This window comes from Psittacula echo (assembly GCF_963264785.1).
Source record: "Psittacula echo genome assembly, chromosome: 16".
NCBI classification, from domain to species: Eukaryota; Metazoa; Chordata; class Aves; order Psittaciformes; family Psittacidae; genus Psittacula; species Psittacula echo.
In genome coordinates this window covers 8,344,670-8,633,027 of record NC_137752.1, presented here as the reverse complement: position 1 = coordinate 8,633,027, position 288,358 = coordinate 8,344,670, and the positions used below count along the sequence as shown (strand labels likewise).

General features: G+C 45.7%; 1 protein-coding gene across 1 annotated transcript; it reads left to right on the top strand.

Moving 5' to 3' along the window:
• Positions 1-107,398: 107,398 nt before the first annotated feature.
• Positions 107,399-286,743, top strand: PAPPA (pappalysin 1; the record flags this gene model as incomplete). Its single annotated transcript, XM_080630817.1, has 22 exons — positions 107,399-108,436; positions 133,670-134,738; positions 162,378-162,523; positions 166,930-167,223; positions 171,202-171,394; positions 178,105-178,226; positions 183,512-184,019; positions 200,332-200,460; positions 202,053-202,144; positions 214,424-214,620; positions 233,709-233,822; positions 234,235-234,370; positions 237,945-238,158; positions 247,636-247,804; positions 254,437-254,620; positions 257,204-257,414; positions 258,206-258,377; positions 261,675-261,822; positions 264,434-264,543; positions 271,145-271,216; positions 275,033-275,131; positions 286,636-286,743. Exons 1-22 carry the CDS (start codon positions 108,040-108,042, stop codon positions 286,741-286,743), a joined length of 4,884 nt encoding a protein of 1,627 aa, XP_080486943.1. The 5' UTR covers positions 107,399-108,039.
• Positions 286,744-288,358: the final 1,615 nt, after the last annotated feature.

Below are 288,358 nucleotides of genomic sequence, written 5' to 3'. Positions count from 1 at the left end.
TAGAAAGCTATAATTAGGGCCAGGCTGGACAAAAGTAGGGCTATTAGTGTCTGTTCTTTTGAGTTAGATGTGTCACCAATGGGGACTGGGTCTGGTGTGAACATACGATTTAGGAATCCCTATTTGCAATGTGAGTTCCACATCTTGCAGTAAGGCTCCTGCAGTACCAGGCTTGAAGGTATTTGTGAGAAAGTTAAACTTCCAAACTGCTGCAGTTCTCTGAGTGATTTCTGCACTAAGGTTACATCAGGACATTCTCTTTCTGCCCTAAACCAGCTCTCAAGAAATTCTTTGTGGACAAGATGCGGTGCGTGAGATAAGTGGTAGCTGTTTAATGACTGAGCTGGTTCTCGCCTTGAAATCTGTGAAAAAATCCACAAGAAATGCCAAAAACTGGGAGTCAAACATGTCAAGTGCTGTTTATGTTTATGAATCTGCTGAAAGCACAATTTGAACTGGCTTTGCAGACACTGAACATTCTCTCTGCAGAAATAGAAGCCTAAACTCTTCTTTACTTGGCACATCAGTGTTTCTACTTCTCCTAGTCGTTGTTATTACAAATGATTTTGCTTGCCCTTGCTATTCTGGTTTAATGTTGTATCAGAAAGAGGGACAATAGCTGGACAGATAAATGTGGCAAGGAGATGGAAGTGACACGTGAAGTTAGAGAGAATTAACCCATGGAAACAAAGCTGTGTTTTAAGTGACTGGTGGAGGACACTGCAGGGGGGGCCGGGAGCCCCGCAGCGCTTCTCAATACAGTGCTGAATTGCAGGCAGCAAAAGCCCTTTCCTAGTAATTGCACTTATCAAGGATAATGGTGAGATGAAATTACCTAATATCCTTTTTTCCCCTGAATTCCTGTACCACTCACTGGCACATTGTAGGGCGCTTTCAGTCATGTTTCCTAACGAGCTGTGCGAAGGCAAAGGGTGCAAGTGATTCTGAGCTGACCCCGTTGGCCTGCGTTCACGTTAGCTGGAGATGCTGGAGCAGCCCAGTCCTCTGTTTCATTTCAGGAAGTGCTCAAGAACAGTTTTAGTAATTCACTGCTGTGAAAAGATGATTTAGTGTTTCAAATGTAAACACGTTGTCCTTAAAATGCATTGGATGCCTCTCTTTTTGGACAGTATGTGATTCCAGGGCTCAAGGGCCTGCTTTAGGAAGCAAGGGATTTTTACACGAGGGATTACATACCTAAAAGATCTTATGTCTTGAAAGTCTCAGCTCAGACATCTGCTGGCATTCATATATAGCCAGGAGAAAATGTGTTTTGTTCTGCCTAGCCTAGCTTACACGTGAGCCTGAAGCACAGCCAGTGGAGAACTTGGACAGGAGATGTTTGCAGGATAAACTAGGGGTGGGATGATGGGAGCAGGAGTTAATGAACAGCAGGACAGTCTTCCTTCATGGCTTGCTGCTGCTTGATTCCCCATTCCTGACAGCTTTCAAGGCCACGTTGGACAGGGCTTGGAGCAATCTGGTCTAGTGGAAGGTGTCCCTGCCCATGGCAGGGGGTTGGAACTGGATGAGCCTTAAGGTCCCTTCCAACCTAAACCATTCTATGGACAGCACATGATGCTCAGGAAGAGATCTCATGGTAGGAGTTACACTGGAAATCTGTAGATAAAAGTTCTACCTCCGGGTTGCAAAAAAGTCTTTACAAATATCAAAGACCTAGTCCCAGTGTCCTGGCTAAATTCCAGAATGCATAAACTCTATTTGTACCATTCTTCCTTTGTGCGAGTTCCAATGGATGCAATAAACTTGATCTATTTTGCTGTACCTGAGGAGCTGCTGTGCTTGACCTTTGTGGTGACTACATTTTGATGGCAGGTAAAGTGCTGAGTATGTTCCATTGGGGACCTTCCAGATAAGAATGCCATGCAAATTTATTCTTTACATTAGATTTATTTATATCCCAGCTGACATAATAGCAGAGGAGAAGTGGGTCCTCAGGAGATGCAAATTAGCGAATGCACCTTTCTTTTTGCCAAGAACCTGTCCAGGATGTCCTCAATCACACTGTTCAAGCTGTAATCAGATGGGGCATATCTCCATCTTCCAAGGTCTCTTCATCAAGCACTTGGTTCTTCATTTAAGCCATCTGAGTCTGGAAAGGGTTTTCTTTGCTGGCCTGAGAGCTAGTTACCTTTAGAGCTCCTCATTCTTCTCCACCTGCCCTTGAGTGCTGTTCTTATCCCCCCTGCTACTGCTGTGTGCTATTCCACCAGGCACAGAGTGTGTGCGATGTGGGGAAGCTGAGACACCCTTGTGTTAGGAGACAGCCTGACAGCATCCCACAGCAAAGCTGGTTGTCATCCTCGTGAGACAGCAATAGAAGAATCAGCACTGGCTGGTTGGAGCTTCCCCAGCGTCAATGCTCATCTCCAGCCCTGCAGGTGAGCCTGCAAACAGGCCCTCCCCAACAATCTTTTGGGAATGTTTTATCAATAGGCTACTGGTTTACGCTGTTTGAATAACTTAATGCAAATACAAATCTGTAAGAGCTGAAAGGTCAGGTAGGCTGCAAAACTGAAAGTAGGCTCTGAAACTGAGGGAGAGCTTTCCCTCTGCATAAAGAGGCAGAGCTGGCTTGGAAAATATTCAGTAAAAATATTAATATCTTCATGGACAGGAATCATCTGGATTTTTCCAAATTTCTCATGAGAAAGGCTCTGTTTTCTCAATAGATATTCTTTTATCCACCGAGAAAGAATTCTAAATTGTATAATAGCTGAAATTAAGCTAAATTTAGAGAAAAAAAAACATCAAGTGAAGGCAATCTAAAGCAAACCAGGGTATCTTCAAAGCTTCAAAGGAGAGCATTCCACTTCACCCAAGCCATTTTTAATCCTTGTCCTCATTGGCTCCAGACACAGTTTCTGTGACTTTTTTGTCTGGTTTGGCCATAAAGGGAGGGAGAATCTTCAAAATCCTGGAAACCTTCTTTGCTTGGAGTTTAGCAGCTTAATAACCTTTTAGGGTTACCAAGAGGCAGCAAATCCAGCATGCCCACTGCCGCAAGCACTCCACAAGGTCCAGTCTGCTTTGCATCAGTACAAAGGGAACAGCTTCCCTCTTACCCCTAATGCTGGTTCCTGGTGTGTATTTCTCACACCTGCTATTTAATTTGCATTTTAGGGAACCCTTTACAATGAGGTTCTATGGCAATTCCTTCATTCTGGGGCCTGGAAGCTTCGCTGTGCTGCAAAGTATGAGGGAAGAGGAGGCAGCAGAGCAGGGAGCTTGTTAGCAAAGCTACTCTGTGCTTGGGATTGATTCTGGTGTCTCTAATGGCTTGGTCCTAACAGTTGCACTCTAATTTTTGTACGGGGTTGTGCACATTTCAGGCAATGTAAATATATACATTGGCATGCTTATTAGCTCTGCTCTTGAAGTTAGGGATATTTGATAGTGTATAATAAAACCAAGTGGACCTGTATACCATTTGTCATGCTGAGCTTGGACTCATCCCTTTGTACTCCCACTCCACCCTTTCCAACTTCATTATATTCCTCCTTGCTTGGAGCAAAATCAATCCTCGTTTTGCACTGGGTGGAAGAGGGGGAATGTGTGCAGGGACCTCTCTCAATGCACAGAGCAGTGTGCAGACTTAATGCTTGCTTAAACGATAAGCATGGGGCTTCCCTGGGGGTGGAACATTGTAAGACAGCTGAGGTCATGGTCACAGCCTCAGCCCCCATGCATTAAACTGCAGAAACAAGTGGAAATATGAGAGGGCCCTTTCCGCTTATCAGGAAGGAATACTACTGTGAACGCTGCTTCCCTGAGCCCCCATACGCTGCAGGCAAAAGAGTAAGCTCCTGCAGCTCTGAGAAGTGATTTCTGTTTAATCATCCCTTCTTTTTGGAGCGCTCTTTTCCCTCTATCAGCCCAGTCTGTATTTCCTTTGCCAAGGGGCTCATGTCAATAACTCAGTGCATCAGGCCTGCGTGGAAGTGGTGGTAGAGGACTCAAGGCACTAGGTGAGGCTGAGGGGATGGTATTTACACCTACAGGACCTCAGACAGTTTAAAAAATATGGGTTTCTAGTTCCCGTTGGGTCAGGTGCTGATTTACCTGTGTAGCTTCCTGTGGTGAGATGTCAGTGGTGAAGCAGAGATAAGAAAGACCCACAGGCTGAGAGCTGGACTTGTTCAGCCTGGAGAACAGAAGGGTCCAGGGACACCTTAGAGCAGCTCCCAGTGTCTAAAGGGGCTGCAGGAAACCTGGAGAGGGGCTTTGGACAAGGGCCTGTAGGGACAGGGCAAGGGAATGGCTTGAACCTGCCAGAGGGGAGATTGAGATGAGCTCTTAGGCAGAAGCTCTTCCCTGTGAGGGTGCTGAGGCGCTGGCACAGGGTGCCCAGAGAAGCTGTGGCTGCCCCATCCCTGGCAGTGTTCAAGGCCAGGTTGGACACAGGGGCTTGGAGCAAGCTGCTCCAGTGGAAGGTGTCCCTGCCCGTGGCAGGGGTTGTAGCTGGATGAGTTTTAGGGTCCTTTCCAACTCAAACCATTCTATGATGCTATGATAGGGTACGCTATGATAGGATACACTATGAATGTCGGCTGGTCCCTAGACTGTGTCCTGTCTTGCAGGAGTCCATGCTCCACAGCTTATATCAACCAGGAGGAAGAGAAGCCCTGGAGACCTTCTCCCTGCCATGGCACTCCCATTGTGGGTAGGTGACTGGTGTGTACATTGTTTTCAGGGGTGTCCTTGGCCCTCTCCCCCTTCTCTTCCCACAGAGACCAATGGCTGAGGCAAACCCTCAGAGTTTTATGCTGAAGCTCTTGAAATTATCCAGCATTGCCAAAAGGCAGGATTTGCTGACAGTCAGAATCCTATTGGCAAACCTGTGTGGATTTATGGTCTTGGGTGGAAACCAATTTGAACTCTAATTTTACATGAATCTGATCCCTCTCCTGAGCCAGGCAAAACTTCATGATCCTGGCTGATTTTCACACTTGGGTTTTGAGCACTTCTGCTCACATCTGAGCTGAAGATAGAACCCTGGGCCCGTGATTGTGTGCAAACCAACCCTCCAAGCAAACAGCTACAGCTCTGTTCCCTGCTTCTTGATGTCTTTAACTGTAGGTTGAATTTCTTGATGTCTCCTGCTCGGTTGCTTTTCCCCAGAGGAGTACGTCAGGAGGTACACATGTGTTCCCGAATATAAACTGAGGAACATGTTGAACGCATGTGCCACCATCTCATGTTACTACAACAATTGTTATAATCATTACAAGCACTGCAGTGTTACCTCACCATCCTCTAGCTCCTTCCACTATTTACTCCTCACACAAACTCAGTGTTATCTGGAGAACAGCAATTTGGGGTATTTGGGGTTTAGTTTCTGTTTCTGCTCCAGACGCTTGGTGTGAATGCGGAGAGTTACTTCAGGGTTGCCTCCATGCAGGCATAAGAGTTAAGTGGGTGCAGTTGAGTCCCCTGCAGATCTTCATGCTGCAGCCACTGTTTGTAAACAGGAATACAGAGAATAGGTTGAGAAATCAGCTCCAAAACAAGAGGCATTGTTTGTGTGCTGAGTAACTTGAGTGATCAGTTAGGATCTGGAAGAAAGACACGTTGTGTCCAGATGAATGTAAAACCGGAATGTCCCCTGCCAAAACCATCAACCAGTACCTTGGGAAGGTCTGGGAAGCTTAGTTAAATAATGGAAGAGCAAGGGAGCCCTGGTGAGGTGCACCTCATCCTGCACCTCATCTCTCCTGGTAGGGATGCACCAGGGTTGTGTTCACACTGCTCAGAGTGAAGCCCTGTGACCTGAGCCGGTGGCATTTACATTGAGCAAAGATGTGCTATGAAGGTGGTGTCATGATCCACCTGAATAAGTGGTTTTCTACCATCCTGTCAAGGTCTGTACTGTGTGTGCTGTGAAGGTGTGTGTGAGGTGGAGTAGTGTTAGAGGATGAAAAGAGGACAATTTACAGCATGTCCCCTTATTAGCAGGTGATACTTGTGTTCTGACTTTGAGACCCAAAAATAAGCAGTGAGGACTGTGGGTATAGAGAAGCTCTCTAGTGCCTCGTAGCTCTTTGGGCACTCATGGAAATGAGGCTTCAGTGAACCTGGCTGAGTGCAGAAGATCAGCCGTGCTGAAAATGCAGGTTCATAGAAAACAGTAGATTTTCATCTCTTTATTCCCTGTAATAAAAGGGAACATAAGAGAACATGAGTGAGGAGAAGAGAAGGCTCCAGGGAGACCTTAGGGCAGTTTCTGATGCCTTAAGGGACTGATAAGAAACCTGGAGAGGGGCTTTGGACAAGGGCCTGTAGGGGCAGGCCAAGGGGAATGGCTTGAACCTGCCAGAGGGGAGACTGAGATGAGCTCTTAGGCAGAAGCTCTTCCCTGTGAGGGTGCTGAGGCGCTGGCACAGGGTGCCCAGAGAAGCTGTGGCTGCCCCATCCCTGGCAGTGTTCAAGGCCAGGTTGGACACAGGGGCTTGGAGCAAGCTGCTCCAGTGGAAGGTGTCCTTGCCCATGGCAGGGGTTGGAGCTGGATGAGCTTTAAGGTCCCTTCCAAATCAAACCAGGCTGGGATTCTGTGATCTCTAATTTCTTCCCTATCCATAACACCTATGAGCATTAGGGCTCTGTCCATAACTTGCTCCCACATTGCTGAACGCAGCAGTTGCCTTCTGAGTTATACCTGTGCCAGCTCTTTCCTAAGCTGCACTGGTGACTTCAGAGCCATTGAAGGTCAGTGACCATGCAAGGACAGCAGCAGCATTGCTTGTGATCCGAGGAAAGCGCTTCAGTTGCTAAATGGATTTGAGTTGAGTTTGATTTCTCTCATCCTGCAATAACCACTGCTCCAACAATTGTAATGCTTCTGGTGTCTTTCTGGAAAGCATTTGACTTGTTTGGCAGTGCAGCGTTGTGTAAACAAATATGTACCGAGCATCAAAGTCAAGGAGGGGAGGGTGAGTTCTCAAATCATTATGTAAATAACTTCACAGAGTGTTCTCTAATACTGGCTACTATGTGCGTTTATATTAATCAGCACGGACATTACTGACAAGTGAATCTCTTCTGCTTCCTCCTCCCCAAGGATTTGAAATGAATGCTGCTTTTTGCTCCTTGTGTAGCTGTAAAGGATGCAGGGAACGCCAGGGCTGTCTCAGCATCCCCTTCAGGTGTCTCTGGGAGGCTGAGACCAATCAGACTGTGCATAAATAAGAGTATTCCCCATCAGAGTTTGCAACCTTGACCCAGCACTTAAAAAAAACACATTGGGAAGAAATAAATGCACTCAGTTGCTGGAATGGCATTGATTTGTTGATCTTGACCTCTTCAGGGAGGCTAGAGGACATTCAGTGACTGTGAAGTGCAAAGACTTTCATATCTATCCCCAGATGAACTTTTTTGATGCTCCACTGACAACATCTGTAATGGAGCCAAGTTGAGTGGCTCTCTATTTTCTTTTATCCAAAGAACTTGTCTGTTTGTCCAGGATTTGGCACCCATGTATAATCATGGAGTAAATGAGAAAAAGTAGTTGCTTTTACCACTTTGGTGACATTTTCTCCCTCAATTATTAAGCCATTGAAGTATATTGTAAGAAGATGGGAAATCTTCTGGCTTGGTGGTAACACGGGCTACCTAAAGCGTAGAGCTGGGTCCTAGGATTGGTAATCGATTAGCCCTGTCCCTAAGGAAAAAGAGGGCATGAATGATGTGGCAGGAGGGGAAGATCATCAGGACTAAGGTAGAAAGCAGGGAAATAATGAAAATAGTAGTTGGAAGTGATGCTTGCTGTTTGAGGTTTGAGTTAGGTGGCAATAAGCCTTCTTGTTGTAGTGGTAAGGGGAGGAGTGAGGAAGAGGAGGTGAAGGAAGACAGGGTTGTTCCCATCTTTTAATTCAGCATCCTAGAAAATAGGAACCTAACCCATGACTAGGGCACAAAATCATGGCAAATGAGGAAAAAGCTTTTCAATTCTTCGAGGTGGTGTGCTGCTTTCTTGGAGCACCAGCTTTCTTGGCTTCAGCACCAGAAGGGGTGAATGCCTGGGTGATGGCAGAGAGAGGAAATCCATGGGCAGGGAAGGCACACTTGGGACCACAGAAGTCTCTAACCTGTTTGCTAGAATTTACCAGGCTTTTCCTTTTTCCTTTGCAGCTTTAAGGTAGGATCCAGGTAATGTGATTGCTGCTTACATGATGGCTATCAGCTTATTTGCATTAGGGTAGTGTAAGTGTAACGAGCCTTCACACCAGAACAGTACTGTGGCTGCTTGGGTTTCAGTTCCCAATTAACGCAGAGTAGTTTGAGAGAGCCTATATATTATTTTCAGTTCTTGGTGTGAAAGTATCATACAGACCTCACTGTATTGATGCTCTTGGCTTCTTTCATTGCTGTGGATGGGGAGCTGTGTTTCCATTGTACCCTGAAGGGGAGCAAAGATGCGCTGCATGTACTGTTCAAACTCCCTGCAGCTCCAGTTGTGAAGATGCTCAGTGAGAGGAGCATTGGGAAATTGATTAATTAAATCAATTACTTAAGGTTTTCTTTCCCTCTTCTGTGCTTGCACAGTTTGCTCCAAGTAGCAGTGTTCAAAATAGCTCAGCCTCAGTTAAAGGTGTGAGTGATTACTTCTGCAGCTCTGTATCTCCTCTGGCCAAAACAGAGTTTGCTGTCAATGGGAAGCTGTTCAGTGTGTACTGCCTAATGAATGGCTTTGGCAAATATTGGCTTTGTACAGTACAATATATCGGGTTAACTAAAGTCCTTGGGTGTTCACAGGATCTGCTCTTCCTCCAGCTCACTCCTATTTTTCTGCTCCTACTTGCTGCATTTTATTAAGCCTGTGTTATGTGTCAATAGCTTGTTTATTAATGGGTTCATTGCCTGCCTCTTACTAAGCCTGTTAAGGCAAAATGGGTGTATTTTATACAATGAAAAACCACAGCAAAACTGCAAATAGCTTTCAGGAAAGCAAGGTAACTGGAATAGACGTCAGGAACTGGGAGACAAGCTCTCCTGAGAGGCTGAGCTAAAGGAAAAGTGACTGAAGGAAAGCTGGCAAACCAGGGAGGTTGTGAATGCTCCATCCTTGGCGGTGTTCAAGGCCAGGTTGGATGAGGCCTTGGGTGCCATGGTTTAGTGTGGGGTGTCCCTGCCCATGGCAGGGGGGTTGGAACTGGATGATCTTAAGGTCCTTTCCAACCCTAACTATTCTGTGATTCTATGATTCTAAGTTCAAGCTATCCCATTCAGCAAGTATAGCAGGGGACTAAATTGGTTTAATCATGAGCTCATCGTTGACCTCAAATGCGAGAGAGAAATATGCAATAAGAGGAAAGTAGGTCAGGCTCCTGGAATGAGAACAGGAGTGGAGCGGGAGCAGAGACAAAATCAGAAAGGCCGAAGAACTAAATAAAGATGTAACGTTGAAGAGCCATTGGCAGTAACTAGATACCATTCTGTACGGCTGTTACAAGAGGCCCCCCTACACAATAGGGAAAGAAAGCTATCAACATACCAGCACTGAAGGTAATTGTCTAATGTCTTGTCTTTATATGATGTTCAACACTAATTAGGACTAGTTAGAAAGCAGTGAGGTCCCAACTTAGATATGTGAAAATGGGTTGGGGCCAACCTGGATAATTCAAGTGTTTTCAAATTGGTTGGAATTACAACTTTAACTTCAGAATACTAAATATATACATGTTTAAGTTGTGCAACTGGGATTAACTTGCAAAGGAGAGAATCAGAAGCCTGCAAACAGAGTAGCACAGGGCATATTCTTAAAGAAGAAGAAAGAGGAGGAGTTGGGGAGCTAGAGATCCACCGACTTAACACTGACGTTTGGATAAGTACATGAACAAGTGATCCAACAGCTGTTTTTAAACACCTACAAGATAACAGGAATAACATGCCAAAAGTGTCATCAAAGCCACCCAACTTCCTTGTGCAGCGTGGCAGTAGGTGTTGCGGATGGAGAAGCAGCAACCGGTTTGTGTATTCAGATTTCAGTTGGGTCTCTGGCCCTGTCTCAGTGACATAGTAAGTCATTGTCTTAGTCCATCTAAGATCTTCGTTACTGTCAGGAGGGCAGTTGTCTCGTGTAGAAGACCTACCCTAGGCTTTACCTCCTGCACTACCTACTTAAAAGCTTCAGATGTGCATAAAGTAAGGTGGGATAAATCTAGGCCAGTGTTCAGTGCTGTCACCTAAATGTACTTTGGCTCCATGGACTTTCCAGCAGAACCATGAATGGAGATTTTTCCATGCTCAATTCCATAGGTAATGTGCTGAACACTCCCTAAGGTGACAGGACACCCTTCTCCAGGAGATCAATGCTTTGCTGAGAGGGATGAAGAAAGGCATCATGCAGAGTAGACATCAGTTTATTACTATAAGCAGTCTGTACCACCTTGTGCCCAAGTACAAACAGCTCCACAGGGTGCAAGGAGTAGGGAATGAACCCACTGTTGGATTCGGGATTGGGGCTGACATCAAGGTGGGAACTCCTCCATCTAGCTTCAGCAAACACCCTGACTTGCACTGTTGCTGGATTTAGCCTTGTGCTACCTCTCATGTCCCAGCAACCCAGAGCAATAGCCTGGTTATTCAGTCTTAAATGCAGGCCTAATTGCAAACCAGGCCCAGTGGCCAAAGGACAAGAGGATTCTAAATGCCAGATACTTGTGAGCAGCCAACACGACCCAGGGAGGCACAGCTGCTCCTAATTTGCCTGAGAAGCCTATTTTAAAGCTTAAAAATACAATGATTTTTGTGCATAGCAGGGCAGCTACTCCCTACCCAGAAGGGTTTAGTATTTGTGTGCCTTGGCCTGCCAGCTGCGAGATGGGAAGAATACTTGTCTGCTCAAGGGGCGACTTGGAGACGTGCTAAATGATTTCAAAATACATCTTTTGAGATGTTCAGAAGGAAACTGCTGAATTGTAGGAAGCTTTTAGATACTGGACCTGCGCCAGGTTAAGTGTTCAACTTGAATTAAATGTGGGCTTCCAGTCCAGAGGGACCTTGGTGCATCTCCCAAAACACAAGAAGGTAAAGGGCCATGAGGATGATCAGGGGCTGGAGCATGTCCCATATGGAGGCAGGCTGACAACATTGGGGTGGTTCAGCCTGGAGAAGAGAAGCTGCGTGGAGACTTCAGAGCAGCTTCCAGTGTCTGAAGGGGGCTACAAGGATGCTGGAGAGGGACTCTTCATCAGGGACTGTAGTGATAGGACAAGGGGTAACGGGTTCAAAGGGAGACAGGGGAAGTTCAGGTCGGATACAAGGAAGAAGTTCTTTACTGTGAGGGTGCTGAGGCACTGGCACAGGGTGCCAAAAGAAGTTGTAAATGCTCCATCCCTGGCAGTGTTCAAGGCCAGGTTGAACAGAGCCTTGGGTGACTTGGTCTAGTGTGAGGCGTCCCTGTGCATGCAGGGGGTTGGAACTGGATGATCTTGAGGTCCTTTCCAGTCCAAACCATTCTATGATTCTGTGACTGTGGATGTTTTGCTCAGTCTTGGATTGATGGAGCTATTGCAGGCATATGTTTGTAAAGAACGAGCTTGTCTTGAAGAAGGAAGGGAGGAAGGATGGGTGTAATGGGCTGTTAGCATAGCCTACATGCAGGAAGGACCAGAGCTGGGACTTTTTGCAGCTCACAGCTAAAAGCTATGGCTGCAGCTGCTTCTCTTACAAATGGGGTATCCTCTCTCAGCATCAATCCTTGTTCTACCTGGGACAAAGCCCATTTTGCCTGGGGAAGTCATTGTCACTGCTGTTCTTGAGGGGTTGTAGATCCTTGGTAGGAAGGACCCTCACTGTTGCAAGGAGTGACTAATGGGCAAGTTGGAAAGCAGTAGCTGCACAGGCCCATGGTATCAGGCAATGCCAGTGCTATGGACTGGGAAGGTTATTTATGCCTTAGCTGCTCAGTCTAGCTGTGTGCTTCAGCTGCTGCTGCTTCACTGAAGGCGTTAGAATCATAGAATGAACTAGGTTGGAAAAGACCTTTAAGATCATCAAGTCCAACCTTTAACCCAGCACTGCTAAACCCCCCACTAAACCATGTCATTATGCGACATGCCTTGTGTGAAAGGGTGAAAGCAGATCAGAGACAAGGGATCTGAAGAGAATCTGCATCCCTCTCTCAAGGAGACCCTTGATCCACCTGCCTCCTGACAGTGCATAGGGAAGGGATACAGTGAAATTAGCCGCCACCGGAGCTATATAAGCTTCTTGTCCATGTTCTGCTGTGAATTTGGATCACTGAAGCCCACACAGCCCAAACACCAGCTTCAAGAAAATGGAAACATCTCCACACAGCTTTTGTCCTCTGGCATCAGCTTCCTCATACAGATGTGGTCCTTCCATCTCTGGCCAGTGACCTAGTATTTTGTTTTAAGTGTTGGCATCTTTGAAATGTTCTCATTGTTCATAGCCACAAGGTGGCATTGCAGATTAAAGGGAAAACAGCTCTTGTTCACTGAGAGATGAGAGAGGTTAGACTGGAAAACAATTGTCCAGCCACCCTGAAATTCCTTCTAAGTCTTGGAGATGCGAGGAAGCTTTTCCTGTCAGCTCATAGGGCCTCAGTTTAGCAAGAAGTGAGCATGATGCTAGCTGGTTTATCATCATGAAGAGTTTCAACTGATGCAGCATCTGCAATTATGTTTGAGCTATTCAGAGCTGCTGCTTTGCTCTCCTCCTGCCTTTGGGATGGGATGTAGTTTTAGAGCTGGGAGAAGGGTGATAGTGTCACCTCACAGGTTCTTCTGTTTCAGTTTGTGTGTTCAGATCCTGAGGAAAACTTATTTCTTTCTCCCCACTCCTACTTGTACCTTCCCCTCACATTTCCCTTGGTTTCTATGCAGGCTCAAGCCCGGGCTCTCTGAAAGGATGGTGAGCTTCAAGAGAAGCTAAACCCTCAAACAGAGGCTTGAGATGAAAGTCTTATTTGTTTACTTATAAAGAGGAAGGTGAATTGAACATGATGTAGCTGGACCTTCTCTGTACATGCCAGGTTTTACTGTGATCCAAGGCTCAGCCTTTTATGTTAAAGGTACGAAGCCTCACAGCAGGATGCTCAAAGGTGTTTGTTTCTCTGTTGTCTGGATGAAATAACAAGGCATTGGGGAGATCTGAGTGAACCCTTCAGACACCCAAAAAATGGTACCAAGTTTCTTACTCTGGAAATACTGACCAGTACCAGAATGTACTTCACTCTTATTTCCTTGTCTGTCTCATTACAAGTCCCTGTCCCAAGGAGTGTGTCATTCTCGTGTATGAATCCAGCTGTAATACAGTGAAGGGGCCTGATTTTTGCTTAGTCCCCACTATGTTGCTGTAATAAAACTGATGTATTGCTTCTAGTCCTGACTGTTCTTATCAGTGCTTATTGCTTTTGTCTGGATATACTTTCCATGTAAACCAGGAAAAGCAGCTCCATTGAAAGATGGATCTTCCCAGCAGTGGAAAGAAGTGCTAAATGGAGTGGGGCAGCACCAGGCCAGGAAAGGAAAATCTTACCTGTTTTGGAAAGAAAGTGAAAATAGCTTTATTTTTACCTCTGCTTGGGAGAAGGACTGAAAAGCAGATGAAATGAAGTGAGCTTTTGCTCAAAACCCACTGAAAGGGTCTGTGAGGGATTTTTGCAGATAAATGGAAGATAACTGGCAGTGCATTTCACCAGGCGAGAGAAATACCCTTGATCTGACTCTCTTCTGAGAAGGAGGAAAGCAGTGAAAATTCTTCATCAACATTAACAGGAACATGACAGCAGAGAAAAACATCATGTAGTTTTGCTTGGACAATTTTCACCTGGGTAAGAAAGCCAGGGCATATAAATCCTTACAGACCCACACTTAGAGATGTATTTATATACATGCACATATGGATAGGAGTTCCTTGATATATTGGACGTGTCTGATTCCTTTTGTGACCAGGCTTTTTTCAGGACCATTGCTGAAAAATATTCCATGTTTGCTTTGCCAATTGTCCATAAACTTAACCTGGTTTTCCCTGTCTGCCTTGAGGCTGCTGCTCTGACTGAGGAGACTCTTGCACAGATCAGTTGTCCCCAGCTGTGAAACTGGTTTCCTCTATGGTCCATAAGGCCATGGTGAGCCAGGCCTGCAAGCATGCAGCAATATCATTCTAGGTACTGTGGGAAACACTGATTTTGCTCCAATTCCTTGTCCTTGTTGAGGGTGCTGAGGCGCTGGCACAGGGTGCCCAGAGGAGCTGTGGCTGCCCCATCCCTGGCAGTGTTCAAGGCCAGGTTGGACACAGGGGCTTGGAGCAAGCTGCTCCAGTGGAAGGTGTCCCTGCCCATGGCAGGGGTTGGAACTGGATGAGCTTTAAGGTCCCTTCAAACCAAACCAGGCTGGGATTCTGTGGGTCTGTCACAGACCTCACAACTAACTTTGCCCAGCACACTCATCTGCCTCTGTTCAGCAGGGGTGATGCTGCTCAGCAGCTCAGGCTGAACAGTTTATATTCCTGCGTGAGCACACACTGCCTCTTGCTATGTACAAACCATGGTCAGACTCGGATTGGGAGGCCTGATGGAATATAAACATCAAGTATTTCTTAAATATTGTGACTATTCTGCTCCTGACATGTAAATAAGCAGTTGGCATTACAATTTATGGGATGCTTGACCGTGGGCGAAATACGTAAAGCTGATGATAACATCCAGTTATGTTAGGATCATTTAAAAAGGTGTATACGCATCCTTCTGGGTGCTATGTACTTTTGGGTGTAAGCCAAGCTACTGACTGATAGGGGTTAAGATGAGGCTAGCAAGAAACCTCCTCTTACCAAGGTTATTTCATAAGTGCCTACTGCAGAGTTTCATATGTACCACTGGAGCAGCTGGTGCTGGCTCAACTCCTCTGTCAGGCAGGGTGCTGAAAGAGATGTATTGCTGGGCTGACCCGAATAGGGAATCTGATGTTCTTGGCTTTTTTTTTTCAGTCTCTGACCCGAAGGGAGAAGTGAACCTTTTGAAAGAGAAAAGTTAGACAGAAAGAATCCTGCCTGGTGCACATTTCCAGGTGAATGTTCAGGTCAGCATTACCTAATGCTGGAATCAAAGCTTTGGGGATTCATGGGCATTTCCAAGGCTGCTGTGATATCGCAACCCCTGTGTACGACCTGTGCTTAACACAGGGCTTTTATTCACCTTGAAAGTCTCTTCTGCTCTTCAATCAGCTCTGATCTGGCAGGGAGAGTGGGAGAAGTAATATGATTTAGCAGGATCTCTGGAGATGAGCAGATGCAAGTCTAGCTTCCTTGGAATAAAGAACTTTATTACAGTGATGGCTGTTGGTTGTGTTCCAGAGGAGTTTGTCAAAGAAAGTTTGGGACAGTATGAAGGTTTTCTGGGTAAAAGATGCAATTTAAACTCCCACCTGTGTGTAACTGTTGAATAGTATGCATCACAGTAGGAAAAAAACCCAGTTTGCTGCATCTGGTAAAGCACTGTGTGCACATAGAATCATGGAATGGTTTCGGTTGGAAGGGACCTTAAAGCTCATCCAATTCCAACCCCCTGCATGGGCAGGGACACCTTCTACTAGAGCAGCTTGCTCCAAGCCCCTTCCAACCTCATCTTGAACACTGCTGGGGATGTGGTCTAGTAAAGGTGGGATCTCTCTTGTGCCTGTTGCTGCTGACCAATGAGCACCTTGGGGTGGTCTCAGCCTTGCTGAGTTCTCACCGAGTGCCCTGTTAATGGGAAAGTTGTGTTTCTGCCCAAGGGGCTTGATGAACCACACATGGTGTAGCTTGGGGACACAGCTTCAGACCTGTGTTCTGCTACAGAATGAAGTCACAAACTAGATTTCTTCTTTGAGGAACCCCAACCCAATGAACTGTATGGTGGGTTTGGGGGCATTGCATCATGTGGTGAGTACCCGACTTCAGGTGCTTTCTGTAAAGCAGACAGGACTTCAACCTGCACAGATTTTAGTATTGCATTACTTGGCTCTTGCTGCTTAGCTTGAACTAAGGGCAGGCAGTAACATCTCTCTGCTTTCACTGAAACAAATGTATGTCTGCAGTATACCTTTGTTTTTGACAAATCAGCATTTAAAGCATTTCTAGTGTGTGTTGCTGTGCTCAAATGCTGAGGCCTTCATCGGGAATGGCACTGAATTTGTAATACTTAATTTGGTCTTCAAATCTATAACCTGACGTGCTCCAAAAGTCTGAGATGGCTGCCAGCACCTAAGCACATTTTCAAAGCACAAGCAGTGGCTTTGGTAGTAGTTAATTTGCATGAATCAGACCATTCTGCCTTGGACAGTCCTTCTGAAGGGGACATCTGTTTAAATTTCTCTATTGTGCATCTGCACTTCATGCTTTCATATGGGAACAATTTTTTTGTGTGCTTCAGGGAGGGATGAGTAAGGAAACAGGGAAACACTGACCTCAGAAGCCCTCAGGGAACTTTCTAGAGCCTTGTGCTGCCTGTCTGGAGGTGTGGATGTGCTTACTCCAGCCTGTTCTTGTTCCTCTGGTTATCCTGCATACACCTCCCACTGATGCACATCCCTGCCAGAGGGTGTGAAGACACCAAGAAGCAGCAAAAAGCCCACAGGTATATTGAAGGTGGGTGCTGAGAAGTGAGTTGGTGAGAAGTTGTTCATACTATTGCTATTTTTCGCTACCCACTGTGTAGATGCAGAGGAATCTACTCTCATCAACTGTCAAGTTAGCAACTTGTGTTCGCAGTGGATTCATTTCAAGGTAAAAGGCAGAGCAACTACTGCCCTTGACTTTCATAGCATGAAGCCAGAAGTCTCAAAGGCCTTGCTGATGCCCATTTGAGAAGGAAGTTCTATTTCTGTGGTTTGAAATGACACCAAGGCAAGTGGGCATCAGTGAGCAAGCGATGTTGGCATTTCAGAGGGGTCTCTGATCAGGCACTTGTTCTTAATGCAGATATATCATTCTTTCTCTGCGAGATTCAGGTGGCTAAGAAAGCTTTATTCCCATTTGTTCTTGTGGAAATTAGGGCAGAACCAGACCAGAGTAGATCCACGTGTGCACATATCTGGCTGTGAGAACATCTGGGAATGGGGCTGAGGGGAGCGTGTGTAAGCAGCTCTCTTTGAGTAGTAGCAGGTTCGGTTCAGGAACCTGAGATTAAGGGGTATGGCTAAGAGTTAACTCAGAGGTTAATATTTATGTTTTATGGAAAAACCTTAGTGGAGGGGAAAATGTTTTTGGCTGTTTGGGACCAAAAAATGGAACGTTCCATGGAAAAGAATTATTCCCTTTCTAAACTTCCCCCCACCCCTCTTAGTGCATGTAAATACTGGAATGAAACGGAAACATGTTTGAAGGCTCCTAACTGGTCCTTGAGAAGCTAACCAAGAGCTGACAGCACAGGAATCGTGGGGTGATAACGGAGTGGAAGACTAAAAGCAGTTACTCCTGAGCTCAGCAATGTGGTCTGTGCTAAGCAGGGCCCAGCTGTGGAGGAGCATGAAATCTCTTCTTTGATGTTTACCTTGGTTTTCGACCATATCATTTAAAAGTTACTATTAGGAAACACAATAACAGTTCTCGTGTACTTAACTGAGTTATTGCATTAGTTTAATATCGCTCATTTGCTTTGTATTTTATACTCCACTCCTTTGGAGTGCCTTTCTGTGGAGACCTTTAAGCTCACTTCCTCTTTCCTTCCCTCTCCTCCCTGCTGTATTGTTGATGGCTCATCTGGACAGACAGAACAGTGTTGTTCTTTGTAGCCTCATAGCCCAGAAGCAGAATTTTTGGCGAGACAGTCACTCAAACCTTGAAGCCTCCAAATAACCCTGTTTGCAATCCAGGTCTGTTGTGCTCTCATAACTTCCTAGGCCACAAGACACCCAAATTCATCCCTAAGCTGATGACTGCGTGGTGGGTGGCTGTTGGTAGATAACTAAGTTCACCCTCCCAGCTCTGCCTGTAAGAATATCGAGTTGTTCATACGTATGACTAGCTCCTGTGGTTGAGCAGGGCTCTGTCTGGGGTGGCCGACGCAGTAGAAGATGGTTTTCTCTCCTCTATCTTCCCCCCTACTGACCTTCCCCGATATGTCCTTGACTAAATATGTAGTTCTGCACACGAAAGGAAGGAATTTAGAAGTGTGTGAAGTACTTGCAATTAAATGTCATGCAAGCCACATGTGGTTTTGTTGCTCCAAATTCAGCTCAAGTAAGTGGAAAGGATTACAAAATGAGGGAACAACTTGGGTCAACCTGGACTCTTAAACAAAATATGTTTTCCTTCGTAGCACCTAGGAGTATGTGATGCATTTTACCAAATGAAGACAGCAATGTGGAATCCAAGTCAGGGGCTCAGGCGAGGTATAATTGTCACGAAGAACGTTGAACAGTGTTGCTTCATGAGCCTTCCTAGTGCTGGTGCTCGAAATAGTTGCTGCTTGCTTTGCTTGGCTTGTGCCACTGCAGAGAAGGGAATGTTTTCCATGCCCACTGTGACAGAACAAGCAGGAATGAAGGTAGGAGTCGGATGTGAGGTCATGGCTTTCGCTAATGGGAAATTAGGCAAAGGAGAGATGGGAGCTGTTCGTGTTGAGTGAGCCAAAGCTTAGGGGGCTCTCAGGTCCTTATGATTAACGTTGTTTTCCCTTGCTGGACCGTGCGATGAATGAGAGCTCCCCATATGCGAGATGTTATCACCCACCATTCGTGTACAGTTTCTCACTGAACCCACTCAAATCTCTGCTCTTCCTGTGATCAGGAGACCAGTTTAACATTGTGATTAGGAAATTTCCCCCTGGTTTTAACCGAGATTTGCTCTGTCCTGTTAGAACAGCTCCACTCTTTTTGGGAGCCAAAAGCCTACAGGCAACCTGGCGCAGCCCTGCTGTCTCCTGCACCCCAGGCTCTGCAAGGTTTGGTAGCATTAGCTGATGGAGAAAGGACATGTGCCTCTTCCTGAAAAACTAAGGAGGATGATTTGCTGTGTGTATCAGCAATGCCATTGTCTTCCCAGTCAACAGCTCCTGCCGGGGCAGTCACGTTTCCTCCTGCCAGCCTTTCATTGTGCTTTTGCAGTAGGAAGAGGGGGATAGAAGAAGGGGAGATCTTAATTGAAAAAGTAGGCCTAGGGCTTGAGGGACATAACAAAGTCAGTGGGAGTGTGTGAACAGCAATTTATTTTGTCAGTTCAAGTTACAGTCACCCTGACATGTGAAAATTGCAGATGCCAGTTTCTCAACGTGTCACTGTGACACACAGCATCCCGAATAATGAAACTCCGGACTTGCTTTGCTGAGCTTTGGAAAGCCCAAAGAAATGGGATCTAAAAATTGCCAGATAAACTGAGTTTTCTTTGACATAAAGGGAATGATCTTAGCCTTTCACAAGATGATCTTCGTACCTTTCGTTGCTTCAATAGAGCGTTCCTGTCGTTGTAGTGCTCACACTGTTTATGGCCTTCACAGCCTCTTTGGGCTTTGGAAATGGAGCTATTTTGATGAGGAATGAAGCAGACCTTTTCCCTTGAAAGTGTAAAGGATTGGAAGGAATGTGGCTGAAGTGTTGATACGAGACTGAGTAAAGCTCCAAAGCCACTTGTTAAGGTTGGGACCCAGTTAGGAAATCACCTGTTCCCCTGACTACTTTTTGAATGTTCCATTTCTATACCCTGTTCTTCACATGTAAAATGGGAGTAATGCTGATATTTACCTCTCCTGTCTTTTCTGACTTAGTTTAGTAAACAGCAATACTTTCCATGTATTTCTATAGCACTTAATACAGTTTGGCTCAGCCTTTATTATGGTATCTAGCGACAGTATCTCTTGTTTTGTGCAGATCAGTTCCAATAGTACTCTTGCCAATGACCGTTTGTTCATTGGCCTCACAGAAGTGGACAAATAGCCACTAATGATCATTAATGACCTTCATTAGAAAAAGGAAGAGTTAATTGGAAGTTCCATCAGAAAGAAGCTGTTCTGCAGTGACCCTTGGCGGGAGTTTGAGTAGCAACAAAGATGTTCATTGTCTTTAAAAGAGAAGTCCTTAATAACATGGCAAAGATATGAAAGATTCTCTCTGATTTCTTCATTTAATCTGGGTTAGGAGTCAACAGGGTGGTCAGAATGTGTGACTTCTGAGGACATCCTGAATAACTAGAGTCATTTTGTATTGGAAGAAAAGAGTGAGAGAGGATATGATAAGTCTTCAAATGCATAGAAGGCCTGTGCATGCAAAAAGCAGCATGTTATCTTTGGAGAAGAATAGGATGAGAAGCTGTGAATTAAATTGTAAGGTCTGTGTCCAGAAGCTGAAGCAAGTATCAACAAGGCCAGTGAGGTCAAGAGCTTTGTGCTGTCTCCTGCAGCACACAGTCCTAGCAAGCTGGGCATGGAAAGGCATGAAAGATACTGTTGAACCAACCCTTGCTCTAAACCAACATCTAGAAGATTTGGGAAGCTGAAAGTCAGTGAGGACAGGAAAGTTGATGTGGTTTTGTGACTTTGGAAGGGCTGCTAAGCTGACAGGAGGGTTGTGCCCAGGAGGGTTTCAGTAGTGTAAGAGGAACCTGTGTTTGCAGGGCAGTACATCACCTTTGGCTGTACTGCTCTCTCTTTTCATGTAAACTTAAAAATAGAGGATGGATTCTCAGAGACTCGAAGCCAAACCATCCTTGTGCAGCCAGGGCCAAAAGTAATCTTGGTCACATGAGGCTGAAGACATGGATGTGCAGTGAGCCAGAGTGGGATCAGCTCCTGCTGACAGACAAGCGAGCTCCGTCTGTGTGCTTTCCAGGGCATAGTTACAGCTGAAGTTGTTCTTTTCCATGGAAAAGCATCTATTGCCTTTGCATCAGTGCTGCCCCTCTCACACTTCTGAGAGGACTATATCTCCTTCTTGGGAACTACGGAATGAAGCTGTATGAATTAGGCTGCAAATCTATGTTGGGACTTTTACTTCTTCATTCACAGCTGCCCTGGGGACACTCTTGTAAGTACATCCCTAGATGGACAGACCGAGAGAGCTGATGCAGTTACCCGACAGACACTTCCCATGATATTACCTCTGTGCTTGTCTGTGCTCTTAAAACATGCGTCATTGTACGCTGCAATTATAAGGAGAGCAAACTGGCAAGGAAGGATGATTGCATCAGTAAGCCACTGGAACAGGAATAACTAATTCTGCTCTTAACTCCTCATTTAACCCTGGCTCTGACACTGAAGATAACTGTTCTCATCTGAAAGGAAAAAATATTCCCTACCTGATTTTTCTTATTTCCTTCTATAATATCATCATGTCTACGTCATATTTTGAAGGGACAGAGACATGAAGTTGTGTTTATGTGATGAGGATCAAATTATAGGTGCCCTACAATAAGCATATTAATGTTAATAGTAGTAACTATGATAAAAACATTTGCAAAGAGTTAGGAAACACAATCACGACAGCAACAGCTAAAAGGGAAGTCTGTAGTATATAATAGAACCTGGTGAATTCTTTGTGTCAATTTGCAGCCCTGACTTCCCTCACCAAATATTCTGGCAAGCTCATAGCGCTTTCAAGCAAAGCTTTAACAGCCAAGTTCCAGCACTGACATCTCATGTTGCTTTTAGTTTATTATTATTGTAAAATGCACTACTGAACACTTCCGAGTGCATCGTGCAATAAAATGCTGTGGAATTACAAATGAATTTTGCTTGCAAGGTGAATGAGCCTGTGATTTGGAGTCTTTGGTGTCAATATCATTGATGGTTTCATGGTGAAGATGAACGCAGTCACAAGGGTTTGGGTTTTAATTTGGGAGGGTTGGCATAGCTCGGAAAAGGTTAATTTTGGTGGGATTCTTTGTAAGCTTTCATCCAAATTGTTCAGCCACCTATGAAACAACAGTGGTTTTGGGGTTGGTTTTGTTTTTTCCTCCTTGTTTGCTGCTTTTTCCTCTTCTAGATCCAACATCTGTTATGAAGTCAACCTTTTCCTACCTCTGCTCCTACCTCCCAGCCCCTACAAGACCCCGTTGTCCCATGGGGCGATGTTTACAGGTTGATGCTGTTTGCAAGAGGCTCCTCTGCTGTCCTCGTGCCTCCTTTTTTGCGTGTGTCCCATTAAAACCCATGCAAAATTCTCCCAGCTGAGGAGCCAAGTCATCACTTTGAAATGCACAGTGCCAAGTAATACTTTCTTTCCCCCTTAAATATTTTAGACAATGCTTTTAGCAAAATGGGTCATTCCTCTGTCTAGTCAGCGTGCAGCTCCTGGCAGTGACCAGTTCTAGGTACAAGAGCTGCTGCAGTGGGCAGTAATGGATTAAATATGTCCACTGTGAAAGATTTTTCCTTAATTGCATTAGGTTGAGGTTTATTTTATACCCTCATCCGTGGCGTCGAGCCAAAGAGACCACAATACACCTTCCTTTCCAAGGTCCGAGTGCCGAAAAGTATCCCTTTACAAGAAGGGTGCTTAAGTGCTTTTCTGAATCAAAGCCTGAGTCAGTGCTTTAATGTACCCTGTTCATGCTTGGAAATGGCTTATACTCCTCTGAGCAAATTTCCTTTAAAGAAGCTAAGCCTACTACAGTGTCTGAAGAATTCAATGTCACACTGAAAACTTATCCCCCAGATCTGTGTCCAAAGAGGTCCTGCTTAATGGATGCTACCTATTACTTACTGCCATGCAGCATTCCTCTTTCAAGCACTGAAACAGTCTGTTCTCCCTCCAGGCAATGTGTCAAATTTTTGTCTGGTCGCCCATGGTGTTTTCCATTTATATTCAAGGTTCTGGGGAAGGTCACTTCAGTGCAGCATCAACAGCACCTCTGTACCCATGATCTCATAGAGATATTTGAGGCTGGCTCAAAGGCAAGCGTATGGTAGGACTCAACTGCCCACTGGGAAGTTTAGGCAGCCATCTCGTGGAGGCATCAGGGTATCTCAAGTGGGAAGAGACCCATAAGGATCATCGAGTCCAACTCGTGTTCCCTCGCAGGACTGCATAACACTAAGCTATACAACTAAAAGCATCCTCCAAATGCTCCTTGACTTGTGACAGGTTTGGTGCTGTGGGGAGCCTGTCCTGGTGATAGACCACCTTTTGGGGGAAGAATCTTTCCTTGTATCCAATCTGAATGGATCTGAATCTCCTCCAAATGCAGCTTCACTCCATTTCCTCATGTCCTGCCATTGGTCACCAGTAAGATCAGCACCAGCTCCTCTGTGTTGTAGCCATAGGCTTCCATGGGGCACCCCTCAGCTCACCACAGCTTCTTCCAGCACAGTGGACCACGTTGTCTTCTCAGGAGGTCTGAAGCAGGAGCCTCTTCTGCCTGGACATGCTTTATTGTGGCTCGTTTCAAGCTTTACTGCTGACTGCTGGTCCCTTGTCTGAGTGTTGCAGTGCTTGGGGAGGATTCATCCCGTAGGCTTGCTGGGCTATTTTAAGGCAGTGCTGCTGAGTATCTGTGTGAGCCCATGTGCTTCAATTAGCCTTTGTCTGGCCTGAGCTGGTTTTGTTATCACCCTCTTTTTGCTGATAAAGCAGGAACATTTTTAGAGGCGATTCCCCCCCCCTCCCCAGGATGGATGGGAATGAACTTTGTCAGGTGCTTAGAGTAAAAGGAATTGTCAGGATACCTGGCTCCCCGGCACTCCTGACAGATCACACCAGGGGCCTCATGGCTCGGGTTGCTGGATCTGCAAAGCAAGGCTAATATTTACTTCCATTATATATATTAATAGCGCTTAGTAACTTTGAACAAGGTCAGGACTTCACTGCATTACCCACTGTGCTAAGACACGCATACATTAGTTCCTGCCTCATGCCTCCTGTAAAGAAGTGACGTAAGGATGCAGTGCTGGCGAGATGCAAGGGATGATCCATAATGCATGATGTATTCTGAGGTTCCGTCCTGTCAGTCTGGCTCATCTGATGGAGTGCATTATGGGCGGGAGATGACTTGAGCTGGCCTTTCCTAACTTGATTATCTTCTTTCAGCATTAATACCCCTAATAAGGATCCATGACTAAAGGGAGGCAATATCTGAAAAGCCTTTGCAGAGTTCTGGTGCTGCTGCTGACATAGACCAGTGGGAATAAAGCAGCAGTGCCAAAGCATATGTGTCTCCACCAAAGCTGACACATGCTTTGTTTAAAGCTAAGCCTCTCGTTTCCATCATTGCCTTAGGTACTGGAGTCACTCTCTGGATGATTCCATGGTCCTTCCAATTCAGACCAATGACTCTCTGAATTAGTAGATCAGTGGACAACAGCTCTGTCAACCCACATTAGGAATTAATAAATAGGCTGTTTCCAGCCCAGATTTAGGGCTGCCTGACAGGCAATGTTCTGCCATGGCCACTGTGCCTTTGTTCTATACTGCAAACTTAGAAGCCACGGTCACAATAAAGAATAGCTTGGAACCTCTGAATGTTAAGTTGCTGCAAGCTGCCATGGTGGCTGCTAAAGTCTAAACCTGCTTTATGGGACTAAGTTATTCTGGTGGGACCCACACTATGTTAGTGCCTTTGCAGAGAGGATGAGGGACCTGTATGTGTACAAGTGACGTGCTGGGGTAGTGTTGCTGAGGTTATGGAGATGTGAATGTGGATCTGTGATGGGATGTGACTTTTTTGGGTCCTTCTATAAATAGATGATATTAATAGTGGTTCTTTCTCCTAGTACCATCATGCTCATTTGTTCTGGTTTCACATTTAGAGGCAATAGTTAATGGTCAGGCTGGGAACAAAGGTGACTGGATCTGCCATTGATCATGTAACTTTGTTGGTGACAAAGAGATTGCACTTGGTCCAGGGTTGGACAAGAATAGAGTCGGTGCTCGTCTTTGAAATAATCCCAGCCTGGTTTGGGTTGAAGGGACCTTAAAGCTCGTTTAGTTGAACCCCCTGCCACGGGCAGGGACCCCTTCCACTGGAGCAGCTTGCTCCAAGCCCCTGTGTCCAACCTGGCCTTGAACACTGCCAGGGATGGGGCAGCCACAGCTTCTCTGGGCACCCTGGGCCAGCGCCTCAGCACCCTCACAGGGAAAAGCTTCTGCCTAAGAGCTCATCTCAGTCTCCCCTCTGTTTTCTTAAAGCAGGAGCTGTGCTAGCACTTGGAGGAGTGAAGTTCATTTAAGCAAGTAGTAAATTGACATCCTCTGTAAGGTATGGAGCTGGATCTGCAAAACCACTTCAGCAGCAGAGCTAAAGCTTTGTATCAGTAGAACTGCAGTGAGGTGATGTACTGATATAGATGTCAGCATTATATCCTGAACTGAAATAGTTGTAATGGAGCAAAATCAGCTCTGAAAGTGGGATGAATCTGAGATTAGAAATGCTGTCCGGATAGCTGCAGATTAATCTTGTATGAAAAGATACATAAAATAACTTACGAAATGAAAGCCTAGTTGTGAGGTGGTAATCAGTTGCTCTATAGCTGCTCTAGTGAACAACATTCTGAAGGTTTGTGTAATGCAGAATAGGTTCATAAATCATTAAAATCAACAGTGATTAAAATGTTCTTTTAGTTATCCATTTATATATATTTATAATAATCCCACTTTACAGAGTATAAAAGTGAGATACAGTTTATCAAAAGCACTGAATACAGTTTGTGGGATGCTGGCTTTTCCTGCCTCGTAGTCATGCAGGGCAGTGCTCGGAGGAAAAAAGGAGAAGGATCCAGAGCTGTCATTCCAAGAAAGAGTCTAGACATTAAGCCACTGCATAAAAAGCTATTGGAAAGTCAAGGATTTCCTTACAAGTACTTGCATCTTTCTTTCCTGGCTTCTTCTGGAAGCTGCAAAGAGGTCCGTTGACTTCACTGAGATTCACAGTGCCACATAAATTAGGCAGAAAGACTCCATGGGAAGGGGGCCAAAGGAAAAGACAGTTCTTAAGTATATTATCTATTTCATTCTTCTCATTTATACACTTCTCTCCAATGGCAGCTCTTCCTCTGTACTTAGTGAAATATGCTTTGAGGTAAGTTGAATTGCCAAAAAAGCAAGATAATCTGCCAAAAATAGTGAAGTTATATCTTCATGCTCCATTCTGTATGAAATAACACAGCAGAACTAGTAAATACGAGGGTCATGTTACGTCCTGTGTTGATGCAGTGGCTTCAAACGTCACCTCAAATTGTTCTGCTGTAAGTGATGAGGTGACGACGATACCAAACAAAGCAGAAGGTCCTACAGAGCGGTTTGAACACTGAGTCTTTTTTAGGTGGTTGGTTGGAAAAAGGAACTCCTGACAATAAGCCACAGCCTTATAGCTGGTACCCGCCACCAGGCCTTTGGAGCTTGGCTAGGTGTCCATTCCTGGTAGAAGTGTCACTGGATAGGTAATATCTTCTATCTCCTGTTTTAGGGTACAGGGGTATGGAGTGTGGTTGTCTTCCAATCGCTTCTGTTCCCAGTTCTCAGCTGCTTTTTGAACATACTTATTTTTGTGACTGCTGTATTTATCAGGGTGGATTACCCAACTCTGCTGACTTCAGTGCTTTGGCAGAGGCTATCAGGAATTATTTCAGCAGTGCTCTGCCCTGGACAAAGTGCATCTAGTTTTCAACCTCTGCTCTCACTTCCAAGCAATAAGCTACTGAGGGTTTCATTTACAGTCAGACATTCAGTGGAGTTCCTATCTGCAGCTCTTTGCTGTACATTGGATTTTCCTTTGTTAAAGGACCATCTCCACCTAATGGTTTCTGGCTACCCGTAAATGGTGGCTATTCCACAAGGAGGTATAAAGCACAGTAGGATGTTTTCAGAGAAGGTAATAAATCTGCTGGGATTGTCACGAGGAGTGCCAACATCATTTGAGAGAGAGGAACTTGTGGCATTTCCTTTGCTTCATCTCAGGCGTCATCTCCACGAAGGCTGGAATACATAGGCCAAATTCTCTGCTCAGCGGATCTATCATTTCCCAGCACCGAAAAGGCTGGGCCCATCCCCTGCAAATTGTTTAGGGTAATACCAGGCTTTATTTTCACTATCAGTGTTTTAGGGGAACTAAAAACCCAGCCCTCTTCTTGGGTGAGCTGATTGCCCTTTGATAGTACCTTCAGGGCTGTGAAGAAGTTTGTAATGGGACATATTCACTGTAATGGTGTCCAAGGTAAGGAAGAATTTAATCTGAAGTAAAGGCTGATCGTTTGAGACCTAGAAATTGAATATCCTCTCCATGCCATTATCTCCAGCAAAAAGTTCACTGATTTCCTCTCACATGACTCACAGTAACCTTTACATTCCTACGTACCTTTAAAGTAAATGTGACTACTCGCTCCAGAAGGGTTCCTCACTCTGGTGAATTAGTTCCTTCTCATCATCATTCCACTTGCCTCCCCTGCGGATGAATGTCACCACAACCTCTGTGCTTCCACGCTAAAACCTGATCTCGTCACTCACTTCAAAGATGCAATTCACTGCCAAATACCTCACCTTCATCCATCTCAATCTAAACTCAGCAAAATGACCTCTCAAAAAGTACTCTACAGAGGCACTCTTTAATCAACATCTGTTTAGAGCTTTCCCCCGTTAACTTCACGTAGGCAGATTGTTTTCCATAATTAGACACAGATAGGCTTTGATATAACCAGCTGACATATAGAATACATATTCATTTCTCCCTCTGACTGCTTGAAGGATCTGAGTAATGCAGAAGAAACACCTAGTGCATTTAATACTAGTCTCAAGAGCTTCAGACTTGTCTAAGAGAGTCAGTGAGGCACTTCAGGTAAAACTCAGCTCTCGTTAAAATGAGAGGCTTAGGACAGTGTGATGCTCTTGAGGAACTAAGAGGCTGATTTAGATAAGAAATAGAGAGGAACTTGGAGTCCGTGTCTCTTACTTTCCTTTGCTAGATGGGCTATAAGGGGCGGACATGCTCCCAAGGAGCAAGAAAATGATGACATTACTAAAACTATCACTGCAAAGTTTATGCTTTTGTAATTATAGCCCTGAACAGCTACTTGAGGCTCACTGATGCTCACGGCCGTGGACTTTGCTAGATCTGGATTGTCTGAGGCCATTTGTAGAGACTTCAGTGCAGACAAACACTTCAACATATGCTTAAAGTTATTCATATGTAAAATACCCCTTAAGCGCTCTCTACTAAACATGACCTTGATCTCTTGGTGCTGCAGTTCCCCAGTGAAAAACAGAAATACGATAACAGCTTAATCAGGCTGAAAACTCCCAGCAGTCCCATGCTACTATTTCTCATGTAACATAACAAAACATATCTATAAACGTGATAGTATTTACTGGCTTGATTCTGCCCTTTCCCTGCAGTGAAATTAAATAACAGCTGACTCCAGAGGCAGGCTGATTGATTTCAGTGAAACTAATGCTACTGCTCAACAGGAGTAAAGGCACAAGTAGCGGAGTCAGGCACCGAGCAGGGTCTGTTACTCCCCTGTTAGTGCCACAGAGCTCTGGTTATTTTGAGAAAGCCTGTTCCTATTTTCTCTTTCTGTCTCCCCCTGATCTTTTCTTTTTGCCTTTTCTCAGCTTCGTAGAAGAGTTTCAGACATTATCAGTCGTCTGTCAGCTTGAAAATCTCCTATTTCTGGAACTTTCAGGTTCCTCAAGTGAGCGTTTAGAGCCACCGTATCTCCGAACCATCTGCTATTATTGGAAAAAACCCCAAAACCACTTTAAAAGCTGACAGCTGACTTTGAGAAGTCTTTAGTAATTGCAGCTCCAGTTGAAATTATTGAGAACTAATAGGCTGAGATGTTCTGGAAAGCCAGGGCACGGGAGGGTTTGCTTTCTGCTGCCTCCAGCCCCATCGTTTTCTGCTGTGTTTCAATGTGTGATCGTTGAAGGTAGTATCCAAGTTTGGAGGTGATTAAAACTCATAAAGTTCATTCAGTTTTTAGCATATTGATTTTAAACATTACCAACAGAAGTATATGCTTAAATCCCACTAAATTAGAGTCTAAATGCCTTAGGTTTCCTTATAAATTCTTCTGGTAGGCATCGGATATCAAACAGACAAGCCAAAAAAATTAAGCTGAAGCCAGGGTATTTTTCTTTCCCTGTGGGGAAAAGGGCACCCATTATGCAATGAATCTTCTTTTGTGATGGTTTGGTGGCTTTGTCTAAATCCATTTTATTTCATTGTCCTTTTACTTTACATAATGTCCATAAAATGGCAAAACACAGGAGGTTACTGCTGATCAGAACAACTAATAGAAAGCTCTTTGGTAGAATAATGTTGCAGAAAAAGCCACTTTTGAGGCCAGAGCGACTTTCTTAGGAGCTGTATGTTTGCGTGAAGCTTTGTCTTGCAGTCCCCCAGAGCAGTTTGCATCTCTTGTCTTCATATCAGGGCAACAAAAACAAGTAATGAAGGAGCTGGGTTAGTTCCCCTCACATTGTAATACCCAGCACGTTGTATGATACCAGAATAAATGTTACAAGACAGGTAAAGCTTAATTCTACCAAGATCCCAGGGGATGCTGAAAACTAGGAAAATGGATTCTATGAAAATGAAACAAATAAGCTTTTTTAACATCAGGCTGGGGAAGACCTGAAATGGGATCTGTTTGGGAGCCACTGCTCTCATATGGACACCTCTGGATTTCAGAGAGGAGTTCTAGCTGGGTGTAGGGATGATTTTAACTGGGAGCCCATCTCCTGTTTCTCTGTGTTCAAGTTCTTTACTGTAAGGGTGGTGAGGCACTGGAATGGGTTGCCCAGCGAAGTTCTGAGTGCTCCATCCCTGGCAGTGTTCAAGGCCAGGTCGGACAGAGCTTTGGGCGACATGGTCTAGTGTGAGGCATCCCTGCCCATGGCAGGGGACTGGAAGTGGATGATCTTGAGGTCCTTTCCAACCAAAACCAGTCTGTTTTTCTGTGATTATTGGCTCCAGGTTTCCACGACCCTGCTTCCATATGCATTTCCATATGCATCCCGCTGTGTTCACCTGCAGGCTGTCCTCTTCTGCAATGAACCCTCATAGCAGACTTTGAGGAGCTGTGCCCAAAGCCCAGGGACAGTGGTGATGGGAGAGAGAAGAACCTTTGTCTGGCTTAATGTGGGAAACTCCAGGAGCACAGGAGGAGAGACAAGAACTGGAATTGGAATGCAGTTCTGTAGATGGTTATTTCAGTGGAGAGCAGTCCTTAATATGGAGTCTCCAGAGCACACTTCCTCAGCTCTTTCTTCCTATTCCTCACCTCACGTATACGTCTATGTGCATTAATCACATCACTCTTGTGTTCTGTCTGTAAGCTGAACGCAGGGACTTGAGTTTCTTGCCAGCTTTTGCCTAAGTGAAAGCTGAGGTGTTTGATCTGTCAAAGCCGACTGAGCTGCTGTGTGCAGCCAACAGGTCTCGCTCTCCATCCCTGATCCTTCATTTCCTCTGATGTCATCACCCCAATTTAAACAGAGGGGCCAGGCTAAAAAGGCAGAAATCTCTCTCTGGCTTGAACCTCCAGCAAGTTCGGGCCTGTTCAGACATGTCCCTGGACTTGTTTCCAGAAGTGGGTGTGTTCCTGCCCTCTCCCTGGTACAAAGCTGTTGGCCATAAGCTCATTCTTCTGAAACCTCAGTGTTTACATGGGCCCTGTGACTGTGATTCAGTTGGGCTCCAGCTGCTGATCCTGACCTTCCCTTATCTGGAGTAAAGAGTAGAAATCCAAAGCTACAGGAAAGTGCTTCTGCTTGTCATGTAGTTCACAGAATCACAGCGGTTTGGGTTGAAAGGGACCTTAAAGCTCATCCAGTTCCAACCCCAGCCCCGGGCAGGGACCCCTTCCACTGGAGCAGCTTGCTCCAAGCCCCTGTGTCCAACCTGGCCTTGAACACTGCCAGGGATGGGGCAGCCACAGCTTCTCTGGGCACCCTGGGCCAGCGCCTCAGCACCCTCACAGGGAAGAGCTTCTGCCTAAGAGCTCATCTCAGTCTCCCCTCTGGCAGGTTCAAGCCATTCCCCTTGGCCTGTCCCTACAGGCCCTTGTCCAAAGCCCCTCTCCAGGCTTCCTGTAGCCCCTTTAGGCACTGGGAGGTGCTCTAAAGTTTCCCCTTAAGGAGCCTTCTCTTCTCCAGTTCATTCAGCTCCACATTAACCTGTTTGTAGCCAGTGGGGTCTCCCAAGCCCCCATCCAGCAGCTTGGCATGGGATAACATCCCAAAGAGGAAAACAAAGGTGTTTGGGAAGGTGTGCCACCATCCGTGCTCAAACAGACCTCCTCTTCTCTGGAGAGCCTTTGCACACAGGCACTTGGACACTGAGCTTCTCTTCTGGGTTGTACTTTCTGTTCAGAGAAAGCTACTGCAGTTGGCACACGTGTCCCAGTGCTTTATAGAAGCAGTGGAGAGGTTCATAAGGTACAGGAGGACCTGAACAGCACCAAGAGCAGCTCTTCAGTGAGAAATGAGCAAATACACATCATTAACGTTTCCAGTAGAAACAACACTGATCTAGACCTGTTACATTTATGAGGTCTTCTACCAACTTAAATGGAGTCTTCAACCTTAAATTCTTAAGGTTTTTTGTGTTTTAGTTTGGGATGCAGAACAAGAATCATCCTTATCAGAGGCAGAGTTTTTAGAAGCTGGAATTTCTTGGAAATGTAGAGTTCTAACCAAAAATCCTGAGGGATTTTCTCCAGAGCAGGAAAACTTAAATAATAATGTTAATATTCCAGATAAAAAATATATCCTATTTTTGAGGAATACACTGAAAAAAACCCTCAATATTTTAATACATTTCAATCACACTGAAATGCAGAAGATTTCACTAGTTTGGATGTCTGGCATAGCTGCTGATCTGCTCATGTTCAGTGGTCTGGTTCACCAGAAATCACAGTGTATCCCGTGTGTGTTGTTCCAGACCGACTACATCCGAAAACACTTTGTGGAGTTAATGAAATGCAGCCTGAAATTCGAAGGAAAGAGAACAGTGAGGATGTATATGCAAGAGAGAAATGTATTGCTTTCAGGGACAGCTTGGAAATAGATGAAAAGCCTCAGGTGTGTCAGCGAACTTTCTCAGAGCACGTTCGATACCTCCTGTAAGCGCACGAGGATTGCAGCGATTCGAGGTGCTCCACAGCTTGGTTTCTATATCGGGGGTCTGAAAGTTAATAAAGAGGAGACAGAAGGTGTTCCATCACCTTGCTATGGGCAAGCAAAGCTCAGTAGTCAAATTTCTTTGGTGCTTATTGGATGATTCTTTAGTACTTATAGGAAAAAATTCTTCCCTGTGAGGGTGCTGAGGCGCTGGCACAGGGTGCCCAGAGAAGCTGTGGCTGCCCCATCCCTGGCAGTGTTCAAGGCCAGGTTGGACACAGGGGCTTGGAGCAAGCTGCTCCAGTGGAAGGGGTCCCTGCCCGTGGCAGGGGTTGGAACTGGATGAGCTTTGAGGTCCCTTCCAACCCAAACCAGTTTGGGATTCTGTGATGCAGCTTGTCTGATGGAGTGAGCAATACTGCCTTGGAAATCAGCAGTGTCTCCATTGCATTTGCTCCAGCAGCGTTCATTACAGCAGTTAAGTTTAGGCTGAGACCTCCAAAGAGGTTGCTTTGGAAATCTGGGAATTTTCTCCAGATGCTTTTCAGGACTTTTGTGATTGCTGAAATCTTTCCATTTCTCAAATTCCACTTTTATTTTCTCTGGCCTCTTCTGACCCAGCCTTATCCTTTTTTCCTCTCTTGATGCCTCTAAACAGCTCCTGAACCATTTACCTGTTTCTCTGGTCAAGGTATAATTTGGCCTGAGTTTGGAATGAAATTCTTCTTATTCTATATCAGCAACGCTTGGCCCTGTGCTACTGGGCCACTTGGGTATTATCATTCTTAGCCACGTCTATTTGAATTTGCACAGAAGTCTGAGTTAAGTAGGAAATGTGGCAGAAGGAAGCCTCTGTTTCCATCCAGACACAGCATTCCCAAGTCCTGAGTTCAAATTTCAGCCATTTCTAATCGATAGCTCAAGAAACCTCATAAACCCCACATTAGATTTCACATTAGATTTCTTCTAATGGCTACACTTGAGGAATAAAAGTACTTATTTTGCTTTCCAAGTGCTCTATGTTCTTTTGTCATCATCGTTGCATTCGTTCTGTGACATCCGTGGACAAACTGGATTTGGAGATGATTTGGTCAGTTAGATGAGAAATCATGTATTGAGCATAAGTAAGTTTGCTTTTCAGAATGCTTTTGCTTATCAGCTCATACACAGAGGCACAAGCGTGCACACGTGGTCCCATGTATATCGGTTATCTGATAAACCTTCCTAAAGGGAAGCAGAAGCGTTTGCATATGTATTGATATAATTTAGGCTTCTGTTCCTTTCTGAGGGAATGTTGTCCTTTTATTTAGATGGCTCAGAGTTATTTTTGAAGCAAACAATTGCGCATAAACTTATCTGCTCACTCTGAGTGTCTTGATAATACAGATCCTGCTCTTGCATGTACTTTACCCCCATAAATTAGTTCCCAAGTCAAACCACCTCAAAAACATAAATGCAAACGTAAACCCAATAAGTGCTAGGATAGTTAATCCATTACTTAAAAAGGAAGGAGAGGAAATAACAAGTTATACAGAGAATGAAGTATTCAATGCCTTTTTCATTTGCGTCTCCCAAAAAAGGTTGGTTGTGGTTGTATACTAATGCAGTAAGTTTTAACAAGGGGATCATCTGAAATAGCAAAAGACTGCGCTGGCTATCATTAAGGTAATTCAGATGTTCTGCAATTCAGCAGGACCTGATGAAATCCACGCTGGAGTACTTAGGGATTGAGCTGAAACAATCCCAGAGGGATTAGAGATTATCTTTCAGAGTTCACAGATGACCAAGGTAGAGTCAGAGGCCCGGGGAAGGGTAGATGTAAGGTCTATTTTTAAATAGGGGGAAAATGAGAACCAGGGGGCTTATGGAACAGTAAAACTGACTTCAATACCCCAAAAGTTTCTAGAATTAGCTGTTACAAGCACTCAGAGAATAAGAAGTTAATAAGAAACAGCAAATATGGATTTACCAAGAGCAAATCATGTCAAACCAGTGCAATTTCTTCGCAGGGTAGACGAACTAGTAAATAAAACCCAAAAAGGGAATATGGCATTTGTTGATTTTTAGTAATGAACGCTGCCATTCTTGGCATTCTCATAGCCAAAGCGGAGAGATGTGCTCCATTTTCAGATAGCCACATTGTGGGGGCACAGGTAATTGTGAATTAAGGCTTAAAGAGCAGATGTCCATAGTTTGCTGTCTGGGTGGGAAGGCATGTCGAATGGGTGCCTAAGGATTTGCCTGGCATCGGGAATTGCTCGGTGCTTGAGTGCCTGACAGTATAAAGTACATACTAATAAAACATCCTGAGGTCACGTTGGGTGGGATTGCAGCATTTTGGGAAGGAGAAGTAGAACTCTGAATGGTTTTTATACCTGGTAATGCAAAATTAGCAACTTGAAATGTGATAAAACCACACTGGAATGGTTAATGAGAAAAATGCATGTACAAAATGCAGAGCAGAGAATACTTTGCAAGAGGAGCAGTATTTAAAAGTTAAGACAATTAAGGATGCAGAGGGCTGGGAAATCCTACACTGAACGTGATATAACATCAGTGATATATAACTGAATGTGATATAAAAGTGCCTCAGAAAAGACAGCTCAGGCAATGGAAGGTTTTAGCGGGACTTGTGGGTGAAAGACAGGGGGTAAATGTTGCTTTTCAGGCAACCTTCGTACAGCCTTGGCTGCGTTCCACTTCGGTTGAGCAGTTCAAGCAAAGTCTTGACAAATTGGAGAGGGACTAAAGGAGAGCTCTAGGAATGATAAGAGGTTTGGAAAACGCAACCTATGAGGAAAGATTGAAAGAATTGGATTTGTTTAGTCTAGAGAAGGGAAGAGTGACAGGATGTGATAACATTCCTCCAATATGTAAAGCATTGCTAGAAAGAGAATGGTGATGAATCGTTCTTGAAGCAGCAGTGAGGAGGAGAAAAATAATTGGGGTAATTTTTAGCACAGAAGGTTCAGTTTAGATATTGGAAAAAGCTTTCTAGCTTCAAGGCTCTTTCAGTATTAAAATAAGCTGTGTGAGAAGGTTACTGATCTGTTTCCTTGGAGCTCTTTAAAAACAAGTTAGTCGTTTGGCAGGGATGGTCTCAGAGTCCTTCGTATTGTCTTGTGTTAGGAGGGAACAGGCTAGCCTGCAGCCTTTGGTATCTTCTGGTTCTTGTATCTTAGTTGTAATTGTAAATGCATTTAAAGATTAGGCTGAAATTGGCAACTGTTGGGTAGAGGAGTTTTGATTATTGGTCCACTGTGGTTTTGGGATGATGCTGTAGATACATCTAAGGTCTTATAATCATGAAAGATTTTACTCATCCAACACATGTGTGAAGTAAGTGACCATTACACGTCTTGCAATAGGTGATGAGCAAGGCAGAGTAAGTAGCTTCATCAAGATCATTCTGTATGCTATAAGCTGACCAGTTTAGATAACTGAGCTGGGTGCCTTTTCAGCTGAAACGTCCTTTAGGTTTTGAGGGAAGCATTGTGTCTGTCTCATCTCCAGTTATTTGGACAGTAGACAACTGGGAAGAGTTGTTCCATAGGATCATAGCCTTCCTCGGCAGTTGTGTTGCGGTTCCACACATTTCTCTACCTTTGTTGTACTTCTTAATTGCGCTGTGATTAGTAATTAATGTGCTTAGGTTTTTAAATGGCTTCATTTGTTACCTACACTTGACCGTGGGGTAAGCGCGACCAAGTGGAAGCAGTACAAGGGTACGTAGACAACATTCCATTCCCACTAGCAGGTGAACACTGCTTCCTGGAAACGGGGTCCTCTCCTTTTAAATCACAGATGACAGTTTGATACAAAGGTCCATGGAGACTGGGATCTTCAAAGGGCCAAAGAGGTCCAGACACCTACAGCGCTTTGAGAATGATGAACATCTCATTGCTGGAACAAGGATACTTGAGGGATGTAATCCCGTCTTCCCTCTTTCTTTCTAGAATTGTGACTAGAAGACTAGAAATGGTGTTGTATGCTATTTGTTTTTCATGTGTGGACCCAGAAAAAGAGGCATAAAGGTAGTGTAAGCACAGTTGTTGTACGTGGGCTTTGAGTAAATGGAAGTGGCCTCTGGAAAGGCCAAATGTCTAAAACCATCAGCATTTGAAATTTCATGATGCTCTTCATTGAAAAAAACCCCCCAAGAACAGAAAAACCCTTTCAATCTGAAACAAGCAACCTGGTCTAGTGGAAGGTGTCCCTGCCCATGGCAGGGGTTGGAACTGGATGAGCTTTAAGGTCCCTTCCAACCCAAACCACTCTGATTCTATGATAAATGCCTTTATAGTGTTCTCTCAGCATGTCTCTGTGCTGACTTCATGGGGAGGCTCTGCCAGGTGAGGTCCACTGAGCAGGGGCTGGTGGTCCAGCACTGTGTTATCCCACTCCAAATTGCCTTTCCCAAGGGATTTCATGGCCTCTGTGAAGTTGTGCAGTTACAGGAAACAGACACAGCAAGGCTGCCATCCCCACTGAATGCCCATGGCCGTTTTGGCACAGCAGTGTGAGTTATACCTGCATGTTGGAGGTTGAGTGATTTAGTTAAGAGATCATCCTGATGATGACAAGTTGAGGGAAGAAGCAGAGCTTGGCTGCTTTTCTGCCTACACAGCACCCTGTCTTCCCTTACACCACATTGCTTTGTGTGTCTGAACAGCAGGAAGTAATTGTCCAAGTAACAAGAGCCGAGTCCTCACCACTGGTGTGTGTGTTTAGCATTGGGATTGCTGTTTTCCATGCCTTGGAAGTTGCAATGCAGAATTAGGTAGCCTGATGGTAGGTTGGAGGGAGGTTGTGCAGTGGAGCTGGCTGCCCCAGCCCATGACCCTCGCTAGGGCTGGACTGATCCAGATGGGACGTTTTCCAGCTACACTGACCGCTTCCCAAATTCCAGTTTTAAACCTGGGACTAAATAAAGCGATATCCAGAAGGTTTCTTGTTTGGGGGCGGGGGGTGTATGTGTTGATGTGTGTTGTTTTGCTACACAGCTGCATCATCCCTGAATAAACTACCCCAACTAGGGACCGGCTGGACCAAGGAGACCTCTGCATCTTCAGTTGGTGCTTACAAGCAGCAACCCTCTGCAAAATCCCACCTTCACACTTGGCCTGGGGACAGAAAAGGTTAAAAGCCAAAGCTGGGTCTTACTTTCCTGCAGTGAATTTGCTTCTTTTCTGATAAAGATAGCAGGTGAGATGTTCCCCCTTCGTACACACCTTTTGCTTTTGACTCCTTGCTGCTCCCTTTTCACCCCACCGCTGCACACACCATTCCTCTGCGCTACATATTAGAACTGGGGGAGATTTCTTGAACCAGGGGCCTCCTGCTTAATGCACTAAGGATTCAGTCAGGCCAAAAATGCCTGTAGCATATGGGGAGGGAAAGGGCCAGCAGTGAGCAAGCTTGGACAGATGTGCTATAGAGGGAGCATGGTGTTGGTGGGGGTGGAGAAAGCTCCCCCCGTCATCCCAACCCATTCGGAGGGTGGCCAATCCAGAGGAACGGACCCTTTTTAGGACCCCAACAGTTAGGGAGAGCCCCCGAGGCAGTTTTGGCCGGGAGGTTGTGCACACACACACACACACACACGCACGGAACAGTTCAGCAGCAGTCCAATCCCCAGTGACATGGAGCTTGTTCTTAATTCAGAGCATATTTCAGGCTTCAGTTTAAGGAAGGGGGTGGGGGGGGGGAACCCCCAACACCGAAACCCAACCCATAAACCATAAAGAATCTATTGAAACAATTGTAAAGGGGGAAAAAATAGAATGTGGCTGCAGCTGAAGTTTTTCGGGAGGAGATGCAGGGGAGAGATGAAAAATAAAAGGAACAATTCCCGTTTTCCTCACTTTTCAGCCTGGCAAAGCATAGATCTATGCAGGCACCTTCCCCAAACCCAAAGAGGTGTCTCCTCCCAAAACACTGCCCTCAGTTGAGCTTCTGGTGGATCTGAGCTTTGTGATAGGTGCACTCTGTTCATTCACACTTGTTTGCATGGCAGCATCTCTTGTGTTTCTTGGGTTGTTTCCAAACAGGAGCTGGGTGATCAGTAGTTTGTCTTCTGGGTTATTTGGTCTGATCGTGCACCTTCACCTGGGAATCTCACAGCACACGGGAAGCAAGAGTCTCACACCTTCCTGGTGAGACGAGGTTATCTGATGAGACTCCACTTCTAAGGTGCAGAAACAGCCTCTTCAAAGTGTTCCAGTGATGTTTAAAGGTGCCTGGCAGGCCTGGGAATGGCACCTTCATAACCGCAACCCTCCTGCATGGGATCTCTTTCCAGGGTGATCTTCCCTGACAACATCGCATCTGGAATATTGTGTCCAGTTCTGGGCCCCTCAGTTCAAGAAGGACAGGGACCTGCTGGAGAGAGTCCAGCGCAGGGCAACAAAGATGATGAAGGGAGTGGAGCATCTCCCTTATGAGGAAAGGCTGAGGGAGCTGGGTCTGTATAGTTTGGAGAAGAGGAGACTGCGGGGGGACCTTATTAGTGTATAGAAATATATAAAGGGGGAGTGTCATGAGGATGGAGCCAGGCTCTTCTCAGTGGCAAACAATGATAGGACAAGGGGTAATGGGTACAAACTGGAACACAAGAGGTTCCACTTAAACTTGAGAAGAAACTTCTTCTCAGTGAGGGTGACAGAACACTGGAACAGGCTGCCCAGGGGGGGTTGTGGAGTCTCCTTCTCTGGAGACATTCAAAACCCGCCTGGACACATTCCTGTGTAATCTTATCTAGGTGTTCCTGCTCTGGCAGGGGGATTGGACTAGATGATCTTTTGAGGTCCCTTCCAATCTCTAACATACTGTGATACTGTGATACTGTGAACAGTTTTCCTATTTTGTTTGCAATTAGGAATTACATGCCAAGGTCTGGGTACGTAATTCCTAATAGCAATTGAGCTGCTCCCTGCCCCAAATACCTTCCAGCCTTTGCTCTCAAGGACAATTTTCCTCTAAAGGCAATTTAGATGCACAAGGCTCTTGGCGCAGTTTGTTCACTGCTGCCAAGGACCTGCAGTGCAGGACGCGTCTCCTCACTTAACATCTGTGGTTTTGACCAAATTGCCTCAGTTTCTGCCTAGGCCCACAGCTGATATAAAATGCTGAGAAATTACGGCTATTTCTGTTCTTTGGGTGTTTTGGTTTATTTATTTGTTTCAAATCTGCAGTTCATTTTGGCACACTGAGCTGGATTGACTGACCCAGGCCATTCTGATGTTAAAGACAATCACTACCAACTTGTCCCAGTGGTGGGAAACCAGGGGAGGTTCGTGCGTGTCTCATAAAGGGGATCTTTGGCATCAGATCAACAGAAGGAATTGGCATTTGGAGGGAAAAGATGCAACTGCATGTTAAGAGGCTTGAATCTGCTGCTCCAAAAGACAAATGCTGCTTTGGCAGGGTCATTCTGTGTGTGGTACCAGCCTCTGTGTGCAGAGGGGCTGGGGCTGAGCAAGGTGTCTGGGGAGGAGGTTTAGCCACGCTGGCCCAGGTTTTTAGTTGGTTTTCTCTGTCAAATAAGTCAAGAAGAAAAGCAGGCAAACAAAGCCCAATTTCAGAAGGGAACTGGGCACCTGAGCTATTTGTCACCCTGTTTCAAAATGTTCCTTATGCACTTAAAAGCTTAAGGGACTGTGTCAGTGATGTTTGACTGCTGCCTGGGATCTAATTCCAATTCAAATCGGTAAGGAGTCAGTAGGAGTTGGATGCCTGGCAATTGCTTTCCTGTTGAGGACTGGAAATGGGTGGAGTAATGCTCCTGTGTCTGACAATGAAGCAGCACTTTGTCACCCAACAGTAGTTGTTCCATCAGCCCTCTCTGTTCCAAGGGGTTCCTGTTAAGGTTATTTCTGACCGTGGTTTACTGCTTTGCTCTTCCAGGTCTATATCTATGCTCACCAGGGTTGTCCAAGGAAGATAGGAAGACTTTGAACTAAAAGCAGTAGCAGTAACTTCCTTGGCTTTAGTGGCAGCCTTTGGGGAATCCAACACTGGTTGTGTCATCTGCAGTTAAACTTTGGATCTGATGGCCTTGATTTAGTAATCTAGATTCAGCTTTGCATCGCCTAAGGCAATAAACTGCCTGGCAGCCTTGAGGACTAATTATTGAGATTAAAAGGAGACAATGTGGCTTGCTGCCTTTTCCAGGGGAACTAAGATGTGCAACCTCAAACCCAAATGGCCTTTACTGTCAGGCTCTCCAGAGAGTTTGGAAAGCTTGAATACAGGACAGAAAGAAACCAAAGTGCAAGAGCAGGGAATCTCTTTCCCTTGTCCCTTACTTGATATTAGAGAATGAGTTGTTAATTTTTATACTGTGCATTTCCTCACACCTTTGGGCATATTAAGCTTCTTTGTGTAACTCCCTTTGGCCCAACTCTGGGTTACCTGCCAGACCTCCTCAGTTTGGATTTAACTCTGTGTTGTGTATGTATTATGTTGAACTCTTGTTTTGCTTCAGCCCTGCCTTCCACTTGTGCACAGAAATCCAGACCATGAGGTGAGCAGAGCTGCAAGCTGAATCCATCTGGGTGATGCTGCTGGATGCGGAAAGGTTGAAGATGTGCCGTAGGGAGAAGGAAGGCAGCGTCGTGTGGAGACAACAACTCGGAGGATGGCCAGCATCTTGTAATGCTGAAGGGATGTTGTTGTGCAGTGAGGCCATCCTCACCCGAGCAGCTCAGTGTGACCTAGCTGTAGTAGAGACCAGTCTGTAGGGAAGTGGTGCTCCTCCTCTCCATCACCTTGTGCTCCAGCCCCACATCTCCTTTGGCAGGGATAGAAGCCGAGCACATCGCTGGTGCCGGCCCGGCGCCTCAGCTCTCGGAGGCTGTGGTCACAGTGCTCTCTACAAGAGTATCTCCGTTTTCTTGGCCAAATATCGATGTGGGTAACTCCATACTTCCTTGCGAAATTCCTCTTGGAGTTTGATTTGATTTGTGTCTGTTCCTTGGGCAATATAAGGTTTTACTTTGTTTTGCCTAGCACTTGCTGTAAATGCAGTTTTGTTCCCCAGTAGTGGTAAAAGCCTGAGTTTGGAAAGTGAGAGCTTTTGGGAAGGTGTTGCAGAATGTTACCTTTTCCCCAGTGCTCTTAATTTTCATCCACTGTCAGGGAAGGGGATGGTGAATAGACTAAAGAGGCCCAAAGGAGTTTAACGAATGTAAAAGGAGTTAAAAAGCCAACGCTTTTGCAGGTTAAGGGCTGAATTTGGGATCCTCTGGGTATCCAGATATCTGGATATGCTGGCGAAATCAAAGGACTGTAAGTTCAAGTGAGTGTTTACAGGCTCCCAAATTCAGTTAATTTATGACATGTTTAATATGTTTTTACGAATGTTTGCTGTACTCAAGTAGTGACGATGCTTTATTTGGTCAGTAAAATTCCATCCTGCTTCCAGTATGCGAAGACCTGAATGTCACAAGGATATTCTGTGTCTAAGGAGAAATATTCAGCCTTATTTTAAACAAATAGCCCAAATTCTTCTTCTTTTTCTTTAATAGAAACTTAAACCTGTCACTGAAACCACCAACAGGACTTTCCAATTCTCACTGACATTAAGGGATATTTCTGGGTTTTCTGGTTTCCATTCTTCCTCTTTTCCTTTTTTTCACTCCTTTTTATTCCCTTCACTCTCTTTCCTCAGCATAACAAGATTGGAAATGAGTGCTGGCTTGAGGCCATGCTGCATCTACAAGGCCATTTAAAGTTATTGCTCTCTATTCCCTGTGGGCCAGTAGGAAGTTCAGCTGTGATCACAGAGAGAAAAACCACCCCAAAATGCTAGAAGTAATTAATAAAAATAATCAGCAGAATATGGAGTTGCTTTTATGCACTCGGATCTTTGGGTGAAAGGAACTGGGAAAGCAGCTGAGAACACTGAAAAGCCGCTTTTTGTGCTGAGGGGCTGGGATTGCTCGGGTGAGATTTGTGGTCATGACCAGAGGGGAGAGTCTGTTCTCCTTAGGGCTGGGTTTGGGGTTTTGGCCTTTGGCTTTTGCAAAGGTATAATCAGGAATAGTCCTACTGAAGCTGGTGGGGTTCAGTTGCTGTGAATTTGGAGTGAGGAAAAGCTCTGAGCATCCATGCTCAGGTGGGAAAGGAATTTGCAGCCTTATTCATGAGAGAGCTGGGCTGGTTCAGCCTGGAGAAGAGAAGTCTTTGGGGAGACCTTGGAGGAGCTCTCAGTGCCTAAAAGTGCTACAAGAAACCTGGAGAGGGGCTTTGGACAAGGGATGTAGGGACAGGCCAAGGGGAATGGCTTTAACCTGCCAGAGGGGAGACTGAGATGAGCTCTTAGGCAGAAGCTCTCCCCTGTGAGGGTGCTGAGGCGCTGGCACAGGGTGCCCAGAGAAGCTGTGGCTGCCCCATCCCTGGCAGTGTTCAAGGCCAGGTTGGACACAGGGGCTTGGAGCAACCTGCTCCAGTGGAAGGGGTCCCTGCCTGTGGCAGGGGTTGGAACTGGAGGAGCTTTAAGGTCTCTTCAATACAAGCCATTCTATGATTCTGTGATATTACTGATTTACATGGGCTAGTATTTTAGTGGAAGAACCTACCTGCTTAGAAAATATCCTCTCTTGTAAATAGAATATGCTTTGGCTACAAACAAGGAGCTAAAGGTGAGGAGCTGGCCTGTACCTGTTCACACAGATAACCTTTCTGCAGGGAGAAGTCAGTGGCTCTTCAAACAGTGTGCACACATCTGAAAGCATCTGGCTTGGTCTTGTTGGTAAGAAAAGAGCATCCTGGCCTACATGAGTGAATGGATACCCCTGAGCCCTCACCCTCTTTTTGCCTGAAACTGAACGACCTGGCCTGGAACCATGGGATGGTTTCACATATGAGGTCGATGTTCCTCCTCTTGCCCAAATGTAGTCAATATAGGTGAGGCAAAGAGAGTCTTACGTAGCATCCTTACTTAACAGCAAGTCCAGACCGTTCTACTTGAAGACCATTTATCCTCCAGCTCAATTCAGTGCCATTTCCATTTCTCAGACTGCTTTAAATGAATGCAGCCCCTCTTTTCACTGAACTCAGATTCTGCCATAAATTTTAAACTTTAGGAGAATTCCTTATATTTCTCCCCTTGGGTTTCCCATTTCTCCCATGGTCATCAGTTGGCAGATCCTGTGTAAGAAACTCCTTGATTTCTGTTTGTCAGGAAGGGTTAAAAACTAAATAGCGGCATATGTTCTGGGGTGCCAAACTTCTTCTTCTGCTCCGTCTCCTTTTGATTTAAAAGCTTTGTTTATCTCTCTGTAAAGTCACTGGCAGGCCATAAAGAGATATACTGCCTTGGTGCAGACAGCACAGACTCGGCTCCTGGGAAAGCAATGGACTGTGAAGTTGAGTGTGTGCGTGTGTGGGCCCGCTCATAATTCAGGAAGGGTTCTCTTTTGGGAAGCACCCAATGGACGCTGCCTGCAGCCGCTTGCGGCTTCCCATAGGAGAAGCATGCATGTATCCAGGAGGGTTGGTTGGCCTTATTGCATTTGATGTTCTCATAAAGCCATCACTCCAAAGCTTGGAATCACAAGGGTATTGAACTCAGCCATAATAGAGTGGATAAAGTACTCCAAATGGCTTTGGTTTAGTTGATTTTTTGATAGAGAAATAATGCCATGTCAGAGCCTGCCTTGCTCGGGGCACTCCCTGTTTGGCCAGCATTGAGTAGCGATGTTCATCATCACTACCACTGCTTTGCTTCATAGGCACTGCCGTCAGCTCGACCCAGGAGCTGTGCTGTGTTGGGTGTTTGCAGACTGCACATCCCCACTGCTCCCATGGGTGATCCTGCAGGCTCAGGGAGCTGTGCTCTTGGCTGGGATGAAAGGGGGGGTGGTTTAATAGAAGAGATGGAGTAGGTGAGTTATTTCTATCTGGAGAAACTGCTTATTTAGCTGAGTAGAGGACACGTGGATTCAATCTTCAGTGGAATTGACTTGTAATGTTCCCTTTGCTTATCACCAGAAGAGGAATCTATGGAAAAAGAGGGCACAGCATCAAATGCAGCTGAACCACTGCCAGCAGAGAGGTTATTGATTCCCTGCAAGGGGAAATAAGAAGCTGCCTCTATCCTCTTCTAACAGCAAGTTGTGTTTGTGGGAATCCCCTACGTGGAATCACGGCTTTCCAAAGATCTGAAAGAGCTTTGTTTTGGGTCTTCAGAAAGTCTTGAGGGAGGGAGCTGGGAAGAAGCAGCCCCTGCTCTTGGAGAATTTCCTCCTCGCAGAGGCTTAGCATGAGAACAGCAGATCATTTCAGTCCCACTGCCTTTCTCAATACATTAAGTGACACATAGCCTAGAGGAGGCCCCTGAAGATTAATGCTTTCCACAGATTCAGTTTATCTTTGGAAACTCTACCAACATATGTAGCACATGGGCCCTCAGCCTGCCACCTCCTCATCTCCATCAGGCAATACCCACCCTTGTTTTACCTTGTGGCTGACGCAAAGGGGGTTCCAGATTCACCCTTCAGTCTTGTGGCTCTTAATCACAGCCTCTGTATAAGCTTGTCTGCCTGGGGAGAAATCATCAGTACCTTTTTTATAGGATAAATCTGAGAATGGCCTGAAAAACTGCAGGAAATTACTTTTCAAGTGACCGATGATGTGACCTCTGATTTCCTAATGATCTAGGAAGAGTTCAAGCCCAAGTGCTTGTATATGCAGAATGCCAAATTTCTATATACAAAGCATCATAATTACTCTCATGGAGATTTACAGCGCTTTACAAATCATTAATAATCATAATAATAATATTTACCATAACTCTTTCTGGCAGATGAATTGCAATCTTCTTTGACCATCCTCGAACTACTTTTCTTACAACATCTTTCCCATTGGCATGAAAATGAAGTACACAAAACATAATTTATTGACATAAAGAGTGGCTTTATTTGCATGTGTTTGTTTGAGAGAAACCCAGATATTTGCTAGTGAAGTGAAAGCAGAAGCATCAGTGAAGCAGCAGATCTTGTAAGATGCTGCTGCCTTTCAGTCTGTGCTGCATTTCAGCCTGGCATTACCAAGTGATGTGCTCTTATGTGTTTGTGGCAGGCAGGTGTGATTCTTACTGCCCACTTAAGGTTGCATTTGTGCAATAAGTGTATAAAGACACATGTAGTCATTTGCACGAGGATCTTTTAGGTATTTCATGCTTGTTTTGGAGGGGATTATTCACAGATGATAAATGTCAAGTTTAGGCTACGCTGACTGGTGTAGAGTTGATGGACTGGGCTGATAGAAATATCTCATCCTTCTAAATACCATCAAAAGCATGAGATTTGGAGAAAGGAAAGCAAGAAAAGGTTTTCCCATTTCCTTTGCTTTCCTATTCCACAGTATTCAAACCTTGCAGATGGTTTCAGACGGAATAGAAAAACATTGGCATGAGGTGGCATCTTTTAGCTTGAAATTTTGTATGTTAGTGTATCTCCTTACATTGTTAGAACAGTCTTTATAAGCTATTTTATTGTAGCAATTTTATGACTTTTCCTGCCATTTTTTGACAGCACATATTATTCCTGCCAGTGCCACTGGTATTGTTTCTCTTGTATGAATTATTCTATTTATGACTAGAAATCTGGTGTTAATAGATCTTTATCCTATGGCAGATTGATTACGTTGAAAGGACAGTTAAATTATTGCTCATGCTTTGTGACAGCGCTCTGTTATGTATTAAAAAAGTCAGGCAGTATTAACATTTTATATCTTATTTTCATGCTTCTCTTTGTTTATTCATTCAAAGCACATTTTGGGTGTAAAACAATCATTCCACTTGCAGTGGCAGGCCAGCAGTGGGGTAGAAGAAACCATCTGCCTAGTTGTTAATGGGAATAGTACCCACTGGTCGGTGATGAAAGAAAGTCTGGCTCCAAGATGTACCAACAGCTCACATAGTGGGTTGCACTCCTGGAGACCTGCGAGCAGCACGTATGAGTCCCAGTTGCAGAACCATTTAACCTCATATTGAAATGCTGCTTCAAATATATAATATGGTAATTTAATCATTTGTCAGCCCAACAAAACCTTGAACTGTGTTCGGTGTTGCAGACTCCCTGTTGAGGTATAATAACGTGGAGATGAGGGAAACTTCCCCAGGATGACAGACAGAAATCTCAGCCACCCCTGACCTCCGCTCTGCCTCATCAAACTTTCATCTCTGTGAGACAATTACAAAAGCTCATGTGTTAGAATGCAAACTGGTGAACTATTAGTGCCTGCTGACATGGAGAAAGATGGTAATGGCATTTCTTCCCCACCTGCCTGTCCTTCAGTTGAATTTTATAGCGGTTGTCTCATCGTTTTTTCAAGGTTCCAAAAGAAGACTTAAAGAATCTTTTTGAGAAGCAAGTGCCAAGCAAGCTGGATTGCAGGAGCTGCTGCCAGCTCTGCCTTTAATACTTTCAAAACAAATACAAATTTACAGGCACACTCATACCGGAGCCATGTGCCAAAACCCATCAGAACTAATGACATTTAGAATATATAACATAAAGTGGGTCTGGTGATTCACCTCATTTGATGCCTGGAGTCAGAATGCATTTACACGATGTTCTTCAATCTATTTCTAATTTATATGATGTTCCTTGTCTAATCTGTTGGTTCCCCGTTCCGTGTGTCCAGCAATAGATGGTGTTTGTGCTCACCGAGCAAGGACCGTTCTATGTTTATTCATGCATCCTCCGTTCAGTGTAATTCCAGAGACATAATTACCCATGAATGCGTCCTGCTTTCTCCACTAAATTAAAGACTTTCCCATACCACAAGGAGTTTTCTGAGAATCTGCAGCAGTTCAGGTACAAGGAGACTCCCAGCTTAGCTGTAACCTTTGAGGCCCTTCCTATTTTCATCCTGACACCTACGTCATCAATCCCATTACAGAGAAATTCCCTTAATCCGAAAATCCTGCCGGTGGAAAACCTGCCTTCATCCTATGAAAAGTCCAAGGTACGGTGGGGATGTTGTTGTTGTCAGTGAATCAGATCTGGTGGGAGTTGTTTCTTCTCTTCGGGCCACACCTCCAGCCCCCTCCGAGCCATCTAGCCAATTGCTCTGGCTCAAGCAGCCCATGGAAGTTACAGCGTACAGTAATTGCTTCATTGTGTTGCTTTAAGAGGAAAGGAAAACAGCTATTAGTGGGAGCAAGTGCTGCTGGTGTTTTTCCCCTAGTGCTGCTGCTTTGGTTACAAAGTGAATCCTATTCTGAAACTGGTGGTTTTGAGACTTTCTCTTGCTCTGGTGGAAGGCTGAGAATGGGCATCATGTGGTCAAGGAGAAAACATGGGTTTAGAGCAGTACTCTTCAGTTATAAAAAGGGAGTGAAAGTATTGCTGGTTGATTTTCCTCCGGATCTCTTTATGGAAGGTAACAGGCAGTAGAGTGTTATTCCTGGAAAGCACACCCAGGTTAGGCTTGATGCCTGTGGACTTTCCTCTCATTTCCAGTTACATGAAAGTTAATGGAGATTTGACTTTTACAGTTACTCTCTTTACTTGTTTACCCATTTGGCTATAGATGTAAATATGGAATTTAATGGTCAGCTGGTGGCTGAGATAAAGCTTTTTAAATTCAAGGTGCTGCCTGGAAAGAACCTGTTCTTCCCTAAGGTTGTTCTGAGAAAAACCAACATAAAAAAGCCCAGCTTCAGTAAACCCCAGATCAAACCTGTTATTAGAGATAGCTAGAGATTTAGGAGTGGAAAAGGTATTAGGTTGTGACCTGATGGTCTCCTGCTGCTGAGCCTCCAATGGTGGTTGGGAAGAAGTGATTTCATCACTATATGAAGGCTGCTGCCCTCATCTCTGGGTTTTTTCCTCATTGAGAAGCTGAACGTGGTATTCAGGGCCAAGAGGAAAAAATACCTCCCCACACATACACACGAAACATTATCACTGCCAGCTCCTCTCTTCAAAGACCTCTGACTACGGCTCTGTGTGACTCAGTCCACTTAATTCCCCACCTAAGAGAAAAAAGTAGAGTTCAGAAGTTCGGGGAACTCTTTTGCTAACCACACGCTTGTGGTTGTCTGGGCTGCAGGGTAAGGAGTTCGGCTGAATCACTCAGTGTTCCGGGCATTCCGGACCTGCCCGTGGCCATGGAACATGGTCTTTCGAGGCAATGAATGACCTGAAAGGTAGAAGGTTTCACATTCTGCTGGTGGGACTGAGCACTCTTGGAGATGTTGCCTTAGATGTCACCTTGGGAGCTGTTCAATATGAAGTATCTGGAAGTCTCGTTCCAAGTTCTGGGAATGTTTAGCATATGATTGTGTATTCATAGCCTTGACAGGCTCATATATAACCCTGTACAGCATCCCCCTTTCCTCCCGACTCAAGTAACTGTTAACAGTAGTAGTCTCGTATAAAGCTTAAAGTGCAGAGACCATTTAAAGCTTGTAACATTTATAGATTGCTACAGTAGCAGGAGAATCAAGCTAATGAAAGGATTGGGTGGATGCCCTGAATTAATACAACCATAATCTAATTCATTTTAACTTCTTTTCTGCTGCATATAAACCCTGCCTCTCTCCCCCGGCAGCACACTTGAAGCCCAGTTCACAGCCTCATGGCAGATAATGGGAAGGTTCCTCTTTGGGTTTTGAAGAAGAGGCGCTTGGCCACGGCAGAGCAGTGATGGTGAAGGTGGCAGAGGTCTTCATGGAGGGCAGCAGGGCACCTAGGCAAGGAGGATTGGAAGTTAGAGCCTATTTGCACCCAGAGATTATTTTACAGGCTGCTCCTTTCCATTTATGACCATTTAACACTTTACCTTCCCTTCTCTGCCCTTGTCATTCCCTGGATAACTTGTGTTTGGAGAAAACTTCTTGTCATTACAACTCCTGAGTGAAGTGCAATGAATTTGATTGTGCTGCCTACTTGTATTCTTTATTTCATCTCCATCTCCCATCTGTTTTGTTTGTTTCCGCCAAAAAGGAAGGATTACTCAGTGCTGTATAGACCATCCCTTGGAAGGTTGGAGAGTGAGGAAGGAGCTCAGGACCTGCAAGCAGTCAGGTTGAGGAGCTGGAGGGGAAAGCAGTGAGTTTGAGAGTGAACAAGGCATTCTGGATTGCTCTGACAACAACCAGGACTGTGTTGCTGGATCACTGAGTCCAAGAAACTATTACAGCACGTGTCCATGTAACAGCCAGTTCATGCTTCTGACCTTTTCACATTCTTCTCAGAAGCTATGTATTGTGCTGCTTTCTGTGTGCGTGCTTTGACAGCCTTTCCTTTCTACTGGAAAGTTGTAGAAAGCAATATAAGAAGAATATAACAGCACAATAAAGGAATATCAAATTCTTTTTCTTAAACCTGAATCCATACATACTGTGCTAGGGCTTCAGCAGCTTCTAAGTGCTCATAAGCTAAGGATGGGCCTGTTCTAGGATGTGGAAAATTCAGTGAAACCCAAGGCATTAAAGAAAGTAATAGCTGGAAGTGATTGAATGAGGAGCACTGTTCTTTGTGGACCTATCCTGAACTTGTGCCCCAGCACAATTTGAGGACTGGTGTTGTGCTTGGAGTAGACCAAAAACCAAAGCTGAAGCCACTTGTGCTCATTAAAGCACCCGTGGCAGCTTTCGCTGTGCTGGATGAGCAACACCTTGCCGTGGTGAGACACGTATTCCAGTGAGTCTCTTCTGTGTGTTGATTGTGGCTATTTACAACACCTTATTTAGGAGGCTCTCTCCATCACTTTGTTTCTCCATTGAGTCAATGAAGGAGAGTACATCTGATTTGAGTTTCTTCTCTTACTTGCCTCTGGAAGTGTGCTTTCTTTCCCTCACGAAGTATATAAAAAGTCTAGAGAGATTGATCTCATAATGTAGGCTAAGATGGGTATCTAAAAGTAAGTGGTGTTTATTCCTCCATTCTCTAAGTGTGTCCTGCATCCTCATTCAGATAAGATACACCTTGCTTCTTCCTCTTAAATTGCTGTCATGTTTAAGTGTTTCCTGGGCAGCTGCACATCCATCCTGATCTCATGCGCTTCTGTGAACACCCAGATGTGTAGAGGGGTGATAAAATCTATTTTATCTGAAGGGACTTGCAAGCGGCAACATACTGCTTTAAGCAGAGAAATGTTTGCCAGGATTTGCATGTACTAAGGGAGGAGAAATACATGTAGTTGAGGAGAATCATGGTTCCCCCCCCGGTAGTACAATTAACAACCACTACCTGTAGATTTAAGGCTGGATTAAAGTTTAAGTGGATGAATGCAGAGTTGCACTACCTAGAGCTGTGGATAATGGGTTCTGCAGGGAGCTGTGGATGATGGGTTCTGCAGGGCCAGAGGTGTTTCCCTGCAAGCAGGGGCCTACAGACATGCAGTTCTCAGCAGCTTCTCCAGTGCCAGGCTCCATCTTCTCCATCCTGAATCCTGCTGTGATGCTCTTGTGACAGCATCCATACCCTGCCAATGGCAGGGGGATTGAAATTGGATGATCTTAAGGTCCTTTCCAGCCCTAACTATTCTATGATTCTGTGATTCTGTATCTCTTGGAGGCCTCTCAGTGCTGTCTCGAGTGCTGGTGGTTCTGCTGTCAGCCAGCCTGCAGAGCTGTGGTGCTCACGTGCACATCTGGTTGAAAGGGATGTGGTCCAGTCCTTCAGGTCTAGGATGCAAGTAGCATTTGCTTTGTTAATTCCTTGTGTAATCCTACAGATAATGCAGAAACCTGACTTGCTGTCTACAAGGGAAGAGGAAGTCACAGCTCTCAAAAGGGTGGTGTCAGGATTCATGGCATAGTTGCCATAAAGACGCAACATGGCATGGTGCAATATGCTCGTGCTAGGCTGAAACCTGCTCAGGTTCCTTGGGGATGAGCCAAGTGAATCTTCTCTTAAATGAAATATCTACAGGCAAAGCCAATGAGATCCTACCTTTGAGGAGCACCTGCAGGGCCAGGCCTGTGTGTACTCCAAGCCGTTTGAAAACGCATGGCAAAGCTGGCCAGCTTGGAGATGCAATTGTTAGTTTATATGCACAGAAACTCCGTCCTGTTCCTTGCAGAGCCCTGAAGCCAGTGCTTCAATGCGGAGTGTGTACAGGTTTGGGGAGGCAGCATAGCCCAGAGGCACCTGACCTGGGTGAAAGGCTCTGCCTCGTCAGCTGGAAGCAGAGTGAGCTGCATGTATTTAAAGCAAAGCTCGACTTTAAAAATTAATGATCTGCAAGGGAGAGAGGAGAAACTGCTTCTCTGTAATGCAGAAAAAGGCCCTGACGACCAGAGCCTGGGTCCCTTTCCAGATGATGTCATCATCAGTCTAAATAATAAATTTTTAATGATGTGGAAAAAAGAGGAGGAGGAAATAAAAGAAAAGAGGGGACTGTGTTCCAATGAGGAGCAAAAGGAGCTGGTGGCAACAGGGTCTCAGGAAAATATATGCTTGGGTGAGGTTTCTGCCCTGTGTAATTAGATTATGCCAAGTGTAGGAGTGTGCTGCAAAAGGCACATTGAAATGCCGGTGATGGACTGCTCTGTGTCTTCCTCTGCCACACAGCCATGTAGGATGGAAAGTTGGGGTGCTGGGATATAGGAGGCAGAGGGGGCATTCTCTAAAGGAGGTGGCTAATAATAGGCAGTTAGGATTAGAAGGGAAAGGGTGGGCTCTCTGCAGCCCAGAGACTGGGGGATATTTTCCCCTCATAAATAACAGGCCACAAGAAATGTATTCAGATTTGTGTTTGGTTGAGACATGCGTGTGGTGTGTTACCCATGGAGCGCTCACGCTGGCTCTGTAATGCAGCTGAAATGATGAGCGATAGATCCATGTTTAAATGCACTCGGTTTTGTTTCATAGGACCCCCCCGGAAACGTGTTCCCTGTGTGTTGTGAGGGTGGGGAGGGCCCAGGTAGAGCACGGGCTGAATGATTTTGTTTCTTCATTCTGACTTTGGGCATTCTCTGTGAGATTCCAGCATGAATTTCCACCAAACCCCCCCCAACAACCCAAACCTTAGCTAACACTGGAATTGTGTGGGATATCAGAATGTACCTGATGTCCTTCTAAGCTGTATGTTAAGTGATCTGGCTTCCAGATCCAATGCAGGGCTTGAGCTCCAGTGCGCTGTGCATTCCTGTAGGGATGACCCTCTCCATGAAGAACTTTATGAGCTAAGGAGACAAGACAGCAGCAATCCCAATCTGGCAGCCTAGAGGGTTTGGGTGGCCAAAAGCAACAAAATATTCATGTCAAAGCTATGGACCAAAACTGCATTTCTTGAGTCTCAGTCTTGTATTTTCTTGACTCAATGTATTAACCCAAATCAACGTTTTCATGGGCCTCAGCTATCTGAACATCAGGCCCTGAAAGGAACAGATGTGTTTCCTGAGGTTTGGGGGTTCGTAAAGGGAGATTTCAATGGTTTTAATACCCAAATCTACACCTTCTCAACCTGTGAGGGACAGATTTATGTCATGTTTTGTGGTGGGCTGATTCTAATACCCTTGTCGTGAGACAGATTTACTGGAGGTGTCAAGACTGATTTGCTGTAGAAGTCAATACCTCAGCCCGCCCGTGCCTTAAGGAAGAAAGGCCTCGGTGGTTAGTGCTGTAAATGTTTTATTCTTGCTCTGCTATACAAACCTTGTGTGGCCTTTCAAAAACAACCTCTATTATGCCCCAGTTTCTCATGAGTTAAATAGGGGTAACCGTGCTTCTGAGAGTGGAGTGAATAAAGCTGGTGAAATAAGGAGGCTTCTGACCAGGAAAAGATATGTCTTTGCTAGGCCTTATTATTTTGCTTAGAAGAATTCTTTCCTTCTTGCTGTTTTCATTGCTTCCTAAATAGTCATTTTAATTTCCTGTCAGTTTTCATGGTATCATAGAAGGCCAGGTTGGAAGGGACCTCAGGGATCATCTGGTCCAACCTTGGACTAGATGTCCCAGCACCCTGTCCTGCTGCATCTTACAAGTGGCCAGCATTTGGGAATCCACCATTTCCGTGGGGAGGTCATTCCAATGGCTGACTGATCTCATTGGGAAAAATATTTCCCTATGTGTCCAATGAGAATCTCCCCACAAGTAACTTGTGTCTACCGTCCTTCATTCTTCCCATATGACTCCATGTAAAAAGGTGGTCTCCATCTGTCTTTGTCTCCATCATACTTTAAACACTGGTAGACTTTTGTTCTGGTACACAAAGTCACACCCTTCAGCTTAATGAGTCATTTGGTGTCGTTCCGTTTTACTGCTCCCATTCCTTTAGCAGGGAAAAAGGCACCTTGGAAAGTATTGGTTGGGTTTGAGGGTGACGTTCACGGACCCAAAAAAGATGCTGAAGTCAGCAAATTCGACGTGTCTTTCTACGGTTACCTGGTGGTAATGCAGAGGAACGCAACAAATGTTGAGTCTTGACTGTCAAGTACTTTTGCCTGCTCTGGGTCCCCTGTGAGAATTGCTGATGCTGCTGCACTCACGGATGGGTTTCTCTTTTCTGCTGGCCAGGCAGGAGAGGACCAAACAGGACTCAAATCCTCAGCTCACTGATACCATCCTTTGTATTCCCATCTATCTTCCAGCACTGTAAATGATACATTGAGCTTTGTGCTGGGCTAAAGTCACTGTCATCCATCTGAGACTGCTACGGTCTAAACTACAACTTACATTTCACCGGTCTAATGCAGACCCTTACGGACTTCTGTGTGCTGTGTTGTTATATTGCCTGTTTTGATTGTTCTTCATGAGTGAGGAGCATAGAGGGTAAACATGTGTCTGTCTCTGCAGGGTGACAGAGTCACTTGATGAACAAGATGAGCAGTTTGGACAGAGAAAGGACACCGAGTCGGCAGTGAAAACTCACAGTACAACCTGTGTGGTGGAAGCCCATAATGCTGGTGGGAGGACTGGAGTCTCCTCACTGTTCCTTGCGTGTGTTGCACAGACTGCAGTGGAGTTTTCTTGCCAGCATACTGGATGCAGAGTGGGAGCAAAAGCGGTGGAGTTGCCAGGGGCTGTCTGGATGGGATGCATGTGCAGAGGAAGCAGAGCCATCACGCCAGCTACTTGGCAGTGGAGGAACCCGTCTGCAGAAACCAGGCCTCCTCTGAAATGTGAGTTATGCCATTTCTCAATACTGAAATGACTGGGAGGCCAATGATTCATTTTGGGTTAATGTAAAGGTACCAGAGGGGCTAATATAAAGGAAGAAAACTGATACTGGCTTTGCAGTGTTTGTGGTGCAGAAATGTGTACAAATGTTTCCCAGGGAAAGAGTAGAACAATCTGATGCAATATTAAAAACCAGAAAATACCCACCCAACAACAAACAAGCAGCCATGGGGATGTAGGGGCTGGAAACAGCATTTGGATATCTGTAAACCAGCCCAGAATGCACAGGTATTTGCTTACTGCTAAAACATTTCACTGCATGGAAAGGAAAGGGCCCTTGTGAGGTGGTGGAAATTGTATGTGAAACGTTTGCTTGGATTGTAGTGCTGTGATTATTGTGTTGAAAACACTTTGGTGTGTATCCATGGGAGTTACATGAGGGGCAGACTTTGACCCTTTGGGATAAATACTCTGGGGAAATTAAAACTAGCTATAAAAGCTATATATAGTTGAAAAGGCTATGGTAATGTTTTACATGGTATGAGCCATGTTCTATTCTTTACAGAAACCCCTATCTGTAAAAAAGCAATTAGAAGTGCTTCCCTGAAAAAAAGGCAATTGAAGGCAGTGAATGAACTGCAGGAATTGTACAGCTTCCAGAAAATGGTGGTAGTGAAGCATTTGTGGGATCCATAAAGTCACCAGAAATTCCTAACTGAATATGGATTCACTCTCCAACTCTAAAACCACAAGATTTATTTCCTGCTGGCAGGGGAGGTGATGCTGGCGGAGCTGGATGTGCCTGGAGCGTGCCAGCAGGTGGTGAAAGCACCAGTACCTTCCCCAGTGTGTCATGTTCCCACCAGCACCTTCATCAGCCATGTTCTCTCGAGATGAAAGGACAGGAGTGGGGTTGGTTTTTTTGTTGAAGGCCTGTCTGTGCTTTCAGCACATGTAATTGTATCTGGGTAGAAAGTTTACCAGTGCGCAACATGTCCTGTTGGAAAAGAAGGATAAGGTAGTGGGTACACTACTGGTTTCACTCAGGAAGATCTAGTTTTGGCTCAAGCACTGACTTTGAAGTCGCACGAGCTCTGTGTGTGTGGTGGGGATGCTGCTTGCAGATACATGTGTTTTGTGGTGCAGACCTAAACAATGTGGTCAAAGCTCTTTTGTTTCCTTTCCGTGACATTTGTTCCCCGGACTGCAGATGTTTCATGGACATGAGCTTGTAGGAGGTGTTGCTGGGGATGGTAGAGGGGTTTGTTGGGTATCATTCCCTCTGTGCGTATTCCCATTATTCTGGTCCTCTGGGTCCTGGTTCCAGTGCAGTTCACCTTCAATCCATGCAGTTCACCTTCAATCCCCCTCTTTTATCCATGTTGTGTTTCTGCTGCTGAACATGAGGTGGACACCACCTCCAGCAGCCAAAACCGGTAGTCACTGACTGTCTGCAAGAGTGATGGAAATACGCGTATTAACGTGGATTTGGGGTGGGAAAGCAAGAGGATAAGTCACAACTTCGGGTGGGATGGAGTAAGACGGGGAGATCTGGACCAACAGTTGCTATACAAGGAGGCAGAAATGTGTGACTGCAGAAATGCGTGGTTATTTGACTATGTCTCCTTCTGAAGTCATCTGCATGGCTTGGTAAATGTGATTGCATTCATTTAGTGTATCTTCATGAGTGTTTTTACAACCACAGGAGCTAGGACTGCCTTTGGTTGTTGTTGCTGTTTGAAATGGAAGCTCATGTTCTGGAGCACAAGTCAGCAGGAAGCGGGGGGCGGTTTATTGGCTGTTTTGGTGGGGCCTGGAGAATAATTCTGCCTTTCTCTTGCCTTTTGTCTATTCAGACTGTAAATTCGTTGAAGCAATGACTGCTTTCTACTGTGTGTCTTTATAGCACTTGCTGCAATGGATCTGAGCTCTCAGCGACGTCCCTTAAGGCTTAACAAATAGAAATTAGGGTAATGGTATAATGTTAAATGGTGGTGGGGGGTGGTTTATTTACATGAATTATCACCCTAAAAAAAAAACCAGCAAACCAACAGAAAAAGTCCTGAAATGCCGTGGGAGTTTCAGCTTTGTGGCAGAAACTGCCTTATAGAACGGTGTTGAGAAGACAGGGCAGTCATACAGTGATTGTGCCCTGTTTTGCTGGAGAGGATATGACATGGTTTCTTATACAGCCTCCTTGTACCTAAAGGGACTACAAGAAACCTGGAGAGGGGCTTTGGACAAGGGCCTGTAGGGACAGGCCAAGGGGAATGGCTTGAACCTGCCCGAGGGGAGACTGAGATGAGCTCTTAGGCAGAAGCTCTTCCCTGTGAGGGTGCTGAGGCGCTGGCACAGGGTGCCCAGAGAAGCTGTGGCTGCCCCATCCCTGGCAGTGCTCAAGGCCAGGTTGGACACAGGGGCTTGGAGCAAGCTGCTCCAGTGGAAGGGGTCCCTGCCCGTGGCAGGGGTTGGAGCTGGAGGAGCTTTAATCCCTTTCAACCCAGACCAGTCTGGAATTCTATGATGGCTTCAGACTTCCTGTACCCAAAACCTCTCTAAGCTGAGTTTGCTGCTAGCAGTGGGAAATTACTCCCGGTAATTCCTTTCCACAGATGTCAGTGATGGCTTTGTGTTGCACAATGTCTTGGGCAGAGCTTCAACATCCAGGGATATATCCTGGAAAGATAAAATGATTTCTCCCTCCTTCGGCTCCTGTGCAGAGGGATCTTCAACACGTTCCCTGTCTGTTTTGTTCAGAGAAAATGTCATTTACCTTTACAGATATAACAGAGTGTAACAGAGCTGCAGCAAGACAGATGTGGGGCCATGCTGGTGTAGGATTTGTCTTTCCTTCATATGTGCGCAAGTAAGACCACAAATGGGAAGACCTTGGGATCCAAGCTGTTGGCATGTGTAGGAGCTCAGGAAGGAGGTGTAGAATGGTGAGATGCCTCAGAAATCCCAAGATTTGCTCATGTATATTAGTGAAAAATGGTAATCTTAATCCCACTCAGGTTCTGCTGAATCCACACCCTCACCGGTAGCTCATTCTGCTGCTGGCAAACCCACAGCCCATCATCTAGGTGCTTACCTGTGGGTCCATCCATAGTTCAAGCTGGTGGAAAAGTGGTCTGTAGCTCTTGTTTTTAGTGTAGCAGCAGCAAAACTCTCTATTGCTCAGATATTGGAAGTCTTCATCAAAGTCAGTGGCCAGGCTGTCTGTCAGCCAGTGCTGCTCTGCCCGCTCCGGGGCGACCTGCCAGCCATGTTGTCAGGTCCGCTGGAGACATCGTGTTTCAGGCTTTGCAGTCTGAAGCAGCCCTGAGGCTGGCAAATTTTACTACCACCTATTTACCTACTTACTACAAACCTGTTTGCAGGTTCCTCAGTGCAGGGATGTGGCGCACATTCCATATCCCTGCGTACTCCTTGATAGTTCTTGGAAGCCAGAATACCCCAGCTGTATTCTAGCACTATCTGAGTCAAACATTTGAATACCTGTCTCTCTGAAGCACCCGCTTCTGTGATAGATCACCCTTGTTTTTCCACGTTCAGAGCAGACAGCACTGCTCAGACACACCAGAGAGCCTCACTCCAAACTTAGAGCAGTGTAAGAGAGCCAAGCTGAGGCCAGTGGTCTGTCAGCAGCTAGTCCAGCTCAGGAGGAGGCAGGAACAGGATTTGCTGTCAGCTTCGTGCCAGTGACAGCACCACAATGTTTCTTGCTCTAGATTAATGTGGGAGAAGGTCCTTGCCGACAACCCCTGCAAAACAGTTCAGCTTCAAGTGGAATTACAGTGGTCCTTTTAGATAAGTATATTTTTGCCAGCTGATCCCCAACAGCACTCCCAGTGGTGGGGAAAGCTGAAACTATTACTGTAAATACAAAAGGGAAGACATACTTGGCATCCCTTTACATTTGAGCTGGCTCAGAAGAACGTCTGCGTAGCTGTTCCACTGCCAAGATGGATTGTAGTCAGATAGTACACATTGCAAAGGAACCAGAGCACACACTGAGATCTGTTGGGGTTTTTTTAACAATAGTTTATTTGTGTTTCAAAGGGATAGTTACAGGAATCCAGATCAATATGCTTGTCCAGAACTGTGCCTTCCTATTTTAGGGCCTGGATGAATAGGAGGTTACTTGAGTTCACATGCATATTGAGAGATCGGGGCCGGCAGTATTGCAGCCTCTCAGGCTTGTTACTTTTCCTTTTGAAAATGAACGTGAAAGAGCTGCAGGACTGAAGTTGTCATTGTTCTGGTTCGGGGAGTTTTGTTTTTCCCCAGCAAAGTCCATGTGGTGTTGCCCATTGTGAGGCTCTTTATGGATGGTGAGGTCGTGTCTCAAAAGGCGAAGGGAGCGCTCCCTATCCAAGGTGTTTAAATAGACGTTGGTTGAACCGTTTTAGATGCGTGTCCTGAGAACGTTAAGGTTTGGACTGAATCAAACCCTTCTGAAAGGGAAGGAAGATTGTGTCTTTCAGTCAAATGTTCTGATTTTCTAAACGGAAGATTCTAAAACTGCAACTTTGCTTTGATAAAAATATGGTCAGCGTTTCCCAATCCTCAGTTTGGAAACCATCTGTATATTTGCATGGGCTCAGCACTCTATCCCACCTGTTGGGACCAGAAAAAGTTGGATTTGGTTGCATGGGACCAAAAAAAATGACGTCTGGTTGGTTCTGTTTGTGACATCTTTTGAAATGCTGTTTCAGACAGTAAGTGCTCAAGAATTAGACTTGTAATTGCTTAGAAAATCTTGGTTGATGATCTGTTTTTTCTCTGCTGATCTTTATATTTTTAAGGCACACAGGCAAAACAAGAGTTGGAATAGACATGGATACTTAGATGTTCAGGGTAAGAGTGAGATCTTTTCCTCTATAGAATTTTAAGCCCTGATTTATAGCAAGTGATAGACTTCTGAAAGCTTTAAGCAAACGTGTACCACTGCAGCACTTGGGCTTTGAGGGCAAAATTGCCCATTACTTGAGCATTTACGGTATCCAGCTGATGATGGATTGTGCTGCTCATGCTTCGAATGGTGCCACTGCATTTTTTGTGGAGTGTAGACTCAACAAAGTATATCAGCAGGCGAATCCAGTTTCTTCTGAGTTTCAACCTATGACAACTCTCTCAACACACACTAGTCTCCGTTGATCCAAGGGGCTATCTTGACGGGCGCGTTCCAGCGCAGCAGTGCTTCAGAGTTCAGATTCCGGTGTCATCTGGCACATTTCTGATGTCTCTGGCTTTAGTGATGACATCCTGTTACATGAAGAATTTTGGCTGGTGCATGGTGTTCTCCTTTGAGCTGTTTTGCATAGCTGAGGAAGACACCATCCTGGCTGCGTCAGTGTAATTTGCAGCAGTGTGTCTGGTCTTTGCTGAGAGAAGGGCTTCTTTCATCTTGGCTTATTTTTATCCATCTTTTTATTCCTTCCACCGTGTGTTTGTGCAGTCGCCCAGTACGGAAGGTGGGGCAGTCACTGGTGGTGGCACTGTTGGAGGAGCAATAAGCACAGTGGCTGTCCCAGTGGAGGGCAAGAGAAAGAGTTGTGGTTCAGTGGGGATTTCACAGCCCTTGCTCTTAGCCGCATTAGAAGGTGAATGATTTGGAAGGTTCTGTAAAGGATGTGGAACATCATCTTCTGTTTGCCACTGATTTTGTTGGTTTGTTTTTACCTGAGCTGATGGGATGGGGGAAGACTCTTCCTGGACACCCCATCACTACGAGGGGAAGAAATGGGTTTTACAGCCTTTAAGGCAAGATTTCCACAAATGCATGAATTAGGAACCAGGCGTAATTGCGGGGGATGTTTTGAGAGCAGAGCTCTTCCGAGACCCAGGCCCCTTTAAAAAGCAATGTTCAGCATGTTTCTGGCCCCACAGAATGAAGGGACTGGTCCACCACTGCTGTGATGAGAGGGACTATGAGAATACGGTCCAGGAGACGCTTGCACAATCCTTCCTGGCCCTGGCTAGGACTTGAAATCCCTTGTTGTCCTGAGCACAGTAGAAAACTCTGCACACTGACATTGCCTTGCAGATAACTGGCTGGGAATGGATTTCTTCAGGGCTTACACTCCACCTCCACCCACACTCGCAGTCCCAGAGTCACCAAAGAAAGTTTAAAAATATACTGCCAAATGTTTGCTCAGTGAATTTTTGAAGCCTTTTTTCTGTTTAACCCCTGTTTTCATCCTTGATTTTGTTTTGTCTGTTGTTCCTTCAAAAAGATTTCCCATCTGGGAGATGATCCATAGGAGCTGGATGTGTAGGAGACTCATACAGAAACTGCCTTAGCAGTAGTCACCTTGCAAGTACTCCCATGCAGCATTTTTCTCTGCACACACTGGTGATCTGGGAGTTTTATTTAGCACTTTTTGATGGGAATCAAATCAGGGTTGGATTTTAACATCTCTTGTAGAGAGGGAATGCACGGCACAGACTGCATTGCAGGGGAAAACACCCAGCACGTCATGTGCCTGCTCACTCCAGCTTCTTCACTTGGTTCTTACGTTGCTGTAGTCAAGGGACCAACCTCTGTTTGCCTCTGTTGAGGAGTGAAGTCACTCAGCCAGAGGGCTGACTAAGAGTCAGAGGGGTTCTTGTTTTGGCATAGCAAGAGTTATGCTTTGCACAGCTTTTGGAAGAAACAGTGGGCTTCCATGTTTATCATCTCTGAAGCATGGTGCCATGAAATCCATGTGCCAAGTCTGCCTACACTTCCAGTTGAAGAGTAGAAGATGGGGAGGGTACAGCTTCCAGTGCAGCCTAAGTCACTTAATCAACCCCCCGCCTTCAGGGGCTGAGAAACTTGGGACATGCTTCAAGGTTTGGCTGGATGGCCCCTGGAGCAACCTGGTCTTGTAGAAGGTGCCCCTGCCCACGGCAGGGGGTTGGAACTGGATGAGCTTTAAGGTTCCTTTAAGATCCCTTTCAACCCTACGTATTCTATGGTTTCAGCTCCCGTTGGCTCTTGGATGTAGAGGATCACAGTCTGTCCCAGCAGTGGTCCCCCCCACCACCGAGTGATGGAAATACAATAACTTTGATATACAGTCAGCATTTCTCTTAGGAAGTTTACAACCTGTTCATTTATCAACAATTTCAGTGTGTGCACGGCTGGAGAGGAATCAAAGCAACAGATTTATTCCTTTAGGAGGCGGGTTAATCCTGTTTCAGCAGTTCCTGGGCAGGAGTGGGTACAGGAGAGCTGTTTCTGTACATCCAAAGCAGCAGCACGCTGTGAGGTGCATTCAGAGGAGTTTCACCTCAGCACGCGTGGCTTCCTTAGCAGCTCTGTTCTTCAGCATCCCAGGAGAACCCCCAAACAAATTACCAATTACACTTTGTGCTTTAATTAAACAGAAAGGTGGGCATATGCTCCAGCGGCGCTGTGAGCCACAGCGTTAAATAATGTTTTCAATGAGTCAGCAAATTGAGGCACCGCTTGCTGCCTTTCTTCACGTGTTGGTGATTCCCCTGGGAACAGCAGGCTTGGTGTCCTCCTAACCTGCCCCAAGAGAGGTTTTGAGTCTTGGGGATGGTGTGAAGAGCCTTGGGTATCTGTTGAAGTCAGAGAGAGCCCCATGCTGTTAAGGGTTTGCTAGGAGATGCTCAGAATCCTACAGCATCTGGGTCCTGTGTGTAAGACCTGATGTTAAAGCAAGGAGCATATCCAAGATTCATGCCACAGAGGGAAGCGTTGGCAACATGACAGGAGCCCAAAGGTTGTGTTTCATTTGCATAAGTATTTGCATAATTGCAAATGCATGAGATGCACATTAATGATCACTCTTGCATCTTTATCATTCTCAATGAGTACAGAGACAATCTCTTGCTCTCTGAGTTCATCAGCAATAAAAACCTGCAGTGTCCTCATTCCGTAATCGCAGGGAATTAGGGACACCTTGGGAGAGACGTGGGTTTTCATTCTCTTGGATGTGCCTACCATTAAATCTGTATATAAAATATACTATAAAATGTAACTCTGGACTAGTTCTGGGCAAGAGAAATTACCTGAAGTGAAAAGTTCTTTGACACTTTTATGCTAGTGGGGATAGTTTGAGGACCTAGAAAAGCTGGCATTAGGATCCCATTGAATTTCACTGGACATTCCACTGCCTCTTGCTCTGTCCAAAGCCTCAGCAAAACCCTATGGGGCATGACCAAGGATGAGTGTAATTCTGTTTGTGTGTTCTGTGTAAGGTCTTAGTGGGACTGACTTAGTGTGGTGTGTGGGATGAAGCTGGTTGCTCTAGATGTACAGTCAGATACTGTCCCTGCCACAAAGACAAGACTTCTCAAGTAGGCAGAACATAAAAGGACTGGAAGAGGGAGCGCAGAATCAGAGAGGTTTGCATATCAGAAAAAGACCAGCTTGTCTTTTTGTACCCTTATCAACTAAAATTCTCTCATTCTCAAGTTTGTATTTGCTTTCCAGAGTCATTCCTTCTGACACCACTGTGATGGCATTATTTAATCGCTGAAAATTGCAGTGGTTTTAGGATGGAGAGTGATGAGATTTCTGCAAGTGGTTAAGGGATGCAGTTGTTTGTTGCAGGAGGGACCTGACTGTGATGGCCTTTATTTGATGGACCAGTGCTGTGTTCCAGCCTGGAAAGTCTGGGCTTTGCTCATGTTCTTCTTCGATGTTTTTGTTACAGTTGGCCTGAAAATGAGAACTGAATTCAACAGAAAACATTTTTTGACTTTCTAATGTTTGTTTTCATTTTTTCTCAGATTTAAAACTTCTAACATTTTTCAGGATGGGGGAGATGGAGGGATATGGTTACATCCATCCGAAACCATCACTGTCCAGTGGCTTGGATTGAGATGACTCAAATTCAGAGTCTTCTTTATTCAGGCTTTGAGTCAAATCTAGGTGGGTACCTCAGTCATGTTAGAGGATGTTCTGGAATAGATCATGAATCCCATCTCGATCTTCTTTTTAAACAATAGTGTAACTGAAACTCCACAGTGCTTGGGTCAACAAATCAGCATTTTCTCTAAAACCAAATAAATATCAATAGGGATCATATAGCTGTTGTTCCTTTGTCTTCTCTGCTGTATGTGAAGTAATTATGCAATACAACCAGAATTGGTAAAGACAGGATAAGGTTATGTATTTTTGCTGCAGCATCTTAGTCTAGTGGTCTGTCTTGGGACATTGATTCTAGAGTTTTCTAAGTGGAAAAGGAAATCTTCATTAATTTGTCTAAGGAGAAAGGAGACAAGCTATTCACAAGCCTTGCTCTGTGTGCTGGGAGCCATATGGCTTTGCAACAAGCAATGCCATGTCCCAGGCACCTTTGCCTCATCAGCAGGATGGATTTGTTGCCGGTGATTCTGTTCCACTGTCCAGTTTCTCAGGGATCTGGGAAACTGCTGTGTTTTTCCGTAATTCCCTTTACACTTCTCTTTCAGCTGTCTTCAAATGTTTCCAAACTTAACACACAGGAGGCTGAGCAGGCATCGATTGCTTTCTCTACAGCAGAGGTCTCACGTTTTTCTTCCATAGGATTTCACTTTACCCTTCAAATAACGTCCGTGCCCTCAGAGTCATTGTGGCTTCTGCACTCACTTTGAAACTGTATTGATCATGTAATTAAAGTGTCTTCTGACCGCCTCAGGAATCTATCAAGATTGAGACCTAGGCTTTCTCAGCTGCTTTCTGAAACCTCAGTCTGTCCTTCATTTTAATCTGAACTCCCAATGTGGTTCTTGCAGTTACTGACAGATCTTGCAGCCTGTCTTCAACTGTGCGGGATTTAGTCAGCTAAAAGACTCCTAAGTCCTGCACTGTGTTAATTCCAGTCTTGTGTTGCAACTGTCTCATTTTTAGTGGTAGTAAGCACCAAGGACACAGGGAATTGCTGTGCAAACACATGGAAATACGTTCCCTTGGCCTTTGATTTCCAGCAAAGCAACAGGAATGATTCTAGTACTTTTTATTTAAACTGATGCATCTGATGGAAAGATGAATGCAATAATCACTGTTCACTCCTCAAAACCATCACTTCTTCACTGTATGCTGGCTGTGAATAATGCCAAAGGTGCTTGCACAGAAAAAAACACTTTGGAAAGATAAATGCTGTGGATCATTTAGTTGATTGACTAAATTAAGTGGTACTACAGAGGGAGCCAATAAAAAGAAGCAAGACTGACAAACCATTCAGTCCCTTTAAATCTCTGCGGTATCTTTCTCAGCTGCTGCTTCAGAGCCCTGCACAGCATTATCAATACTTCTGAAATATTGGGATAACCAGTACAGTTCCAGCTAAATTATTTTGGGAAAGAAAGGGTTTTAAAAAGTTGCTTTAAGGAATCAAATACACACTAGTAACAAAAGGAGGCAAGTCAAGAGTGAATGCGAGTACATTCTGGCAGAGAGCTTCCCAGCTGAGGAATATAATGCAAAAAGCCTATTGGCCAAAAAGTTTTTGTCCAAGACTTCCAAAGTCCAGCGTTACCTATAATCATGTCCAATCTCTTGTTGATCCAAAAGCCAATTTTTCAACTCAATTCCGGCTGAAATTAGAAACCCATGTAGAGATCTCAGATCGGTGCAAAAAGCCTGTTACCGTGCATGCCAGAGATCATTCCTGCTGCAGCATTCTGGACCAAGTGCAATTTCTTCTAATAAAAACATTTCTGGCAAAGCTGTACATTAAGAGTTAGTGTAATCGAATCTGGATGTGAGGAAAGCATGCAAACTTGCTTCCAAGTCAGCAAGAGTTAGGCAGGATTTAATCCTCCATGTATTTTTATTATGATATAAAAAGCTGTTATATTGGTATTTTTAATACATTTATCAAAAGGAAACTGCCAATCCAAAGTCACTTCCAAATTTCCCACTGATATAGGAATGAGTAGCTGAGACAATTCTGAAGTGAACTGAGGCAATCGGATTTTGTAATAGGGGTTTAGCTGCCAGGAGACCAGACTCTGAGCTGACTTTTAACCACTTCACACTAGACATCCACAAACATTGTCCCTGGACATTTGCTGTAGCATGAAGCTGATTTTTGTTCTCTTCTCTCTGTGCACATTTTTCTGTTGGCTTCTCATGAACATTTGAGCAACCCAGAGGATCTCCTGGGATGACAAAGCCAGTCACCAGCCGTGCACCAGCAGCTCCCACCACAGCCAGCACCACTTACTTAGGGGCCTAAGAATAGGAGGCGGCAGACACTTCTATTAAACCCTGGGTTTTAAAGAGAGCTTGGCTCCCATTTACTCGCCTAAATAAGGTCCAGATTTTCAGAGGAGCTCCATAGATTGCGTGCCGAACACTTGTGAAAATAGAGTCTACATTTCACATCTACTCTGGGGCTCAAGGCTTTCAGAAAGCTGGCCTCAAATTTCTTGTTCTTGGACAAACAAGGAATGTTTGGGGATACCTGGGGCTTGATTCTGCCTTCCTTGCCTTGGCGCTTCCAGTGGTGTGACGCCATCCAGTGCAAGTGCCTAAGCAGGCATTGACGTCCTGTGGGATGCTGTGGGAGGAAGTGGTGAAAGGCCTATATGGGAGACGGGCATTTCATTGGCTCCACCATGGATGGCGTTCAGGGTCTTTGACTGAGATTTTCCGACTCTTTAATGGATATTTGAGGGTCAAAAGGAAGCGATTCAGCTCTTGAGTCCTAAAACTGAGATACTTTGAAAGCACCTGATCTTGAGGTCTACCTCTGCTCATCAATACACGTCTCAAACTAGGCGGTGAGAGGGGAGGCACGTGCAGTCATCGCTCATTTTCCTTCTCACTTGGTTTTCTCTGACTTCTTGGTTTGTTTGTTTGCTTTATAAAACTCTTGCCTCCTAGGGATTTGTGAGGACAAATGTATTAATGCTATAAAAAGCATTCGGGAGCTAAGCTAATAGAGGCAGTGTAAATCCCATGTACTGCTTCTGAAGCCCAAGTGAGAGCAGCCTAGAGGCACCTCACCATCTTTTTTTCCTTCTCAGTTGGATGGTAAACAACCTGTCCTGAAGCTTGGCTGTACCACAGAATCTCTCATCCTGAAAAACCCTAAAACTACACAGCAAATATATTGCATAAACTGTACAGGGATCATTTTACCCAACTTTAGTAAGCAGCCTTTGTGGGTTTGGAAAGTGTGAGAACAGCAGTGTTATGCAGGAAGCATCATTTTTAATCAAGATGCTTTCATCTGCGCAGTGAAAGTCCCTTGCCAAAAGCTCTCTCATCTTTGACCCCTTATGCAGTGATATAATGTGGTTCCTCCTGAGGCATGAGAGATGCTGAGGTCAGCTTTGCCGTGTGGCCTGAATTGCTGATATTAAAGAGGATTAATTGGCATTTCTACTACCTGGTACAGTTAATAAGACAGCATCCAGATCAACTGTCTAGAGCCTTGTAAAATAATCATAAGGAGAATACAGTTCTTTAATAGCAATAAAAAATATAATAAGGTCCTTTAAGTAGAGTAACAAAAGTTGAACACTAAATGCTATATAGTATTAGAGGGTTTTTTTTAAGCCCATAACAAGGAGATCCGTTGGCACACAAGTACAAAATCAAATTTAACAAGTGGGTTAAGTAAGCAATTAGAAATGGGGATTTTAAACTTCTTTCCAGTCTCAACTGCTCTGATTTAGCACGAGTGGAGATCTGCCTTGAGTATAGCAAACCCTCCCTGGTGACAACCATACCTGCTCACTGGTGTTACTGGAGAGACTGGCAGTTTTAGAAGAAGATTGAAGATCTGATTCTCATGGTGGGTCACATTCCCCAGAGTGACCTTTTCTTCTGTGATGTTCTTGTGTTTGAATGCTCATCCAGGATGCTGGAGACCTGGATTCAGTTTTCTGCCTGGGAGAATTCAGACTGCAATCTCCTCCTATCCATAGAGATCTCTGTCCAGGGAGCTGGCTGCTCTGCGCTGGGTGCAGTTTCCAGTACTGCAGTTAGTTTTACTGGTCACTTAATAAGAATGCTGGAGTAACTGGATGAGGAGAAGGGAAAAAACAATCCGAGTCCTTGTAAGAGTACCTGTGTCAGTGATAGGAGACCTGAGTTCCAGCTATAACTCCAAGCTTGTTTAAGGGTTTTTCATGGAGCAAAAGAGCAAAACCAGAGAAGGTTGGGAAGCTCAAAGGAGCTGAGTGAGGTGCCTTTAGGGTTGATGGAAGTTTTCAGGTTGCCATTTTGAGCATAGGAATCTAAATTGAGAATCTAAATCTGAAGATCCAAGTTCTATTTTGGCCTCATCTTGATGCACACTCACAAAAAATTGTCTTTATCTTAAAGTATGTGTATACACCAAGCAACAGGCATATTTTCTGTTGGATGAACTCTCCCAGGAAACCATAGTATCTTTCTAGCTCAGCCACTGGGGTTTTACTGGCAAACTGCATGTCAACGTGTGAGGTCCTTAGATGCTGTACGTTGGAGGAGCTCCATGACTGATACTGCTGGTATTCACATTTGCATCAGTGCCATTGGAAGAATCCAGTCCCTTATAGCCATAAAGAAGACAAGCTGTCCTATCTGCTTGTCTAACTGATGAATCTGTTGCAGACGTCCTTGAAATAAGGTGGGATTTTTTAAGCCATTCTCTTCAAGTGTTGTTACAAGAGGGATTTTAGAGGGATTTTGCAAAGCTGGGCTGGTGTGTTGCCATCCCTGGCAATTCTTTGTTGATAATGGACTCCATCACCTTTCAAGTCTCTGTTTCTGTCATTATTGGAAATGTCACGGATGGTAACTGACCGACAAAGTAAAGACAACCAACTGCTTGGAAGAGTGCAGTGTTTCAGCCACATTTTGCTTTGCCATTTCCAGATAGCATCAGTCTTGCTCAGGAGCGTGTCCTGGTTTAACTCTCCGCTCAACAGCAGCGGAGCAGCAGCACTGGCCCTGCAGCCAGCACTAGACATGTCCCTTTTCATTCCCCTTTGTATGACCGAATATTTCCCTTCAGCTATTTTATTTCTTACAAAGAAACTTTTATCTGTAGCCACATGTGCAAAACTCTCAAATGGGCTGTTTCAAATCTAGTCAAGGTCATTGAAAAAAGATATTTTTAAAGTGGCTAGGGCTCTTAAAAGTCCTTTTGGATTCCCCAGAAGCAAGAAAGCAGCATTTACCCTGTAAGCCTTATAGATCAAGGACTTTGAGTATCTTTCAACATCCTAAAGCCCGTGCAGGCTTTAAACTGGTATTCCCAGCTCATTTGCCAAAAGAAGAGGAGGAAAATGAAATGAACTAAAAGCTTTTGCCTTGAGTTCTGGTGCAACGGGCCTTGTGAAGGCTGGAGTCGGAATTGTTTCAATCTATGTAAATATCGGGAAATTAAATTCCGTATGTCCCATGCCAGATGCTCCCAGCTGCTGCTGCTGTGTGGGGAACAGCAAGGAGAGAGTTTAGCCCTGTCAGGCTGGGGAGGGGGGGAGAGAAAATAAAAATAGAAGGGGTGGGAGGGGGTTGGATTGTCATTTTAGGGTCAGGAGGGTAATGTGCACAAGTGCCTATGCCAGTGAGCTGACAAGCCAAATCACCGGACAGTTGTAAGTGGGAGACCCCAATGAGAGCATCACGGGACTTGCGTGAGAGCTTGACCCTAATGCATGTTGTTTATTCCAAAGCATATAGAAATGGTGTGCATATGGGAAGCAGTCAGGTTTGGACCGTGAGTGGCTCAAGTGGGTAAATCTGTCTTTGCTGTAGCCTGGGAAAAACAGCCCAGAGCAGAGAATGGCCATTGCTGAACCAGCCATTGCCAGTGACTGCCCGGTGACTCTGCTGCTCTACCGCTGTGCTGGGCTATAGCCCACCATTGCCCTTGGTCATCACCCTGGCTCCAGCCTTGTGGTGGGGCCTCACTGACGTCTTAGGGCAGGCTCAGAGCTCTATTTAATAGGTTTGTTATTTATATCGCCAGCCGTGCGCTGTGGAAGGGAAAGCAGCGGAGAGATGCAACCACAATTTGAAATGACCTGTTCCTTAAAAAAGCACACACGCCCTAATGAAACCAGAGAGTTAGGAATCCTCGTGGAAACTCCAGCTGCCTAAAAATAGGCAGCGTCCCTCTTGCGTCCGCACGGATCCGTGTCCATGCTCCCGGCCTGGCTGGAGGTGGGTGGAAGTGCTGCCGGCCTGGCTTGGAGCAGCCCTTTGCCTGCCCCAACCCACGCTCCTGCTTCTCTCCTCCTTCTTATATCCCTGGTTTTTTCTATCCTGGTGACAAGTGGAACGGGCTCCTTGTGGCTTGCCCTGACCTCGCTGCAGACGTTCAGTAAACACGAGGGAAGCCGGAGCCCCGTGGCCGGGCTGAGGAGGGCCCCGGTGGTTACTCAGCATTTACTGTCTGAGGAGGTGAGAGTTACCGTGGAAAAACCCTGCAGCTTTATTGTTCTAACCTTTATTTAAACATAGAATCTATAACCTGTTTTTCCAGCGGATTTAAAATAGCGTTTTGTGCTTGCAAAACCAACCCCATCCAGCTTCTGAGGGATCGCATCCTTATGTATTATTTTATGGAGCCGACAGAAGGGGGTGGAAACAGCTGCGATAGCCAACGGCAGCGTGTGGAATAAACCTAAGGATGGAATAAACCCACATGTGGAATAAACCCACGTGCGTGCACATGTCTGGGGAGGGAGGTCGGCTGCCGTCAGCCTGGCAAAGCCTGTGCTTGCTTTGATGCTAGCCCAGCATCCTCCTGCCATAGCTCCCCGGCATGAAGGGCTCGGAGTGCCAAGTAAAGCCACTGTGTCCCCACACAGCGCCCATGAGAAGGGCTCGGGTGGGTGCCCTCACCCCCTTGTCAGCCTGGCAGAATTGTTGGTAAACTTCACCAGTGGAGGGATATCATTAGAAGAGCTGTTTTCTAGTGGCATGCCTGGAAAAAGAAGGGGATGTGTGTGGGGAGAGGGTATCAAATGAGTGTAGGTTTCCTTGGTGCTGCTGGAGCTGCTTAGTCTGGCACGGTTGCTGCTCTGCAGTGGGGTTTGCCTGGTTTTGGGACACAGGGACCCCCCTACTGCTGCCCCATCCAAGATGGGCACCAGTGTTTTGGTTTCTTGTGTGTCACAGGAAACATAGAATCCCAGACTGCTTTGTGTTGGAAGGGACCTTAAAGCTCACCCAGCTCCAACCCCTGCCACGGGCAGGGACCCCTTCCACTGGAGCAGCTTGCTCCAAGCCCCTGTGTCCAACCTGGACTTGAACACTGCCAGGGATGGGGCAGCCACAGCTTCTCTGAGCTGAAGTGTCTTGGATTCCCTATGGATGTCTTGGACCTTGGGTAGGTTGTGTTGTGCTTTGCTGACATCTGGGTCTGTGTGGGCAAGACAGAGAAACTGCAGTGCCCAGGGGCTGCGTGTTCACTGTTTCTTGTGTGGTTGTTTCTGCCCCGTTCTCACACTGAGTGCTTGGTTCTGCAGAAGGCATGGCATTTTTCCTCTTGAAAGTGTATGTTTTAGGGTCTTAAAGTGTATTAAAGCAGTAAAGTTGTGCATGTGGATATGCCAGCAGGGTCTCAATGGATGCACTTATCACCATGTATCTGTTTCCCTGGTGCTTCTCTCCCTTCTCTCTGTCAGGTGCTTCCCTGGTGTTACAGGATTTAATACTCAATTCCCTGCATTTTTGAATGAGCTCAAAGTGTTTGACAAGCATGGCTGAAAGATCCAGGGCCAGGATGTATGAAGTTAATGTAACTATCAGAAGTTGTTTGCCAAATCGAAATGGATTGAAGATGGTGAACGGGTGTGCATTCATCTCATGAGAGTGGGATTTGGGAAGTTAAGATGTGTTTATGGGGAAGCTTTGCACTGTTTTAGTTTAAAAAGGAATTATTTTACATTGAGTTGGTTATGTCAAGGTGACACTGTAGTGACATCTGTAGTGACACTGTCCATTGGTTCTTCACAGTGATTCAGGTGGATATGAAAGCCATAATCCTTCGTGTCCACCCAGTGTTTTATATGGTAATAGTTGTCTTGGTGTAAAATTGCAAAGGAATTTTTTGTATTGCTTCTTTTTTTTCCCCCACCCAGGGAAAAAAGGGCCCAGTGCTCTTTTGCCAGCCCATTTGATGGGCCAAGTTGAGGCAGAGCGTTGTTCGTGTTTACTATTCATTAAACAACTTGGCTTGCGTATTAAGGCACTTAAATCTCTTCAGTGCTCCCAGAATAAACTCCCAAACCATTTCAAATGAGGACCACAGCAGCAGGTCTTAATCAGTGACTCAACCAATATCTTCTGGTACAAGTTCTTAGATCAGTTATGATTTATTATGTAGATGTGGCACTTGGGGACATGATTTAGTGGTGGACTTGGCAGTGCTGGGTTAACGGTTGGACTTGATGAACATAAAGGTCTTTTCCAACCTAAATGATTCTATGGTTCTGTTATGGAAATACACAATAGTGCTAAGAGAGTATCATGTGCATTATCATGGACAACATGCAAACAGTAAATCAAAGGAGGCTGCCAAGGATCTGAACTGAGCAGAAAGTGCAGAGGTAGGAACGGGCCTGAAAGGTTTTGAAAGAGCTCTCTCTGTGTTTCCTCTCCTGTTGTCCAATGTGGCATAACAGGAAAAAGTGACTGGTTTGGGGAGTCCTTGTGTGAGCACAAGTTGCTTGTAATGTGAGCATGTCTCGGACCAGTGTCTCTAAACAAGTGACATGCTAATGGATCTTTTGCACCTTCTGTACTCACATAGTATTTAGGCTTCCTTTGAAGTCCTCAGCGAAAGTTCAGGTTGGTTTGTATTTACCATAACTTATTTACCTACTTTTAACAGTGAAAAAAGGGCATTTCTACCATGATGTCAGGGGCCAGCCTTCCTCTCTGCTCCCCTCCCACAATGTGACCATTATATCAACATATGGCAAACATTTCTCCTATTCTGTGTTTACTCCCAGCAGTAAAACTTCAGTAAAAAGCCAAGGGCCTTCAATAGAGAGAGGAAAACTCAGCTACAACCTTCAGGACAGGAAAAGCAAATACACTTTTAACAAGAAAGTTATTGGGACATTGCTAAATATTTCCAAGAAATAAAATAACAAAGGAGCTTGTATCCAAGAGGAGTCACATATCTTCAGAAAGTATAAGCATCATGGAAAAAGAATCCTGAAGGATTATTATTGAAAGTGTAACTGAAATTAAAAGCACGTTTATGCAGCCAAAGGAGGGTTTTGGGCTTTAATTCATTAGCTCAGGTTTCATCTACCAGGATTCCGCCCCCGGCACGTGTAATAAGATTAGTTCATTAATCGTCAAGTCCTTGGGAATTAACGTAGTGGAGGTGCCTTTCTCCCCCTCTCAACAGTCCCCCTGGATATATAAACACAGCAGTGATTTTGTTGAACGTGGGATCAGAGTCAGTCCTGCCAGGTTTGGCTTGATGAGAACGACTGAATCCTATAAACAAGTGAACAGTGGGGAGAAATGTATTAAGAAATAAACCCTTGTTTTGTCTTTTGGAGTTGTACTGCAATGTTTGGCTGACTGCGGACGGAAATCCAGCGTATTAACTCTTTTAAAGAAGGAAATACAGAGTGGTTTGTTTTACAGAGTAATGACCCTGGGAACTCTGCTCCCTACCTGCCATGCCATTAGGAAACGGAGGATGGAAAGTCAGAAGGGGACCCAAGCAGCAGCTGGGCAAGTGTGTGGTGTGAATGTATGCACATCCCTGGGGGCCAACCATGGGCAGAGAGATGCAGACGCATTTTTGCCTCCCAAAGACACGTGTTGTACATCCACGAAAGGGACCGCAGCACTGGGCGGTCTGGTTGCTGCTACAGCAGATGTCTTGGAGGGAGCACATGGTCAGCAACATGGGAAAAGGGGTTTGGGATTCTTGCCTTTCTTTCCCTCATTCAGAGCCTACCCAAGGTCAAGGCAAGATGTGGCCCAATCCTTTTCACTGACCGAGTGGGAAAGAACCACCTTTGTAATAAGGTCTTTTAAGAATCCCTTGGGCCCTGCACCCGTTTGCCTTGTGCCATGTTGTCATGCAATTTAAGCAGATTAAAAACACATTTAACAAAGTGCAAGGAAGGAAATGCCCTGCTCTCGAGTGGCAAGGGTCAGAAGTGACATGACTGATTAGGTGTGTTATTGGGTATTTTGATACGCCGTTGCTGAGTTCTGAGGTTCTTTAAGGATTTTGAAGCAGGGAACGTTAAGGCATGAGGCTATGGACTCATGGGGATTTTACCTGCCAGGGGATAGTCGACTTTCCTTGTCTTGTAATTTCTGATTCCATTTTTTCTTCTCTCTGCAATCAGATACAAGCTATTTTGTAACAGAGGCATATTTCCTGTTTGGAGCTATAGGAAAACAGTCCTGACATTGGCAAAGCAGAGCAGGGCGGGATGATTTACGAGTGAAAGATTAAAAAGAGCTAAATACGGCTGCTTAGTTTAAAATGACTAAGTGGGTATATGATAACTATCTTCAAACACATAAATACTAGAGAGGAACAGCGATGTCTAGTTTGAGCCAAGAGGGGCAAACCGGGAGGTGGTGTAAGGAAAGTAAGTAGAAGTCAGGCTGAATATCAAGAGAAAGTTCCTGGTGGTGAGACCTCTCTAAAACTCTCAAGGTACAACATTGCTCCGGTTGTAATAATGTCGTAAAAGTGTCCCAGTGCTGCAAATCCTAAAGACTGCTGGGGATTTCCCATTTATCGTGCCTGGTGGGATTAAATAACCCAGGCAAAGGAAGGCTTCATTCAGTCCTTACCCCTGCAAGGACCTGGAAGGAGCGCAGGAGCAATCCCGGTAAACCTCTCAGTGCCAATAAGAGGAGGGAGATGATGACCAAGGGGAAGGTGAATGTGAAATTATCCTATTTGGGCTCCAAGTGCGATGTGAATGGTGAATGCTCTTAATGAAAGCATGGCTCCTTTAGTAACCCAATACCTCCATTACTATTTTAGGCTGTAATTGTAGCTAGTAGAAGGAAATGGATTTATATTTTGCTAGAAATGCATTATTTATCAGTTAGAGTTTTAGGATTCATACAGTGTTGTGGTGAGAGCTGCTTGATAAAGAGAACCTAAATAGACTGAGGCAGCTACACTATGCACACTGTTTCTTTGTGTTTAAACCCTAAGTCTGCAACAAAACAAAGAAAAGGTCTATATTGACATGGCCAAATGAGACTTTGTGTAAAGGCAGCAACAAATATAAGGTGAGGGTGTAATGTTACTGTGGGATATAGAGCCTGTAAATAAGGGAGAGAGGGAGCAGGGCGAGGGCAGAATCTCCCAAATTCAAGGGGGAAATGTGTAGAGAAGGACTGCAAAAAAACCAACAAATGCATGGACCCCAGGGACCCTTCCCAGCTCTGCTGAGCTGATGACCAAGCCCTCCTATGATCCTAAAGATCCAAGGGACATCCACTTTCCTGGAGCCAAATCCTGTACTTACTTCTTCAAAAGGGAAACTTGGTGACCCCAGGATAAGCCGCTGCAATCCCAACAAGGTAAATCCTGCTGTGTGTTAATTCTATGCCATCTCCTTGTCACAGAGAGAGGAGTGAGGGGCTATAAAGAGTGGAATCACATAGGAAAGAAGCGCAATAAATGTGGTTATCAGGAAACTTCCCCAAGCGAAAGGCTATGAAACAGTCTCTGCAGCACACTGGTGGAATCCCATTCTTTAGGGCTTTTTTCAAGGAGTCTGGATGAGCTCCTAGAAAACGTCTTTGAAGACAAACCTGCTCTGGCAGGGGAACGAGCTGGATGATCTAAATGGCCGTCTCTACTTCCAGCTCTGGTGATCCAAGCACAGTGTCCCAGCATGAAAGCTGAGCCCTGCTGCCTGAATCACTCCAGCCCTGGTCAGACCCACTGCCCCTCATACCGGGCGTCTCCCAGCTCTACCCACACCGGTGGGAATGCTGTGCCGGTAATTCTTCCCTGTGTAAGGAGTTGTTGCACAAGCTGGCCCTTCCATTAGGAAGTGAGCCATCCTAATGAACAATTGCCCATGCACAGCCTAGACGTGATTTCTACACAATCACTGCTGGTTTATGACCCCTACTTACGTCTTTGTGGCTGCTGCTGCTTTCAAAAACCAAAGGAAACAAAGTGAGCTATTCTATATTTTGTTTTTCTTAGTAATTTATGATTAATGGGGTAAATCTTGGAATCCCTACTCAGAGATTTTCACTTAGTGTTACCCAGACCTTCTGTTTATTCATGTTTTGTAACAGAAATAAGAAGTACTTCCTTTTAGCCCAAGGCACCTAATCAGGATTAGGCCTGGAGCAGAATATTTTGCATTCTTGCGTTCCAGGAGTACCTTGATGTGGAGTTATCTTCTGTCAACTGTAGATTGAATATTCAATTACACCACTCTCTATTTAAAAAGGTATTTTAGGGCCTATCTGATCAACTGATACTGAATACAGTTCTTCTCTGCACCACATTTCGTGGATGTAGGTCTTCTTACAAGTTCATTAGCTGAAAGTTGATAGTTGAAGAAGAATCTAGTTTGTGGAGCTGCCTCTCTGTGGGATGGAGGGACTGGGTGCCACTCATTGCTGTCTAAGGTGTGCACACCAGTTATGGTCTAAGTCCTATGCTGAGCCTAGCCTAGCAACTCGTGCTTTAGTCCCTGGTTTATTTACATGTGGCACAGGAGTCACCCTATCTCCTACCTGTTGGCAATGCCTCCTCTGCAGACCAATGAGCACTATAATGTTTACAACAAGTGTGATTTATGTACAAAGTCAAAGTGCTTTTGAAACAGCATCTAATTTGCAGTTGCTTGAAATAACAGCCTTGTCCTCATATCTCCAGTGGGTGACGATGAGTGACTGGGAGGGAGACAGATGTCAAATCAAGGCAGAGTCATGCTGGATGCTGCTCAGTCAATGCCTCATTATCAAAGCCAAACTGAATTGCAGAGCTTTGCTGCAATTACAGTAATAAGCAGCTTTATTTAAATGTAATTGCCTTAACTGAAAATATCCTAATGCGGCTTTTTTTGTTCTGTCTGGTGTTTGGAAAAGTCTCCATAGCTTTGAGTCACCTATTTTGAGTTTTTAAAAGGGCTATGTCTAGTTACGGTACAGACATATTATTACACATCGAAGTCTTAGTCATTTGGTTCTGCTCTTGCCTCCTGGTGTGCTTATTCACTTCGGTTTAGCTGAATAGGGAGGGAGGGAACCTGGAGGGAGTGGGAAGGGTGCAGAGATCGGAGGAAAGGCCCCAATCACATTTAGAAACAGTTGGACTTTATTTTGGTTTAGATTATTTTTATTTCATTGACTTTAAATAGTGACACAACTGTGAAAGAGTGAGAAGTCCAGAAGAACACTGGTTTTGTTCAGCTTTCTATGTTCTATGCTGTATTGGAGAATCCCTTTGAATTGAAACGTCAGATGTCACCTCTCCAAATAGCTTTCATATTTATGGTGCATTAATTTCTTTTATTTTTCTACAAAGTTCTACTTGTTCTTTTTTAGTATCATCATTTTTCCTTTTGCGTTACTGTGCCTGCAATGTACTCAGAAGGATGGGTTGTTACAGCAGTGCTTGGCAGACCTCACCAGGAACTGAGAAAACTTCCAATTCCTAGACCTTTGCTATCCCCGAATTAAGATCTGCAGCACAAGTGTGTACATCAGGCTTTGTGCATTAGGTTTATTGCCTGAATACCCCAGCTGGTGCTGCAGGGTTTGGGCTGCAGGGAACCTTGTTCTTCCCTGTTCCATTGCTTCTGCTCCCCACCCTTCCTGTTGGAGCTGTGGTCTGTTCAGCCACGCAAGAGAGCTTGAATCAGGGCTCCTGAACCTCCTCCCGACCCCGTGCAGGACTCTCTGTACAATGTGAGTCACTGAAGTTTGGCCTCATAGTGTCTGAATATTGGGCAAATGACATCACTGGGCTCTTGCTGTGGTCTCTGGGTCTTCTGGGTGGGAGAAGCAGGGAGATGACATGGAGGTGACGCTGCTCAGCAGGAGCTGCCCCAACAGCGGTGTCCCTGAGACAAAACCAGTAAGTGCAAAAAAGAGGATTATTAAACAAAACTAACGTGGCAAAGCTACTTCAGTGCACTACACAGAGGAAAAGCATCAGCCAGGTACAAGGATAGGGCACAGCAAATGGGGAAGGACACATCTGTAAAAGAATATGAAGAAAGGAAGCACGTTTCCTTCCAGCCTGTCCTGAGCACAGCTCTCTGTTTGCTTGTTGTTGCTTTTACCAACAGGGAAGTCAGCCTTTGAAACCCCTCTCTGGCTGTGCAGGTGGCAGTGTAAGTAGCATAAACCAGAACTTGTCAAATCCAGGAATCTGGCTTGGGGAGAGCAAATCCCAGAAAGAGGAGGGGGAAAAAACACACCCTCAACCCCAAACCAAAACAAAAACACGATACCTAAACCAGACTTCCACTTCTGGGATCAGATCAAAACAGCAAAAAAGCCCTGAAAGATTAAACTAAGCTCAGCTCCAATTAGTTTATTGTGTTGCATGTTTCTCGAGGCGAAAGAGTTTACTTTGGAATTCAAGCGCACACACACACAGAGCATAGCCCTCGACTGGACATTCAGTGCACTAATAGCTTGCAGAGGAGTTCAGGGAAGTTGACTCTAAAAACCAGATGGGTGTCGAGAGGCACTGTTGAGGTCTCCGCATTCCTCGCCGTGTATCGACACGGGGTTGTTGTGCTGGGATGGTCAGAAACTCTGCAGCTGTTTGATTCCTCTGCTTAAGCAGCTCTGCACGTGTACGGCACAACACCCCGTAGGGCCCATATCCCCTACAACACAGCCGCTGCAAGGGACTGGTCCTGCTTGAGCACAGGAGAGGGGAGGGCACTGCAGGCTGGAGACCTGCTTAGGGGCAGCATTGAGGAAGTGCTCTGGGGTGGCCCTTTTGGCGTGTATCTGCCTCCAACGTTTCTTGTGGCTTTGGGGCTGTTGTGTGGGAATTGTCCGAGAAAGATTTCATAAATTCATGGAATAGTTGGAAGGGGCCTTAAAGCTCCTCCAGCTCCAACCCCTGCCACGGGCAGGGACCCCTTCCACTGGAGCAGCTTGCTCCAAGCCCCTGTGTCCAACCTGGCCTTGGACACTGCCAGGAATAGGACTGCTATAGCTTCACTGGGCATTTATCTTATAGAATCATAGAATCACAGAATAGTTAGGGTTGGAAAGGACCTTGAGATCATCCAGTTCCAACCTCCCTGCCATGAGCAGGGACACCTCACACTAAATCATGCCACTCAAGGACTCAAAGCAATCTTACAGGACTGGTTGGTAGCATTTTGTAACATTTTGGCAGGCAGGATCCTAGTTGCAAATTGTGCAGAGGTGGCATGAAATTGGACAATGAATAATGAAAACATTTGCTTTTTACCTTTCAGTAAGAGCTTTGGTGTCGTGTCTGGGAATAGCTCCTGGATTATTCCACCTGGGTTGAAGTTTTTGTGCTTTTCTGGTTCATTTATCACTTGACGTGAGGCAAGGGCATCTCTTTATGCTGGGGGTGTCCTCACATGTCCTTAGTGCATGGGGAAAACAGAATCACAGAATAGTTTGGGTTGGAAGAGACCTTCAAAGCTCATCCAGTCCAACCTCCTGCAATGAGCAGGGACACCTTCAACTAGATCAGGTTGCCTGGAACCACATCCAGCCTGGCCTTGAATGTCTCCGGGGGTGGCGCATCCACAGCCTCTCTGGGCAACCTGTGCCAGGATTTTACCGTGGTATTAAAGGGTCCCATTGAACCCCCTGTCCACTGGTTCTTGAGGAAGCTGCCGTGTTCTTAGTGGATCCAGCAGAGTGGGGGCTTACCAGCCTGTGACAAGTTCCCATGAAATGGTGCTTCCAGGTGGAAGTGAGGCCAATGGGAAATCACGTGGAAAGTACTGCCCCAGTGACCCTCTTCTGCAGAGGGTGCAGCCCTCCCTGTTGTGCTGAGGGTTGGCAAAGGCATGGAGATGGTGCCAGTCTAAGGTGTCTGTTTTATTCACTCATTTTTAAGGCTGCAGTGTTGGCAATAGGAAAATGCCAATGGCTATTTGTGCAAGAGCTGCTAAGCTCCTTCCATAGCATCCCTGAGCTGCCTGCCCTGGGAAGGGCATTTCTCTCAAGGTCATCTCCTGAGGACCAAGGATTGCTGTGCTCGGAGGAGGGACAGGGTTTCTCCTCTGCTGGCCTCCAAGGTTGCTCGGCTGGAAGCAGTGCACTGAGAGCTTCTTAGTCTGACTGGGATATGACAGACGTGAATGCAAGGACACTATGGAGAGCAGGAACAGTGGCTGAGATGGAGAACCAGCTGCTTTTCTACTCTACTTATACTGGCCTAACTGCAAGCTCCTCCTTTACTCTGTAAGATCACCTAAGATACAACTCTGGTCCATTTGGAGAAGGCACAGGTAGGACTACAGGGCTCTTAGGGAGCAATTAAGGCCATGAGGCTTCTGGCAACACCTCCCAGTCACCCACAGCAGCAAATGTCCTTGCTGTTCCATCCTCTCCAGGTCAGGAGAGTGCCTGGGCAGGTCCCCGTTAGAAGGAAGGTAAGAAGCAGGGGTGAAGTTGCTTAAAGATGAGTGTCTGAGCAACAGAGCACTTTAGAGTCCAAGGATGAGGTGTCAGAGCAGTTCAGTGCTTGAGGAAAGGACAACCTGGTTTTCCTTGGTTTATTTTCACATTTGACATTTTGGTTTAAGAGTCCACTCAGTCCAGTTCCTTCCAGCATAAAGAAAAGACACTGAACTTGATTGGTGGCTGGCAGTGGAAGGTGTATTTTTGGACCAGGGATGTATACTTGAGGGAACCTATTTATTAGCTTTCCTAATATTCTGAATATCAGTTGCTGCTACTGCTTTGTGCTCTTGGCTTCGTGTGAGCAGTGTTTATGCTAGCACACTGCTTTGATGGCATTGGCTGGCTTCCCCAGCAGCACCTCCTAAGGTACGGTAAAACAAGGTGGAACTAGCACACGATAAATAGAACCACCTGACTTAGCTATGGCCTCATATGCCCTTGACTCTGTCTGCAGCCTGCTGATGTGGGGTTTCCCTAGCACTAAATCTTTGTGATTTTACAGTGAGTTTGAGCCAAGAGGGGGGAAACTGCTTGGTTGGTTTTGTTTGTGGGTTTATTTTCTAAAGGTCTGACTCTTGAAATAGCACCTAAGAGTCAATAGGGTTCTTGGGAGCTACAGAGGGGATTATTAATCCCACCTTTGCAGCTGGGTGATGACTGTTAAGGATGGATGCATGGTTAGATGCTCTGTAAACCGCAGCTGGGATAATATGAAAATTTCAATCCTAACTGGTGGTTTCCAGGTTTGCTGTTTGCTCCATGGCTGTGCTCCCTGTGCTACAGACTTGGCCACAGAATGGGCTGTATTTATTGACTCTTACATCCAGCCCCACTGAAAACAGGAAATCCTCAGGAATCAAAAGAATTCCATCCAAATCTCAGCCTTTAAATGAGAATCAAGATAGCGAATCACAGAATCATGGAGTGGTTTGTGTTGGAGGGGACCTTAAAGCTCACCCAGCTCCAACCCCTGCCACGGGCAGGGACACCTTCCACTGGAGCAGCTTGCTCCAAGCCCCTGTGTCCAACCTGGCCTTGAACACTGCCAGGGATGGGGCAGCCACAGCTTCTCTGGGCACCCTGTGCCAGCACCTCAGCACCCTCACAGGGAAGAGCTTCTGCCTAATGAGGAACCAAACTGCTGAGTCTTCCTAATATAACATTACTGCTGAGAGCTGGTCCCTGAAATCAGCAAGAAGTTGGTAGAAACTGGTGGCCTTGAAGGTGGAAACTGGCTTTAGGGAGTAAGGATGAAATGTTTCTTTCTCCTTTACGAATCTGTTTGCTGCACATTCAAACTGTCTCCATGTGCCATATTGTGGCATTGGGTTTTTAAATCCCTCATTGATGTGAGAGAGGATTTCTGTTTAAAAAGCAATGGCTCAGGGTGGCTTGTGAGGAACAGGAGAGGAAAGCCCAGTTTGTGTTTGTGTAACATTTGCTAGAATTGGTTAAACAGACACACATCAAAATAAATGCTGTAACCTTTCAATAATGTTTAGTCTCCCTGAGAATGAACATACTGTAAGTGTGTGTGTTAAGCATACACCATTAATAGTCTCAGTGACATTTGGGCTGGCTCCACAGGGGAGATGAAGGGCATGCACTGAAAATGGTATCAAAAGGGAAAAATAATCACCTCAAGTCACAGAAATAAAATTTACCAGAAGCTGCAGGAATAGAAATAGGTTATTTGGGTTCCCTTGATTGAATTTGATCTCTGTGATGTCGCCACCAGAGGACACGACTTGGGTCCTTTCATAGCCCAGGTTTCTCCTTTGAAGTTGTGACAGGAATGGGGCCAGAATTCCTGGAGACGTGTCACAGGTGATGGATAATTTTGGTGTAAGTTACTTAAAGCAGTGATTTTGTCTTAAATTCTGCCTCTGTTGATCTTTTCTGTCTGTTTGGAATGATATAACCGGAACCATGAATACCTAAGGACAAATTCCCACTCTGATGGACTTTGTCCCCAGCTGGTTCACCGTGTAAGAGCCACCTGATGGTCTGCCAGTGGAAGCAGTCTTCTGCTTCTGGGAGCATTCTGCCCTGAAATGAATGACAGCAGAGAGGTGAGGCTGGTCTGGGTGTCCATTAGGTAATTCTATGAAGGAAGAGCAATTTTAATGGAGAAGACAATAAAGTCAGTGAAGAGTTCTGTTAACATCAGTGGCCTTAATACAGCCTTGGGGGAGCACAAATGGGATTTCTTGTTGTGGCTGGTTTTCCTTCTTTAAGAATCATGCTTTACCAGCTCACTGTTACGTGCCAAACAGCCTCTACCTCATGCATGGTTGGCGCTAGTGATGTGGGTTTATTTCCACTAAGACTGAAGCTGAAGAAGACCATGACTCTGAGCTGAATCAAGTCTTGCTTAGGCTCCAGAAAGCTTGGTTATTCTCTTTTTGTTAACTTTTCTTGTCTCCCTTTATCTGTTGATGATAAGAATGGTTATTATTCCTGGAGCACTGAGCTAAGACTATTTAAATTGTTTATTGGTGTAAGAAGGCTGATGTGATTTTTGTGGTGGATCGTATCATCCTACAATAAACACTTAGATAAAGGGAGGTGGAGTGCCTCAACCTGGTGGATTAATGGTGAGTTTTAACAGAACAAGAGTTCCATGTGATGTTCTGAAGGCCCCTGAGTTCAGCCAGACCTGGCCACTGCTGCCTTTTAAGGCTTAGGATGGTTTCTAGAGATAAGGCACCACGGATGGCTGTGGAGCATGGAACTTGATCTTAACAGAGGACATGTGTTCATTCTTGTGCAAACCTTTTCCTCCTGTGGTGCGTGGCCCAGCTCTGGGGTGTAGTTTAAGTGAGTGTCGTTGCTTTGAGTACATATAACCACCAGATCAACTGTGCACATCTTGCATTAGCTAAGAGGTTTGATCTGATGTTTTTCTGGGGCTCTTAACATAAACCAACCTGACAGAGAGGTGCTGCAGGTGAAATCTTGGGGCCTTTGTGGAATACCCCTACTCCTAGGAGCACTGGGGAGTCAAATGCAGGTCTATTCATTTTGTATCACCTATGCATCAGCCATGGCCTTGGGGAATGTTCCAAGGTGGACTGGAATAGGCTGAGATGGGGGCAAATCAGGGCATGGCTCAGACAGATGGATTAAACTGGTTTTCCAAAAGATGTTATCATCTATGTGACTCAGCATATAGCATCAGCCAAATTGGTGATCAGAAAGAGAACTTGGGGCGCATCACTCCAAGTTTGATGGCCTATAATAAGTCAGAGTGGCATCCAGATGACTCATGTTCTTGCAAGTCTCCAAGCCAATGTTTTTTAAACACAAAAGGGGCTTGGATATGCTTCTGAACTGGACCCAACCTTCCAATGGTTTGAGGTTCACCTCTTACTATTTTCTGTCTAACTTAGGCAACGACTTATATTTAGAAAATGAACTGAGTGTGTAAACACGAAGCACTTTGTTTAAATATTAAGCAGGTCAGGTTTTTTCACTTGAGCATGGAAATATGTAACCTAATTTGCAGAGGTGTGGAAGCCAAATCAATTTGGGGACTGGAGTGAGCTCTGCTCACTGCTCTATGATGTGTGGATTGCTTAGAGCTATAACCAAGATGTTTGCAATTTCACTCTCTGCTCTGGAATAGTCACTATTTGGGATAAAAGAGAAATTATTTCCAATTGTAATATTCCAGTGGTAGGAAATGAAATTGATAATGTCTGATTGCATTTGAATAAGCATCTAAGAGGACAAACTCTCAATTCTGTATAGGCTTTTATGTATAAACAAAACTTTGCATCCTGGGAGTAGCTGCACGGAACAGCAATCATAAGGTATATATTAATCATGTACATATGTCCTTAGAGGATTGGGGATGTAGATGTTCTCCCTCTGAGAGCCAAACCAGACTGAAATAGAAGTATCGAATTTGCCACTGTGATGTTTGTTTGGGGAAATTTGGGAAAACAAGGAACTATTGTGTAAAACCATTCTCCTTGTTGAGGCTTGTGGTTTGTCCTCCTCCCTCGTCCAACAATTACAGTTTGTCAAGAGCAACCTAAGCGTTGTTGAGTAAAGGTCATTTGTCTAGCATGATTTTCCCTTGGATTGCTTTTCACTCTGGCTGTCACAAAGATTTGATGCTGGAAGCTGCCCCAGTTCGTTAGAAAAGGAAGCTTGCTAATACAGAATGTGCCTGTTTGGAGGCAGTTGGCTGGAGAAAGGAAAGGTCTTGTCCACTATGAAGAAGTAATAGCCTGTTCTAGTTTGTTACCTCCTTGCTTGCCATATTGGTATCCAGAGAGCAATAACGTCCCTCCAAATGAAAACAGGAATAACATCCAAATGTAAAAATCCTCCTCATTTATTGAAAATAGCATCCAGATCTACCCACTTTGGTTAGATTTGCTGCTTGTTTTTTCACCTGTTTGCTCCATGCACTGCATGGATTTGGTATGATTTTCTAAAGCAGACCTTCAAGTGCTGTCAGCAGAAGAAAATCTGACAGTGCAATATGTAAAGTACTTGAGAGGACTTGTCTAGCTCAATGCGCTTTCCAGAGGTGCCTTTCCTACTTTACATCCTCAACAACGCCCATGCCCACAAGCTGGTGTGTCTCCTGCAGTATGGTATTCTTCCTCCAAATGCCTATATCTTTCAGTAGGTGGGAATGCCCAGCAATGAGAGCTGAATGGAGAGTGAAGTGAGTCAAGGACTTGGACAGCTTTAGTACCATGTATCATTAGGTTTCCTGAAGCTAGGTTGTCATTCCAATGCATCTTGGGCTGTTAGTGTCTGAACGTTGTTGCCAGCTGATGGTTGTCCAGGCATCCAGGTGGTTTAGCTCTGTATGTGTCGGAAGCAAGCAAACAAATCCTCTGCTGTTTGGCTGGCTCTGGCTGCTGCACTTTTAGGCAGATTCAGCCTATTTTCCATGTCTTTGCCAGTTCTCGGCTGCAGGCATTTCTCAAAGCCTTGGACTTCAAGTCTGGTTTGAGGCTGAGGGTGTTTGTTGCATGCAGTGAAAGGCACCCACACAAAAGCTGTCGCTTCCCAGGAGATCAATGAGCCACGCAGGCACCCCATTAACTGCCCTGGTCCCAGGGCTCCCTTCGTAGTCAAAAGGAATTAGATAAACATAGAATGGTTTGTGCTGGAAGGGACCCTAAAGCTCCTCCAGCTCCAACCCCTGCCACGGGCAGGGACCCCTTCCACTGGAGCAGCTTACTCCAAGCCCCTGTGTCCAACCTGGCCTTGAACACTGCCAGGGATGGGGCAGCCTCAGCTTCTCTGGGCACCCTGCGCCAGCGCCTCAGCACCCTCACAGGGAAGAGCTTCTGCCTAAGAGCTCATCTCAGTCTCCCCTCTGGCAGGTTAAAGCCATTCCCCTTGGCCTGTCCCTACAGGCCCTTGTCCCAAGCCCCTCTCCAGGTTTCCTGCAGCCCCTTTAGGCACTGGAGCTGCTCTCAGGTCTCCCCTTCAGGAGCCTTCTCTTCTCCAGGCTGCCCCAGCCCAGCTCTCTCAGCCTGGCTCCAGAGCAGAGCTGCTCCAGCCCTCGCAGAATCTCCATGGCCTTTTCTGGACTCTCTTCAACAGCTCCACGTCCCTCTTGTGTTGTTGCCCCAGAGCTGGATCAGGGCTGCAGGGGGGTCTCCCCAGAGTGCAGCAGAGGGGGAGAATCCCCTCCCTGGACCTGCTGGCCATGCTGCTTTTGATAAGGCAAAGGTAGGCTCCTGCTGTTTTTTCTGGAGTATGTTTCACTATGGGCTCCTGTCCCCTACAAGGGGAGCCTGAGGAGGTTAATCCTGTGTGGATGCCCACCACCATCACACATGCAGTAGAACCTTGCAGCCCGACTCCACAATGTTCAGGGTGACAGTGCAAAGTGCAGGACCCAGCCTTGTGCCACAGCCGCAAGCACCCCAGCTGTTGGGAATGGACCTATTCTGTGGCTAAGCAGTCAGCTTCTGTCTCCAGGGCTGTCAATCTGGAACCTTTCACCAGCACTAAATTCACTTTAGGAAAATACAGTAGAGAGACAGGGAGATTAGTCAGACCTCTAAAATGCTTCAAGAAACTTTTATGTTATTATCTAAGCAGAAAGTTATCCAGCAATTCCTCAGCTATTTAATCTAATAGGCAGTTGCTGACAAACGACGTTATCGAGCATCCACTCGTGAGCGAGGGGGAACGATACGATCTTGCTTAAATTGTATTTTAACAAACATGCCTATCTAACAATTAAGCTGGAGTAATTTTACTCTAATAGATGCTTTTGCTGCTTAATATAGATATTTACATGTTCATTTGTAGCCCCCAGAGATTCCACAGCTGCCAGAATCCCAGCTGCCACCACCCCGGTCCTCCCCCTCCGACTCTCTCTCAGCTTTGGCTACGAACACTTGATCTAAGGAAGCAAAATACAAATCCCACTATTTTCTTGGCCGTGGAGCTGGGCTGCATTGGAAATAGGCTGCCTGCCAGCCAGACACCCTTACTCACCTAAGCTAATTTTACTCCATCTGATGGCAAAATTAGTTGTTCCCCCTCCCTCCTTATCAGAATCCGGTTGCACTCTACGCAATGCTACAAAAGCCTGGCAAGGGCAATCCCCCTCTGTGCGCGTGGCCGTGCAGCCTGGCCCTCATCCTGTGTTGTGGGACAGGGGCTGTGCTGCTGGGGACCAACGGCTTCGGGCAGGATGGGCACCAGAAGAGGCAGCATCCGTTGAAACTCTGCCATCCGATTCACGAGGCATTTCCCAGATAAGGAGCTTATAGTGGGAGGTGGCAACAGGCAACTTGGGCGCTGGCAGCATTTTTCCATTCCCCAGTTACTCTGTAGTTCAGCTTGGGACAGGCGCGAGCCTGATGTAATACGCTGTGTGCTATTTCAAGGCAATGAAGCCCATGTCCTTCAGGCCAGCCCTCGGAAAGTTGAGGAGATAAGAAATCCCACTCTGAATGTTTCTTACAGTCTCAGATAAGCGAAATAGGAAATGCTTTCTTTTAACTCTGCCAGTGGAATATAGTTGTTTCATCTGAAATCCCAGGAGCAGGGTGCCTGTAGCTCACCGTTTCATGTGCACACATGCTTTTAGCATCGATCTAGCAAGAGGTGGCAGGTAGAAATGAATGCATGGCTAGCAAATGGAGAGTTGTTAGGGAAATGTGACATTAGTTACCTGTGGACTAAGTAGCAAAAGCCACACAGTGATGGACTTACTCCTTTTTCCTCTGGGATAAGAAGCAGAGGGCTTTGGTTTACCTTCAGCTCTTAACTGTTGTTATGTCACACGGATGAAGGAACTTCTGATCCCGGTGCTTCCTTTTTCCCCCTGGGCACAGTTGGAGGCAGAATATTGAGCTAGATGGAACCTGGGTCTGATCATAAGGTTGCTCTTCTGCAGGAACTAGCAAAACTGTTTCCCTAAGTAACTTGTCCATCAACAGGAACAAAGCCCAAACTCCTGTATGCACTGATTTGGCATGAATAATTCTGTAAGCTATAGACAAAGAGGCACGTTCTCCAGTAAAAATCGATTTCTGTTTTCTAGGGATTTGGCCTAGAGCTTTTTTCTCTGATGTGCATACCAGTGTGACAGCTTTGTAAAACACTGTCAAAGCCAATTCATTGTGGATTATCGTGAATTACGATCAGCTGTCCATATCAGAACAAGGGGCGTCCAAAAGAGTTATTTCCTCCCCTTCCCCCTTGCTGAGTGATAAACGCCATACCAAAGGTGCCTGCGAGGGTTGGAAGGCCAGAGAATCTGTTCCATTTGTTTTCCCATTTCAAACAAAACTTAACCATAATCAAGGAGGGAGGCAACATCTCTCCTCTTGGCAAACAACCTCAGAATGAGTGAACTTGCTGGAAAAAGTTATAGTTTGTTCCTGAAGAATAGCCTGAGGGTACCGATAGCACAGCACAATCTGACTTGTGCTTCCTGCGTGGCAGAGAGAGTGAGCATCCTCCCTAAATCTCAAGCTGACCCCTCTTTGCAAGGTGACTGATGCCTTCATTTATGAATAGGCTCAATTAGAATCAGGCTGATAGAGCTATCCAATGAATTTGGGAAATTCCTCCTCTTCCGGAGGGCGGGAATGCATCTTCTGCAGTATCTTGAGGATAAGTGGTTGCCCATGGAAATAGTGATCCTTTGGCTGCTCCAAGGACAGGCAAAGCACTACACTGAGAGATTTTCCCCAGTCTTCTGTAAGCTTTCCAGAGATCAACCAAAATGCCTTTGCAGCGAAGTGTCCCAACTAATGGGGCACTGCAAGTGGAGATCACCATTGACAGTTTCCTACCAGAAGGTACCTTGAACCAATAAGTTAGCCAAATGTAGAGGTGTTAATGCAGAGGATGTTTCTGGAGAGCATCTCCCAAAGCAGACCCAGAGAGGGAAAGCAAAGTCTTAGTAACCAAAGTCATGGAAACATTTTCCTTTGCCCATCCTGTATTCAGAAACTCCTGGAAGGAGACTCCTTCACTTCTTGCATAGAAAAGCTTTTAGCCTGCAGTAAACCCCTGCTGAGATTTGTCCCATGGCCTCTTGTCACTGCCACCTCCTGAAGTGCCTTCTGCTTAAGACATGGAGGGTGTCAGATTAGACACTAATTTTGGTGGAGCTCAAAATAAAGCCTCGGATGTTGGCATTTAGTGCTTTAAAGTGAAACGGAGGTGGATTTGGTCTCAGAACTTCACGTGGAGTGAAAAGTTGACTCCCATTGTTTTGAAAAGTTGGAACTGAAGCACTTGGACTTTTCCAGAAGCTTTTGTTTTGTTTGTTTTCCTTTCTTTCAGCCAAAACTATTAGCTTAATTTTATATAGCTTCAAGAGCAATTGTGAATGGGCCAGAATTTCACTTACAGCTTCAAAAACCCCAAACCCAAACCCCAAACCTACCTTAAAACAAATGCCCTCAGGTGCAGCTGCTTCGAGAAGAGGCCATGTGAGACGATAACAGCCAGGCTTGTGATTTTGTAGTGCTTTCAAAAGTATGACTTTGTTTCAGTTCATCGTGCAGGCTGAAGTTTTTCCTGCTGGTTCGTCTCTTCAGGCGCTTGAGCCAAAGTTGTCTTCTCTTTCCAGGAACAAATTGGGAGGAAATTGTTTTGTATTGCCCATTAAAAACCCTGAACAAGCTCACAGCTGTTTCAATGCGAACCTCTCCAAACATCCACACAGAAAGACTTGACTTTTGTTAATAGGGTGAGGGGGCTCACTCTGCTGATGCGCATCTTTCTGGTCCTAAATCTGCAGCTAATTCTGTCTCCAGGTGTGCGTGTTGTATGGTTCTGGAGCCCCTGCTCCTCAGCTCTATCAGTGCATAGGAGTTGAAGAGACTGCTGTCCATGCTCACGTAGCTTCATTTGCACTCCATCCCAGCTCATACTTGAAGGAAGGATCAGTGCCCTGAGTGAGGCAGCCCTGAGGAGCGTGTGATGATTGTACTGGGGACATTGCACATGGGGAACACAGTTTGATTGCACAGGCAAGCATAACTCAGGGGTTTCCTAATCACTGAATCTTGACTCTGCAACCTGATGAATTTTCCTCCATCTGTGGTGCTGTAATTCACTGCTATAATTGCAACAGATGGCTGGGTGGTTTTCATAAACCATGATACAGCAGAAAGCTGAAACAGGAAGAAATGGAGAGTCTTGGGGTGTCTGACATTATACACTGTGTGAAGTGCCAGGTTCTGATGCAAATATACATTAGGCATACCTGGCTATAAAATGGAGTTTTCCTAATCAACATTATAAAAGTCCCTGCTTCTATTTTTTGATAGCTCACAATACACCACTTTCTCCTGGGTAGCGGTGTGGCAGCAGCTGCTTGTCACTGTAATAACTTACATGGCAGCTTCATGGGACTGTTCAGCCTGGAGAAGAGAAGCTGTCTCATAGTAGCCTTCCAGTATCTAAAGGGGGCCTAAAGGGGCACTGGAGAGACTCTTTGTCAGGGACTGTAGTGATAGGACAAGGGGTGATGGGTTTGAATTGAAACAGAGGAAGTTTGGGTTAGATATAAGAAAGAAGTTCATCTCTGTGAAGGTGCTGAGGCACTGGCACAGGGTGCCCAGAGAAGCTGTGGCTGCCCCATCCCTGCCATTGTTCAAGGCCAGGGTGGACAAGGCTTGGGTGCCATGGTCTAGTGTGAGGCAGCCCTGCCCATGGCAGGGGGTTGGAACTGGATGATCTCAAAGTCCTTTCCAGCCGAAACCATTCTATGATTCATGTGGATGCATCATCATCCTCAGCCTGACCTGAGATGGAGCACAGATGTAGGAAGGTCTGTCTGTCTTGCAGGCTGCAAGCTAAGGATGGGTGATACGAGTTTGGAGAAGGGAAATGCAACTTTTTCCCCAAATCTTTGGCTTAACTCATGCACATGAGCCCAGAGTTTTAGACGAGATTCAAGTTATAGAATCATAGAACAGTTTGGGTTGGAAAGGACCTTAAGATCATCCAGTTCCAACCCCCCTGCCATGGGCAGGGACACCCCACACTAAACCATGGCACCCAAGGCCTCATCCAGAAAGCTTCCGTTTCTGTAGACCTCTGCATTTCCTGCTTTCACAGCACCAGGTATGTCAAAACATGATGTCAGAGGCTGTTTTGGTGGCATCATAGTTCAACCAGACGCAAGATGAAAATCCAAGGCAAGGTTTCCTGCCCTCCTTTGAATTTTGATGAATTTTGGAGAGCTTAGAGCAGAAGCAGCCAAACATCTGAATTTTTTGGGAGTCTTTCAAACAAATCTCTGAACTTTTTTTGGGCTTTCAGTGATCTAAGAAAATGTCAGAGTTTTCCTAATTTTCTATGGGATAAGCAAACTGGAGTAAAGTAGATAATATAGGGAACAATCCCTCACTTCCCAGTGCTGGGGAGAAATGCTCCTGTTCCAAATGTTTTCTGCCCATCATAATTATCTTTAAAATGCAGTTTGCAAGTTATGCAAAGAGGTGCTGCATTTTAGCTTTGCAGAGCAGTTACTTGGAAGTGCTGTATTGATTAAAGATTAGACTTACTTTTATTATTAATCAATTGTTGTCTTTATGCCTACTGTCATTGCAAAGTCCTCCAGGTAGACACTACATGGGATGGCAGAGCACGTGGAGAAATGAGTGTCTGTAGGCATTTAAATGCTCAAGAACATTGCCAATGCTAAAAGCAGAACCAGAGCTGTTCACAGACTGCTGGTAGGGCCGGTGGCATTAGTGGGACATGTTGACGCCTTCTTAGGATCTGTGGGAATGCAGGTGAGAAGCTTTGCCTGGTCCAAGATCAGGGTACTGACAGCTTGAGAGGCTGTGCAGGTAGTGAAAGAGGCCTTAGTGAGAGGCAAAAAGGGCAGTTCTGGGTACCCACATACCTGCCCTTCTCCACTGTGGTGCTGTCGCATGGAGCCTTGGGCTCTGTGCATTGCTGGTAGTTATGTGGGGAGCTGGTGGTTTAGTGGCAGATTTTTTGACTGTTTTGTCAAGCCATGGGTCAGCTTGAGAAAAGTTGCAAGTCTGCTACTGCAGAAACTTAGAATCCCAGCCTGGTTTGCGTTGGAAGGGACCTTAAAGCTCATCCAGCTCCAATCCCTGCCACGGGCAGGGACACCTTCCACTGGAGCAGCTTGCTCCAAGCCCCTGTGTCCAACCTGGCCTTGAGCACTGCCAGGGATGGGGCAGCCACAGCTTCTCTGGGCACCCTGGGCCAGCGCCTCAGCACCCTCACAGGGAAGAGCTTCTGCCTAAGAGCTCATCTCAGTCTCCCCTCTGGCAGGTTAAAGCCATTCCCCTTGGCCTGTCCCCACAGGCCCTTGTCCAAAACCCTTGTCTAAAGGTTTCCTGCAGCCCCTTTAGGCACTGGAGCTGCTCTCAGGTCTCCCCTTCAGGAGCCTTCTCTTCTCCAGGCTGAACCAGCCCAGCTCTCACAAAATTCTCTGTAGATTTTGCTGGTCACTTACCACTTCTCTTGCCTGAAAGTTTCTGAGAATCATCACATAGAGGTAAGAGAAACTTTGGGCCAACATTACTCACCTTCTGCTACAGGGCATACAGCAGATTCTCCCTGCTGCTCAAAGAGCATGCTACTACTGCAGAGAAAAGTGTCATAAGGTAACATCATTATTTTCAGGAGATCTTTTCACTTAATACAATCACTTGAATTTCTAATTGAAGCTGCCTGTGACATCTTTTTAATCTAGTAATGGTATAACTCCATAACAGTCTATTTGAAATGTCAGCATTAGGGAGGGAGGATGAGCTGGGTAGCCGGGAAATGTGCTCATCCCTAATGCAATTATTAATACTCTTAAATAACTTGCTCAGAAAGAGGGAGAGTGAGCTGCTGACTGCACGTTCAAAGTTCTTTCCTCACCTTGGGATCCATTTTCATCCCTGGTGGAGGTGTGGAAGAAGGGAAGCCAAAGCAATGACATAGCTTCTGCCTTTAGCCCCTGCTAGGAAAACATCCTGTTACACCTAATATCCTCCGCAGTGATCTCTTGGCTGGCCACAGCCCAGAAGCCTTCCTGCTAGCGCCAGAGCCTCCTGCAGCACAGCAGCAGACACTGGTGACAGCCACTCGTGAGGTGTGGCTCTGCCTCACGCTTCATCCTGCCCATCCACCCCAAAACATGTCCATGGAGCGGGGCTCATGGTGCCTTCATCCACATGGTCCTGCAGCCAAGCCCAGCGCCCATTCCAGTGCTGCTTCCAAGGCTGCTGCTTGTGCTTTTTCCCTTTCTGGTTTCTTCCGTCCCTTCTGGAGGCCTCGATAGCTGATAGATGGGTAGGAGAGGTGTGACTTGGTGCCTCCATGTTCCATGGTTGGGAGTGTTGCATCTGCTCTCTGTTCTGTGAGTAACACGGATGCAGCAGGAGCTGCCCTGCGTGTTCTCCTTTCCCCTTGCCTCCTTTGGGCATTGCTCTGAAAACCTGGGGACAGAGTGCTTCTAATATGTTGATTCTTTTAATCGGTGAAGAAGTGCAGGAGGGAATCAGTCGTGGTGGACTGTTGGGCTTATTTTTGAACCAGGTTTTATTCCCTTAGTCAACTATAATGGGACCGCAGGAGGCTTTATGATGAGCTGTAAAAACTTACCGCAGAGTGTGGTGGTTTAATGGTCGCAGGGACTTTCAAACAAGAATATAGTTTATTTTTATGTCATATCCTTTTGAAAAGAAAGGAGGGGGGGGAAGTCAGGATTTACTTTGCAGGGAGGAGGAAAAGTAGGCAATGAATGCTCCCAGGAGCTGGATGCTGCTTTGGAGGGAGAAAGGGCAAAGTGGTATATAAAGGACAGGTACCATTTACAAGTGGGAAGGACGAGGAGAGAGAATGGAAAATGAGAGTAATGGGAGCAAGAAAATGAATGTGGAGGAGTTGGACAGTACAAGAGGGGAAGGAGGCAATTATGGAAAGGGAAAGGAGAGGGGAGGTGAAGGTTACATTGAGAGGAAAAGGTTTTGGCAGGAGGGAAGAGTGATGGACTGAACGGGAGGTGGCTGCTGAGAGAGGAGGGAGGGATGAAACCTTGGCCTGACCGGACCGCTGGGTTTCTGTGCTGCTCCTGGAGTGCTGGTTGGACCCTGATATGTGATTTCTGGGAATTCAAGGAAACACAATTCCAATGTTATGTTCACTGCTCATGCTACTTCCTAGTTTCTGCACAGGAGCACTCTTTCCAGAGATGGTCTGTGTTTGGGATTTGCATGGAAAGCAAGATTGCTAAGCAGAAACACACTTAAGTAGACCAAGTGTCCAAAGTCCTCTCTCAGTGATGAGTCCGCAGTTAGCACTGTCAAAGATAGGCCTTTGCGGGTTTAATCCTAAGTGATTATATGGCTTCTGCTATATGTTCTTCCCTGGCAAACCTCAAAGAAAGGCAAGAGCCCATTGGAGCTAACAGATTCTCTTGTATTCAGGGTAAACTGAGAAAGTAGCTCTCATAATCCCATTGAACACTCAGGCCATGAATACCCAGACACAAAGGTTTCGCATGTAGCAGGATTACAAGGGCATAAAGAGGTGTCACCTCCTGCTTTTCCTATTAAGGAAGGAATCTCACAACATCATTTTAAAGTCAGCCTCCACCAACCAGCCCGAAATCCAGCACCAGAGTATTTCAGTTGCAACCTGTGCCCACTCCCTGTTAGAACCTCATTGTTAAGCCTTGATAATGTTATCCCTGTCTCAAAGACCTCCCAGGCCCTTAAGGAGATGTAGAGATAAGGAGGTCTGGAGCCACTGGCAAATTGAGACAAGAAAGAATTTCCCTTCCCCTGAAGAATGCCAGTGAATTAATTTTATGCAGATGAAATACTTGGCTTCAAACCCCAACATACACCCCCCCCCCCGAACAAACAAATCCCCAAACAGCAAACAGGATGTCTCATGACTGGAGAAGGAAATAGTGAAAGTATCGAAGAGCCTTAAGGCCAAAAAGCATTTATTTCTCATTCTGAAGAAGAGCAGCATAGATTTAATGGTCTCTGGAGGAGGGATAAGGAAGCTACAAGCACCAGAAGTAATTATAGTAAACTGTTGTTGTGGTTTAACCCCAGCTGGCAACTGAGCCCCACAGAGCTGCTCACTGCACCTCCAGTGGGGTGGTGAGGGAGTCAGAAGGGTAAGAGTGAGAAAGCTTGTGCATTGGGGTAAAGGCAGTTTAATAGGCAAAGGAAAATCCACACGTGCAAGCAAAGCAAACCAAGGAATCAGTTCACCACTTCCCATGGGCAGGCAGGTGCTCCGCCATCCCCAGGCCACCAGGGCTCCATCGCACATAATGGTAACTTGGGAAGACAAACACCATCACTGCCAACATCCCCCTTCCTCCTCCTTCCTCAGCTCTACATGCTTAGCACAATGTTACACTGTCTGGAATATCCTTTGGGTCAGTTGGGATCAGCTGTCCCGGCTGTGTCCCCTCTCAATCCCTTATACACCCCGAGCCTACCCACTCGTGGGGGGTAAGGAGCAAAAAAGGTCTTGATTTAGTGTAAGTGCTGCTCCGCAGTAACTGAAACTAACCAGTGGCTATGAAGAAAGTTAACTGTACCCCAACCCAACCGTGCAGGAAATCAGCCTTTCTGAATGGGGTTATGTCTTGACCATTTGTCAGTCGATGATCATAGCTTTTCCTTTGGATCCTCCCCACCAGACTTTCCTACAAAGTGAAACCCTGGAAGGCCTGAAGCTTCCATTAAGGTGCTGCAGGTTCCCTGGCTCAGTGCCTGCAGGGAGCCTCATGTGGGGACACCCGGCAGCAGCAGATGGATAAGCGGACGTGTAAGATACTTCGTGCGAGCCTTAGATGTCGAGCTGTGGTACAGCAGTAGAGATGCCACTGTGGATTTCCATTCAGTGCCTTATTGCCTGAGATGAACCACTAAAACCAGAAGAGATATCCAGGAGAGAAGTGCTCTACTCCTCTGACCTGCTTCCCACCCGGGTATGTGCGTGCTGCCTGCTGTAGACGTTAAGGCTGTAAAAGCTCATTGTCAAATCAATTCTGCTCTTACTGAGACTGGAGAGACCAGGAGTGAGCCTTGAAAGACTTTAAATCTTGCCCCTCCCTGATGATTTGCAAAGTTTAATTTCTGTAATGGGCTCCGGTGACACAGGCATTCACTGTTTTTCCAACAGGAATTGCTGCATGGATGAATGAGTCATTCTGTAGGCGGGAGATATAATGGCAGCTTTCGATATTCCTGATCTAAGGGTGGGGAGGTTGTGTGGGAGGGGAGGAATGGGGTACACATGAAGTGAAATTATCTACCTTGCTTCCCCTTCATCAGGCAGCCCCTCCTTCCCTGCAAGTCCCTTCCCGGCCCTGGTATCAGGATAATGCTGGAAGAGGGAAAGGGAAGGCTGAGGGACCTCCTGTGGGAGATGAAGTTTATAATATATGCATTTGCCTGGAAATGCCATAAGAAATTAATATTACAGAAACAGTGGGTCTGCATTAATATTTTAATCTGAAATGAATATTTAATTTGAAAGCTTTGATTTGAAAGTGAATGAGACAGCCGTGACACGAACGCTTGTGCTCTTCCTGTTAAGAAATGTTAATGATTTATTGACAATGTCGGTAGCAATAACTTTACACTGCTTCAGTTACATAATGCCTTTGAAATATTGGGAAAGTGATTACAGGGAACAAAAAGCAGGTCTGGCTTCAGCAGCCTGAAGGGGAAGGAGTTTTCATAGAGAAAAGGGGGATTTCCTTCAGGAAGAGGATCCCACCCGCATGGCTGAGCATTGCATGGGATGGCCACCTTCTCCCCAGCATCAGCATCCTACCCCGGTATCAGCTATCTCTCTTGCCTGAGGAGCCCCAAGGCCAACACCTTGCTCTTCAGTAGCTCCTGAAGAGTAAGGCTGAACCTGGAGGGGCTGAGAGCTTCCCAGAGCCAGGCTTCTCAGCTTGCTTCCCATAGCGACTCCTGCCATGGACCTCAGCACCACAAATGGCTTGCTCCAGGGTTTCTTATGGCTTATCTGGCTGAAGGTGACTCAGGGGCATCTGTTGCTTCTCATGCATTTGGTAATCTTAAACATCAAAACCGTCTTAATCACTCGAGCAGGTTTGTTTTGTGCATTTTTAAGAGTTGTTGAAGCTGTACCTGTAGTTTCTGGAAGCTCTCGTAGGGTTTTACTCTGGAGTGTGAAGGCAGTGAGGGAACGGAGGAAAGCAAACGGCTCTGTTGCCTCATGAGCATCCTGAGTTTAGTCTTACATTACAGCTGAAACTGGAAGTCCTTGGCTAAGCGTGGCTCCAGTGAACCTGACCTGGATGCCCACAGACTGCAGGTGTCGGGTCTGAGGACCCTCTGCCTCTAGTTTTTAAGCCCCTTAAAAACTCATAGGAAAAAAGCTCTTCTCTGCTGAATAAATCCGGATGTGGAATATTTTTGTGACATGGTCTGTTCCCCATTAGCTCAGAACAAGGAAAATTCATCTAAAAAATAATTAAAGAGACACTTTGGCACGGTGTCTTGACAGCGGTACCATGCTGTAGGTTCCCAATTCCAGAAATGTGTTTCTTCTTAAGGCCAATCTTTGCACAAAATTAAGAGAAAAATGAAACCTAAATTCACAATGTGACCCAATCTAAACAAACAGAGAGTGTTTTTCTTCCTTTTTTTTATCCCTCTCCTTCTCCCCCCTCCCCCCTTTTTAATTTCATGCCGTTGTTACAATCAGCCTTAGTAAAAGTAAGTTAGTGGAATGAGGTAACACAAACCCAATATAGGATGCGGTTTAAAATACTGGTTCTTGAGCCTGTCAATCTTTCTCATTTTTCAATTGCATTTTTCTGATGGCAGTCTTGGTGAATTTAGTGTCGGCAAAAGATGATAGACATAGGAAAGATGGAGGCTTGAACCTGGGCAGTGAATGTCAGCACGTGTTTTTCTCTGCTGCACCTCTGCCCTGGTCCCTCTGGTACCTTTGGGTGGGTTCTAGGTGAGGTTTTCAGGAATGAAGGCTCATAGAATCCCAGCCTGGTTTGTGTTGGAAGGGACCTTAAAGCTCCTCCAGCTCCAACCCCTGCCACAGGCAGGGACACCTTCCACTGGAGCAGCTTGCTCCAAGCCCCTGTGTCCAACCTGGCCTTGAACACTGCCAGGGATGGGGCAGCCACAGCTTCTCTGGGCACCCTGTGCCAGCGCCTCAGCACCCTCACAGGGAAGAGCTTCTGCCTAAGATCTGACCTGAACTTCCCCTGTATGAGTTTAACTCAAATACCATAGAATCATCTAATAGTTGGGGTTGGAAAGGACCTTAAGATCATCAATTTACAACCCCCTGCAATGGGCAGGGACACCTCACACTAAACCATGTCACCCAAGGCTCTGGCCAACCTGGCCTTGAACACCGCCAGGGATGGAGCATTCACAGCTTCCCTGGGCAACCCATTCCAGTGCCTCACCACTCTTACAGTGAACTTATCCCCTGTGCTTAACCTAAATCTCCCTTATTTAAGTCATGATGTCCTCCACCATATCACATCAGAGAAGGCAATCAGAAGGGATCAGATCAACTTGATAACCTCGTCTATACCTGACAAGGTTGGAAAAACAACAGCTATCACTGCAACCTGGTAGAAACTTAGCAGTGGAATACGTAAACATCAACTCCTATTTAAATCCTTCACTTCCACTGATGCAATTAGAAAGGTGGGCTCCAACATACCTATATAGCTCTTGATTTTGGATTATTTGCCTCAGTCTATGCCATGGGGCTCATCACTCCACTCACCTTTAGCAAGAGCTGTCTGTGTTCCCTGTGAAGTCATTGCTGCAAATTCCATGCACAGCTTTTCCTACTAAAAGCTGGCAATCCGTTATTTGCCACAAAGCATGCACTGTTTTGGAGCACATGGCATTTGAAGGGCTGAAATATTGTGAATGCTCCTAAGAAAGGTGATTTCAGTTGTTGTGAACAAAAAGCCTCCCTATTTCTCATTGTTTAGCAAACTATTCTGACAACAACTCAAATCTGATCACATTAAAATCACTCCAGTGTTATTTTAGTGATGAACTGAACTGAAAAGAGTTTGGTATCCTAGAAAGAGTTGCTAACCTTTCTGGGCAGGTCCTATCGCTTTTAATAGCAAAGGGAACCTTCCTGTATAAATATTGTGAACTCTAGAATTTAAGGAGATTTGTATTGCGCTATAGAAATGTCCTTTAGAGAATTAATTTTGAAGCCCGTAGGTTTAAATGTTTTCCAAAAATAGCATTGAACATACACAGGGCTTTGTGCTTCTGTGCCTATTTAGTTTTGGAGAATGTTTTCATGTATTATTTGGTGCACTTTTCTTTCTCCTCGTCCTTTTCTAAAGCAACGGTGGCAAAGGAATGAAAGGAGGCTATTTTTTGCTACAGGATAAATTTTGATACTTCAATTCCGGGTTTTTTTGCCTCCTGAGGAATTTTCTATTTTCCTGAGATTCTTAACCAGGTCATTCCCGTATTCACTGGTTTAATTACCTGCCTTAGCAGTGAATTCAAGCTGCCATTTCAGCAGTCCAGTTCAGTTAGTGTGTCCAATTCTGTGCACAGATGTACTCCTGCAATAGCAAGCAGTTTTCAAGCGAGCATGCATGAAATATCCTCCAATACAAACAAGGTTATAGTTTTCTCAGATCCAATTCTCTGCAGCTTTTCTAGCTGTCCATATGATGTTTTCTGTTTCTCGATGCTCGTGGGCAAACAGGGTCTGACACTCGATAGCGAGCTGTACTGCATCACAGGGATCTGCTACCTATCAATGGAGAACAGGGTATCACCTCAAAGAGCAAAGGGAAGTTTTGAAAACCCTGTTAAATGCATTAACAACGAGCTGGGGATAAAGTCAAAACCCTGCTTAGACGTTTCAATTGAGAGTTGCCATACAACTATAGCCAGTGGTGGGTCTTGGCTGAAAATGTATTTACACATTAAGACAGATAGAGATGGATTTCGCCAGTTTAAATGCAGCTTTAGTGCAGACGAAAGCAATAGGGGGTGGCGGGGGAAGCACAGGCTGCCACTACCCTCACATATGGCAGTTGTTTCCTCTAATGCTTGCTATATTATATTTATTTCATGCAGTGACATATCACAGAAAGCCAAAAGAAACCCCAACCTGCAGCTTTAGTGAGGGCTGTCCTCCAATTTCATTGTGTTTTGCGTCGGTTTTCTTTTTCCTTCTGCTTTTTATCTGTCTGGTTTCTATTTTCCACTCTTTCTGTTCTTTCCTTCTCTGTTTTGTTTTGTCTTGTTGTGTTTCTTTTTTGCCATTTGTGAGGAATCTCAGTTGCACTGAGAAGCCTGGGAGGTATGAGTGGAATGTTTTGATTTAATACATCCTTGCCTTAACTTTCCTTTGACAAATCAATTAATATCTGTGGATTCTGGGGGCAGAGGACTGGGGAGCACAGGGAGATGAGGCTGCTGTGAGGATGGGGAAGCTTAGCAGCACAGCTGGGATCAGGAAGGGAGGGCTCTGGAGTGCTTGCTTCAGGTGCAAGGGGATGACAGGTAAAGTGATGAGATTCTTTCAGATTCTGAGCTAAGCACCTGACTGGAAAGCCTGGATGCATCCTCCAGGTAGGCAGGAGCTCACCTTACTCTGCGATGACAAGGCTGAACTCCAGGTTTAAGCTACAATCTGCAGTTTGGCAGAGGTTTGTTCTGATGCTGGTCTCGTGTTTTGACTGATGTTGTCTGGGGCAGGACTTAGCCTTTGACTGCTGATGTATGGGTGATTCCAAAGACCCAAGAACAAATGAGGATCGGGTACCTGCTGAGGCTTGGGAGCATTTGAGTCAAGGACCCTGCATGCTGTTAAGACAGGACAAACTGCTAAACTCAGAGCTGCTGCTGAAGGCTGTGGTGGCTCCTGCATGGAGCCCCACTTGGCTCCATACCTTGTGAGCATGGGGCTCTGCAGCTGTGTTTTTCAAATGCCATTCAAATGAAAGCAGAAAGGGGAAATCCCATTTCACTGGGAATCGCTCTCAAATGCACAGAGAAGCTTTTCCTCTGAATCCTGTCTTTTGGCTTTCTTGCTGCAGAATGACACGCGGCATCTTTCTCTTGATCAATTTGTTTATCATTTCCTTGATGATCGTCTTCAATAGCAAGACACGACAGGTTTCTGTTGTTAATCCTGTTAGTGCTGGCATTGGAGCAGATATTTAGTTTAGGAAAAACATTTGGGTTTGCTAAACTTTCTTGTAGATGATGCCCGTGAATACCAAAACATGGTCTGATATGTTCGAGTTTTCTAGACTATTCCCAAGCCGTGTATTTCCATCTGTCTGAGCCCTGCTGCTTGTCTCTCCCCGTACATATGTGCCAGCACCAGACTTCCCTTCTGGCTTTCCCTTCCCTGACTGCACACTGGGGGAGCTGAGCGAGCAGAGTCCTTTTCTCCATGCCCACCTCCTGGACCCACCTCTCCACCGGTGGCTGATGCCACCCTGCCCAAGGGAGCCCACCCTGGCACATGGGGCTGGAGCTGCTTCTGCAGTGCTCCTCCTCCAGGACAGCAGATAGTGACCTCTCTTCTCTGTAATGTTTTAAAAGTGATGTATGACTAGAGGAAAATGTCAGAGCAGAGCACTGGAAGACTGATGACCTTCCATGTATCTTCTGAACAGGTACCAAGCTAGCAGGGGCCCCATATGCGGTCCCCCTCCCCTCTCTGCACCCATGCATGCTATTTATCTTGTGAGGAAAACATTAGTAGGTCTAAGAGGGTAGTTCAGGCTCCAGAGCTCACCCAGTCCTTGACCTCTGGGCCAAGACTGGGCTGTGGAGCAGTGACTAATGAACAGCAGTTGCCGGGGTGTGTTCTGTGTTGTGGCTACATGCCTCTGGGTGGAATGTATCTGCAAATGTGCTGTATGGTTACAAGGGCAGGGACCCCTCTGAATAAGCAAGCCCCATCTTTGCTGTCTTTGAGTTATATGATTCTCTGGTGCTGTTGGATAGGTTTTGGTTCAGTGAGAGAGTCTTGTCTTCTTCCCCTGTCACCCTCCCGATTTGTTCTTGGCTCTTTTGTGAGCCTGAGTGCTCCTGTGCATCCTGGTGATGGATTTGGGGTGGCCTCAGTGGATGTCACAGTGGGCTTGTGGGTTCTGTCATGGATGCAGCTCTTGGGTTCCAGACTGCAGCGAGGCAGCCCAAACAAACTGAAAGTGCTCAGGGGTGAATAAAGCGATGGCCCCGTTATCCTCCTGCACGTCATAAACCAACTACCAGTAACTGCAAATCAGTAGGAGGTGCAGATCATAAGGAATATTTCCCTTCCTAGTCAGTTGACTGCATGTCTTGCTCCCTTTTCCCTCCCACACAGATCCAGTTCTCTTTCATTAGTATTTGACCCCGAAGTGCTGGAGGGTGTATTTGGGTGAGCTGGTTTGGGAACCACATCACACATTTTGCACTCTGGAAAATCAAAGGATCTCCCTGTGCACTTTCCTGGGTTTTACCTGGTTTTTCCAAGAGCATGATTTGGTGTCCCCTCTTTCCTCCTTGGGCAAACAGTGCAGAAGCATTAAAACCAGTGTTCTGCAGTTCTGGGTTTCACCATCATGGTTTCATTGGAGCATCTCAAATCTCCGGGTGAACAGACTTTTGAAACAGGCATTATTTTAACCTCCTCAAAGGAAAGCGGAAAGTGAGGCAAAGAGGTTTCATGTTCTTGTAGGGATTTTAAACCTATGCGAGAGGGGCAATGGGCTTCAGGCAGGGCTTTTGATATATAGGCAATGCCTGGAGGCCCTGGGGAGGGTACTGGGAGCTCACTCCCGCCAAGGACACTTAGGGATGCCCCTCAGTTATCTCAATGGTGTGGGTTTGTCTGGGTATGGTGCTGTGGGCACTCGCTGAGACCCAGGATGCCCTTCCTTCTCTCAGGATCCTTCGCTTTAGGCTGTGAGTTTGCTGCCCCCATCAGTCTGCTGATTCAGGAACCTGCCTCCTTCGCCTGTGTGGTGCTCTCCTGTAGCACATGTGGCCCTGCAGAGGTGAGAGGTAGAGGGTCTGGCACCAAAGTTGCCCCATGGGACCCGCTGGGGCTTCTCATATAAGCCCTCTGCACACTCACATATACCCCTTGGGTCACAGGGATATGACCTTCGAGCGGTGACTGGGCACCACGTAGGTGAAGTATGTAGCGGTTCTTCTCTTCATGCCCAAGGATTTAATCCAGGCAGACCATCCTGAACACCCATTATTGAGTGTACAGCCCAAGTGAAAACAGCCCCACCAAATCAATCAGCATTTACATGGCTTAATTGAAGAGGAAGAATGTGCCCCATCGCTTGCATCGTCTACCGGCTCTTTTTGCTCTCACCGCAACGGTGTAGAATAGAGATTATTACCCCACTCCCAAGAATGTGATGGAAAAAAAAATACAAAGAATATGTAACTTTTCTGGAAATACGATATTTCATGTGGGAAATTTGAAGGATAAAGTAACCGAATTCCAGGCAAACAGGCATCAGTATTGTTAGGAAAAACAGCTCTCTGCAGGGCAAAAGAGAGTGGCATGCCAGGTTTAAAGAGGAATTTACAGCCACTGACTGCAAATTACCTTATAAAATTCCTGATACCTTCATGAAGTCATCAATTATGTGTTTAGTCTTGATTGTCATTTATTGCACTTCCTAATTGTTCAGTAAACTTTCCTGGCTTAAATGCTGTATTTCAAACTGACATGAAGCTGGTTTATTGATGTAGATTGCCAGAGCGTGTGGTTTATGCGTGGGACGATGGGAGAACCAGCAGTAGAAGAGTCTCTTATCCACTCATAAAGGCAACAGTGCTGGTGATCAGAATTCCGGTCAAGTTAGTGTAGTTGCATGGAATTATGAGTATGCAGGGAATAGTCATAAAGGACCCTTAAAATCAGGGTTGTTCTTAGTGTAGAGTGTGACAGTAAAGGCAGCACACAGGCTTTGAGTCATTTGTCCTTTTTTAAATGGGTGGAGGAAGGACAGACAGAGAAAACATGTAAAAAACTGGGGAATTTACACCGAGTCCAAATGAGGTCTTCTGTTAAATCCTTTCCAAGGCACAACATGTTTGGCATGTTTGGATTGTTAGGTTTTCAGTTATTGGCATTTCTGCGTTTTCTTGGGCTTACGAGGAGCTGAAGCCACGTTCCACCTAATGCAGCCCCTGTCTTGGTCGTGACACCAAGCGAGTGGCTCTGTCAGTCTCCCAAGTGATGTTGGACATGGTGGGATTCACAACCCAGAATGCTCAAATCCCTTTTTCTTTGAAGCTATCCTCGGCTCTTTGGGTTTCATTCCTCGCTATTCTGTGGAGGCAGCGTGATTCCTATCATACCATTGTTGATTGCATAAAATATTCCCTGAATCCAACACGTTGCCTTAAAATCTGGTGTCTGGGCCCTGTCTGATTCTGAGCAGAGTAGCTCTTGGATTGCATTTCTATCCTCAACCCAAGCCAAGCTCAGGGAGACTTGATTGGGATATCGGTGAGGGGTAAGAGCCATGCAAATCTCTGCTGTGATTGATGGAGTGGTGCTCAGTGAAGACAAATATGTACAAATACTTGCCCAAAATAGTAGGGCCTCGATTCAGCTGTAACTGGCAGAGTTTTCAGCTTGACTTTCAAGAAACATTGTTTTTGATTGACCTTCATGTGAGTAAGCTGAAGAGCCAACGCTGCTTTTCACAAGGAGAGTTTCAAGCAGTGGAGAATCTCCCCTTGTACGCAAAATTAGGAACTTTACTATATCGTGAGTGATTAAACCCGACCCCCAGGGAGCCCAAAAGAATGTTGTGTGACTTCCTTGCCTAATGAACGCAGAACGAATGTGAGAATGTGTACATTCCAGCAAATTGTGTGCTAATTGGCCTTTGAGAAATGCTAAATATGAGGAAGAAATGGGAATATAATTTCAAACATATTTGAGAGGTTTTGCAGCCTCCTTGAGAACAAGAGGGAGAAAAAGAGTCAAAATTTGACAAAACCATTATTTGTTATGATTTATTCACTCAGCTCTAGTCTTGAACCTGGGAGTTATTGGCAGCTTCAGCTAAGATTCCTGCTGAGTATTTCTACTTACAATGACTGTATGCAGCAATGTAGCTCAACGCTGTTTTTTTGGCATCATATCATAAATATCTATTTTAATTCTTGTCTCTATATGTGTATCTAGGGTTTGGTGGTTTTCCCTTTTTCTTGTGAAAATGACTCTAGATGCAGGACAATATCCTGCTCCCTTTACTTAAGAGAATACTCCACTTGAGTTCAACAGTAGGATTATTCTCCTTGGGTAGAAAGCCCTCTGCCAGAAGGCCCGTACATCACTTAAGTACTGGCTTAAGCAGAGAATAAGTGTCCATCTGTGCAGGGTAGAATTTCAGCTGTTGTCAGGGAAGTTAGATCTGACCTATAGACTTAAGGAATGGCAGATTTACTCCCTATTCCTAAAATCTCATCTCTTCCACTCTCTGTTCTTTACCACTCAGGATTCAAGAGTTTATGGATTGCATTTTCTCTACGTTTTTGTTATGTCTTAGAAAAAAGCATGATTGAACATGTAATTTGTGCACTAGAGGTGAATTCCAGCTTTTCATACTTTGTTCGGTGAGTACAGAAAGCTGGCTTTGGGCTTCTCCTTTGTAACAAGAACACCCCAGAACTTGTTACTAGAGTTGCAGTGCGATGCATTGAAGTGTTGCATTTTGGTCACAGTGGAACTCTTTTCTTTTGCCAGTAATATCTTAAGAAGAGATGGAAGGTCAAATCTGTTCAAAATGAAATGATGCGGTGCCATCAAATGGAAATGTTTCTTTAATGATTTCAGCCAAATCAGAATGTCCTGAAGAAGGGTTGTCATTTCACGGGATTAGCTTTTTCTACTGGGAAAACTGGAACCTGCATTATTTAAGTTGAAGCGCCTGCTAATCCAAACTCGATGTGGGCAACATTCCTTAGGACTCTGGGGGAGTTGCTGAGTGGAGAAGCACTCCCCAGCAGTTGGGCTCATCCTGCTTTAGCTCTTACTTGAACAGGTTCACTTTAAACTTCTGGAGTTGTTGTTTGATTTGCACTGTCCTCGATGTGCTGAATTGGAAGAGCAAAGTGCAGCACTTCAGCTCTGATGTTAACTTGTTCCTCCCGTGCAGGCACGTACGCAGGAGCATCCTTTTTGCATCCCTCTGAGCTCTTCAGGACGTTTATGGGAGTTTGTACCGCGGAGTTTGTTTCCTAACTAACAATTTCCTCTTGGTTGTTGAGAGGCTTAATTGCTTTGAGGTCTCCTATTATAAACTGTGTAGATGTTGCCAGTATTTTGTCGTGCTGTTGTGGAGGGGAGGTATGTGTGCTTGGAGAGGGGCTGGTCAGCTGTCATTCCTGTTGATTTCTGGTGAGATGCTATGGATATACCAAACATCTCTGAAAATGCCACTTGTACATTCTTGGGTGTTTGTAAATTAGTATAAAACTGAAAAAACACCTCTTGGAAGCCTTACAAACATGCAGCAGCTCTTTCCTAGACTCACAGACTGGTTTGTGTTGGAAAGTACCTTAAAGCTCATCCAGTCTCAACCCCCAGGAACACCTTCCACTGGAGCAGCTTGCTCCAAGGCCCTGTGTCCAACCTGGCCTTGAACACTGCCAGGGATGGGGCAGCCACAGCTTCTCTGGGCACCCTGTGCCAGCGCCTCAGCACCCTCACAGGGAAGAGCTTCTGCCTAAGAGCTCATCTCAGTCTCCCCTCTGGCAGGTTAAAACCATCCCCTCTTGTCCTATTAATTTTCCGTCAGTGAAAAGATTACTTTCATTAATTTTATCATGTATATTTTAAGTGTGAACAGTCATAAATAGCTCATCTTAAAAGGGTAATCTGCAAAAGCAGGAAGATTACAGTCCCAGGGAAACTGGCTTGTATGATTGCTGTTTAAAGTTTGTAGGAAAGCAAGATGTACCAGTTGTTACTTTTGAGATGGAGGAAGAGCATAATGTGGGTTGCTGGGTCTGTGGACGGATTTGGTGCGGCTTGACTTGGTTCTTCTGGACTTCTAAGTGGCCCGTGGATTCAGAGCGTGCTCCTGCTAAGTCATTTCCACTTACTAAGTACTTGGAAAAATCCTTTTTGTTGCCATCAGGGGGAGCCTTTGAGACCTTGCAAGAGGGGAAAAAATGTATTAAAAAAAAGAAAGGAGGAGAAAAAAGAACCGTCCCAGCTCAGAACCAGAGATCTCCAAAGCAGCAAGCAGCAGAACCTTACCTGTGGCTCCAACTCAGCCAAGGAAACCCGGGGAGCTGAATTCCTTAGGCTGAAACATTAGCAATATTGAGAGAGGATTTTTTGACTCAAGCCACCAATAAAATTAATGATTTCTTTTTTATTATGATTAAAAAAAAAACCAAGCAAACACACCACCCAACCTAAATCCAGGAGTCTCTGGAGCATTCAAAAGCCAAATCCTGCTCCGTGGCTCCAGCTTCTGGAAGGCAAAATGCTCTTCAGAAAGCTTCACTCTCCTTTTAGCTCCTGATGGTTCGATGGGGACCTTTTTGATGCAACATTTGGATTAGCTGCACACAACTGCACTGAGGGGGACCACAAAAGGGGGAGCCCGGCTGATTGCATAACTTTAGGAAAATACTAAAAGAGGAAAAGAAAGATAGAGGAAAAAAAGGAGAAAGAGTGAAAAAAATAAAGGGGAGAAAGAAGGAAAGCGAGCAATTAAAAAAATATCTGAGACTCAAGTTTCAAGACTCTTTATGTGCTGCAGAGGAGCATAAGGTTTACCAGCAAAGTGCAACGGGGAGCCTGAGAGGAGAAATAGCTCTCTCTTTTGCCAAGAAAGAAAAAAATAGGAATGTGTGTTTTGGATTGGACTGAGCAAGAAAGCTGGGGAGCTGGTGGGAAGCGGGGTGCAGGATTCCTGTCACATTGATCCATTCATCTTGATGGTCTTCTTTAAAAGATAAATAAAGGGGGGGGGGGGGGGAAGTGATAGGGGAAACAAGAGGAAAAGAAGGGGGGAAAAAGCAAACAGCAAAAGTGTTTGAACCTCTGGAGCTATCTGCTCCTTCAAGCTGATTGATTAGTCATGATCCCTGCAGTTTTAATGGGAATCATTCAATTGGGAAGGTGGAGCACCCTAGAGTAGATTAGCATATTCTTGTTTACTCATCTTCTGAGGGGCTTTTTTCTCTTTTCTTTCATTTTGTGGAGAAGAAGGGAGGGGGGGAGGCTGGGGGGAAGGAGGGGGCTGTGCCTTATGTTATAAAGGAGGCCAAAAAAATAAATAGATTAGAGCATCTTTTGGGGGGAGGGCAATCAGTGGGGCTGAGTCTTGGAGGAAGCCTGGGGGGGTTGTGTTGGGGGTTGTTTTGGTTTGTGTGTGTGTGAGTGAGTGTGTGGGGCTGTTGGGGGTTTTGGGGGGTTTTTTGGTGGTTGTGTGGTTTGTTTGGTTGTTGTTTTTTTTTTTTTTTTTTTTTTTTTAAGAAGGAAGGGAAAAAAAAGAAAGGGAAGAAAATCCAGCAGAGAAAAGAAGAGAGAGGGATTCCAGCTGTGGAGGAATAGAGGAGAAGAAGAGAGATAGAGGAGGAAGAAGAGAGGAATACATTTCAAGCAAGAAGTAGTTTTGATTTATTTTATTTGCATTTGTTTTAAGGGTAAAAAAAAAAAAAAGGAAAAAAAAAAAAGAAAAAATCTATAAGCAGGAAAAAGAGAAAGAAAGAAAGAAAAAAAAAAAGAAAAGAAGAAAAGAAAAAGCAACTGAGAAGGGTTATAAAAAGAGCAAATACCAAGAAGGGTGAACAAGAGAAGAAAGTCAAGGCAAGGAGGAGCCCAAAGCTGGCAGATCGGGAGGATTTGCAGGGGAGAAGGGGGGGGAAGATTGGAAATGCAGCTCTGGAGTTTGCTGCTGCCTCTTGCGCTTCTCTGTACAGCCCTAGCGAGTGGACCCGAATGTGGGATGGACGAGCGCTCCCGCAGGGCGCGGAGGGACACCAGGCAGAGCCGTCCGCCCCACCACACTGCCCCGGGCACCTGTGCCACCAGGTTAGCCCGGGGCAGGCGCTCCCCGGCCGGGCTGGAGCCCGGGCATGGCCCCCGCAGGAGGCAACAGCGGGAGGTGAAGGACGCCGAGGAGTCCCTCACCCCGAGCAGGGCGCTCTATTTCAGTGGACAAGGTGATCAGCTGCGGTTGAAAGCAGATATTGAGCTGCCCCGAGATGCCTTCACTTTGCAAGTGTGGCTGAAAGCCGAAGGAGGACAGAGATCTCCGGCTGTCATTGCAGGTAGGGAGTTGGTCGTGCCTGTGGCTGCAGCATCCCTTGTAGGTTTGGGGAACCGGCGCAGCCAGCTGTAGGCGTGCGTGTGTGCGTGTGTGTGTGCAGTGTGCGTGTTGTGTGCGTTTGGATGTGCCTCGGACACACACACGGGGATGGGAATGCCTGTGCGGACACGCTCGGCTGCGTTGGGTATCTGTGTCTTTGGTGGAACACTGGAGCTCTGCAAAGTGTCTGGAAGTCTGTGCTGGCAGGAAAAGTTATGTAAACTTTTGCATAGGGAAATGGCAGTATCCTGGGTAGTTCCTTTACTCTGTGTGCATGGAATAAGACGCGGATGGGTGAGAGTGCTCTTACAGTGGGTTTTTATCAGATTTTCACGTTGGAAAACTAGAACAGAGCTTTGGAAAGTAGCTTGTGTTGTATGTATGGAAAGAAATGTGTGTGTCTGGTGTGTGGCTGCAGAGAAATGCATATCTAACGTCCCTATATGATTTCCTTAGTTTTATTAGCTTTTTAGTGTACTTCCCTGTTGCCCTTTCGGAGGCAATGTTAGCGTGTGGTTTCCAGAAAGCTGTAAAGGAACTTTTGGCTATTGTGAAACCTACACTGAATCAAATGAGTTTATAAAGCTCCCAAGCCCTGGACACTCAGTGACGGCTGGGACCAGCACTGCAGCGAGAGGATGTGTGGAGTGTTTTTGTCTCTCCTTAGAAATGGCAAGTGTAACACAAATGATTGTAAGGTCAAATAGCCCTATAAAATCATTTAGTACTCAAAGCAGCTACCAGCCTGGGCTGGCTGAGCTGAGCAATCATGAGGAACATTGTACTTTTCTTATTTCAGTTTTATGAGCCCATCATGAAGTTGGGTCCTTCCCCCCCTCCCGTCCTCTCTCCGCTTTAGTGATAAAGTGCAGCAAAGTTGCCCTGAAATCGGATACTTTTTGGGGGGTTACCAACCCTTATAAACGTCGCCACATCCATCTTTGCAGTGAAGGAAGTCATAGAAAATGGAAATGCCCTTAGAAGAAAAAAGTCAGAAAGAGAAAGGAAGGGGGGGGGGGGGGGAAGACATGTTTTACAGTTCTTTTGGCAAGGAGATTCCCTGAGAGTACAACGTTTCCATGTCCTAGGATGCCTTAAAGAGACAGGGAGGATTTCCCCTTTCCCTTTAACTGGAGTCACTTCCTACCAGAAGGCAGTGGATGCTTGTGCCGTGGTACTGCCTGCCCCGTCCCTGTCCCATGCCACCCTCCTCCTGCCATCCCATCACCCCGTCCCTGTCCCACGCAACTGTCCTCTCACTGGAAAGTTGCTTTGTCCTAAGGAAAACACAAACTGAGATGAACTCGGCAGCGCGTTCCCTTCGCTTTCCCCAATCCCAGCTGCTGGGCTTGCTGTGAAGAGGGGGACACGGGGTGTCTGGGGCTGCTGGGGTGGGCAGGGGGTGCCGGGCATGGGCTGGTCCCACTTGCCTTCAGTAGGACAGGCAGATGAGTGATTTCATAGGTGAAATAGCTTATCACTTTCTTTATTTCCCCTGGCTTTCTCATGCTCCACTCTTCTGCTTCCCATTCTTAAGCCCCAGGGCTCCAAGTGCTTCCCTTTCAAGTTAGGAAAGGCAGAATGTGGGTTTACACGGATCTCATCAGTGGCGAGACACAGTCAGTGTAATTCTTGATGTGTTTAATTCAACACCTAAGACCCCATGTCTGTCTTCGGTACGAATATCTTTTAATTCACACAATAGGGAGCCTAGACAAACACACACGCACACAAAGATCATTTGTAGTAAAATACTTTAATTGGATGGGGGAGGTTGGGTTGTTGCCTGTATAGAACACTTGACCCATTTTATGCATGGAAATAACATTCCACTGTGAAAAATGCAAAGAAATGCCCCAGTTTTGCACGGCGGAGCCTGCAGCTCAGCCCGGGAGGACTTTGGGATTCTATTTGATTTCCAAGCTGCCCCTGCCCCCCTCGCAGGCACTCTTGAAGAGGAGCCAGGTTTGGCTCTGTGTGTAAACACCTGGAAGAGCTCCAAGAGGAACTCACTCGGAGTATCCTCCGCACACCACAGCCTCCCAGACCTGCAGCAAGCTTAGGGAGAGATTACGCTTCCCTCAATGAGGAAATCAAGGGTTCTGGCTGCCAAAACTCTTGGCTTTCTCATTTTCACTGTTTTGGGATGTGACGGGCTCCGGAGCCTGGTTCTGCTGTTGAAGTCGCATCTGTAGGACCTCACTGGAAGCAAGAGCCCTTCTGGGTGTTTGGCAGGGGGTAAGGACTGGGTCAAATTTGCTGCTGGTGCCAGAAGTGAGTTTCTCCCCAGTTTCCATCCCTGTTGCAGAGTGGGGAACTATAACTGTGCAGCCCTGAGGGAGAGGGCAGAACTGACTTTAAGATACCCCTTTTTCAGAGTCCTCCTTGTATCTTCATCTGCTTTGTGCCCCCAACCTTCTGCCTGTGTCAACTTCTCCCCTTCCACCCCCCTTTCTGGCTCTGCAAGTTGTACAGGAGCCCCACGTGCCATAGAGGAAAGCCTGTTGTGTCTGTTCAAAATTTCCTGTAGGACCCAAGTTGTTATCAGCTCCTACGCCTGAGCCCTGATATAACGGAGCTCTTCTGCTAATCCAGGCTACAGGAGTTTCTGTCTGGAGCCAACTCTCCTTACGTCACCCTCTGCTGCAGTATTCAATTTGTTTTCATAAATGGCTAATTTTACAGCGCTGTTAAGTGGGTTCGTCATCGTGCCGGGCCATGCCCCGTCTCTGATGATAGGCAGCCCTCGGTGCCAGGCTCTGCCAATTTTCACGCCGGTTGGCAGCGATGTTATTGCTGCCCTGGTTGACTTCCCTGCTATCTGTTCTGGCATTTGTCAGGGAAAGCAGTTGGGAAACTGGAAGTCTGACCCATTGATCCGCGTTACGCAAAAGCTCGGCAGCGTGTTCGTGTCCGCGCTGTGCTCCGCCGGTGCTGCTCTCCCCGCTCTGTGTGTATTCTCCTCCCTCCCCGGGCCGCATAGTTCTTGGACAAACACTCCTTGGATGTGCGTACCTACCACCCAGCACAGTACATCCCTCTTGTAAACACACACATGTGCACATGGTATTAATCATGCGAGTTTGTGCGCTTTCCCCTCTGCAGAGCCTTTGAATGCGCCTCTGGTTGTGGAGGAAGGAGTTAAGGGCTGGACTGTGCTCAGTTAGGTAACACACACACCGTGCAAAATAAGAGGCTTCAAAGCACCGTTGACCTTGCTTCTGTTGTAATCAAAGAGATTTCAGTTCTACTGGGGAAATGCAACTCCATCCTAAGAAACAGGATCCTCCCGAGTCCCTGTCAGTGTGTTTGCTGCTATATGGCTCAGGGGCGGGAGAGCTCATGTTTTCATAGGGATGAGATGTTGACTCTTTACTGGCTGGGAGCTGAGGAGCGGGATGAATGATCTGGAGTAAGAAGGCGTGTCTGCCCTGAAGAGTGAAAGCTGTTTGTGTTTTGGTTGGGCTTTTTTTTCCCCTTCTCATTTTCATTCTCCTCTGTTTCTCTGTTCCTGTGCCTGCCAACAGAGATGATGATCCCAACTTAATAAAGCTTGATATGCAAGGGAGTGCCTGTGTTTTCCCAACTTCAGTCCTTGATGAACATAAAACTGCAGCAGAATCCAGAGGGAAAGAAAGGCTGAAACCAGCACAGTGGAGCTCACTGAAAGCGTGTCAGGGTCTGAGAAACATCTGTGCCAGGTTCAATAACAGGGCAGTTATAAGGATATGTGATTGAAACTGTGTAGGTCTGTTCCCTCCACAGGGTATAAGTATATATGTTTGCTTTTGGGGGTTAATTTGTTTCCCTTATGAAGTTTGGGAGTCTCATATTGATTTAATACACTTCAGGAGAATCAGTGAGTTGAGTCCTGTCCCCAGAGCTGATTCTTATAACGGGTCTGTTGGGAACTTGAGGTTGTTTTCAGTAAAGAGTTTGCTCTGAGTTTCACTGGCATTAAAATAACAGGTAGATAGACAACGCAGCATTTCTCATCTCCAACAGCCTGGTGTTTTTTATAGCCTGAATTTCCTCGGTTCGATCTGTAGTGAAGTATTAGAATGAAGGACTAATAAGTAAGTCAATGTAAAGCTTGTAGTTCTGTCATGTAATTAGTGCTGGCATTAGCAGGGTGATGGGCATGATGGGTGCAGTGGTTGGACCAAAGCGACAGGAACTTGGACACCTGCCCAGCTGTTCCTTCAGGGTGACAAGCCTCCAACACACCATGGCTGAAGGCTGCAGGTAGCGCTGTGGTTTTGGCTTCCCTGTAGACAGGGTCAAATGAGTACCTACTTCAGGACTATAGATCTGAATGAGGCTTGACTAATAGGCCACGATAAAAACATGGCAGAGCTTGTCATTCACTGAATATTTGCATTTGAAACAGCACATTTCCTTCAGGCTGCAGAAGCCAGGACAAGAGTCAGAAACAGGAAAAGGAAGAGAACTTTTCCTTTCCATAAGATATCCCCTTTTAACCAGTCTCATTCTTCTGACACATAAGAGGCAGAACAGCACAGTTAGAAGAATGTTGTGTTTGGTTTTGTTTTTCTCATAGCACTTACATGTAGACTGCTCTAATTAATAAAATGGTAATGAAAGCGGGAAATATGACTGTATGCATGAAGAATGGTACATTCAGATTCCTAAATGATGTATGGCTGTCTTCTATAGGCACAGAGATGTGTCCCAGGCTGAGCTCGCCTCTCCAAGCTTCATTTGGGCCTGATTTATTTCAAGCCAGCCTGTTTCAGTTAGAAAAACTCGTGCAAGGCATAAAGCAAGCTGAGGGATGGTGTTTGGAAAGAGAACGGGAACAGGGTTGTCCTTAGGGATTCATGGAGATGTCTGGAGAAGCACAGAGCAGAGCTGCGGCAGTGAGAGCGAGAAGCCCTTGGAGAGCCTTTGCACGCTACGCCATCGCAGAGAGACTGACCTGGTCGGTGATGCAGGTGCCTGAAAGTTAACACATCAGGCTGAAGCTGCTGGCTGGGTCTCCACATCACCTCCCACCTGGAGTGTTGTAGGTGTCCGAGGGGATCCTGAGACTGTGGCCATGCTGAGCAGAGGCAGAGGTGCCAACCATCAGCCCCAGCCACATGGGACTGTGCTTAAATCCCAAATCCTAGAGATCACTACAGCAGCTGGGAGGGAATCCTGACCCAGACCCTCCTGGCCCAAGGTAGGTGCCACTCACCTCTGTCATGAAGAACAGGACCCAGGAGCTTGCTGATGCTACTCCATTAGCTTAATGTATTCATTAGCCTTTGCTATGGGTGGGAGAGATCCTTGGCCAGGTACCTTGAACAGTGAAGCACGTCCAGGTCACTGGGGCACGCCAGTGAGTGGAGCAGGGATTTTGGGTAGAGAAATGCCTTTGGAGCCTGGGTCTGGCCCCACCAGGACATACAAGAGAGGTGCAGCCCCAGTGCCTGCCTGAGCAGCTTTGATACAGAAGTGCAGCAGGACCAACGGGATTTAGGGGCTCTCAAGACCCCGGGAGTAGCCGAGCGCCTTGGATTTTCATTGGCCGTGCTAGCCTGAGTCAGAAAAAGGAGCCAGAATATAGTGGCTTTTTACAAAAAGGCATATTGAAGAAAACAAAAATAAACCCTTTGGTGGCTGGGGTCAGCTGAAATGTTCCTGTGTAATAATTTTGCTTCCAATTTAAACTGTTGTTTTTTTCAGCTTCTTTTTTCCTTTCCCTGATACAAATTATAGGAGCCAGAAGCAGAGAAGGGACCACCTGGGTTGCCAAATTCAGTCTCCTGCAGTGTCAGGGATATAACAGCAGATAATTAGTCCAAACATTCACAGAATATCCACTTTGTAGGCTGTGATATAGCACAGGCCACGGAAAATTTCCCGGTGCTCTATTATAAACCAAAGGTCTTTAGCTAAGACCAAGAGTCACCACTATAATGTAAGACAGGAAGGGAGAAGGACAGATTGACAACATCTTAAGTACCTCAAATCCAAAGCGTTGGCTTACAAAAGTGTTAAGTATGGGAAAGAAAAACATTTGCTGGTAGAAGATATCAACTTTCTTATTTTCCGAAAGTGCAAAAAGAATCAGGTGTTTTGACAGTTATGAAACTTGCATTGGAATTGTAAGTTAGAATATTTCCCACAGATAGTCTGTTTGGATTAATTCCCCTTTTTGCTGAGGAAAATATTGTATCAAGCATTTCCCACCCTTCTCTGCCTGGGTGGCAGCTCCTACATCCCGACACAGTGAGAACAAACACATTCACTTTATTACGTTTTTACTTCTTCAAATCTTGTATTCCAGGCTCTTCTGAAAATGCATCAGAAAAGTCGTGTTTGATCAAAACCCTTTACAGTTTTCTCTCAACTACATCAGCAGGTTTAATATCGTCTTTTTCATCTTTAACCTCCTCTGTCAATACTACCAAATGTTTCCTCTGATACCATCTTTACATGATCAGGATAGATTACACTTTCTATTTCAAATACGCAAAGTATCTTTCCTACTTCCTAGGTTCTGGGCACGTGCTTCGTGTGATGTTCTGGGCACAGAGCAATTGCCTGGGCTGTCCTTTTTGGGTGTTTTTTTTCCCCAAAATGAGACTTCTAAAAAGGAAGGTTTTCCTTCCTTCTTACCTGGTCCTTCCATTGCTCTGTGGGCATTGCCCCCCCTTGGGGTAGCTGACATAGATTCATAGAATCCCAGCCTGGTTTGTGTTGGAAGGGACCTCAAAGCTCATCCAGTTCCAATCCCTGCCACAAGCAGGGACACCTTCCACTAGAGCAGGTTCATCTGGGTGAGATTCTTAGTTCCATTTCAGCTTTCTGTGGAGAAGAAGTGCTTGATTGTTGTTCTGTAATTTCTGCTCATCCCTACCTTTCCCTTCATTTTCTCCGGTGTGAGCATGCATGCACACACACTCACAATTTCCAAAGCACCTTTGATTTTTTCCCAGATCAATAGAGCATTTAAACTCCACTGATCAAGGAAGAGCAGCTTGTTTATTTCCCCACATATCCTGACACAAGTGGCAGCAGATCTTGTAAACTGCTTTGATTTGATGCTAGTGCCTATTAGAAAGTTTACTCCCCCCAAAGCCATCCACGAAGTCAAAGTACTTTTACTCTGAACATGAGCAGAGCAGAACTCAAAAAGGTGAATTTAAAAGAGATCAGGAAGGAATATCTATAATATTTATGATCTTATCCCAGAATTTTGCTTTCTGCTGCCCTTGTGCATAGTGACCGGAGCAATTCACTTAGCCAAGCACTGTTCAGCACCCATGAGGTTGTCAGCACCGAGTGAGAGCACAGTATGTATCATAGAGCTCTGAACAAATATAGATTCAAGTCAGGTTATCCCTTGGTGAGAGTGGGGCTGGATTAATGATGTTAGATTTCTGCAGGCAGCATGGATTTGATCCTGAACCTGTTCAAGATCATGATAAAATACCATTGACCTTGGCTGACTCTGACTCAGGCTCTGATTTCAGTCTTCTGCATCCCTCCCCTGCAGCCTGGACCCCTTATGGTCCTTGCTTTACCATCCTTTATTTTGCTGTGCTTTCCTGCTTTGGATACAAGAGAAATAAAAATGCAAAGCCTTACTTAACGTCAGAGGAATTGGCCAGGGGAAGGGGCCATGTTTGGTTTGGTTGGGTTTGCTATACTCCAAACCCCACTCTGGCCTCTGTCTCTTTCAACCTTTCTCTTCTTCTCTTTTTTCTCATTTTCTATTTTTTCAGTGTCAAAAAGAGCACTTATTCAAAACACACTGACTGGGTTTCTGTTTTGCTGGGTGATGTAAGCGTGGAACTTTCCTGTCCAATCTCTCCACCCTCTCTTATCACCATCATAGTCTCGGTTCTTTCTCTGCTATCTGGTGTCCTTGATTCCCCTGTCTTTCCCTTCTTCCTGCTCCACACAGTTGCTGGCTCCCTTCTCCCTAACAAGCGTGTGCTGTGGGTAACCCCATGCTCTCTGCAGTTCTCACCTTCGTTTACCATGGGAAGGTGGTTATCGCTTGCTGGCAGACCAAGGGTGGCCACCAGGTTGGTGGCTTTAGCCAACCGGTGTTGGAAGTGCTGTGGGAACAGAGGGTAAGCAGGCTGTGTGTTTGTGTGCTTAGTCAGGCATATGTTCGTGCATATTTTCCAGGAATTATTGATACTGTTCTGTTTAATATCCATCCTAGTGGTACACAAACAAGGAGCGAGCGCTTGTTCTCACAAAGAGGGAGTGAGGGCGAAGTGAAACTGAGAAGCATCTGGAACTGGCCTGGTGAAGCAGCATCTAAGAGATATGATACCAGCTCATGAAAGCAAAACAATTGCTGTGTTAGAGAAGAAAGCCACTCTGTTCTTTGCTGATCACCTCCTGGGGTCTGGTAGGCTTTCCTTGAGTCTTCCTTCTGACTCTTTTATCTCTTCTCTTTCCTCCCTTCTGCTGTGTTTTTCCTCCTTTTCCTTATGTAATTTATTGTCTCTCTGTTTGCTTTAAATCACTTTCCCATATGGATTTCTCTCTTCTGACCCATCTTCCCCTCCCTCATCTGATTCCCAGGAGTCTTGTGTCGTCATGGAATTGGGAGAAGAGCAGCAGCCCTGTTCCTGACACCAAGCATCAGCTGCAGGCTCTTTTCCTCCCTCGTTTTCTTCCTTGCCTGTTCTCTGCTGTTAGTGTTGGAAGCATATATCCAAAGATCATCCATTGGATTAAGGAAACAGATCTTATCACCGTTATTTTGTTTGTTTTATTTAAGACAGGGAAAAGAAATGGAAAAAAAAGGCCTTCACTGTTACCACTATTACTTAGTTTTCAACATAGGGGTTTTGCTCCAGTACTAATGTATCCTAGTGCTGTTATTTTCCTTTCTCTTTGCAGTAAGACAGTGGTTTTGTCATCCCGATAACAGCCTCAAAACATCCTCCTAATGGTTGTGATAAGTTTCTCAGGCATGAGAGAACATTGCCCTTAAAACCAGGGAAACTGAGGGACAAAGAGGTGCTCTGGTCTGACCAAGATGTATGTTGGTGACAAGAGCTAGGAACAGAGCCCAGCAGGATTGGCCTTTTGTTAAACCTTGGTTGGGTTTTTCAGGGGTAATGGCAGTTATTCCCTAGCCTAACTTGTTCTCCATGTGAAGCCAACACACCCTAATTCCTGTAGGATGTCTCCTCGTGATGGTTCTTCACTGGGTAATGGCTGTACTGGGCTAATGGTGGTGATGAAGTCTTTGAGCTGGTGTCGCACTGCTGACAGAACTGGCAACAGAGGGGATGGGAGAGGAAGGCAGCTGGCGTTTGTGACATGAGCTCTGTGGAGATGGCAGAAAATCAGATGGTCTGGAATTAATATCTCTGAACCAGACATGCTGGTGATGTCTGAATCAGCATGAGTTATTGTATTTCTCAAATGGAACAGCGTATGCTGCCCATAATGGGAGAGAAAAGCAAATATCAGCAAAGCCCCTTAGTTCAGAGGACTCTTATTTAAATTAGAATACTTTGATATTCTTTATACATCTGTGCATTGATTAATATATTGACTTGCTGAAACAGCTTGTAAAATACGTAACTGCTTGTCTTCCCAGGAAATGCTGAAAATGTGCCTCTGGGCACCACAGCTTATTAATGAAGGGCAAAAGCAACTCACAGTTGAGCAACCTGCTCTAGTGGAAGGTGTTCCTGCCCATGGCAGGGGGTTGGAACTGGGTGAGCTTCAAGAACCCTTCCAGCCCAAACCATTCTATAATAGTTAAATACAGATCAAGTGAGAGGTTGCAGAAGGGGCTTTGCGTGCAGTGTGTTAGTGCCTCAGACTGTTCTGGTGAAGGATCATCACCTAATGCACACCCTCATGGCTAAAAGACCCATGTTTCTGTTGGGAGCATCACCAAGGAGGCTGTACATCATACAATCAGCACGATTTTGTTCTGAATTCAGCAGCATCTGTGCTTGTAAAGTCTGAGGTGCTAAGGTTGAAATCTGGAGCTTGCACTACTACTGTCTTACATTGCATCTGTCTGTGGATAAACAGAGCAGCCTCTCTGAGGTCAAAACAGCACCCTTCACCAGTGATAATATAATGAGAATTATTTTCAGCATGAGCTAGACAAGAATTGGAAGCCTGCAGTGCTGTAGCTCATGAATGGAGATGTTCAGGGAGAAAAAGAGTGCTGGGAGAAAAAGCAAATGTTAACTAAATGCATTACGCACATGATTTTGAAACATGTACTTGGCAGAGAGAAGGGTGAGCAGTACAAGCCAGATACTGCTGTTAAACACACCAATGTAAACCTAGAGTAACTCCTTTGGAGAGGAAATTTGGGGGGGCTGCTCCAGACCAATGAACATGTAGAATCTGGGGCAGAGACAGAGTGCGTGCAATGGGGAAAGTGAACAAGCTGAGAAGTGGATGTCATGGAGAACAACCTCCAACCGCTGTCACCGCTGTCGATGGTTTCATTTGGGTGTGTAATGGTTACGGTGATGCAGTGGGAAACATTTGTACAATGTGGGGTTGTTTTTACTTTTTGGAGCGTTTTCTGTATATACCTATCATAATCCCTCCAGGCTGTGAAATTAGGCCATAGACCAGTTGTACAGCGAGACCTTTGTGTTTTCCAGTTACAAACACCCTCTGAACTCTACCCTCCAGCCTTGTGGCCCTAAACTCCTTCACCCCCTCCCATACTGTCCCATCTCCAGCAATAATTTCCCCTCCTCTGTTTATAAACAAACACCCTCAGAGGAAGTTCACAGGAAGAACAGTTAGTTAATGAAAATCAACCATGCACGCAGGTCCAGGCTGTGGGTCGGAGCCAGCGGGGTTGCTGGATGTTTCCTACTCTGCATCTGCTTGCAGGAGTTTCTTTGCCGAGATGTTTGCCTCTCTGTCTCACTGTGCCTCTTTCTCTTCTCTCCCCTTCATCACGGAAAACATGAAGAAAAAGGGAGTAACGTTATAGTGTGAATATAGCGCGGACAGTATCAGGAACCCTGAGCGGGAGGCTGGCGTCAATGAACTTGTAGAAGTTCTTGATAAATCTACAGATTTTGTCTTTTTCTCTTTTTTAAAGCCTGAAATCCTAGCTCCTGGCAAAACTCTCGCTCATGGGTTGTGCGAAGGCTGCAAAAGGACTAAAATAGCCCAAAGGATAATTGTCCTACTATAGCCTGAGCACAAGGGTGGTGAGTCTGGGGTTGCACGTCACTCCCGCAGAACCATCAGCTTACAGAAGTAGGAGAGAGTAGGACCCGAGGAAATAGGTACCATGAAGGGCCTTGTGTAGTCACCATGAACTCTGGAGCAAAGGATGGATGGGCATGGTAATGATGCTGGGAAACACGGAATGCTTTAACTTGCTCCAGAGGTCCCCCAAACCCTTTACAGCACAGGGGGAATGCAAGAAAAACTCAATTTTTCTGTGATGCTTCTGGGTTATACCCTTAGTACTGCACCTTGGTGGTCTCAGGTAGGAGGGGAGGGAATTAATTGGGTTTTTCCTGCCAGGAGACACTGGGATCCTCTAAAAAGCCTTTCTGGCAACTCAAAATGTGTGGGGAAATCACCAGATAAAGAAAAGCTCAGGGGGCAGCACTGGGCAGGGCTGTGGCTCCTCACTTGTGCAGAGGTGTGGTACTGATGCATTGCCCATGTCACCATCCCAGGCTCCCCCTTTTCCATAGGGAATGTCTTTGGAAACTGAGATTACGGGAGTTTTAACAGATAAAATAGATGTGAAAGCTGTGGTCCCACTTTTTAGTCCTAAGAGCCTTGAAGTTTTAGATGTATTCCAAGAGCTCTCCAGCGCTGGCAGAATGGGCCATACCTTAAAATGTGACAGCTTCAAATAGTCTTATCTGTTGCTTTTTGTTGAAAGAGCAGTTTCTCTTATTGTACAAATATTTTCTGTCAAGCCTTATCTGTGAGACTATTCCAGTGTGGTCTCTCCACCTCCCACCCCAACAGGGGGGAAGACAATCAGAAATGAGCGTTTCGTAGCGCAGCATGGACAAAGTTTATCAGTTGTTGCACAATTCCTTTGCCTATGAGCAGATTGAATAAAGAAGGGGGATGGGGGTGGTGGAAATGATCCTGATTTATACTGGTGAGCTTCCTCCAAGAATTCCAGGATTAGCTATCAACAGTTTCTCCTAGGAGGAGATTCATTCTTGCCCTTTGAAGAGCTCTGATTTAATGAAGAGCAGAGGATCTTCTGCTCTGCGCCGGGAAAGGCTGGAATTCCCCAAAGCCCACTTGCTTGAGATGGTTTAATCAAACAGACTGTTTACATAGTGTGTCTCACCAGAGGCAATGCTCAAGCAGTGGTGGGCTTCAGCTATATGCTGTAATACCAGGAGTTTAGTTTAGTTTGTTTTAAACATCAACATACCGCCAGTTTGACTTGGAAATGGCTGTATCCAAACACCTGCAGGCTCCATGGAGCAGGCCAGAGAGGGAAGCAACAGCAGCTGCATCCCACAGAGGCAGAAGGATGCCGTGAGGGGTCTGTGTTTCTTCTCCAATGGTTTCTGTGGGTTGGAATTTAGCAGCAGAGGTGGGCTTGGGAGCACTTGCACTCATGGAGGAAGACCCCTTGCAGCGGTGGAAGGCTGAGCAGTGGACCAAACTCTTCCTGCTGCCTCAAGCGCTGATGGAGAGGCACAGAAGCAAGGGCCTTTTTGCCCCATCCATATATTCTGTCTCATGCTGAGAAGGCCAAGCTCTTTTGGTGAAAAGTTTCTGTGCTTTGGTAACTTAAGAAGGCACTAAATGAAATGGGAGCTATGTGTTTAGTAAGAGAGAGAGGGAAGAAGGAAGTGAGATTAGGATAGTTCTTTCTACCGTCACCCATCTCTCCCTTTCCCTCCCTCAGGATGAAAGTTTCTTGTACCTGTACCAAGAAAGTCAATGCTTTATTGCACATCTGTATGTCTGAAACTGGCCATAAACCTTGAGTCAGGATCTAAACTTGTTCAGATAATTTATTCTTTCTTTTAAATACTTCGGTATCTTCTGGAAGTGATGTATTTCCGCTCCCCATGCACAGGATCTTCTGTGCATCATTTGAGGAGGATGCACGTAAGTAGGCAATGTGGCCAACATTCTTCCCAACCCAAGCAATCCACCCAGCTGTTCAGCAGGGATGTTATTTATTGGGAACTGTCAATGTGTTCAACACATGGTGTCCTCTGCACTGACGAACTCTCAGCCTGGCTTTTATGGGGTTTGCCTGACACTGGTCAAACCCTGGTGATCGGGCAAGCTTGACGAGGCACACATTTGATCGTGAAAGTTATTATGGAAGGGCATTGCAAAAAGATGTTCTGTGAGGAAAGGAGAGACAGAGACTAGTTGGCAGACAAGAAAACAGGCAGTTGCAAAGGGTAGAGGTTTCTTTTTGGCTGGTGGTTTTGGGAAGAGAACAGAGATTTCCTTCAGCGATAAATGAGATGCTTTAGGAGAAAGAAAGGGTGTTTGTTTCAGCATTGATGAAACTGCTGCATGAGAGAAGCAGGCTCCCCCTTCTGTGAATCCAGGCTGCTGTTTTTGTGACAGTGGTTGGAGGTGCACAGGTTGCTCTGGGGTTTTAGTTGCCACTTTTGTAATTGCTCTGATGTGCTTCAGCACTGTCCTTTCTGCCTGTGAAGGTGGGACAATGGTTCTCAGCATTATTGAGGTTGCATCTCAGCGACCTCAGAGAGATGTTGTTTGTAAGGATGAGGTGATACCACCAATGCATCCCTTTGCTCATACGTGATGCTGTAAATGGCAAATGCCACCCTGTTGTGGAAGAGGAAATCCTCAGCCAAGAGGCCCTGTTGCTTCTGGTCCTGCTGGGTCCCTGCTGTGTTGTGCTGCTGTAGAGGGAAGACTGAGCTTGTGGAATGCCAAAGAGACAAGAAGACATAAAAATAGGCATATCTTGCCAATCTCCTACTTATCTATTTGTCCCATCTTTTTTTCTCTTGACTTGTGTAAGCTCGTATTCATGAGCATCACAGGTATTTATTTTCCCCTACTGAAAAACAGCACTGTTGCCTGAGCAGTGCGACTCTGGCCACATTCCCTCCTATTTGGCACAATGCAAACTTGGCTCTTTACAAGTTAATATTTTCTGTCAACAACCTGCAAGAAAACATAAAAATCCGTGCTGATAAAATTTGCAGATGTTGCAGAGTTGAGGGAGTGGTAAACAATGACCAAAACAGGACTCTCAGTTGGGTGGTTTCAGAAACTGAGAGCATGCAAACAGTATGCATTAGAATAAAGCCAAATGTGAAGTCATCTATATAGGAAGAGGGATGGCAGGTCCTACATAAAGGATGGATGGTGGGGGAAGGATCTTCCACCTGGAAGCTAAACAAGTAGGAGTAGCTGCCTGTTGGAATAGATAAAGAGTGTAAATGGGAGCTGCCAGTGTGATGCTGTGGCCAAAGGTTTGGAGCCATCGTTGGCTATGTAAGCAGGGAAGCATTGAATGGGATAGGGGAGGTTGTGTTATCCCTGTTGCTGACACTGCTGCTGCAGTACTTTGTACAGCTCCGGTATCCACAGTTTAAGAAGATTGTTGGATGAAAGAGGATTTAGACAGAATAATTAACAATGACAATAATTACATGATTAGCAACAAGTCTTAAAGTATTTGACTCCAGAAGATTAAGAAGTGCCTTGATCATCGTGATCTTTAAGTATATGTTTTGGGGAATATTAATCTGATAATTGAAGGTTGGATATCTAATAATAGAGGATATGAGTAAATCCAATGGATGCACATGGAGACTAAGCAACTTCAAACAGAGAAAATGCTGTATTTTAGCACTGGGTGTAGTCAGTCACTGAAAATCCTTTCTGAGTAGAATGACGGAATATGTCACCATAACTTTCAACTTAAAATCCAGTGGTTTTCCAAATCACAAGGTCTTTCATAGGAGTTAATTCAGTCATTACCCATATTGTGTTTGTGTGCTTCTAACGTCAGAGTAGTTTGGGTTTTTCAGGTATTACTGCAAAAATATACTTGAAGCCAACAGTAATTAGCATAGATGCTAATTTCCAATCTTTACCTTTTCCAGTATTTCTGTGGATTCTCCTTGACACTGGTAGGATACTTCTAATCACCATAAGATTTCCAGCTCTTTGTTAAGGCTTCCTCGGCATCGCTACATTGAATTATCAGGCTCAGCTTCATGTGTGCTGAGCAAGGACTTGACTTTTCCCCTTCAAAACAGGCCTGTGTGCTAATCTGAAAACAAGCTGAAAACCAAGACTGGAATCTTTTCTTATTGAAGGTAATAAGAGTTTTAGTGTTGACTTCAATGAAGCCAAGAATTTACCTCCGGGATACAAACTTTGGGGAGCAAAATCAAGGTTTCCCTCTGGAAGCTGGAGCATTGGCAATGTCAGGACTGTCAAGCTAACCCAACAGACTTCGTTAAAAACAAAGAAGTGAATGAGAAAGCAGAGAATGAGCCTGGGGTGACTTTTGCTTGTTGTCTCCTTGCTGGGTGGTCTGTGTCTCAGGCTCAGGGCAGAACAGCAGTCCGGAGGGTATTAGGCTGTGTGCTGAAATGACCTATTCCTGTGACTTGGGCTGAGTTGCACACAGAAAATATAGACCAAAGACCTATCAAAGGTAATTAGTGTTCTGAGAGAGGATTTTGTTCCATTTGAGCCATCCCCAGCTGGAGACTGTTCCTCAAAACTCAAATGCAAGCCAAGTGCTCAGAATACCCTCGTCTGCTCCTTCAAACCCTTGCGCACGTGTATATCTAGGTCCGGGCACAGGGAAAGCAGTACATGTACATGCTATGTTGTTATTCTTCATTTCTTTGGTTCCAAATTTAACCAGAAGTGGAAGGGCTGAAATAACACAAGAAAGGTTGGACATATGATATTTCCTGCTGCTCAGCTAAACACAAGAATTGCCAAAAATCTTCCAAGGTAGCTTGTTTCTTTTACATTTTTCTCCCAGTTCTGCAGACTTGAGAAGGTCGATTACTTTTGAGAAGCATTTGACTTTGGCAACGCTTATGGAAAGTGAAGTAGAATTATGACCTTTTGGAGGTTTGCCCATCGCTGTCCCATCTTGTCCTTTCAGAACTAAAGGCTGAATTTTCAGCTGCAGCCTTCGGTTTAATAGGTGTGAATTTGTTTCTAGACACTTCTTAAGACACGGTGAGGATCTGTGTGAGAACTCTCGTTTAGATGTCTGTTTAATTGCGCTCACAGATCAAGTGATCACTGATATTTGTAGAGCAGAAACACAGGCTCAGGTATTTCCAGGAGGAAAATCATACCAAAACAAATGAGACTGGATTCAAACAGAGCAGAAAAAAATAGAGCTCTAAAATTATATACTTAGGTTAGTATGTGGTGAGTGCAGCCTATCTGGAATGCATACTAGAAGAGTTATGTTAGAGAGGCAGGTTTTTACAGCAGGATGTTTCCTAGAAAGCAGAAATATCTCTGTGGTTTGTGTATGGGTTTGGAACTTGTATGCAAGTATGGAGCGGGGAATTTGAGGCATGAAATAGTCATGACTAGAGAAGGCCCAGATCCCTTTCAGAAGCGACAGCAGAGAAACAGGCACAACCAGCTCCATCCCGCCTGCTGCTGTTCACGCTGCTCTGGGCGTTGCTTTTAAGGTTGGTAAATTCCTCGGTTGTTTCTATTAGGACAGGAAAGATGCAGTCATATGGGAAAGCCAGATGCAAAAAAGATATTTGAGTCTGGATAAGATCGAAGATATTTTTACAAGAAGATATTTAATTCTCACAGAGGCAAAGAGCTTGCATGGTATAAATCAGTGTAAACGCGCTGGAACTACTCAAGTTTTGCACTCACCAAGTCTCTGCCCAAGAATGTTCTCAAAATCCAATTAAATAACTAGAAGTGTTTCATGTGGAAATGCCCCTCAATTACAAAGACAAGTCTTAAGCTATCATGATGTGATTTTTACAGTCTCCTCGCAGGGTGCCCTAGTTTGCATTCATGGAATTTTTTGTTTTTGTTTTGGTTTTGTAATCATGTGGATGTTGGCCATCTGTCTGATCCTGGAAAGGTTGGAAGGTTGTCCCTGCTCCCCAGGTCCTCTTCCCACTCGCTCATTGATCATAATGTTTGATTTAGGTGCCACTGGATTTCCTCCTTTGTTCTTCAGCCCTAACCTCTCCCCCCTCCCCAACACACACGCATTGTGCAATGGTGTAAAAGCTCTTCTCCCTGCAGCTGGGAGTAGTAACTGCTCAGCTGGTTCCAGCGCTGCCCTAAAGCTGCTGTAAAGGTCAGAGACGAGGGAATTCTAAAGAGCAAAACAAGCTGTGTTGTTGTCCCCCCTTCAATCCTGGCTGTGTATTTTGATCAGCACCACAAGCAGTCTCATGCACAGACCTCCCCTGCTCGCCGCTCCATGTTTCTGGCCATCGAAGGGGTTCTGCAGGGCAGCATTGGGCATTTTTCCAGCACAAGGATGGGCTTGGTCACTGCTGCAGCCGATTGACTTGCAGCGCTTGTCAGGCACAAAGCACATTTTGAAAGGAAATGCCACGCTGAACTCCCAGTGAGCTGATGGGTATTGCTCACAGTCATCTGATGGCACAGATGTGCCCCTAATAATCCTTCCAGGAGAACGTTTCCTCCTGGGATGCTCTGGCCATCTGATCTGCTCTGAGGTATGCTGACCTATCGTGATCCAGTTTATGATCAATTCTCTCTGTGCTTTTCTAAAAGGAGCCCAGAAATACCACTTTATCATTTAGATTGCCTGGAAGTTATGGTACTTACGTGTCTGTTCCTTCCACAGAAGATACTCTCTGTGTTTGTACTCCAGCATTAACTGTAACAAAAGGGAAGAAAGCCACTCTGTGTTAGCATGCACGAGAGTAAATTTCTCTGTAGACCTTTGATAGCTAATCAGTATTTGGCTAGTAGTGCAGGGAGGAGGAGACATGAAAGCAGAGGTAACGGATGTTCCACCAAGCACGTTGCTGGGTACGTTCATTTGTGCATGTAGAGCAACCCTTCTGCTCATGCGCCATTGTATTTGTGTCCTGTTTTGCAGGTCTGTGTGTCTTTCCAGGTTTGTGTGTTGTGCATGTGTCTGCAGAAGGTGCCTCTTGATATGTATCCGTGGGCTTTGCAACATCTGCTTTTCAAATGAGAATGATGTTAATGTTGGGTTTCTCTAAAGGGAAATACACTGCTTCAGCTACAATAGGATGGTTAATTCGTAACCTGGTCCTGCTGATCAGTCAGCATAGATAAGCTTGGAAGGTGAGAGGTGTGTTAAGGTCCCTTTGACCCAAACCAACAAACTTATTGAGAGCTTTCCATTCCCTGCATTTGAAGGCTATCTGGGTTTTCATAAACAGTGAACTCTGTTTTACCATCAGTGGGCTACACTAGTGTCTAAAACTGGCAGCCACCAATCTGAATTCTTGTCTGAATCAAGCCAGATGCAGAGATTCCCATATTTATTACATACACCAGTGATTCTCTGAAGAAGCATGCTGATGGCTGCAGAGTTTGACTTTTAAGTTAAGTAGTATCCAAACAAAGCCTGCCCGTACTGTTAATTCTGTTCCTATGGCTGCACGTGTTATGATCACATCTAACAACATGGATACACACTGTTTTTTCAAGCTTCAACCAAAAATAGCCAGTTGTTTCTGAGAACAAAGCAGGAGGAATAAATTGTTGTGTAGATATTAGAATATCCTAACTCTGGTTCTTTGGAATGTTCCCATGGTCCCAGACTTTATAGCAGGGACTGAAGTTTGACCCTTGCAAAGGATGTGCTTTTTGTTCTCCATCTAAAAGCAAGCCTGCCTAAACCTAGTTATTAGATCATAAACAGCCACAGTTTGTTAACCAAGTACCAGTCTCCACTGGTTCTGCAGCTTTATTGTGAAATGCTTAAGGAGATCTAGATAAGAAGCCAACCTTCCCACTAATACTTGTTTACGCTGATACTCTGTATGGAGGAGCCCTTGTAAAAGCAATACCCAGTCCAAGGATGACCCTGTTACAATACTGCAGGGACTGAAGCTGGCTCCTCTGTGCCATCTGCTTATGCAGTGTTGTCTGTTCACTTAGACCCCAAGATCCTCACAATCTAATGAGTTTTCAGTGACTCTAGCCTACCAGATCTACTTGCAGTGAGCTCTTCTATACTGTTAGTGGATATATTCTCACAATAGGCTCAGTGAAGTGTCACTAATATGATTGTCCATGCCAGTGGCTGCTCTGTTGCAGTCTTCATGATTTTGTTATCAAAAGGGAAGGATTTATGTAATGTTCATAACTAACCAGCCACTACAAATTCATGTTTTGCTGGTTTAGATGTTCTCACTTCCCTGTTTTCAGGCTTTAAGGTATCTCATTGAGCATATGAGTGACTGGGAATTTGAGAAACAGTACAGAACAGATGCTTAATTTAATGCTGAATGGCAATGATGTAAAGATTTTGCTATTGCAAAGAGCCTTGGGACAAATTCTCAACATTAAATAGGCATGGCTGTATTAGACTGTATTTCTGGTTGCTGAAGTTCTTGTCTTTCAGGGCAAAACAAAAAGAACTTTGTCCTTCTGTCTCAGTTCTGACTCCTATCTCATAGTTTGCAAAGGATAGTATCTGGTGTGACTTCAGCTAGGTTGGTGGCAGCAGCAAACATCCCCTTTTCCCTCTCTGGAGTCTCACGTTGCCACCTGAACGGGTCTCAGGTGGTTTTGCTTAGGCCACTCCTAGTCTCAGGAGGTGACCTCAGGAGGCCTCTGAGCTGTGTTGGAAATGGTATAGACAGAGATGTTGCCTTAAGTACTCTGGACTTTGAATTATTTAACTATTGTGGAAGGAAGTGGGGGCTGGGGCAAGCACAGCAGAGGAAAGGAGAGATTATTTCTTCCCTTTGTAAAACTAGATAGGGTTCAACATCACACCATGCAATATCCAGTGCAGAACTCAAGAACTGCTCCAGTGGATCTTCCCTGACTTATCCAATTGCATGGAACATGGGGATACTTAACCCAAATCTGTCGGGTTTAATTATTTTCCTCTGGACAGATAAAAGCTTTCTATAGGTTCCTGTAGAATATTTGCTCTTTCAAGCGTTCCTCTGTGCTTTGATACTAAACGATTAAAGCATGTTACAGAAAAAAAACAGCCCCAACCTTTAGCTCCCTGTTCTGGGGCCCCCTGACTGCAGCTTTGATTGTTGACCTAAATTCCCCTTTCATAACTGAGTCCTGTCACCTCTGGTTGGAGTCTCCCAGCAAAACAGGCACGGCCAACTTTCAGAAGTGCGGGGCACTGTTTTCCGTTCTGCCTTGCACGGCTGTGACGGGCTCTGAGCACACCTGATGTGTTCAAAGTCAAACTGACCTCCTTCCTCCCCTTCCCCCAGCCTCCCTGCTCCTGGAAGACCATAACAAGTCCCTTTTTTCCTTCTTTTTCCCTTTTTTACTATTTTTTTCTTTTCTTTCTTGCTTCCCGTTGCTCAGCAAAGTGAGGAAACCTTTTGCCTGCATAAAGAATTAAATTCTTAGGTAATTCTATGGCTGGGCTGATTACCAGGAAGATTGCTGTTAGCAAGATGCACGAAATGACACTGAAGTGAGGGAGGGAGGCCTGGAGTCTGTTACTGATAATATTAAAGTGGATTACAGCAGCTCGCATGGGCGACTTCGGCCTCTCTTCTTTCATACTCTGCCCACAGAGTGCTACTTATGACTTCAGCAGCCACAGCCTCTAGCTGTGAGTTCCTGTTTCTCTGTGGCTACTGGTGATAAACATCTGGTCCAATCTTTGCATTGCAGGCTTGGTTACAGCAATGCCTCATGTCCTCACCCAGGACTTTGGTCCAGAAGTTCAGCAGCTAATGCTACCTGCTGTGCTTGTGCTGCGAAATCCTGCCCAGCACACAGGGCCCACGCAAGGATGTGGCTCTATTTAAGTCCCCAACAAAGTCCTGGAAACAAATTGGGTTATAAATCATACACTGGCCTTGGCTAAGGCTTGCTGGAAGAGGTCAGATGGACAGTTGGGTGCTGGAGCCATCGTGGGTCGGTAGCCAGAGAACTGAGATTTCACTGGCAAGAAAAAGGGAGAGATTGTATTTTTGGTTTTCCATGTTTGGCTTTGGGCCTTTGGAGTTTAATTTTCCAGCTTTCTCCGTTCTAGATCCCTAGGAATTTACTTTTCCTATAAGGGACAAACAGCATGGGACTGGAAGGAGCTTCATGGGCCATTGAAGTCTGCCTGTGGCCAAGCATACAGGAATGCAGTATCTTAGCTCTGTTCATGCACTTCTCAAGGGTTGTCTGAAAAGTGACTCACTGCTTAGTGGGGAAGGAAGGTTACCAATGCCGCTTACTGGAAAGCTGGACTAGCACCTCTTCTTTTTCTTGTAATAAAAGATAAAACTCAGTTTTAATCCCTTGGGCTTCAGGAGCTTTACAGGGAACAAATCACTCAGATTATGGACTTCAAAGGGCTGTCAGTGTTCTTCTTAGCTGTAACTCCGTCCCTTTCTAGCAACTGGGAGCAAGCAGAAGTGAAGAAAACTGTTTGCTCCTGTATGAGACTTGTACATATTTTTTTAATCTAATTGCTGTGGGGAAAACAAACATCAGTTTTATTTCGCACCATTTCTTGGCTCGGAAACTTGAGGCATATTCGCCAGATTGTGGTTTTGCAGTCATTGGCTTGAGCCTCCTTTACCATGAGGCCTCTTTACACCACTCTTGGTTTGTAAAGGGATATTAAGAAGCTAAAAATGTCCCTTACCACATTATTGTAAAGAATTCTCAGTGTAAATGAGACTCTAACCTCTGTATGTTTTTCATGTAAATATTGGTTGTGGTCACAGCTGAATTCTGAAATTTGGAGTGTCAACCATTGTGAGGGGTGATTTTGCTCAAAACCAGCCTTGTTTGGGGTACAAGAGGCCTCTCCTTGTTTAAAATGTTCTTAATTATGTCTGAGAAACAACTCATGGCTATGGAACCTTTTACTAAATTGAAATAAATTGTGAAAACATCAAATTATTCAGTTTTCAGAAGTTCTGGCAATTATTTCACATGTCCCTCTTCCAATGGCTTTGCCCTTATTAGTTGTCATAGAAGAAGTAATAAATTCTTGTATTATGACATCCAAAGCCCCAGCTGAAATGAGTTTCATTGTGCTGGGGACAAAACGGAAAAGTGACACTCCCTTAGCCGGAGGATTCTTAGTCTAAAGCCAAAAAAGTAAGCGAAGGGTTGGGAAAGTAGGTACAGCATACGAGCAAAAGAAGGTCATAAAGAACTGGTACAACTTGCAAGTTATAGGGAGTGTGGGTTTCTTATACTTTCTTACTCTTTTTCCTTTCTCTTGAGAATAAAACAACTCTTGCTGTTGAAGAGATTGTGTTCAATCCATCTTTTCATCAAGAGTTGGTTGTCTGTAATAATAAAAGTTTGAGGAAAGAATACTGTGCGTGGCATATAGAGTCAGCAAGGACCTTTGCCCTAAACTAGAAAATGTAAGGAACTGGAATAGTAGACTGTTTTAGTTGAGCAGCTTTCATACTGACGCGTTCAGTGGTGTCCCTATTGTCACTGGGTTTTTTCTTTCTCTGCCCTCCTTTGGCTCCCTGTAAATCTTGAATTGATGGCAGCTGTTTGAGCCAAACTCAAGACACGTTGCATCACATCAGGGTTTAAATGCTCAAAGGCAAGGGAGGATTGCTACTATTCTGTAGTATTCCTCCAGCAGCTCCATCTGTTCAGCTGAGGTCAATCACTAGCATCATGCAGCACTTCAGAGAGAGAGGAAGATGTTCTTTAATGCTGGCTAGGAAACTGAATTTCCATTCCACGATTATTTATTAGTTCTTTTGGGGGAATATTCCTAGCCCCAGTAAGCACAAAAAGCCAAAAAACTCAACCCCTAAAGACTGTACGGTGGACTTTCTTAGAGCCGGAAACCCTAGAAGCATGTTCCAGAGCTTCCAGCCATCCATCCAACAGCAGGGATCTTGGATGTCTTACAGGTGGAGCTGCTATTGCACGTGCAGCTGCCCTTTGGTCCTCAAGCCTGGAGACTTTGGTCACTGTGGGGAGAAGATGACAGGAGATGATGGGGAGCATGCCTGGGATGGGTTGACCTTCGCTGCTTGCAGTCTGAACAGCCAAGGGAGTCCTTGGTGTTCCCTTGGCCATAGTGAAGGCTCACACCTTCTCATGGAGATTTATTGGGACTAGCCCATTTGTGCACCACTTTTTCTGTTCTCTCCACGTTGGCATTTCTGGGCAGGCACAAACCCTCTTACAAAATATCTGACCAGCTCTAATGGTCTATTAGCTGGGATTTTTTAGAACTTATTTTATTGCTTCTTTGGAAGAGGGACTTGTCTTGCCAGCTGTCTCCTCATTCATTGCAGCGTTATCCACCCACTAGCACTGGACAATACCTTCATTTGAGATTCATAAAAATGCAGACTTTTATGGGCTCTCATACATCTGAAAATGAATGCTTTGTGAAAGTATTTATTCCATAAAGAAAAATCAAAACCCACTTAAAAACCAGCCTCCAGAAGGTCATTGGTACCTTTGGCTTTCCTACCATGAATTTCTCGGGTAAATATCCATCCCAGCAAATGTCATTCTTTATTTTAAGCATATTTGTTTTTTCCTTCCCTGGTTCTCCTCCTCTCCTTTCTCATGATCAGAAGTAGCAGCATAAACTAGAGGCTGGTCTCACAAAGGTTTTGAACTGAGTGCGCCCTACAGATGAATAAACACATCACCTTCCGAACCCTGGGATCTCTCTTCCAAAGGCAACAGGAAAAGGGGGAGCTCAGAGTCCCTAGCAAAATACCAGCCTGCAGAAAAAAAAAAGGCCTGTTTAAATGCTCTAGCTTTCCCATCAGAAGACTTTTACCCAGGGGGAGGAGGAGGAGGAGAGAGGAAGGGTGTGAGGAGAGAGGGGGGAAGGTGGGTGCTGGGAGAGGGGAGGAAAAATACAGTGAATGCTCCTGTAACCTTTGCTCTGTTGATACTAGACAAGACTGCACTGTTAATGAGTGATTGTTAACAGATGGCTGTTGAGCAACTTAGAAGCAGAAGATGTTATTTGGTTGTAGTGCTGGGAGGGTTAGGGTGCAGGGGTGAGGTAAGGGGATATTTAGTCTTTTCATGAGGACTGAATGGTCAGAGATTTATGATTTTCGGTTAGGCTTTTGGAAGTGGAGGCCTGGGGGAAGGATTGTTTCCCATGTGCTGATAGGAGAGTGGCCGTTTGGTGCTGAAGGCTGTAATGATGACTTTTCTAGGTTGAGGGCTGTCCCTGCAGCCCTTGGTCTTTGAGAACTGAAAGATGGAAATGTATGTCTTTAACTTGCCAAACCTCATGTCCCAAAGTGAGGAGTGGGCTCTTCTCATTGCTTGGAGCTGTCTGAAAACAGGTTGAGAGAGCTTTAGATGTGGATCCACACTTTGTCCGCAAGATAAATCATTAGTGCTTATCTCCTGCGGTGCACCAAGTTGTTAGTAAGTGTGTATGTGAGGGGGCAGGAATCTTTCTGAACATGTATGTCCATCCGTGCATGTTCCTTGCCCTTTGCTGGTGTGGTATATACCATGTTCAGCACATCAGCATGCTAGCGTGTGCCACTTCCTCACTGGTTTTTATTTGGTATGAATTTGAAGGCAGCCTCAACACACATCCCATTCTCTTTCAGTAGGATCTGGATGCTTGAACCTATCACAATTCTTATAGTTGCTCAGTGTTTCTCGAGCTGCAGTACTTTGCTTTTGTACTTATTTCTCCTCTAGACCTCATTAGATAATACAGGGTTCAGTGGTAGGAGGTGTGAGTGAGATCAACGCTGCTTCTCAAGGCTGTTATTTTCAACCAGAGGTGTATGGCTTGAGTGAAGGCAAGAACCAAATGCGCAGAGCATCATTTTGCTGTTAGGAATTTGCAGAAGAGGTTTGGCCTTTGGTCAGAAAAGGGGAATCCCATTTATACATGCAACAAGTAACAGCAAGTGTACCACAGTCATGCACTAGATGATTTTATGTTTTTCTTGTACATGAACATTTTAACGTATGTAGGTGAGCATGTGTATATACATAGATATTTATAGACTAATTTAAAGACTAATTTCTTTATCCTGTCATCTTTATTCATTCATATTTCTTTTTTGGGGGCACATAGGACTATATGACAAATGTTCTTACACCTCCCGTGACCGAGGATGGGTCCTGGGGATTAACACCGTCAGTGACCAGGGGAATAGAGACCCCCGCTATTTCTTCTCTCTGAAGACGGACCGTGCTCGCAAAGTGACCACCATTGCAGCACATCGCAGCTACCTCCCCAACCAGTGGGTGCATCTGGCTGCCACGTACGATGGGCACCTGATGAAACTCTATGTGAATGGTGCTCAGGTGGCCACAAGTGGAGAGCAAGTGGGCAGCATCTTCAGTCTTCTGACCTTGAAGTGCAAGGTGCTCATGGTTGGAGGAAATGCGCTGAACCAGAACTATCGGGGTTACGTAGAGCACTTCAGTCTCTGGAGGACAGCCCGGTCTCAGAAGGAGATCTTGTTGGACATGGGCCAGGCAATTCACAGACAAGACACCCCTCTACCTCAGCTAGTTCTTCAAGACAGTTTACTGAATGTGAAAAACACCTGGTCCCCCATGAAGGATGGCAGCAGCCCCCAGAGCAAGTTCAGCTATCACCATGGCTATTTGTTGGATACCAGCCTAGACCCTCCTCTCTGTGGACAGACCGTCTGTGACAACACAGATGTAATCGCCAGCTACAACAAGCTCCCCAGCTTCCGCCGCAACAAAATCGTGCGCTACCGTGTGGTAAACCTCTACGATGACAAACACCAGAACCCCACTGTCAGCCAGCAGCAGATCGAGTTCCAGCATCAGCATTTAAATGAGGCTTTCAGCCGCTACAACATCACCTGGGAGCTGGAGGTGCTGGAGGTGAAGAACTCTTCCCTTCGCCACCGACTCATCCTGGCCAACTGTGATATCAGCAAGATCGGGGATGAGAACTGTGATCCGGAGTGCAACCACACCTTGACTGGGTACGATGGTGGGGACTGCCGGCACGTGCGCCACACACTCTTCAACAAGAAGAAGCAGAACGGGGTGTGTGACATGGATTGTAATTACGAGAGATACAACTTCGATGGTGGGGAATGCTGTAACCCAGAGATAACAGAAGTCACCAAGACGTGCTTTGACCCTTATTCTCCTTACAGGTACGCATTTTCTTAAGCAAGCTTTTTATGATCATATTAGTGACTATCCATCTAGGTATTGATCAGCCTGCTGGGTTTTGAAACCTTGTTTTGTTGCCCTTAGAGCCTTTGGAGTTTGTAATTTGTTTGTTTTTTGCTTACTATTTGACTCACATTACAGTTATCCAAATGCAATCTCAGTAATGGTCTCTCCAGCATCATAACTATTGAGTTGGTCTTCTCCATCTAGGCTGAAGAAAGTTCAGTCCCGAAAACTGAAGCAGCCAACTTTGGCTGACCCAATAGTTGTTGGTTATGAGCAGTGTATTGTAGCATTGCGCAGATTATTTTAACTGCAGACTCTTAGCAGTGGGAATTGGATGTCATACAAAGCTTATGTGTATTTGGAGAGGGAAGAGCCCTTCAGGCATGGAACGGAACATAAATATTCTCAGGTACACTTTAATTCTCTAGGACTTCTTTGAAGGTAGGTAGGTTATTCTGTATTCTTAATGCTCTGAGTACTGTTTTCTGTAAGCACTGCTGCGGCGAGACAGTTGAGTCTGCTGGCTGTGAGGAGGGAGGTGGGTACCAGGTTCCTGGCAGTGATGTTGCACACATTGAGCTCTTCTGTGCCTCTTGTTATATAGATGAAAACTGGGTTAGTGCCACTTCATTGCAAATGGCAGGGCAACCTTCCGTGGGTGGATGTGAGCTTAGAAAATCCTGAGATCCTCAGCTAAAACTGTGTTGTAGTTTGAAGAGGGACATCCTTGAGTAACTTGCGTCAGTTTAGTACCACGTACCTACAATTACTCCAACTTGCTTTTGGTCATCTTTAGATAAGTTAGTTTGTTTAAGGAAAAAAGTGTTTGCTGTGAATGACTTAGAAATATGAACACACAGAAGATGAAGGCTAAAGCTGAGATTCTATTGTCCACATCCCATGTTACAGTTTCTGTAGGGCAATTCATGCAGTCATGGGGAAAAACCTCTAGATGATCAGAATACCCTGTGTTGTCAACACTAAAGCTCAGGTTAAGAGAGGAAGTGTGAGCTGTTCTGGAATCCCTTCCATTACAGCAATTCAGGCTATCTTTGCAACTTCCTCCATAGAGAGAAGGTTTTACACAACATTATCAGCTCTACTGGAGCTTTAAATACACATAATTAACCTGCTAAGAAATGCTTCCTTTCCATTTTTGTTTCTAACTCCAATGAGGTTGTTTTTGAAAAACTCCTTATAGCTCAGCATGACTTCAGTGAGCTCCCAGTGAACAGAGCTCACATGAGGAAATACTTGAAATGCTAATGACTGAAAATATCGGAAGGAAAAATACCAATCTCTTAATACTGTTCAACTGGAGAGGAACACAACGAAGCAAATATCATCAAAGGCATAATGCAAATTGGTTTGTTTTAACACTGGAGTTCTGAGAAGTCGAGGTGTTAGTTCTAACAGCTATGACAATTTTTAGCAAAAGACATTATTTTTAATATGATAGTTCCCTTTTATCACTTGCTCTGTGACCAGCATAATACCCATCCAAAATGAAACAAGAAAAGTCCTGTAAATTTTAGTTGGCAGATTTAAGACTGTGCCTTAATGCTATTCTGATGCTCAGAGATGTTTCTATTTCAAATGAAGTCTTTTTTTCTTTTTTGATGCACAGATTGTACTTGCAGAAGCCCAAGCAAGAAATTTAGTTCCCAAATCTGAAGTTACATTAATGCGGTGTAGTTGCTTTTCATACGCAGTTGCATGTTCATTTTGGAGACACCCAACCTTGCTGAACTTGTCTGGAGGCTTTGCATTTCATGGCTTTGAGCTCACAGATCTTCGACATGTTCTTTTTGGCTTGAAAAGCACCTCTTCTAGTCGGTGATCAGTGAGGGAGGCCTGAAGGTCCTCTTCCAAAGTGCAGAGCCTGTGAAAATCCATAGATCCTCCACAGACTTTTTTGCACCAGTTAGATTTCATTTATTTGTCTTTGCACAGACATTGTAATGCACTGTTGATCATTGGCTATGATCAACATCTTGGCTATGAAAGCGAGAAGGGCAGTAGAAGATATTCCATCTCTCTGAAGAGTTTATTTGGTGGCTGATATGCTTAGACTTGAGCTCATACCCACCACTGATGGGTGTTTGCACTCAGTATGGCAAAATAGAGCACTTAGGGCTGTGGGCTAAGCCATGAGGTTTGTAAGACTGAAGTATTTAGACTAACAAATACAGGTCTGGGGCAGTGGCTTTGGCAGCAAAGCCTTCATTGACTGAAAGAGTGAGGACTCAAACCCCTTGTTTGGCTTTGGTATTGCCCTCAGCATCATCCGCTGAGAGAGATTACCATGCCAGTTAGTGACTAAGTCAAAATCTGTGACTCAGTTGGCACCATCTGGGCCCATTTTGCATCACCAGCCCCTCTTGTCATCACTTTAATTGGCAAAGAGTCCTCAGTTCCCTCTAGTGCAGGCCTTGCACCACATCAATGAAGGCATCTCCACAGCCACTGAGAGCTCATGTCTAATTCCAGGTATTTCCCCTGCCAAAGTTCAGTCTAACAATAGCAGAAGAAAGAGAAGTGAGCCTTCAAACTGGTGAGGAAAGGGGGAGGAGGGAAAGATGAAATGGTACCAATAAAAAGTTTCCTGAGCTTTGTGCTATGAAGACTCTTCACAGTCTTCCTTGGTACTGGGGAGGCAGTCAGATGCTACTGGGTTTTGCTTCTGCTACATCCTTGTGTCAGGAGTTTTAGCCAGCTCTTCATCACGCAGAGGTTATTCCTGTAATACTTTTGTCCCTTGGAACCAACCAAAAAGTGCTGATGCTCAACTAATGCCATTATAAGCAGGAACCCCCTTAAGTACCTCTTCATCCCCAAAAGAAGATGTATCCGTTTCCAGTCCCTTTTCCTCTTCTGACTGTCTCAGTCCCAAGCCTCCATCCTGGGACAAAGCTGTTATGAGTCTCTTTACAACAAACTCTGTGGGTGCTCCTTGGCTAAGTGCAACCACAAATATGAGATCACTGGAACCATTTCAAGACAACTTCGATCTGCATTGTAAGTTTCTTGTGATCCTTTTGGCACCTTGGACAAAGCGCTCAGACGCTTGGATGGTGTCATTCAGTCACTGTTGTGGTACAACTGTGGTGGCTTTAGAGCTGATCCCAGCAGCAGGAATGGGTTTTCCGTTTGTTTGCTTCCAGCTCCTGGCACCTCTCCAGAAACATTTTCCTCCAAAGAGCCAAGATCCTGTGCCATAGGTAGTGGGGATGTTGATGCATAGAGATTTAAATACTACGGCATAAAGAAGTTTGCAGAGGGACAATGCTGGTAGATGGGGACTCTGCTGTCAGAGCTGCTCAGCAGTAAACATTGTGGTACCAACTAGATCATCTCTCCTCTTTTTTATTAGCCTACAGGGAAAAAACAAAGGACTGGTTAGCATTAGCCAACACAGCAGGCTTTATCCAAGAATATCTGCCTCACTTCTTTTCATTAATTTCATGAGAGTGGGACAAAATGTATTTAGTTCCAGCACAAGATTTGCAAATATTGTTCAGCTTTTCTTTATTTCTGCAATTCTGGGAAATTAGAACATGCTAAGATCATACAGTCTAGCCCAATACAAAGAGAAGGAGCAAGGATAAACACCACTTGCCACAAAGACACATTCCCTGTGTTATTTGGGATAATGCTGCTTACAAAATAGGGAAGATTTTGAGCTCATGACACCTACCATGGCTCCTTTTCAGAAAAACTTGAAACAAACAGCAAGGGATCATAGGAAATCATGCTCTGTAAGTGCTATTTGATGTGGCAAGTTCTTGCACCATACCATGGTTAACTGAGCCCTTCCTTTTATGTAGTATTGGGCTTGCACATCAGGCTTCACCACAGGATTGCATGGGCAGATAAGAAAGCATTCCCCTTGAAGCCTTCTTAGGAACACGCTGATGAAATTCCTGAAGCAGTAAAAGCTACTGGAGCCTTCAGACTCCCTTGATTCATACAACCTACCGAATACTTGCTGGAAATCCCCTCAGAAGAAGTGACCCTGGGGACAAGCTTTCTCAACATCCTCATGTGTGCCCTGAAGGCTCCTCCAGCCCATCAGTTCTGCCCAAACAACAGGCAGAGATGAGCTGTACAAGCTCCAGAGTCTGTTTTGCAGCACCTGACTGCAAATGCAAGGGTGACCCCAAGCCAAGGTGCTGGAGTGTCCAGTGCCCTGCTCATCCCACCCTTCTCCCTGGCCTTTTCCAACACTTGTATTGTGCAGTCCAGCAGAGCTTAGTGTTGTGTCACAGCAGCTCGCTCAACGTTAAGGGCACTGGCACATTGCACGTATGCGTAAATTAGACTCTGAATGCATGCTTGAACAATCTGTAGAAATCTCCAGATGGTTTTGATCAGCAATGGGTATGGCAGGGCCCCATATGAAGAGCACACCATGCTCTGCCGCATGGACCACAGCAGTAGCATTAGAAGGAGGTAGCTGGCTAATCCACAGCCTAGGTCTGTGGCTGCACTTCAGGGCTCCCCCATGGGATTTCTGATCAGGTCAGCCTCTTATTCTTTATCCTTCTTTTCCACTGGAAGTCTTTTCATGAGGCTTCTGTACAAAATATGGTCAACTTCCTCTGGAGGAGGGAGGCATACTTAATGCCCTTTTCTAGGAGTTAGAAGAGTTCTAAGAAATACTCCTTGATTCCCAATAAAAGACTAATTTCCACCTAATCCTAAACACTAAAAAGAACAGAAGAAATCCATCAAAGCTCTTCAATTCAGGGAGCTTGAGAACTTAATCCCCTGCCTCGAAAAGGCCATTGTGTAGCTCTTGACATCAAGGATTCCTGCATTCATACAGGTATCAGGCAGACATATAGCAAATACCTGACTTTTTGTCTAGGGATTCAGCATTAAATGCCCAGTTCTTTAATTACCAGCCCCAGGGCTGTTGGGAAGGTGGAGAGTATCACGCTCAAGAGCAGAGCTGCTGTCTCTTGGTAGTTGTCACCCAAAAGCCATGTCCCAACAGGAAATCCTCTGTTCTCTCTGTTTATTCTTTCCTCTCTTCCAGATGTCAGGGATGTTAATCAGCTGGGAGGAATTGCATCTGTTCCCATGCTAGCAACTGACATTTATAAGTCTATTATTGAATTCTGATATAGACAGGACTTAGGTACTAAAGAAACTATTTCTATGTACAGGATTGCACATCCTAGAAACAGTAGGATTTTGCTCGCTTTAGCTTGACCCACAGTCATCTTTTCCAACAGTATTTTTTCTTCAAGGAACATTTTTTCCCCAGGACTCATAGGACTCATGGTTTCTTTCATGGACATTATCCGTTATGTAGAAAGATCACTGTCTGGTCAAACTGCAGGATGCTTGGAATGAAGACAGCCTATAAAATCTATTGAGCAAACTATCAGAGATCATTAAGAATCCTTGTAGGAGACAATAGATTAAAGTCCGTTTATACTCTTTGGTGCTAATGCACCCCACAATGAAGGTTTGCAAGCACAGTGTTTGAATTTGCCCCTCACAGCTCTGCAGCGCTGCATCCTCCAGGACCAGCCGCCCCAGTGATGCTCAACCCCTTTTCAGCCTCTGGTGGAGCTCATCCCCTCCCATGGTCTGAAAAGAAGCAGGGTATATAAGTGGTTTTCTTCTTGTTGTTGATCAGTTCAGATATATATACATATTTGAAGACCTATATATATATATATAGGACACCTATATACAGTGTGAGACCTATATAGAATCATAGAATAGTTAGAGTTGGAAAGGACCTTAAGATCATCCAGTTCCAGCCCCCCTGCCATGGGCAGGGACACCTCACACTAAACCATGGCACCCAAGGCTCTGTCCAACCTGGCCTTGAACACTGCCAGGGATGGAGCATTCACAACCTCCCTGGGCAAACCATTCCAGTGCCTCACCACCCTCTCAGTAAAGAATTTCTTCCTTAGATCCAATCTAAACTTCCCCTGTTTCAGTTTGAACCCGTTACCCCTTGTCCTGTCACTACAGTCCCTGATGAAGAGTCCACCCCCAGCATCCTTGTAGGCCCCCTTCAGATACTGGAAGCTGCTCTGAGGTCTCCACGCAGCCTTCTCTTCTCCAGGCTGAACAGCCCCATCTTTCTCAGCCTGTCTCCATACAGGAGGTGCTCCAGTCCCTGATCATCCTTGTGGCCTCCTCTGGACTTGTTCCAACAGTTCCATGTCCTTTTTATGTTGAGGACACCAGAACTGCACACAATGCTCCAAGTGAGGTCTCACGAGAGCAGAGTAGAGGGGCAGGATCACCTCCTTCGACCTGCTGGTCACGCTCCTTTTGATGCAGCCCAGGATATGGTTGGCTTTCTGGGCTGCGAGTGCACACTGAAGCCGGCTCATGTTCATGTATAGATAGGTCTCACACACAGACCCACAGTTTGATCATGTCCGACATGCATCTTCCAAGTGCTGTGGGGCCTTGCATTAATCACCCTGGGTTTCTCCTGTATCCATTTGTGTTCAACCTCTCTCCAGCAGTGGGTGTGGGGTACCCTTTGTGTTTTTAATTAGCATCATAGAATCCCAGACTGTTTTGAGTTGGGAGGGACCTTAAAGCTCATCCAGTTCCAACCCCCTGCCCCAGGCAGGGACACCTTCCACTACAGCAGGTTGTACTATCTAAAACCTTCTGTAAAGTAAATTCAGGAGGTTGGACCTTTCACATAGAGAAGGATGCAAAGCACAGGGTATTTTAACCAGGTGCAACACTTGCCTTTGCCATTCCCATTCTTTCAGGCCTCTTTTCTGATAGGAATCTAAGTTCAGTTCTTGCAAGCAATAGCTGCCTCTTAGGGAAATACAGGGCAGCCACGTCCACCATGCTCCATTTGCATCATCCATGAACGCGATGCATTTGACTTTGCCTCTCACGTGGCTTGCTGGATGTGGGCAAACAGTACTTCAGTTGGTTGGTTTTTTTCCTGACGATCCCTTCACTATTGCTGCCAGTGGAAATGTACAGAAATCTTTCAGCTGAGATGGTGCTGCCTTGTGCTACATCCTGGGGGAGTTTGCTCTGTGCAGCCACACTTCAAACCCTCAGCATTACTGGTGCCTTCACATAGTGGGTTCACAGGGTTCAGGAGAAGGGGTGAGGATGATAAGGTGAATTTTCTTTATATAGTCGCAGCTGAAAATGTCAATGTGAGCAGAGGCATGAATGCTGGCCTAGCAGCTCTGCCTTTGCCCGGTATCTGTGAACTTAATGCTGGGGGAGAAAGCCAACCCAAAAGTGTGATTACTCAGAAAATAGCAGTTTTTATAAGTAGGTTATATTTTTTGGGTAGAAAAACACCTTTATGCCACAGAGGACTTGCCTGCAGCCTCAGTACATGTGATGGAAAGACTGGGAAGAAATGCAAGTTCTCAACAGAAGAAGCAGATAATAGTCACAGAAATATAGAATGGTTTGTGTTGGAAGGGGTCTCAAAGCTCATCCAGTCCCAACCCCTGCCACGGGCAGGGACACCTTCCACTGGAGCAGCTTGCTCCAAGCCCCTGTGTCCAACCTGGCCTTGAACACTGCCAGGGATGGGGCAGCCACAGCTTCTCTGGGCACCCTGTGCCAGCGCCTCAGCACCCTCACAGGGAAGAGCTTCTGCCTAAGAGCTCATCTCAGTCTCCCCTCTGGCAGGTTCAAGCCATTCCCCTTGGCCTGTCCCTACAGGCCCTTGTCCAAAGCCCCTCTCCAGGTTTCCTGCGGCCCCTTTAGGCACTGGAGCTGCTCTCAGGTCTCCCCTTCAGGAGCCTTCTCTTCTCCAGGCTGCCCCAGCCCAGCTCTCTCAGCCTGGCTCCAGAGCAGAGCTGCTCCAGCCCTCGCAGCATCTCCGTGGCCTCCTCTGGCCTCGCTCCAGCAGCTCCACATCCCTCTTGTGCTGCTGCCCCAGAGCTGGATCAGGGCTGCAGGGGGGGTCTCCCCAGAGCACAGCAGAGGGGCAGGATCCCCTCCCTGAGCTGCTGCTCACGCTCTGGGGGTGCAGCCCAGCACATGGGGGGGTTCTGGGCTCAAGCGCACACTGAAGCTGGGTCATAGGGAGGTTCTCCTCACCCAGCATCCCCAAGTCCTTCTGCTCAAGGCTGCTCCATCCAGTCTCTTCCCAGCCTGTAATTGTTTTGGGGATTGCCCCAATCCAGGTGTAGGACCTTGCCCTTGGCCTTCTTGAACTCCATGAGCTTTGCGCTGACCCATCTCTCCAGCCTGTCCAGATCCCCCTGGATCCCATCATTTCCCTCCAGTGTATCAACCATACCACACAGCTTAGTGTCATTGGCAGACTTGCTGAGGGTGCTCCATCCCACCATCCATGTTGCCAACAAAGGTGTTAGTGTGCCAGTGCTATGATTTTCAGGGCGATGATGTTCTTGATGTAGCTGGGGGAGCTGAAGCTTACAAGTAAGGCAGGCTTCAGCAGCAGGAGGGATATTTTTTCTTAAGCCAATTCATAGGGTTAGGGAAAAACATAAGAATAATATAAAGAAGCGTTTATGAGCTTGGAATTTTTTCCCCCCAAATCAATCAGATGATCTGGTAAAGAAAAAAAAGATTTCTCCTAAGAAATCATTGCTTGTGATTTTTTTGCAGTCTTTCTTTTCTAAGTTTGTTGGTCTGTTGGGGGATTTCAGAGTGTGAAGAATGTCTGTCAGGGATTGGTGTGTGTGTGTATGTATGTATGTTTAAATGTGATAGCTGGAACAGAGTGAGGACAGGAGATGAAGTAAATGGAAAGGTGATGGAAAAGATCGCACGAGAAAGGATGCAGAGATAGATCTGTAAGCAACAGTAAAGCACAATCTGTGTCTATTGGCCATGTGTCTGGACTTAACTTGGAACCAGTTCGTGGTGTTTCAAGTCCTGGTTTGTCTCCTCCCTATTCTGTCTTCCTTCTTACCCCAAAACAGCTTCTCTGCTCAGTGTAGGCTCCCTCCTCTGCACAGGTCAGGGCGAGGGGAAACCCAAGAAGTGCATAGCTCAATTTATCTTCTTTTAACTGCAGTGAGAATCATTCATTTCTCCTGACACCCCAGCATCAGGAGAGTGTGGAGCCGTCCCATCACTTTTGCAGCTGTCCACCACTAAGGTACACTTGTGCAAAGTGATTGATGAGGCCAATTTCAAAGTACGTGTGATATCTTCTCTGTTAGCTATTTGTCAGGACACCCACTGAAATCATCAGATAGTCTATGTCAAGACACCCATCATCAGATAGTCATGAAACTTTCTCCCTGTGCCTGTTGGAGAAGGATGAAGGGTGTGTGTGATTAGAGGGGCTACAGAGAATTGCTGGTTATAATTCCCTTACAGCTATCGTGGAGCCTCACAACAGATCTTTTAGGGTCACTGAGATACTCCGAAACCACTTCAACACTTGCAAGGTATTCATCAAAGCTTTGTTATAGAAAAGCATGATGCTGATAGTCGTTTTTAATCCATTAGAGCCAGATCCACTGAGGAATAAGATGGATATAGCCCCATCCCACAGCCCAGTAGAGTGTTTAGACCAGGAACACAAAACACTACTGTCAAAAGCATTTCTGAGTTTTCTTGATTGCAGCCTGGGCTGAAGTGCAGTTACTTGCCACACATAGTGTGGAGGAAGATTAGGAGCCTGTGCTATGCTTGGGTCAATGAAATCCTGTCCTTCAGTTTTGTTCGGAGTAGATTTGCAATTTTGGAGTTCCTCCGGGGAACTCAAGTGAAACTACCCAGTTAGCACATCATTTCAGCGCTCCAAATTACCATAAATTTGCAAGAAAGTGTTTTCAGGTTCATTAATAATGGATGGGTAGCCACACCATCGGAGTGCTTGTTCTCAGCTTCCAAAAGGATCAGCGTAAGCCGCACTGAGGAAACTTCTTGGACTACTTAAATGCTTGGGGTATGAAACTCTAATAAGCCTCCCAAAAGCCAGGAAATTTGGAGTGAAGGCTGAAACTCCATACCTAGTGCACCCTACTGGGTCTCTGTATTTCAGAACACATTAGGTTTGTTCGTTGAAGTATCTCCATTATGGAGTTCTTCTGGGTGGAGTTTCACCTTTAACTCTAAATTTCCTGGCATGTGTGAGTTTGAAGCACACGCTTCACTTTCCCCCAGTGCTGTTTTTCAGTTTTAATTTCCTTTGGCTTTTAAAGGAGGGACTCTGGTAGAAGGACCCCTGCTAAAAAAGGGACCCCACTGAAACCAAGATCAGAGTTTGGGGCCTAATTTGATCTTTCTGAAATTCTTCAGGAGTACAAGTTTCAGCAGGTTTTTTTGTACCACTCTTTTAAAGACTCTTGTGGCCAATCCACCCCAGTGAAAAAGATGATAAAACCTGCACCCTGCAGACCAATTATTTTAGAAGGTACCCAGATGTTTGAGTAGTTTTTAACAAACCTTAGAATCAGAATCATCAATGGTTTGGGTTGGAAGGGACCTTCAAGGGTCATCTGGTCCAATCCGCTGCAATGAGCAGGGACATCTTCAGCTGGATCAGGTTGCCCAGAATCACATCCAGCCTGGCCTTGAGTGTTCCCAGGGATGGGGCATCCACCACCTCTCTGGGCAACCTGTGTCAGTGTTTTACCACCCTTATTGTAAAGAATTTCTTCCTCACATCCAGCCTGAATCTCCCTCTTTTAGCTTAAAACCATCACTCCTTGTTCTGCTGTAACAGGCCCTGCTAAAAAGTCTCTCTCCATCTTATAGTCCCCTTTTAAGTACTGAGAGGCTACAATAAGATCTTCCAGACTCTTCTCCAGGATGAACAACCCCAACTCTCTCAGCCATTCCTCGTAGCAGAGGTGTTCTACACCTCTGATCATTTTTGTAGCCTCCTCTGGACCCTCTCCAACAGGTCCATGTCTTTCCTGTACTGAAGACTCCAGAGCTGGATGCAGGACTGCAAGGGGGGATCTCACCAGAGCAGAGGGGCTGAATCACCTCCCTTGATCTGCCAGCCATGCTCCTTTGGATGCAGCCCAAGATACAGTTGGCTTTCTGGGCTGCACACAACATAGAACATCTCACGTAGATTGTAGTTAAGGATCTGGTGATGGCCATTGATACATGTGAGCTGTTTGTTGTGAAATGCATTATTGCTGATCATTCTCTAATTGCAGAAGCAGCCCGTGTTTGCTGTTGACACTTGTTGGGTTACATCAGTGATAGTAAAATAGAGGAAACAGCAGTGGCTTGGAATGACAGCAGTGGCAATTACCTGTGATGCTTTTAACAATACTCTTGGCCTCAGAAGTGTCACCGCTGGTTTGTGTGAGGGTGGTTCAGCTGCAGGGATCTGGAGAACAAAATTCTTTCTGCTGCCTCAAAATGCATCCTTTGAGCTGTAATACCAATAGATACTATGGAATAGATTTACTTCTTGCACTATAACCTTGTTTTGTCACGAAATTGAGGACTTCATCGAGAAGTGAGGACTTCTAGTGGAAGATGTCCCTGCTCATTGCAGGGGTCTGGATTAGATGACCTTTGAAGGTCCCTTCCAACCCAAACTTTTCTATGATTCTAAAAGTGATAGTTAGTGTCCCTAGCACAAGACTTGATTTTTCAAATCCTTCCCATCAGCTTCACAAAGAGACTTTGTCGAATGTCCCTAGGGAAGTTTGAAGTGTGCTGAAGTTACATGCTGTTGGCTTTGTAAGTGCAGGAGCCCCAGCCTGGTTTCCAGAGGACTTGATGCTCCCGTTCCATTTCCCTACCAACCCTTGTGATGGCTGTGGCATCCTACACTTTGCATGGGAGACCCTGAAACTCAACACTGCCTGATTGTCAAGAGCTATAGTCCATGCAGATGAAGACTCAAAGTGAAATCTGGAAGGATTCCTGCTGCCTGAAGCCAGGTACTTTGTCACCGATCAGCCCCTCTGTGATGGGGCTGGTACCCTGCAGTGGTATGATGAGGAACTGTGTCCTCTGCTAAGCTGAATATTTCTCATTCTCTCACTAAAAAGCACTTTGTCACTTTACTAGCAGACCGTATTCCTCTCCTTTCGCCCTTTCTAGTATGGCCCCATCAACATCCTTGTGTTGTATTTCCAGCCTTGACTTTGTAATACAGATCACAGCTGGTTGGTTTGAATTTCCCTTGAGTTACCCAGGATGCTGCTGAAAGCACAGGAAGAGCAGAAACGCTTTAATCAGTTAAATCAATCAAACAACAACCAAAAAAAAAGTAGACCAGACCTTCAAATCTACCCCGTGACCTTTGATACTCGCTGTCGATGACGTCTTTGTCCTAGTTCTTTAAGTGCAAGGTTTTATTGGGACTTGGCAGAAGGGTGGATGGAGGGAGGAAGACACGGGAGGGGGGTTTGCTGAGTTAAAAAAGGAGCCAGAAAATGTCAGTGAGAAAATGGAAATACCCTGATGTTCCTCCAGCCTAGCGCTGGAGTCGGGCGCTCTCTCCCTTGCAGGGAAGGGGCTCCTTTTCCGTTAGCTTGACTATGGCCTTATTTAATCGCTTTGCTCTGACATGGAGCCAAGAAAGGGCTTTGCTCTGGGATGCCGGGTCCTGCGTGCATTCAGGCATCCACAGCTGTTCCCTAGCAAGGGTTGGCTTTTGACTACTGAGGTATTTTTTTATAGCCACAGAGGGCAACTATTAATAGATGAGATTTACCAAAACACAGCGCTGCGCAGCATGGTGCGAAGGGGAAGAGGGAAACCTGTGTGATTTATGCCAGGAAAATTCCATGTCGAAATTATACCGAAAGACACAGTTAAAATGAAGATGCCAAGAAGGGGATTTAATCCCTTACTCCAGCCATGCCAGTATTTCTTCTCCATGAAGGATCTGCCCCATTGCATGAAGTATATTGCTGAATTGTTTCTTCAGCATTAAACAGCCCAGATTACACAAAGGATAAAGATAAGACACATAGGGACAAAATACCAGCTTTTTCTGAGATGTGATTAGACTGTGAAAGAAATACCAAAAGGAAGCGGAGGCATTCCTGACCCCAGAGACATTTCAGTTGATCAGACGTGGGATTAGGGGTAAAATGTGAAGAATTCCACATTGTGTGGTAGGAACGAGCCGATCGGGAGTTTGCCTCTTTGTTTATTGATTCATTTCTAATTTCCATGATATGATGTAATGAGGCTTGTGCCCGTGTCAGACTCACAAAGTATATTTGTGTATCAAAGAAGATGTAAGATTATCGTCTTCATTTAGGGATACGGAACATTGAGCAGAAAGGAGTATGTCAATTGAAGCTTCTCTTGCAGTGAAAGCTCAGACATTGATTAAATAACATAAAATCCAGATGATACCACTTAATAGACCCATCACTGTAAACATCTGCACATCTTTTGTGCACCTTCCAAAGGCACAAAAGTGGGTTACATTTCCAAGTCAAGACCCACTGACAATCAGTAGCATGTGGGTATCAAAATCCCCTTTGAAAAGCTTTGCTGAAGTTGTTTTGTGTTTCCTCGATTCATTTAGTTGTTTTGTTTCATTCAAAATGAGACAGGGAGAGATTTAACTGGTGAAAAGTTCTAAGTAAATACAGAAATATGCTGCACTCCTTTAGAGAACGTGGGCAGATGTCAAAAAGGCTGGAGCTTGGCTTGCTTCATGTGAGCATCAAGGGAGGATGGAAATGTTTCGAGACCGACTGAACTGCTTAGGTTTGCAGAACTGGTTGAGAACAATTACAAAACAGCATTTTTCTGTGATCTTCTGATTTCCATGAGCTTGGTGATGCTCTATTCCTGTCTTCAGCCTCAGCAAGCACAAATGGAGACAAACAGGCATGAGAAATATTAAGAAAATCATAAACTTTTATTCTGCAGAATGCCTGAATATATTTGTTCTTGGGGTTTTATTTTGCCTTCACATCTGACTTGCTTATTGTTAAGGGCTAATTCTTAGAGTTGCTGATTCCTCCCCAGATGTGTAGTCTCCATGTTGTTATTGCACTAAGTGCTGAAGATAAGCATTGGTTATTTGTAGTCGTTGCTCAGTTCCTCAGGGGAACAGCCATGCCATCTGCTCACAGCAGGTATAGACACACAGCGTAGGCATGATTTAGAGAATTACATCTTCAAGTCTTTATAATTGCTGGAGAAAAAGTAGGTGCTTCCAGTAGGATTCAGAGCACCTAGGTTAGAGGCTGAAAATAGGTACGTAAATGCCATGCCCGGTTTACATCAGGCTTCCCCATCACTGCGTTCCTTAACAGTCATTCAGTCTTTTCTATTTTTATGTATATAATGTTCCAAACGTATGTTATGCTTTCTGTCTGGAGTAAGTTGCATATCCCAAGCTCTTTGAAGTCCATAGAAAGATTGAACTCCCAAAGACTTTAGGCTTTGGCTTGGATCTCTACATCCAGAGCACGAGTGAGGTCGAGAGCCTTCCTGAGACGAAGGGCAACAGCTAAGAGGAAAGCTTCTGCAGAACAGCACTGCAGTAGAGTAAGTAGAAGAAATGTTTTGGGTAAGGACTGATGGCAACAGTTCACAGCATTATGAAAATTACTTCCCTTTTGCCTCCAGCCTTTTTACCACGACTGTGTCAGTGCCAAAACCCAGAACTCACTCACTAATTCTTCCAGAATTGATCGGTCATGATAAACTTCCAAACACAGAGTAAAATGCTTCCGTCAGACACATCAGAGTGTTTCTCCCAGTTTGCCTGAAGAAATCTGTGCTTTTTGATTTCCACCCCCTGCACCCAGTTGGATTTAGAAAAGGGCTCGGAGTTCCTGGCTTCCTTCTCATACACTCAGAGTTCCTCTAATGGTTTTACTTCTGGGGATAGATGTATTCATGTGTTTTTGCTTCAGAATGTCTTTAAAATGCATGCTCAAACCTTTAGCTATCCTCATCTAGATCAGACACAGAGTTTGTGTTTTATCCATCTGGGAACAATACCTGAAGCACTTCCAGGTTTTGATCTAGAAAACCATCAGGGGGAATTAGTCCAGGAGGTGGTTCCAGGATACCTTCTCTTCCCCTACAGTTGAATAAGGCACAGTGTCAGGCTTTGTAAAGTTCTTGAGATGTACTTGAGCTGGCAGCAGAGGAGTTGTGGAAGTGGAAGTTGTGGAATTCATAGCAGCCCTCCTCTGTCTTTGACAGAGGGCTGCAAGACATTTCACGTTAGAGTACGTTTTATAAATGTGGGTTTGTATAATTTGGGGTCTATCTGTGGGAGACTGGGCAAAAATGACAACCTGCAATTTTTGCTGAATCCTTTGCAGAGCTGGTTTTGTAGTCATCGAGATCTTAAGGCCCGTAGTAGTTGTTAGTGACATGTTACCAATAAATCACTGCAGCAAACCGGAGCGAAAGTCGATGTGTGGTTGAGAGATGCAAATCAGAGTGGCAGAGAGTGCAAATGTTAAGGGGAAATTAAACTGCATGGCGTGTCTATAGCAGTCGTACTCGTGACAAAAGTTGGTCAAGAGATTTGCCATAAAAGAAAATTAGAGTTTTCCTCCTCTTGTGTTAGTATTCCACAATGGGGAACAGATCTTTGCATTCTCGGAGCCCTTTGCTGGAGGGCCTGTGTTTGATTCAAGTGGATCCACAGGTCTGTGGTGCCAAAACAGGCAATTTCTGCACTCGTGTCTGAAGGCCAAATATATGGGTATGATTTCCTATAGTTTACTGTTACATGCTGGATCAGGATTGTACGTTTCATAAGCTGCCAGTCCAATTTTGTAGGGTCTTGGGAAATGTGTCCTCCAGGGAATGCTTACAATCAGCCTTATGTTTGGGACTGATAGTGCCTGTTTTCTGGTACACATGTTAGCAGATCCATATGTGAGGCAACCCAAATGTTCTTCCATCCTTTATTTAAGAAATAAAGGACTACTTCTGCTTGATACATGCCTCAGTCCAAGACATGTCCAGTCTCAGAGCACACGTGCAATGGTATTTGTTTTAGCTTGTATCTAGAAGTTGCAGGTCCTGCATAGATTTTACACCTGGAAAGTCTGAAAGTCCTTGAGTGCTTGGAAAAGGCACTCTCACATCTTTCCTCCTGCTGCTTGTTTCTGGCTCCAGAGAGAGAGAAGTGAGGGGCAGGATTTTGATGTCAGGGAGTTGCGAAAGCAGGATCTGTTACAGCCATTGCTACTGAGTTTCATGTCCCAACAGTACTTGCTTGACGAAGTCCTATCTACCAAGTCCATGCTCCTGCTCTTTCTTTTCCTTTATTTCTGTCTTCCTAATGAATAGGAATATAATAATAATAATAACAACACTAATAATAATTATTATTCTCATTATTATTTAGAAAATACACTATCCACAGTATTTTCTTTCTCTAACCCTGAACTATTTTCATTGCAGGTGTGTTGGTGATTCTGGGAACTTCAAAGCTAAATGTTCTTATGTGGTATTTCTGTTTCAGTGGCTGATGTTTTCTGTTTCCTTGTAATCTCTTTACTGCTGGGAAAGAACAAGAGCAAACAGCTTTTGTAGATCTCATAATATATAGTGGTTTTTGAATCTGACTATTCCATTTTCTTTCCTTCCTTAAAAAACCTGTTCAAGACTTCACTGTTGAAGACATAGTGGTATGATCCATCAATACCCCTGAAAACAAACCAGCTCTATATTAGCACTTTGTAGTAACAGGGAGAAAAACTCTCATGAACTTTGGAAACGTGAGGCTTTTAGTGCCAGGGCACAAGCTTTTCTTGGTTTCCTTAATTGAAGCCTCCATCACCAGACTATGTTCTCTGTGATCTCACTTTGGTGTCTCCTACCCTTTCCTGAATAAGATGAAATGAAAGGAAATTTCAAGCATTTGAACCAGATTTTCATTTCTTTCTCAGAAAAGAGAAAAATTGGGATTATCCTAACCATAAGGCATTGATGATCTGCCCACTGCAGCAGGACCAGCTCTGTGCACAGCCTTGCCAGGAGGTTAAGAAATGAGATTTGAAAGTCCATGAGTTGTAAAAACAAAACCAGAAAAGAAGCGGCATCTCCAAAGCACAAGTGATGTTTTGCAAGATGCATACTTGGAGTGGTTATTTTGGCCCATCAGCTCCAAAAGTATCTGTAATAAACATGTGAGGTCCTTTGTGGTTATATATGATTTTATTCTTTTTGCTGATGTCGGCCTGATTCCAAGTCACTCTTCATTCCAATGGCAATGTTATGTATCACTCTGTGGCACGGGGTTTATGTGCAGGGAGGATTAGTGTCAAAAAGTGAGATGAAAGGAGCAAAGAATTTGATCTTGTTCCTTTTTTCATCCTGCGTTTTTTCACTGCGTGTTGATTAGGGAAGATGCTGAAGGACCAGCCCCTTAAAGTCCCAGCTGCACAGCCCAACAGGGACCCTTCCGCAGGAGCTGTGGGTAACTGCAACCTAACTGTGAACACAACAAGGACACAGTGCTCCCTACCCTGATCTGTTTTTTGCTCCCTAACAATCCCAGGTGTTCCCATGGTAGGTGACCCAGCAGAGCTTACCCAGTCAGGGTCCTGATCCATTCTGCCTGCAGATAGGGCAGGTGAATGGAGCCCAGAGCACAGCAGTATCCATGCAGGTAATTCCGCGCTGTCCGTGGGCTCTAAAGAGGGGACACAAAGCATTTCCCAGTGCTCCAGAAGCACCCAAACCTTGGCAGCAAGGCGCTAGTTTGGGCAGGCTGCAAGTGTGACTGCAAGCCTGACCCCTTAGCCAGTAGGATGGAGATGAGAAAGACAGGCTGGAGTTGAATATTAGCAGTGGAAATTGTTAGACAGCTTTAATACAGAGAGTTGCTGTGAGCTACTCCTATAATTAAAGAAAACTCCATGTCAAAGCCTCAAGATTCCTCTTGATCTTCAACTTCCAGCCTGATTAACAGAGGCTCTACCTAACTCTTGACCTGATTCAAAGGAGTGATGACAGGCTGCATTCCTGCTTTTCCTTAAAAAAATTCAGGTTTGTTCTGGTGACTGAAACCAAAATGTCCTTTACTTGAACTGTTGTGCAGTGCGCTACGCACGTATCTGTTGGTTGTTCTTGGAAGCTTTGGGATGAGAGGTGGTATGTAAATGCCAAATATTATTAGGATGAAAAGGAGAGCCCTGGTTCCACAGGAAAATCTGTTTCTGAAGTGACTGTGGTACATTGTCTTCAGGAAGAGTGAAGCTGAAGGATTCAGGAAGGACCAGCTTCTGATTGTTGCGAGCTCTGGCTTTTCACATGCTGAGCATGAGATCTTTAGGACTTCTGTGGAGACTGTAAAATATGAGTTAATGAGTGTAAGATATGAGTAAATGATTATAAAATATGAGTGAAAGCTTGTAAAATATGTCGAGAAGCCACCAGTTAAAGGATCAGCAACACAAGCCACTGCTTCTGTAGAAGAAAGATGATCCGCATTATCACAGGATATAGGCTCAAGAGATCGAGTTTCTAATCCTCGCTGTCACATGGAATGATTTTGTTACTTTGGACAAATTACTGCAGTTCTCTAACTCAGTTTTCCCATTCAGAAGACAAGGAAAATTATTCCATTTCCCTATTTCATGGCATCTTCAGTCATGGTGAAACTTCTTGAGGGGAGGCCCAGTGCAAGGGTTCTTGTTCCACTTTAGTATCACTTAAGCCCTTGGATGGGGTTTGGAGCGGTGCAGAGGGCTTGTGTCAGGGCTTTGACCAGAGTGGAATTTCTCTCTTCATGTTTAGGAAGCATTTTGAGGCCCAGAGGGGGAGCACTGTGGAAGTGCCAAACAGCATAACTGATGGTTAAGATAGCCTAAAATATATATATATATGTGTATACACACACACCTTCCTATATGGATTTCAATTCTTGTGTCTGCGTGAGTGAGGTTTGCTGCAGCCAAAAGAGGTTTTCCTAAAGTGGGAAAGGGAATCTGTTTTAACTGAACGGGTTCCTGAGGATATCCTTACGCCGCTTTGTTCTTTATCGTTTGACTTTTCTCCTTGTTACAATGGTTCAGCCTGTAGAGTCTGGAAAAACATCAGGGTAACCAGGGCAGAGGGAATATCAGATAGAGATGAGGGATGGATAAGAGACAAATCACAGTACATTTCTCATGGGTCATTTGGCTCTAGTCTTGAAAAGGAGAGAGAGAAAAAAATCCCAAAGTAGTAAAAGAAAGAAAAAGAGACAAAACAAATAAACCTGCCAGTGTTGCTGATTTCAAAGGCCTATGAAAAGTGCATCTATGCTTCATAATGCTTTGCTGCTTGAAAGAGATGCGTCTCGAAATGTTCCGTTCTTTAATCCTACTGACTGTCCCAGAAGTTAATTGTACAGTAAGATCACAATTCTCTTTGCCAAGGCTTTCCCTTTGTTTTCCTTCTCCCTCCTGCATGTTGGCCAGCCAGCAGATCTTTTCCTAGCTCTGTGTAGTTGGTTTGCTTAATTATCTGTAATGGTTGTGTGAGGAAACAGGGCTTTCCAGTTCCTGTTGCACGAGTGAACTCAAGTGTTGCTCTGCTCTTGGACATAGACCTTGCAAAGGGAGAAGGTTCAATGCTCACGTATTTATGGTCTGCAGCACTGCAACTCTCCATAAATCTCCTAACGGGTATATAAAGGTGGGGTCTCTGGTATAAAAAGTGGGCATTAATCCTTGGGAGGATCAAGGGAGAGAGGGAACAGATAATTTTCTGTATATTAACAGCCTCCCCAAATTGTTGCCCAGAGCTCAGGCCGAACATGTGCGACATTTGAAGAGGTTTGCATCATCTCGTTCCCCATTCTTTTTCCCTCAGCCCCTGTTCTTTCTTATCCTGGCCAGAACCAGCAGCAAAAGTGCCGGGGAAAAAAAAGAATCTGGTTTCACTGTATTTCTGAATCTCAGCCCAGGTTTGTGAAGGATTTGGCAAGGATTTACAAACCTTTGAGAGAATCCGTGTAGAGATCTGAGGAAACCCGCCTCCCTCCTTAAAAAAGCAAGTTGCTTTGGCCAGAAATTGGGCAAAAATTGGTCGTTTCAACTGAGGTTTCCTTTGAGATTTTGGATTTGAACCTGAAGCTGCACTTTGAGAATCAAATTTTGCTCTGACTGACTCTAGATTTACACTGGAGCAAATGCATCACAGTCAGCGCTGATACTTGTGTGCAGCCCAGTGAGAACAGAACTTGGCTCAAAGTTCAAGCTCACATGAATCAAACCGAAAGAGGACCCAGAGCTAGGTTTGGAGAAGCCAACCATCATCTTTATTCCAACCTGTTGATGCAGTTCAGCTTATTGAGTAGCTGTTGCATTTACAACATCCAGAATTGATCTGTAAGTAATTGCATAAAATAAAGCTGTATCCTTTTATTAGGTTGGATATCAGGTTGGATGGGGCTTGGGGCAACCTCTCTAGTGGAAGGTGTCCCTGCCCACGCCATGGGGTTGGAACTGGATGAGATTTAATGTCCCAAACCATTCTTTGATTCCACGGTTAGCAGTCTTTAGTGAGAAATTGAGATATGACCAAGCAAGGGTGTGCCATTAGGGCTCTATAGATGATAATACTGAGTTTTAGACCTAAGTAGCAAGCAATTTATGTATGGAATGTTCTTTTTTCCTTCCAGTCCTATAGATTTAGAGTGTGGAATGTTACAGTAGAAACGTGCTTATGTTTCTGCTTGAACTGCTGGAAAGCCAGCATTACAAAGCAAATGGAATGACACTGATGATTCGATTGTAAAAATTCCCTGCTTTACACCAAGGAGCTGCTGTCAATCTCTGTTGTAGGATAAAGAAAAGCCAAGCCCAAAGGATTCCCATGTTTTGCACAGTAAAACTTTTCTTTCTATTTTCTTGTATATATATATATATATAATTTCTTGTCATAGGGGGAGTAAAGCCTGAATCAGCAGCATAATGGTAGAGCTTGGAAAAGACGACACCATAGGATCACTGAACACCCAGCCTTCTGTAGCCATGTGTGGTTTTACTTGGTTGCTTAATGTCAGTCCTAACTATAGGACCTGCCTCTGGTGTAGAAAACCCTTGTCCGGCTTTAACCAGCTAACCTGAATGCATTCGCAGTGTCCCAGAGAGTGACAAAGAGTTCAGCACAAGCCTACCCAGGAAGCCAGGTGTATATTTGAACACTCATCCTGAGTGTCTTCTCTTGGATCCTTATCATTATTGCCTTTTTCCTTTGCCAAAACATTCCTCCTTTCTTGTAACAGATCCGATTTGGGGTCTGTAGGCTAGGCCATTTTGCTGCAGTGGATAAACCAGAATGGTTTAAAAGCTGCCAAGCCTACATGTGCTGACAGTGCTTGCAATTTATGCTTGTGGACATGACCTAGTGACTGCCTGGTTTGGATGCGGTCGGAATTACAGTTACACAGTTGGATTTCAGTGTGAACACAGGCAGTGATCTGGATCTAAACTGGGACCTGAAGCTTTCACTTGTAATATTCTGGCTCCGTTCTATTTCAGGCTCTGTCCCAATCACTGAAAGATTTATACCTTTATCAATAAATTATCATGACTTTTACTACACTTACACCAGTGTCTTAAATTAACACTAAACTAAATGTAGATGAGGCACGCTTCCTGCTTCACATAATTTATGGCAATCTGTCTGAAATGAGCAAAATTAAATTTGCCAGCAAAGGCAGATCTTTAATATTAGGTCAGACAAAAGTTTTATTGCAAATCCACTGCTAAAGAGGGTTTGGAGATTGCCCTTTTTTTGTTCAGGTTTTTGATAGACCTGTAGCACTTTAGGCAAGAAAAGAAGAATGAGTATCAGGAGTGTTTGTAAGGTCTGAAATCTCTGCTGTGTGCTTTATGTCAGGTTGGAGGTGATAGCCAGGACAAAGGTACAGTTGCATGGCACTGATAAGCTCTCAGCTTGAGGACCATGTCCTCTTTTGCTGACCTGCCTTTGAGAAAGATGTTGAGAGTGCAGATGAGAGCATCAGAAATGACTAGAGGTCTTAAAAATACAAGCAGTGTGGAGAGGCTGAAAAATAAGGTAGAGGAGTAATCTAATGTCCCTTTCTGTGGGGAATGGCATAAACGGGCTGCCCAGGGCAGTGCTGGAATCACTGTCCCTGCAAATGTTCACAAACTGTGTAGATGAGGCCCTCAGTGCCATGGGTTAGCGGTGGCCTTGGCAGGCTGGGGTGATGGTTGGACCTGATGATCTTTAAGGTCTTTTCCAACCTGGTTGATTCTATAATTCTGAATACTCATGTGCATCTGTTGCAGAAGAAAAAGATTCAGGTAGATCTTCAGTAAAACTTCTGACTGTAAAGGTATTGAAGCATGTGCTGCAGGTTGCTGGGGCGGTGGCAGAGTCCTTGTCATGTGTGGTCTTAAGTATGAGCTAGATGACAAATTGCTTGGTGTGACATAGAGATGCCCCTGCCTTGGGGTGGAGTCTGGCAGTGATGGTCTCTGGGCATCCTTTCCAGCTCTGTTTTCCTGTGACTCTATGACAGCAGACAAAAGGCAGCTTATACACTGGCATCAACACTGCGTCTCCAAAGAGAGTTCCATGTGAAACCACCCAAGACTGAGAAATCACAGGGGGAAAAGCTAAATTACAATTGTGCACGTCTGCCAAATGGCCCCATTTCAAGGTCAGCTTTCAGTGCTGTTAGAGTCATGGCTCATACTGTTATCTTCAGGAAGAGCATCATGTATCTCAAAGCCATTCATGCTGTTCACTGCAGATATGGAAAATCTCTAGGTGGACTCTGCACCCTAAAACCTTGGGCCCCCTATGTTGCTTGAACAAACAGGACCACTGATAAGTGCCTGTCCACATCCTGACTGCTGTGGTCTTTACTGCTCTAACACATTAGTGTCGGTCCTGGGACCAGGATTGGAGAGGGAGGGATGAAGGGAGCACCACTGAGGCACATCAGCCACACTACGGTGGGAACGGCACCTGAATCTGCCACAGGCTGTTGGCGGGCATTGCAGGGCTGTCCAGAAAAGCCTCCTCTTTGTCTGCTGAACTGTATTCTGTGGTTTAAACTGGGCTGACAGCTCTTTGGAGAGCACCAAAACAGCAGAAACAAGGAGTCTTGGGAAGGAGAGCAATATACTGGTCCTTAATTCCAGCAGATTTACTGTATCCTACAGTATGCTGAGCCTGCTACCTAAAGGGTAGGATATTATATGTCAAGACATAAATGGAGACATTCTGAGGCTGACTTCCCAATTCAGAAGATGCTGTGGGGCTTTGTTTTGTGTTGGTTTGGGTGTTTTGTTTTCAAATTGCGAAATGCAGTGCCCTTTATTCCTAACAAGCTCATCAGGCCGTTGGAGACCATACTCCATAGTGAGCAGATAGCAGAGTTCCTACTCTGTGCTTGGGTGGGGTCTTGCAAACAATCCCTTAAGTACCCTGTTTGTTTTCTTGCTGTAAAGCGACACTTGTCTTTGAAGGAAAAGAACCAAAACAAAGTCAAATAGGGAATAACTCAGAGCAAACGGTAGAAAACATTTCCTAACAATAACGGCTGGAAAACTCTGTTCCTTGCAAAAACAACTACAAGTGCAAGAGGCTACACCCCAGGCACACTGGGGAAACACGGGAAAGCCACTCTCTGACCTGGAAGAAAATGGGGAGGAAAAGTTTCCAACCCAGTTACAAAACTGCTCGACTCCGGCCACCAAGGCCAGATTTAATATGATTAGACTTAATACCCACTGAGTTTAAAAGCCATTGTTGCATGTGTTTGTAGTGAAGTGGCAGAGACTCATAGCTGGGCTTGGCTTTGGAGCTGAGGCTCCAGCAGAAGGGAGCTCCATGGAACATGGGGCTAAAGCCTGTAGGGTTCACCTCCCTGCCTAGGGATGAGTCCTGCTCCAGCAAAGCCACAGCCCAAAGGGACAGGAAGTGGGCTTGACAGATGAGACAGGCATGGGGCTAATGGCTCCTGTGACTGATGGGGCAGGCTGTGTGGCGAGACACTGCTGGATGAGCTGAAGGCTCCATTAGACTGAAACTGGAGCACTGCACGGGATGCATATTACTGATTGAGGTCTGGGGCTTACTGGATGAGGGTGAGCTGCTGTAGAGGTCCGGGGGGCCATTTACACTGCAGTGGAGGAAAAAAAGCAAAGTGAAGCTGTGCATTGGGCAAAAAAGTCGATGAAAAGATCTGGGTGGGAATGTGCACATTGCCTGATATGATTTGGTATCCCAAATGGCCTTAAACAGCCCATAGAATTTCTATGTCTAAACCAGATTCCAGCAAAGGAGACCTTTTATGATGCACTAATAGGCTCATTAGGCTTTCTTGAGCGAGGCACGCTCACAGCATCGTATGTTTTTTCCATTACAGGAATTACATGTGTTCTGTTGTGCTTTGGGTTCTGCTTTGTTTTCCACATAGGCTTGCCCTGACAGTTTCCTCCATTCAGGTTTATATTGGAGGTACCATCTCGAGCCAATGAAGTTTATGAAATATGTTGCTGGCACTCACGGAGAGATGCATAAAGGAAATATTCTAATGACAGTTGGGAAGGCTTTGATCCCTTTCCAAGACTGCACTCATGTCTTTGAAATGCGAGTTTGGCAGTGCTGGAAAGGCTGGGCTCTTTGGCTCTCTTTGGCACGAGCCCATGTGACAGATATTATGTCCTCTATCAGGGGACCCACATAACCTTGAGAAGTGTAAGCAGCGCTCGCAGATTGCATTGGGTCAGATAGTCTGGGCTGATAACAAAGCAGCCGCGGCAGCAGGGGGGAGGCAGCCTCATCCAACGCAATAACTGAAAGCTATTTTGACCTGGTAACTGTTGGGTCTGCTGCCTGCGGCTACGTAGTTGGACATGAACTGCAAAAGTAGTTAATTTATGCCTCCTTGAGTGTAGGAATGTGGTGATGATGGATAGGGATGGGAGGTTATTAGAAACATGGGGAGGAAGGAGAGGATGGAATTCCAGCTCGTGTTTTTATCTCTTACACACACACACACGCTGGTTCCTTCGCATGCATACTCTTGGCTGTCTCACATGTGTGCACAATCCAAAGCCTTGCTTACACACTCACACCTCAGCTCATGCACGCACATGCAGGCACATGTCCACACGCTTACAAGGGATTTGCCTGAGCTAAGTGCTGGAGCATGTTTATGTGTTGGGGGTTGCTGACTGCTTTTACTGTGCCTTCTTCCTCCCAAGCACGATCTGCTTGCACCTAGTCCTGTGCAGACCTTTTGCTAAAAATCCTCTGGACATTCTGTTCTTACACCTTCTGAATGTATTCTGCTCATTTGCAGACTTGTATTGGCTAGCAGAGAAATGGTGGCCAGAGAAATGCCTTAAAACCAAGTCCAGTTGAGTTGGTGGATTTATGTAAGACAGAAGTTCAGCCTCAGTGATGCACTGACATCATTTAACAATTAGTTAAATGCTGCCTGCTCTGGATGTTGTCTGCAGTAATAATCCATGTACAAAACAGCACCTAGATGTTGAAGCACAGAGCCTGTGTGCAAGTGAGGGAGCGTTTGTGGCCGTGCACAGGCTATAAATGGGGATTGGATTGTGTAAACAATAAGCAAGGAGACAGCTGAGAATAAAGAAATGTTAGTTTAGATTATTTGAAACCATAAGAGAAGAACGGGATAAAAATGGTAATCTCAGGAGGGGAGGCTGATTATAGTTACTCCTACAGGGATTTGCATAGGCCATGGAGTGTCTGCATCCAGAGTCAACAACCGCGGTCTCAATGCAGGCCTTTCTTTCCCACTGTGATACAAAACACACAAACGTTTTTCTACTTAGAGGTACACAGTGCTTCTGTTTCTGTCCTTTTCTCTCTTGCACAAAGCATCACACCACTCAGACATTGCCTCCTACGCTTTTGCTCACTGTCTTCTACTGATGCTACCATACACGTACAGATACGCATCCTCCCCTTCCCCTGCACGCATCCTCCATCACATATTGTCACAATGCACTTATGCTTTCGTTTGGAAATGTACATTAGTTCTAATGTAATTTCAAACTGTTGCTTGTGGACACACATAAGTATGAGCCCATGTTTAGAAGAAATGTCTTCAAAGCTCATGGACATAGATTACGCACAGCCCCAGAAGGTTCTGCAGATATATGCAGAACAAGCTTGAGGAGCTAAGGGGAAGATGAGTGTATTTTCCATAGATGTGTTGGGAACAGTGGAGAGATGAGAAATGTGTAAGGGGTCACAGTGCTGACCTGTCCTTCAGGATGTCATCCACATCTGATCGGGAGATAAACACTGTATGGAATGGAAACATACCCTTCCACTGGTGTCCCCAAAGAGCACATCTTCCTCCATGAGTCAGCGAGGGCCTGGGGACACCCAGCCATGTGCTATTTTGGAGGCAATGACTTCAGCAAGTGGCAGGGGAAGCTATTGTGGAAATATGAATGTGTTTTCCATTGGGGAGTCCTCCAGGGAAGGACAGAAAGATCCTGGTGCTGAGCCAAGTCCCCTATTTTTTCTTCACCCTTCTGGGAACGAAAGCCTTGCAAAGTATGTAAGGAACCCTATTCACTGAATGTGAGTGTATTTGGTTTGTGAGAGCTATGTGAGCCCCACGCACACCCATACACAGACGGAGAGGGGGACTTTAGGAAGCAGGAATCAACCTGCTCAAGTCCATCATGGTGTTCTTTCCTTACAAGCTAGACAGCCGTGCTTGATTCAGTGTGATCTCTCTGTTGTTTCCACCTGTCAGGTGAAGACAGTGCAACTTACCTGTGTTTGAGATCTTGTGTTAGCACGCTTCATATCAAGACTGTGAGCTAGAAACAGAGAACCAATGGGTTTACTCTTATGCTTCACTTTCTCCAGCTTTACTCTGTGCGCATCACAGTTCCAATGAAAGCAGTGTGGTACCATGGTACATGCCCTGTGAGCAGCTCCTCTATTCCAGTATTGACAAAGTCTCCTCCTTTAAAGGAGTGCAAAGAGTGCTTCCAATGGCCATTAGGCTTAAGGGATTGGCTTATCTGCAAGCAGATTGCTCTGTAACCTCCAGACATACCAAAAGCTAAGAAGAAACACAGCTCACCAGGAAGGGGAACACCTAAGGAGCCTTAGGAATTGATGTCACAGTATGGTACCACTCCTGCAGAGATGTCTTGCAAGGAGACCTTTTGGCACAACTTGGCTTGCTGGAAATAGCAATTCCCAACCATCCAGTGTCAAGGTTAGACCATCTGTATCATCTCACAAGCGGCTGGTGCTGGTGGTAGAGGAGGAACTTCGTGAGCTGGTGTGTGTTGTTGCACCAGCCTCACGATGTGAAACTTGTTGTGAAGGAAAATTAGAGGTAACAGTAATAAACAGCCTAGAGGGAATGTGCAAGGTAACTGCTGATATAAGAGATTTACTGACCGTAATACGTGGTTAATTCCTTTCATAATAAGTAGATTCTTATACTTATCTTTGGAATGTGGACAGCTTTATGTATTTAGCTTGGATTTTGTGGCCTCAGTTAATCAATGGCCTGATATCCTTATATAAGATTCACTGTATGAATGCAAAGTAATCAAAGTTAGGGAGTGGGTTATTAAAATATTTCAGGTGACTGTTATGCAGGATATTATAAGATCTTTGCCTGGATTGCAGCACTTCTTCTATACTTTGTGGCTTTTCATGTCACCTTTAGAAAACAAAATGCTTTTCTTTTCCTACAGAGCATACTTGGATGTCAATGAACTGAAGAACATCCTCAAACTGGATGGATCCACACACCTCAACATCTTCTTTGCCAATTCCTCCGAGGAAGAGCTGGCTGGAGTGGCAACTTGGCCCTGGGACAAGGAAGCCTTGATGCATCTAGGTGAGCAATAAAGATGTTTCTTCTTTGTAAAGCATTCTTTTGAGGCACTAAGAAGGAAAGACAAATATGCTTTAAGCTCTGTTCTGATTTCTTATCATTCCTCTAATATATAGTCAGGGGAAAAAAAGTATTTCACGATTCCCAGATACTGGCTCACAACCAGGAAAATATTAGGTTATAAACCCAAGGCATATTATGGTATTTGTAGATGATGTCAAGCTGAAAGTATTTCACCTTTTAAGTGAAGCTACTTTACAGGGCATTCACTCCATGGGAGCACTTTGCAAAGAAGATTTGGGGAGATAGGTGTGGGGATGCTAGACAGAAGTGAATTTTTAACCTTAGCCTATTATGCTCTGATCCTTAGTTCATTCCTTAGTAAGTGTTCAATTAATTTCTCTCGCAGCTAAAATTTGTGGCTGTTTTTCTCTACCAATGTGCAAAAGAGCAAACTGCTGAGAGATTGTATTTCTAATGTTCATTTGAGTGGAACTAGAAGGAGTTCACAACCCTGTGGATTGCCCTGCATGTTTCATAACAAGGTTGCTGAGTACGGCTGCTGGAACCCAGGGATCCAGACAAAGCTGTACAACCTCCCAAATGACTCATTGCCCTGACACCCGCAGTGCCACTGGACCTGTGTTCCTTGCAAAGTGCCAGATGAGCCTTGTTCAGAAGGCACCGACTGAGTGTGTAGGTACTTCTCTGAACTGCACAAACCTCCCTCTGGCTGCAAACCTCATCAGGTCATCTTATAAGAGCAGGGATTGTCACAGATTTCCCAGCTATTTCTCTAGCTTGTCCAGACCTTCCTAAGCTGGAAGTGAAGTCCAGTTTCTGCCAAGTTCAGGCTTTATGAAAGGCTGTTTCAGAGCCAGTTTTTTTATTACCCAGCCCCATCTTGAGCAAAACAGAAAAGCCGTGGCAAATGTAAAGCTAGGTGAGGAGAGTAAAATATGATGTTTATTATTCTAAAGCATATTGTAAGAGCTGAGCTACAACTCGAGCCATCAGTCAGGGAGGCTTTTCCATGCTCAAAAATGTATTACCCCAAATCCTAGATGTTAACATCTCTTTATAGTCACCATAGCTGAGAGAAGCTCCATGGTCAGATCAAGCCCTACCTCAGTTAGTGAATGTTTTATTGTGACATCCAACTTTGCCACTGCTCTGGCAGAACTGTGAGCAAACTTCCCAAGGACTGGCACTGACACTGACACACATCCAGTCTCCTGCTGAGCTAGGCTGAAAGTGAAGCCACTTCCACTCTGACTTGCCTCCAGCCCTGTCTCCATGGGCTGCTGCTTGGAGCACCAAGAATAGAAGATGCTATGAATAAATGCCTGCCAGTGAGCATTCCCCACAGCAACATCTGGCAAAACCAGAGATAGATATTAACCCCAGACTCAACTGGAACCCACACGGGTGTGATTTCTATCACTTTGTAGTACCACAACCCTCCTCTCCTGCACTAGACCCATAGTAACTCTTTGCTTCTGATTGTGCAACAAGGATGGGTTTACTGGTGGGAAACATTAGCCCTAATGCCACTGCTGGAGTGAACTGAGGCTGCAATGTAGCTGATCCTGCCCTAACTGAGTAGTTTCACAGCTTCCCTTGGTGTTGCCATGGGAGGGAGAAGAGAACAAGGAGAGAGCTCCAGAGCTCCAAGAAGAACCTTCTGCAAGAGGGCTGGGGCCTGCCCAAAGACCTGATGAGTTCTTCTGTCACTTTGTTAAGCTAATTGTCACCATCATGCCTGAGCAAAACAGTTTCAGCTCGGCTCCTGCAGTGTGTTGCCAGAATCCATTGACCAAGACAAGATTTCATGGGAGAAAGAGACATTAACCAACAGTTCAAAGTTGATTTGAAGTGGGGAAAAAGTAGAATAAATAAATAATGGTCATAATTTCCTGTCCAAATGGCCCTCCCAGACCTGGGCTTGCTCTGTAAGAATTCAGCTTGAATCTTTTTTCACTCTCTTCTATAAATCCAATATGTCCTTAATAAAAAAATATGAAATATGTCCTGTGGTGCAGATCTAAAGGCTGGGACAGAGATTGGCTGGGTGAGGGAGTTTATCTTTTCTGTAAAACTGCACTTGATTTAGATTCTTGACAGCTGTGAAAAATATAACTTTCCAACAAAGGCAAAAAGCAAATCTCTGTCTCCAGCTGCCTCGGGGCTGTCCAGAGCCAGAACCATTTACCCAGCCTGTGCTTTCAGAGGCACATCCTGCTGAGGAATTCCACCAATACTCCTGCTATTGGAAAACAAACTCTGGAATTGTCATTGGGAAAGAGACCCTCACAAAATATACTCTCTGCGTTGAAATCTCTGGGTAGAGACCAAGCACTGGAGGAATCAGAGCATGGATTGCATAAAGGGGGATTGCAGTGGTTATGTACTGGTAGGCTGTATATAATTTGGATGGAGGAAAACTAGTGTAAGGAACATTTCAGCGCTGTGGAAAGGATGTGCAGATGCTACATGTGGCACAGCTGTTGCAGTGTGATTGATTTTATTCACTCTTTGTAATCTGCATTAAAACTTTCAGTTCATTTTTTTAAAGACTATATATATATTTATACATGTCCACATGACTTCTTTGCACTGTGTCCGTGTAGTCACACATGCCCATACACAGTCTTTTCTACGTTCCTATTTATGCATAGGTCCCTGCAGGACATCAGAAGGGGTCCTGCCTCTGTCTTCAGCACCGATAAGATTTCAGCTGTATTGTGTTTGGACACTTGGAGGAAAATGTGAGACAACTGGGAAAACCAATGGAGAACCACAGTCAGGGAGGACTAAAGAAAGGACTGAGCTACACGGAAAGGTTGAATGGATTAGTTATTTAGACTGAAGGAAAAGAGTCTGAAGTGGGGATGATGACAATCTCATGAAAGCTGATGAAAGGGGAGGAGAATCTTTTGTTCTTTGTACCTGTGTGAGGCAGGACTTGAAGTCATGAACTTAAATTGCCAACAAATCAATTCAGATTAGATGTGAGTTAAAGCCTTGCAGCCGTAAGGATACTGAGTGCTGAAATGGATTGCTGGGGCAGTCATGTCATGAGGGGTTGTAAAGAGATGTTAGGGCAGTATCTGTGAGGGATGGTATAGACCTAACTGGTCCTGTGTTGTTTGAGAGTGGAGTTTAAGTGACTTATTAAGATCTTCTCAGTCTTATTTTCCTCTAATTCCATGATTATTGCAACCGAGTGTCCAGGCAGATGAGAAGGAAGAGTCAGGGCTGGGTGATCTCATCTTCCCTGCACTGCAGTCACTGACAGAGTTCCTCTTGCCAGAACCTTTTCTCTCCTCATTGTCACTAAATTAGTCGTGTACCATATCCAGGATTTATTCTCTCGCTTTTACAGAGCAGTGTCCTGTTCTCATGGAAGGCAGGATACACAAACAGTTTTAAATAAAGGGCTTGGAAAAGGTGAGCTCAACAAGCTAAATAAAGGAAATCTGAAGCATGTCATAAATCCAAAGGTACATCTAACTGAGCTAAAAATATAATTATGATTAATTCAATGTACTGTCAAGCCTCACTAATTTACCATTTGCTTATCTACATATCCCATAATTCATACAACAAAACCAAGCACCCTTGATTTTCGTTGCGCACATTTAACAACCACGGAGTTCTTTTTGAATTTGCACATTCCAGGATTCCATAGTTTTTGACACATTAAACTGATGCATATTCATTAGTGGACTGTGCAGTTCAGATCAAACCAGCCTTGTCTGGGTATATGAGCAGAGCGTGTTTGTGACAGTTACTTCAAAGCTGTCTATCTGATCAGAGCACACCCTGCAAAAACTGCTCCAGCCTTGGGTGTATTCTGTTTTCTTTGTCCAGCTCTTAGTTTGCAAACATCGGCACAACTTACTGCATTTTTTAGAGTGTTTCAGAAGTTAATAGGCTTCTATTATACCTTTACCCTGTGGAATAATATGCAGAGAGTGCTCCAGGTATGCTTTGTTTGACTGTTGGTATCAATACATTGCTTACACTTATCTGGGCAGAACCATTCTCTTTAAGCACATTAAACTATTTGAAATTGCATAGTAATCTCATGTAGGATTTCTCTTTCAGTTAACACAAACCAAACTAAGCATATTCAGTTGAAAGACCAATTGTCACTGTGGTATTGGTTTAGGATGTTGGGTTTGTCCCATCACTCTTTCTCCTTAGAGCCCCAGTCCAAGGGTGAGATTAAACCTTGCTGTGCAGTTTCTCTGAGCAGGCAATGTGCCTGCTGGTGCAAAAAGCAACCCATGCTATAGAGGATCCGATGAACTGCCAGAGGATCTGCCCTTGGGATTGTCTTCCTTTAACGTCCTCCTTGTGTAAGACAAGGCAAATGTAGAAGCTGTTCTCTTTTCCTTTTACAGGTGGCATTGTGCTGAATCCCTCCTTCTATGGAATCCCTGGCCACACACACACAATGATCCATGAAATCGGGCACAGCCTGGGGCTCTATCACGTCTTCCGAGGAATCTCAGAAATCCTCTCCTGCAGCGATCCGTGCATGGAAACAGAGCCCTCCTTTGAGACTGGGGACCTCTGCAGTGACACCAACCCTGCTCCCAAGCACAAGCAGTGTGGGGATCCTGGCCCTGGCAATGACACGTGTGGTTTTCACAGCTTCCTAAACACTCCCTTCAGTAACTTCATGAGCTACGCAGGTACTTGGGTTTCCTCAGTTTGCTGGTGGTTGGGCATGAACAAAGAATACAAGCCTTACCTCTGATTTCTACAGTCTATTTCATGTGGGGCTTCCTGCTGACTCCTGTGTCCTTTGGTCTAGGAGCAGGCTTGATGAAGGACCAGATTTGATGGCCTCAGGACTCTCTTCCAGTTCTCCTATTCTTTTCTTTCCCATCTTTCCCCAACTTTGCACAGTTTCATGTGAAGCCCAGGCAGAAGGTTTTGGGGAGGGGAGAAATGAGATAAGCATTAAGAAAACAGCTTCTAAAGGCTCTACAGCAAATTTGACACCTTATTTCCCTGGGATCTGGATGCCTCATCTATGAGGTCTTCTTTGAAAACCCCAAATTCAGAGGTTTACCCTCTCCCAAGGAGATACTGAGTGTCAGACAAATATTGATGCCACCGAGGCTGTAGGATAAATCTGTGATAGATGTCTAACGAGACACTGCTCCAGGTGTCTGCTCAAAGCCATGTTTATTGTTTGATTTGGAGTCACTGTGGTTCAGCTAGAATTGCTCACTTCAGTTTCATCATTAGAGTGGGATATACTGGGATAGTACCTGGTCAGGAGTGCTCTTCTGGTCCAAGACCGCCAATATGCTGTGCTGGTTTGTGCTGGGAGTGCAGCTACAAAGGCTCCATATCAACCGGGTAGAGACGCCCCTCCAAGAGGAATAAGCTGCTCAAGCAAAAGCCTGATTTTGAGGTTATAACTTCCACAGGCACAGCTATGTTGTTCAGGGGTGCTGGTTTGTGGCACTCCTACCAACAGAGCATAACACAAAGAATCCATGAGCTCCTGTGATGCTTCACATTGGACAAGGGTGGGCTGGGAGCTTTACTGCATGCCTGCAAGTTCAAGGGGAGTTGAATGATCCTCTGCTATTTCCCAGAAAGAACCAGGGATACCTTGGCTTGTATTTCTCCTTATTTTGGGTCATGGGGTCAAGCCATGCTGAAGGTCTGTGACACTGAGCTGACAGCATTTTAAAGGTGACCAGTATCCTTATAGCCACTGAAGGGCACCTTTATACACCAGGCAAAAACACAGATTGCCCACTCAAAAGGTCATAGGAGTGCTTATTCTGTAATAAAAGTGTAGAGAAGCGAATTGTTTAATGTCATCTGGGGCACAGATTGAAATGATTTATAACAGCAATGTTTTTGTGCTCTCCATGGCCCTAGCTAAAAGCGATGCTTAGTTTTCTCTTTATTTTCCTATTTGTTTAGAGGGTGTTTTCAGGGACAAGCAAACGCACCCTGAGACAGCTCCCCAGCATGCTGTGCACTTTATTGTGGGACAGAGCCTTAGAGCTTGATGCAGCCTCCTGTAACATGGCACAAAGAACTCGGTGCCACTTGAGATGACAATCTCCATCCCCCAGATCTGCTGGGGTGTGTGCTGAGGGGTGGAGCGTGCTTGTTGCAAAACACCGAGGTCTCTTCTTCCAAAGAGATCTTGCCTTCCCAATTCTCTCAAGAGCTGAGACAGAGGCAGACCACAGAGATACCGATCTGCTCTTGCGAGCTACATATGTGCTGGTGTTCTGAGCAGAAACCTGCTTTTTTTTGTCTTGAAAAATTAAGTGAGGCGACATGATAGGTATCTCTAGAGCTCATGCATGAATCAAGTTGTTTTCTGTTGTTGCCAGTGGAATAAAAATGTATCAGGATATCAAATTGCTGTAGAAATACCTTTGAAACGTTTAGTTGAGGTCATGCAGCTCTAAGCATCGCCTTGCCTTTCTGTTTTGCTGTTTGTATGCTGCTCAGTCATGTTGTGTTTGTCTAACGTGCATCTGTCCAGTTACCCCCAGCTGTGTAGCAAAGCACTGACTTAAAGGGTAACTTTTCTTTCCCTAAATAACAAGTTATGATGTCCAGAAGATTGAGAATGCAAGAAATTGGGCTTGTAAATTAATTTTACAAGTCCAAATAGCCGTGGTGTTCCCAAATAAAAAGATCAGTCTTTTAGATGATCCTTCATGAAGTCGGCAGGAATTCTGCCTCTGAATTCTGTTGGAACAATCATCCCAGCATAGACTCCCGGATTTCTCTAATTATTACTTTATCTGAGGATCTTGAACCTTTCTTGACACGGAGGGATTCATTGAAATACCTTCCTTCCTCACCTCTCCTCCCTTGCCTCCCCCAGGACACAGCCTTTGCTGATGGGGAAGCAGATTGAGAATGCAGGTCATCTTTCTCCCATGCCATTGTCTCACTGCTTTGTCCTATATATACTTTATTGTTCCTTTATGATGGCTATTAAGGGCTTTTGTCTCCTTCTGTGCTTCCGTGAAGAATATTTATGGCTTTTACAGCATGCGCAGGGGCAGACCATCGGCAATTATTGAGGAAATCCAAGGATGTCAGATTAAAGCAGCCTTTTGCATACTCACAGGGATTTGTAGATATTTTCAAGCTCATGGTGGCTGTCTCTCTACTGGGTATGTTTGACAAGAGGAGGTTCACTGCTTGGTGGAATTAGGAGGGATGCAGGAGAACATGCGAACAGACATGTCCTTCCCGTGGTAGGGCTGCATTTGAGGCTGTAGTTTGAGCAGGATCCCAGCCGAAGCTGTCTCCTTTTGCTTGCATCTCTGGGAAGATGTGGCAAGGTTTTAAATTAGCCAGCAAATTCACACTTCTCTTTAGAACAAATTCATGGGGTTTTGTGCCTCTTGAGTTGCACAGGGCACGGACTTGAAGAAATCAGAGCATCTAGTAGCGCTATTACAATATTGAGCTGCCAACTTACACGCAGGCAAACAACTCTGAGCAGCCTCCAGTGACCTGCCTCTTCCCAGAAAAGTGTATTCCTTGACCTGTGCCAAACTGTCATTGTTGTTTGTGTCACAGCAGTGTGCAGAGGTCCCATCTGGGACCGAGCGTTACTGGGCTAGGAACTCTGCAGGCACATGGGAAGAAACACTCCGTGTTTTCAAGAGCTTTTCATCAGATGGGAAGAGAACCCGAGAAATGGTTCAAGTGCAAGCATCAAGTTCTTCAGCACAGCGTCTCTGGGCGACTTTGCACAACCTATTTATTCCTTCTGTGATCTGCACAATAGAGAAATAGTAATCTGCTGCTTCTCTGGGGCATTGTAGTTGTAAAGTTGTGTGGTGTGCAGAGGGCACTAGATGTGCTCTTGTTGCCAAATCATGTTTGGGGAAAAGCAGTTGAAAGGCGAAAGGGGAATTTGTGGGAAATGATCCAGCAAAATCATTTCTTCATTTTGAATGAGAAAGAAATTGAAAATATCAAAAAAATGGGTTATGGAAAGTTCAGAAAGGGCTTGAATCATAATGGTAATGGGGGAGATGTTGAATAGAAATAACGTTATTTTCCTGCCCCCAAATTTATGTTTTTAATCATGAGTTTTTAAAAATTGATCTTTCAGAACATTTTTATTTGTTCATTAAAAAATTGAGGAACTTTATTAAAGTGATGTATTTTAAAATTCTGTGTTCTTTTAATCTTAGAAAGGTGTTAAAGTCTATTGCACTCATTTGCATGAGTCTCAGTTAGTTCTTTATCCTAACACCACCCATCCTTCGCCCTTTTATCCTCTCTCTGAGGTATTTTAGATGTGAAACTTTTAAGCGCAGAGGTCCACTGGTATCCCCAATTCTGACCAGAAGGTGCTGCCCTGAGGCTTTTTCTGTCTCTTCACCTCCATGTCTCTGTCTCATCTAGGGATGATCTCTAGGTGCTTCCTACATATCCCGGCCCTGAGGGAGGGCACGTGTATTGATTTATGTTTTCCTTTTTAACTCGTTTCCTTTCACCTGCCTCCACAAGTGATGTCTGCACTCATTTGTTCACAGGCCATTAACTCCTGAGTGCTGGGAGAACCCATCCCGGCCCTTGCAAGGAGCTGCCATTCACCAGGTTGTAATTCTCTCCCCTTATCTCCTGTGTGGTTGATGTGGCTTCTGTTTTCATTTCAGATGATGACTGCACCAACTCCTTCACGCCCAACCAAGTGGCCAGGATGCATTGCTACTTGGACCTCGTCTATCAGAGCTGGCAGCCCGCGAAGAAACCAGCTCCTATTGCAATTGCCCCACAGATTGTGGCTCGGAGCTCCACCTCTGTCACCCTGGAGTGGTTCCCACCCATTGATGGCCACTTCTTTGAAAGGTGATCACGCGCTGCTCCGTACTCTTGCACTGAATTGAATGGGAAGGGGAGAAGGAGGGAAACAACCCAGGACCCCCATCCAGGAGCACAGCTTTATTGTGTGCTGTGCTCAGTCTGGATTAAGGCTTCATCCTAAATTGGTTTATACCGAGAAGGTTATTGATCTGTTTTCTGCTCTTCCTTTCTTAGCCTGTAGCACTCAGTTGAGGGCCATTGATTTGCCATGTAAAGGGCAAATCTTTTCTTCCTCCTTATGTTGTGGGAGGAATTTTCAATCAAGGATTCAGGCCCTGTGATTCCCGCTGTTATTGCTGCTCACAAATACCTGTGGGCTTCAGCTCTGCCTGCACGCCTGCCCCCGCCTCCTCTTGCACGTTTCCTTTCCAAGGACACAGTGAATCTTGTTTCTACTCCTGTGACAACAGAGAGCTCACAGGCAGTGATGTCTCACAGGGTAAGGAGGTGGCCATCTGGGGAGGGGGACAAATGCTGCCCGCTTTCCTGAGCTGGAGGTCTGAGATGGGAATTGAGCAAGGCGCAAAGATCTACAACCTTGAGTATCACATGAGTGTCATCTTCCTGCACCCCAAGTCGAGCATGTAGGTCAGAGTATGTGTGTGTGTTCATGTCTGATAGGCATGCAGCTATGTGCTACCAATAATGAAGAATTAAATGGATGTAGGGCTCTGGACAAGAGTTGCATCACATTGAGCAACTCAACCGTAGGATGACCTGAGCAACTGCGTAGTTCATCTAAATACTCTTAGGCAGCACGTGGATGAGCCACAGGAGCCATGGGAGTGCTAGGAGAGAACTTCCTAAATGACTGACCTTCTTGTGTTACCATTAACTCACCTGCCCTGTTTGAGTCTCTCCTCTGCTTTTTGCTTTGTTATTTTATAAAGAACAAACTCCGAGTGGCCTTCAGCACTGCAGCAGCTCCTATCGCAGGAGGCCAAATTTACAAGTATGTTAGCACCTAAAGAGCTGTCTCAGCACTGCTGCTCCCTTCAGTGAGAGCACCTTGAAAGCCACTGCCTCCATCAAGGATGAAACTCCTTCCACCGCTTGGGACACGGTGGCCAGTTCAGTGGCCAGCTTGCGCTTTACCTGAGCAGGCAGCTAACTGTTCTTTTCTGCTCAGATGGGGTTTTCCACCTTTACTGCAGGTTCATACGGGGAAAGGTAATCAAATCATATTAGGAGTTGATAAAGAGAGGTCTTGTGCTCTGAGCAGTGTTTGCTTTAGTTGCAGTTTTGCAACTGGAGCCCTTTATTCCCTACGTGTGAAAAAGGCCTTATGTGAAGCTCTGAAAATTAATTCAGAATTGTTTAGCCCATAACCATTTTTAGGTAAATTAAGTTTCTCCAATTTAATTTAAATTTCAGAAGATGCTTATTGTGTGTTAAATAAATACCATCTGCCTCTTAAGACACATTGATGCAGAGTTAATTGTTATGTAACCGAATATGTCTTTATTACATATTTCTTATAACTCAATCAATATGTTCTTAATAACCCCTAGTTAGTTGCTTCTTAAATAACATCCAGTGGATAGCCTGCAAAATCTAAAATTTCATAACAGAGTTATCATATGTTAAATAAATAGTGATTTTCGAGAGAAGAAAAGGTCCTTTGGGTTTTCAAATCTGTGTGCTCAGTATTGCTGAACAGATTTAAAGAGACAGCCTCGAATACTTTGAGTCCAGTTCCTTGTTACACTGAGATTCCCAGTGCTAACAGATACAGAAATGCTGTGACCATTTAAAAATGTCACCAAAATATAGAAATGATTCTGTCTAAAACATATCCAAGTTTCTGTTATATTAAGCAAAACAAGGACGATGGTAGTATTATAGTGGCTAATGCAGAAGAGCTTATGTGCTGTACTTCCAGTCCCACCGTGTCCAGCGCTGCTCAGTTAGAGATATGTGTCTGTATCAATTTGTAGAATTGGGTCACTGTGCAAGACAAGTAGGAGGTAAAATTGGCCAAGTATAATCTTATCTGTGTGTGGGAATACTGTAAATCTTTGCAGATATTTTTACACAAAGTGCACACCATGGCCCAAATTTCACTTGCCTCACTTGAATGAATAAACTCATTCACTTCAATGGGACTATTCATGTAAAAAACAGAAGACTGATACTCAACTGCTGAGTGCCTTGGGCCTGGTTTCTAATGCACAGAGGCCCTTTCCATGCTGTTTTGACAGCGTAAAAGGGCCTTAAAAGGCTGAATGGCTCTGGCTACATTAGCAAGTATTGTGGCCCAATAGAAGTAGCGTAAAGCAGTTGTTAATGAAGACCTGACGTCAACACTGTTGGGGTTCTGGGGGCTGGTTTTAGCCTAGCTCTAGCCTGGCCCATGGCATCAGCAGTTGGAGCACACCAGGTGTGGTCCTGGAGCACATCAAGTGTGGTCCTGGAGCATGTCTCAGCTCTGGTTTCAGGCAAAACTGGGTCCAGCTTCCATGCTCCAGGACTGCTCCAAGTGCTCTAAGTGGGGAAGATGAAGAGTTTCACTTCAAAAGCTTGCTCCTGATCCAAATTACCATGCTACTGTAGGCGCACTCAGCGTAACTCAAGTTCCTTTTATGTCCCTTTCATTCTCTAGAGCTGTGCATAGGCAGTGACCTCTGCTTAATGAAAGTCAGGAAGGGAAAATTCAGCCTTGTGTTTAAAAATGTAGTGCTGGGCTGGCTGTAACCGTGGCTGAGGTCCTGACAGGTCTGCAGTTCAATGGAGATGAAGCATGGAAGTAAAAAACCGTGTGCTGCTTCTCTGTTTAGATGCAGCTTAGTCACTGCTGCCACAGTATTAGGTAGTATTATTTCTCTTAGGGACCTCAGTTCTAGGAATTATATGATTAATTATGTGGATTTGGAGACAGAGAGCAATGCTAACTCTTAGTTCATGTCAATTTGGGGTTGGCTATCCCCACACCTTGGCAAGAGTAGCCCTAGGAGCTGTGCACAGGAGTAGATTCTTCTTCCTGACAGCCCCTCCTTACCTGTTCGGTGTGTTCAGTTGAGGGCTTCTATATTATACTAGAGAGTCATTTACCTGCACATAAATTTGCCATCATGTGTCTGACCCTGAACTGCAGCAACTGGTTGAGCTTCTAAACATCTCTAATACTCAAATATATCAAGAACCAGCATTTCCTCTTGTAGCTACTACACAGAGGATTGGAATACTTACCATTCTCCATCCTCCTCCAGAAAACCCTCACATGCACATATAATAATGTGTGATAATCAAATAATAATAGAGCCAACAAAACAAGTGAAAACAAGTGAGACGAAGAAAACTGTCTTCATTTCCTGGCTGCATCTATTAGATGCGTTCATCTGCTGTCGCTAAGCATCCATTCATGTGCCTCCTGTTTGATATGCATAGGCAGGATGTAAACAGTTATTGTAATAGGGCTCGGCAGCAAATTCTGCTTGGGCAGAAAACTTTGAATGCATCTGCTCTTCCAAGTTTTCATTGAGGTGACTGCATTAATTTCCATGAATCTGATGCTATCTTGTTCTTAGCAAGCAAATATTTTGGTCAGTATGGCGTCCCAGATCTAGATGGCTGGGCTTGATATTCACTTGTTTAAACCTTGCTGGGAAGTTTCAGTGCCTTAGAGGAGGGGAGAGCACCAAATCTGAATTTCAAGTAAGCAGGTACAATTTGATCTGAAAACAGACACTTTTCCTTGAAAGGAATGACAGATTTTAGCTGGGTTTGAGTTGCGCATTGAACTGGTGCTGGCCCTGCAGAGAATTGTCTGGTTTTCAGTAGTAATCTTTAGATTTGGAATCCACTTCCTTGGAATATCATGCTAGAGGAATGAATTCCTCCTGCGCTCTGAACTTTATAAGCTGGAATTTCCCCAGTACTTGGCTTATTAGAAAACAGAAAAGTCTAGATTTTCCATTACCCTGCACTTCGGGGAGTCATGTGCATCGGTGTCTAAGGTGTCAGATATGCTATCGTTCCTAATTAATAGTGTTTTGAACCAATTCACGCTCATTTTGTCTTGATGTCAGGGGCTGCATAAGGTGTAAGGATCTGGCTTAGATTTTCACAAGCCTGTAAATGTGATTCCATAATTAGTTTTGACATTCATGGCTCTTTGTAGGATTTGTGTGCAAGAGTCTGCAGCCCAAAAGCTTTAACCCAAGAGTCATCCCCTGTGTAACTCCTTTCAGCCAGTGGAGTTACATCAGGGTTGCGTTTGGCTCCCAGATTGGAAAAGTAAAAAGAGAAAGTTTGCTCATAGCCTTTCCCACATGATGCTCCTTGTGATTCCTCTTACCTCCAAGTCCTTGCTGGTAAAAGGAAATGTTTGTCCATAAGCCTACAGTTTTTTCCACCATGGCAGCCTGTGATGAAATTGTATAGCTGCTAATTTGAGTGAAAAGCAGTCCTAATTGTGGAAACCTGGCTTTCAAAGCCCTGTCCTCATCCAGGCCCAAGTGCTAATGCAGGAGTAGAGAACTGAAAGATTATTATTGCAGGGACTTCTATCCTGACTGTTGGTGGATGCGTCTGAAAAGCAACTGCACAATAAGAATTGTACATTTTGATTTCTCTGTACCTTTCATTCTGGATTCTTGATTTTTATATACATATTTATATATAATATTTAGGCAAGCTGAGTTAGACCCTTCAACCGCTGTTAAATAGGCAGCTGAGAAATGAAGTAGGGAGGCAGTGTCATACCAATAGTGCAGGTGGGTGAAGTGAGACAGAGAGTTATTCACAACATGCCCAAATTTATTCTTTACCAGTGGTACAGATCATGCAAGGAAGAGGAGGGCAGCTCTGCCTCCCTCTTCTGTATTCCACCCCATTGCCGCATTTCACTCTTCAGATGTTTTCAGCAGGTGCATCCCTTTCTGTACTGTCTACGAGTTCGATCATTCACTGTCTCTTTGTAGGGGTGGCTCTGGGCCATGTTGAAATGGATACGAGTTTTACCAGCGATGTCATTCCCAGTCCCCCCCGCTGACAATCCCCGCTTCCACCTAATTAAGCCAACAGAAAGTTGACTTTCAAATAGATCCCTGCCAACAAACAGGAGATGCTAAGCTGAGGAGCAGCTGAGCGTGTGTCATCCCTACCACCAACAGCCTGGGAGGGCTGTGAGAGTAAATTTACAGTCCTGGTGTCCTCACTGAGGATCCAAAATAGCTTCTGCCTGAGGAACACAGTGCCCTTTGCTGAGCGGTGCTGAAATAACCTGCGCGATGGGGGACGGGTAACATTCATGTAGCTGATTATAATAATTGATGTTAATTGTAATAATTGACTCAATCCGTACTTACCTGGGTAGCTCAAAGAGTGCACTGAGTGTTACACACAGTGTTTGCCTAAAACTTCAGGCCTTTCCTAGGTGCATTTAATCACTAAGATTATTAATTCCTTTCATTTGGAGTGGGCAGTTTCCTTAAATCAGAGCAATGAATTCTGAATCACAAGCAACTTCCTGGGATGAATAACCACAGATGGTAGGCTATACACAGGTTGTGACCCTGAGGAATGCAGGGCTGAACTGTGTGAGATGCATCCTCAGCTGATAGAAATCAGCTTAATGTTATGAAGATATTGGAGTTACTCCAGTCTACATCAGCTTAAACCCTGATCTTGGGAATGTATTAGCGAAAATACTTGTGAATCAGTGTTTAACTGGGCTTTCCTGTTCAACCACTTCTGCTGATAGTACTTGATTGACAGTAGCTGGTATTAGATGTATTGTGTAGGTGAAGTAGTGCTGGTGTTGGGCAGTGAAGTGTCTTTCTTAATGCCATGTCACGCCATCTGATGGCGTGGAGCCATAAGATGTTTCCAGTTCAGAAGGAGCCATGCAGTGGTGCCAAAGCTGCCAGGTATCTAATCCAGGATTAAGGACATGTTCTTTTCTGTATGTTCATAACCCACCCCTTTTCCAGGCTTGCAATGATCTGGGCTGTGATGCACCTCCAAAAGCAGGTCCTTGCATACAAAGCTGTGCTTCACAAAGCAGTTCTACCTGATGTTCTCAGAGCCTGGGACTTTGCCCTCTTCTCTGATCACCAGTAAGCCCACAGCCTTCACAGTTACAGAATCCCAGACTGGTTTGGGTTTGAAGGGACCTTAAAGCTCATCCAGTTCCAACCCCTGCCATGAGCAGGGACACCTTCTGCTAGACCAGGTTGCTCCCAGCCCCATCCAGCCTGGCCTTGAGCGGTGCCAGGGATGGGGCAGCCACAGCTTCTCTGGGCACCCTGTGCCAGCGCCTCAGCACCCTCACAAGGAAGATACAAACCTGAAGATGCTACAAGTTCCAGCAATAAATCCATGGCAGGAGCAGAAAGAGATCTGAAATCTCCTGAGGGCAGTTTCCCTGCTCTAACCACTAAGCAATATGTATTTTCTTTTGTCATGGTTTGATCCAGTTGTAGTGCAGGGGAAAAAAAAGAAATCTAGCTGAGCATGTTTTCACAGGTTGCTGTTGTTTTGTGTTGGATGGAGGACTCACAGATGCCATCTACACAGGCTGTTAGCCCAAACCTACAGAAGGTCAGCGTCAGAAAACACTCTTGTCAGTGCCTTGAGAAAAGAGGGTTAAGTGGAACTGAATTCTAAGTTTTATTGCTTTTAATATAGTTGAATAAGCAGCTCATTCAGCTGTTACTAAGTTGGTGTGTTTTCCTGTTTTCCTGGCCTCCTAGAGAAGTGGGATCAGCATGTGATCTGTGTGCGGAAGGAAGAGTCCTGGTGCAATACGCCTTCAGCGCCTCTTCTCCGATGCCCTGCGATCCCTCAGGACACTGGAGCCCTCGGGAAGCAGAAGGTGAGTCACAGGGCTGGGGACAAAGACGTGGTGCGGGAGAAGATGGGACAGAACAAAAGGAGACCCCCAAAGATAATGGGGGAATCTGGGAGAGAGTGACTGTTAATGCAGAACCAGAGGACAGATGACTGCGCTGTGGCCTGAGGTAATGCTGCTGGCTGAAATACCTGTGTTTTGGCTCCCATGTCCTGACCCTGCCCATGAATTAAATGAATTCCAGGAGCTGAACGTGAATTTCAGAAAGCAGCACAGTGCCAAGAAGTGCTGACCATTCACAGCTGCCAGCTGAATCCCTCAGGGGAGCCATTTACTCCAACTCCAAAAGTGAAGAATTGCAAGAAATGCATTGCATTGGGTCTGATTTCTGCTGCCTTCATTTGCGTTCAATAGCAGTGGCTACACCAGCAGACAGCCTGAATGGAGGCTGCCCTTTGGGCAAGTACTCTACAGCATCAACACAGGTGACTGCATCAAGCCCTGTCTAGTTCAGGGTGTTTTGCGAGTCATTCTTACTGTGTTGGAGGGAGAACAGTCTGCAGGGCTGGTTGTACAATGCCATTAGATGTCCATCATGAAGTCTTCTTCCATTACATAAGCAGGTGGATGTGGTAGAGCATACTTAAGATTATACCAGGTAGAGCTCAGTAATCACAGATTATGGTTTGAAAAGAGCATAGTGCGATTTCAATCTGTCCATCACAAGCTATTCCTTTGGGAGCAGCACACTTCACTGTAAACACACAGGTGGGCTCACAGGAACTCAAAGGCCAATCCCTGGATTTTGAAAACTCATTATACAAATACCTCCTTACATTAAGGGCTTCTCTGTTCTGCAGCTGGAGTAGTTGGGAGTTATTCTATAAGGACAATTATTTGTAGGCTAATATGGTGATATATGTACTGATGGCACTCAGGAGCCGTCCATAAGGGTCCTAAGGTCAGCATGTGCAGCAAGCTGCATCCCTGCCACCTGATAGGACAAGATGTGTGGGCAAGCATCCTCTTCCCTGCACACCCATCTCCCAGGGTGGGAACCCAATAGAGGTTTCAGTTCACTCCAATGTTTGGAGAGGGACTTTTGACAAGGCCATGTAGGGACAGGACAAGGGGGAATGGCTTTAAACTGAATGAATGTAGATTTAGATAGGATATAAGGAAGAAGCTCTTCCCTGTGAGGGTGCTGAGGCGCTGGCACAGGGTGCCCAGAGAAGCTGTGGCTGCCCCATCCCTGGCAGTGCTCAAGGCCAGGTTGGGCACAGGGGCTTGGAGCAAGCTGCTCCAGTGGAAGGTGTCCCTGCCCGTGGCAGGGGTTGGAGCTGGATGAGCTTTAAAGTCCCTTCCAACCCAATCTGTTCTATGAGTCTATGACATCCAAGGGGCAGGGGTACCAGGTATGGCACAGAGCCCACCTGCCCCTTGGGTGGATGTTGATCAAGAGCTCCATCCTGGGAAGCAGTGCTGGGGCTACAAGTGTGACTGGATTAAGAAGTAAACAGGATTAGCTAAATTTGGATCACTCACAGTAGTAGTGCAGGGTGGAAGGTGGAATTTCCACTTAGCCAAGGATTACAAGACTTTGAAACCTGGTTTCGTTTGGAACAAAACCTGAAACTTTTGAAAGTCTCCATGAAGGAAAATTAAAAACAAAAAGTGTTTGAGGCTGGCCAAAATGTTTTGTTTAGCTCATAAAATTCCTCTTTCATGAACTTTGGTTAAATTATGACATTTTAAAATATCCCCTTTTAGTATACAATCTAGGGCAAAAGCAACTTTTAATATCCAACTGAAAAGTGTTTCAAAGGGCAAAAGTGAAACCATTTCTTCCCAAAATGTCAAAACACAATATTCCAATATTGTTCGAACTTTCTTCCCGTTTTCTCAAAATAAAGTTTTGGCCAGATAACCCAAATTTGTCAGTGTGTTTTGCTTTTGAGAGAACTTCATATTCCATTGAGATACGCAGTTCTGTCAAAATCTCTCCAATGAGCTCTGATTTGAAACCTTCTACATCTCACACGTCTTGCCAGCAGCATCATTCCTAGAGAAACTGAGTTGCTCTAAGATCTATTACTCAGCTGCATTTTGCATGTAATTTCCTCTTCTTACAGTGTATGCCTGCATGTTCTTACCTCTGAAGGGTGCAGCCTGATCCTTATCTGTCTCCTACAGTTGTCGTGGTGCCATTGCTCTGGAAAGAAAATCTGGGAACCCTATCCCATTACTACGTTAATAGTTGTCTCCACTTTAGGGTAGAAAAAGTACCAAGTGTATGGTATTTGTAGCTCTCTAATTTTCTGTCATCACCACCACACTCCCTGACATTCAGGATCTTTGCCTATTCGCACTCGGTCTGAGTTACAAATAGCACAGTTAGATCATTGTCTGGCTTCTTTAATTGTCTATCTGTGAGTACTCAAGCATGCAAGCTTTAAATCCACTTTCTGCAAGCGTTCATGTGTGTAAATCTCCACTGCTCGAGTGTTCATGGAAAGTGAATACAAAAGAGGCATGAGCATGGCCAAAATGAACTCATTTTACAATCTGAGACGACACTCATGGAAAATGTTTCGTAGTACTCCAGCTTCTTACCAGAAATCCACACTTCTCACGTGTCCCTGGAGCAGCTCTGAACCTGGTTGGTCTGATTTCATCTTCCTGAGCCCTCGTAGTGGTGATGCTGCTCAGTTACTCCAGGTAGCTGACACCAGATGTGGTCTGGACTACGTGTGAGCCGTACCCATTGCAGAATGCATCCTTCCTAATGTCCAGCTTCTGCCTGAGCATGGTGGTATCCAACCCTCTGGGATGAGATATTTTATGACTCTTTCTCAGCCCATCATGCCCCTCACATGGGGGCTGTTTGCTCCTGGGCAGTGGTTGTGGGAAGGCACTGGAGATGAGGCAGTTCTGGTTTACTCTTTACCTTCACATGGAGCAGGAAAGCTCTAACGTACCTGGATTCTCACCAGCAGCACCGGCTAGGCAAACAAACATTACAACACTGCCACAATGCAGTCAAAGGGGATTTTTATATAAGAAAGGTGGTTCTGGCTCCAACCCAAGTAAGTGCCTTTGCTTTCTCTGCAATGTATTTATATATCAGTCAATTCCTACTGCCTAGCTCACTATTGACTACGAGAAGCGTGATAATGTAATGCAAAATGCTGCTCCCTTAGGCTGCTCTAGTGCCCTGCCTTTCACAGTAGCCAATGTTTCACTTGATAGTGATTCATTTTGTATTTGCAAGTGGAATTGTCTCAGTTGGACATTAGAGTCCGGCTCTCTAACCAGGAGATGGGGTTTGGCTTCTCCTGACAAACCTCACATTTACATGTTGTGTTAGGCAAGGCATGATGTTGTATGAGATGCTCTTCTATGCCCGATCTTGCTGGCGACCTCATAACCCAAAGGGTTTTCAGAACCTATTCTTTTGCAAACAAAATTTTTTGTAATATTCATAGTCTAGGATCCTAGAGATTCCCAATCTCTAGGAATCTGGGATTACACGGAATAGGTTTCCATCCTCTTCCACAATTAAATGGATGTTTCTTACCCAGGTCTAAGTGTTCAATGATAGTTCAGAAAGGGTTTCTATCTCAACTTCATTGAGGTTTTTAATCTATGGATGGCTACAATCAAGCTCCCATTTTGGGGTGTTAAACGCCCTGGAGGCTGAGTCCAGTTCATGTAACTCCAGTGATCACACCCCGATCTATCAGAACATGTAGGTTCGTTCGCTATTTAAGTCTTACAGAAGCGTTGAAGTGGCAGAGGTGAAATTGCAGGAACCCCGGTGGTTCAGAACCATACTGGGCTGTGAACCATTAATCAGCTCCACTAATGCAAGATGGCAGTGATAAGATTCATAGATCTTTCCAAAGCCCTTTGAGATACCAGGGTTAAGAAACACCTTCTGATCATACACAGTGTGTGCTGGGGGGAAAGCCTGAGTTGAAATGGACCTCTGGCTTTCTTCACAATATATCCCTGCTGAGGTCTTTCCATATCCTGAGGTTAGTGGCATTCCCACTGCTCTGTGGCATGTGCAGAGAAGAGGAGGGCGATGGGATAAGTGAGGGTGAGGGAGAAGCATTAAAAGCTGTGCATCTGCAGGACAACTGGTTGGATGGCTGGGATGACTGCCTGAGACACCAGGAAATCTATTCTGCATCTGGGTTCATTTGGTCTGAACAGGAGAATTCCCTGCGCCATTTATCCTTGACGAAAGAGGCACATTTCTAACACTTCATTGGATCACAGACAATAAGAATAACCTTCACACGTTGCCCTTTTCTCTTCAAATTAGTAGTGATGTCCTGTTTGTTCGTGTTTGCCCAGTGCTTTATCTTGCTTTCTTCCTCAGTTGCAAACAGCTGTGCTCTCTTTTTTTCCCCTCTGCCTTCTCCATTTCTCCCCTCCTGTTACTTTTCTCTATCTTTACTTTTCCCTTTCTTCTTTTCTGTACTTTGCCTTCTCCCTCTCCTGCTTGCTCCCTTTTTGTGTGATTATTTGGTAAGGAAGAGGGAATTCATAGCTCTCACTGGATTCTGTTACCAACTGTTCCACCCATCTGACCTCTCTGGATCTTGCAGTCCATGACTCGGTGCCAAATTGTAATGCTACCATACTATTTGGGAACCCAGCAAGCATTGTGGCTTTCATTAGTTTTTAGTAATACCTCCCATGCAGTTGAACATAGCCAACGGTGAGAAAGTGCCTGTTTCATTATACCGAGTGCAAAGAGACAGCTCAGTCCTGTGCTCCGTGTCCCTCCAAAAAAAGGGGTCTTACACAACATGATAGATGAGCCTGTAAATGGCATAGGAGTTGTCCCTCAACAGCACGGTGCAACAGCTGCTTGGAATCAACAATAGCTCTTTTCTTGTCTTCGTTATAGAGAACAAGATTGTATTTTAGAGTGAGAGGCAAGGGAATAAGTAGGAGCACCGAGGTGAACTGAAGGCAAAGTGACTCTATTTGTCAGGTAAAGTACCAAGTAGAAGGAGTAGAAAATATCATTTGGCACAGGGGAAAGCATTGGAAATAGGAAATACAGGACCAGATGCACTGGCACAGTGTGTTGTGGGGTGTCCAATCCAGCTAGGCACTTAAGCCAGGAGACATTGGAGTTATATTCCTCCTCTCCATGCTGGCCATACCTGTTCTGCTCAAGTAAATAGTTTCCTTGACAGATTTGCTCTTCTGCCACCAATTTGTCTTTGAAGACTGATGCCAGTGGTAAACCCATAGCTTTTAAAGCCCTGTCTTTGCTTCTTTCTTTCCAGGGCACCCTGATGTTGAGCAGCCTTGTAAATCCAGTGTCAGAACATGGAGTCCCAACTCAGCAGTCAACCAACACACGGTGCCCCCGGCCTGTCCTGAGCCTCAGGGCTGCTACCTGCAGCTGGAATTCCGCTATCCCCTGACTCCAGAGTCCCTCACAGTCTGGGTGACATTTGTTTCCCCAGACTGGGACTCCAGCGGGGCAGTGAATGACATCAAGTTGCTCACCATCAGTGGCAAGAACATTTCTCTTGGGCCACAGAACGTCTTCTGTGACATCCCGTTGACCATAAAGCTGGATGCGGGACAAGTGGGAGAGGAGGTGTATGGGATCCAGATCTACACTCTGGATGAGCACCTGGAAATTGATGCTGCCATGCTGAGCTCTGTCCCCCAGAGCACGCTGTGTGCGGACTGCAGACCCATCCAGTACAAAGTGGTTCGGGACCCGCCTTTCCAGTCTGGATCTCCAGTTGTCATCTCAAACCTCAGCAGGAGATTTGTCGACACGTAAGTACTGCTTCCCAGAGTCCTGCATAGACTTGTTCGGGGAAAAACAGTAACCTCTTCTGCTCATTCTTCTAACATCCAGCACTGATGGTTGGATAGACATACCAAGTGTCACCAAGAGAGGATGTTCTCATAGTTTCTCTGTGGAAGCAGGATCATCACTCAGGTGAAATAAGCCTGAGATTTCACAGATAGTTTTTGAGCTATTTCTGTGCAGAGACATAAAATTCAGGCTTTCCTTAACTGGAACGGGTATTGCAAACTACCTAAGCTATGATAAGTTAAATGTTTAAGATAACCTAAATGAGGACCTCTGGGGTAACATAGAATCATTTCCGTAGAAATCTTTTGAAAGTAATGCTTTGATGGAGAAGGGGAGAGGATGGCTCTCAGTGCTGGAGCACCAATTCACTGCTAAAGAAAGAGGGCAACAAACTACACTTTCAGTTCCAGTCTATAAATGTATTTAATCCACTTTCGTTTTCTGCTTTCCTGTGTCACTAAAACAAATTGTGTTGGAGTGAGACCATTCTAACCTAGTAAACATGCCAAATACACTAGTTTGTTGTAGTAGGAATGGAGTTTCATCCCAGATGCAGTTATGCATCAGGGAATGCACGATTGTTGAGGAAAGTCCAACTTCCAAATATTTACTGATTTCAAGGAGATTCATGATCTACTCATAAGCGTTCTACAGCAGCAAGAAAAAACATCCTTTGCTTAACATGATTCCCTGGAAATGATTCACTCATCTGTGGGAACAACATGAAACTCTCTTGAAAAATGAACCCCAGATAAAAGGAAACCTGCTAAGAAAACTGCACTCTAATTTAGAGAAGATGATCTAATTAGTAGAGCTAATACCAAGGAAGCATACATCATTATGGCCTTCTAAAGCATATTTAAATATAATAAAAATGAGTAATTAACAATTCAGTAATCACGAGCTCCCAGCCCTTTCATGGCCCAATTATACAGCTCAGAAGATGCAAATTGCCCCTATGGATTTAAAAATTCAAGGTAGCTCACAACAGAGACTGTAAAAACAGCAACCCAGGACATCACTGAGATTAGCCATGTGCTGAAAGTTAAGCATGTGCTGAAGTGCTTTCTTGGGTTGTAGCCTTGTTCCAACAATTGCTGGCACTTAACATGAGATGAATATTGGCATTTTGGAAACACGGAAAATGGTGAATTTTCCCATGGTTTTGCTGTGAAAGCATCTTTGCCTGAAACCTGGCCCACTCTCCTTGGAAAATGGGACTGGTTTGGGTTGAAATATTTGCATACCTTAGCACAAGTTCCCACAGAAACAGGTCCAATTTCGAGTTCATGACAAAATGTGAGAGAAAAGAAAAAGCCCAAAATAGAGCCTGTGTTCTGAGTTCTGTTTCTTGGGCTTTTGTTATGGCTTTGCGTGCCACTTACAGGTAGCTGAAGTGAAAGAGTGCTCTAATAGTTAAACCAGTAGCCAAGGAGTAATGACAGTTTTCATTGGATAAATCACAAGGGGTAACAGTACTGTACTTGTCTTATGTCTCACCTAGTTATATAGCCAGCTAAAAATCACACATAGCGTTGAAGTTAGTCTTTCTGGGCTTCACCTGTGACCGGTAGCTCCAGTCTAGCTGGCCTCAGGTCATCTGTGTCTTTCCAGGGACTACAGGGAAAATCCTGCCAGTAAGCTTCAATAAGACACATGGAAAGTGAAATCTTGATTTAGTCACAGGGTAAGGAGATGCAGATTCTTAAGCACTTGTGGTTGGTTTTTGCTTCAGGAGTTCTGCATGCATTGGGAAGTTTGAAAGGTGAGATGAGTTTTGGCATCCTAATACACAGATGCGCCCAACAGTGATCCAGATCCTGTGGGTTGGGGGGTGTCATGCAGATTCATAGGTTGATGGTGTATGTCCAGGCTGCTGCTGTTCCATACCTTGAGATTCAGTAAACTCATTGAATCTCTGCGTGGAGCTGTGATTCTGCGGTAGAGGCAAAATGCCCCATCCGTGGCAGTGTTCAAGGCCAGGTTGGATGGGGCTTGGAGCAAGCTGCTCCAGTGGAAGGTGCCCCTGCCCATGGCAGGGGTTGGAACTGGATGAGCTTTAAGGTCCCTTCCAACCCAAACCGTTCTATGAATTTTCATTAGCATCTTGTGCAAAGAGTCGCTATAGTCCTTATACTTTGTAAGCAGGAAGGAAGGGAAGATGCTTCAGGGGAGGCAGGGACAGAGGTGTTGGGCTGTGCTCCTATGTATATATAATGCAGTCTGCCTGTTTGTCTCATTCTGTACAGCTGGAATTCAGCATATCTGTGCAACCAGACTTTGCAGCCCCTTTATCTCTCTGTAAGCCCCAAGCTTGTTATCCCTCCTTTATGCTTTTTCATGTTTCTCATGTTAAATGACACCCCCACATGTTCTATGGAAGGTTATTTTGAAGGCAGTCACATATCTTTACTCTTGCCTCCTCTGACCTTGATCTTCACTTTCTCTTTTTCTCCCAAAGAAAATATTTGCTTGCACTGTTATCTGTGAGCAAGATCCTTTCCCCAGGTGTGGAATGCTGAAAGAAAAATTAATTTCTCCTACCTTCTTCCCATCAAAGAGAAGGGACTTCTCTTTAAGCTGAGAGACAGCCTTTAATGGTTAGCCCTTGCCTAGTCAGCACTGGGTGCTCCACAGAGGAGAGTAAATAACTATAATAGTGGAAACCTGTTTATTAAGAAATACAAAATAATGCCAGACCTTCTGTTCTCAAGCTGAATTTTCTTCACAGCTCTTGGCTGAAGCTAAGGGACAGAACCGTATCCTTGGCCCTTACAGAAACCAGGCAAGATAAACTCAATTCCACTGAGTATGATCAGCCAGAATTGCTGGTATCTGTGATACAAAATGAGAGTCAGAGCCTAGGAAGAGAGCAGAAAGCTAAATAAATCAATGGAGGGAAAAAAAAAGAGGTCAGGCCAGGTACAGCACAGAACTGCTGAGTCTTCACACCACAGCGAGTGATAAGGAGGGAGCCTCATCTGCAAGTCTCAAAGTCTCAGCTCACAATTTAATCCCAAGTGTGGGTTGTGCTCGTACGTAGAGGGTTTCACTCTGGCTGTTCTCTAGAAATAATGTGCAAGATAGTCACAATGGTGAACATGGTAATGGCTTTGCCCTCCCTTTGCCCTTACTGTAGCGCTTTTACACTCACATGGCTGCAGTTGGAAGGTAATCACTGCTCTTGCACTCATTTGTAGCAAACACTGATTTTTTTTAAGGAGCTCAGTGGGAAGTGAGTGCCCACAATGTGAAGCTGTGCTGAGGAGGTCACAGGTCAGTTCCACGTCGGGGGAGCAGCCCATGTTCCCCATTGCACCGTCGGTAGCCAAATATGCAAGGTGTGAGCAGCTGGGTGTGCTGGTGAGATCTGTGCTCTCCCCTCTGGCAGGCCAAGCCAAGAGACACTGAGGTTGGGTTTGGAAAGTTGTCAGAATAACTGGAAAAGTTTCTAAGAATTGGGAATTTTCCCAGCTCTTCTGCCACAGACTTTGTAGGAAACCTTAAAATGTAGTGGACGACGATGGATCAGGTCATCTTTGGGTGTTAACCTGTAGGCTTTTTGCAAGACTGAAATAACCTTAGAAGGAATCCCAGCATGAAGCCCTGGGATGGATTTGGGTTTTGCAGAGTTGAGCATCACTGAGGCACAAGCATGCTGTCCTGTGCTATATTCATCTGAGACATTCCTGCACTGACTAGAGCTTTAGTACCTAAGTGATACCTAGAGATACTGCTTGAAAAGAAAGAGAAAAGAGAGACTGAGAGAAAAACTTCATTTTCTCATACAGGGAATATAGTTTTCTTCTCAGTTTTGGGGTATTTTAGAGCTGCTTTCTATGGCTAAACTTTTTCTGTTTCTTGATAATGGTTGGAGGGGACTGGTTGGCATCTGTGTCCAGTTGTTGAATCAGGAGTTCCATTTGGTGTAAGCTTGTAAACACCATCTCATTAACTGTGGTTTAACTGTACCCAAGACAGTGGAGTGCAGATAGCACTTGGGCTTCTTGGAGTGATTGCGGAATGGCTGAGAGATTGCCATCATGAAGTCTGCAGGTAGTTGGAGAGTGGTTGTGGCATGTTCAGGGGTCCTTAGCACATCGTGTACTTCATCTGAAACAACTGCTTGTTTCAAAGTTTGCTTTATTGATGCTGTTGCCCTTGTTACTGGTCTCCAATCAGAAGGGCGTACGATGAGTGACTTGTCAGAAACTCCAGATGATGAGTAGTTGAAGGAGATGGTGAACGGTTCTTAATCTGAAGGCTCCTACAAGTATGAACAAGCAGAAAAGCCGGAGAATCAGCAGTGGCTATTTACAATGAGCAGTAATTCATTACAGCCAAGTATTGGTGTGCCTTTCAGCCCCTGAACTCAATAGGAAGATGGAGTTTACAGAATAGGGGCCCAGCTGAAAAGAGAACTGGAAAAAATATGATGATCAGACTGATGATGGGTAAACCTAAGTCCCTGCTGAATGCAACACTAAAATTTCATGGTGACATCTGTCCTTATTATGGCATTCCTTCCTTCATCTTGAAGATCTATTTCTCTATTTTCTGAAGGTCTACCAGCCAGAGGAATGTATGATCTAAAGCAGCTGAAATGAATTGCCAGATCCATCTGTCATGAAGATAATTAACACCATATTTCCACCCAAACAAGATACAGATCACTGGGTGGATGTTCTCCCATCACCAAAAGCTGAAGCCCATATTATCACCATCTTTTGCTCACCCCTCCTCCATGGTTACCATGCCAAACCTCTCTTGATATGCCAGGAAATATTGGGAAGTATCAAAGATAGGCCTGAAATGTTAAGAAAGCGCTTTGGATATCCAGATTTATCTGCAAGAGCTGCTAGGTTGTCCGTGCGATAACGGCATGCTGCACATCTGGATTCCCAACAGGCTTCAGAACTGTATACGGTATTCCAGATGTCCTTGTGCACGAATACTTACCCAGCTACCCTGGAAATGCCTTGCCTTGATGCGTGCAAGGACCTCATGTGCTTTTCTTGTGCATACATCCCACTGATGGTTCATAATTGTCTTCCAGTTGATAAATACAACCAACTGCTGCTTCCCCTCTCACTTGCGAGGAAGAGTTCCAGGCTTAATCTGAATGTGTTGATCCTAACACGCATAGTATTGTCTTATATCAACATATGCACCATTTTGAGACATCCAGTCCTGAAAATTAGTAATTTCTACATTAGAAATGTAGACAATTATCCGTTTTCATTCAAATTTCTCTTTCAATTCTATCTATTACAGCTACTAGAAATAAGTGCAAAATAGTGTCATCTCTTGTTGAGTCCCTGTGGATGTCTGCTCTCATGCCTGGCACCAGAGACCTGCCATTATGAAAAGCATTTGTTCTCTAATCCGCATCTAGGAGGTTTCTTTCCCATAATTACACCATTCTCTGTATTATTTCTCTTTAGTAATGTATTAGAGATCCCCATCTGTATCCGTATGAAAGTTCCCAGCTCATCTTCATTCAAAACACTTCTATCAAAATTGAACAGGAACAGGTTTAATTCTTATTCACTCTTTCTTGCTCATGCCTACGAGCTTTCCTATCATTAGTTTGCAGTGCTGCATGGCCAAAGCTATTTTGAGCTTTCCCAAGAAGCAATAACCCTTCTGTCTCACCAGGTTTCTCTTACCCCTATAATTTCTCATTTCAGGTACACTGCTAGTTCTTGCCTAGTTCTTCATCCAGAGCTCTCACACTAAGGAGTAAATGTTTCAGCTGTTCCTCTCTAACCCTGGTTTCCCAGCTGGATTAGTGGCTGGGCTGTCCCTGTCCAAAATCCTCCATGTGTCAGTGGAGCTTTGAGTGTATCGGAGCTGCCTGTGGTTGGTTTGGGCAATCCTGTTCAGATGGTGTAGGACAGTGTAGCAGTTCCAGAGCTCAGTGGAGGTGCTGGTGATTCCCTGCAAGCAGCACTTCATATCTATCTCTCTGAGGCCGTGTCTGGCCTTCGATGCATTGTCAGCTCCTTCCAGCCAGTATTGATTGCTCTGTTTCTGCTTAATGACCCAAGGAATTTCCCATGATGAAAGAACAGCAAAATGTAGGATGATTGCTTGTCCCTCGCCTTCCCTTCCAACAGTGGGAAACTGGTCCTAGGCTCATTTGATACCAGCAGAGGTGAAGCGCTGGTAGGAGGAGAGTCATCCACTCAGCAGCATCTTCTCTGCCAACTTTCCCTTGAGGCTTGCGTGGCAGTGGGGATGACTGATTCTGCTCCTTGTGCCAGAGCATGTTCCCCTGCTCTACTCCAAGGGCCGGGAGGAGGAGCACTGCTTCTTTTCCATCTGCTCTTCTTCCATCTTTCCTTCACATACCTTGTGCTGCTAAATACCAGCTAGCAGTTGTTGTTATTTACAGTGGTCAGTAGTGTGCTGGGCATTTTACAGGAGAAATGCTCCAGGTGCCTTCCTTCAGAATTAAATGTTAGAGGCTAGCAGTGCCGCTGCTCTCATGGGTTATACATCTCCACTTGGCTGATGTGCCTTGACAGCTGGAAGCCACATTCTGATGGCTTTCCTTCTTTCTTGCTTTCTTCATTAAAGGTGCCGGGTTATCTCTGCGAGAGAATAAAGCCTGCTTCCTGACCCCACACACTGAACAGATAGAGCAATTCTTTCCCTCACCACCCTCTGCCAAATTGCCTTAACCCTGCCCTGGAGAAGAGAAAGAACAATTTGTCTGCCTGTGCCCATTCAGTAGGCAGCTTTTCTGCTCAGCCTGTGCAGAGATGCCATTTGGTGCCAGCTGTAGTGATAGATTTGTGATCCCTCACTGTTGCGGTTCCTTATGTAATGCTGTAACTATAGCTGGCACTCGACACAGTCTGTAGCTCCTGTTCTGGCTCGGCTGCACATGATGCAAGAAGAAGGTAGTAAGGGCAGGTTTGTATCTTTATGGCTTTGTGATCCTGAGACAGGGCAGCCCATTTTCAGCCTGGGTGTAGCTTTGAAGGCTGGGATTGCTCTGAATAACCCCCAGCTGCCTCTCAATGAAATGGCTCGAGAGCATGGGAAGAGCCAGGAAAGAGGGACTGCCCCATTTGGGGAATGACACTTGGCTTCGGCTCTGCCAGCTCTGCTCCAGCCAGGGACTCCCTCGGGACTGCTGCTGCATTGGATTCATTTCTCCAGTGCACCTCTTGGGCAATACACAGAGCTCACACCCATAGACTACAACTCAGCCACATGCAAGTGTCCCTGAAAAGTGCATATTTACAGCTCTCCTCTTATTAACCAAATAGATACTATTAGAAATTGATATATTTAATCACTCCCAGCCAGGGTGGAATGTGAACTCATGACCTAGAAGTAGTAGCAGAGTTTTCAGCTGCAGGGGAAAAAAAATAGAAGGTCAAACAGGACTTTTCCTGCTGGGCAAAATAATTTACTGCAGGTGAAACAGTCTCAGCTCTGTGGTAAATTAGGCTGTGCATTATCTCGTGGATAATAATTTCTCTCTGATGTTTTGCCTTCTTGCGTGCATCTTTATTTTGGGCTCTAAATAAGATAAGAAGCCCCAGAAATCTCCCAGGAATAACAAATGCGTTTTCTTTGCTTGATTGAGGAAAGAAATATTGGACAGACATGTGTTATGCAACAACTTAAAAATAACTCTCTTGTAAGACTTGAGTGAGCCTCAAATACCACAGGAGCAGCAGAAATGTGTTACCTACCTTTTTATCAGCAGTGTCAGCCAGCACAGCTTTTTTCAGCTACTTTTACTAAACTATTGGCCTGATCATTTCCTGGGCATTGTCTTTTAATATCTTCTCCTAGGAAACAAATTCCAAGCCTCTGTTAAATTTGCTCAAACAGGCAAGGAGCTGAAAACAACGCTGCAGGAAGACTGCAATACCTGTGCTGTCCTTAATACCTTGTTTGGGTACAGCAACAGAAGGCAGAAGCCTTTTAGGTGTATCATTGCATGGCATGCTGAGCACACTGCAGGCCCTTCGTGTGATTGCTTCGCCAAACTTGATCGTAGTCTTTCTGGCCAGAATCTTCTTAAATGAATGATGGCATTGAGCATCTCCATGCTGATGCTCTGATTCCAGCATCTTCCTGGAGCTTATTGTGATAGGAGGGGAAAGGTGGAAATAAAGCTCAAATTATACCCCAGGGAGGGTGCTTGGAATTGGATAGCCCAAATGATCAGCCACTACTAAAATTACTGGCCCGGAGAGCTTAGTGCAGCGAACCAGATCATTTACAGTGGTACAGGGTTTTACAAAATGTAAGACCAGTTGCAGATGTAATGACAATAGAGGAAATTAGCTCATGATGGGATTTTAGCAAGAGGCTAGTGGAAATATATTCAGTAATGTTCAGTTATTAAACCATTAAAGATCCCACCGGAGACCAGCGAGTAGGATTTCTCATAATCTGAAGTGGCTTAAGGCAAAACACAGAGCCCCTAAGGAGGGAAATGACAAAACGTTCCTTTGGAATAGTCACCTCACCTCTTCGCCCATCTCTGTGGGCTCTGCTCTGTGGCGTGTGTGACAGCACATACGTTTCTCACACATACGTGTAACCATACAGGTCCTTCCGTCTGAGGAGCAGCTCCTCAGGATGCCACATTCCCCATGCCCTCACCCTCCATAGCGGAGTTTTGGCAAAGAGGGATGGTGGAGGTGAAACCAGAGAAAACTGCAAACATCTGTGTTCGCTTGGGGCCCAACCTAAGCCCTACTGAAAATGCACATAATAACTTCCACTGGCTGCAGGAGCCTTTGGATCAGGCACTGCGAGCGTCTGCTCCCATGGCTCTGTTTACCATTTTGGTGGGATTACATGGAAACGTTTAAGTTCTGAAAATCAGGTCTTGGCTCAGGCCCGTTGAAGGGAAATCCTAGAGGTCAGGTCTGGATTCAGAGCTGAAGAACGTTGTTCTGCCAGGCTGATGACATTAGGCAGAGCCTTCTGCCCATGGGGAGAGCTGAACCTGATGAACGGTGGAGGGTAACAACCAAAGTGCTCCCAGCCCCAGCGATGAACAATCAACATCCAAAAGCTGAGAGATGGTTGTTGGGGTCTCAGCCCCTATGTAAAATGTGCATCAGGCGCTTCTCCTGCAGCATGGATTGAACCAGCATCAGTGCCCGCATGGATGCTGCCGCTGCCGTTCCTTCACGGAGGAACCACAGCATGACTGGGATGTCGTTAATGGTGTGAGTAATCAGACAGTGCTCACCGAGAGGCACGATGCAACAGGCAAAGGTTCACCAGTGACGATGATGGCCTTTAAAGCAATTAACCTGTCCTAACCTGCCTGTCAGTCGCGGCCCTGTTTCCTCCCTGCCACACCAGTACGCCAAAGCACTGTCCTCATGGGGTGGATACTGGCAGCGTTCCCTTGAAATCAGTAGAGAAATGCTGGCTTTTACTGGTTGGAAATAGGCCTTTCTGCATTTCCATCCTCAGTCAAAACATAAAAGGCTTCCCTCTGTGGTGGCTGCATCTGAGGCTCATGTTGAGAAGCACTCCCGTCTCAGCTTAGGGTCTGATCGCAGCGGCGAAGAAGCAAACACAACAGATTTCCCCCCTCCTTCTCTGCTTCTAATAGCAACCAGGTGCTCTGACACTTAACCTGTGTGCTGCCGTGAAATTGCCTGTCTAGTGCAGACACCCACGTGAGGCCCTGGGTCTCTTGGATTTACTTTATCCTGGGATTTTTAACCCAGTGTCGTTTAGATCCTGCGTTTTTATCATCCACCTTAAAAACCGGTAATTGTTGTTGCTTAAACATGGAAGCAGAAAACTGTCTCTTAACATTTAATTTATTTTCTTTTGAGAAAAAAAAAAAAACAAAAACCACCAAGAAATAGCTTTAAGGTCTTAGTTGAAAACTTTGTTTTTTATTAAATGTGCTACTGTGTTTTAAATTGGTACCAGGGCAAATACTTGGATGATTATATCAAATGCTGGAGTTAATCAGTTGCATATATACCTAGATGTTTGCTGCTTTAAAAGCTTATGGTTACAGCATGAAGGACACGAGAGCGGTCTGTGTGAAAACCAAATGTTCAAAACCACATGTGTGTAAGGTCCTAAACAGGACCTAGGTTTCAGAGCAGAGGGCTCCAGGCAGGCATGTAGTCCTGTGCCATGGCATCTTGTGCAGGTAGGGAGCTGGTCTGAGCAGCAAATGCACACATTTGCAACTCGGAGGAACAGGCGAGCAGCTGAGCTGCAGTGGTTTAAACCTGGAGTGTTTTGCTGAGGTCTCTAAAGTTACATGAGGTTTACACCAGCCAAGTGAGAGCAGAGCTATAGACTAATTGCCTGTTTTGATTTTGTGGTGATTATGGAAGTTGGTGGTGACTGGTTCATAGTATTTCATGGAGCGAAGCGCATTTTTCTTTTTCTAATAGATTGGATCTCCAAACCTTTGACTTCAATTTCAAATATGTGGGGTCTCCGTGGTGTTGTGTGAGCGGGTAAAGTGGGTGGTTTAGGTGTTAGCAGAAATACAGTCAGAAAGAAAAGTTGAGTTTGGGCATTATCTTGAAGCCACTGCGTTGAATGGTGAGCCTCTGAGCTTCAGAAAGCCCAGACACCTGATGGCACAAAACATACCCCACCAAGTGGTCAGCTGAGGTTATCTATTCAGGTCGTTGGCAGCTCCAGTGTTCTTCCTTGGAAATAACCCTGTCCAGGTTTAGGAGCAGAAATCCACTGTACAGTCCCCAGTCTCCCTTCCAGCCCATGAGAGGTCATTTAGTACTTCACCTACCTGATTCTGATTTGCTTGTAACTAAATACATCATAAAAAAGCACAGAGCAAACCCACCACCGCGGGTGGGACCTATCTCATCATGGATAGACAGAAAAGCCTCCACAAGGCTGCTTGCTTGGCATTTATGTCTTCTGAGTCAGCTTGGAGTCTGGGACAGAGGCAGGAGACTTGTTTTGAGGCCTTTGCACCTGCCATGGTGCTGGGTTTATCCAAACAGCCAGAGACTGGACCGCAGCTGGAAAAACAGCCCATCACATGAGGCTGGGGTTTTGATGTCCTTTTGTTTACAGCATCCCGCCCCTCCTCTCTCCTGAGTGCAGAGCTGGGCAGGAATTCTCTTCATTATCTTCTGCCGTGCTTCTCATGCCATTTTTATTAAAAGAAGGAAAAGCAAGGCAAAGGGGAGTGTGTGCAAGAGGAGACGAAGGAAGGAACCCGGCATACTTGTACAGCCGGTGGCAGTGCTGGCAAAAGGATGGGAGTTGGGGAGCAGATCTATTCGGGAGCCTCATCCCCTGGGTTACTCTTCATCAATAGCTTTGGGAGCACCTGAGGATGGGGGAGCCTGCAAACACCACGGTGGCATTGCTGAGAGGTAAACCCCAGTGCAGTTGAATGACCCACTCCCTAAGTAGCAGAGTTAGATCCTCCGATGTGGAAGCATTGAGCACCACTTTGGTGCCCAGGACTGGGAGGCTCTAAACATGTCTGTTTCACTGACTTAGTGGATATTTGGGGTAGTTCAGGACCTCTGCAAATGGTGTTGGGTGTTTTGGTCACTGTGAGCAGCAGATGAGGATGGACTGGACAGCTCCAGGCTGCACGGGAAGGGACAAGAGATGATGAGACCTTCAGTGTGTGGTTGTATTCAGATCACCCTGAGCAGCTGATCCAAAGCATTGCAACAAGTGAAGATGTAGGGTCACTGGTTTATGCTGCCAGCAGATTTCCTGTTTTGCTCCACATGGTTTCCTTGCTGGAGAAGAAGAGCAAAGGTGACAGTGTTAGAGGGAAGCGAGGACATTGCTGGCAGACCGGGCTTATCCTGGGCTGCGGAGAACTGTCCAGGAAACATCTTTTGGCTCAAGAGTTTGGTGACTATTTAAGATCAAAGAAAGATGGTTTCTTCATGAGGACATTGAAGTGTGGAATTTGCCTGTTTTACATGACGCTGCCTGTGACAGCCATAATTTAATAGGCGACGCCTGAGATCTTGTTATCCTTAAATAACAGGATTGCTTTCTGACCATTCATGTTTTCCTGGGGCAGAAACTGGGATCAGCCTCAAGGATATTTTCAATATTGCTGGAAACAAGTCTTTGCTGTACAAAACCCTTCCCTGCTGTTATCTGTAGTAAGAAAAACATGTATATGCTATTGTGGTAGGGAGAAAGGCGTGGGATGTTTGCTTTCCCTTGGTGCTTCCACTGCATCTCAGCTGTGCTGTGTCCTCAGATGCCGAAGCTCTGTAGTGAGCACAGAACAGATGTGGTTGCAGGTTTGCTGGCACTCAAGGGCATAGGCATGTTGCTTCTGTAAACTCAATGATCCTTTAAACCCACCTCGGTCTGAATAGAAAACAGCTTCCCAAAGGTGTAATTCTTCCCATAAGTTTTACAGGAACACCCAAACTGAAAGCAGAGATCCCTTGCCCAGGGGACCCTGCAAGATGAACTCAACGGCTCAGCTTCCCCAGTAAAACCAGGAAAAGAATTAGAGAGTTTTATATGTCTGACCCTGGATCTGTCACTTGCCACAGCAGGCAGGGAAGTTTCCCCCTTGGTGTTTCACATGGCATGTCCTAATTCCCCCTCTACACAGAGGGCTTGAGTCATTGCTTTTTAATAAGACTACCGCCCCAAGGCGGAAGCTGCAGCCATCAATGCGGCTCACTCAGTTCTCAGAAAGGTCATTAAAAGACCATAGATATAAATTTAAAAGAGTGTTTGTTCACATCCTTAATGTTAAAGATGTTCTTCTCTCTCACTTCCTTAAGAAGCATCGTGTGAAGCCGCCGTGCATCCGACCTGCCTCACAGCAAAGTGGAAAGAGCAGGTTGTTGCTGTTAGTGTGCCCTCAGCTCCAAGGAAAGGCAGGAGAGAAAATAAATGGTCAAAAATCCCCCTTTTATCATCACTTGGAGCAGAGCTGGACTTGCTGACATCTCCAGATACAGTCCGTAATATCAACCTCGGTGCCCTATAACTATATAGGAAAGAATAAATTCTTTTGTTGTTTTTTTTCCACCCCTTCATTCCTGCATTCCTTCCTCCCTCCCTCACTATGGTACTGGATTACTGCCCGAAGTATTGCATGTATCATCCCTTTAGCAGCTATATTTTTCCGAAATGTGGGTACTCTGAAGGAATGCTAAAGAGTCTGCCGATATGATATGTTTAACAGTTCAGAAGGAGAGAAGTATCTCAGGTTCCAGTTGTTGGGATGTGAAATGCCACATCCAGCTCAGTCAGCTTTTTGCCACTAGTTGCATCAGGCCATGGTGAGCTGGAAACCTGGTGGCTTGAGTTTTCAGTGTCTAAGGTGGCTTTCTGGTGCTCCAGTCCAGGCACATCTCCAGCTATGTGAAGGGCACATGTCCCATCTCTGGGCATGGCTGATGCTGCCCTGGATGTTACAGCCTGGGGCTTCTCTGCCGTCCCCAGCATGGGGAACATTGTGAAGCTCCAGGTAGCTCTGACTGGGCTGTCTGCAAGGGGAGCCGGGATGAGGATGGGGAGGATTGGCCCTGTGGCTGCAGTGGGACTGGAGAGCTGGCTCACAGTCCTGCCATTGCTTTATAGGGACCGTATGTATCCAGGCATTTGTCTTCTCTTTCTCTGTATTTTACCCAAGACAAGGATATTCCATTCATTGCTCATGGGGTATTGTGAGCATAAATACCTTAATAGCTATTTCATACCCAGACTGTGTAGAAGTAAGGGAAGCCAAACTAGAAGTATCATTTGCCTGTCATGACATACCCGTTTCCATTTCTGAGCAGCAGGCTGCAGTTGGAAATCTCGTCTCCCCAGCATATGGCAGGTGACAGGATTAGACCAAAGCCCAGGGCTGCACAGCCAGCAGTCACCCTTCGGTGTCACAGGGTCCTCTCCCCATATGAAGTTTTTCCTTCACAACCCATACAATTAAACAGACCAGAGTTCTCCCCACCTAATAACTTTCATTTCCAGTTTTCTGTCTTATTCACCCACATACACATTCATCTCCAGTCACCTAATAATTCATAAACACCATATGCTCTCCCGTGCTTTATTTAGTACTATGTCTTCTTCCATTATGTTCTGCCAACTTCCCGCCCTGTACATAAACAAATGTGAACTTTTCCTGTTTTCCATTTGCTTACATGTACACACAGGCATACACAAACACTCCCACAGACTGAAGCACACTCGCAGAGGCACACTCTGCTGTGAGCTCAGTTCCTGCCCATCACCTGTGGGTATCGCTGGAAATCACACCAAATCAGGATCTGAACACTACTGTTTTGCCCTCACACGTGTCATCTGGGCACATCAGAAAGCAGCAGGGATTGATTGATTTTGTAGCTGTTATAGCTGCCCGAGCTGTTCCTTTGTTAACAGCCTTTTCTAAGAATTGAACCTTTTTGTGGTTAGCAGATTCCCCAGTGGCAAAATCCGTGTTTCTGCAAGGAGATCTGTTAATCTGAAGTATTCCAACCCTAACCATTCTATGATTTTATGAATGGTTTTGAGAAAGAACTTGAGAAATAACTCTTGAATAATCAAAGCTTGCCTCTGCTTTGATTTCATGAGGTTATAGCAGAAACTTGACATCTTCATAAGTGGATTTATCAGGGAGTGAAATCTCAGTGTTGTACATCAGTGGGTGTTCAGCCACTTAGTTATTTCCTATAATTTTGTATCTATTTTTTGTCTAAACCAGTTGTTTTAAACAGGTCCCAAGGGCACAAGTTTGACATTTTTCACTTTGAATAAACACTTTTAACCAGTATCTGGGTAGAAATCTCCCCAGTCTGTAGGTGAATTAAGGTGCTGTTTGTGCTACGTGAACTCTCCAATTTAGCTAATAGGAGCCACAGACTACTGCTGACAGGAATCAGTTGAAGCAGCAATGAGAAAGCCAGTTCTGGGTTTATTCCACTGCGTTTCTCTCCCCATTTCACTACCATGTGTGGTAACACAGAATCAAATCCCAGCACTGTTCATGTGCAGTTCAGTCAATGACAGTTATTTTGCAGGCGTAGTATCCATGAGGAATGGCTCTGTTGTGAAATATCACGTGTGATATGGGACTTTAAGTCATGCTTGTTAATTTAATGAATGTTGTAAGGAGATCCTTATTTCCCAGACTTGAAGGTTTCAGTAACTACAGTCCATTGATACCTACTTCAGAGGCTTTGTTGCTGGGTGTAGTAGATACATCTCTTTGTAGCACACACTTCATTAATACGTGCTTTCTGACCAAGTTCCTGTGACAAAAAGACTTGTATATTGCTGTCAGTAATTGGGGCAATATGAGCGTGGTAAGTGGAGGACTGGCGTGGGTTGGGAAAGAGCTGGGTTGTGTTATGGACTCTGCAATTAGCCTGATTGATGACTCTGAGCAAATCATTTTGCCTTCACCACTCCATGGCTTTACAAATCGGCACAATGGGGATGATGGTAATGAGTTTCTTTGTGGAACATTTTGAGTTCTGACAATGTAAAAGGCATTGTAAAAGAGCTAAACATTTATATTAGGCTTATATTATTTCTGTATTGCACATATAAAAATGATTCCTCATTTACAGATGCACAGGATTTAGGTAATTATGGCTTTGCATAAATATGGAACAGTTTGCTAATTCTTTCTGTGAATATTTCAATGTTAATCCCAGGATCCAGTGCTGTGGTGTGGATCCTACTTTTTGCACTCTCCTGGAGAGGAAGAAAGTTGTTTAACTGTAATGTTTCAATACCTGTATGCAAAGTGGGTATCTTACTTATCACCGAAACATCCCCGGTCCAATTCTGACTTAAATCAATAGGCAAATTCCCACTGGCTCCAGCTGCAGTTGGATTGAGCTCAGGGCTGTTCAGGAAGCAGTCAGTGTTCATGGGGTATTTTATGTTCCTTAACTAAACTATGCAGACTTGCAGGTAAGGCTGTCCTTGACATGGAGAGGTGGGAGCAGAAATATCCAAGGCTAAACACATTGAAGCTCAGGGCTGGTTTCTCAAATGCTGTTACTGTTTCCCACTGTGTGTAGTGAGGATTGATGCACTGCCATGTTATCAGTGCAGCACCATATCTATAGTGGGTACAGATGTAAGCAGCAACACCCAACTCAAAATTAATCCTATCAAAACGAGGTAGGAACATTCCAAGGGCCTGATTGAAACTAAAACTTGCTTCTTTTGGCAGCCAACCCCCATTGCAGTACCTCCTTCCCTGCCCTTTGCTACTGCCTTTGTTGTCCCCATCACTTAGTGTTTCCTTTTGTCCTGCAGGGAGCTGAGCGATAGGACCACATACACGTACCAGGTCGTCATTGTTTCCGGGAGGGAGGAGAGCGAGCCTTCCCCGGAGCTTGTCTATATCTCTGGAAGTGGATACTGTGGAGACGGGATTATCCAAATGTAAGTCTGGAGCGAGCAAACAGATAAATCTGCGCACATCTACTCAGCCAGAATCTGAGACTAGAAAGGAATTGACAACCTCTGATGTCTCTTCCATTGAGGCCAGCTCTCATCTGTACATAATGACTCATGTGCCTGATGATTACCAGGATGATGACACTTAATTGGAACTTAGGCCCTGCTATCCTGGCACCAGGAGATACAGACAGAGATACAGATAATGGAGTCCAGACAGCAGGATCGATATGGACATAGCACTATATGCTGTTTATGCTGTTTGTTCGTGTATCTCTATCTTTATACATGCATATGACATTTCCTATACGGAGCTGAAGTAAGCACTGGAAAAATTCACATAGCCATTGATGCTGTCCTTACCCATGGAGTCCCACGTGTCTGGCAGCTGGTGGACAGGGTAAAACGCTGCCCTGTGTTGGTCCAGGTTCCTGGTGCAACCTCTTGTTTGAGCACCGGAGCTGGGATGAATTTGGAGGTGATAGATTTGGCCTCTGAAGGAGAGTGCTGGGAATTGCATGTTCTCAACCAGCTCCTCCCTCTCACCACTGCCAGTCCCCAGACCACTGAAAGTGTAAAAGAAAATCATTCACAACTATGTTAGGGTATTTTCTTTTGCTGTGTCGGCTCTGAAGGCACCTGCTTCAAAGCTTCCTAGCATTAGGTAATCCAATTATTTAAACTATGGAAGCAACAACAAGCAAGTGCTCAATCCAGCCATTGCTTTAAATAATGCCGATCAGCAATCACGTAGTGCCACTCTGTCAGATGCTATACCTGGCAGCAAGTATTTGCAGGACAAGGCCCAACAGGCAGGGAAATCAAAGGGAATAACCAAACATATGAATCCAGGGCAGTCTTGGAGTGGGAGGTGGAGAAAGACAGATTAATTTTGCTTTCCATAACTTTTCTCCTACTGTTATGTTTGCACATTCCTCAAGCATCACTTGTGGCTTTGCAGCAAGTGTCGAACAATAGCTGAGCTGCCTCAGGAGCGAGCAGGAACCAGACTGTGTCATAGCTTGGTTGGTTGTGGCCCCACTTACAGCTGTGGCAGCCCCTGTATCATCTGGTTTGCACTCATCTCCCTGCATGCTGCTGCAACCATGCGGGCTGGCGTGAAGCAGGATCCCACTCCCAACACCACCTGCTCTCCTCCGAGTGCTGTCACCTGGAATAGCCTGGCACCAGGCTTTATGTCTTGTTATTCCCATGCTGGGGTCACAGTCTGGCCCTTCCAGATTTAATACAAAGAGTTTCAGAGATTCCTGCTCTCTTTTTTCCCCCACCTGCTGAGTTGCAGCCACACCAGCTATGAAGGAAGTTGCTCATATCCTCATCAGAGAACAGCAAGTGGTATCCACATGTGTAGGAGAGAAGTGGCCAGGCAAGCCTGTGAACCAGGAATGATGGAAGTCAGGGCTGGAGGAGGAAGGGAGAGGTATTTTCAGGATCAGCACACAAAGTGCTGTACTAGATTGGAGGGCTTTGGGGTTCTGCAGAGGGGTTGCAGTGATTGCTGGGATGATGCCATTTGCCATCTGACTCAGTTTTGCATGTGTGTGCCCTGCCTACAGAGACTTGGGGGAAGAATGTGATGACATGAACAAGATCAACGGTGACGGCTGCTCCCTGTTCTGCCTGCAAGAGTTGTCCTTTAATTGCATCGGTAAGTCTGTTCATGGTGGGCAACAACTCTACGTAGAGTGCAAGGGGAAAAAACCAACAGCATTTCCAGCTGAAGAGTTGTCATGGAAGAGTGAAAAAAAGGTGGAATTTGTAGGTTTGAAAGGCAAACATATCTTCCCAGCTTCTGGTCATTTTGATGGGAAATTGGTTCTGCTGGCTTTGAAACAGCCTAGGACTTAGGGCTAAGTCAGCCATTGTGGGACTGATCCAAAGCCCATTGAAGTCAGTGGGTGGTTTTCCACTGCCTTCAATAGGCTTTAGATCTGACTATGTGAGAAGACATGAACTGATTTTTTTCCCGGTAAACAGGAGGAGGAGTGAAAGGGGAAGGGACTGAGACCAGAAGCAAGTCCAGCTGAGGTCACACCTCCTTTGAGTTGCAAATCAATATCTGAGGATCAAAGGTCTAGCTAATCCCCTTTTTCAGAGGTGAAAACTACTTAATCAGATTTCATTTGCAAGCCTGGTTTGCTCTGATTAGCAAAACCTGTAAGGACAATGGCCGGAAGATGCTGGAGCTATCGGGGATAGCAGGGCTGCAGTTGTGAGCTTTACATATTCATTAAACTCTCTAGGAATGCTGGGGGCAGAGAAGGGAAATAGAGATCAATTTGCACTGCACCTTCTGTGGGGTGGCCCTATGCTGCGGGATTGCATTTCTCAGCCAAGGCTCAGTGAGGGCTGGGGAAGGATGGGACATGCAGAGCTTCTGAAACCAAAGTGAGAGTTTATAAAGGGTCATCTTCTTCTCAAGATGTTCTATGAGATTCCTTATCTGGACTCACCAAGCAAATACTCGGTCCCTTGTAGTGATCCTTCAGCTCAGGGCATCAGTCCTAAGCAGATACTACAATGTTGGCAAGACTTAAATTTGCTGGTTTTGGCAATCTGATGATTACCTCTTGTGCCTGGAACAACGTAGAGAGGACCTCACAGGCACCATGGTTCCCTTGGGTGGTAAGCTGGGGACTGCTTGTCTCGTCAGAATGGCTACAGTTTTACTTCAGCATCCCACACTGTGAGACTTGAGGCCTAATTTGGTGATGTTCTTATTTACATATTTACATATGTAAATAGCTCTTTTGAAATCTGAGCATATTTATGGTGCAGGCTAATTGTGACTATTGGTGGTCTTGAAGTTAGGTTTGTGTTTCAAGTCACTTGCTGCATTAGAGCCTCAAGCACTGAAAGAGATTAGTCATAATATTTTGAAAGTGAGATAAACACTTATGCAAATGGTTTAGGTTCTCCAAAAGTCAGGCAGAGTGCGAGGTCCCAGCAAGGGGTCGGGTTGGAGCTGTGTGGTTGCATCTGTATCACCCTGCTCAACAGCAGGTCTAGGTCTGTACTTTGACCACATCCCAGCATTACGTTAGGACATGACCCAGGTCCTCCCCTTCGTATACTGGTTCCTAAGGAAACTTGGTTGTGTGGGCTAGGCAGGAGCTGCATCATGCTTCAAATGATCCCAAGCCTTGGACCACACAGCATTGTTCTGCTAGGTGAGTGCAGGAGCCTGCTCTGTACCTGTGTACATGTTCATCCCCAGGACCAGCAACAGGGCTGGTTCAGAATGCGATAAAAACCTGTCTGACAGCAGTACGATTAGAACACAAAGCAATGAAAACATACACACAGCTATTTCTGTGCCATTACAGAGGAAGTGATTTTCAGATTTGCTCGTGTTGAAAAGAAAAGGGGAATTCCAGAGGTAAAAAGTTGTTTGCTTGTCATGGCCTTTGGAAGGCTGTGGTTTTGCACAGGTCCTGCATTACAGAAGGGAATGAAATCAACCTGCTTTGTGATATACAGAATATGGGGACGCAGGTGAATCAGAGCACCTGAATCACTGGAAAGGTGCATGGATACACACCTTGCAGATGTTTTGTTGGGTGGCTTTACAGCTGTGGTGGTGAGACTGCTGTGGTGGTGATGGTCTTGGTATGCAAGCATAAGGGTAGATCAGATGCTGCTGTTTTGGGGCAACCTTCATCAAGTCCCTAAGAAAGGTTCAGAGGAGGTAATACCTGTGAAAAAGGTCCTATTGGCTTTTGTGCGTACTGGACCACCATGAATTAGGATATCAAGAGCTAAAGATAAATGGCTGGCTCATCTTTCAGCCAAATGAACAGTGCTGATTTGTATTCTGTTTTAACATGCCAAGCATTCAAATCTCACCAGAAAACATAAAGGTGTTGAGGAAGAGAATGGCTGTGCATATTGCATAATAAATACTGATCAGAAAGTGCAAACATTCGGCATTCTCCACAATAGAATAGGGTAAGACTGGATCTTCTGCCTTCAGCCAAACAAAAGTCTTCTTTGAAACTGGTGAGGGGTTTTCTTGGGATGCTTGAGTCCCCATTTGAGGAGCACAGAAAAACAAGAGTAATTTATTCCCATATTTACAAGGCTAACACATGTTATAATCCTGTAGGACAAGAAGTAATTATTTCAGACAGTGTTATTTTTGCAGTGATGTTCTTATTGTATTATGTAGCTCTTTAGAGCCCAGGGAATCACTCCCCTTCACTGAAGAATGCCGTGAGCCTCAAACACATGTTCAGAGGCTTTGCTGAATTGGGGGCCTCAGGGTTTGATCTTGCAAATGTTTCCTTCCAGGCATGTTTCTGAACTACCACAAGGCATTCTTTAGACTTCAGCAACTCTAACCACAGCGGTGAATGCAGTGCTTGTCACAAATTGTCTGCAGGATTGGGTCCCACATGGCTGAGAATAATCACTAAGCATTTTGTTTGCAAAAGCAGGGCTGAAGGGGCACCACCACCAGGAAGATTCATAGCAGGAGGTTTGATAGCCAAGCCCAAGCGAGCTTCTTCCTTCCAAAGCAGAGACCAAACAAGTCACCTCATTTGGTAGAAGAGAGATACAACAGAACCCTCAAACACTATCAAGCTTTAGAGCCATGACTCACAGAATAATTGAGGTTTGAAGGAGTCCCTGGAGTTCTCTGGTCCAAGGAGGACCAACCTTAAAGTTAGATCCAGCTTCACTTTGGAGCATGTTGCTCAGGGTCATGTTCAGCTGCATTCGAGGTATCTCCAAGGATGGAGGCAGCCTGTTTGCAGGTGTTCCTTTGCCTCTCCTACTCCCTTGGCCTTTTAGGATCATGAGGCTTATGGGGTTTTTTAATTGCCCAACTTCCCTTTGTCTGAATGGCACGAGGCTCTCAAGACACTTTGCGCTAGTGCCTGTAATAAAATTAGAGGGTTGTTTTTCCTCTCAGTGTTGTTTCCCTTCCTCCTTTCCTCTCTAATCAGATAACAGTGGATCAATCTGCTCTGCCACAGGAGGAGGGGCGCGGGGGAAGGAAGGAGGGAGGCAGGGAAGAAAACTGTGTGGTCTTACTGTCAGGCTGTCCTGGCCTTCTCTGAACACAAAGGCGAGTAACAGAAAACAGATAAGATGAATGGCGTTTTCTCCCTGCAACGCGCTGAAGAGTGGCAGCGAGATTAATTAATTAATTAATGGCAGCATCTGGCAGTGCTCCTCCTTTAAGTTCTGTGGCACATTCACCCTTCCCCATCCTGACATCTATCATCTCTACTTATTCCCCTCCTCTCCTTTGCACAGCGCATTTTGCACATTTTATCTCCTTCCCCGCGCAGAATCGGGTCCCAGTGGAGAAGTTTCACTTGGCCTTTGGATACGTAGGAGCCAAGCAAACCGCAGTCGTGTCCGCTGTGACTGATGCACCCCTCTCCTACCTCTTGGCTGCTTTTCTTTCACCTTGCTCTTGATTCCCCCCGGGATAACTGATTTCTGCGATTACTGCGGATCTCAGCCAAGTTCAAGCCCTGTGTAAAACAGGCCCCATTTGTAAGAGTTATGATTTGCAGTTGTGGGAACCCAGAGCTTTTTTGCACTTGATCCATTGAGAAATGGGTGTCTAACAAGCAGCTGAGCACCTTGTCCTTGGCGTGCACTCTCCCACACACCAAGGTTGTACACATGCATCTAGATATATGTGCGGACATTGAAAAAGAGCGCTGCTTTCATTTGCATTCCTTTTGTTGAGTGTGATGTGCATTATGCATTGATTTAGCTCACCAGGGCTGAAGAAAGAGAAGGATATGATAAAAAAGATACAGAGATCAATAAAAAAGAAGGGAGGGGGAGAGAAAGTAATATGAAAAGAGATGAGTAAAGGCTGATAGACACATTGAACCACAGCTGGGAAGCTGATGCAGAACTTCTATCTACCCTTAAGTTTGCCACGTAATTTATGGGGTTTTCAATCGCATCTTATTGGTGTTGTTATTGCTACACTTTATCTCCTTTGCTTATAAGGGACTCTTCCTAAAGCCTTTTTACAGCAAAACAGGGCAGCGCTTCCGCTCACTTCCACATGTGAGTGGTCCCACTGCAGAATGTGAGTGTTTCAGGTTAGACACACATCTCCCTGCTTTGTTGGATCAGGGCCTCAGGGATGTAAAATACAAAGAAAAGGCACAGGGTAGAGGAAAAGAGAAAATAAATACACCTAGCTCTTGAATTGGCCTCCAGTTTCTGGCATCTTGAAGCATTAGACTCCGGTTCAGGGAAAAGTATGATTTTAATTTGACAATGATCCTTAAACACCTTTTCTCTCGCTCCTGCTTGGCCTCAAGTGGTTTTTTGCTACCTTCAAATCTGGATCTGTCCTTCTCCTCCTCAGAGGCCTCTCCCTCCAGCTGTGAGCCTTACCTTTGTGGGAGCTCTATCCTTTACCTCTCCCATTATCCATAAATTAAGCATAGCACTTTCCCCTAATCTTATTGTTTGGCGGGCTGCATTGCATTCAGGGAAGTGATTAATATTCATGAGCTTGCTATCTCTGTTTGGTGCATAATCCTCTAGGGAAATTGCAGTGTTAAATGAGTGACACAAACCTAATTTTATATGTCTTTTCTTTCCTTTCTTTCTTTTTCCTTTTTTTCCCTTTCTGACAGAGGAGTAATGTGCCTAAAATAAATTGATGGATGACCATCCATATTCATTGTGGGCATGCTTTGAGAGCACGCCTCGCTCCCATCCTCTCTCTCTCCCTTCCTCATACCCCTGCGCAGGAGCACGGCTTTGACTGCCGAAACCCTGGCCCCACACAGCAGCTAATGGTGATTTTGCCTTCTTTCATGAACATTAAATAAGCCTTGGCTGACCCTGCTCATGGCTTTCAGTAGAACAAGAGCATGGGAGAAACTGAGCCACCTTGCAAGAGAAACTCAGCATCTCACACGGCATCAATAAGACTAAAGCATTGACCAGGGAGCTTGGGAAAGAATATTGCTGTCGATTCAGAAGCTGAGATTCTATAGCAGAATTTAATGGCAAGTAGCAATGATTTTACTGACTGGGGCCATTCAGATGATATTTGTGTGAATCAGTCAGCTTAAGGCAAATGCTTTGAAGCTGACGGTTTCCTGCAGCTCGTGGGAGTGTGGCTACATGTTCTAAAATGTCTAAGCACTCATTTGGCAAGTTAGTAATCACAACGTAGTCATAAAGTCTCTCAAAGTGATTTTCAGACTGTCATCATTAATAGTGCAATGTTAGCAGGGCCAGCTGAGCCACAGAGCAGAGAGAGCAGGCATCTCAGGCAGCAAAACACAAAGGACAGATGCTTTTTTGTGGGGGAGAATGTGGGATGGAGTGGTATTTGCCTGCATTTTTCCCTAGGCCAGTGACTCCAGCCCAGTTCATTCCAGCTTTGGTTTTTAGGACACAGCTACAATGAGAGCCCACCAGAAGGATTGCTCCTTGGCTTGTTGCGTCCCTCACACATTGCTCTCCGTGGATCAGCGTTTCCATGGCTGGCCATGCTTCCCTCCGTAGAGCATCCTCTGTGACTCAACAGCAACTTGCTGTGTTTAGAGGGTGATGCTGAGCACAAGACCTTCCTTTGCATTAACATAATAACATCCAACCACACTCACAAACAAGCAGTTTGTGCTCCCTGGTGCCTGGCACCACTGGTTTTTTTTCTCTTGGGCTCCTTCCCAGCTTCCCAATGAAGTGGGCCAGGTGTCGGGAAGGGCCACATTGGCCAGTCTTCTTGCCTTCATAGTGGTTGCTGCCATGTGTGACAGAAGCCTCAAGATTTTCAGTCAGTCTCCGAGTTTAGCTAATAAATCTGTGTGAGTCTGAGGAAATACTGAAACATTCCCAGCCCTGCTTTTCAGATTTATCCAACCGCCCAGGGAAGGAAACAAGATTAGGAGTGACCAGAACGTGTACTGCAGTGCTTTTAGAACACGCGTGGTTGGTGAAAGGCCACGTTGGCTCCCCTTTGGCAAGCCGCAGAGCCGATAAGGTCTTATTACCACTGCCAGTGATGGGAAATATCCTTTCTCTTAAGTGACAGAGGCTCCTGTTCTTGGAGGTGAAATATCCGATTTCAGTGCCGGGCTCTGCGAGAGACTTGTAACTGTATCTGTCTGCAGCATGCAGATCAATTGCATAATTATTGTGCCCCAACCGCTATATCATACCGAGGAGCCGGCTCACACCAGACAAAGGACAAGCCCAGGAATGTATTTCCACGAAGCAGCTGAGTTACCAGGGAGCCGCGTTCCGCATTCTGCCCTGCTCGGTTCAGGAGATGCTCAGACACGATTGTCATGTTGCGCGGGGGGGAAAAAAGCCTCCTGTGAGGCCCCAGGATGTGCTGCAGTAGATTGCAACACCCGTGTTGCCTTCATTTCCAAGGTGTCTGTTTTATTTCATGGAAGGGAAACGTCACCATTTATTGATACGCAACTTTATTCGGCAAGATCTGCCCAAGCTCTGTGTAACGGTTTTTCCTCTTCTCAAACCCGAACATCCAGGAAGGAAAATAACTCTCAAATATTTTTCTGTAGCAGGAAATCTCTCTCTGTCTCTGGCTTCTTCAATATTAAAGAAGAGATTAGCAGATATCCTGGAAGCAGGCCAGGTTATTCACTCTCTTCCCACTGCAACCAAAGGTGAAACTCCCATAGAAATAGATGGAGCAGGTTCTGCTATCACTCAGCTGCCGGGTTCTTGTGATCTGCAGTGGAATTATTTCTCCTTTTGTTATAGAAACCTCTGGATATGTTTCTTCTCATCTGTAAACTTAAACACCAGTGCTGGAGATAGAATCATAGAATCATAGAATAGTTAGGGCTGGAAAGGACCTTACAGTTAAGTGACGTAGTGGTAAAATCCTGCTTCTGCACAAGTTGCTGACTTGGGTGAGCCTCTGATTCGGCCCTCACCGTGTCTGAAAAGAGATGGACACCTTTGGACAGATTTTCCAGAGGTTAAAATTAAGCTTGCTCTGTTCCAAGATCTTGTTACTCTGAGACAATGCTTCTGCATTTTTGTACCCCTCTTCCCCCTCTTTTTTTTTCTCTTTCGGACAAATAGTTATGTGGCGTGAGGCTTGTTAGAGTTGGAAACATCCCCAAGTAAACAGCTGAGCTTAAAAATAATCCTTTTTTTTTTTGTCCGGCCTTTAAAAAAAATAGTAGTTATTGCACAAAAGAAGACTATGCTGATGCCAGTCACTGCGTTCCAGCTGAAAACAGGAAGCTGCCCCGAGTGCCTGTCCCCAGCACTTTGACTACGCGGCTCGGACATTCAAAGCCTCAAGGAGGATGTGCCCTGTGCTGTGAATTGGATCCCTTGATCTCTTTTTTTTCTTTTAATGAGGTGGAAGGCTGCCTATGACAGATAAGTGTGTATCCTGCATGTCTGCTTCCTGATCGGTACCAGACTTCATTCATTTTGCTGGGGATTTTCCAGCCTTGCTTCGAACAGGTAACTGTGATGGGGAGGTACCTGCTCATCCAGACCTGGGCTGGCAGGTGCCTGCAAGCAGTGCCTAAACCCTCTGCTTTACCTTGTGCATCCTTTTATCTCTAAACCTCACATGGGGGGCTTGTATTTCAATCCAAAATCTGCCTTTTGCACTGTGCTCAAGCAGCCGAAGAAGTAAGGAGATATGGAGTTCACACAGCGCACAGGAGCCTTAAGATCATTCTAGATCTTGCAGCCCAATGCAATAGTGAGCAGGCCGGGTCTTGCTAGTCTGTCTTCCCAACAAATCCCCCTCTCTGGGTTGGCGTCTGCCATGGAGCATTCAGGGATTCCCAGATGTTGCTGAACTGGAGACTGCTTTTTCCCCAAGCAAGAGCAACTTTGGTTTGGCCCCAACCTTTTTGTGCCTTCAGTGAGGACGTTGTCAGGGAAAAGGCGCTCAGGCTGTTTGAATGAATACGTGTTCCCCGAGTTCAGCTCAGGATCCTTTAGCATCTGTTGTCAATCCCCAGAGGTGCTGTCTCTTGCCAGGTGCTGTGCCTGCAGACATTTTGCTGTTCTAGATTTAAGCTGGATTTCCAGGCAACTGCTTTGTAATTTTTTGAAGTCATTTTTTTCCTTGAGGACAAATCAGATTTCCTTCACGTTCCCTTCCACATCTCCTTCAAATCAGATTCAACTTTAAAGTGAGAAGTCCACGGTGTTGATGAACCAAGTCCGTGATGCAGGCCATATGCGACCAGTACAGCACTGTGACATTCAAAAGGTCTGGGGAGCTTGTAGGTCTCTATGGAGGCAAAAATTGGCTCATATTACCCAGGACCTGGATGCATTTCATGTCACAGTAGTCGAGAAGAGAACATAAAAGGCATTTTGCACCATGATGGAAATAAAGATGTTAGCTACTGCTTCCTAGAAAAACACCACTCCTGACACTGCCCTCCCTGGCTTTGATCCTGTAGGACTCTGCGGATTTAACTGAGCTGTCTTCACACCACTGTGGAAAGGGAAGAAGCCTGTTAGCTTTTATTTTGTGAGGGCAGTCGTAGGAAGAAACAATCTGGTCGTTCTTTACTTTGCTCATGAAAATGTAAAGCCCAACATGTAACCTACCAAGCATCCAAGACCTCAGTAAGAATTAAGAGTCGGAGCTGATGCTCAGCATGTGTGGAAGGAAGAGCCTCTGCTTTTTGGCAGCCCACCCGGTGATGCACCACCTTTGGCTGTCGTAGATTGATGCCTTCATCAGTGCTCTCATGATTTAAAGAACTCCCCCGCTTTGCTGGCACTCAGGTGTAGAACCTCATGGGCAGGCAAGACCTGCTCTTCTCACCAACGCTCCCCTCAAAGCGTGACAGTGCATGCTTCCGGATGGGGTGTCAATAGTAGGACTTACTATTTCTTTCCTTTCTTTTTCTTTCCTTAAAAGAAAACAAGGGTTGTAAAGCCACTTTCACCATCATTTTTCAAAGCACATAAAAGCAAGCGGGTACCTGATCTCTCAGCTTTTATGTCATCCAGTCGCACACTGTGATGGAGAGCAGGGTGCAGCCGCTCTCCAGGACCAGCACACCCGAAGGCCTCATGACAGTGCAGTTCAGTAAGACTTGGTTAATCATTTAGGCAGTCTCCATTTAATTCAGACATCCCAACCTCTCCATTCGGTTCCTCCCTCGGGTTTTGCAGACTCCAAGCAGACAGATTTATTGGGGTCTTAAGCATAATCAGGAACAAATTAGCCTCTGTTAGGATCACACACTGGCCTGGATCACAGCTATTCAAAGGCTGCCTTCCCATCCATGTGAGTATGAATTAAGTCATCGAGTTGGAGTAGGTCTTGAGTATTCTTTTAACTCAAACACATGATCTTATCAGAAGCCCATTACGTTTATCATCGCATTAGGAGGGAACATTTGGAGCCAGTGCAGGAGTATGTTGCTACATAAATGTTGTGCTTGCTTCACTGCCTGTCATGAAAAGAAGTCAGTGCTTCAGGAAGGCTGGGGAAACGCTGTCTAAATGCCTAAAATGAGGCTGTGAGTTTCTGGGGATATGTCTGCATCAGTGGGGTGGCTGCTCTGGGGATGTGTAAAGAGAGCGTCCATGTGTTTGTGTGTCAGTGCTTCTGTCAGTGTGGGTGTGTAGCAGGGTGCTCTTGGGTGCTGGTATTTCACTGTAAGTGTATATCTGACTGTGCATATGTCAACAGGCTGAAGGTTGGGTCTTTTTAATAGGGTGGGTGTTTTCCTGTCTTTTTTTTTCTTTTGCTTTTTACAGAAATAAGCCCCTTTTCCTAAAATGACAAAGAAACCCTTTTTCCCCCCAAAATCCATGTTTTCATATGTTTGGGATTTGTTTCTGAGGATTTTTGGTTGCTGACCACAGGCTTTCCAGAGCTGAATGTTTCTCAGAGATTTCTGCTGAGACTCTCACTCAAACTGGGACATAGTGCTCCAAGGCGGGCAAGCTGCTTAGCTGTATCCTGCTGTTCTCGGGTACAGCAGAGACCTGGCCTATGCTTTGATATTGCTCTGCAGAGAGGGGAGCAGAACAAGAGATGCAGAAGGATAAGGTGAAGGGAACCAAGGATTTGCCTCCACGGCCATCACAATGTGAATGAGCCACACTTGTGCAGCACTGTGCCAGCACTGATAAGCCCTACAGAGAAACAAGCTATGTCACAGGGATGTCCAGACTGTGGCTCCCAGGGCATGTATTGGTCATGACCAGTTCAAGTTCACGTTCCCAGCTGGGTCAATATCGGATGAGGACTAGCATGGCCCTGCTGGCATCAGTGCTGTTGGGCAATAGGCCCTGGGAAAGGCAAGGCAGTGGCTCCTGGGGCCAGCACTGCTGGGTTGCCTTAGGGCCCATCCGCACATCCACCGAGCCCCTTCCCACCGCGAAGGAACGGGACACCCCAGGGAGCCATTGTCATCTCTTCCCTGTGAAGCACTCTCCCAAGCCTCCTCCTCCCAGCCATTCGAGGTGTGTGGTATACGTTCGGTGGCTCCCAGCCATATGAAGATCTTAAGATGTGACATGTAGGGTCAAGGAGTTTGGCCACGCCAGCTCAGGCACAGGGCTGCACTCATACAGCTGAACAGCTTCCAGATTCGTGCTGGCTCCTTTTCACCAGCTTACAGTGCTGGCCCAGCAAATACACAGCTCCCAACACCTACCCATGTACACGAGCTGTCCGCAGAGGTCACGATGAAATGAAATCATAATGGCATTCTTCCCTGATTGACTTCTCCATTCTTTCAAGCTCACACTCTCAGAAGGACCTGGAATTTTGCACGGGGGATTGGGAGGAAGGGAGGGGAAAAGGAGTGAAAGTCATTAAATAATTGAATTGCAATAAACTGATTTTTCCTGGCTCATGGTGGTATTTCAGTGTGTAAACTAGGAGGAAAAATAAACAGGGGATTTAGTAGTTTGGAAGTAGCTCAAAATTGAGCAGCCGTTGGATTTTCTGACACCTAGCTCGAGATCATCCAATGCTACCGGCAGGACTCTCCTTAGGGATCGCCTCCATCAGTCCAGCTAGCAGCTCTGGCTAATTTCCTACCAGGTTTTTTTTCCAGCAGGCTGATTTGCCAGACAAAAATACAACAGGCTGTCAGAACTGGATACCTCTGGGGACTGGCAGTGATAATACAATACAAAATAGGATACCAACAGGTCAAAGGTTTCCATTTCAGAGAGTACTCTAATGACTGAAAGTCATTATTGCTATGCAGTCTGTTTGAAAAGAGTAGATGGATCTCAGTTCAGGTTTTAATGGGCCAGTGTTACAGAAACAACCTCAAAAATTTGGCATCTTTGTTGGCAGTCTCATTAGAGAAGCCACAGAATAAATGGACGAGGATAATAAAGTCTCTTGCTGCTTTTGATCCTTTCAGGTCAAATCTGAGTCATGTTGGTTGAAGCCGTGTGTGTATGTGGCAAGCTTACCCTCGCACATTGTATACTGTGTCTGCTCTGTGGATAAACAGATCTGTTGGGCTCTTTGGTCACCACAACTGTGAACCTGGCAGTTTTCACCATCCCGAAATTCACAGTTGCTGCTGCTGTTGTTGTTTTGCAGATATCTTTTAGAAACAAAAAGGGAAACGTTGCAGACCAGCCCCTCTGCTGGCGTTTTTCCATCCGAGTTGGTGGAATTGCGCCAACACCCACATTGTCTCTCTATGTATTTTCTGTCTCTGCTTTCTTCTGTCTCCATCCTTTTAAATGGAGATAGATGAAAATAAGCAGAAATCCCCTTACATTAGGAAATGTCTTGGGGGAATTGCCCAATATAAAAGTTGACTGTTGTTGCTTGGCTTTTTTTAAATCACCTTGCTATTGCCTAGGAGTGCTTTCACTTCCCAGTGACCTGGTCCAGCAGATACATGACACTGATGTTATCAGGTCCTAGCTCTTACATTGCTACCTGTAACCAGCGCTTTGTGATTTCTCTTCCTCCTGGCAGATGAACCCAGCAGGTGCTATTTCCACGATGGTGATGGAGTATGTGAGGAATTCGAGCAAATGACCAGCATCAAAGACTGTGGCGTTTACACTCCCAAAGGTTTCCTGGATCAGTGGGCTTCCAACGTCTCCGTCTCACATCACAGTGACCAGCAGTGTCCAGGATGGGTGGTCATCGGTCAGCCAGCAGCAACCCAGGTGAGAAAGCGTGTGTTCTTTCCTGTTCTGGAGAGCAAAGTCCAGCAAGGAGCAACAGTCATGAGTGTAGCTCAATGGTCAGCATTGGTGTGTGATGTTTCCTCTGCCCGTTAACTTGCTGCTTCACCAAGGAAGGCCCCTGACAGCAGTTTCCCTCTTTCTGAGCCTGATCAGTAGTGAAGAGTTGAAATTCAGTTCCAATCATGCGTTCAATATGCTGTGTAGGAGCCACCTCGAGCAACTATCACCACCTAAAAGCCTGGACAGGCTCTCTGCAGCTAGCACAGGCTACTGTCTTGTGGTGATGAGTTCTGAAGGCTAATGCTGAATAATACAAAAGAGCGTTCTTTCTTTTTAATAGTTTTGTGTTTTCTGTCTCCCAGTTTCATAAAAGCACCCTATTGTTCTGTTCTGAGAAAGGTCCCGTCTATTCCCAAAGCCATTCTTTAGCTTTAACCCCCTTCTTACATGTCTCCTTTGTAACATAAATAGCTCCAGTTACCATAACTTTACCTTTTGTCTCCCTGAGAGAATTAGATCCAAATGAGTTCAAAAAGACATTAGATAAATGCCTGGAAAACAGAGCTGTACATGATGCAGATGCAACAGTCCAGATGCAGCCTGACTCAGGAAGGCCCATGTTGCTTATTGATGTTTTTTAGAGGATGCAGGATATAGATAGAGGATATAAGAGCTGTTTTGTATGTTCATCCTTCACCATCCACTGTTGTCCCTTGCTAGAGACAGAGCAGTGAATTACGTGGACTTTTGGGTTGATGCAGTAAAGTTGTTCTGACAGTCTAATTACTGGGGAGGTGTCTTGTGGGCAGGGCAGAGAGGGATGTCACAGATAGGACAAGCAGATTTCTCCATGAATAGTAAACACAAAGCATTTCCAGTTGGCTTGCAAAAGAAAACATCTTTATGCAAGAGACTTGGCCTTGTCCACAATGCACAAGTCTGTAACAAATTAATGACCAGGTCAGTTTTAAACGCACAAAGCTTGGATAGTACCAAGACACAATCCAGAGCCCAGTATTGCCTCTTTGTCATGGTTTCATTTATTATCTCACACTGTAAAAGGAACTTTTGCCTGGACCCCTACCAGTGCCTTCATAACTTTTTTCTCATTCCAGCTCCCTGTACGAGAGCCCAAAGCCCACTGTCTCCAGTTCAGGTTCTGCTTTATGTGCATGTCCCCAAGCACTCTGTGCCCATGCAGCTGCTATGGAATGCTGCCCTGTTTTTTCTCCTAAGGCACTGGTAGAGATGCAGCCACCCCATGCAGTAGGTAACATATGGTCCTGCGGTGGAATAACCACCACCACGTGCACACGCAAAGCCCTGCTGTGTAGCCACAGCTCAGGCCTGTATGTTGTACCCGATGAGATGAAGTTGTCACAGCCTTGTTAAAACATAAAAAAAAGATGGCTGGAAAAAGTGCTGTTGTATTTATAGGCAGAGCACTGGCATATCACACACTGCCAGAGTGAATGGGAACATGCCTCCTGTTATTGCCTGGCCCCTGGGGAGATAACAGTGTGCTATTTACTTCCAGCAAAAGGAATTTTTGCTTTAGCTCAGCTGGTCCTGTTACCAGTTTGAGTGCATGGGGTTCATTGACCTTTTTAATCATATATGTTGAGAAAGTCTTTGTTTTCCCCAGGAACAAGACAGGCTCGTCGGCTTGTGAAAGCACCTGACTTGTCACTGCAGAGAGGTTAGGTGGGGCAGCAGGTCATCAGTGTTAGCTAGCGGAGATGAAAATTAACCTAAGATCTCCTCTAATCACTGCATGTAATGATCCCTGGTGTGTAAACATGTTTGGCTTCATTATCTGTACAAGCATTGAGCCTTTGGGGGGGTTTTGTATTGATGAAAGGAGCACCTTTCCTCACCCAGGTATCTTCTGGAGTAGGTTGTGTGCTTGCTGGTCTTGTGCAAACTTTTCGTGTTGTTGCTGGGTAGTTTCCTGATTAATCAGAGTGGTATTTCTGTTGGCTTCTCATCAAGAATGCCATGAAAGATACGTTTGAGTGCAGTGCACAGCAATACACAGAATACATAAGCTGCCTGTTTGTTAGCCATCCCATTTCTCATAATTGCCCTGGTGCTCTCAAGGTGCTTTGAAGCATTTTAAGCATGTCCTTCATGATTTAAAATGTTTCTCATCCTTAGATATCTCAAGACCCGTTTCTCTGCTAGATTGCCATGGTTTTGCCTGGGCTGTTTCTGAGGAGTTTGGCTGTTATTGGGGTATTTCTCAGCAGTATCTGCCTGCATGCACTTGTTCACTGCTGAAGGATTGTTTATGAGCGCAAGCAGGAGAACACTTCCTTATTATTGTAGGGCTGCCTCTGCGAACTGAGCACCCCACACCCCTTTGCTCAGTTCACTTCAGACAGTGCCTGTTTCTGAGCTGGTTGTTCCTTACAAGTGGGGTTGCCCTCACTTGCTTGTTATTTTGAGCTGGATCTTACATGCCGGTTGCTTCCTTGTGGGTACGAGGCTGCTGAATGGCAACATACGAAGGGAGGGGAAGAAAGAAGTTCACAGTATAAGATTTGTTTTGAACAACAAAATGCTTACAAAGAATGACACAGTCTTGGCGAAGAGATACACATTTGAGAAATGGAAAGGTCAAACAGCCCCCCCTTGAAACAATCGCTCTTTCTGCAGAAGCAAGACTGAGAGACAGCCACTTCTACTTTCCTGGCAGCCACTCTTCAGTGCTGATTAAGAAATATTCTCAGTACTGACAGCATCCTATTTAGAGCCAAAGGGGACCAGTCAGCAACATTGCACCAGCACAGAAATGCGATGTAGGGTGTTTGTACAGTTGGGTTTCTAATCCAGCATCCTCCTTCACGCAGACACTGCTCAGTACCTGCTGTCGACCGCAGGAGGAATTCAGCAGTAAGGGCTTTGCACACTCTTGGGCTGCTCTTTTCCCTACTGCTCTTGCTGTGAGTCTGTAAACAGCCTCTCCTTGCCATCCACTGTGTGTGAAATATTATCAGTGTTGATGGACTGGTTGTGTGGAGTTTTCTACAGCACTGTTTATTTCTCGGGGCCTTTCTTGTGCTAAAGATTATTGATGCTAGCATTAAGTCATCAGCTGGTGTGTGTTGGCGAAGACTACAAACAGGCAGTAGCACTAGGCAGATTTATACTGGCTGAAGGACAGATCCAGTAGGCATAAACACAAAGGGTGCTTCGTCTGATCTGTTTGGTGAATAGCTGCAATTTTTCTGTGTTGGAAGTCCCCGGTGACTTATTTCCCTGACTGGTTTGTACCCAGCTCAGGTCAACCTCCTCTTTACCAGCAGGAGGGGGTAGGACATGGCCTCCTGATACCTGGGCTTGACAAGACATGAGTTTAAAAAGCCAAACCATGGCCTACCCAGACAATTTCCATTGTAGCATCACTGGTAATGCTGCGTCAACAAGATGTGTGAAGTAGGAACATTCAGTGTAGATCAGGTCACTGTAAAAGCTTTGCTGTCCTTCAGGGTTCAAGAAACCAGGGTCTTGCAATGGCCTTCGTAGATTCAGCCTCCTTTCTCTCAGTGCCAATTTTGTTCTGGCACAGCTTACACTGGGTGAGTGCATTAGTTGTGTTAGTCTCTCTTTCTAGAGTAGGTTGAACTGAGCAGGAAGGATTTGGATCTTTTGCTAAAGTGTCTTTTCTATGCAGACATGTCTTTGTAGGAAGCCTCTGACAGGTCTGTCTCAAGGGGTTGCTGCATGGTTTGAGTGAGAGCAGCAGAGGCAGGAGGGTGCAGACCAGCCACATGAGGCTGGAGTTGCTGTTTCTCCTTCCGTCTTGCTGGTGGCACTCCTGCTTTTGGAGAACTGATTCATCTGCAGTTTCCCTTTGGGCCATTATAATAGAGAATTATAAGAAGGGACCAATGGATGTTTAGGTGGCTTATTGCTGACCTTGTTCCTCCTGTCACAGCAATGTGTGCTCAAGATATGGAACTTGGGGGGTGTGTGTTGGTGATTTAGAGGGCCAGTCTCCCAGTATCTTTCATTGCATCTCCTCCCAGTTGTGTAGAAGTTGTTTAGACCAAGTAACCCTATATGTATATATATGAATTTGTTTTCTTTCTCCCTGTGCCATTGTTCGGGCTTGGGTTTCATGTGCATGGGAAAACCACACAGCCCAGCACAGCTAACCAAAAGGGAACTCTTTCCCAAGGCGGCTGGGCACACACAGATCCTGTTCGTTCCGGCCTGACGAACACACCCTGTTCTCATCTGGGTACCCCACAGGGGCTGCTGTGGAGAAACAAGTTGTGGAAGAGGATTCTTGTTACATCTTTCCCACAAACAGAGGCCCCCTCCTGCCCCTATTGCAGTTCCCACAATTGCACTCATCCAGACTCATGCCACAAACCTATGCTTCCACCAGCAGCAGAAAGATGTCTAGAATTGCAGTATGTCTGAAATTGCCCACAAAAGGAGAAGACAGGAGCACAGAAATACTCCGAGTACTAGAAGAAACAACATGGTAGAGCAAGGGCTCCAAGAGTGGTAAGAAAATACTGTAAGAAAATGGGAAAGATGATCTCTGCCACACAGTTTTATTCTGTCTAATAAATATAACACTGAAGATAATTCCCCAAAGATCCAGCAAAGCCAACTAATAGAGTAATGTTGAATAGGAATGGGAAGAGAGGAAACCTGCAACTTTTAATGGAGAAGCCATTCCCTTCCTTTGGGGTGATCTTGCTGAGAAGAGGGAGGGTGTCTGCTTGTCGGCTCTGCAAGAGGCCCTTTTTGAACTTCCCAATTCACAGCCAAGTCCTGTTGCTCCTCAACGGTAAGAGGTTTGTTGTGGTTGGAGGGATAGAAGAATCCCCATTTTTAATAAGATGATTTGCTTTGCAAATGTCTTTGTTATTTATAGCCGAGCCAGGCTTCGAACCACTAATCTCTGGAGGATGAGGGCAGAATCCCACTAAGAAAAACCAGTAATGGAGGAACCATGAGTGATCGGAGGTTAGTTCTGGACAAAGATGAACTGGACACTGTGCACAGGGTGTTGCAAGAGGAATGTAGGTTTTCTGTGCGCATCTGAGCTCATTTCCAGAACTGGCTGATCCACCGCAAGGCTTCAGCTTAGGTTACAGAGGCTCCAAGTCTAAAGTTGGGGTCCAAAGGGAGCTCCAACACTTCATCTTTATCTCAGCCTTGCCCCGGATCCTACAGAACAGCCAATTTGGTCTTTCGCCTGAAGGCTGGAGAGTTGCATCATGAGCCTGACCCTGACCATCAGGCAAATTCAGGCTGGAATGCTCCTTCCTTGGCTTAAGTGATGATGTTTTTCAATGTACAGGGATTAATTAAGCCTTATCACAACCACACTGCTTGGTTTCTGTTCCGTTTAATAGAGGTGGAAAACGGAGCACAGAAAGGTAAAGCTACTGTTTGAGGATTAAGCCTCAATATCCTTCAGACCTGTTGCAGGCACCGGGCATGATTGAGCCTAGACCTCCCCAAGAGTAGGAAGTTCAGGAAGTCTTGAAAGGGGAAGTCTTGAAAGCAGCCTTCCAGTATCTGAAGGGGGCCTACAAGGATGCTGGGGAGGGACTCTTCATCGGGGACTGTAGTGACAGGACAAGGGGTAACGGGTTCAAACTTAAACAGGGGAAGTTTAGATTGGATCTAAGGAAGAAATTCTTTACTGAGAGGGTGGTGAGGCACTGGAATGGGTTGCCCAGGGAAGTTGTGAATGCTCCATCCTTGGTGGTGTTCAAGGCCAGGTTGGATGAGGCCTTGGGTGCCATGGTTTAGTGTGGGGTGTCCCTGCCCATGGCAGGGGGGTTGGAACTGGATGATCTCAAGGTCCTTTCCAACCCTAACTATTCTATGATTCTATGAAATGTCCATATCTTGGAGAAAAAGAAAGCTGCTCAGGGCCTACTGAGAGTCAGTGTCTGGAAGCAGAGACCTGGAAGGGGTTTAGGGTCATTAAATCCACATTTTAGATCTGTCAGCCACCTCACATCATCCTGTTTGTGAATTAATCAGTCTTTAGCCAAGCACAGTTTGGCTATTCATTCCCAGTACAAAAGGACTGGAAAACTGTCCCGTCAACAACTTGCTTTAATGGCTGGAAGCCTTGTTTCCCACCTGTCTAGCTGAGAAAGATGGATTTTGAAACCCTTCTGCCAAAGGAACTCCACTGGTCCTCACTTGCGTGATTGTGTCGTTGCTTTGTCTCATTGGAGAAGGTAGCCCATGTGAAGGATCCACACCAAGGTGAGGGATGCTCCAAAGATGTGTGCTAACATCAGTGCCATGGCTCCTGCTCAGGAATGATCATTCAGGTCTCTGAAGCACAATAAAATGGGATTTCTAGGTAGGCTGGCTTGAAAAAGACTCAGCTGCAGGGAGATGGCTGGAAAAGAGCATTACCCTTAAATTCAGTCCAGAGCTGGCTGGAGAAAAGGAGATGCTGCCCATCACCTGGCTGCTTGCTCCCTGCTAGGACAGTGATTCCCTCCCTCTCACCTCTCCATTCCCACATCTTCCAGTGTTTCTTTGCTCCTGGCAGTAGTAAACGAGTAGACCCCATGGCTGATGTTGTAGCCTCTGCTGATTTGTGTAAGGGGAGGACAGAAAGTACACAATGAGATGTCAGAGGAGATTCCAAGCAATTTTGCCAAACACTCAAGGGATATTTTCTTCTTTCCACTCCCCTCCCCCTTTAGTTTTTAGAATAATTTTTCAAGAGCACATATGCAAGTCATCTAAGGGAAACGGAACAGTGAGTACCAGGGGCTGGTACGCTGTGTTCCCTTTGTGTACTGTAGAGAAAATAGATAAAAGAAACAAAGGATGATGCAGAGCGCAAAGCAGCCATCGGTACTCTCAGAGAGGTTCAGTCTGACCTTTGCAGAGATGAAGGTCAAACTAAAAATCCTCAGGTGCCGGAAATTGGTCTTGTCTTCCTCGGACCAGGAGACATTTACCACTAACGAAATGAGAGCAGAACTCCATGCCATTTGTTGTTGCTAGAAGTGAGAAGAAAGGCAAGAAAGGAATATTGTCTTGGATAATAATAAGGATTATGTGCTTCTTTAAGGAAGTAACGTAGCATTTTATGATCATATGTGCTGTACACCCAGCCACCCACCATGATTACACATGGTAATAGAAAACAGCTTGGACACCCCCCCCCCCGGCATCAGGGAGCTGAAAGCCGGACCCCACGACAGCAGCGGTGCTTGTTAGCATGAAAGGAGACCCCCCTCCTCGGCCCTTGCCCCTCAACCTGCCATTCTCTCTGTCTGCTGCTGCTGCTCACGAGCCTTTAGATGCAGAGCATGTCCAGTGCGAGCGTGGGATAGCTCTCCTGCATCCCATCCGGGTTGTTTGTCTTGGGTCCCTCTCCATTCAGAGCAGACTGATTCTTGCATAAATGCACCGACACGTCTGCTTTGTTCATGCATGAAGGGTTCTCGGCATTTCTCATCCCACCCCCAGCCGTGGCTATCTTCTCCCTACCCCCCTGGCATGTAGCTTCACCAGCTTTTGCATGATTTCCCCTGTGCCACAGTAAAGAAACCTGCCTGAAGCATTGCCCTTCAGTCAAGCCCTGTTCGAAATATCCAGTCGATTATTTTGGATAGAATTAAAACAAGTGATCGGAAGGAGGGAATGGAAAAGGGTGCAAGAGCAAAGCCATAATAGCCTTTACTATGTAATTTGGTTTCATGTTCTGCAAAAGAAAACATGTAAAATATGTAAACAGAGCTCTCCAGGATTGTAATGTAGCTACAAAGCCACAGATAGAGAGGCAGGCAGGGTGCTGTTCTGCAGCAGAACGGAATGCCATCCCCAAAACCACACAATCATTTCTTTAAGCTGAAAGTAAACTTTCTCATGCCAGGAGCAGAGAATTTATTTTTCCTTTGAAGTGCAGGATTGTCTGCACTGCTCATTCAGAGTCCCAGAGGCATTTTAGCCCATTTTGTCATGAAAGACCTCGTATTTTGAATGCCAGTGAATTTTAAGGGGTTCATCTTGAGATGGCTCTAAAAGGCCTGGTTTTGGGAAGGATGGTCCTTACCCAGCATTGTCCTGAAGGTCTCTTGAGTCAGTGCCTCTGCCCCCACCTGCAAAGAAGTGTATGCTTTAAAAAGAAAAAAGGAAAAGAACAAAATTGGGACCATTTGGATAAACTCTTGGGCAGCTCTAAATCTCTCCTGCATCGTGGGTTGCTCTTGATGGGGTTGTCAAGAAAGGAACATCCACAAGATTTCTTCCCTGTGAGGGTGCTGAGGCGCTGGCACAGGGTGCCCAGAGAAGCTGTGGCTGCCCCATCCCTGGCAGTGTTCAAGGCCAGGTTGGACACAGGGGCTTGGAGCAAGCTGCTCTAGTGGAAGGGGTCCCTGCCAGTGGCAGGGGTTGGAGCTGGATGAGTTCTAAGGTCCCTTCCAACCCAGACCTGTGATGCTGTGCTGCCTTACCTGGAGCCGTAACTGTGGAGGAACCTCAACTCCGTGCTCAGTTTCGGAAACACTGCCTGTAAATTTGGAGGATCACTGTTTCCTCTGAGGTCATTTCAGTGGTGAATCTGATAAGAAGCCATGATTCACCTGTCTGGTAAATGGGCCCAGCTCCCTCTGCTATCAGCAGGAGCCTCCACCATGCCTGGGTTTCCACCGTAGCCTCAGGGTCTGGCTGTGAACTGTAATTCATGCCAGGAAATTATTATTTGCATGATCAGTGCTGTTATCTGTCTGTGCATGTACCTCCTCACTGGGAGAAGCCCTCATTTCTGAAGAACATTAGGATCGCCTTACCCATTTTCGTCATCGGACTAAAATCTTTATGCTCAGCACTTTGGGCAGTGGATTTCATTTTCCTGTTTTTTGGTAATTAACCCTTACATCATTGCTCTCAGAGAAGTCTCTTTTCAGAGAGGAGAAGCTGAAGCACAAGGGTAAACATGCTCTTCCTGCACCTCTCCTACAGAGCCGGGCTGAGCAAGCTGGGCTGGGTCAGCCTGGACAAGAGAAGGCTCCTTAAGGGGAGACCTTAGAGCAGCTCCAGTGCCTAAAGGGGCTGCAGGAAACCTGGAGAGGGGCTTTGGACAAGGGCCTGTAGGGACAGGCCAAGGGGAATGGCTTTAACCTGCCAGAGGGGAGACTGAGATGAGCTCTTAGGCAGAAGCTCTTCCCTGTGAGGGTGGTTTCTTGTGGGAAAGGCCAAGCTTCAGCAGCTTCAGTTCCTCCATCCGCTGTGCTCCCAGTCTGTCCTCCCAGAGCCTGCTCCTGGGAGGCAATGAGGCTGAAGGAGCCCTGTGCTTCCTCTTACAGATGATGCTTGTACTTTAACCCACTCAGTAACTTCTTTTGGGAGCAGCTGGGATTTTCTGTGAACCTCCCCAGCTAACGTGGGACATCAAGGATGAAATGCTCCAAGTGGTCTTTCAGCTTCATCTGTTGGAGTTTGAGGTTTATCAAGAACAACCGGGGCTGTTTGGAGGCCAGAGGGAAGACACCTGCAGCCAAACCTTTTCTTGGGTAGAGATGTACGTTAGCTGAAGGAAGCAACCGTCTGCTGCTCTATGGACTATCCCTGGATGGTCCAACTCTTTCAGAGGTATTTGCATTGCAATGGTTTTGTTATTTTACAGTTTCAGTGGGAAAAGCCCAGGGAAGCAAGGGGGAACCTTCTGATTTGCATACCAGCCACAGTGACTGCCTTCAGGTATTAAGAAAACCTAGCCACAGGGTTTAATCACAGACCCACAGACTGGTTTGGGCTTGAAGGGAGCGTAAAGCTCATCCAGTTCCAACCCCTGCCACGGGCAGGGACACCTTCCCCTAGAGCAGCTTGCTCCAAGCCCCTGTGTCCAACCTGGCCTTGAACACTGCCAGGGATGGGGCAGCCACAGCTTCTCTGGGCACCCTGTGCCAGCGCCTCAGCACCCTCACAGGGAAGAGCTTCTTCCTTATATCTAACCTGAACTTCCCCTGTTTCAGTTTGAACCCATTCCTCCTTGTCCAACCACCACAGTCCCTGATGAAGAGTCCCTCATCCCACTCCAGTCTTCATTAACACACACTGATGTGGGGCTGACAAGTTGGATGGAAACCCCAAGGCTTTGCTTGCTGAGGTGTCGCTGTCGGCAGCTCCCTGGACAGCACATGGTAGCTCTCCTCCATGCTCCCCCTGCACTCTCCCTGGGAGCCCTGCCACAGCCTTCCCTCTCGCTATTAAATTCAGGGCCTCTTCCCAATGCATCATCTCCCTGGATGTATCCAATTAAGGCCTGTTGACAGCCCGAAGCAGACTTATACCCTTAGGATTAGAGGCATGTGTACGTCTTCATATAGGGAAGGACAACAATCGGGTGTCTGGCTGGCTCGCTGGGAGTGCGCGGTGGGAAGCTGAGCAGCTTGGAGGGGGAAGAGGAGCCGGGGGGGGAGAGATTTGCACCCCCAATTATCCTTGCATGTGGAATCGCTGTGTGCTGAGGATTGCGTGTGGTTTACACAGCATGTTTACATGGTCCATAACCCCAAACAAAGCTGAAAAGCATGACTTTAACTCTGGAAATAAAAGCGCTGGAAACCCCTGGTTTTCTGCACATGAGAAAGTTTTGTTCTTTAAACACACAGATGTTTTTAAATGAAAAATCACTCTTTTGACCTTTCCTGAATGTGATCATGTGGTCGGAGCTGACATTAACCACTGCGTGGCTGTTTGCCTCCGCCACGGGCGAAGCTTCTTGAGCCGTCTTCATTGCTCGTGGTAGCACCTCCGTTGTCCTCACACCTCTTGGGAGATGCTCCTGTGCCCTGTCTTGGGGCAGTCCAGAGGAGGTGGGGTTAGGTATGAGGGTATTCAGGGTCTATTCCTACTGTGCTGGGAATGAAAGCATTGTGGTTCTTTCCTCCTTGATAGCTGACAAAATGAGGCTTAATTTTTCTTCCCTATTTGTCTCTCTCATCAGAAATGTTGCCCAAGTGCTTCTAAGCATCTTTGTCCACCTTAGCCACCTGTGTTGCTCCGATGGAGAGCTCCTGGTTGAGCTGAAGTTCTTTAGGGGTTTGTTGTTGTTGCTTTCTCTCACGAGCTGTGTGCTTTCTTCATCCAAGCAAATCTATAGGACCAGCTTTAGGAAGGAAGGAGGGGATGTTACCAAGTGGATTGTAACCAGCCCAATCTGCTTTGCCTTGCAGGAGTGCCAGACCAGCAAAACTCCAATGAATCATAGAATCATAGAATGGTTTGGGTTGGAAAAGGACCTTAAGATCATGTAGTTCCACCCTCCTGCCATGGGCAGGGACGCCGCAGTTGGATCCACTAATAGAATAACAAAGATACCTTTAAGACCCTGCCTTTGACAGTTCGATTTTGGATGCCAGCTGCTCCCAACTGTAATGTTCCAGTCAAAGAGAAAGAAACAACAAAGCTTTTGCTGTCATCAGTGTAAAAGTTTATGGGATAGGATTGTTTTCCCTCACTGCAGCACCCCCCAGCCAGCCTTGGCCTGCAGTTGTAGGCAGGCTCTGCTGCAGTGGACCTAACTGGTTCCAGTTAGAGACGGGCAGTTTGGGAACCTGAGTGTGCAGCCAACAATAATGTTCTGGCTACTGTATTTGTTTAACCTCTCTCTCCAGTGGATGGATATACAGTCTGTTAAAGCACTTATCAGTCTATAATGCCTTCACACTTTGTGAGCAGCAGTGTGGAAGCTGTAGACAGGAGCTTCTGCTGCAGATTGAAAATGTCTTTTTAGGTTTAATGAGGCTGGTGTTTGAAAACAGAAAGTATAAGGTCTTGTTTGGGTGCTGTTTCTTTCTGCTGCCTGTCTAGCGGGTTGCGTTTGGCTGCTGTTTCTACTGGTAGATGTATCCGTGAATTTGAACATAGAGCAAAACGTAATTCAGGGCTAATTCTAAGAATTACGGCTTCTAGGTGAGATCCCAGCAGTGCTGGGGGGGTTGTTTAAGAGCAGCATCTTTATGTCTGCTGCTGTGTTGAAGAAACAGCAAATGTCTGATAGGAAAAAACAGGAGCACATGGCAAATTGCTCAGTTACACTTTCATGTGCTTCATTCGTCTGAGGCTGTATTCTGCATTGCTGTGCCATTCGAGCTGTCTCTTGAATTCACACCCTTTCAGTGTGCGTTATGAAACGCAAAAGAAGCAGGTACAAATTGCACTTCTGAGCTCCAACTGCTGGTGTTTACTTGTGAGCTTGTGTAAAAGCTGATTATTAAACCCCAATAGCGCAATTATTTCTTCTTTTTCTCATTCTTATTCTGTAGTTTCTGGCCGTGGCTCAACTGATGTCTTTGGGGCGAGCCTTTGAACCATGCAAAAATCATCTGGGTTAGGGTTTTGTTGTAAAAAATCACAGCTCCACACTGTTTTTTCCACAGGTCCAGCTCGCATCCTAGGTATTTTGATTGCACCTGGCTGGATGTCAAAGCCGGTGTGGGTTTGGGATAGGGCCAGTCAGAAGTGATTTATGGTTTTTTCAGGTATAGCATGTGAAGTTTATGGTTTTATGTGATTTCGATTTGAACTCACCGGTTTTAAATGAAGTTTGCTTTGAATCTGGAGATAACAAAAATTCAAAGGAAAGCTCAAAGAATGCAGGTCTGCATGATTTAAGAATTGAAATATATTGTTCGGGCAGCCTCTTTGGAATTGAAATAACTGCATTTTTGGAGAAAGCTAAAGTTAATAACACACATTGAATACACATGCAATCTGGGCCATCATCTAATGGAAATCCCTGTAGCTCCTATTCGCTTTCCTGAAACTAAACCAACTTCTGTGACAAAACAGAATAGCCTTTGCATCTCCCACTCATTTCTGAATCACAGCCCTGTGTTACATCCAAAAGTCTACCCAAGGAAATGTCCCTTTGGAAATGAACACTCTCATTTTTGTTGTGAAGCAGAGGAATTTATCATCATGTCACATCGCAAACAAACTATGGATGCCATGTCACATTGACTGCAGTGTTTTCATACACAGAAAGGTCACTTTCCAATTACTAAGAAATCCAGCCAGACCTTCAGCTGAAAGCTGAGGCTCTGTGCTAAGAAAGCTGGAGTAACATGCTATTGAATACTAAGCCTGCAAGGTCCAGACACCCTCGGCTGTTCCAGATTCAAAGGGGAAGTGGCTGTGCTGAGGCTGGACATAGCAACTGGCAATGGGCTTTACTTAGAAGACGTAATCTGCTTCCCAATCCCAGAGCCAAATGCTGTTCTTCATTACACGGGTAAAACTGACAGATGAGATTTCCTCTTACTTCTGAGCCAACTGAATCTGGGAGTAATATAGCATCAGTGTGTTACCCCAGGAGTTTTATCAGCTTCCAGTTGATAAAGCTTTTCTGTTGCTCACCTGCCTGCATGCCTTTGTCCTGGAGCAGGACATGCTGCAGTTTTTCATCTTTTGCCATCAGACCTTTCAAGTACCCCACTGAAAACAGGCAAAAGCAGACAAAGAGCATGAAACTTGGTAAAACTGTGTTATCAGACACAGAGGACAAGGAGAGGTTTGGAGCAGGAGCTGTAGTTCATGAGCGTCAGCGATAAGGGAAAGCTGCTGCTGAGGAAGGAGCAGCAGATGAGGAGGTAAGAAGGCTGTTGAAAGAGGGAGGACACAGCTTTCTCTCATCATCTGACATTTATAATCTGCGCTGCTGAATCTCAGGCTTGGGTTTGGGTTTTTGTTTTACTTTTTTACAACAAAAAAAAAAGGGCATTTTAAACTCATTGTTACTGCCCATAAAAATTTAGTATATGTACCAGTTTGGAAAAAGTAACTTTGAATGCTTCTTTTGCATCTTAGAGGCCAACCTGGAATGACCCAGTGCTGACTTTCGTAGTTGGACAGACAACTGTTGACTCAAATCTTCTGATGGGACAAATCCAGAGCACTAATAAAAGAGATTAATGCTAAAGCATTTCGGACCAGAACCTAGATGAAAACCCAGAGCAAAATTCCTGATGCCCCTTGAATAAGGCTGTGTGTACCATTTCCATCTGAGCTCTGTGGGCTCCTGAGGTTTGAAATGGTCCTGCAAATTGGCTGATTTTTGAGGTGTTTGCAGGAACCCAAATGGTGGCCTTTTTAATGGTTCGGTGCTCATGAGTGTGGGCAGTTTCATTCCTCTGTAGCTCCAGCCCAATTCTAAATGAGAAGAACAGTGCAACAGCTTTCAGAACAGATTGGAGGTCTGTGCTGCAGTCGGCAAACTGGGTGGTGTCCATGTGGCAGTCAAGCTGCCTTATAATATTGGGCAATAAACAAGCAGGAACCTTTCTGATATTTAGCAACTGCACCACAGTTTCTCATCCTTGGGTAAGATTAACCTTAGGTCTGCAAAAACAATAACATATTGAAGAAGAAAAGGTCTGGGTGACTGCCAGCCGCCTTGTCTGGCAATGGAGAGAGAAAGTTTTCATCTGTAAGGGATGTGTTAAAATGCTGCTTGTGTCATGGTTGGGATTCTCTGGCATGTGTTGAGTTAAATATAAATAACATTCTGCAGAGCAGTCAGCTGAAAACTGGAGATTAATTAGGTTTCAGTATTAGGGTTGAAATCTGTTCTTTAGCTGGATCTTCAAACAATAGGCTGTGTTGCTTGTGCCTCCACGGGTTTCCGATCAGCCCATGAGCTTTTCCATGCACTTGTACAACTCCACTCAGGATGCTCGGTGCTCCACAAATAGATGGTATTGTGGGATTTACCAATAGGTCCTGTTCCTGCTTGTTCTGTGGTTGCTGTTTTGCAAATGGGACAGGGTATAGGCCTGCTCATCCCAGAAACCTGCAGCATTGCCTGTCTCGGTGCAGAAGGGGCAGCAGTTTGGGGCATGTTCACCACCTCCACCCTTTGCCCCCAGGAGGTTGCTCTCCACTGCCCGATGCACAAGTGCTGGCTATGGCCCTTCACTGCCATACATAGCTTGAAGACGTGGTCTGGAGGAAGCCCCACCATGGGACAACAGATGGGATTTTGGGAGCAGACAGATCTGCACAATGGAGGGTTGCTCTGTTTAGAGCCGCCTGTGGGCATGCAGACAGGCATGTCCACTCCAGCCGCGGCGTCAGCCGTATGCCAGAGCTTAGGGCAGCATCCCTGCTCAAACAGCAGCTTTGCCTGTATGCAAGTAGAATTATTTTGATGTTACAGTGTGGGAAACAAGAACCATCAGTGTGTGCAAAGCCTGTGGTGTCTGGCTGTGCTTGCTCAATGGGAAGGACAGGGTGGGAAAGCATCTCTGTATCTAACCCACTCCTATGGGGAGAAATATCCTTTACACGTCTATGTGCTTGTTTGTTCCTTCTCTTTGTAACATCTGAGCACCTTTTTGTGGCTAATGGCTTTTACCTTGAAGATACATTTGTGATATGTGGGAATATCATTCTTGTCTTACAGACAAGACTCTCAGCCTTGGAGAAGCCAAGTGCTGCCCAAAAGGTTGTAATGGGACCATGCACTGGGCACAGTCAGGTTGAGACCTCCTCCAGTGCCCAGTCCACAGGATCAGTGATCCTTAACCTATAGTTCGTCTGCAACAGGAGCCCATCAACGCAACACTGCCTGAAGCAATGGGATGGCTGGGAATCATTCACAAGGGTGCCTTCCAAAATTTGCTCTTCAGCAAATTTTCCCGTATTCCTTTGAAGGAAAACCTTATGAGGAAATTGAGTTGATTGCAATAGTAGATGCGTTTTAGATGTGGCAATGAACTAAGTGCTCCCAATGTATCACTTTTCCCTTTCTGCTGACACGTTCCTCGGTCCCCTGGAGTAAGAGAAGAAAAACAGGAGAGGCGGTTTGAAGAACATGTTGTCCCTGTGATTGACAAGGGGTTGTATAAATCAGTCAAAGGGAATCCTCCAGGCATTCCCTCTTGTGGGAAGATCCCACAGTGCTCCTTGGCCTTGTTCATTCTGTCTCTCGATGTTTGTGTACAGAATGTGTGGGTGGGAGACGAGCTGGATTAGAACCTCCGAGAGGAACAGACATCAGCTCCTTTAATTGAAAGCAGCTTCCTAGGGAGGGGTATGACATGGGCTTCCAGTAAGTAGACACAAATAGTCCCTGCATACTTTGGAGCAGATACTAAAGCTCCTGCGGCTCCCCAGTTGGTGTGCGGGTCTGAGAACCTGGATAAGCCCCAGTGAGTGAAGTTTTGAGTCCTGCGAGATGCTGTCATCCTTCAAAGCAAATACTTTAGTGTTTGGTAACACCCTGAAAAGTACATCTATTCCTTCTTCCCTTCACAGCTGTCAGGTGCTTTAGCTGCCGTTCTGCATTGCTGTAGCAAACTGGAGGATGTTAGAAAAGGATTTATTTCCCATAAGCATGAATTCCTAAGAACTTGTAGCCCTAAGGAGAGATGATGTTCTGTCTTCCAAGCCACTGGAACTCCCAGTACCATCTTAAAAATGGTGGCACTGAAGTAATAAGCACCTTCATTCTGCTGCCATCTTCTAGGGGCACCTTGAAAGCAGAGGTGTGAAAGACTCTCTCAGCAAATGAGACTTTGCGGTTGTGGTGTGACACTCGATAACTGGATAGAATTGAGAAGGGGCTGTGTTCACCACGTGTGTTAGAGCCTATTGAGATGGTGGAGTCTGTAGGCAGTAGATTTATCCAAGCAGATTATTATTAAAAAAGCTTAAAGAGCTTTTTGGCTATTAGCTGGGTTTAGTAGAGAGCAGGTACTATAGAAGAGGCTCTTGTAGCTACTCTTCATGTCATGTCTGTTAGACTTTTCCCACACTTCTCAAACAATACAATACTCTTCTCCTAAAAGAACTTTTTACCCCAGTACCATTTTGAAACACTTGTCTGAGTAGTGATGGAGCAGCCTCAGCAGGAGGATGCTTATCGACCTGCTCAAAGCAGAGGAGCCTACGGATGCTGCACACCTCAGCTGCATGTGTCTCAAACATAGGGTCTTTATGTGATGTTAAGGTTCTTGCTAATATTCTCAGGCAGCAGCAGAAAGTGCTCGGGTTCACACATGCACACAAATCAAACAAGGCATTTAAAAGTTATCAGAGATTTCCAGCCCCCCTTAGCAGGGGTTTATTTTGGGTTTGAGTCAAACTTTTGGTGAAGGTCTGGGTGATTTCTTAATACAGGTTTTCACTCATCCATTAAGTGGCACTTAAAATACACCAAACACCAGTACTTTTGTTTCTTTCAACCACCTTTTTGGACCGAGAGAGCAGGAGGAGATGTAAGAATAAGGGCAAAATCATATAAAAGTAATGAGACCTTTGTTCATGTCAAAGAGCTCTCTGACCGTATAAATTGCAGATGTGGGTAAGATAAATTCCCTAGCTGGAGAGGTATGAAAATAAAAACCATGCTCCCAACACGAGACAGGCTGCTGAAAATGCAAGGAGGGAGGATTGCGAAATGGTACATGTCGAATTGCTGGCCTGGATTTCAAATGCCAAAGATAGTTTATGTAAAGCCTTGCTCTGCTGTAAAATGTAACACTATCCACTGGCTAGCCTCAATGAAGCTTGGTCCCAGTTGTTTCAAAAAATAAATAAACTCAAAATCTTCTTCCAGCCCATTAAAGCTGATTTATGTTTTGCCCATAGATTCCTCTGTGCTGGATCTTGAGGGACTCAGATTATAGAGGTGATTACCTCACTTCTAACCAATCTGGTTTCTCATTCCCAGGCATCCCAGGCTTTCTTTGCATTGCCTGGACTTTGCCTGCAGAGACCAACAGAGCAGTTCCGTGCAGAACAACTGGGTGGGCACAGGATTTTGAATGGTTAAAGGCATCTCTGTTAATTCTCTTGTTTCATTTCAGGGTTTTCTTTTTGTTTTAATGATCGGGGGAATTGCTTATGAGAACAGCTTTGCTGACAGCACATCACCACCTGATTGCTCAGCTCAGGCTCTGGTCCTGGAAACAAATCTAATAGTGTCCCCAGGAGCCCATAACTCCAGTTAGCACCTAGTGCAAGTGGTCAGTCCTTGGCTCTCCTGTGGCCAGCTCAACTGCTGGGGGTGCTTTGGCCTCTTGAGTTACATTCTTAGCTCCATTGCCACTAGCCTGTGTGACCACAAGGAACATTCTCTATCGCCATGACTCTAGTAATGACAGTCACCGAGTTCACCAAAGTGTTGTGAATCTTAACAAGTACCCTTCAGATGCTCCAAACAGCTGAAAGCATCCTTCCAGTGCAGTTGTAGCCTTTTGCATGGTGAATGGTTCCTTCCTCATGTTTACTGGAAGGATGAAGGCTGTGGTCATGCATGTTTCTTTTTAGAAGCAGCTTCGCTGGGCCATGTGTTTTCAGGGTAAATCCTACCATTTCTTGCAGCTTGATTTGCACATCTTACATACAGATAGTACTGCGAGCCTCTCTGGTACTTAGGTTCTGGCATTTTCTTTGAGCTTTTCATCCATGCCAGCATTTGGGATTCATCTACTTGTTTTTTACTGAAGAGAGCAGTTTGCTTATAATGTCATTGCTGCCTGCCATGGAAGGTGCTCTAGGTATAGGAGGAAGGTGATTCCACTTGCAGAAACTGGTTGACAATACAGGAAACTACGTTTGCTTAAATTGGATTGTAGAGACAGGACTTTCCTAGCTACACTTGCTTCCCAGTTTACATGGCCATCAGTGTCTTCCCTGGGGTAACATGCAGGTTTAAATAGGGCATTGCTTGAGTACTGTGAAAAGCATCTGCAGGCTGTGTGCGCTGTGAGTTGGTACGTTCAGAAGCGATCGCCACTTTGACTCCAGTGGGAAGAGTTGTGGTCCATTTGGGTGAGAGCAGAGTTGTCCTGAGTGCTGTCAAAGACCTTGTACCAAGTTAAGAGGAAACTGTTGGCTTCCATCCAGCTGCTGGGAGTCTTTCGCTCCTTTTTGATGTTTTCTTATTGAGGTGGAAATCCTGAAAACTTCACTTTTGACTCATCTCCCATTACTTAGAAACATCATTATTGGGTGTTATTTGATTCTAGCAGTGCACCTGGACTTTGAACACTCAGAATCCTTCCTTACCATCATCTACGTCTGTTTTGGTGTTTCTCTTTCTCCCACAGACGTGTCGAACGAAGGTGATTGACCTGAACGATGGTGTCTCTCAGTACGCCTGGTACCCCTGCACGGCCAACTTCCAGTACTCCCACATGGCACAGACCGTTTTCTGGCTGAAGGTAGGAAATGCACATGTCTTTCAGAAGTCTTCTCTTCGCCTCCCTAAACAAAGCTTCCCCAACAGGCAAAATAGCATGGGACAGCCTTCGCAGAGCAGAGCTGCTCCTTGCTTTGAAGTACACTTAGTGCAAAACAGCAAAACAAAGTCTTTGAGCACTGTCTGGAGAGTCAGCGGGGAAGTCCCCTCCTGTGATGAGGCTATTGTGACAGCCCTCCAGCTGCAGGGCTGTTTGACTTGAGTTTAGCATCTCGTTTGTGTAGGAGAGATTGGAAGTGAAGATTTCTGTGTGATTCAGGATGGGAATTGTGATGGGAATTGTTATATTACAAGTCCTGGGACGGACTCTTGGGGTTTCTTTAAGCCCACCACAGTTCTGCACCTCAGGCTTTGTGGGGCTTTTGTTTTCCCAGGCTTTTTTTTCCCAGCCTATGGTAGCTGCAGCAGTCCTAGTTCACTTGGTCACTGACGGGACATATTACCTGGATCAGAAGCAGGAGACCATCGGTGTGCAGCTGTTTGACACCAAAGAGCAAAGCCATGATCTTGGTAAGACTATATTTAATTAAACTTCCTCTTTATTGCTTGCTTAATCTGCTAGTACCTCTGTTCACAATCTAACGAATACTTCTACCCAGTTTTCCCAAGAGTAATTGCTTAAAGGCTCCAAGCCATGAGTTTCACTCGAGTTTGTTGAAAATGATGCATCATCTTATACAGATGTTTCTCCATACCTGTTCATTTTGTGTTCACTAGGTGATTAATTCCTCTTCAGTCATTAAAATAAGACTATTTTAGTGCTCCACAGACAGTATCTCCCTGGAGAGGCATTGGCAGCGATGCAAATGAACTACTGGTAGCAGGGAGTGAGGGGCCTGCACCAGCTGCTGCAGGAAACGCTTATGCATCACAAGGTGTAGTTGGTGGATCTCTACTCCTGCTTGCAGGAGGCTTCCACAGGTATTTAATGGCCAAAGTTTTTCATGCAAAGTATTTAAGTTCTGATGGAGGTCTAACACCAGGGCCCTTATGAAGGCCTCAAGGTGTGCCTGGTGGTGTCTGTGGACCTGCCAGTTGTGCTGAAGTGCCAGGATAGACCATTTGTGTCTCTACCGTGGGCACAGGTCCCTGAACCTGGGAAAGTTGTGTCTGATGAATTGATTCTGGCTACATTAAAGTTCCAGGACCAAGGAGCTCACCATAGCTTCCAACTCCATGTCAGGGCAGGACTCACAAACCCCTTTCCAGCTGTTCCCTGCCCTTTTTTCCACTGGGAAGAAAACAGGCCATGTCACTTTGACAGGTTTTTAAGGAAAGATAACTCGCCTCTCGCAGCTTTATGTTTTACCATAACTTGGCAATTTTGACATGCTGAAACTCAAATGAACTTCCTGCTAGTGATGAGAAGAAGGGACACACACAAGTGACAGGTATGGATGACTATCCAGGGAGGGGTGTGTAGGAAAGAAAGTATGTGTGGTGTTGAACTGACATTCATAGCGAGTTGTGCCGATTGAGTCAGGATAGAGATCCCAGTTTGCCAGAGGCTCTGGCTTAGTCTCATCCTCATCTCCTTCCGCAGAACAGTGGCACATAGCTCTTTCCCTCTGAGAAATAAATGCTGGAGACACAAGCATGCCAACAAACACTTAATGCAGCGTTTTATAGAGACAGACAGAGCTTGTGAGAGAAAGAGGAGCAAAGAGGAAACGGAGAGTTAGGTTTTGAAATCCTCAATGAAGTTGCAACATGAGTTTGGCATAGCTCAGCCCGATGCCTGGAGATCTTCACAGCTGAAATGCTGCCTTCTTCATGGAAAAGCCCCTCTGACCTTTTCCAGAGGCTGGCCTGGAGCAGATGAGAGGTGTAGGTAGGCCACCCAGCACTGCTCACCCAAGCAGAGCTCTCAGTCACTGTTTTGTCTGAATTCTGGCTGTGGCATGAGGTCCTTTTCCTGGATATTGTGTTTGATGTGTTGGAATTATCACGGTGGCGAGCTATAAAGTGCAGCTGAGATGCAAAGCTTGGCATGCCCTGGGTGCAGGATTGACTGCAAACAGTCAGCCAGCCTTAAGCAGAAGTTAGTGGCAAACTAAAAGTAAATCCAAAAGGAGCTAGCAAGAATTTGAAGCTTCATCAGCCCTGAGAGTGCTGAAGACATTCCTATGAGCAAAATGTGGTCTATCCACAAGTGCAGTTTCCCACCTTGATCAGAGCAAGTTTGTGCCAGAAATGAGAAGCTTCTTCTCAGTCTTGGTAGGAGATGGAGAGTTTGGGGTGCCAAAGACGTCACTACTGTTAGTTCAGAGCCATTGTGGACAATGAAGTTCATCTGCTTGCAAGAGCTATTGAGCATTGAATAGATGGATATAGAGCTACAGAAAGAGGGGCAAGCATGGAGACAGCTCTAACTCCATGGCATCTTTATATCCTGAGTGGTTTTTGCTAATGAAGGTAGGTTAACTAAATGAACCTGACCTGCGTCCCCTGTTCACCTTGTTTGGGTCAGAAAGCACCAGCAACTGCAGCACAGCTCCGAGGGTCTGTTTTGTTGTGGACACCATCTGAGTGCACGGAATGAAATTGAAGTGAATAAACAGCCTCATACCATAAGGTCTGTCTTGGCTTCCCATCAGAGAAGGCCGAAACTTCCAAGGAATTTGGGAACCCGGGATTTCGAGTATTAACTGCACCTGTTTGTAAGTGAGAAACGTGCACCGTTCCACAAGGAGCTGATATCAAAAGGCCTGTGGGAGGCAAGCAGACAGGGAGGTTATTTCAGGGTCAGGTAAAGACCAAAACAAAAAGAAGTTTGCTTTTATATTCTGTAATTTTTTTTTTTGCTTTTATTACAGGAAGATATTTTTAAAGTAGAGGGTGGGAGATGGATCCTTAAAGCGAGTGGTCAGAGTCTGTCTTAATTCACAGGAAATCCCTTTCTAAGGAGAAGAAGGAAAACTTTTTTATTCCTTCCTTTTCCAGTCAAGAAACCTGAACTGGGAAAAATTAATAATAATAATAATAATAATAATAATAATAATAATAGAACCCCCTGAGCCCGTTAAACATGCAAATAGAATTTAGTTTATTTTCACATTCACAAGTGTACCCGGGAAGCCAAAGTGCCTGGGCCAAAGCCGTTGCTGGGAGCTCCAGTGAAGCAAAGGGAGCTGGAGCCAAGTGGATCCTCGGAGTGATGCCATGGAGCTGTGGAGGCAGGGCTGTGCAGGCAGCCGTCAGGCTGTGAATCTCAATTAGTGACTCTTGAGGCCAGCTGACAGCTCTCTGTCCTTTGAGGTACCCCTGAGATGGAGTCAGCCTGTTTGAATTCAGGCTGTCTCTACTTAAGGTAGGGATTTCTTCCCAGCTATCACCGGGTGTCTTGTCTGATGAAGAAAAGGGATCATGAAGACTCCTTGTCACCTCTGCGGTGCTTCTTTGCACCTCAGCCTCTTGAGACACTTCTATTTTCCTGAGAAACAGTTATTTTCTTTACAAATGAGATCACCTTTAAAGTCCTCCGTGGGTCCGTCACCCTCGTGTCTGTCTCCGGGACCATCTTTGCCTTTGTTAGCAAAGAGCAAGATACCCTAAGGCTGAAAACCATCAAACAAATCAAAACTGGGCACACTTAGTGTAGAGCTCCTGCAAAAGAAGTTTTAACTTGAGTGCTAATGACACACACAGCTACAAGCAGGCCACTGGTGCCCTGCCAATGGTGCATGAAGCCACCCAGCCTGCTGGTACCATTTGATGCATGGTATAAAGCCTCCAACTGTCCTCTCAGGAGTGGTTTTACAATAGTGTGACTCCGCTTCCTCCATGCTGGTTGCTCTTGGTTTAACAGAGCACAATAGAAACGGAGCTGTGGTCTAAAGAAACTGCTCTGAGAGCTTGCCGCGCTTGTGGAGAGAATGGCAGCCTTTCTTCAGCTGTCTGGAGGGATATACTTCCCTGCTAAGCTCTCCAGAGCCATTTGGGAAGCCCCTCCAGGCAGCTTACCATAACTTTTCAGCTCTATAGGGCCATTCCTACGGGTGAAATGCTTCTGAAGTGCCCATGGCTCCGGGAAGCGATTGTGTTAAGCCTGACCCTTCCTCTGATCTTGTCTCTCCTCTGGCAGGTGTCCACGTCCTGAGCTGCAGGAACAATCCCCTGATTATCCCCGTCATCCATGACCTCAGTCACCCTTTTTATCACACCCAGGCTGTCCTCATTAGCTTCAGCTCCCAGTTTGTGGCCATCTCCGGGGTGGCCCTGCGTTCCTTCCACAACTTCGACCCCATCACCATCAGCAGCTGCCAGCGAGGACAGACCTACAGCCCAGCAGAGCAGAGGTGAGCCTGTCAGCGAGCTTCCCCCTGCCCCACACCGCCTGTGCCGGGGGTTAGGAGGAGGCAGGAGGGGCACGGGAGCTGAACCCTGCTGACCCTTTTGTGCGCCTGCTAAAAACCCGGCTGTGTTCTCATTGATCAGGATGGATGGGACATTTAACCCGCATGGGATACTGTTAGTGAATTATTTCCTCTTCCTTTCTCCTCCCTCCTTTATCCCAAGCTTGGAATTGGGGCCAGTTAACTCTCCATACATTCCCCATCACGGCATCGTTTTCACCACTCACACACATCGGCTTCAGTCTAAACCTCTTTGTGCTGCTGAAGTGCCGCAGGGACCTCCCATGGGAGACGAAGTGATGCTTGTGCCCTGGCAGGGATGGATCGGGCGAGGTGCTCGGCCCCATACAGCGGGTGCTCGGCCACCAGCATTCGTGGTGCTTTTACGGCTGGGGAAGGGCCCTCAGAACCTCTCCGGATCCATCCCACATACTGAAAAGCTCTGTGGGACCCCCCAGGATGAAAGGTTTATGGCTACCGTTTTATTCTTGTTGTTATTACAGACACATCAATAGATCACCACCAACCCCTCTCAGTCTCTGCTTTACAGCATCCCACAGAGATTGTGACCTTTCATGGCCTCTGGTGCGGCAGCTTCATGGAGCCTTTCAGCGAGGCTGTGAAAAGAAGAGGGGAGAATTTAGCAAAACCCCTGAAAGAATCTTTTTTGTGGTCCTTTGTCCATTCAAAGTTGTGAGCAGTCGTCATACCATAGCAGCAGCAGCAATAGTAAAACACGTTGCATATCCCAGCAAACCTCTGCTCAGCCCTCCAAAGCAAGCGGTCAGGCTTTTTGATAATGTTCTGGCTTGGGTTTAGGACCTGCTTTTATTCCAGGAAAAGCAGGAGGGGGACAAAAGAGGGAGAGGGAAGGGAAAATAAAATTAAAAGACCCTAAAAGAAGAGTCTATCTATAGTTAAATCAATCCAGTCAGTGCGTTCTGACCTAGATTTGAGGAGGCTGATCAGTCTGTGCAATAGGTTGTATAAATTCAGAGGCCCAAAGACAGCAGGATCAGGTTTCAGAGGAGAAACCCAACTTGTGGAAGTTTGGCCAAATCCTAGTGCGAGAGCGGGAAAGACCCACTGGAAGGAGATGGTGAGAAGCACCCGGGTGCTCCAGAGGGCTGAGGCGCAGGACCACATTCCTGCCTCTCAATTGTTCAGTAGGAATTGAACCATTTGTTCACTTATGAAATTAGAAGTGCTCTGTGTTTAGAAAGTTATTTCCTTAATAAGAAATGCATTCCCCTAAGGCAAAGCTTCAGTGAGCCTCTGCAGCCCAGCACACTAACCTTTAAAAACCTCTTGAAGAAGAATCACCCCCCCCTTTGCCTCTGCTTTTTCTTCCTGATGTTTTTCATTGGGCTTGTTTTGTTTTTGGGATGCACTGAACCCTCTCAGCCCCTTTGCTCTCAAAACCATCCCTTCGCTCCGTCAAAGGAACGTTTTGGGTCTCGCAGGTTGTAACGCTGGATTGATCATAAAATTTTCCAGGTCAGTCCAGGGATGAGAAACTCTCGGAAATAAAGCCCTGATCCAAAGCCACCTGGAACCAGCGGGATTTCTTCCATTGATGACAGTGCTATAGTGGAAAATCTCCAATTTGCCTTGTGATGGAATCATTTTGGGTGATCCTATATGCTTTGTTCTGTACAAGAAACTCTTACGCAGTTCTGGTATCCAAGGTGCAGGGAAAGGTGTGCCTTAAGTTGTGCAGCCGGGAAATAGGTGACGCCTTTGCTGTCACCTTTGCTGTCAGCTCCCATCTTTTCCTTTTGTTATTTTTCCCAATCCAGGAAGGACTTAGAAAGAGGGATTTTGTCAAATTTATTCTTAACCAGTTCAGAAGTTGCATGTAGGTTTTCTGCCTCCTTTGCTCATGGTCCCCCCATCAGACTCTCTTTGAGTGCCGTCCCAGCCATCCCTTCTCCCCTTTCCCCAGTGGTTACTTTTGCCTAATGTTATTTTTAAGATACTGAATTTTAAAAGGAACTTTCCTTCCTATATGTAAGCATCAATTTTACCTCTTTCATTTTCCTTAGGTCAACATGGATGTTTTTCCTACTTTTTGGCTTTTCTCTACCAGAGATACGATTTCTCTCTTCAAGGAGAATTATTTTGGTTGGAAAGCATTTATAGCCAGATACAGACACTTCAAGGCGGGGGTGCAGGTTTTAAATGTGAGGGAAATGAAATATATCAGCCCTTAAGAGTTAACACAGCTTTATTTTGAGGGTGAATGGATCGCTCCTGTGGGTTAGTGACAACTTAATAACTGAAAATAAAACATGTACTCATTCTTCTTTCTTAAACCAAGTATGACAGTGTTTTAGAAGAGCAAAAGGAGCCTAAATGCAGAAGGTATTTGATAGGTTGTTGTCCTCAGTCATCGTTAGCCCTTTTGAAAATCCATTCCATCCTTCTGAAGACATTTATAGAAGGTTTGAATAAAAACCCCAACAAAACTCCCCTTTCCAGTTGTATTTTCCCAGTTGTTGGGTTCTCTCCTGCAGCTGTCCACAAACAGCAGAAGTTTACCTCGCTGCTGGAGATGTGCTGCAAAACCGACACGCTTTATTGTCACGGCACATCCGTAGATCTAATGGCCCTGTTAGTTCTTCTTGTGCACTTTACAGCTCAATTTATGATACCTTCGTGATCTCCTATTTAGCCTTATGGAGTGTAGGGTGAAATTGGGTGTGTATAACTTCCCTGCCTTCGCAGTCACTCAAGCAGCAAGGAAGGCTCGTGCCTTGGGGCTGCCTTTGACAGCAGTTCCTCAGAAATCAGGTTTTTATCCTAATTTGCTGCATAGGAAACATCAGCTGGGGGGTCTCATCCCTGCAAGGCAGTTCTTGTGAAGTGCTGTTTTCCCTGGGTGGCATTTCCCTGCTGTGTTCACCACATATGTCTCCTCCTGCAAGCTGCAGGTGGAAGGTGTGAAAACCCAGGGAGACATTCCCAAGTCACCGTTGTGGATTTCGGGAGTTTCCAGCTTTCTAATCCACCATTAATTCCATGTTCATAATGAAGATAAGCCTCCCTGCCCCTGGAGCAGGCTCTGGCTGACCATAGCCCTCCTGTGTGCATGTCCCAACATTGTGCAGCTCCCTATGCTTCCTAGTCAGCGTAGCAAAAAGGTTTTCCTTTCCTTTGGTTCAATCTTGGCATGAACTCACTGTTATTGCTTCTGCAGGGGAGATTTGGGGTTTAACTTCCTCTCTAGGCGTGCACATCTGGGCACTTGACAGCTGGAGGGACCAGCACCGTAGACCAAGACCCACTCTTGGCCAACATGCCATTGCCTACCCTCAATGGAGGGCCATCCTCCATGCTTCACCCTTTGCTGCCCCAAACAAGCCCTAGCGAGATGTAGCCCACTCCAGCTCTTCTCTTTGTCTTGTTCCCTCCTGCTGTTGGCTTCCCCAACAAGAAATGATGAAGATAAATCTTCAGCAGTGGAACAAATGCAGCTGCCCTTTGTAACTGTGGTTATTTCTTCTTTTCATAAAGGGGGGGGGAAAGGGTTTCCTCATCTCTGGGGGTTTTTTTGGTGAATTAATGCAGCTTTCTCTTTCCCGATCCCGCTGCCTTTCCCCTGCCCTGTGTTCTGTCATTAAGCGCAATCTCTGTCAGCTTGCTCCTGGTGAAATTAATGAATTTCTCACAGAACTGTTAATCATAGAAGCTTTGGTCCGTGACATGTGTTATAATTCAATGGGCTTTTTAACCTTCGCCCCAGTTTGGTAATTGGCAAACGGCATCATTTGGCTTTTATTAAAGTGGAAGGCGATGTGTTCTCTTTGTTTGCCTGGACAGACTCTGGCAGGGAGACCTGCAGGGCTGCTAACACCCAGGCACACACAGTCCTGCTTCCCGGCTGGAAGGGTGAAGGGCCTTTGCGAGCTTTATCAGTTCAATATGGACCCCCCCCCAGGCAGGAATATGGCCCACAGCAGGGTGCAGGCAGGCTGAAGGCAGAGCCAGTCCCAGGGAGAATGTTGTTGGTCTGGTAGTGGGGACATGCTGGCTTGTGCCTCTCACGGTTTGCCTGGTGTTGGATCAAGTGTTTTCTGTAAATCTCTGGGTTTATGCTCATTCCTGACCCTATCAGTTTGAATCGGTGTTTTGCTGTGATTGCTGGCAGAGTCAGGCCCAATGGTACTGCTGTGAGATCACTGAAGGGACCAGAGAAGGGACCATCGCTACTCTTTTGGTCACTCCGATGGACCAAATTTGAAGGCAAACATAAAAAAGGCTTGATCCTTCTTCCAGTGGCACAGTCAGCGACAGGTCCACCGGTCCCCATCCAGCCCCAAAGATTCAGGTGGATGTTCTTTGAGGTTTTGCGTTAGTACAAGTGGACCAGTGAGTTTTAGCTGAAGACTGAGGAAGAGAAATTCATTGCCCCCTTTGCAGTTCAGACTTCTTTCATTTCTACAACAAGGAATGTGGCTAGCAGCCTTTGCTTTTCAAAATGCTGCATATATGTTTGGACTAGAGATAGAACCTGCTCTTGCCTTTAGAGAAATCTCTACAGAGGAAAAGACAAATGCATTGTAAGGATAGATCTGTTAGAGAAACCCTCAGAAGTTTACGTGTGTGAGAGTTGTATCTACGGTGGCACAGAAAAAAACCAAGGTGTGCTTCAGATCTGCAGCCCAGCCTAGCCTGGCCTGTGCAAAAAGGAAGCTCTTCCTGTATACAATAGCTAAGGGTGTGGCGATTCTCATAACAGCTATATAGTATGGGCTTTTAGTCTCACCTAGGCATATATACTCATCATGAAGGAAACAAACAATTAGGGCTTTATGTTAAGATGAGTTCTTGGAAAAGTGCTTGACCCCAGGGTTAGGAAAAGAAAGTTTGGCTGCTGTAAGCTTTTCGAAAGAGGAAGTCCTGGCTTGGGTTTATGTGAGGAAGGAAGAGTTCCACTTAATTGTCATAATTCTCTATAAACATGTGAAAATACAAATGTTTCTAGGATTGTGTCACTAAGACCCCAATTTAGCAAAGCCTTTAGCTATTTGCTTACATCCCCTTGTAGCCAAATCTATCAGTGGGACTTAACCGTGCTTTTGGAGGCTTTTGAAGTGAAGCACATATTTAAGTGCCTTGCTGAATTAAAGCCAATATTGGCACAGAGAAATAAAGATTTGGAGGCTAATGACTGAGCTCATTTAGATTAGGGATGGGCAGAATGGATGTGAATAAAGTAAGAACTGGCTCAGAACCTTAGCCTACATGTTCAGGGGTTTTTTACATTGTGGAAATCCTCTGCCTTGATCTGTATTTGTAACGTGCTGCAGGCAGGAGAATGCGTGCAAGAAATCCACTACTCCTTGCGCTCACCTTGGTGTGAAAACGTTGCTTTAGGCAAACATACACTACCAGGGCAAGAACAGGAATAGGTGAATCCTGAGGTGGATGTCATAAAATAAACTCTGTCAAGGAATATTCCAGGCAACACCACTTGTTTGTTACATACATGTCAGTAAATCATTAAGGTGGTCCTTGGGTCCCTTATGTTGTTTTCATCCAGACCAGATCCTACACAGGGAATCAATTCCCAGGGACATTTGGGAAGTTAGGATAGATCAGGGATGATTTGAAATAGGCAGTTTTGATGAAGTCACCCAATTTTGATTGCAAGAAAATGGGATAAGCTGTCCCATGCCAGGAATCAGCATGAGTTAAAGTAGAAGTGATTTCATTCTCAGATACTCTATATTGTTTCTTTCTTGAGGAATGCATAGCTTCTGGAGCATGCGATGATTAACCACTCTTCAATGGCAGTACCCATGCATGAGCTTCTGTAACCCACAATTCTTCAATATGGATGTGATGGGTTCTTTGTCTAAACTTCCTGCTTGGAGATACTCATTTCTCCTTGGTCATTCTGCGTTTGCAGAACTCAATTCAAGATCGTGACTTCAAACTTCACTGGGATTTGCAGCTGACAGTAGCTGATACCAAATTGGAAGCAGTAGCTAGAGAACCAGAAGTATTTAAATTGGAACCATTTGGTGGCAGTGGTTGTTTTTTTACTAAAAGTGAATGGTTGTATTGTTTGTCACTGAAGTCATTCATATAGAGTTACAGACAGAGAGAGCTGCCCAGATGATCTGCTAACCGAGGTATAATCTGGAGCCTGGAGGGGGTGGCTAAAAATGTTCCCTGGCCATTTAAGAAGACCACAAGGGGACTTGTAAACAGAGAGAAGAACATCACAATAAGTGTTTCTTAATGCCTTTGTCTGTGGCGTTTCAGTTCTGTAGGACTTTTAAGACCAGGCTTGCTCATCTGGTGTCCTGATATGAACTCAACAAACCAGATTCTTTTTCTCCTTTACATTGATGGCAATGAAAAGCAATGCCACTGACTGTGGTGACGTTGCTCCCTATCTCCCTTTGTGCAAATCGCAAAGGTTTCCTTAGGCTTATCCTACCCTCTGAAGCCATTCAAGGCTGAATTCAGTGCTACATCAATGTGTAGCACATTGATTCACATCAGTATTAAATTAAATAGGTCTGCTATTATTTTATTTTTCCAACTTTAGTGCAAAAAGGTTTTCAGATTTTGCGGGAGTTTTGCAATGGGCAGTCAAGGTTCGCAATATGTACTTCTGAGAATGGCTTGGCAATTGTCCTTGCTTTTTTTCCTCAATGAGTCAACTTCCTCATCACTGGAGCCCTGGCATGGGAGCAACTCATATTGCAGCCTCACCATCCGAAAAACAGAGGGGAGCAAAGTGGCAGCCTTCATGGGGAGGTGTAACTGGGACACGTAGGGAAGGTTCAACAAGACGTCATTCATAGTTTATGCTCTCATTCAACATCCACATTCAGATGTTCCTGCTGATGTTGATTGGTGACTTCCTCAACAGCAGTGCTGTGAGGTGAGTGGTAGGGTACTGCTCTGCTCAGGGAGCCACAGCATGTAAGGCTGCCTGGGGGGCTGCTGCTCCCCAAGTCAAGTCTGTGGTTCACACTCCTGGGTGATTCATGTTGGGCATTTGAAGACAGTTGCACATGGGTGTTCTCCTCACCTCACTTCTCTGCAAGAGACTACCTGGGCACTCGCATATGCTTGTTCTTCTTTAGGACAAGAGGTAACAGCCTCAAGCTGCACCAGGGCAGGTTTAGATGGAGCTGAGGAACAATTCCTGCCCCAGAGGGTGCTCAGGCATTGGAACAGGCTGCCCAGGGCAGGGCTGCAGGCACCGTCCCTGCAAGTGTTCACACCCCGTGGAGACGAGGCCTCAGTGCCATGGGTTAGTGGTGGCCTTGGCAGTGCTGGGAATGGTTGGACTGGATGAGCTTAAAGGGCTTCTCCAACCTGGTTGATTCTGTGATTCTACCATCTCATCCACAGTCTTATGGGTCAGTGCAAAGTGAGATCTATGGCAGTATAAATTTGTATGTCAGTCAGTTGCAGTGTCTGGAAAGCATGCATGAAACCCTTGGTAAGGAGCAGGGGTGATCCTGCTGACAGCAGGATCACTGTGTAGGTCAGCTCCGGCAGAGGATCATCTGTCCTACAGAAGTAATGAGCATCACAGTTGCAGTGCTGATAGATGGGGCACTGTTTGTTGCATACAAGGGTATCAAGTTGGCCAACACAGAAGTGGAATTCTCCTGCCTCAGGCCTGTCAGCGGCAATACTTTGTGCACAGTGAGGAAATAAGATCTTTCTGAATGTAGAAATTGTTTACGGCTCATCACACTCCAGGGAAGGGCTGCAGTGAACAAGCAACCTTAAATTACAAGCAGCGGGCACTTCCCATATAGCACTAGTCTGGGACAGAGCAATGAGTTGTGGAGGTACATAATACTGTCGTTTAATCTGATCTAGGGCTCAGTGGAGACATGTGCAGATGTGCTTATCTATCAGTAACATGGGGATAACAATACCAGCCCAGGTGTCTCACTGGGGTGTAATGAAAATTAATTAGATAATGTCTGCACAATGCTTTGAACACAGCAAAGCATCATGGACATGCTAAGTCCTGTGCTTACTAAGGTGGATGGGGTTTTTATGGCTGTTAATGCTTTTTTCTAGGAGGCAGCAATAGCTTGCTTGTAATCCATTTCAAAATATGTGTATTGATGCATTGCTTTCACTTCTCTCTATAACTTTCTGTGTTTCAGGTTCTTCCCTGCCCATGCAGATGGTGAAATAAGTGGAGGTTTTCCCTCCTCCAAATTAACTTAACTGCATTTAAATCAAACTCATTTTAATTTTCAGCAGGGGCAAATAATCTTGTAGAAATCCTTATCCCAGAGATTTTGTCTCTAATCCAGCAAAACATCCTTACGCGTAGAATCATAGATTAGTTTGGGTTGGAAGGGACTTTTAAAGGCCATTTAGTCCAACCCCCTACCATAAATAGGGACATCTTCAACTAGATCAGGTTGATAAGAGCCTACTCCCACCTGACCTTGAATGTTCCCAGGGATGGGGCATCCACCACCTCTCTGGGCAACCTGTGCCAGTGTCTTACCACCCTCATTGTAAAAAATCCCTTCCTTGTATCTACTCTGAATCTACCCTTAAATGCTTTAGGACTCTCAGCATTTTCATTGCCCTTTAGCTGAGGGACATGTGCTGTAATGTTTGATTCAGGTCATCAGAGACGGTGAAAGATTTTGTGTCAATCAGACATCTCTGTGTATACAAAAATAAAACCAAAACCTCTTTTTACAACTTGTGTGAAATGTTACAATAATTAACTGTAGGGAGAGCAGTTTCCATCCAGGAAAACATTCTATGGATGGCAGGACAGCAGCTGGAGAGATATGAAGTGACAGCTTGCTGCTGAGCTTGATAAGAGCTTATCAACACAGCTACACAGCTGATATTTGGTGTTCCTCGTGAAGTGGAATGAAATGAATGTGTTGATTTTGATCGAGTTTCTCAAAGATAAGAGTGTCTATCACAGAACCCCCTCCTCACACGTACACACATGCACGCTTATCACTAGAAGTATCAGGCAGTCCTGAATTCATAGCTGAGATTTAAAATTGGATGGGGCATAAAGACTGTTCTTGGGGGGAGAGTGTTTTTGTGGGATAGAGGGATGGACGGACGGATGGATGGATGGATGGATATTGGTACAGGAGCAGGAAAGCCACAGTGCGGTTGAATATCTCAGAGCAGAAGGTAACTGTGCAGAATTGGCAGACTTTTCCCTTTTGCCACAATACCTGTAATTTGCTTCATTGTCATCACCGTTACCGCTGTCCCTGTCCTTCTGAACACATAACTAGCGGGTTGCTCCTTGGTGAGCCGGGTTCAATATGCAGCCTGCGTACCTGCTGTGGGACAAGTGATGAGTTTGTCAGTCAGACACGCTTGCTTTTATGGAATGAATGAAATGAACTGACTGAAAATACCACTTCTTGCCTCCCCCCCCAGCTGTGTGCACTACTCCTGCGAAGCCACCGACTGCCAGAAGCTGGAGATTGAGCATGCGCTGCTGGACTGCTCCGGCGGCGGGTGGTACAGTGGGGCCCAATGCAACGTGAGCTGTAAGGCGGGCTACACTCTGCAGGTCCAGCGGGACGATGATCTCAGCAAGAACCAGGTTTGTTCTGTTGGTTTTGTGTGATCCACAAGGCAGGGATGAGCAAAGAGATGGGAAGAGATTGAGAAGTGATTCTAAACCCCAAAATCTCAGCTCAGCCTTTGGGATGGCGCCTTACCCAAATACTTCCCATCAGAATAGGAGCCGTCTGAGTGTAGGAAGAGGGACTGACAGTGAGCAAAACTCAGATATTCCCCAAATTTAGAAGTCTTTAACCCAAAAGGTATAAATATGTGTTCAGGCCCTCTTTGATCTCACTGGTTTTACTCAGCCAAACAGTGTTTCTTAGGTTGGTTTTTTGGCGATGGGGTGTTTGTGGTTTTGCACAACCAGTTTCTGGGCAAAATACCTCATTTTATCCCTCAGGTTGAGGCTAACAATGTCTTAACTCCTTTTGCAGGGTTTCAGTCCATCTGCTCCCAACCACACTTTGACACTGCAGAAATGCATGGGAGCAAGGGGGTTGAAAAAGCACCCAGACCCCTTTGCTTCCAAACAAAGCACAAAAACCTATTCCCAGTGAGCCAGGGAGTGCTACCCACCTTCTCTAAGCCATGCATTAATAATCCAGTCCTACCAAAGCAGCATGTCTTGATGCTGTGAGTGGGGTATTGAGGAAAACTATCAATTTCTTCAAACCTTAATATAAAACGCAGGTCCTTTGCGCTGGGGGAGGTGGATGAGGTGTATATGATGAATGGCCCACCCTTGGCATGCCATTGGGAGCAGCGTTCAGAGCAGACACCCTAGCCTATGAGCAGGACATGGGGGTGGTTTCCCCCATCTTCTCACATGTTGTCGGGGCAGCACACACACATGTAGGGCTGGGAGGGCTGGGGCAGGCAGTGTGCTCAGCAGCCTGTCTGTATTTGTGTTCTTCTTGAGCTCGCAGAGGAGGGAGCCAGAGTGGAGGGGAATGAGTCAGCCCTTTCAACTCAATTACAAAACAAATACAGGACCCCGCGAGCTGGGCCTCTTCCATCCTAATTGGCATCAGCACCAGAACCCCAGCTCCAGCTGAGCATTTTTACACAACAGAAAACAAGTTCTCAAATGAGCCTGAATGGCTGAACCAGGAAACAGTTGGAAGGGATCTGTACATTGAGCACACAGGAGTCCCAAACCAAATAAAACAGCCTAAACATGTTACTTACATTCAGAAAGTACCTTTTGGAGACGCTCAGCCAACTGTGTATGGTTTTGCTCTGAGAAGTTTGGTTTCAGAGCCTTGATCAGACTCATATGACAGGAGTGGAGGATTTTAGCACCCCTAGCTAACGTGATTCACTGCCTATTACAACATGCCTCCTCTCACCCTGGTCTACTATTGCACTTCATCGTCTTTTTTCCACCGATAGAAGCCCTGAGGCCGACGGTTTTGTTTTGCAAGTGGAGCATCTTAAAGGCATCCGTGTTCAGCTGAGCACATTAAACACATGCTTTAAAAGTATACTCATGTGCTTTGGAGATCTGTTGAAAAGGAACAGACAGTTTCTTTCACTATCATCTTGTTTTATGTCTTTGTGTCAGGTGCTTCAAACCAGAACTTCTGGAACATGTAGGCAAGCAATTAATTATCCAGGAAAGTCCAGAATCCATGGCTTGGATTCCTCATATTGTGTTGTTTTGAATTTCATTGTTCTCTTTCCACAGTTGCTTCAGCTCCTTTTCTGATCTCAAGCACTTGGAGATGAGATAGAGCGTTGTGGGTTGTTATCTATGGCCAGAGGGACCTTCTGCTGTGACTGAGGGACCTTACACTGGTTGTTGGTTGCTTCACTGTTGTCATTTAGTTGGGTAGTTTGCTTGTTTGACTGATCTGAGGATCTAGGGCTGGTTTTGCCTCATTTAACTGACAGTGTGGGAGGCTGCATGAGGAAGAGGAGGAAGGAAAGTAGTTCTGCTGATGTTTCACACTCTCGGGTAGGAAGGAGGCTGAGGTGAGGTGCAATGTCTCAAAGAGCAGACTGAACATCAGCGGCCCATGACCACTGCATGCTGATGAAGATGACACCCTGGTTTAGCATCTGAACCACATTTGTCTTCTGTATTTCACCGAAAGGCAGAAAAAAAAAGGGGTGAACAGAGAATTAAAAGCAAAAGTTTCAAAAGCACCTCAGAGATGCAGGGGCACAAGTCACATTTCAAATCAGTCTTTTACATCTGAGGGGACTTTGAAAATCTTCTCAACGGTTTCTGCACTTTCTGGCCTCTGTGTCTTCTGAAGCCACCATTTTAATCAGGCTTAGGGCAAGAAATTCATTCATCTCTGCTCTCTGAGAAGCTCCCATTCCAAATTCGGTTCAAACTCCATAAAATCACCAAACCCTAAAGCCCGTCAGCACCATGCGCAGGAGAAACTGTTCGAAAATCCAGAAAAGCTGAGCTGTTTGCAGGCTCTTGCGCTCTCTCATCCCCATTGAGGGACTTCAGCAACAACACAAATGAAAAAGGGTTTTCATAGCGATGGAGCAAAAGCCTTCATGTGCCTTTCTCACAAAGAAGATCTCAGGATGTTTTCATGTCCCCCCGATTTTCTTCCCACCCCCCTGACAACTCCAATGCTCTTTCTTCCCTTCTCCCCTTTTTCCCTCTTTGTCTTTCACTGCTCTCCTCTTGTCCTTCACTGAAAGCCCCGCTCATTCAGTTACTTGTTGTCATCTCTCCTTGAAGCCACCACCACTGCTGCTCTGGTCAAGAGGTGTTATTTAAAACCCAGCAGCTCCCTAATGTTGTGCAAAGGCATCATCAATCATGCCAGGAAAAGAAAGCGCAGCTCATGTGGGTTCAATTAGAGGCACAGTAGTGGGCAGAAGTGGAAGAATACTTAGAGGGGAGGGCACAGCTGTTCATTTTTAAGGAGAGGAAACTTCACACGTGAAGCATCGCTGGAAGAAGGAGCCGGCTGGGATCTTGGGCAGCAGGAAGGAGACACAAATTCTCCCAGGCTGCTGAAAGTCCCAAGGAACAAATCCTTTTGGCACCAGATTAGTTTAAGTTTGCATCCTCTTCACAGTATCTTTGGAGGCCCTTTTTTGTCCTCTTTTTCTCCTCCTCGCCTGCCCTCCCTCCTTGCGTAAGGCTCTTTTGGAAGGCAGGGCATGGAGGGAAGCGGTTGCTGTGATGCCAGTCAAAGCGGCGCAAAGTGCCCAAAGTGACAGCTAATAAACCAGATGAGAAAGCCAAGTGCTTCGTGTGGACTGCTGTGAGCTGGGTGACCTTGTCAGATCAGACAGGCGAAACAGGCACGTGCCTGCTCAGGCTTCGGGTGGGAGATCTGCAAAGGCAGATGCAGATGCTGCTGCTAACACCCAGCGTCGGAGCTGAAGGCAGCACTGCTCAGGCCAAGTCAACTGGAAATACCCCCGAGGTTCAGCGTGGTGTTGGGGAGAGATGAGCTTCGGCTCAGCAGCCTGGGGTCCTGCCCCTGGGCACTGCAGTGATCCCACCTTCAGGTGGGACATCACAACAGGGACAAGATGAAGGCTGGTGAGTGCCATCTGCAATGATTTCCGTGGTAGGGTTGTCCCCTGTGCTTTCAATCAAAGCCACTGGTCTTTGTCTTCATTGCGGGGAATGTTCTGTTACGTTCTGCTGCAGAAGTGCATGTGCTCCTATTGCTTGAAGTGATGACATGATAGACATGCTCTAAAATGTGCCATTATTATGTCTGACCTTGAAAACCTCAGCTTCCATCATACAAAGTGTGGAACAAATTACTGGAAAAAGCCGAGAAGCCAGGATCTTACCCACACAGGCACAGCTCCTCTACGTGGGAATGGCCTTGCCAGTGTGCCAGGAAGAGGAAAAGCCATATGGGTTTGGAAGGAGGGGACTCCTCCAGATTTGGTTTAGTGTTTTTTGTTGGGAAAGTACCATAGGGCAAAACCCCATGATAGCTTTCTGCTAACAAAGACCACAGCTGCAGCTGAAATAGTCTCACAAATGTTAGCTTGGGCAGAATGTTCTGGCCCATTTTCCATGAGCTGTGACGGTCATGCATAGATATTGCTTCTGTTTAAATGGTTGTGTTGTATTCCAGACCCTGAATTTGCACTTTTTATTTGGTGTCCTGTAGAGGTACATCTGATATGCAACCCTGTCATCAGAGAAACTCCCTTGTGCACCATAGTGTGTCTCAGCAGCCAGTATCAGCTAGCAGGAACTATCATTTATTCCTAAACTAGATCACACCACACCAGTAACTGAAATCTCCTATCACTTCCTTGTGCTTAGTGTGGATTCAGCATCCAGCAACATCCAGTGCAAGACCCATGTCTTTTCCATAACGTTTGAATAGCCCCTGACATCAATAGCTTGAGTTTATGTTTTAACCTTCCGCCGCTGAGGTGCTGGAGTGTTATTTGATGATAGCATCTCTGAAGGGAAATGGAGGCTTTGCTGAATGCTGGAGCAGCCGAGCCTGGAGTGCAAATGTGGTGATGATGCTGTGCGTATGCATTGTGAAGACATGGAAATACGCTGTATCATCCCTTCTGCTGTGGCCATGACACCACAACTTCCTGGAAGCACAATCATCTTCCAGTTATCAACTGGCTACAGATTATATATACTCTTTAATGGTGCAGATGTTCTGATCGGCAACAAAGGCAGAACTAATAGCCACTGGGGAGCAAAATGAATGGGAATGAGAGCACAGAGTGTCCCTTCACCCGAGCGCTCCGGGAATCCCTGAATGTGCTACTCTGAGTTTGCAGAAACAACATTTTTTTTCCATCAGCAGTGCTCCCTGTTTAAATAAACTCCATGGTCTAGAAAAGGGGGTTTGTGCCCACTGGGGAAGTGTCCAGTTTCTCAGCTCTGGGACTGCTTTTTCCATTCTGCATGCAACCATATATCAAAGGGAGACAGGTCTGAACTTCTGTTGGAACCATTAGGGTGTTTTTGCAAAAAGGGAATCCAGGTCCCTTTGATGTGTGCTAGAAAAATTCCCCTTCCTTTTATAAACCCAGATCAATGGTCAGCGGTGCAAATCTCCCGTGAGCTTACCAGCCCTGAATAAGATATTCCCTGGAGGCAGAGCAGTGCTGCTGTGCGGCTCGGTCAGATTCTTCGACAGTATCTTCCCCTTCTCGTGTTGGGGTTTCTCACATCCTTTTTTTCTTCTGTCCTCTTTAGTATAGAATCAAGAGTCTTGCTTTGAGATTCTTCACTTCTAGTTGTTAATTTTCCCTTTTTAATTAGGAAATAGACATGTTGTTTGGTCTCTTTGTCAGCATCTGTTTGTCCTTTGGTCACCCAGTAAATTCTTCATCTTAGCTTTAGGTGGCTCCTTTACCACCACCACACCACCACCACCACCACCCCCGCCCTTTATTTTCTCTCTCCCTAGCACTTCAGGATTTCAATCTGCTGCATTAGAATCATAGAATAGTTAGGGTTGGAAAGGACCTTAAGATCATCCAGTTCCAACCCTCCTGCCATGGGCAGGGACACCCCACACTAAACCATGGCACCCAAGGCTCTGTCCAACCTGGCCTTGAACACTGCCAAGGATGGAGCATTCACAGCTTCCCTGGGCAACCCATTCCAGTGCCTCACCGCCCTTACAGTAAAGAACTTCCTCCTCATATCCAATCTAAACTTCCCCTGTTTAAGTTTTAACCCATGACCCCTTGTCCTATCACTACAGTCCCTAATGAAGAGTCCCTCCCCAGCATCCTTATCGGTCAGTTCCACTGGTACAGATCATCCTCCGTAATAAATAACAAGACATTGGGTGCTTTATTAGCTTTCGTAGTCCTACAAGCATGTTAGTGAAGATTAACAAAGCATAATAATGTTTGGATTATTCCTTACATCCATAGAAATATAGCCTCTGTGTAGCTATGATGTAGAGCAACTTTAAGGAAGGCACAGCACAGGCACTGTTTCTGTATTCGACCTCTCAAGTGCCAGGTAAATGTATGGGCAGGATGCTCTTGGGTCTCTCCATTGCAGGTTTCTCCAGGGAAAAGCCTGTCTCCTCAGGTATTTGGGTCCTCAGTGCCAGGACAGCAGGGTCCTGGTTTCATTTGGAGCCTTGGCGCACTCTGATGGTAGAAGCCATGGCAGCTGTCAGTATATGAACACAATGTTGACATGTCTCTGGCCCCTTCCCTTGGTACCCCAGTCCAACAGTGACTGACACCTCCTGGGAGAGTCTCAGGTGGGAGTCCCAAATGGGTTCATGTCAAGTTGGCTTTTACTTCAAACCCAACAGCAAGTTTGACTTCTGAGAAGTACACAGGGATCCCCTTGGTGTGGCTGTGTCACTGCACAGTGACAGGGACCAGGGATGGCTGTCAGCTGCAAACAGCTCCAAACAGCTCAGCCAACTTGCCAGCTTGTCTCAGGAGGCAATGCAGACAAGAGTTCTGATTATTTGTAGTGCTCTGCTCTTTATATTGAAGCACTTTGGTTTCTCATCCCAAGTGTGACAGAAATCCATCCTGGTTCTCTGACACTCTTTCTTGTAGGACCTTGTATTTAGTAGCTGCTGTCCAAGTGGTGATGGTAGAGATAGGCCCAGTGTTGCTTAACTTGTTGCCACATTAATGGCTGGTACTAGGCTTGGAATGGTTTTGATCTTCCTGGCTGTGGTGGCTGTAGGCGTATATGTCTTTTTCCAGATGGAGTCCAGCATCACCATGACTTGCACGGATGGGAAGTGGAACAAACAGGTGACGTGTGAGCCTGTGGATTGTGGTGTCCCAGACCAGTACCATGTCTACCCAGCCACCTTCAACTGCAGCGAGGGGACCACCTTTGGCAAGAAATGCTCCTTCAGTTGCCGACCTCCTGCTCTTCTGAAAGGTATCAGAGGCTGTCTGTGGCGTGACCTTGGGAGAACACTGTTAACACAGACTGCTCCTAGTAATCTATGAGACTTCTGCTGTTGGTTTAGAATTATTCGTGATATTTTAAGTATGAAGAATTATGAGACTCTATGGGAAGGTTTATTTATATTAGAAGTTAAGTTCTTTTGCATCTCTCTATTACCTTCCTTTGACCTTTCCTTGATCACGGCTGGCCAGGCAGTAATGACAGTGAATATTACTTCCATACAACCAAAACATGCAAAAGTCATGGGGATAAATCAAACTGAACTCTCTCATCTTCTTTCCCATGCCTTCTGTTTTCTGTTTCTGTCTCTCTCCTATGTGTCCTCCATGCATTTAGAAAAGCAGAAGCCTGAAAAGTCCCATGTCCCAGTGGCACCATCCCCATCACTGTTTTTCCTCATCCACCCCATCACCTCTCTCCTTTTCCACACTCATCTCGCTCTCCCTCTGCCCTTTCTCTCCTCTTCTTGTTTGGGACTCTCTACAATTGTTTATTCCTTAAAAATAGCACACTGTTGCCTTCTTTCCTTTCCTCCCCCGCTTTCTTCCCTGCTGTTTTTCTGTGAGCATCTCCATCATCCTCTCAGCTCCATCAACTCTTCCGCTCACTGGCACATTACCCTTTTTGATCTGGTTCTCAGGAAACACAAAAAGATATCCTTGTTCATTTGAAGGAACTTTACAGCCAAATGAACTTGTCATCTTGCACTGGAGTAATCTCAGCTGCTGTTGCCAACTCGGGTACAAAGGCTGTATAAGCTGTTCTGTACACGGGGTATCACCTTTTCTGCTAGGATTCATTGCAAATCTCCAAAGAGGCATAGGAAGTATTTTTCATTTCAGTGAAGGGATGTGTTGATTTCTTCATATATAACTAAATTGCTTAATTCTTTTACCTCTGATTTAGGAGGGTGACCACAAGCAGCCAACACACAGTGAAAGTTAAAACTACTTAAATGGAGATTTTTATGAAAGAATTCCCTTTTTCTGTTTCATAAAGGTCATCTTCAACCGGAGGTGTTTTTTCACTGAAAATGCCTGGAATTTTTTGAGGGCAGCAGTGCAAACAATGACACTCATCATGACCAACAACAGCTTTAGCTGATGACTCTGATTGGGGGAGCTGGAGGGATGATAACCAACCCCCTGGTGAGGGTGTGCAGCTCTGGTGTGTAGGTTCACTACCCTTTTGTCCTGAAACCCTGTGAGCTGTGAGGTAAAGGCACCATTTGGTGTAGAGCCATCGGTGATGACTAATAGATGTTGCCACTAAGCTTCTGGAGAATGGCGTTGGAGTGACTCATGCCTAATTCAATCACTGACGTCATGACAGCCGCTGTTGGTAATGTCACAGCTTATCACTTTGCAGTGGCAAGTATGATATCACCATGGCTGGTCTGCAGAGCTGCTGCATGAGTCAGAGCAGAGGAGCATGCTGGTGCTCTAGAAAAGAGCTCCCTTCGGCATAGAATGCCTCTGCAATCATCTGCGGTTGGGGAGGGGAAAGAGAAAGCCAGGCCTGATTGAACGCAGCTTCTCTTATCTTTGTGGGTAGGGCAGGAGGGCTCCTCTACATACCTTCCTGAGCCCTCCAGAGCCTTTTGTTTTCTTCTTCTTTGAATTCCAGCCTTTTCCTTTCCTCTCAGAGAGAAGGCATTGCTCTGGGGTGAGCAGTTTGTCAGTATTATTTGGGATAACTCCCGAAGTTGGCTTAGTGTTGAAAATATGCCTTGTGGGTTGAGAAGAGTTCCTGCAGCAATGCTTGGGGATTTCAATAGAGTATTAGGGATTTTTGAAGGGTTAGTGGCTCATAGCTGTGCTTTGTTTCTTAGGAAAAGCTTATTCCTTTTCAACATAGAATATAAAATAACAAAGAATGTATAATACACTGAGACTAGGCTACTTTTAGCTTAACATTCTGAAGTCAAGTAGGTCATAGCAGAGGCAAATAGATCTATTGTACCTTTTACCTTTGAGGTGCTGGCCAAGAAAGCTTCCTAAGGAAAATGAGTCTCTAATGAGTATTATGAATCGTATTTATCACAGTAGTCCCCAAGGACTGACTGTCCCCAGCTGAGAATGGCTCCTCATTGTGTTGGAGTAGTGACTCTAATACTAACAGATGCTGCTCAAAAAGGCTCAAAATTGAAATAAAAAGGACAGATTCAGGGAAGAGATAGAACACAGAAGCAGAATGAAGAATGTGATGAAACCAAGCGCTCTGTTAATGCCATGACTTTGGAGAGGAGGGGGTTGATGTAGGAAGCGAACTTCATTGCGGAGAAGAACAAAAATAAGGAAGAGAAACACAAAAGATTACAAAGCCAGTGTGGTTTCCCCTATCCTATAGCGTTTCCTGAAAGGAGCACTGTCTGCCTGTCATCTGAAAACAGAGTCCTTAATGATTTAATGCCATCATAGAGAAAATGCATGATATACACAGTTGAATTTGTCAGACCAACCGAGGTGGCTTTTGATGTATTACGGGTGTAACGACATGTCAGAAAGAATGGTCCTGCTGGACGTTGTTCACTTTGCTCTCTGCTCTTCTCAGGAAACAACAGCAACTTGACCTGCATGGAGGATGGGCTGTGGTCCTTTCCGGAGGCCCTCTGTGAGCTGATGTGTCGAGCACCCTCCATTGTCCCTAATGCAGATCTCCAAACAAGTCGCTGCCGAGAAGATAAGCACAAAGTGGGCTCGTTTTGCAAGTACAAATGCAAACCAGGTTACCATGTCCCTGGATCCTCCAGAAAAGCAAGAAAGTACGTGCAGGAGTAAAGCCATGCCATCCGCATGATTCAGAAAGCCATGAGCTAAAATTATTTTGAGAAAGGGATGGGCTGTTTTAAACAGACTATGTGAGCTGTAGGGAATATCACTGAATATTTGGTGAGGTGCTGGCACAGGGTGCCCAGAGAAGCTGTGGCTGCCCCATCCTTGGCAGTGTTCAAGGCCAGGTTGGACACAGGGGCTTGGAGCAAGCTGCTCCAGTGGAAGGTGCCCCTGCCCATGGCAGGAGGGTGGAACTGGATGAGCTTTAAGGTCTCTTCCAACACAAACCATCCTGTGATTCTATGAACAATTCTTTCATGCAGTTTCAAGGGGATTTAGGCACCTTCCTCACTTAGGCTTCTTTGAAAATCCTAACCACTGCTCAAAAACAGGCCTTACCTTAGAAATACCCCTTTGATATGCAGTCTGGGGAGTCCCCTCTGAAGCTCTACAGGAAAGGGTTAGTGCTATCATATGCTTCTGACTTTGCACAAACCCACTTCAAACCAACCACAGCCCACAAGCCTCCGAAGCAGAGTTTTTGGGAGACGTGTCCAAGGCCAAAAGAGCAGTTTAACCTGGGCAGCTCAATATTGGCTTTGCAAATAATCATTATTTTTGCTCAGAGACTTCATGATGCAGATTCACAACTTGTTCCCCAAGTGTTAAAAGCTGAAGCACACCCATCCGCTGCAACCTGCTTGCAGAGCTGAGAGGCTTTAAAGGCTCTTAGCTGACTCAGCCACTCACTGAATGGTCTTGGTTCTTCCTGCACCAACAGGCGAGCCTTTAAGATCCAGTGCACACAGGATGGCACGTGGCTGCCGGGCGCGTGTGTGCCCGTTACCTGCGACCCTCCTCCTTCCAAGTTTCATGGGCTCTACCAGTGCTCCAATGGCTTCCAGTTCAATAGCGAATGCCGAATCAAGTGTGAAGATGATGACAATCAGTCGGTGAGTCTCTCGTATCCAAGTTATCTCAACACATACAAGCGTGGGTTTATCATATGTTCCATAAGGACTTTGATCTTGGAGCTCTTCTGATGCCAGAGACAGAGGAATGGAGAAGGTAAACATGTCATTAAAGTAGAGGGTGAGAGAGCTACTATGGAGAGCCTGGAAATACTGGTTTTATGATAGTAGTAACCATTACCCATAGAGGACTAACAGTGAGTGACTTACTGTTTCTGGACAATAAGTGGCTGGAAAACCTGCCACAGTGGCTCTATGATCTAGCCAGAAAATAAGGAGTAATAAATGAAAGTAAGTAGGATATGAGTTACCCACACTGGTCCTAGCTGGTCATTCTGGTTTACCTTGCTTTTCTCTCCAATTCTCTTTTCTCATTATTACCATGTATATGTTTAATATGGTAATTTAACTCTATAGGGATTACAATGGTTCAGGTGAACTATCTCTAAATTTTCATGTTTTTCTGGCTGTGAAGGTGTCATTTGGCATCAGAGGTCACATCCTCATCTGGCGTTAATCAGCGTTGCCTTTGACTTCACAGAGCTGTGTTCACTGATGTGAGACGGTTTGGCCTTTAGTATGTTGTTTGAATGGTTTAGTTTTCCTCACCAGAGGTAATTATAGTTTGTGAGATAAGTAACTTCTCCCAGAAGTGCTGCTGCTGCTTAATTACACGTGGGAAGAGAAAGTGGCGATGTAGAAGCTGCTACATTGCAGAGAGTAGGGAGTGCTGTGTTAAAAGCCTTTTAATATCATTCCAGGTTCTGAGGACACATTAAAAAGGGACCAACCATGCTCTAGTGCTAGTGAAGAGACCTCTGATATCTGCTTCAAACATTAAAAGCCTGTTGCTGCCCCCATTCCCTGCTGGGTTGGCCTGTCCTCTTCATGGGGACAACAGGAAGAGCCCTGGGGTTTTGCATTAAAGGTTTCCTTGTATAAAACTTAGGTGAGGTTATGAGCCTTGTGAAATGAGAAGTTGCACATGTGGGTGCAGTTTGGGTGGGAGCTCTGGGATACAGCATCTGTGGCATTGTACATCTATCACTGGTCAGCATGGCTGGAGAGGTGTACCATTGCTGCCAGCGCAGGGAAACCGGGCCACCAGTGTAATAACAGCTGGTATAATGGGTTTGTGTTTGCTGTTAAATGAACTGGACATGAAGAGGAGAAGGCAGTGGAATCAGAGTTACAGCAATAAGGAAGTGGCTCTGGAAAGTGAGAGATACGGCTATGTCTTTATTCACTGTAAGGAAGAGTGTAGTGACTGTTCAGCTGGGAAAGCACCTTGAGCAGAGGGAGCAGATAAGATCTTGAGAAAGGGATTTGCAGAGAAAGGTATTTCCAGATATCCCAGAAAATAGACTACGGAAAGGGGGAGGGCTCCTGGCACAAGCCAGAACCACTTGAGAGGTGTTAATTATTTAAGGATTAAACCCCACTAAGTCTCTCTCAGCTATATAAGGTGATAATGCACATTGCATCCAAGTAAGAAACCCAGCAGGGATTTTCACAAGAGATTTTGCAGGTCAAGGAGTGATGGACAGGATGTTACTATAGCAATAGATATCCTGGGATCTCAGAGTATGTTGCAGAAACTGTACAATAGTACCTTTAAACACAACCAGCTCCAGGAACATAAATCAGGTTTCATGGCCACCTTGAAAAACCATGCTTGAACCCTGGCATGCAGATTGCAATGGAAGTGCGCCACGCTTGCTACCCCAGCAAATTGTGCTCAATTATCACTTAGCAATCTCTTCCTGAATTTGTCACCGTGCTGAAAGATCATTACTCAGCTGTACATATGGCATCCCTTAATCACCAGCAACATAATGGTCATTTAAGCAGGTACCTCCCCTGGCACCCAGGGCAAGGGTCTTCCATTGGAGAATATGGTGCACAAATCATATGAACAGTCAGATCTAGATTAATCAGTCTCTGCCAAACTGGCCCTAAGGTGAGAATCACCAAGCTGGATCACACCCTGAGTCCATCTGGTCCATTATCCTTTCATATGATTTTCTTATTACTGCTGGCAATGGCCAGATGTCTAGAGAAGGGGAAGCAGGTCCCACGCAGTAGTCTGCTGATGAGACCACTTTGCATCTCACTAAACACTGTGTTCATTGGCAAAGCTGAGTGAAGAAAGCATTGGGGTATTAAGGAGAAGACTAACAGTGAAGGCTGCTCAATCCTCCATGCATGTTCCAGGGGCTTGTGCCGATCCGTGTGCAACAATGGATGTGGGTCATGGGGAAGAGCTCCTGCGAAGAGTTCAGCAGCCGTGCTGGAATCCCAGCATAGAGGGAACACTAAAGGATCCCCAGATACCCAGCACAGTCTCCAAGAGCAGGGTGGGTAGGTTGCAGGCAACGTGCCTGACATAAGATGGGCGAGGAGAAGCAGAGATCGTGCATGGTTCTCCCATCCAGCAAGGCCCTTGCGGGAGGTTTGGAGCCACACCAGACATCCTCCTGTTGAGTGTCCCACATTACCCCATGGCAGTTGGGCCCACAGATCCTGCAGAATAGCTTGTGCAGAAATCCCCAATGCCATGAGGATAGATCTGACAAAAGATTGCCTGTGCACTCCTTTGTTGTTTCTAAAGGGCATGATATTTCCCCTCGGACTTTGGTATTCATTCTTCAGTATCATACGGAGCATCTTCTCTATAAGAGAAATGTCATATTGTATTCCTTGCCCATTCCCACACCAGAAGATTTTTTTTCTCCTTTCCACCTGCCTCTGTGCATGTCTGTCTCAGCCTCTTCTCTTGCTGTCACTCAAGGCAGCCAAGCTCTAAAGAACACGTTCTGCCCTGCTAAGCATCCCTGCTCATGTCCCGCTTTCCTTCCTCCTTCAGACGGCCATTGGGGATTCTTTCATTTTTGAGACAAAGATGATGCAACCAGTTAGAAAATGACAAGAGGGAAAAGGTTGTCTGCATTCAACACAAACAAGACAGAAGGCAAATGGAGTGAATGCACCTTTATCACAACTAGAGTGGGTCTGGTTTAAGGTAGAGACCTTGCAAGGGCCTTGTAAAGACGTTGCATTACACAGAAGAGGGGTTTGTGTGTATGCAGTGCAGGTTTCCTTCTTTTATTCTTTGGAAGAAGACTCTTTCTTGTCCCCCAGCACTGACATTCCCAACCAGGGACTCTTTCAGCTCCAGCACAACTTTGCTCCCGGCTCAGCTCTGCCCGCTTCTCACTTCTCAGCCTGTCCTTGCTGTTGTTTTGTGAGCATCCGTGTTATCTCCTCCTCTCATTCCAGGGCCGTGGAAGCAATGTGATTCACTGCCGGAAGGATGGCACCTGGAGTGGCTCCTTTCATCTCTGCAGGGAGATGCAGGGCCAGTGCACACTGCCCACACAGCTCAACAGCCACCTGAAGCTGCAGTGCGCCGGCGGCTATGGCATAGGTTTGTGAGCTCCGGCTCCCGCGGGATGCAGTGCGGGAGGGAGTGGGAAGCGGAGGAACAAGAGTCGAGGAAGAGGATGGGAATGAGAGGGAGGAAGGAAGGAAAGAGGTCCTTGAAGTCCTATGGTCCTGTTTGCCTGAGTGAGAGGCTGCTACGGGAGGCTTTACAGGGAAATGCTTTTAGGAAACACGAAGCTTTGCGAGGCCAGGCATCACTTTAACATGATTGCCTGCAATGCTTCCAGTTCCATCATGTTCCTTCTTGGCCAGCTGGTTTTAATGGGCAGCCAGGAGGCCAGACCATGCCAGAAACACATCCTGTCCCCAAAATACAGGCAGAGATTGTACCTGTGTTTGCTCTTTTGTCATGTCCCCCTCCTTCAACCACACACACACATAGACATGCCCCAGAGGCGGAAAGGCAGGAGGCTGGCAGGGAAGTGCAGCACCAGGGTAATTCAGGTCTTTCCAGAAAGAATATGAGACCAGCTGAGCATCCCTTTTGGTATGACAGTTGTTTAGGAGCTGTTGTAAGAGTATGTTTCCCCCCTTCTTTTTGGGATGCCTGCTCACCCTGCAAGGGGTCATGTCTTCCCGTACTCAGCTTTGTGTCACCCAGGCAGAGGGAGGGATAAGGCTCCACACTGAATTGCACACACTGTATTGTATTTTCAGCCCCTGTTTTTGAGGTCTCCGTGCTGTAAGGGCTGCAACCCACACAGACCTATGAGGCCCCTTCCTGCAGCCCCTCTCCCAGCCCCTGCCAGCCCCTTCCTCCCTCTGCCTGTCCCTTTGAACCTGGAGACGTTTCCTTCTTGCGCGGCTCCCTCATTATATTGCAGCCATGCGAAGGGACCACGAGCCTGCTTGTGTTCCCTCCCCGGGGAGGAGAACACGACCTGGATGAGATCACCGCTCTGTAATGATGCCAATTACAGATCATATATCAAAACAATTCCGACCTGCTCCTTTCCGAGAGCGTAAGGAGCGTGGCAGGAGAGCGAGCCCCGACTCTTAATGTAGAGAGGTGTTTTACCCTCGAGATAAGGTTACCTCCAACCTGGCCAGGGTTTTCCAAGGAGAGGAATACCAGTTCCTCCTTTGGAGGGGAGCATCTCAGTGCTGGAAGCAGAAGGGTCTGCAGCTGCCCACCCAGTGGGTGTCTGACAGCCCTCAGTCCTCCTGCAAGGGTGGCTGTCAGGGGGTACCAGTCCTGCATGCAAGGTCTGGTGGGCCTGATTCTGGGATGGGACCACAAAGCCATCGTGGAGGTGAGGGTCTCATGGGCCAAATCCTCCGTAGGAGTGTGGCTCTCGCTGGAGAGGAAGAGCTCAGTGAGGGCACAGCTGCCTTTGGCTCTTATCCTCAGCAGATGGGGACATACCGCGCACTTTGATAGGCTCGCCCAGCACCACCTTTTGGGATCAGGTTGTTGGGTTTTCCTTCTCTTCTTTATCTTTTTGGAATCCTGGTCAATGTCCTTCCGAGAAGCTGTTTTCCTGCCACTCACTTGCAATGGGGCTGGTGTCAATGGGCCTCACGCAGTGGGTCCATGGAGCCACTGTCATGTGCACTGGGAAAGCAAAACAAACCCCAAGTCCTCCCCGTCTTCCTGGCTCAAGAGCCCAGGTCTGCTCTGCTCCCAGTGACTCCTCCATGTGGGAGTACATGAGAAGGCAGAAGCAGGTGGGGAAAATAATAGCATCCAGTCGTGGTCACTGTGAATCCCACACACCTTCAGTTATTCCTCAGACACCTAATCTGCCCTTCCAGGCTGAGGTGTGTGTTGAGCCAAAGGTTCAGCTCTCCAAACCAGTGTGGAGATTAATTCCTCCCCCAGCGCTGATTGGAGTGCAGAAATCCTAATGACATGTTTGCAGCAGCTGTGCCATTCAGGAGTGATTTTCCAGGGGGGAAATGGTAATGGTCCAACACACTAGGGCTTACGGTTGTGTCCCCACAGGGCTCTGGGATATTGCTGGAGAATATCGCAGCATGTTTTAATAAAGAAAGGACAGGATTCCCACTGGGCATGACAGTTAATCAGGGAAAAAGCAGGTTTATGTGTGAACAAAGCCATCATTACCTCTCTGCGTACTTCTTATCGACTGTGGACTTAGGTGCTAGCTCGCCTGCAATATCGTTAGGCTTGGGCACCCTCTGCAAGATGATTATTGAAGGTCTGTAAATGTGACAGATCAAACAGTAGGTTTCTGTCATGTCATAGGTGAGATGAGTTCGCCGGCCTCTGCTCAATCAATCCCGTTGCTTGAAAGAGCAGTTGAAATGGAAAAACCTTCACATTTCCTTGATGATCTGAAAGTGCAAAACCTGACCCCCTTCTTGGAGTTAATAGCCAGAGATATGCAGCTCATACATAAAGGCCCTGGAATATCTGCCACCCCCACGATCTGCTGAGGTGCAGGGCTGTACTCAGCATTTCATGTGTGCCTAGAAGATATGTGATAGTTCTGGTTGACTGCTAATTGCAAGTTAGGAAAAACGAGCTGTAATCCTGTCCTTCAGCTGGAGGGATGCTGAAGGGGTCAGGAGCTGCTTGCTTTATCCTTTAGCTTTATCCTCTAGCTTTATCCTCGCTGTGTTTCCTGCAGGCACGGAGTGCACCACCTCATGTCTGGATCACAGTCACGAGCCCATCCTCCTGCGGGTGAACGAGACCGTGCAAGACATCCAGCACTGGATGAACCCTCAAAGAGTGAAGGTCAGAGCCTGGCGATTTCACTACCTACATCCATTGTTGTGTGTTGATGTGCAGGGAGTGAACAGCATTACCTGTGGTTCATTCAGCGAGGGGAATACGGAGGGAATTCTGCCCTTTACAAGAGAATTCCTGATTTTTGTTGTGTCTTTACGTGGTGTTCCAGTAATATGGTGGCTTCCTCTCCAAGTTGCTTTCCCTCTGTGGTTTCCCAATGAAAGTCAGTTCAAGGTAAAGGCCCCAAATCAGTGTGCTCACATCCACCTGGCACCTACAGTGGGTCTGATCTGGAAACATAATTCATGACACAGGAAGACAGACAGAGAAAGGGCACTGGCCAGGTTTTATTTGCTTCCTCCCATTCAGTATTTTGCTTTCTTTGGGTGGCAGGGCTGGATTTTTCTGCGCTGCTTTTGGATGACAAAAGAAGCTGATACAGAGGGTATTTCATTTCACGAACCAGCAGAGCTGGCTGAGTCCTTCCCCCCACGTCTTCACCCGCATGCAAGAGATGCCTGCTCAGCACAGCCCCGTCCAGAGGTCACCACTTCTTCCTCCCGCCTGCAGCAAGCATTCAGGCAGCATTAACCACTCATGGCACACCACCCTGTGTGTCCTCCAGGTCTACCCTGATGGGAACATGCCCACGATGTACAGTGCCTTGCACACAAGCTCACCCTATACACACAGGCCAGCTGAAGCAAAGAGCTGTTTGGTTTCGTGCCTGCACTTGGATACCAGTGGGAGACAATTGGATACTGGTGGGAGACACTGGGGGACACATTTATCTACCTCCTCATAAACCCCCTTCCTGCCATCTACTCAAATGTGCTCTCCTGCCTCAAAATTCATGTGACCAGCACTTGTGCCTGCATGGTGTAGATGTTTATCTGGCCATGCTCAAGTGCATGTCAGAAGACACCAGCACATCCCATGTCACCAGGGTGCAGGTTGCTGGTGGTGCTTGAGCAAACACTTACTGGCTTTCATATACTTGGCCCTGGCTTTGCAGCAGTCTGTTTTATACACTGGAACTCTCCATTTAGGAAGAGAACAAGCAGCCAGCATAGCCCCAGCATGTTTTGAGCAGCTTTGACAGTCTGTTTGCTTCTCTACATGCCTAAGTATGTACCCAGGGGTTGGGATTTTTGAAATCTGGCCTTGGCTGTGGATCGTGAGCTGCTCTGACAAATCACCACTTTATACTTCCCTGTTTCACACAGAGCAATAGAATAAATCCTGGAAAGCAGTGGGGAACCTAAGTCCAGAGAACAGAACAAGTTTGCAGTGTCCTTCCCAGCTTCTCATTCACTCCAGATGCCGAGATTATATTATAGCCTGAGCCTAGGCTTTGCCAAGTTTCAGGCATGAAGCATAAAGAAAACCCCTATCTCTGTATTCGGGGCAATTTCTCACTGGTCCTTTCCCAAGTGCTAGACTTTAAAGTGGGTTTGTAATTCATGGTGAAATAAAGTGACAGCTTCCCTCCTGTTCTCTGCTGTGCTCCCTCGTTTATTGATGCGGGTGCGCAGAGGGAGCTGTAACGAGTTTTATACCTGCAGGTCTCTGGAGGGCTCATTAGGCAGCAGGGAAAACATAGAGTAGTAAAGGGGGAGATGAGGGGAGTGAGGGATGGAGGAGAAATCATGCTTTCCAAGAGTACAGTGGTAAATAAGACCTTTCTTGCTCTGATGGTGAGGATCTCGCAAGAGCTTTAGGCTGTGAGCAAAGTCTCACCCCACAAACAATTTGTAACTAGAGGGTGAGATTTAGGGCTGAAAACTTGTGTTGGGAGGTGGAGGGGAGCCTTTAGGAGACACGTGGGATGGCGCTGAGACATGATGGAACGGGTTTTTTGGTAGCTGTAAATCATCCATCTTCTTCAGCTCTCCAGGTAAGGGAATGTCGCCCACAGAGAGTGGTACCTCATGGGGAGATGCTGCTGCTGGTGGGACTGGGGAGACCCCCTGGAGAGACAGGACTGGGATGCCTTAGGGGAAGTTCCCCATGGCAATGTGTTATATACCAGTAATAATAGGTGTCTCTGTTTATGGTCAGTGACAGCTTGCTGCTGAGCCGTACGAGTCGAGGGAGCAGCTGGTTGCATTTACACGGCAACTCTTTGTGGATCTCCAAGTACTTGAATGACACAAAGGAAACACTTCTAGTGACTTAATTCAGGCACAAGTAATGTACAAATGAGAAGCAGATAAAGGCAGGACTGACCTGTGGAGCTTACCTTTGAGAGGACAGGCACAGATAAAACCCAAGGAAGAAGAATAGCATCTGTGTGTAGCTGCTCAAGCAATAGCTGTTATGGAAGCAAATAGGGAAGAAGGAACCATCGCTCCTCTGGGGGCTGTTTAGAGCAGAGCTGTGCAAATCACTTGCTTTTTCAGTTCACTCGAAGTTGTGTCAGATGAAGAAACAAAATGTTTTCTCTATAATCAAAAAGGTGGTTTGTTGTTGTGATTTTTTTAGTGAACCAAAAAATGGGAGGAAAAAACGCATTGGTTTGAACAGAACGTGGCAGTTCATGTCCAAGGGCTTTGGAAAAGTCTTTGTTTAATGAAAATGACAAAGAAAAATAATTAGAAATTAAATGTCCTCTCAAAGGAAGAACAACAACAGATATTTCATTCTGAACAGCGTCTGACAAACACATACGACTCTCTTTGTCAGAATTGGTTTAGGCTGAGTTGCTTTGTTGGATCTGAAGGAGATTGCTGAAATCAGTGTACGTTGGCAGTGTCTTCTCAACCAGTGCTTTCAGGAGGAAAAAAGAACCACCTGAAATCTTGTGGGTGTCTGTGCTTCTGCTGCAGGCCGTCTTCGGAGCAACCACTGCTGTTCCCATGATTTCCCATTAACCAAGGGGCAGTGAGCTGTTAAGACACCTATAGATAGAGCTGCCAGGACTGACTGTGCAGGCAGTGGAGAGAAAAAAGGGAAACATCTCACAAAGACAGCTTGACAGCTCTTTCCTATTGACTGCAGAGGAACAGGGCAGACAATTTCTTAGGTTGTCTGAATTTGGGTCCTTGCCTTTGTGTTGAGCAGGAACAGGCCAAACACTGCACAAGCATGTGCATGCCTGGGATGACCTGCAAAGGGTTGGCATGCTCCAGCTCTGCCTACCAGCAGGGCTGAATGTGGCCATGGCCCCTCTGCACTCCTGGGATGCTGCGCTACTGATGGTGATGTGTTCTCCCATATGCACTGCAAGCCCTGGGATTTCTGGATGCCCATAAGTCATTAATAGGAATTCTCCTTAAATCCCCTCTATTCATTAAAGCTTTGCAGTTTTCCTCCTTCCTTTCCCTCTCCCCTTTCTGTGACTGTTGGGCTCAATTTGCAGGCAGGGAAACTGAGTCATGGAGCAGTGGAATGACTTACTGCATCGGCTTAGTTCCTGGCATGTCAGGAGTTCCCACCCTGTCTGGAGCTACAAGAGGAAACAGCCACAAAGCTCTATGTCTCTGCTCTCTTGGCAGCAGTAGCCGATCCCCTCACCACCGCCACTTGGTTGTCATGTTCATTTAGTGGCTGAGGAGAGAGTTAGTTGAGACCAGTAGATACCAGTCACTGTGCATAAGCCCTGGGGGACACTTGACCCATCTAAGGTGGAGGAGAGCTCTCCACCAGCCTCTCTTGGGGAAACCTAATCCCCTCCACAGCCCGCAAATGGTTGACATCATTGTGTTAGTCCCACCATGGGAGGGAAGCGCTGTGACCAGAGGCACTAGGTCTTCCCTCACAAGGAGTAAATGACAGCTTGATTTGCTTTCTTGGCTCTTTGTTACCTACTGTGGGAGCACATCCTGGCTTCCTCTCCCCTCGCAGCAGATGGAGTCACAGCCAGCAAACCACAGATGTGGCTGGATGGCGTTTCTGGGATGGGGACACGACCAAAATCAATAGACCCGACTGCACAGCGTGGCCGATGCAGCTGCTGGGCTGCAGAAGCCGATGCACAAGGGGAGCTGGGGCCATGAGGGTAGCAGATGTCACCACAGTGGCAGCAAGGGAAAGGGATGGGGCTGGCAGAGGAAGTGGCCAGATGGGCTTTATTCCCTGTGCACCCCCTGGCACGTGTCGGATGTGGTCCTTCCATCCACCTCCTTCCATCCAACATCCTTTGTTGACCTTGTGAGGTCAGCTTCCTTTCTGTGTGCACTGATGCCATCAGATCCTGATCATGTCCCACGGGAGTGCCACCTGTACCCTTCCTTGCTTGCTCTGTATAAGTTTATTTGTCTCAGTTGGCCTATCCAGCACACTGTGGTACCTTGTGTGCCTGTTTGCACTGCAAGAGGCAGGAACAATGCCCAACAACCCGAATCAGACCCAGTTTCTCAGTTTCCCAGCCCAGTCTCTCCCTCTACCCACACCCTTTCCCATCCTGTTGCACTGCACGCACCACAGCGGCAGCCTGAGGGTACAAAAGGCTTGGTGTTGGGAATTTAAGGTTTGAGAAACCAGCAGAAGGAGCTGGGACCATGGCCCTTCCTTGAGCATACTCTACTTCCAGCTCCATGAATTAGCATGAAGTTAGCAGGATCGAATTCAACTGGAATAGCTCTAATGGTCTCCATTAGCAAAGCATCATCCAAGGAGAAGGCAAAGTTAACTGGAACTAAGCTGCTGGCAGGTACCACTAAAGAGCAATGTGAATGTCCCACTGATCCAGTGGTTAATCTAGCATGAGATCAGTTGGCTTTCCTATGCTATGGAGAGCAACCTGGGGCTGCATTCACATTCCCTGGGGGATGCTCAGCCTAGGGCTGTGCAGCCCTTGGAATTGAGGATAATCTTAAGCGAGAGCGCTGTCCTAGCAGAGACTTCACTTTCCATTCATTCCTCTAAGGGAGGGTGCTGGGGTTTTAATACTGGGAGGGTCTGAAAGGTAGTCAGTGCATCTTCTGCAAGGGATTGCTGGAAACCTCCTCTCTTCAGAGCCTGTTTCAGTGCTACCCAGCTGCTTTTGTTAACTCCATGTGCTCACACACATTCACACATATTGAGAGGTTCTGTAAATATTGATGCTTCTTACCAGGGGAATGTGACATTCTCTTTGGAAGTGCACTTCTTATTGTCTGCCTGGCCTTGGATGCGGGAGACAGCCACCTGAGTTTTTCCACTTTGTTGTAATTCCTGGTTTCAAATGCTCTTGAACTGCTTCCTTTACTCTTCCCCCCTCCCTGCCTGTTGACTTGCCTTGTTTATTTTGAAACCTAGAAAAGTTTCCTTTCTTTTCCCTGTGAAATGCAATGAAGAGAAGAGGGGGGAAAAGATCAGACTAAAACCTTCACCATTTGTGGCAGGCAACAGCCTGGAAATCTCCAGCTGTCTGTCAGGAGCGCGCTGGGGGAAGGTCTGACACTGCAGGGCCCCCGCACCTTGCAGCCTGCTTCCCGAGGGATAAACAACATCCTCCCCCCATTCCCAGCCGCTTCTCCGCTCACACAGACGGGCCCTGTTGCGAGGCAGGTGGGGCAAGCCGGGCTTGACTAATAGTGGAAAATCCAAGAGCATCGGAAAGATAAACAGCCCCAGTCAGATAGTATAAAAGTCCTTTCTCTAACCCACGCCAGGTAAGCCTCAAATGACAGAAACTGTAAAAACATGCTGAGGTTCCCCTGCAGATGGATTAAATTAGCCCTCAAATAAACAGGGGAAGGGATGGCTTGTGCGTCAGGTCTTCCCAAATGTTAATCCCTTTCCTTCCCCAGGCCTCCATCCAACCCTGACCCTTGGCTTTGGGTGAGCACCTACGTGTTCATCTTGCCCAAGTGGACACTGTAGTGTTCCATCTGTGGACGATAACCCAAAATGAACCTGTGATGTGGTGAATGGATGGGATCCCTCTCTCCTAGACCTCCATGATATAGAACCACCAGCTCCACTGTCACCCCAAACTTTTCATCCACTCTTAAAATCCAGTTTTCCATGTCTAAAGGCAAAGAGTGGCTCCCTGGGGTATGCAGTCATTTCAGTAGGTTGGTCACAAGTTTAACCCCAAACTAAGCACTCCGACTTTCTTCTTCTAGAAAATCTATAAACAGAGTTTATACAGGAATGGTAAAGCTCATGAAATGTAGCAGATGATGCTGTCCTATCTGGGAGTTATTCTGAAGGTGTGTAGTGGGAGGTGCTTTTATTTAAGATGGTGCGAAAATGTATCTGAAAGTTGACCTTTAGCTGTTTCCATCTTCAGGAAGCACAGGTCTGATGGGTGAAGGAGAGCAAGGCTTTGCAGCACCAAAGAATCCAAAGAAATCCCCCCCCTACCCAAGAGCAAGACAGTGGACCTGTGCCTTTGCCTTTCCCTGCCATGTTCCCCCACCATGAGTGAAATATTGGACATGACATTTTCAGAGAACCTTAAATATTATTTTAATCTCGAATGTTCTGTTACTGCAAGTGTCAAGTCCAACACTTCTTGTAAATACCTGGAGGACAGCCAGGTCCTGAGAACACAAGAGGTGTTAGGAGCTGAACTTCATTGGTTAAGTACAGGAGAGCCATAGGAGCCAGCGCACTGACTTTCTGTACACTGATTTCTTTGTCTTAACCTGTTGGGTTTTTTTCTTCTTCCCTCCAGAGCGTTGTCTGCACAGCGGGACTCAAGTGGTATCCTCACCCTTCCCTGATCCATTGTGTCAAAGGCTGCGAGGTGAGCTCTCACGTTAGCTCAGGCGGTCCATGGTTGCTCTCCCAAACATTCTGGTAACCATCACTGCAGACACATGGGCTGTAAATGCTGGTTTTCAAGCGGGATAAACAGGCTTTTGCCCTGACTATGTCAGACTGTGGTTGCCTGCATTAGTTTGTACACTCAGTGGTGAAATTGGTGGTTTTCCTAGAGCCGATGGTTGGGTGACTCTCATGGGAGTTAAATGATCAAGGAGCTCAATAACATTGGTAGACCATCAAAATTACCCAGGATCAGGGAATTTCTGGGAAGTTGCAAAAACCTTCAGATGTTTTTCCTTGATTTTGACATCCTATTAGAGGGCTAATTCTTCCCAAGCCCATTTAGGCTTTGAGCATTGGTGATGCCACTGGGTGGATAGTGAGCAAATCACACAACCCTTCACTGTGCACTTCCATCTGAACCAGAGAAAATCCCAGGCAAATGCAGTTACATTTGAGCTGCGATACATTTTGAGAGTCTTGTGTGTTATCTGAAAAAAGCAGTTATGTTGAAGGATGTTGTTTCTGATGGTAACAAAAAAGTCTGAGAAGTGTTAAGATGCTTCCAGCGGTTAAATGGGGCTAGAGCATCTCTCGCTGGGTCATGGTGTTCATGCGGTTTCCATCATGCCCTTGAGTGTCTCACCCATGTCAAGAAGTCAACTCATAGAATAGTTAGGGTTGGAAAGAACCTTAAGATCATCTAGTTCCAACCCCCCTTGTAGTACCTCTGTGAGGCTGGGAAGCTTCATGCCCATTGTAGAAGTGGGGCAGCTCATAAGCAGAGGGGTAGATGGCTACTTTGGTTCCACGGGCAATGGAAGAACTGCGTCTTGACCTCCCACCTCCTGACTTTCTGCAGCACTGACTGTGTTCTCAGCACCCAGTAACCCAATTTTACAAGCACTTTAAAGTTATTTGCCTGGAGTGGCAGAACATGGCACAGAATTCCTAAATGTGACACAAAACTCTAGAACACATTGCTGCGCGACGTGATTTGTCTTGAAGTGAAAGACAGGTTTCCTTCGCATACAAATGTTGGGCCCAAGAGGGTAATAACTCTCCAACAATGTAATAGTTTCTGTCGAGTTGTTCCCTAAATGAAAAGCATTCTGCTGTCAGTGCTTTGAATGTCATAAGCCATCTCACGCATTGCATTCATGCAGGCTGGCTGGGCGCCCCTATTCTCCAAAGAGAGCTAAAATAACATCCAGCAACCATTAAGAAATGCCATTCAGGTGCTGATGCACCACTGGGTAGCCATTCTCCTGCTGGTTAAGGATAGTTGTTACTGAGGCAAAGTTTGCAATGATGTAATAATTTACCAGAAGCCATTATTACTGACATGCTTTTTCTCAGCATTTTCTTCCCTTCCATCATTGTTAATTGCCAGACCCCACTGCATCAATAGGAACTTTCTTCTTTTCATCATTCATTCAGCAGTGTCACTGCATCCCAATCTATCATCTTGGAAGGCTTTGCCCAGACAATTGATAATGGCTTCTAGCATCATTTTTAGAACCCTGATGCTTCCAGGAGCCACGAATGGGCCAGAGCTTGTTCTCTGGCATTGAAATACCATATTCATCAAGCCTTTTATTCATGACTATGGAAATAGGGACTAATAAGCCAGTAGGTCAATTATACTGGGCCATTAAGCTGATACAATCCCTTATGTATTAATATCCTCAGCATTAGGGAGGGTTCCCTGAACAGAAGGCTGTAAGCCGGGCACTACTTTACTCTTGGTGGTCACAGTGGTAACCCAGACTCCTGCTGCAATGTGATTTTTTGTCGCTCCCTAGTGGCAGGAATAGAGGTTTCTGAGTGAGCCCCGTACTCCTCGGCAGCTAATTTGGTTGTTTCAGTAGAAAACCAGCCCCTCTGGACTACCTGCATAGTCCTCCAAAAGCAAAGGAGCACTGTGATAGGCATGAAGCCCTATAAAGACTTCAACATCCGGAGCCTCCAAGGTCTCCCAAATGAGGATTTTGGTACCACAGCAGAATAGATGCTGTTTGTCCCATTCTTCTCCTCCAAAGGACTGACTCGCCTACTCTGTGCCAGTGAAAGGCAAATTTTTCCGCATATTTCTTTTACTGATTTTTCCAGTGTTCATAGGTGTAGGATATAGGCATGGAAAATTAAAGTCAAGCCTTTCTTGACAAGCAGGCAGAGCCAGGCAATACAAGGGAAACATGGAGAAACCTACACAATTTCCTGGGAGGTTGGACAAAGTTTGTGTTTTTGACTATGACCAGGTTGGCATAAAAATATCTCTGCATTTACTTATACATCATTCCCTTTTAACTCTTAGCATATGAATTCAATTGGAAGGACTTTTGCAAGTCAAAGTTTTCGCCTGTATAAAGAAGTCAATCTCTGTGGACGTCACAGTGGAGTTAAGCCAGGTTATAGGGATAGGAGCCTCACCTTGTAACTCTGAGCTCTTGGTCAGCATCTGTAGTATTTGCACGTAGCTGAACAAGTGACATGCAATGAGTCTGTCCCCTCCTGGTAGTCCTGCTGTGGTCCATCATTGCCTGGACTTCATATACCCCAATAGGAATACTTAAACCTGCAAAACATGGGCAGCAATAGCATGCATTTACACCACTGCATAGTTGCCCTAATGGTGAGCACAGCCATGGCTCTGTCTGGGGAGAGCCATGGTTCTCATGGCTGGTTCTTCAGATATCTATCATCAGGGAGATTTTGGTACTGCAATTGCTGCAAAATCCTCCCAAGAAGCCTCCAAAAGGCTCCCCACCTGCTCTTCAATGATGCCTTCTTGTAGGAAAAGTCCCTCGTGTGCTTTTCTCAGTGCAGCATAAATGAATTTTCCAAAGAGCAGATAAAATGGGAATGGCCCCATGAGCCCGTGCATGTAAGACAAAATACAGATATGACTGTGCTCTCTGCTGAGCATCCGTTTCTCTGAGCTTTCATTGCTCCCTGGGATTCTTATATCTGGCAAAGGCCTTTTTGAGCATCAGGCACAGTTTTGACATCCAGGAAAGACTTCTGTACTTGCTGATCAAGAGGGCTTCAAGCCTTTTTGTTAGAACTGTGATTATCAATCAGGTCCTGTGCAGCACATAGACCTAGTGATCACATTGCACAGACTAGTGACCGCATTTTCTTTTCCAAAGTGATTTATGAATTTTACTTAATAGCTCTCCACACCATCCCTCTGAATGATGGCCATTATCCCAGCTCTGAGCTGTGGAGCAGAGGAAGATGACGTGTCATGGCCAAGGTCGAGCTGGGTTACTGGTGGTCAGAGAATGAGAACACATGGTCCCCGTGCTGAGCTCAGACCACTTCCATTTCTCTTTGTGATATGTTTTGTGCCCTCATTGCTGACACATGTTGCATAGTTAGGAGAACTGTGGTGCAAAGTACAGCTATTAAAAGCAAGCCAGTTTTGCTGCTATACATAACCTTCTTCCTATCCCACATAGTTTTGGAAGGTTAGCTTAAAATTATCAAAAGGTGCCACAATTTTACATGCCTTGATGCTGTCTCTGGGCCTAGTCACATTAATATTCCTGAAGCATCATCTTATGTGGGATGTGAAAAGCCAACAAGGGCTCATTTCCCTTCCATCTAGTGTCCCTTTTTTCCTCTCTGCTGCTTTGAAGGGAGAGGGAAATAATTCTCTCTTGCTTTTCAGGGCAGTTGGTAATGTTACAAACTCTATGGCTCCTTCAAGTTGCTCGTCTTCTTTCTGACATATTGTTGCAGGGTTTATTCATGTCCATGCTCTCAGCCTTTTCTGCTTTTTCCTTTTCAGCCTTTCATGGGGGACAATTACTGTGACTCCATCAACAACCGAGCCTTCTGCAACTATGATGGTGGGGACTGCTGTGCCTCAACAGTCAAGACCAAAAAGGTAGGGATGCCCTTCCTTTTTTCACTGGGAATTCCTTCCTGAGCACTGCGTTGTGCTTGGAAAAGAATTATTTTTGCTAGGACAAAGGAGGTCCAAGGTCTCAGAAGGACCTTGAGTCCAGGCATCAGCTCATAGGCACTGGGTTTTTGGTTCATTTTGAAATCCTCTCTTGATAGACATGTGCATTTCTCATCATAACCCACCTTACACCTGTGCAAGGCAGGTTCTGAAGTAGTCAGTGGCATTCATTCATTCTTAACTGTAAATAAACCTTAGCTTCTCTATAGACAAAGGCTGGCTCCCTCCAAAACCCTGGCACATATCTATCAGCAAAGCTACATCTACTGCTCAGGAGCCCTTCACACAGAAACACTGACAAGGGTATATTTGCGTGTCCTGATATCCACTCTCAATGCTCAAAATGGAAACTAAAGGTTAGGAGTCATTAGGAAAAGAACAGAGAGCAAAATGAAAGCATCATTGTAGGTCTGTACTTCGATCTCTATATACCCACATGCACATGGCTCACTGCTGACCATCCCATCTCCTAAAGGACAGAGTGGGACAGAGAATGGTGTGGAGCAGGGCAGCAGGGCCGGGTAGAGATGTGTAATGCCTTCTGCACAGAGACCACATAGACCAGGACCTGCTGCCCTTTCAGAAGAGGCAGTGGGCATGGCGAGCAGCAGAGATTCATAAAAACATTATCTAATGCAGGGAGGAAAATAAACCCCAGTGTTTCTTATCACACAGCAATGAGGGGGTGAACTAATACCTGGAAGCAGGGTCTAAGCAAATGAAAGGCATTTCTTATTTGCACAATGTGCATTTGAATGATGGGATGCATTGCCACTAAGTCACTAAGAACAAAAATATGGTTGAAATCAAAAAGAGAACAGGTATATTTGTGGAGGTTACCTCCTTCGGTGGCCATTAAATCCTCTGATCTAGATGCAGATTCTGGCTCAGGACTATCTAAACCACTAACTGCTTTATCCTGGGGAAGGATCCCTCCATATATCCTTTGCTTTTGTGCTTCTTTTACACCCATTTCTGGCTACTCTTAGAGACAGTGACTGAAGCAGTGGAACCTGTAGTCTGAAGCAATACAACATTTCATGTGTTTCTAACCAGGACAGATTTTAAACTTGTTTCCCAAAGAAAGGAAAGAAAATCTTAGCTTCTGTCATGTGAGATTTTTACCTTGTCTTCAAGACTTGAGTGTGCATCAGAGCGACAACCCAGCTATGTTAAGTATCTGATATATATGGCTAACACTTCAAATCTTGAGGGAGCTTCGCTCAGCAGACATCATTCATTTCACTCATCTGAGGAAGAAGCTCCTCTCTACCACAGCTGTGGTAATGAATGAAGACCTCTCTGCAGGGAACAGTCCTATCTAAGACAGCTTCAGCCAGAAGCTTCTTTTCCTTGGTTCCACCAAAGATCTCTTACCAATAGAGCTCTGTGGGCTATCTCTGGCCCATGTGGGAACACTGGGAAAGGGAAGTGGACATGTGTTCCAAGTGGAAGGACTTCATTTCTCCACTGGGGAAGAAGTAGTTTTCCTAAATGTGCCTTTTTGGGCAAATATCCCCTGTATTGCTGTGTTTCTTTCGTGAGGCACATGCTGGGAGGGAAGCAGAGGCAGGTGAGCTTCTCTGTTCCCCAAGGATGGAGTAGAGCATGGAGACACCATACAGGGCTCCCTGCTGAATCCACTACTGCAGAGATGAGCAGGGTGACAGGCAGCAAATTGTCTTCAGTGCCATCTCCAAGAAGAGATTCCCATCTCTGGCTGCTTTTCCACCTCCTTGGGAGAAGCAACCTAAGGGCAAGCTCAGGTTGCTCATTGACCTCACATGCCCACCAGCTAGGAGGGCAGAGCTGGAAGTGCCCAGTAGCTCAGCATGGGTAGGTCTTCTCCTCCAACAACAGCCTGCTTGGGAAACTTTATCTCGCTGCCTCCAGGCTTGAGGATGAAAAACCCCAAGAGGTGCCAGAGGAATGGAACTGAGGTGGCTGGGATAGGACCGACCCAAATCAGCCCCATCAAGACAAGAGCGTATCGCCAGGGTGGGGATGGGACTGAAACACGAGAGATGTGAGTGCCAAATTGATGGGGAAACGGATAGGATTAAGGTTTGGGATAATTTATTACTGGACAGGGAGCTGAGACACAGTGGGATCTGTACAGAGTTATGAGCACTTACCAGCCAGGCGAGTCACTCTCAAAGTATCTGGCTGCTTCACTGCCACCCAGAAACCGAGTGACCACCCAAGAGGGGGAAAGCACTTGTAGCCCACTTGGTTACTGGTTTCTGTGCTAAACATGCCCAGTGCAAAGGGCAAGTGGTTCAGAGACAGGCAGCTGGTCACACATCTGATGGGTTTCCTCACAGAGGCGGAGGTTTTGGAGGTAAGTCTTAGGTCTTCTTCCACTGACTTCACTGGGAGTTGTATCCTTGTGAACAGGGGAATTGGAGTGACCCTAGGCTGTCCTTTAGAAACACCCATCCTAGCGATCACGCGGGTTGAGGGCTGAACCACAGAGCCCATTGCTTCCTCTGCACGCATTCAACTTCCCAAATCTCTCTCCCAAAATACCCAACAGCATCCCAGGAGCTGAACAAAGCTCTCGGGAGAAGCGAGAAAACCACCTTTTCCTCAGGCCTTCCGTGCCAAAAACAAGATGCTAAGTCCCAGTTTATTACATTTATAGGGTAAAGGGGGGAATAATAACCCAAGCAGGGTCAGAGCCGAAGAGGCAGCACCTCTCTGCCTGCAAAGCGGCCGCCGCCACCTGCGGCAGCAGCCCTGGGGCTCAGCTCTGCGAGTGATTTTCCCGTCTGAGGCCTTTGACTGAGACCAGATTTCAGGCCAGGCTGTTCAAATACAGCCCTCCCTTTGAAGAGGTTTATGAGTGGAGTGTTACAGGAGATATTCCAAAGGGAAAAACAATGAAAGGTGAGAGAAAAGGGAGCTGAATAAAAATACTCCGCATACCAAATCCTTCCAGCACAGTTTGCCACCTACTTAAAAAGGCACAGTTTTAAAATACACGTTGGGTGTAAAAGCCAAAAACCTGGAGGAGACGTAGGGAGGGGCGAGTCCAGCTCTCTTAATTCCAATACCAGATGAGGATGTATTTTCATTCGGTTGTAGAAAGAGCGAGACACATGAAAGAGCCTGCTTTGCTCCTTTCCTTTCAGGGTTACATACTATGTGGCAGATGTGTCAGTCTTTTAAAGCCCCTGCAAGTTTACCCATAAATGTCTAACATTTATGCAACACCTGTTTTTCTCCCAAAATGTCACAGGACATTTTACAAGCTTGAGATTTATCATCTTTTCACCGTTGCAGCCATTGCCGAGGTGACACATGGTTCACATTTAAACAGAACATAGCAACTCCACACATTATTTTAGGAAAGGGCTGAAGATTAACATTGCATCATGTGAAGATTCAGGAGTTAACAGTCAAGTAAAAGCTGGTTGCAGATCTTTAATGTCCGCGAACTGTCAAGACTGAGTTTCACTGCAATCCCACCACCCTCCCAAACGCACTCTCAGCTGCACACAATGCTGTGAACCAGGCTGCGTGAAAGCAAAATTACTCCTCAACCCATATTCGCTTTCACGCTGAGCCTTCTTATTTCGCGTGAGATTTTGCACGCTCCTGTTTTGTTGCCCTGAAAATGCACCAGGGACTTCCATGAGGCAGTCGCTTAGGCCATGTTTTCCCTTTGCATTTGAGCGTTAGCAGCAAATGACCTTGTGCATTTCTGCAGCGAGAGGGGAACAGAGCGGTGTGACTTATCTGACCAACCGCCGACTAATCAGCACTGCTGCTTAGATAGGGAATAATGAGTATTTGCCCTGTGCTACTCACAGTCAGGCTAGGGAGCTTAAAAGAAATCATTAAAGCTCTCTTCTGAATGCTACAAATGGCAGCGAATAAATTCACTTATATTCTGGGCATAAATTGGAGGCAACCACAGTCAGCAAGCGGGAAAAAGAGGCATTCATCAGCTTAATTATTTGTTGGGCGCTAATTGATCAGCATCCCCCTGCAGCGGGAGGGAAGCCAGGGCCGGCCCAGGGACAAGTGCCACCCAAGGAAGCAGGGACACGGGTCCTGCAGTGCCTCATGGGACAGGTGGGGAGCATGGGGCCAGTGTTTGGGTTTGCAGCTGGGGCAGGGGACGGGGCTGCACTGCTCACAGCTTGCCCTGTGCGTGACCCAGGAGCAGCTTTGAGAGACAGGAAGGCCATTGCCAGCCAGCCTCCAAGGGAGGGAAAGCTTCTGTTGTGTATCTGGAGGGGATAAAGTCTTCCGTGAAGGACAAAGCAAAATCCCATCTCCTTTTAATCTTCCTACCCTCCTGACCCAGCACAGGTTGCCAGCTCCCTTCTGCCTGGCTGCTCTAGGAAGCTGCTGCTTGCTTTGTATCCTGCCACAGATAAAAGAAGATGCTACTTTTGAAAACATTAAATACGTGACACTGCTAAAGTGGGAAAAATAAATAACTTGGGCATAACTGGCTCTCTCTGGCCTGGCGGCTGCCTGCGAGTTGCTCCTGGGGTGTGTGGTTGCAGGGAGAGAGGCTGTGGCTATTTCTTTCTGATTCATCTCAGGGAATCTCTCCATTCACTGTTCTCCTTCACTTCTTTTCTCTTCCCCTTCCCTTTTACACGTTTTCCCTGGACAAAGCTGTCTAGAAAAGCCTTGCAGAAATGGAAATGTCTCTCTTTAGGCCCTGCTCACGCACGTTGTTCCAGGCTTTAAGCAAATCACAGATTTGCTTCAAATCTGATCCCTGCAGATTTAAAACCAAGAATTTTGCTGGTTTAAAATCCCCCCAACTTAAGCCGTTTGAAAAGGTGAACTTTCATCTGTCTTTCCTCTCTGCCTTCCCTTTTCGTCACGGAAGGAGTAAACCTACAGCTCCCATGAGAAAAACCTGTCTCAGTCAGTTAGCACCCAGGTTTTCCCTCAACCGCTTTGCCCCATAGCACTTAGAAAAGAGAAAGAAAAATCATCCCACCCCTTCAGCCTCTTGACATTTCTGTCCAACACCTTGGAGAGGAAAACCAGCAAGTGCCTCAGCGGAAAACAAATGAGGACTTGCGGTAGATAGAGGACTGTGTGGGATTCATCCCAAGCTTTGCTTATCTAAAAGATAGGCAAGTTATCAAAACCTCTTCAGAGACTTTATGGCCGAGAATTCAAGGCCTGAAGAAAGGAGCTTTGAACTAAGGGGCTGCTGCTGGCTCCAGCAGGGATTTCCCAAGGCTGTCGCTGTCTCCTCAGAAAGGGGGGTCTGCTACACTCCTGTCCCAAGAACAGAAATAACCACTTCTTGGTATTTTGGAGATACAAGCACCTTTCCCCAGGCCTCTAACTGCAACACAGACCTGTCTTGAGGAATCTCAGATCTTGCTCCATCGGCAGAACGTGGTTTTGAGGCAGCTGGTGCAATTAGCAGCCTAAATGACCACCTTGGCTGAAGAAATTCTGCTTATCCAGAAGAACTGATGCTCCTGCCAGGATGCTGCTCCCAACAACTTGAATGTTCCCAGCTGGGTGTGTTTGTCAGCTCTATAATTAGCTGGCGAGATACAATGAATGGTGGGTGAGCAACAGAGGAAGGAAGGATGCAATGTGAAGTGTTGCTTCATGCCTCTGGAAGCTCTGCTGCATGCTCCAAGCACGCTGGGTCACCCAGGCCCATGGGTGAACTCAATTCCCCATGAGCTGCTGGTCGCAGCCTCGGTGGCTCGCTGTTTGCCATGTGAGGAGTGTTTTCAGTCATGGTTGGTTGGGATGGGAGCTTATTTTGGGGCTCAGAGCTATTGGTTTCATAATCGTTCAGGGAGGCTTTCCAGGCGGCAATAAATTAAAAGCAGTGATGGTAGTAGCACATGTTGCCTATCCTGCGAGAACGTTCTTGGCTTCAAAGGACATGGGGCTTCCCACAACATACAGCGTTCCCAGGGGATGTGCTAGTAGAGGGTGTTTGCTTTGCTATCCAACCTCACTTCATTAGCAAGTGTTACAAGAACCAGCGAACAAACCTTCCCTGCTCCACCGCCAGTTGTTTGGCCTCTGGGTGGCCTGGCTCCTATTAAGACTTTGGTGATTATTTAGACTAATTACATTCATGTTTGCACAATCAGTAGCACGAGGGTAGGAAGCGCAGCTGATTGCTGAGCAACTGAGCTCCGTGTGGTTTGGCACCCGGGCTCCCTCGCTGCGGGCAGGCAGGGATGATGCGGGGATCCGTGCGGGCAGGGCTTTCCTGGGAATCCCTGCTGGCTTTGGGCCATCCTGCTTCCACCAGTTCTGGTGAGCCTGCTCCCAGTTCACACCCGATAGAGACAGAGGAGGATCTGTTGGGTTCAGCTGAGCTGTGTCTTGTTCCACCGCGTCTGCTGGCTTCAGCGGGTGGAAGCCTGGTTTATGGCGGGGCAGTGAATTAAAGTTCAAGCCTTCAAGACTGTTTGTGCTGCACAGAGAGGAGAGCTTCATCTTCGCCTTTCCCAGGCCCTCCGGAGCGGTGCCCTAGGTGTGAACCTGCATACCAGCACCGAGTTAAAAGGGGGCTCGCTCTTGTTCCGTTATCTCCAAACAGCCCTGGTGACCTCAGTGCCGAAAACCACCAAGAAGACCCTCACAAGATGCATTTTTGTCCCACAAGGGCCTTGCCGGGGAACAGAACACTCCCAGTGTTTGAGCAGAGAGGGTCTCGGGAGGCGCGGGGCTGCGGCACTCGGCACAGCCTGCCACGCTTATCTCGGCACGCCGCGCTCGCCCGCAGCGCCTCTGTCTGCAGCGGGGCCTTCAGGTTCCCTGTTAGGCTTGTCTGGGACATTTCGCAAACACTTCAGGCCTGAAATCTAACAACAGGCTGTTTCCCAACACTTTGCAGCCCTCGTCCCCTGCTTCCCCCTCGCCTCCAACCCACCCCGGGCCTGATTCTGCCCGCCCTGGTGCTGCTTTGATGGGGTCAGCCCGATACGAGCCTCTGTGAGGGATGAGCTCCGACCCTTTGCAGGACTGTTTCCCATCCCTGCCTGTACATGTATGGGATTTCTCCTGTCAGCATTCCCACCAGTTCCCTATAGACTGGCCTTTCTCAGCTGGGATCTGCCTTGGGATGTCACCAGCCTCTTCAGATAGGTGCCATTTAGCGAGGATTTGTGGCTTCTCACTGAATTCATGACCTCGACCCTAGTTCTGCGCTGGTCTGTTGTATCATTGTCTTTGTTCCCATAGTTGGGAGCATGGCATCAAGGACAAATGCAGCCTTGTTTCCAGGAGGGAGCTTGGGTTTTATCCATGGTCTCATGGGAAAGGATGCTTAGGGGTCCCATTCCTTTGTGGAGAGTGGAAGTGAGGGTTCATAGCGCTGCACAGCATGCAGCATGTGTCGGTCAAGGTGGAGGTGTCTCAGATCTCCTGTGCATCACACCCTGGTGTCTGTGCTAGTCCTGCCTAGGCCACAATCCTATACCTGCTGCAATTGCTCCTTCTGGCTCCATCACACTTCTGCAGTGACAGACATGACTTAGGTTGTGTCTGTCGAAGATAGATGGGTCTATGGTTTAAGTGACCCACATCACCCTGAGTGCTGTTGATCCACAGCTCTGTTGTGGATCATACACAGGAGATGTGTGTGTGTGTGTGTATGTGTGTGTGTACAGGCTGTGCGTAGGTATGTGGAGCTGTGTTCTCCAGTTTTGCCTTTGCAACCTATTTTAGTTAGTCTAAGGAGGCAATATTGTGCATTACTTCATCGATGACCAAGCCAGGCTCTAAGTTTAATTCTTAGCCTTTTCTCCCTGCTCTCCTAAATAGTAGCCAGGTTTTCTATGAGGGGAGATAGATGTAGGTGAAATGCAGGAAGGAAGAAGAGCCAATTCTTTAATACTGGCTTTACAATGGGTATCTCTGGAAATACCAGTACAGGTCATATATTCTGCTAATGAGTTGGGCTTTCACAGGCCTATTTAAAAAGAAAAGAAGCACTTCATCTTGGAGTATGTAGATCTGGGCTCCACACCTAAATGGGCTATCATTCAGATAAAGGTTCAGCATTTATTATTCTTAGCACATCCAGCAGCTTTATTCATGGCTCTGTACTCCAGAGGGCTATCACTGTGTGAGCCCAGGGCCAGAGACACTCCTTCTTCTAAGGGGTTTTAATGGTTTCTCTCAATTGGGTACTTGTGGCAATCCTGGTGGATGCTGTGTGGGGGTTAGGTGCCCTAAATACCTGTGGAAATCAGGTCCCTGGGGAACTCAAATGTGTATTGTAGATGTTGTTTAAAGTGGAAACCCTGTATTACTGCTAAGTGTTTGGAGAATTTTCTCTTGTCTAATATGACCGTGGATGTGCTCATTACCCATAGAAATCTCTGCCTTTTCACATAATAGAAAACTGATCTCTGGAGCTCACTGCCATAAGACAAAACAATTCATCTATCTGGACAATGGCACTGTAAAAATCAGATTACATAAAAAAGCTCTGTAAGGGACATAAAGTGAATAAGACTAATCTGATCAGGAAGGAACCCTCTTACAGTGGGGCTACCCACTGCTGTGAGCTGCTGCTGAGCCATGAAACTGTCTGCTCTCCCCTGCCCCAGAGAGAAAGCTTCTGCTCTTCTGTCCATGTCAATATTAGGAGACCGGAGGGTTTCTAGAGGACACCACACAGCAAGACATTTCTTCTCTGGTGGCTCCTTCTCACCAGAAATTGGCTGCGATGTAGTGGCAATGTCATAGTGGTTTATGTGCACCTTTTGTTCTGGTTGCTCCAGTGCTGAGCACACACTCTTCAGTGACCTGTAAGAAATCCAAAGGGGGAAATGGGGGACTTGCAAGGAGAAATGGGAGGACAGAGGATGAACAAGGTAGATCACTTCAAGGCAATACCAAACTCATGTCACTCTCTCTAAGGCCACTGCTTCAGCACAGCCCGCAGGGTAGGTTTGGGGAGTGTGAGCTCATAGTTTGGAGCCATAGCCATGCAGGGCTTTTCCTCTTGGCTCCTATGTTCCCATAAGTGAAATGTCCCTGCACGTCCCAACACCTTTGGGGTCTCCATGCCTGCAACACGTTTCCCTGCCCCACTTGTGCATGGAGAGCAGCAAAGTGCAGTAGGATGTGATGGCTAATTTCAGCCACTACTGAGATGCCTGAGCTGGGTGTATGGTTATCCGGTGCTCACTGCAAGATCCACCTTCCCTGTGAGCCTGTCTCTTTGAATACCTTTTTTAGGCTGTTGCAGACACAGTGAATCCAAGGCAGGGAGAGGAAAAAGCTTGATTAAGACAAATGAAAGAAGCAGGTTCCCAACTCTCTCCTCCAACCAGTAACTTTGTTGTAGGATTTTTAAAGTCAAAAGGAGGATTTTTAAAGTCAAAATCAGTGCCAAATCCAGACTGAACTGAATGATTTAGGATAAAAAATAAGAATAGGGGAAAACTCCAGACTTATTTAAATGGTTTTGTTTGAGCATTTTCTAAGTGAAATAGATTTTTATTTCAAGACATAATTTTTGCTCAAAGGTCAAACCTGAACTGTAGCAGAGATCTGAAACCAAAATGTTTCCTTCTACACTGAGCAGAAAAAGTCAATGTTTTCTTCATGTATCTTTTCTTTTTTCAATATTTTAATTCAGTCATTAAACAATCCCTCCTCAGCCTCCTCCCTAAGCCCCATTGTTTGCAGACTTCTCTGTTTTCCTATCTAAGAATATTCATAACACTGTGATATGAGACAGTCTTGCTCTGGCTGGCTGCTGTTGGATGAAGTGACCCTTAAGCTCCTATTGTTTTCTGCAGTTTATAAACTTCTTCAGTTTCTAATTATTTCAATTCATTTGCTTTTGACTTTTGGGACTGTCTCTTCTCTTTGCAACCTCCACATTTGCACAATTGCAGATTCAAATCATTCGCTGGTTATTTAGCGCGCAAGCCACCAAGGCCATGGCTTGAATAAGAGTCATCACCCTGTTCTACCTGGTCTTCTGGCAATGAAGTCAAAAGCAAGGGGGGGAGGCTGTCTAAACCCTAATGGGGTGATGAGCCTTGGCTATCTAATGTCTCTGTCAGCATGTCCCTGCCTTAGGCTCCCCAGTTGTGAAATAAAGATCCACACCCCTCCATCCCGTTCTTGTGTGCGTCAGGAGAAAGGCACGCTAGAGATGGACATGCGGGGACACGTATGGAAGGTCTAGGTGGAAATGACAGCTCTGTGCTCACACACGGTGCTAGCTCCACATTCCTAGATGTGCTGTTGATGATACATAGGTAACAGGCAGACTCAGGATTCATAGCCTGGAGAAAAGTGTTTATGAAAGAGAGAGCAAACATGCGGCAGCACGGCCAAGAGAAGCAGAAGGAGCGTGCGTGCATGCAGTCCTCGCCAGGAACGTTGGAACAGGTTGTGGCACTGCCTTGGAAGGGGTGTAAAGGAGAGGAATGAGGTCACTGCTCAGTCTGTGCAGATGGGAGAAGTTCTTGGGAATTCACTTCAGGGCAAGCAAGGCACCGTCCCACTGCCACCCTCTTTTCTTTATGTAAAGGCTGTGATGTGATAAGCCAAAATCAACTCCACTAGCCAGGTCTGCAGGCTGTTGTTTCAGCTCCTTCCCACTCCAGGGAGATCGTGGACAGATGACAGCTCATGCATGCAGAAGCCTCTTGCGTGCATTCCTTTGCCATTCCCCAGTGCCCTTTAGCTGCGTTTCTTGACCTTAAAACACAACAGGTATTTAGAGAAGTCTCTGCTGGACTGCACCTTCACTGATGTGCCAGGTAGTGTTTGATTCAGTTCCTGAGGAACTGGAACCAAGAACGTTCATGCTTCAATGCATAGATGGACTTGGCACTCAAGCAGCGTCCCAAGCTGTAGGGTAAAATGCTACCCTACAGCAGGGAGATTACGGCCTAGGTTCACCAAACCCCCAGGCTGAGTAGAAGTGCATGGGGAGGTTGGAGTTGGGACCTGCTGTGGTGTTTGGTGAGCATTTGAGTTGGCCATGGGAGATGAGGGGTCAACTTTGCTGTCATTTAGTGTTTGTAACCTTCGGAGTAAAGATAGCTTTCCAGAGGAGGCTGGAGGTGTAATAGAATCCAAGCATTGTGGTAAGTACCCCAAAAAGCCCTTGAATTGCCTGAGAAGCACATGCTCCCAGCCAGCTACATTCATGTGCTTAATATGAACTGTTAAGGGAGTATCTGCTGACCAGTAACTTCATGAGTGAGTTGAACAGCTTCTTCTTTGCATTTCTTGCAGCCTGTTTTATGGACAGGTAGCTCACCTGAGGCCTCAGTGCACCACCACCTCAGCACTAAAATCACTGTAGAGATAACATAGCTGAAGGCTGCGTCTGATCTCTGAAGATACCACTCCAGAGGTCTCATTTGTTCTCCAGGGTGCTGTAGTTGCAATTCCCTCCTTCATGTCTTTGTGTCTTTGGTTGCTTTTCCCAGGTTACTCCCTTCCCTATGTCCTGTGACCTCCAAGGAGAATGTGCTTGCCGGGACCCCAACGCCCAAGAGCACAATCAGAAAGACCTCCGTGGCTTCAGTCTTGGGTAATGCCAAGTGACATGGAAAGGAGGACCACACTGCTCAAGGCAGGCTAGGAGAGACACCACATCCCTTTTGGTATCGTTTTTAACATTTAGCTGCTCAACTGGATGGCATTTCTGCACCAGGGACCCTTAGATTCAACCAGTCTGCCTTTAATTTTTGTCCAAGGAGAACTCAAAAGTAGGGGTTTATGTATTAACTATATCTTAAATAGTGATGACGAGAAACAAACAACCAAGAGTCAAGTCGAGAAGACTTTTCATGTATCAAAACAGCATGTTATGCCCACCTAATTTGAACAGTTCATATTTAGATTCAAGGCGAGAAACAAGCTATTTATGTACACATATTTATAGAAATAAGTAGAGAAAGAGAGAAAGAGTGAGAGATGATGATCAACGCAAAAACACTTTCCCCTCCCCAGCACTCACAACTCAGACCGTTCACGGAAGAGGCTGTGCTCTTGGAGGACTCCAAGCTGAGCCTTTTCTGATGCTGAATGCCAAGGTATCGCATGCTCGGGGCACTGAGATTGGGGTGGGATCTCCACAGGGCTGTGCCTCTTGGCAAGTGACTTGCCAGACGCCCAGCCAGCTCGAGATGTGGGATGCTTCTGCTCCTCACAGGAATGCTACTTCCAGCCAGGGAGCTCAGCAGACTGCAGTGGCCTTTCTGTACAGCTCCTCCTTCTCCCCCTGCCCTCAAAACACCAACAAAAAGTCCCCTTATAGTCTGCAGGGCTGCTGGGGTGTTTCCGTGTGGAGATGGGCAAGTGGTCCTATGGTGGAGTCAGGGAGTGGGGAGTCTAAGGACTGGCATTGGGGAAGGTGCACGATTGCTTCTGAGGAGCAGAGAGGGTAACTCGCGCCCGCACTTGTCATTTGAGCATGTCTGCTGCTGCTACTCCTGCTGCTATGTCCCATACAACTAGTTTCCTTACTGTGTCAGGACAGGGTGAAAAACAACCCCATGCAACCAAACAGTCTGCCTTAAAGCTTACCTACAACCTGCCTTTCAAACCCTCTGGTCTCTTCCTCAGCATTGGGGCAAGAAAACAGGACACCAGCCAGCCAAAGGAATCTGCTTTCTGGTCTCCATCCAGCCAAGTGGTTCTCTAGACCTCCTCCACCTCCTTCTTGTGGTGGTCTATATCTAACAACCGCTTCATGCTCCTGTTTTCTCAGGAGAGGGGAAGAGCAGGAAGAGGCACGTGCTGTGGGGAAAGGACTGTAGGAGACAGTATTAGACTTTTGGCTGTATTTGTCAGTATTAAGCTGCCAGGCCAGTGAGTTGGACACTTTTGATAGACCAGGAGCTTAGCTGCTTGTAATCTTCCAGAAGGAAAGGGCATTAGCTGCAGCAGACCTCACCCTTCCCTAGTGTATAGCTTCATCCGTGTTGTGCCAGACCCTTGGCTTATTTCATTATAGGGTTCGTCATGTTGAGTCACTGAGATGCCCAGTGCATCTAGTGCTGCCGCTGCTGCTACAACCCATCCCATGGGAATCCCACAGATCTTTCCAGAGTAGCTTGGGCTTGTTTTCTGCTGCTTCAGGCTCCTGCTAGGAAGGACATACATCCAAAAGAGTCTCCTTCTATTCCTTGGGGCTTTTATGACTTG